The sequence below is a fragment of the Artibeus jamaicensis genome, unplaced genomic scaffold, assembly GCF_021234435.1.
Source record: "Artibeus jamaicensis isolate MK-2021 breed Jamaican fruit bat unplaced genomic scaffold, CSHL_Jam_final contig_354, whole genome shotgun sequence".
NCBI classification, from domain to species: Eukaryota; Metazoa; Chordata; class Mammalia; order Chiroptera; family Phyllostomidae; genus Artibeus; species Artibeus jamaicensis.
Genome location: NW_026521803.1, coordinates 1,972,747 through 2,261,104, shown reverse-complemented (window position 1 = coordinate 2,261,104; position 288,358 = coordinate 1,972,747). Strand labels below are relative to the sequence as shown.

General features: G+C 39.7%; 1 protein-coding gene and 2 pseudogenes across 16 annotated transcripts; 1 reads left to right on the top strand and 2 right to left on the bottom strand.

Annotated features, from left to right (window-relative positions):
• The first annotated feature begins 45,808 nt into the window (after window positions 1–45,808).
• LOC119034753 (uncharacterized) lies at window positions 45,809–45,993 on the top strand (annotated as a pseudogene).
• A 14,616-nt stretch (window positions 45,994–60,609) lies between these two features.
• Window positions 60,610–61,327, bottom strand: LOC119034750 (translationally-controlled tumor protein-like; annotated as a pseudogene).
• A 23,504-nt stretch (window positions 61,328–84,831) lies between these two features.
• On the bottom strand, window positions 84,832–234,453 carry EPB41L3 (erythrocyte membrane protein band 4.1 like 3). 16 transcript variants are annotated; one of them, XM_037125831.2, is made up of 25 exons: window positions 234,196–234,453; window positions 176,079–176,272; window positions 171,809–172,006; window positions 138,075–138,179; window positions 136,829–136,871; window positions 131,046–131,121; window positions 128,607–128,825; window positions 128,171–128,258; window positions 122,129–122,281; window positions 116,472–116,569; window positions 115,396–115,571; window positions 112,146–112,366; window positions 102,771–102,824; window positions 100,449–100,484; window positions 99,569–99,760; window positions 93,464–93,538; window positions 93,008–93,106; window positions 91,285–92,004; window positions 90,645–90,767; window positions 89,610–89,993; window positions 88,720–88,851; window positions 88,211–88,309; window positions 87,533–87,613; window positions 87,144–87,259; window positions 84,832–85,958 (listed from the first exon to the last, which is right to left on the bottom strand). In XM_037125831.2, exons 2-24 carry the CDS (start codon window positions 176,259–176,261, stop codon window positions 87,149–87,151), a joined length of 3,666 nt encoding a protein of 1,221 aa, XP_036981726.2. In that variant the 5' UTR covers window positions 176,262–176,272; window positions 234,196–234,453; the 3' UTR covers window positions 84,832–85,958; window positions 87,144–87,148. The 16 variants fall into 16 exon arrangements, with proteins under 16 accessions (XP_036981726.2, XP_036981727.2, XP_036981725.2 ...); XM_037125832.2 differs by lacking the exon at window positions 234,196–234,453 and adding an exon at window positions 230,891–230,997; XM_037125830.2 differs by lacking the exon at window positions 234,196–234,453 and having other exon boundaries at window positions 112,146–112,312.
• Between the last annotated feature and the right edge of the window lie 53,905 nt (window positions 234,454–288,358).

Genomic DNA, 288,358 nt, shown 5'->3' with positions numbered 1-288,358 from the left:
CAATACCAGTCGATTAATTGGAGGTCCCCAGCAATCCCACTTTGTGGTATTTATCCAAAGAAAATGAAAACAATAATTTGAAAAGCTATATGCACTTCTATGTTCATTGCAGCATGATCTACAATAGCTCAGCTATGGAAGCAACCTAGGCGTCCACTGATAGATGATTGGATAAAGAAGATGTGGTGTATATGCAATGAAATATTCTCAGCAATAAAAAAGAATAAAATCTTGCCATTTGCAACAACCTAAATGGACCTGGAGAACATTATGCTAGGTAAAATGTCACACAGAGAAAAACAGGTACCATATGGTTTCACTTACATGTGGAATCTAAAACATACAAACAAACAAAACAGAACAAAACAAAAATAGAAACAAAGACTAAAGGGATAGTTTCCAAAGGGGAGGGGGCCGTGTAGAAGAGGTGAAGGAGAATACAGTCAGTAATACTGTGATGTTTGCACGGTGACAGATGATTACTAGAATTAGGGGGTGATCACACTGTAAGGTATAAAAACATTGAATCACTATATTGTACACCTGAAATTAACATAAACTATATAATATTGTATATCAATTATGCTTAACTTAAAAAAATACTGGGTCTATGAGGGCAGAAGGGTGAGGAAATGGTGAGGGGGGTTGAACTTATTAGGGTTTTCTTGTTTTTGCATTGTATCACTGACTATAAGAGGCATGTGTATTTTTGCATGTTTTGAAGCAGAATTTACCAGGAATATTAAAACTAAAAAATCATTAATCTAGTTTCCAGAATGGGGACATTTCAAAAGAAGAGTGAGGATTCAGCTAGCATAGACCTTAAGTCCAGGTGGTGATGCTTTCTCCTCTGCCCTTAGTATCTCGTAGGAGAAGCACGCCTTCAGCTGACTGCTAACAGTGCAGCAACAAAAGGCATGGCTCTGCCTAACAGCTTATGTTCCTCAGGACCATTTCTTGAGTAAAGTTTGGAAACTCTTAGTATACAGTTTCTTGGGAAGCAAAATGCTCAGCAGCCTATGGCATTAAAATCTGTGAAGGAAAAAGTGGGGAAAAGTGAGCTCTGTCTGGCAACACCCACCTGCCAGAGGCTTTTGCTAAATGGTGGAGAAAAGGCACCACCATGTGAACAAGATGGGTGTCTCTCAGCAATCTGTGGTTCACAGCTCTGAGGATCAGGAGCAATCAAGTTATCCTTCCCTAGGCAGATTTTTCAATAGCCATGTGTCACCACTTCACCTAAGAAATGCTAATTAACAATGACACTACAGTATCAAATTCACCTCCAGGACTACTCATTTATTGAAGTTGCCTTAACTTTTCTCAGGTATGAAACAAAGAGCAGTAAAAAAGATAAATTGTTGTATCATTTATTTAATACTGAATTACTCATTTCTGCATTTCTTCTTAACTATGAGTTTCATGTTAAGCAATTTATAAAACAGCTATGAAAATGCAATTAAGATTCATTTCAAACTGTCTGTATTTCCTAAGAATTTTTTTAAAGAAATGCTACCAGAAATATTGGCTTTGGCTTCCTGAAATTAGTGTTAAGCCCTTTTTCAAGTGGGTAGGTAATAGTATGAACCCAGTAAACCCTGAGGATTAATAATATATTTCATATTTATTACATATTGTTACAAAAATAACCACAAGAAGAAAACAACAGCAAAATATAATAGCACTAATAAAATGTGGTAAGTGGGGGAGAGACTTAGTGCTAGTCAAAAAATTTACTGTCTAGCTGTCAGTCATCTGGATGCACTCTAACTTGTTTAAGCTCTTTCCTAATACTGACCATTTAGGTTGTCTTGACACTTTTTTTATTTTAAACAATGTGGCAATTTAAAAAATCATACATATATCATTTCACAAGTATGTGGTTGTATCTGTAAAATTATCAAAATTGAACTGTTATACTTTTAATTTTGATAAAATAGTTTTTTAATATTGATTTTAAAGAGAGAGAAACTTAAATTTATTGTTCCATTTATCTGTGCATTCATTGGTTGATTCTTGTATGTGCCCTGACCAGGGATCAAACCCACAGTTTTGGAGTATCAGATGATCTAACTGACTGAATACCCAGCCAGAATCAGTTTATTTTTCTTCCCCTCCCCTCCCCTCCCCTCCCCTCCCCTCCCCTCCTCTCCTCTCTTCTCCCCTCCCCTCCTCTCCTCCTCTTCTCTCTCTCTCTCTCTTCCTTTCTTTCCTCTTTCCCTTCTTCCTTCCTTCCTTCTATTTTTCCTTTCTTTTTTTCTAAGACAAGGACTTTATATATTTTTTAAATTTCATCTCACCTGAGGACATTTTTCCCATTGCTTTTTGAGAGAAAGAGAGACTAAGGGTGAGAGACAGAGAGAGAGAGAGAGTGAGAAAGAAACGCTGGTTGCTTGTCTTCTTGCATGTGCCCCAACCAGGCATCAAGACTTCACCATGGGTATGTATGTGTCCTGACCAGGTACAGAACCCTTAGCCTTTCTGTGTTTGGGATAATGCTTCAACAAACTGAGCTGCCTGGTCAGGGCAGTTATTTTTTATATATTAACAAAGTACATACTTACTATTTAAAAAATATATATGTAAGACAAAAAGAGTAGAAAATAGATCATCACTCAGATACAGCCACTGTTAATGTTTTAGTCTATTTCTTTCCAAATAGCTTTTTTCTCCTATGAGCTTTGGATTCCATAGTTCAAACTTTTGCTCTATTGATAATTAGCTGTGTGACCATAGGCAAATTATTATATCTGAGCCTTAGTTTCTTCACCTGTAAGATATGGAATGTCTATTCATAATTATTAGGTTAGTGGACTGGGGCATAGTAAAGTATAGATAGTAATAATCTCTTTTACAAACTCGGGTTTATTAAATATAATTTACATTCTATAAAGTTCACTTTTTTGCTACTGTGCTTTACAAGTTTTGACAAATATATAGAGTCATGGGGTCACTAATATAAAGATACAGAAAATTTCAGGCACTAGGCAATAAAAAAATCTAATTTCTGTCTCTAGAGAGTTCTCTATTGTGTACTTTTCATATAAATAGAACCATACAGTATGTGGTCTTTCATGATGGGGGTTGAGCCTCTCAGTCAGCCAGCAGGAGGGGAGACCCCATGAACAAACAGGCCAACAACAGTGAGGAACCAAATACAAAAGGAAAGTTCAAATAATCCACACAAAGGACATTCCTAGAGCATCCAGCTCAATAGATCAAGGACACTGCACCATGAGGTCTCACAGGACTCCTACCACATTAGGCCACCCTACAAGGGAGTCGAATCAAGTCTATCTAATAAACAGAAACAAACAAACAAACAAACAAAAAAACAACTAAAATGGGGAGACAAAGAAACAACCTCCAAATGAGAGAAAAGGAGGAATCTCTGGAAAAATAGCCAAATGAAAGAGCCAATTGAGGAAAGCAAATTATAAGACATAGAGTTTAAAGTAATGGTTATTAGGATGCTCAAGGAATTTAATGAGAAATACATCATCATAAAAACACAGAAACTCTGAGTAAGAACCAAGTGGAAATGAAGAATGCAACATCTGAAATGAAGAATACAGTAGAAGAAATTAAAAGCAGGCTAGATGAAGCAAAGAATTGAATCAGTGATTTGGCAGACAAGGTAAGAAAAAGCACCTAGGCAAAGAAGCAAAATGAAAAACAACAAAAAGAATGAACATAGGTTAAGGGAACTTTGGGACAAAAAATACAATATTGACATCATATAGATACCAGAAGGAGCAGGAAAGGGCCAAGGATTACAAAACCTCTTTGAAGAAATGACAGAAGGCTTTCTAACTTGGTAAAGGAAAAACTCATACAAGTTCAGAAAGCATAGAGAGTTCCCAAAAAGATAAACCCAAACAAAAAGATAAACCCAAACAGACCCACACCAAGACACATTACAATTAAAATGGCAAAAATTAAAGAAAGAATCTTAAAGGCAGCAAGAAAGAAACAGTTTTACCTACAAAGTAGCTCCAATAAGGCTGTCAGCTGATTTCTCCATAGAAACACTATAGGCCAGAAGGGACTGGCATGATATATTCCCAGTAATGAAAAGCAAGGCCCTGCAACCAGACTACTATATCCAGCAATGCCCTCATTTAAAATGAAAGACAAAATAAATAGCTTCCCAGACAAAAAAAAAAAGGCTAACAGAGTACATGTTCACCAAATCAGCATTGCAAGATATGCTAAAGTGTCTGCTTTAAAAAGAAGAAATAAAGAAAGAAAAAAACACAGGTGCAAAAAAAAAGTCAGTGAATAAGTACATGTCAATAATAATCTTAAATGTAAGTGGATTCAATGCTCCCATCAAAAGATATAGGGTATCTGAATGGATAAGAAAACATAACCCACATATATGTTGTCTACAAGAGACTCCTCAGAACAAAATATTTACACAGGCTGAGAGTGAAGGGATTGAAAAAATATTTCATGCAAAGGGATATGAAAAAAATTGGGGCAGCAATACTTCTGACAAAACAGACTTTGAAACAAAGATCATGAGACAAAGAAAGTGTCTCCATAATACTAAAGGGATCAGTCCAACAACAGGATATACCCCTTGTAAACACATATGCATCCAATATAGAAACACCTAAATATTAAAAAAAAAAAAAAACCCTTGAAGACTTTAGGGAAGAGATGGACAGAAATACAGTCATTATAGGTGATTTTAGCACCGCATTCCAACGATGGACATATCTTCTACACAAAAATAGCAACAAGGATATAGTGGCATTAAATGACACACTATATCAAATGAATCTAATTGATATTTAAAGGAGATTTTATCTCAAAGGAGCAGAATATACATTCTTCTCAAGTGCACATGGATCATTCTCAAAGACTGACCACATGGTAGGGCACAAAATAAGCCTTAACAAATTCAAGAAAATTGAAATCAAATCAAGCATGTTCTTGGCTTGAAACTAGAAATTAACCTTAAAACCCCCCCCCTCAAAAATATGTAAATACATGGAGGTTAAATAGTGTGTTATTAAATAATGAATGGGTAAACAATGCGATCAAGGAAAAAATCTAAAAGTACAAATAAAATGAATAGAAAACAACCCAAAACCTATGAGACAGCAAGAGCAGTCCTGAGAGTGAAGTTCATAGCATCACAGGCCTACCTAAAGAAGATAGAAAAATCTCGAATAAACAATATAACACTACACATAAAAGAACTAGGGAAAAAAACAGCAAACAGAGCCTAGATTAAGTAGAAGGAAGGAAATAATCAAGATCAGAAAGAAATGACATAGAGATCAAAAAACAATTCAAAAGGTCAGTGAATCTAGGAGGTGGTTCTTTGAAAAGATAAACAAAATTGACAAATTTTTAACCAGGCTCATCAAAAAAAAGAAAAAGAGAAAGAAAGAAAGAAAGAAAGAAAGAAAGAAAGAAAGAAAGAAAGAAAGGAAGGAAGGAAGGAAGGAAGGAAGGAAGGAAGGAAGGAAGGAAGGAAGGAAGGAAGGAAGGAAGGAAGGAAGGAAGAGGACTCAAGTAAATAAAAGCAGAAATAAAAGAGGAGAAGTAGCCACTGATACCACAGAAATGCAAAGGATTGTAAGAAATTACTATGAACAACTTGGACAAAATGAATATACTCCTAGAGACATAAAATCTTCCAAAACTGAATCAGGGAGAATCAGAAAACCTGAATAGAACAATAAGAAACAGTGAAATTAAAGCAGTGATTTACAAAAAAATCCTACCAAACAAAAGTTCTGGAACAGATGGCTTCACAGGCAAATTTTACCAATCATTCAAAGAAGAATTAACACCCATCCTTCTCAAACTATTCCAAAAAATTCTAGAGAAAACTTGCAAACTCTTTTTATGTGGCCAGTATTATCCTAATTCCAAAAGCAGGTAAAGACATAACAAAAGAAAATTACAGGTGTTGAACAATTCCCTAGATGAAATGGACTTAACTGATATATATATATATATATATATATATATATATATATATATATATAGACCCCCTCATCCCAAAGAAGCTAAATACACATTTTTTTCAAATGCACATGGTACATTGTCAAAGATAGACAACATGATAGGACACAAAGCAAGCCTCAACAAATTCAAGAAAATTGAAATCATACCAAGCATTTTCTCCAACCACAAGGGACTGAAACTAGAAACCAGCACCAAGGAAAAAAAAAAAAACCACTCAAAATCATGGAGATTGAATAGCATGCTATTTAACAATGAATGGGTCAAGATGAACTTAGGGAAGAAATAAAAAAGTTTCTGGAAACAAATGAAAATGAACTCACAACAACCCAAAACTCATGGGACACAGCAAAGTCAGTCCTGAGAGGGTAGTTCATAGTGATACAGGCCTATCTAAAAAAGAAACATTTCAAATAAACAACCTAACCCTACGCCTACAAGAACTTGGGGAACAACAACAAAGACAGCCCAGAGCAAGTAGAAGGAAGGAAGTAACCAAGATCAGAGGAGAATTAAATGACTTAGAGACTAAAAACACAATTCCAAGGATCAATGAATCTAGGAGCTGGTTCTTTGAAAATATAAACAAAATTGACAAGCCTTTAAGCAGGCTCATCAAGAAAAAAAGAGAGAGGACCCAAATAAACACAATCAGAAATGAAACAGGAGAGATTACAACTGACACCACAGAAATGCAAAGAATTGTAAAAAAATTACTATGAAGAACTGTACACCATGAAATTTGAAAACCTAGGTGAAACGGACAAATTTCTAGAAATATATAATCTTCCAAAACTCAATGAAGAAGAAGCAGAAAGTGTGAACAGACCAATAAAGCAGATGAAATTGAAGCAGCAATCAAAAAACTCCTGACACACAAAAGCCCTGGACCAGATGGTTTCACAGGAGAATTCTACAAAGCATTTAAGGAAGAGCTAACCCCTATCCTTCACAGGCTATTACAAATAAATCACAATGATGGAAGATTCCCAAACTCTTTTTATGAAATCAACATCACCCTAATCCCAAAACCAGATAAAGACTAAACAAAGAATGAAAACTCCAGGCCAATATCGTTGATGAACTAAAATCCTCAACAAAATATTGGCAAACTATATCCAACAATACATTAAAAAGATCATACACAATGACCAAATGGGATTCATCTCAGGGATGCAAGGATGATACAATATTCACAAATCAGTAAATGTAATACATCACATAGACAAAAATCACATGATCATATCAGTAGATGCAGAAAAAGCATTTGATAAGGTACAGCACCCACTTATGCTGTAAATGGGTGCTGTTTAAAAACACTCAGGAAAGTGGGAATAGAGGGAGCATTCCTCAACATAATAAAGGTCATATATGAGAGACCTACAGCCAAGATCATACTCAATGGGCAAAAACTAAAATCTTTTCCACTAAGATTAGGAACAAGACAAGGTTGTCCACTTTCACCACTTCTATTCTATATAGTATTAGAAGTTTTAGCCACAGCAATCAGACAAGAAAAGGAAATAAAAGGCATCCAAATCAGAAAGGAAGAAACAAAACTGTCATTGTTTGCAGATGACATGATAGTTTACGTAGAAAATCCTATAGACTCTACCCCAAAACTGCTTGACCTAATAAATGAATTTGGCAAAATATCAGGATACAAAGTCAATATCCATAAATGAAAGGCATTTTTGTATACCAACAATGAAACAGCAGAAGCAGAAATCAAGAAAAAAAATCCCACTTGATATAGCCAAAAAAAAATAAAATACCTAGGAATAAACCTAACCAAGGAGGTAAAAGAACTGTACACAGAAAACCACACAACACTGAAGAAAGAAATCAAGGAAGACAGAAACAAATGGAAACATGTACCGTGTTCATGGATCAGAAGAATTAAATCATGAAAATGTCCATACTACCCAAAGCAATTTACAGATTCAATGCAATACCTATTAAAGTATTAATGGCATATTTCACAGACATAGAACATACACTTCAAAAATTTATATGGAACCATAAACGACCCCAAAGAGCTGCTGAATTTTGAGAAGAAGAGCAAAGTAGGAGCGATCATAATACCTGATACAAAACTGTATTACAAGGCCACTGTAATCAAAATAGACTAGTACTGGCATAAAAACATCACATGGACCAATGGAACAGAACAGAGAGCCCAGAAATAAACCCAAGTCTCTACGGTCACTTAATATTCGACAAAAGGGGCAGCAACAAAACATGGAGTAAAAATATCCTGTTCAACAAATGGTGTTAGGAGAACTGTATAGCTATGTGCTAAAAAAATGAAACTTGAGCACCAACTTATACCATACACCAAAATAAATTCAAGGTGGATAAAAGATTTAAATATAAGCCATGACACCATTAAAGTCCTAGAGGAGAACATAGGCAGGAAAATCTCAGATATTTCATGCAGCAACATTTTTACTAATATATGCCCTAGAGCAAGGGACATAAAGGAAAGAATACACAAATGGGACTCATCAAAATAAAAAGCTTCTGTACAGCTAAAGAAAATAGTATTAAAATAAAAAGAGAACCAACAGTATGGGAAAACATATTTGTCAATGATATCTCAAACAAGGGTTTAATCTCCAAAATATATAAAGAAGAACTCATATGACTCCGCTCTAAGAAGACAAGCAACCCAATTAAAAAATGGGCAAAGAACTTGAACAAACACTTCTCCAAGGAGGATATACAGAGGATTCAGAGATACATGAAAAGATGCTCAGTATCCTTAGCTATCAGAGAGATGCAAATTAAAACCACAATGAGATATCAGTTCACACCTGCCAAAATGGCTATCATTAATAAATAAACAAGTGCTGGCAAGGATGTGGAGAAAAGGGAACTCCAGTGCACTGTTGGTGGGCATGCAGACTGGTGCAGCCACTGTGGAAAATAGTATGGAATTTCCTCAAAAAATTAAAATGGAACTGCCTTTTAATCTAGCAATTTTGCTCTAAGAATCTTGAAATACCAATTCAAAAGAATGTATGCACCCCTATTTTCACAGCAGCAATATTTATAATAGCCAAGATTTGGAAACAGACTAAGTGCCCACCAGTAGATTGACCAAAAAATGTGGTACATTTACACAATGGAATACTACACAGCAATAAAAATGAAGGAATTCCTATCTTCTGCGACAGCTTGAATAGAACTGGAGACTACTATGCTAAGTGAAATAAGCCAGTGGATGAAAGACAAATATCATATGATATCACTTATAAGTGGAATCTAATGAACAAAATAAACTAAGAAGCAAAATAGAACTACAGGCACAGAAACCTGGAACAGACTGACAGGTGTAAGAGGGGACTGACTGAAAGAAGGTGAAGGGATTAAACAAAGAACATATATGAAGGACCCATGGACATGAACATCAGTGTGGACATTGACTATGGGAGTGGGGGACTAGGTGGGTGATGGGAGGCAAAGGGGGGAAATTGTAACAACTGAAATAGCATATATAAACAATACAATATTTTTGAAAATTAAAATAATATGGTCTTTTGCTATGCTTCTTTTATTTAGCATAATGTTTTCAAGGTACATCCATGTTTTAACATGTAGCAGTACTTCATTCCTATGTATTGATGAATAATAAACTTCATCATATAAATATACCATATTTTATCTATCCATCAGTGGATGACATTTGGATTATTTCCACATTTTGGCTATTATGAATAATACTTCTATGATCATTCATATACAAGTTTCCTGTGGGGATATATGATTTCAGTGCTCCTGAGTTTAGCTAGGACTAAAATTGCTGGGTCAAATGGTAATTCTGTTATTATTTTAAAGAAATGCCTAACTGCTTTTTAAGGCCGAACCATTTACACTCCTACCAGCAATGTACGAGGGTTTCTTTCACTACTCGTTCCTTATATCCTTTGTCTTCAGCAAGCACTTCAGCTGGCTGTGACTTTTTGCCTGGTTGGGTAAACCAAGCCTTCATTCCCGAAGGGTCTACACCATTAGCAGTCCTGATCGGGGTTGCTGTATGCAGAGAAGCATTTATGCCGATAAGAAAGTAATGCTGCCTTTTCCATGATGGGAGCAGTCCAATGTAATCAACCTGCCACCAGGTAGCTGAGTGATCACCCCTGAGAATGGTACCATATCAGGGGCTCAGTCTTGGTTTCTGCTGCTGGCACACTGGGTACTCAGTGGTGGTTACAGTCAAGTTGGTTTTGGAAATGGAAATCCATTTTGCTGGCCTGTGTATACCTTTCACCCCTGTCACCATGGACACTTTGTTTATGAGGCCATTGGTGGAAACAGGAGTGTCTGGGGAAGGAAACCCTAGGCATATTTTAGAGAAATGTGTCATCCTGTCTATATGAATTGTAAAATCCTCTTCTGCTGAGGCCACCCTTTGTTAAACATTCACATGGGAAACGAACATCTTCACATTTTTTCACTCATTCAGAGAAGTCTGCCCACATACCTCTTTCTTAAACCTACTTGTCACCAATTTTTCAATCATGTTTTTTCCAAGTCTCTGATCATTCAGCCAAACAATTGGCCACAGTCCATGAATATATAATATTCACTACAGAATATACAATTGTACATCTGGTCATTTCTTATTTTAAGCAAGAGGAACAACCCAGTGGACTGCTGAAAGTTATGCCTACTGAAAGAACCTTCCTTCGCCATTGGCCTTTGGGGATGTTCTAAGACGGGTTTGCAATATTGCAGCCACCTTCTTTCAGGGGGTTTATGCACATTTTGTAGAGCCACCTATAAACCAGGCCAAAGTTTTCTCTTCCTCCGTCAACAGATTGTAGAGAACTCATGAGGCCATAGGTACAGGCTGGGAAGGAGAAAGTTATGTAATAGGAGTAGAAACCATTTAAACCACTGCTTCAGGTAACTTACTTCTGTCTCCAGGGCCTGCTTAAGGCCAGTCTTACGTATACCACTTCCACTTAATGATAGGGTGCTGCTGTTCACGATGAACTTGGTGGGCCAGACAACACCCAGTTCATGATGGGTAACACAGATTGCACAATTACTTGGCAGCCCATGGTTAAGCTGTTCAGCCTTTATGTAGGCCCAGTAGCAAACCAAAAGTTGTCTCTCAAAATGACAGTCGCTTGCAGAAAATGCCAGGACTTTGCTGCGAAATCCTAAGTGTTTGCACTGTGACTCAGCTATAGGGGACTGCCAAAGGCTTTAAACGGCATCCCTATCTGCCAGGGACACAACGAGCACCACTGGGTCTGCTGGACCTGCTGGATCACATGGACCAAGTGGCAGAGCAGCTTGCCCAGCAGCCTGGACCTATTGCAGCACCTTCTCTTGTTCTGGGTCTCACACAAAACTAGCACTTTCAGGCCACTTGGTGAATAAGCCAGAGTGTCACATTGAAATGAGGAATGTGTGCCTCCAAAATCCAAAAAGGCCCACTAAGCATTGTGCCTCCTTTTTGTTGTAGGAGGGGCCAGATGCAACAAGTTACCCTTGACCTTAGAAGGGATATCTCAACACGCCCCATGTCGCTGGACCCTTAAAAATTTTAATGAGGTAGCAGTCTCCAGAATTTTTTGTCAGATTTATCTCCCAACCTCTAACAAATAAATGGTTTATCAATAAGTCTAAAGTAGGTTGCTACTTATTGCTCACTCGATCCAACACTGTAGTGTCATCAAAGTCATAGAGCTGTCTTTTAGAAGGAGAAGGCAATGAAGACACCCGCAAACTAATTATGAGATGGGGCTGGAGAACTGACACACCTCCAAGGTAAGACAATTAAGGTCAATATCTGGCCTTGACAGCTGAAAACAAATTTTTTATGGTATTTATGAAAGGTATAGAGAAAAAATTGTCAGAGAAATAGCTGAATACCAGGACTAAGGGATATATTAATTTGCTCAAACAATGAAAACACAACTGGTATAACAGCTGTAGTTGGAGTCACCACCTGATTAAGCTCATAATAATCCTTTATTGTTCTCCCAGATCCATCTGTTCCTGGCACAAGCCAAGTAGTATATTGAATGGGGATGTGGTAGGAATTACCACCCCTGCATCCTTCAAGTCCTTGATGGTGACACTAGACTCTGCAATCTTTCCAAAAATGTTGCTTTTGGTTTACTGTTTTTCTGGGTAGATGTAGTTCTAGAGGCTTCCACTGAGTCTTTTTCACCATATCGGCCCTTACTTCACAGTTCAGGGAACCAATATGGGTATTCTGCAAGTTGCTGCTGCAATTATGCATTTTGAAACTAGGGAAATAACCATAGGATGGCACACTTGTTATGTCTCACATTTTATTTATCCACTCATTTGTTAGCTGACTGTTGTAAACAATACTGCAATGAACATGGGTATGCATATATCTCTTCTAGATAGTGATTTTGTTTTCTTCAGATATATAACCAGAAGCCACGATTTCTGATCTGTAGAGAAGGGCAATCACAGAGGTCACCAAAGATGCTGGGGCTCCAGGGACTGGGTGGAGCTTTAAAAATTTATTTTAAAATTTTTAAATAAAAAAGTAGAGACCAAAAAAAAAAAAAGAAGAAGATGCTGGGATTCCTCTCACAAATGTATTTCTCATAGTTAGAATAACAGGCATGTCCTCCAGACCCTTCCATGGTGGGAGAGTAGGTTTCAAATGATATATCCATGGTAGCATTCCAATCTTTCTAGGCCTTTGAATTTTTTCCACTGTCTTTTAACAAGGTAGTTCTGGCATTTCAATTTCATTTAGAATAGACCAATTTTCAGTTCACATTTCAGTAAATCAACCAGAGTCCTTTCTAACCCCCAAGCTGCAAGATTAACTGCAGGATTTCTGCTTGGTAGACCCTATCGACAAATTTGACCTGATCCAATGTTTCTGCCGCAGTTATCCCACACTCTTAATATCCATTCCCACACTTATTCCCTGGGTTTCTGTCTGTATAAATTACGAAAGTCATGTAGTTTTTTTTTAAGAGTGTAGTGGGTTGCATTTTGCACCTCCTGGTGGGTTGCATTTTGCACCTCACCTTTTGGGATCTGCTGGGATTAGCCTCTAGTTACAGGTCTAGAAGCAAAGAGGCAGGGGTGGGCCCTGAGGAAGATTACTTCTGTCTTGCACGACAGCTCCTTTAGGGGAGGCTGTTACCGTATCCTCAGGCAGAGCTGGGTTAATCGCTTTAAATGTGGGTGAAATAGTTCCTTCTACTGGCAAAAAAGACTCATCAGCCTTTAGGGGGTTCAACATCTCAAGCTTCATCAGCATCATTCCATAGGTCTCCACTCCAATCTTCAGGCACCCTTTCTTTCCTAATCAATGCCCCCACTGTTACAGCAGGCACTCTGCACTTTGGGAGTTCACTTTGTGTTGTAAATCAGTCACTCACAGGATGAGGCCTGGATTGTTTTTCAGTGGTTTCAGCTCTGCAGCTACAGCAGGTGTTTCTTTCAGAGCAGACTTTCAGGGCCCTCGACAGGAAGTTCAAATCCCTGACTCATCCTTTCTTTTCCTCACTTTGTCCAGAGCAATGGGAGCAACCAGCCAATTCCATTATAATTATTAGTTTGACCAAAATGTTTTAGGATATCAAACACATAATCACCCATAACTAGGAGTATTCAGTGGTGATATTTTGTGTACTTCTATTACCATATTATACCATGGAGTATCAGTGAACTATTTACTACTGAAAATAGAGTCTTTAGTGAGTTGAAATGTAATCAAATTGGAAAACCCGCTTCAGAAACTCTAAAACAAATTCTGAAAACTGTTCAGCAACAGACCCAATAGAATATATAGTAAGTTTTGATATATACCCAGAAACCAATGTAATTTATATTGTATAGATAGAGAGAAGGGGAGAGGGTCAGCGACAGAGAGACTGAGGTACACGAAGAGACAGAGACAAATACAGAGAGCAAACTGAGGCGTGTACCCAAAGATCACTGATATCCTGGCTTCTACAGTTACAGATAACTTCTGCATGTTTTCAAAATATATATGGTAGGTATGCTTTTGTGTATAGATTTTTCCACTCAATGTAATGCTTCCAAGATTTAATCATGTTATTGAATATCATCACTTCTTTCCTTTCATTGCTGTTTTAGTTTATTATTATATCAATATACCATAATTTATTTATCCATTTTGTTAATAGTCAATAAGATTTTTCCATGAGACTATTATAAATAATACTGCTATGTATGTTCTTTTTTATATGCTGTATTATTTATGCACTTCTACATATACATAGTGGAAAATAGGCAGGACACAATGAATGTAAATTTCTTTTTGGGGGGAGAACAGCAGCAAAATGTTTTATATTTTATTTTTATTGCTATTTATCTTTCTGATACCCTCTTCCACCCCCACCCACACCCCGCCCCCATAATCACCACATGAAAGTACATTTTTGGATTTCATAAATACTGCTAAACTGATGTCCGGTTATACCATTCACACTACTTCTAGTAGTTAGTGAGAGTTTTTAATTACTCTACATTGTTGCTAATACTTTATTTTTAACTCCTAATTTTTTTTTTAAATTAGCCCTTCTGATGGCACAGTATAAATGGAGGCAGTCAGCTCCTTCACCCAGATGTCTGGGCAACTAAGACAAGCACTATTCCCATAGCCTTGAGACAGCGTCTGATAAACTGTATTCCTATAACCTTGAATGTGCCCGCATGCACAGAATCATGCTATGTTATACAATACCTTGGCACCCTGCTGCCTTATGTGCATTTAGTATACAAGGGAGTTGGAACTTCGGGCTGCACGACATGTGGCTTGCAGCATGTGTGGATCACCCCACCCTTGAATAAAGACATGTCAGGCATTCCTATAGTTCTGCAACTTTTCTTCTGTCTGCCAGAATCTCAACTGAACCTGTCTGGTCTTAAAAGGCTGCAACACAGATGGCTATGTAGGTAGCTAGCCTTTCATGGATGTCTGTTCAAGTGCCCTTCTCCATTTTTCTTTAAGGCTGCCTTTTTAATTATTGATTTGTGGGAGTGTGTATGTACATATGTGTGCATACACACACACACACACACACACACACACACACACACACACACACAAAACCTCTCTATCTAGATGGTATCCAGCCACAAAATATGAAAAATAGAGGCATTTACTGAAGAAGATACAGGAAATGTTGTACATAGGACAAGGATGTCTCAGTGCCCTTCAAAGTGGGCACCTTGGGACCTCACACAGTTCTCCTAGTTGCCATCAGCTGCCCCATTGTATTTTCCTGAATCTCATTGATGGTCTGAAATCTCTTCCCTTTCAAAGGTGATTTTAGTTTTGGGAAGAGCCAGAAGTCACAGTGAGCCAAATCTGGGCTGTTGGGGAGCTGAGTCACCTGAGTAATTTGATGTTTTTGTCAAAAAAACTACATAAGACATAATACATGAGCAGGTGTGTTGTCATGATAAAGCTGCCAATCACCAGTGGCCCATAGCTGTGGCCTTCTAAATCATCCCAATAATTGCCACAGAGGATGTTCAGGCTTAATGTAAAATTCGATACAGACTCATTGCTCTACTACACAGTACACATGCTCCCTCAACAGCATCTACTGCCCCTACTGACTAGTACAGTAAAGTTGTCATTGTTTGCACATGCATTCCAGTCCACTCTCCTTGGCTGCCAGATTGTGTGATGTCATGCAAACCATTCTTGTTATATGAACAATGGCTGGACTATTTCCAAACACTCCTTGAGGTCTGCCTGGAGAAAGTCCAGCTATTGTTTATATATAATATAATATTAAATTCACACCCATTACTACATAAGCATAGTTCTACTTTCTGGTTTGTTTCTAAAGTTGCAAAGGTGTATTTTGATGAATAAAATTTCTTAATTTAAATGAAGTCCCATTTATCTAACTTTTCCTTTATAAGTTTATTGCCCTGTTGAAGATGACTTTCCCTATTTCATATTATAAATTTGTATTATATTTTCCTTTAGATCTGTAAATAACCTTGAATTGATTTTTGTGTATGATGTGGTATATGGGTCAAGATTCATTGTGTATATTTGGATATTCAATTGTCCCAACACCTTTTAATGAACAGGTCATTCTTCCAGCACTGCTCAACTCTGTTACTTTTTTCATAAATCCATCATCTGTGTAAATGTAGGGATGATGCAGATTCTCTGCTCTGTTCTTCTGGTATACGTGGCTGTCCTTGCAGAGAAACAACACTCTCTTAATTAGTGTAGCTTTGTAATAAATTTTGTTATCCACTAGAGTAAGTCCTCCTGTTTTTTTTTTCCATCTTCAACATTTTCTTCAATATTTTTGGTCCTTTGTATTTCCAAATAAAATATAGAATTAGCCTGTAAATTTCTATGCAAAGGAGACCTGGAAACACACAAAATAGACTCATTAATAAAAAAGACTGACAGCTGTTAGAGGGAAGAGGCATAGCAGCATTGGGACACTAGGTGAAAAAAGTGCAGGAATTAAGTAAAAAACAAAACAAAATAAAGAACTCATACAGACAACGGTATGATGATTACCAGAGGGGAAGGGGATGAGTGAAGGTAGAAAAGGGTAAAGGGGGGATAAATGGTGATGAAAGCAGACTTGACTTGGGGTGGCAAACACACAAGACAACACACAGATGATGTACATTATAAACTGTACACCTGAAATTTATGTAATTTTATTAACTAATGCCACCCCAATAAATTCAATAAAAATTTTTAAGAAGCATTTTATTGTGATTGTATTACATTTATAGATCAATTTAAGGAGAATTGGCTTTCTTAACTTTAATCCATTAATGTAAATTCCAAGTTTTAAATCTATTAATTCAAGTGTTTAATCCATTAATATGTCATATCTTTCCATTTGTTTAGGTCTGAATTACAATTTTCTTTTTAGTTTTTGGTGAAATGCACACATATTTCATTTTACTTATGCCTTAAAATTTGATAAATTTGATGATATTTTGAATTAAGTCATTTAAAATTATATTTATAATTGTTTATTGCAGATATGAAGGAACACATTTGGGTATCTGATGATTTTGCTAAAATTATATCTTATTCATGTATTATTTTGGTTTTTAATATGCATAATTATGTCATCTGAAAATAACATTTTCATTTTTCATTCTAATTACTATACATTATCTTTAGTTTATTTATTTGGTTGTATTCTTAATTATTGCCTCACTGTGCTTGTTAGGGCACATTACAATGTTAAGTTTAAAAGGTGAGAGTAGTGAGATTGGGAACTAGAGGGGAAGCTTTCTTTTACCAGGAAGTATGATGTTTGCTACAGCGTGTTGGCATTTTTTAAAATTAGATTAATGAAGTTTCTGTCTATCACTATTTTGTGAATGTATTGACCTTAGATGTTGAGTTTTATTAGATACATTATTCTGTGTCTTTTCTATGACCACATATTTTTTATTATAATATTGAAATAAATTGTAATCATTACTTCCCAAACATTAAAACCTGTGTCCTTGACATAAACCCACCTTGTTTGATGAATAATATTTTTATATAACTTGAATTTGATTTACTAATTTTTGTTTAGAGTTTTACATCTTTGTGTATGAGATATACTGTGTTTAATTTTATTTTTTTATTTTTCAATTACAGTTGACATTCAACATTATATTAGTCTCAGGTGTACAGCATAGCAGTTAGATGATCATATACTTTGTAAAGTGTTCCCCTGGTATTTTCACTATCTACCTGGTACTGAACATATTTATTGCAATATTATTGACTACATTCTCTATGCTGTACTTTACATCTCTGTGATTATTTTGTAACTGGTAATTTGTACTTCTTAACACCTTCCACTTTTTCACCCAACCCCCTAATGCCCCTCCCACCTGGCAACCCCTAACCCCCTACCTAGCAACCTCCTCATCCCTCCCACATGGCAAACCCCTAACATACTCCCACCTGGTAAGCATCAGTTTGTTCTCTGTACCTATGAGTTTTTGTTTTGATTGTACATTTATTTTGCTTTTCAGACTTTTAGTAAGTCATATAGTATTTGTCTTTCTCTGTCTTTTTCATTTAACATAATACCTTCTAGGTTCATTCATGTTGTTGAAATGGTAAGATTTATTTTTTATGTCCAATAATGTTCTATTGCATATGTACCACCTCTTTTTTTTTATCCAATTGTCTATTGATGTACATTTTTGTTGTTTTTAAACCTTGGCTATTGTACATAAAATTTCCATCTTTGTTTTTTGTTATAACCTTTGTTTTAAAGTCTATTTTGTCTGGTATAAGGATTACTACCCCAGCACTTTTTAAAATTTTTTCATTTGTATGAAATATCTTTTTCTGTTCTTATACTTTCAGTCTGTAGCTGTCTTTTGATCTAAAGTGGGTCTTTTGTAGGCAGCATATGTATTAATCTTGCCTTCTTATCCATTCAGCTACCTTATACCTTCTGATTGAAGCATTTAATCCATTTCACTTAATTATTGAAACATATGTGACTACTGCCATGTTATTATTCATATTTTTAAGATTTTTCCTTTTTCTTAAAGAACTCCCTTTAACATTTCTTGTAATATTAGTTTGGTGGTGATGAACTCTAGCGTTTTCTTCACTGGGAAGCCCTTTGTCTCTCTTTTGATCCTAAATGATAGCCTTTCAGGGTAGAGTCATCTTGGTTGTAGATCCTTACTTTTAATCACTGAATATTTTGTGCCAATCCCTTCTGGCCTGAAGTTTCTGTCGAGAAATCAGCTGTCAGTCTTATCTGAGCTCTCTTGTACGTAAGTAACTAATTTTTTCTTGCAACTTTTAAGATTCTCTCCTTGTCTTTAACCTTTATCATTTTAATTATGATGTGTCTTCGTTTGGGTCTCTTTGGATTCATCTTGTTTGGGACTCTGTGACTCCTGGATTTATATGTCTACTTCACCAGGTTAGGGAAGTTTTCTGTCATTATTTCTTCTTCTGGTATTCCTACAATGTGAATGTTGTTATGCTTGATGTTTCAGAAGTCCTTTAAAAATTCTCATTTTTTAATGTTCGGATTTATTTTTCTTTTTGCTTCCAACTGAGTTTTATTCACTACTTTGTCTTCCAAATCACTGATTTGATTCACTGCTTCATCTCATCTACTGTTGATTCTATCTAATGTATTCTTCACTTCGGTTATTGTATTTTTCATTTCTGACTGGTTCTTTTTAATGTTTTTTAATCTCCTTGTATAAGATCCCACTAGTTCATTTATTCTTTCCCTGAGTTCATTGAGAATCCTTCTAACCCATATTTTGAACTCTGTACCTAGTATATTGCTTGCCTACTTTTTGTTTAGTCTTTTTTTCTGGAATTTTATTCTGCTCTTTCATTTGGGACATGTTTCATTGTTTCCTCATTTTGTCTTCCTCCCTGTGTTTGTGTTTATGTATTAGGTAGATCTGCTATGCCTCCCAGTTTTGGCAGGTTGACCTTATCTAGTAGGTGTCCTGTGGGACCCATTGGTGCAGACTCCCTGGACACATATACTGGGTGCTCCAAGGGTATCCCTTGTGTGAGTTGTTTGTGCCCTCCTGTTGTAGTTGAGCCTTGATTGCTTGTGGCACATCTGTTGGTGAAATTGACCCTCAAGCTGACTGGCTGTGAGGTCTGGCCGTGAATACAATAGACAAGCTGTTGTGCGGGGGCTGACTGCACAAAAATGTGGAATTCACTTTGACAGGGCTCTGGGGCATGCTAAGTTTACCCAGGTATGTCATTTGTGGAACTGGGTGGTGGTCTGGTGTGGTTGAAGTCATGCACAGGGTGTGTTGGTTTTGGGGCCTCTTGGGAGGACTCCATTGTAGACTCAGGTCTGTTGTTTCCTGTGCCTGGTTTGAAACCACCAGATAGAAACTATAAGTGGTCCGCTGTGGGGGTGACTTCTTTCTCGAGTCCCCCCGGTGCTAGGAACACACGTGAATGAGTAAATACATGGCCGAGACATGCTGGATCTGTTTGGGGTAGAGGAGTGGGCTGTAGCCTGTTTCTCAGGGGAGATGAAGGCCTGCAGCAGCCAGTTCCCCCAAGGAGAAAAAGGCCCTGAGCGCCTTCTCCAATAGCCTTTTATTGGGTTGTAACACACAGGAACATAGGGCGACAACGATCAAACAGTAGATAACATTTCAAAGAGATCTGAGGGCTTCAGAGTCTGAGTCAGTGTCTGTCAGGAAGAGAGTTGCAGAAACTTTGGGAGACATACTCATTTCCTCTCGGACCTTTATCATATGAATGAAAGCACTCTTAGCAGATTTCACAGGTTAATCGGGAAGTCTTTTTGATGCCAGATTTTTCCCCAGGACATGCTCCAGCAAGGCAAGGAGCTGCACTTCTCCCCAACAGGTATTCAGGCTTAAGGGGATCGGAGCCAGGAAGCGCTTTTCCCAAAGAACATGAGGACTCGAGCTTTGACAAAGCTGGGGGGTGAGAGTCCATTGCTCCTTGTTGCAGCCCCCCAAGTCCTTCCATGAAGGCCTCCCAAGTGATTGAGCCTGGCTTAGGTTGCCCCCTGCTGTGAGGGGTCTTACCGTCATTGACTTCCAACCAAGCTTTGGGGTCAGGGAGAGGAACTGAGGCAGCATTTGCTACCAGAGACAAGCTTTGTCTCCTGCGGCTGGCATTCTGAAGGTCGTCCCTTGCCCTTAGCCACAAGGGGTAGAGATACAATTCCTAAAATCAGGCAGAGCAGTCTACAACAGTCTGCAGTTGGTAGCTGCCTGTCCTGTAGTTTGAGGTGCCTGGGAGAGGATATGCTGCAACCAAGGTTGGCTGCTACTAGTGCTGAGCTTAGGGTCACTGAGCAAGAGATACAGGGCACTCTGAGGCCAGTCACTGCTTTTGGGGGGTCTGCAGACCTTTTGGAGATTTAGGAAGGTCCACAGTGTGAGCAGGGCTGGCAGCCTGTGAGAAATAGCTGCTGAAAGAAGGTTGGACTGGTGCATAGGTTGGGGGCAGGTTCAGGGAATCACCAGTGTGAGGCAAAGTGTTAACTAAGTTGACAGAGAGTCAGATATGGCACCCACCTGTGCCTGCCTGCTGTGTGAAGAAGGGAAGGTCTCAACAAAGAACAACAGCTTCTGCCAGCACTTCTGTCTGGGAGAGACCTGCCCCTAAAACCCTTCCTCTGAAGCCAGACAGTTTGGTTTCTCTCTGTATGTCCCTGGTGCTTTTTGAACTGCTGTCTCTTCTCTGGAGACTAGAGTAAGTGTCTGTGAACCAATAAGTCTGTGTGCAAGCCCTGTAGGAGGACACCTAGGTCTAAAACAGCCCTTGGTCTCGCCTGGATAGAATCCTCGTTGATTTAAACAGCTAGCTGTTGTGGGGCCTCCTCTTTCCAGCACTAGTACTTCTGGCTGGGAAGCCTGGTGTGGGACGTGGACCTCGGTAGCTCAGCTATCTCTTCCAATCCTTCATCTCACAAGTGGTTGCAGGACCAGCCCGTTTCACATCTCCACCCCTCCTACTGGTTTGGACATGGCCTCTTCTTTATATCCTTAGTTATAGGAGTTCTGTTTAGCTAGGTTTCAGGTGGTGCTGAAAGGTTCTTGTTCTACAATTTAGTTGTAATTTTGATGGGTCACGGGAGGAGGTGAGCACAACATTACCTACTCTGTCATCTTGACTGGAAGACCTACAAGAGATATTAACTGTATATATTCTTTAATTGTATTCAAACTTCTCCATAATAATGACAATAATTTTATGCTTCCTTCCAACAAGATGCTGTTTGTACAAATGACAATGTTCTCATTTGCTATGAATTGAACTGTGCCCCCTCAAAATTCACGTGCTAAAGGGATAAGTCTAGTGTGACTATATTTGCAAATGGGGTATTTCAGAAGTACTCATAATAAAGAAAGTGTAAGAGTTTTACAGAACAGACACACAGGGGCCCAGACTCCGAAGGATGGTATACTAATACTGTCTGGGCCACCTGCTGTCTGTCTGCCGCCAGAGGAAAGCCATCTCTCAATGCCAGAGATTTGTGAAAAGAAAAGGAAATGTTTATTTAAAGCTATACAGACTTAAAGTAGTGACCCAATGTCCCCATTAAAATATCAAAGTCCTTTAGGATAACCACAGATGCCCACAGTGCTTCCTTCCCCCCTGCCCTAATTTGGGGTACCGTATCTCAGGAAAAGAAGCACACGTCTGTGTTTCAGGCTGCTGGCACCATCAGCTGTGTTGCCATCCAGGCAGGGTCTCTAATTACTCAAAAGTCACGTGGCACCTTCTCGTGACCTACTGGAAAAGAGTTCTTCTGCCCTTCTTTCAGGCAAGGTCTCTCCTTTCCTTCACCAGAGCTGCAGAGGTCTGCATTCTGGCCAAAACCATGTGAATCTCCCCGCAAAGCTGCGGAGAGGGGAGGGTCACCACTCTGGCAAAACCGAGTGGCAATTCTCTGCTAAAGCCACATGGTGGTTCCCCCTACTAAAGCTGCAGGGGCCCCCACTCTGGCGAAGCCTTGTAGCTCTCTCTCCTTCACATGGCTGCAGGGGTCCCCACTCTACTAGAAGCGTGTGGCTTTCTTCACTTGCACTGCCACAGCTGCATGGTACACTCTCCTTAAATGGCTGCCGTGTCTGGGTTTTTAATCCCCACGCCAGTCCTCTTTTACAGCCCCGTTTCCTACTCCTCCTACAATGAGCTGCACTTGCCAGCATTCCCGTATTATTCCAAGTTTACTGGGCTGCCATTGTGAGTCTGGGCAGGTGTGGCTCCATGTCGTGGAGCCAATCATCTCCAAGCTCTCACGCAGGCACTGTAACTCGGGGGACCTGCCCCCAGTTACATCTTAGGTAAAAGTCACTTCCATTCCCCTGGCGCAGAGCCTGGCCACAACTATTTGACATATCTATGTAACCAGTTAAAGGTTATAGATGTGTTAAATGACCATGCCAGAGGGTAGATGCAAAGCCTTTGCTGTACAAAACAGCTCTCAATGGCCCTGCTCCATTTGTCCCTTCCCTAATTTACACCTGTGGGAGGGGGAAGGGGTGAGGACATCCTAATATTTCCTGGACACCCTGAGTTCCGGATCCCATTCCAAATCCCTTTTTGCATCCCCCCCTCCCACTGTACCCTGTATCAAGAGTAGAGCTATAATCTGATAGGACTGATGTCCTTATAAGAAGATAAAGAGATTAACCCCTCACTCATTTTTTTTCTCTCTCTTCCCAAGCACGCACTTAGGAAAGGCCATCTACACACCAGGAAGAGAACTCTTACCAGAAAGCGAATTATCTGATACCTTGATAATGAACATCTAGCCTTCAGAACTGTGAGAAAATAAATATTTGTTGTTTAAGCCACCTAGCTGTGGTATTTTGTTACAGAAATCTGAGTAGACTATATTACGTGAAATCTTACAAAGAGAGATATAAGATTTTACCAATTATATATCAATTTCTGGATATTGTTAATTACTTTCTTAGATTTTTTACAAACCTACCTTAATATTCTATAATAAAAGACAAAACGTCAAGCCCTTTAAACAATGTAATACAGATGAAGAGGATAATAAAAATATATTTAAATATGCAAATTCACATATAACAAGCAAGGAAAAAATATGCTTAGTTCCTACAATCTTCATTTCTATTATTGGTTGCAAGGCTGTAGTTTATACTTGGAACTTTATTTTTCTACTTTTAATCCCACAATTCTTAGGCCCTCAGCTGGCACCTAAGCTAGTTGGGAATTTTTACTTGGTAGAGTAAACTTAATTTTTATTTTTGAACAGCCCGAGCTCTTAATTGCTGAACTACAGTAGTTTTCTGTTCATTTTTGTTAATGGATAGAGAAGTAGTAAGAGATGCCCAGAAACCTTCTCACTTACAGATATTGTACTTCAATGCCATTTCTTAATAGGAACCAACTTTTTACTTTCTTTGTAATCAGACTCAGTTTCCCTAACTAGTCTTTGTTATTTTAGAGTTATGAGGACCTGCAATGGCCAGATGGCAAATATTTACTTCTAACCCGATACATATATCCTTTATTGTGTCTCCTGGTAGAAACATTCCTCCCTCAAAAAGTAAGACCTTTAAACCAGCAGAAGCCAAATTTGTAGGGATTAGAAGTAAACATTCTGGGAATAGGTTATTGAGTTTATTAGTGAGAGGAGACACTCTCACATGTATCCCTTCTTTTCCAGACCCACATATTATGACAGTTAGAGAAATGGTATCACATATTGGGTGCTGCTTCAAAGCATATTCTGTATGATGCTGTCCAATATATTAGAATGTTGTCTTTTCACTGCAGCATACTGACTCTTCAGGAAGCCATTTAGTAGCTCTCTCAGGCTAGATGTTTTTCAGTAATAATGGTAATGCCAGTGAATTCCATTACTGTGATTCTCTTACTGTGGATTGCTTTTCATGATTAGAAGCAATGTTATGTGGGATACTTTGATAATGAATAGGGTGTTTCTTATTTCAATCAGAAATATTTGGTGCAAAAATTCTGTGGGCAGTGAGGTGAGTCAGTAATGAGTAAGGAGATTATATCTCTAATCTAAACCCAACAAAAAAAAAAAAATCCAGGACCAGATGGTTTCACTGGTGAATTCTATCCAACATTTTAAAAATAATTAACACCAATCCTTCTCAAACTCTTTTAAAAAATTGAAGAGGAGGTAATACTCTTAAACTCACTTTGCAAGGCCAGAATTACCCTGAAACTAAAGCCAGACAAGGACACTACAAGAAAAGAAAACTACTGGCCAATATCTCTACAGATGCAAAAATTCTCAATAAAATATTAGCAAAATAATTACAGCAGCACATTAAAAAGATCACACACCATGATCAAATTGGATTCATCCCTGGAATGCAAATATGGTTCAAAACGCACAAATCAATCAGTGTTGTACATCACATTAATAGAAAGACAAAATTACATCATCATCTCACCAGATGCAATAAATTATACAAAACTCAATATACATTTATGATAAAAACTCTCAACAATTTGGGTATAAAAAGAACATACCTCAACATAATAAAGGCCACATATGACAGGCCAAGAGCAAAGACCATATTCAATGGCAAAAGTTCGAAAAGATTTCCTCTAAGGTCAGGAACAAGAAAAGGATGATTACTCTTACCACTACTATTCAATATAGCTCTGGAAGTTGTAGCCCAAACAATTAAACAAGTTAAATACATAAGTGTTTAAATCATAAAAGAAGAAATAAAAATGTGTCTGTAGATGATATGATCTTATACACAGAAAATCCTACAGGTTCCACCAAAAAAAAAAAAGAAAAACAAAACAAAACAAAAAAACCCCCTGTAGAACAACAAAAGAAAAACAATTTAGTAAAGTGACAGAATCCAAAATTGACATCCAAATTACTTGTGCTTCTATACATTAACAACAAACTATATGAAAAACACACAAAACCAAATTTCATTTAAAATATCATCAAAAACAATAAAATACTTAGAAATAAATTTAAATGAGGAGGTAAAATCTATGAACACTGAAAGCTGTATAACTTTGATGAAAGAAATAGAAGAAGTTACAATTTAATGGGAAGATACTTCATGTTCATGCATCAGAAGAAATAATATTGTTGAAATATCCATACTACCCGGAGCCATATTGAACAAGAAGAGCAAAGGTGGAGGCATCACACTACAGATTGTGAAATATGAAAGCTATAATAATCAAAACAATATAGCAATGGTATAAAAAACAGACAGACCAATGGAACAGAATCAAGAACCCAGAAAAAAACCCTTGAATATATGGCTAAATAATATTTGACAAGGGAAGCAAGAATACTGAATGGAAAAAGGACAATGTCATCAATAAATAGTGTTGGAAAAATTGCATAATCACATGCAAAAGAATAAAACTGAACCCCTATTTTATACCACTTACATAAATTAACTCAAAATGGATTAAAAACCTAAACATTAAACCTCAAACTGTAAAATTTCTAGAAGAAAACCCAGGGAGAAAATTTTAACCTGAGTCTTGGCAGTGATTTTTTGAATATTACACCAAAGCAAAGGCAAAAAAAACAAAAGTGAGACTAGATCAAACTAAAAACCTTCTCTGAACAGCAAAGAAACAATCCACAAAATGAAAAGGCAAACTATGAAATGGAGAAAATATTTGCAAATTATCTGTCTGATAAAGAGAGGATTTCCAAAATATATAAAGAACTCAAAAAAAAAAAACCAATAGCAAAAAATGTAATTAAAAAATGAGGAGAAAAATTGAATAGACATTTTTCAAAAGACATCCAAATGACCAGAAGGTACATGAAAAATGCTCAACATCACTAGTCACCAGGGAAATGCAAATCCAAAACACAGTGAGCTATATCACCGAACACCTGTCAGAATGGCAATTATAAAAAGACAAGAGATAACAGTGGTGGTGAAGAATTGGAGAAAAGGGAAACTTTGTGCATTCTTTGTGGAAAGTAAATTGATACTGCCGCTATGGATTTTCCTTAAAAAGTTGAAAATAGAACCACCATAAGGCTCAACAAACTCCATTCTGGGTATATATCCAAAGGAAATGAAAACAAGATATCAAAGAGATATCTGCTCTCCCATTTCATTCTTTACAATAGCCAAGACTATCTACTAACAGATGAATGAATAAAGAAAATGTGGTATTTTCAGATATATTTCCAGAAGTGGAATGGCTGGGTCATAAGGCAGATTCATTTTTAATTTTTTGAGTCTGCATTCCTACCAATAGTGCAAGAGGGTTCTCCTTTTTCCACACCTTCACCAGCACTTGTTGTTTGTTGATTTATTGATGATAGCCATTCTGACAGGTATGAAGTGATATTTCATTGTGATTTTATTTTGCATCTCTCTGATGATTAGTGACATTGAGCATCTTTTCATATGTCTATTGGTCATGTGTAAGTCCACTTTGGAGAAGTGCCTATTTAGGTTTTTTGTCCATTTTGTAATTGGATTGTTTGGTTTTTTGGTGTTTAGGTATAAAAGTTCTTCATAAATTTTGGATATTAACTCCTTATCAGATGTATCAGCAAATATGTTCTCCCATTCAGTGGATTATCTTTTTATTTTATTGATTGTTTTCTTTGCTGTGCAAATTATAAAGAACATAAGCACCCCTATGTTCATTGCAGTGTTACTTATAATCTCCAGGATCTGGAAGCAGCCCAAGCGCTCATCAATAAATGAGTGGATAAAACAACTATGGGACATATACACAATGGAATACTATTCAGCCATAAAAAAGAAGAAAATTTTACCTATTGTGACAGCATGGATGGACCTGAAGAATAATATTATTCTAAGTGAAATAAGCTAGTCAGAGAAAGACAAATACTATATGATTTCACTCATAGGTGGAATTTAATGAACAAGCTGAACTAGCAAGCAAAATAGCAACAGATTCATAGAGCACAGGCTGACAGCTCAGTCCAGGGAGTGGGGGGATTGAGCAAAAAAATAAAAAGGACTCATGGACATGAACAATAATACAGTGATTGTAGGGTGGGCAGGGGAGCATAAGGGGGATAAATGATAATGGAAAAATAGAGTAAAGAATACTAAAAGAAAGTAAAATAAAATGTGGCACGTATACATAAAATAGGATAATATTCAGACACAAAAGAAGGAAATCCTGTTATTTGTGATAATATCAATGGACCCAAAGGGCATTATGCTAAGTGAAATAATTCAGACAGAATAAGACAAATACAGGGGTGGCAAAAGTAGGTTTACAATTGTGATACAAATAAATAGTAGAATAACTAATAAATAACACTATAAGAAAAGAATGTGTGTTCTGTGTACTACAACTGTAAACCTACTTTTGCCAACCTCTATATTGTATGCTCTAACTTATATATGGAATCTAAAAAAGATTAATTCATAGAAACAAAGAGTAGAGTTGTGGTTACCAGGGGCTTGAGGATAGGAGAATTGGGGAGATGTTGGTCCAAGTATACAAACTTCCAGTTACCAGATGAATTCATCCTGGGGATGTTATATATACCTTGTTGACTACAGTTAAAAATATTGCATCATATGCCAGAAAATTGCTTAGCTAATTGCTAAGACCTTAAATGTTCTCAACCAACACAAAAAAAGGTAATTATGTGAGGTGATACAGGTTATTAACTAACCTTGTTGTGGTAATCATTTTACAATGTGTATGTGTGCCAAATCATAATATTGTACCCCTTAAACATACATGTTATATATTAATTATATCTCAATAAATCTAGAAAAAATAAATTAAACAAAAAGAAGGAAGAAACCTAGTATAAACTAGGATTTAGGCAGAGACAGGGGAGCTTACGAAGAATTAGAATATGCACCCAAAGAAATGGGGGAAAAGCAAGAACATTGAGTGTTGTGGCAGCTAAGGAAACAAAATATTTCATGGAGGGAGATTTCAGGGTATTAGGTGCCGCAGAAGGCACTCAATAATGAGGAATGATTGATTTAGCAAGGAGTCCTTTAATGACCCTGGCAAAGGCAGTTTAGAGGAATGGTGTGTGTGGAAACCAACAAGGGAGCAGCGAGCTGAAATTTGAGAGGAGAAGCAGTGGAGCAGCTGTGGTCAGAGTGGGAAGTGTGAAAGCCAAGTCAAATTTCCTGAGTTAATTGTGCAGTTTTTCCTCTGCCCATTGGCCGCCAACCCCCACTTCACCCCAACACTCATACATTCTACTAAAGGTATTATTAGTGGCATTGGCCTCTCCTACCCTGAAATTTGGTGATACACTTCCTAGATGTCTTTTTGTTTGTTTGTTTCATGTTGAACATATTTTTATTTATTTCCCACCAACAAACTTTCCACAAATATATCATTTTCTTACTAGAAAACTCATATTTTTAATGTATTCTCACTCACATGGTTTGTACTGCCCTTGATATCTTTTATCTTTTATACCCTCAGTTCCACTTCCACAACCACAGGCCTCCTTACAGCTCACACAGGTCACTCTCTGTAGTCTACCTGGTAGCTTCCCTAATGAGACTCTTGCTTATTTCCAAGTCACTTTAACACACACACTACTACCAACTCAAAAAAATTATTCTTAATTGAACTGATTGGGTCAACTTTTAAAATGCAAACATGACCATCATTTTCTCCTGCTTAAAACCCTTTAATGACACTCCAGCATATGAAAGATTAAGTGCAAATTGCTCAGCAAAATCTATAATGCTTTTCAAGTCTTGGTTCTCACCCCTCACTTTCCTCTTGGCCAATAAAGCTTATGCCCCAGCAACATATAACTCCCAGACTTTTACAGACTAACCATGCTCTCCAGTGTCTTTTCTTTTTCCAGGTGTTTAGAAGACTTCCTACTATTCTTTCAAGATCTACCTCATGTACATCTTCCATTGTAATAGTTTCCCTCATCTCCTCCCTGTCTACTCCATAATCACTCTTGTCCTTCATTCTTATTTATCTCTATTATTGTTTTTGTTGACCTTTATTAAATATGTCCTTTATTATATCATATGTTTACCTCTAAAAGGAGACTACAACTTCCTGGGACACAAAACTGTATTATCAAATTCATATTTGTATTTCTAGTATTAATGATGGTGCCTTGCATGGTGAGTGAATCTTAAACTGCTTTATCAACTAGGCAAGCATTAATGACATTCCTAATATTAGTATTGCATTATCAATATCAGAGGTGTGTCTGCAAGTGGCAAAGGATGCATGTACCTATAGACACATTGAATCTACATGTGTCCCTAGGCTCCAACAAGCAGGGACCCCTTCCACACAGGCCTGGGCCTTTTGTTTAAGTCCACCTGGGGTAGCAAATACCTCTCTTTGCACTGTAAGGATTCTGGAGCTCTATCCTCAACCAAAATTTTTCTGAAGGGTATGGTCTACTTTTTTGCAAAACAAACTAGCTCATGCCTCAGGGTTCCTCAGCCAATTATTTTCTGAGGATTTTCTCTAGAGACACAGAAGGATATCCATGGGCTGGATGTGAAGAGAATGCCAGACTGCTTGCTTTTCTGATTACCTCCCTACCATGAACAAGGCTAAATGAGATATTTGCTTCTGGGAAACAGAAAAAGCTGAAAGTAATAAAAGCTGCTTAGCACTAATGAAGTCAATTTAGATAAAACAAAAAAAAACAAGGATTATTTCAAATTCAGTTATCTTTTACCTTCCATTTGATTATATATTTCTGTTTTATCTTATGTATAAATAAATCATATTTGCTGAAATATTATTGACATATAACATGCATGTTTCAGGTGTTCAATGTGATTTGACTCACATACACATTGTGAAATGATTACATATATAAATTCTCAACTAGTGCAAACTTAATTTTTTTGTTGGTCACTACTTCAAGTAAATCACATTTTCAGTAGGTCTGGATTGCTTTTAAACTTTCCCTATTGCTTACTACTATATATAGTTTAGTTCTTGAAATCTGAGAGCAAAGAAGAAAATAATTCCACACAAGTATCCTCCTTTTGATCACTTAGAAATGGCTAAATTCCCATAGAATAAATTGGTTCCAATATGAGTCACTGAAGAACATTCTTAATAGGTCAGTTGGTAGTAACTGTTCTTGCTAAAACGTTCTTTCCCCTTCATTTGTATAGTACCTAATTTTTAAGTGTGTTCTAAGAAATAATCTGACAGGTTCTAATTTGATCATTTCTATAGAATAATTATTTTGAACACAGTAACTTGTTTACTGTGTTCAAAAAAAATTATTCAACTCATTTTAATCTCTATGAAGGTTTTCTTTAAATTGCACTTTTTGAATGAAGAGGATGATCTTTATATACATAGTTCACATAACTCCATATTCTCGTGCTTTCTTCCCTGAGGGCAGATGAGGCTCTAAAAGAAAAGGGTTAGAAAACCACAAGCAACCCCTAATGAGGATCAGGGGCCAGTCATCTAAGACCAGACCCTTGCTTACCTAGTAGCCAAAATGAAGTATACTTCACTGCCCCACTGTGTCTAGCAACTGGGGTTCTCCCTCCTGTTGTGTGTGAAGATTAGCAATGTGGGGGTAGGGTCAAGCTCTGATAATATAAAGAAGGTGACAAGCTACTTGATTATCTGGTCGATTTCACCCCTTGTGTGGTGCAGGGCTCAGAGTGAATTGTTATTTACTGTCTACAAGTTCACCTTGTCATTCCTTTGTTTCCCACATTCCAGTCTGATTCTAGCAAAATCATGCTTCACAGTCAAAGTTGTTATTTATTGAATCACTTGGTAGCTCTCAAATGACTATTGTTAGTCATTCTCCTTTCCTGACTAGTAGCAATGAACCTTGACGTTAAAACATGTGACTTCCTAAAGGCCTGCGTTGCTCTGGAGCCCGGGAGCCCTTTATCATGGCCACAGGACATAAAAGGCCTTTAGGGACTTGACCCCTACAGGGACCTGGATCATCTGCAGATGTTGTCAAATCATCCCTCACAGAAATATTGTTCTAGGACCTGGGAGTTTTTAAGTTGATTTTGGAGAATTCTCATTCAAGCTGTCAAGCTCTCAGCACTAATGACTTGTGAGATTTGAGAAAACGAAGATAACCTAGAAGAGATTTACGTTATCTACCTAAGGCAAGTTAAGCAAGTGTTTTATTACTTCTCAGCGAAAGAGATGACCATGTTCTTGAGAAATCTAATTTGTTCAATAGCAAATTATCCCAGAAAAATGACAACTCCTGCTCAAAATGTCAGTAGACTAGTTATGCAATGTTCCAGTATTGAATCATTTATTCAACAATATTGACTTTACCTAGAGGTTATATCTAAAGGAAAATATCAGATTATGTAAGATTTTATTTATAGTACATATGTGGAGCTCCAAAGAAAATCATATTAAAGCAAAAAACAAAGAGTGCCTTTCTGGACCCTTGAAAACAGCAGACTTTTTCCTATATTCAGGTTAGCATTTCCAGACACCTTTCAGCTTAATACCAGAGGGGATGCCACAACCACTTCATTCAAAGATTTGTCTAGTCTTAGGTTGGAAGAACAACTGATATTTTCCAAGAGCAGGTGCAAATGAGAAATGTCATGTCGTGTTAGTTTCCAGTTAAGTGGAAACTACACTCAGCTTGACCCCTGGCTTCCACCAAAAAAAAAAAAAAAAAAAAGAACATTACTGATAGATGAATCTAGCACAGATTGTGAAAATGATTTAATAGAGCCCAAACCCATATAAGAAATACTGTTGAATAGTCCTTTGTATGTATGTAGTCTAAGGATGAGGTCAAAAGGGCCTAGAGGTATATTTTTATGCCTTTGTCCTCACTACTTCAAATAGCATAAAAGAAAAACATGACATGAAGTGGGGTTGGTAAAAGGAAGTAGTCTGTAATATATTCATAATTACATTAGAAACCACTTCATACCAAGGGCTATTTCAACTATATGCTCTTTTATGACAAAACAGAGCAGAATCATAGAGGGAAGAGGGTGAGAGGGTGAATTAATCTACTGAATACAATCCCTTTTAAAAATTTGCAGGCAAATTGGTTGCATCTCTATATACTAAAATGAACAATCCCAAAAGAAAAGTAACAAAACAATTCCATTTAATAGCATCAAAAAAGAATAAAATACTTAAAAATAAACTTAACCAAGGGGACAGAAGACTTATACACTAAAAAAATACAACACATTGCTGAAATTAAAGGAGATGCAAATAAATGGAAAGACAGCATGTGTTTTGTAGATTGGAAAATATTATTAAGAAGTTAATGTTACCCAAAGTTATCTATACATTACATGCAATTCTGAAATTTATACAGAATCTCAAGCAATTCTCTGAATATGCCAAACAATCTGGAGAAAGAACAAATTTGAGGTCTCATGCTTCCTAATTTCAAAATTTACTTCAAAGCTACAGTAATCAAAACTGTATGATATTGGCATAAAGATAGACATTTGAACCAATGGAATAGATTAGATAGCCCAGAAAATAAACCATCATATATATTGTCAAATGACTTTCAACATGGGTGCCAAGACCATTCAATGGGGGAAAAGATAGTCTTTCAACATATATTGTTGGGAAAATTGAATATCCATACACAAAAGAGATGAAGTTGGACTTTTAACTTATATTACATGCAAAAAATAACTCAAAATAGAATCAAGACATAAATGTAAGACTGAAACTATAAAACTCTTGGAAAGAACATAGGGGAAAGCCACATACAAATGGCCAATAGGCACATGAACAGATGTTCAATATCACTAATTAAGGAAATGCAAATCAAAACTATAATAAGATTCCACTGCACACCCGGTAAGATGACTATTACAAAAACAGACAAAAAAAATAACAAGTGTGGGTGAGGATGTGGAGAAACTGGAACACGTGTGCACTGCTGGTGAGGATATAAAATGGTGGAGCCACTATGGAAAACAGCATGGTAGTTCCTCAAAAAAATTTAAAACATAACGTTATCATATGATCCAGCACTTCCACTTCTGATTATGTACCCAAAATAATTAAAACAGGCTCTCAAAGTAATATGTGTATAACTATGTTTGTAACAGCATTATTCACAATGGTGAAAATGTGGAATTAATCTAAGTAGAAATTGACAGATGAATTAATAAACAAAATATGGTACAATAATAAAATACTATTCAGTCTTTAAAGGGAGTAAATCTTAACATATGTTAGAGCATGGATAGACTGGAAAGACATTTTGTAAAGTTAAGTAATCCAATTACAAATGGACAAATATTGTATGATTCCACTTACACGAGGTACCTAGAGTAGTCAAATTCACAGAAAAGAAAGTAGAATAGGGCTGCAGGGAAGAGAAAATGGAATTCAGTATTTAATGGATGCAAAGTTTCAGCTTGGGAAGATGAAAAATTTTTGGAGCTAGATAGGGGCAATAGTTTCACACAAGGTGAAAGTACTTAATGCTACTAAACTGCACACTTAAAAATGGTTTAAGTGGTAAGTTGTATGTTATGTACATTTTCATCACAATACAAAGAAACTACAGGCAACTTAGAAGGATGGTTTAAAATACAGTCATTTAACCAACTTATACCATACACAAAAATAAATTCAAGGTGGATAAAAGACTTAAATCTAAGTCATGGCACCATTAAAGTCCTAGAAGAGAACATAGACAGGAAAATCTCAGATATTTCACACAGCAACATTTTTCTGATATGTCCCCTAGAGCAAGGGACATAAAGAAAAGAATAAACAAATGGGATCTCGTTAAAATAAAAAGCTTCTGCACAGCTAAAGAAAACAGTATTAAATTAAAAAGAGAACCAACTGTATGGGAAAACATATTTGCCAGTTATACCTCAGACAAGGGTTTAATCTCCAAAATATAGAAAGAACTCATAGGACTCCCCTCTAAGAAGACAAGAAACCCAATTAAAAAATGGACAAAGGACTTAAACAGACACTTCTCCAAGGAGGACATACAGAGGATCCAGAGACACATGAAAAGATGCTCAATATCACTAGTTATCAGAGAGATGAAAATTAAAACCACAGTGAGATACCACCTCACACTGGTCAAATGGCCATCATAAACAAAGCAACAAACAATAAGTGTTGGAGAGGTTGTGGAGAAAAACTGTTGGGGGGAATACACACTGATACAACCACTATGGAAAACAGTATGTAATTTCCTCAGAAAACTAAAAACAGAAATGCCTTTTGACCCAGCAATTCCACTGCTAGGATTATATCCTAAGAACCCTAAAACACCAATCCAAAAGAACCTATGCACCCCAATGTTCATAAGCAGCACAATTTACCATAGCCAAGTGTTACAAGCATCCTAGGTGCCCATCAGTAAATGAAAGGATCAAAAAACCATAGTACATTTACACAATGGAATTCTATGCAGCAGAAAGAAAGCAGGAGCTCCTACCCATTGTAACAGCATTGATGGAACTGGAAAGCATTATGCTGAGTGAAATAAACCAGATGGTAAAAAACAAATACTATATGATCTCACCTTTAACAGGAATCTAATTAACAAAACCAACAAACAAGCAAAATGTAACCAGAGACACTGAAATTGAGAACAGGCTGACAGTGACCAGAAGGGAGAGGTGAGGGAATTTCAGGGGAAAAAAGGAAGGGTTTGCAGGAATAAGTATAAAGGACACATGAACAATAACAAGGAGGGGTGGAAACAGGAGGGAGGTGGGGAGGGCTTAGGGGGTGGGTTGGGATGGGGGTAAAAGGTGGAAAACTGTACTTGAACAACAATTAAAATAAAAAATAATAATAAAAAATAAAATAAAATACAGTCACATAAACACCATGTGCATCCTCTTTGATAAAGTAATGTAAGAAGTCTTCCATAAGACATGAATTACATTTACCTTAGATATAAAGGTATTATATAATCTATATTCTGATAACTAAACTGTAAGCTAGAGAAATAAAAATAGAGTATTAAAAATGGACTTATTGTTTGATTTCCATAAATATGTTTTGAAAGCATTAGAAACATGAATGCAAAATATCCAAAATTAAACACATTTTCAGCATAATCATTACCTAAAAGAGAATGTAGTAACAAGAAGATTTAGGAGCAAATTCCAGAGAGACTACTCAGAAATATTTCTGGGTTTCAAATTGTATGGGAATGTTGCTGTCAAAGAATTATTCAAAATCCTTCTGGGCCATTGCGTAAATGTGTTAAGAAACAGAAAGACAGAAAAATAATTGATCAAGGAAACTTTTATATTTCTATGTATATAGAAATTCTTCATAGGAAATTATAATGACAAATTATTTTCTTATAATTTTCTCCATAAAAATAGTGACAAATTTATAATTTGTCACTATATTTTTATATGTTTTGTTTACCACTTTACTCTTTCCTATACCAGAATACAAGCTCCAGGAAGATAGAGATCCTATCTGTCTAAATCACTGTGTTCTACTAGGTATACAACAAAGTCTACATATAGTAAACAGTTAATATATACTTGCCAAATGAATGAATACATGACTTTTTATCTCCAACAGTACCTAACACAGGCATGGTACATAATCAATAAATAGTTGTTGATCTGATTATGTATGCAAAAAAGAAAATTGATAATGGTTAAATTATGAGTTTATTATGGTCAAATAAGACTTTCACTGGGGCCTCCAGGAATAGTATTGTATTTTACTTAAGATACCACTGACTGTAACATGATCAATTACTTTAGGAAAGTTGAAGAAAGAAAAGGTTTTTCTGATTAAGCCACAACCCACCTTCAATTGGAATACATATACACCTTGATTGCAGAGATTTTTAACAATGTGAAAAATGTGCATCACAGAATTTAAGAATTATGGTATATAACATAGAATTTGCCCTAAGACCTACTGTAATATGTATCTCTATTTATGGAAATCTTGGATTGAAAAGAACCCTTAAGGGCATTAGTCTAAATTTTTATACAGTGCTGAGGCAAAAATTTGTTCATAGAGATGAAATGAAGGTCAGCCTAAACCCAGTTACATTTAAGCAGCAGTGGAGATGAGAAAAAAGATGGAATTGAAATGCTTTCTCTCTTCAAACCTACTACTTTATCCCATTCCAGGGACACACTCTTTTGAGAAGGAAGAGGGAAGATGCAGAAGGGAAGTCTGAAGGGACTATGGCAGGATGGCTGATCAAATTTGACCTAGAGATCACCTTGTATGCAGTGATGGCTGGGGACCTAAAGAGGGAGTGTGGGGACAGCTAGAAGGCTATTGTAGCACTGAGCAACACTTGTAGCTTGGACTGGGATGGTGGAGAAAGGTGGGGGTGGTAAGAAGTGCACAGATTCGGGGGACGTGGTGGAGGCAACGTGGACAGGATTTAGAGACTCATTACATTGTTTTGAGTCTCCACCACACCCCAATCTTTTTTAATTGTTTGGCAAAGACTTGTCGTGATAAATGCCTCTGATTCCAAGTTTAAGTACCAGCACATACTAGGAAACATTGCATTGTTTTAAAAAATGTATTTGACTTACAGTTTATTTTAGTTAGCAGAAATAATGTTACCATATTTCTGAAGATAGCTTATATTTTATTTACTTTTAAATAATAGACTTATTAATGCCAGAAAGAGCCCCCAGCATCAGATTGGCATACTATGCTAAATGTCTTCTGTTTCTGAGGAGAGCCTGGCTTCCAGGGACATCGAGAAGTTAGGGGCACATTTGCACTCCCTGATCTGTCCTCTGTGCCTGCCACACTGCTGTGGTCAAGCCAAGTTAAAGTCCCTTCTGTATGAATCCATGCGGCCAATTTTCATTACGCTGACTGTGAATTATCAGTCTGTGGGGGTGACTTTTCCTGCAAGTACCCCTGTCCACCACGGATGAAAGCAAACACTTCCAAGACATGATCTGCCTGGGGGGAAGAGGCCAGTCCCTCAAAGGGGAAGGGCCGTGAGCAGTGGCCAGTTTCTCAGGGTAAAAAGGCCTTGAGCTTCTTCCTCTACAGGCTTTTATTAGGTTGTAATACACAGGGATACAGGGCAGCAAAAATCAAACAGTAGATAATATTTCAAAGAAATCTGAGGGCTTAGTCTGACTCAGTCTGTCAGGAAGGAAGTTTTGCAGAAACTTAAGATTTCCTGCTCCAATCCTTATCATATGAATGAAAGCACTCTTAGCAGAGCAGATTTCACAGGTTTTTCAGGAATTCTTTGTGATGCCAGATTTAATCCCCCCCACCCCCAGGTCCACTCTGGCAAGGCAAGGAGCTGCACCCCTCCCCATCAGGTATTCAGGCTTAAAGGGAAGCACCTCTCCCAGAGGACATGGGGACTCGGGCTATGTCACATAGCTGGGGGGCATGGGTCCATTTCTCACTCTTTGTTGCAGCCCCCCAAGTGCTTCCATGATGACCTCCCAAGTGGTTGAGTCTGGCTTAGGTTGCTCCCTGATGTGAGGAGACTTACCCACCAAGGACTTCCGACCATGCTTTGGGGGCAGGGAGGAAACCGAGGCAGCATTTGCTACCAGAGACAAGCTTTGTCACCTGTGGCTCGTATTCCGGAGGTCACTCACTCATCCCTAGCCATAGGAGGTAGTTACAATTCCTGAAACCCGGCGGAGCGGTCCACAACATCAGTCCATCTTTTTGATACTCTAAAGTGCTAACACAGAATTACCATAAGGCTTCAAGCCTAGAAGCTCTTTGCACTATTATTATAAAAGACGTTACTGTAAGGTAGGCAGGCGCCTTGAGAGTTTTACCTCAATCACCTTCTGTGTATGTTTTTGTTTCTTTCCCTTGCATTACACATTTTCCTATTTTATTTTGACCTAGATTATGAATAGATATAAAGATCAAGGGTAAACTGAACAAAATGAACAAAATTACATTCGTGTTTCTGTCTATAGTTTAAGGGGAAGGTTTTCAAGAAGAAAAAAATTCAATAGCATAGTTTCTATTGGGTATAAAATAAAGTAGCAAGTTAAAAACAAGGGCAAATTTATATTTTAGAGTGATCATGTATATATATAGTACTTATATTGGAAGTAGGAAGTGCTAGAGACCACCCATTCCATTTTCTTTGTATTGCCTATAACTTGAGTCACATCCGATGAAGTGCAGGGAACTTTGAAAGAACCAAGACCTGTAACGGAAGGACTGAGTTCATGGGACCGATGGAAAGCATGCCTCGAGGCCTCCAACTTGGGGAGCAGCTAGCTCATTCCCTAGGAGACTGGAATAGAGATCCATACCCCTGGGGTAATCTATGGTTAGATTTTTTACTTTCTTTCTCCCTAATTATGCTCTTTAAGGTTAAGGATTCTAACTTCTACTTCATTCCACTTTCTCTCGGTTTTTCATCTTTACTTACCAAAAGACTTTAAATATATTGAGTTTTATGTGGGCTTCAGAGAAAAAAATTTTGAAGGGGATTAAGCTCTTTGCTCTATGAACATCTGCTGTAGATTGAATTATGTCTGCCCGAAACTTGTATTGAAGTCCTAGTCTCCAGTACTGATGAATATTATCTTACTTAGAAATTAGGGACTTCGGTTTATGGCAACTAAATATTAGCCTCAGAAAACACAACCAGAACACGGAAAACTGAACTTTTCGGAAGTCCGCTAACAACAAATTCTTCAGCCCGACCGGTAAGGGGCGAAACCGGCGTCTGGTGAGGAGTTGCCAAGGAGGGCTCGGTCGGACCCGGGCTCGAAATCCAGACGCGCGAATCCAGACGCACGGGTTCCAAACCCAGGATTGGACCTAGTGAGCGACCGAGCAACCCACCAGGTGAGCGACGGCTGAGGAGACAGTGGGGAGGCGGTGCAGCGAGTTGACTGTGGTTGCCTAATTGCCCGCGAGCGAGGGAATGGGCGATTGGACCTGCTGCGGCGGCGATAGAGGGCGCCGCCATTTCCCCGCTCTGACCACGCCCCCACATACAGCGTCACAACCCAGCGACCTGGGAGTCCAAGGCGCAGTTTCTCACATTTAAAGGGCCAGAACAGACCAAAAATGTCGCAGGAAGACCTCAAAGCCCCAGAGATAAATCTAAGCGACGAAGAAATAGCAAAACTCTCAGACGCACAGTTTAAAACACTGGTCATCAGCTTCCTCACAGATCTGGTTGATTATAGCCACAAATTAGAGAAACATATGAAGGCTAAATTAAGGGAAATGAATGGAATTCCACAGGAAACCCATAGAGATGAAAAGGAAACTGGGACTCAAATCAATGGAGTGGAACAGAAGGAAGCAAATAATGGCCAAACAGAAAAGAGTCAAGGAGCAAGAATTCAAAGAAATGAGGAGAGTCTTAAGAACCTCCAGGACATCTTTAAACGCTCCAATATCCGAATTATAGGGGTACCAGAAGGGGGAAAGACACAACCACCAGTGGAAAAACTATTTGAACAAATAATAAAAGAAAATTTCCCCAATCTGGCAAAGGAAATAGACTTCCAAGAAATCCAAGAAGCCCAGAGAGTACCAAAAAAGTTGGACTCAAGAAGAAACACACCAAGGCATATCATAATTACATTAGCCAAAATTAAAATGAAGGAGAGAATCCTAGAAGCAGCAAGAGCTAAGGGGACAATCACCTACAAAGGAGTCCTCATCAGACTGTCAGCAGATTTCTCAAAAGAGACCTTACAGGCAAGAAGGGGCTGGAAAGAAATATTCCAAGTCATGATATCTAAAGACCTACAACCAAGATCAGCACAGTCGAAGATGTCATCAGTTAGGTTAAATTAGTACTAGAGTAGGGTGGGTTGCTGTCCTTATCAGAAGACAAGAGGCACAGAGACACCAACACACAAGGGAAGAACCCCATACAAGACAGAGATTGAAATGCTACAGCCAAGAAACGCCACAGATTGCCAGAACACCACCCAAAAGCTGGAAGATTCTTTGCTATAGATTTCAGAGGGAGCATGGTCCTGCCAACACCTTAATTTTAGACTTCTAGGCTCCAGAACTGCACAACTCTACATTTCTGTTGTCACCTAGTCTGTGTAGGATAGCTATGGGAAACAAATACGAAGTCTGTCCAGAAAGTATTCAGCCATACACTATGAAAAGTAGAGGCATTTACTGAAGATGTAAGATACAAGAACATTGTACAGAGGACAAGGATGCCTCAGTCCCCTTCAAAGTAGGCACTTTGGGACTTCACACAGTTTTCCTAATCACCAACAGCTGTCCCATCGTATTTTCCTGAATCTCCTTGATGGTCTGAAATCTCTTCCCTTTCAAAGGTGATTTTAGATTTGGCAAAAGCCAGGAGTCACAGGGTGCCACATCTGTGCTGTAGGGGGTGCTGAGTTACCTGGGTGAATTCATGTTATGCCAAAAAACTCGGCACAAGATGAGATGCACAAATGGGCGGGGTGTTGTCATGATGTATGAAGCTGCCAATCACTAGTTGCACATAGCTGCGGCCTTCTGAATCATATGAATAGTTACCATGGAGGAATGCTCAAGCTTAATGCAAAATTTGATGCAGTGATTTTTAATGCAACAGCCACAAAATATACAGCATCTACCACCCCTACTGACTAGTACAGTGATCATTGTTCACACATGTGCATTCCAGTCCACTCTCCTTGGCTGCTAGGTGACATTGATATCACACAAACTGCTCTCATTATATTAACAATGACGAATTTTTCCAGACAGATCTTGTGTCCATCTATCTACCTCTGTGTCCATCCATTCAAACATTTATTTAGCACTTGCTGTGCACTAGGCACTGTGTATAGTGGTTCCAATGAGATGAGAAAGAAGCTCGTTCTTGTCCTAAGGAGTTTTGATATTGGAGACAAGTATTTGGGGTTGCAGAGAGGAAGGACTTATTCTTCTTGGTGCATGGAGATGAAGGGGGGGTGTTGGCCATAAAATTTTTAATAAAAAAGAAACTTAAAGGTTGAGTACATGGCTATGGTAATGAATTTCCATGTCAGGTATAAGAATATAAAATGCAGTGTTGAAAAGGATTTTAAATTTTACCTAATCCTTTAACTCTAAATCATGCTAGGAAACCTTGAGGTCCTTACAGTACATGAGCAGCCCAACATCACACAGCCAGTGGTAGACCTAGGACAAGTGTTACTGAGAAGAAAACCTGCTCTATGCTATGCACAGTACACAGGCTTTACCTGCACTATCTCCCTTAGCCCTCACCTAAGCCCTCTCTTCAAACCCAAGGAATCTTAAGGTTCAGAGAGGTGAAGTGATTTGCACAAGTCAAGTGAATTGTTTATTAAATGGCAGAGCCTAGATCAGAGGTGGATCTGCTTCAGAGCCGCAGGCCCCTGAAGGGGGGGCCTTCAACATTACACAACATTCCATGGGTTTTAAAACTCTCTCAAAACAACCTATGAAATATCAAATTAAAATCAGATAGATCCTTGTAATATAAGTTAAAACTCCTAGAATGAAATTAGAATTAAAAATGTAATTGTGCCTTTAGGCCTTACATTCTTTTAGCCTCAACAGATGGTACTATTCATCAATCATGTGAGTGATACAGGAATATTCATGTATTCATATAAATATTGAAATTACCATTTTATTGTCATTGTAATCATTATAGATATGAATAAGATTTATTTCTCTTTCAAATTTTAGAGGAAGAAAAATCTAATAAAAATTATTGTTACACATTGATGGCAGAGTAGCTTTGATACTAATATGATTTATTCCCATGAATATTTTCAAACAACTTTATTTCGAATACATATTGATGATCTTAGAATTCACATATAGGTACAATTTATATAGATCAGGAAGACCTCTAAACTATTCATTAAATATTGTCATCCTAGGGTTGGAGGCATCTCTTGAAGTTTAAAGAACCAAACTGAGGACAAATGAAAGTAACTCTACTTTCCACAGAAATAGAAAGTTTATGAATGCATTGTCTCAGGAAACAAAGATAGTTAAAACTAGAATTTATATACTGTCGCTGCATTCTGGGACTATTCATTCTGGCCCATTATTAGAAAGAGGGCTGTGATGGTTACCAAAGTTTTGTGAAAACAACTCGGAAGGAGCTACAGAGACCCTTGACACTGAAATGTTCTAGAAAATCTTAGAAATCCAGTTTACGTATGTTCAGTTGATGGCTTCCTCCAGAACTTCTCTGGTCTATTAAATGAGCCCACTTTAGTATCTACCAAACACGGGTCACTTCAAAGATATCTACATCATTGAAATCTATAGTCAAGGGAAGAAAACCTAAAAAAAAAAAATGGAGTTCCTTTTCTGATTTTCCTGAGGTCTGGTCTACCTTTCCAGACTTCATTTACTGAAATGCAAACTCTTTCGTGTGTCCCTGATTCTAGGAAATGATCACACCTTCCAGGATGAATAAAGATTTTCCCAAAGGGCTATGGGATTCTTCTAGGAGGCATCCAGAAGCCTTCATTATATTCTACAGGGATACAAGGCAAAAATCGTACATTTACATAAAAGAGTCACACAGCAATCTATGCCTGTGGTGGAAGGAGCGACTTATAGTGCAAGGAGGGTCAGATTTTCACAGCTTTTATTTGTTCGACAGAGTCAAAAAGTAGAAAAAGTCAACCTGGCTCTCCTTATGCATCACCTAAGAGTTTCAGGTGGTAGAATTTATGCCTAAGTATATATCTCTTCGCTGAACTCTCATGGAAAATGTAACTAGTAGGTATATAACTTGGCTAAAAAGCACAAAATAGAAATCAACTTCACTTTATGGTTGCACCACATAAAGTGCAACTCGGTTCTCTTATCTGAATTAAAGATGATTGTCTTAATCTATCATTGGTCTAGTGACTTTATGGTAGGTATCTCTTTTCAACAAAGGTCTTAAATATTCTAGTGTTTTTAAAAAATAGCTTCTTGGTTTTCAGCCTTGAATAATGTCTTTGTTGCTACTGGGTTGTATAGTTTGAATTTCATAGAATTTCTTGTAATACTTTAATTACTTTATTATTTATAGTTAAGTCTTTTGTACATCTGGAATAAATTGTTGCCTGTTCCTAAGTTGGAGGCTGACTTTTATTTTCTTTCAGAAAGACGGTCATTTATGTCAGCTTCATTTATTAACTAGACCATTTCTCCCATTGAATTAAACTTTTTTCATGTACTAATTCTTATTTATCAATGTCGTTTTTTGCTCCTTATTCTATCGCACCGATGTTTTTTGCGTTCTTACTCCAGCTCCATCTTGTTCTGAAGGCAGTGACTTTACTGCACGTGCTGACACCTGGTGTGCTGCAGCCGCCAGGGACACTCTCAGATCTCTGTGGGGAACACCTTCCAGCCAGCTGTGAGGGGCACAGCCAGCTAACAGCAGTAGTGTTGGAGCCGGGCAGCCCTAGCTGCTGCTTGACTCAGCAGAAGTGCTAAGACCTGGCCATTTCTACCTGGCATGGTGCACCTCCAGTGTCAAAACTTTCATTCCGAGCCCTCCGCTGGGTTGGCCAGGACTTGGCCACATCTGCATGGCAGTCAGAGGCTCTTCCTGCCTGTCTTTTACCATGTGTGGATCTAACCAGGGGCTGGAGGTTTTCCCTGCCCAACCCTGTTTCCTTTCTTCCCAGACATTCCCCATCCTCTTCCCTGCCCCAAATTAACATCAGGTGCTGCTAACTCTATCTCAGTGTTGGCTGTTCAACAACTCACACTGACACCTAAAGTAACTTTCTTCCCACCAGCACTTCTTCTCCTGGCTAGCATTGGTCTTTTATTCTTCCATATAAACACTATCATACTATTTTATAGTAAAATAGTCATACTATTTTAACAAAACTGAGATGTGATATATCATTTCACAGTGTTGAAACTAATTGCAGGATATTACAGAATCATCTCACTCACCCCAAAAAGTTGGGATTATAAATTGTATTACATTAAATTTATGTATTAATTTTGAGGAAATTGATATAATTTTTAATTACAGAAATATGTATTTGTTGATGTAAAAAGTGTGTATTTGCTTAATGTTTCTATCTCCCATTAAACTGTAAGCTTCATAGGAATAGCACATTGTTTTATTCATCACTCGGTACTCGGTGCATATCATAGTGCCTGGCATATAACAGATGCTCTACTGGTATTTGCTGCATAAATGAAATAACCAACATCTAAGACTCATCACTTTTAAAGGGGAATAATGACATTTTAAGGCAGGCACTACATGGTCAGTACAGTACTGTTACCAATAACATTCTTTGCAAATCAAGTAGCATTCAATGAGTGCATTTCTACTTTTCATAACTAATATCTAATGCAAATGATTTTTTTACTTTAAAAAGTCATTTTATATATGTTATTCAACGTTGAAATACATTTATCCACTGAAACAATACTTACCAATAGAAGTTCAGTCCCCAGCTTATTCCATAGTATATACAACTCTCAAAACTATATTTTGGATTAAACAGGCTTCTGTGAAACCAATTGATGTTTGTAAAAGTACTATAATAAGGATAAAATATTAACAAATGTAATGTGGAAGCCAGGGTATATCTCTCCCACCATCCCCATGACTTATAACAAGAGGAAAAACAAGCATAGCATAGGAGAGAGCAAGTTCAAATTACATGGCTCTCACTTAGTAGCCAAGTGACTTTGCAAAATTTACCTGCATATTTTTAAGCCTCATTTCTGTAGTATCTGTAGTAACAACAATGATACTTTCAGCACTGATGCTTAACCAGGTGAGTGTGTACCCATATCACCTGGAGCGGTCTTTTATTTTGTTTTGCTTTGTTTTTAACCACAAATACAAGTGTCCAAATCTCAAGCTGGGATTGACCCAGGTATGTGAATTTGAAACTTTGCTCAGGTGATTCTGATGTTGACTCTTGTCAGGACAGTCTAGGTTATGTTGCAGTAACAAAGAAACCCTAAATTTCCCTGTGGCTTAACATGTAAAAGTTTATGTCTTTCTCACATTACATGTCCATTGTGGTTCTCATGGAGAGGGGAGCTCTGCTCCGGTCATTCAGGGCTCAGAATCACCAGGGCTCTACTGTGAAACACTCCCATCACCACATCAAGACAAAAGGAAAGTATCGAGGCCCAAACTAGTCCCATGATCCTGCCCAGCTGCCAGAGAGCTGGGAGGGACATGTCTCTGTGCTCAGGAAGGAGGAGGAACCCTGTGCAATTGGGCAGCAGTAATGTCTACACGTGGGCATTGTTAAAATGAGCTCATTTAATTCTCTAATTAAATTAGATATTACAAGTAAGGTTTATTACTTTGCTGCCCAATATGGTAACCACTGCACACATATGGCTATTTAAATTTAAATTACTCAACACTAAAATTTAAAAATGCAGTTTCTCATCTTTGCGTAGTGGCAGTATTGTAGCCAATGGGGTTTATCCGAGGCACGATTATTGCTAATTGAAAAATGCAGTTTCTCAGTCTCAGTAGCCACATTTCAAGGACACAGGAGCTACATGGGGCTAGTGGCTACTCTATGGGACAGCTCAGGTATGAAGGATTTCCATTACTGCAGGAGAAAGCTCCCTAGGCAAGGCTGCTCTAGTACATGGGCTGTCTCCTTTCCCTTGTATGCCAGAATTCTAGTGTTACACCCACACTCACGACTCTGTGTTAATAAAAACCTCTGACGGTGGCATTCAGAAACTTTCCGCAAATAAAGGCATTTGGAAGGTAAGCATACCTAAGTCAGAGAATGCAGATAAGGGGCTGGAGGAAGGCTGTGGTACATCTCAGGCTAGCAAAGCTAATGATGAAAGGAAAGATCAGAAGAGAACAGATATACATAAAAAGGGTCATGTAAAAGACTTTGGGTCTTAAAGGGGATGGAAATGGTTGTAAAAGCAAACCTGTGAGTATTACGTTATGATTAAACAAGTTGAGATGGCAGGAAGCACTGATTTTACATACATTTACAACTAGGAATCCTATGCAGAGTAAGTGAACTGACCTCATGTCTACTGAAAATGGAATAAAAGGTGATGGGACAAAATTTTTGGCTGAGAAATTTCATCTGCATATAGCATAGGATTCATCAAAAATAAAAAAGAGCAAGTTGCAAATACTCACCCACAGGATTGTACTATGGAAACCGTATAGTGCAGAGAACACTGAACCAGTTGAAACTGTGAGACGATACAGTATAAAATTTTACTGAATGATCTCCCAATGTCTCTTCTAAAGTTGTGATTCTACCTGGAGGTGCCTTGCACAGTCAGTGACCTACTTCTAATTGCTTAGGACAGTTATTCTCAAAGTATAGCCCACAGACTGCAAGAGGTCTCTCTAAGAACTTTAAAGTCATACTATTTTAATAAAACTGAGATGTTATTTATCATTTCACAGTGTTGATATATGCACTAAAGGTAAAACTGCCGGATAAATGGTGGGTAAAACTGCTGACCCTTTAGAACTAATCCAGGTAGTGGGACAAGACTCCTCCGAAAGTCATTATGTTCACCAACACGATGCATTGGCAGTAAAAAAAAGACATGTCTGTTGCACTGAGAGTGCCCTGGTGAAGCAATAAAAATTACTGATCTTATAAGATCTTGACCCTTGACTAGTCTTTTGATATTTTGATGGTGAAATTGAAAGTATGTAAATAAAATTTCCACTGCATACTAGCATATGGTGGTTGTCTTGAGGAAAAGCACCTGTGTGGTTGGTGAGTTTGAGCTGAGAAAATGCCTGCCAAAACAGCCGGTTTGTTTTATGGGGTAAAATTGACTGAGAAACAAGCCAGTTACTCAGACTTGGGAGTTTGGCAGACATTTTCTCAAAAATAAGTCGAAGAACTTACCACTTCAAGGAAAAACACTTCAACTAAACTTATTTTCGACAATGATGAAAGTCAAGCTTTCGAGTGAAAATAAAATAACAAAAAGGTCATCTTTTCCACTGTAAGTATTTCTGCTTTCTAACCCTTAAAGATTTTAACTATTATAATATTAATTGTACTAATGAATGAGATTTTTGTATTGTATAATGAAATATGCCAGTGCTTACAAGATCTGTATAATCCAGTGAAACAATACTTTGCAAATGGCCAGTGCATATTATAAAATGATAAGTTGGAGATGTAAGCCAATGTATGATAATGGAACCAAGTGTGAGAAGTATATGATGTCACTTCAGATTCCACATATATCACTTAGAGAGTTTACCAAAGAAGAATGTCCAAAATTCTGTGACAAGGCTATTAATATACTCCTTCCTTTTCTAAGTGCCTGTCTGAAATTTGATTTTCTTGAAATACTTCAATCAAAATAATATATTATAGCAGATATGAAAATTTAGCTATTTTCATATTAATCCAGATATTAAAGAAAAATTTTAAAACATAAAACAATGCCACCATTCTCACTAAAACTTCTGGTTTTGGAAAATAGTTATTTTTAACAAAAGTATGATATTTGTGCTAACATAATTGCTTTATATTTTTTATTTTATTTTTTATGATTGATATTATGACAGACGTCCCCATTTCCCTGCCCCCACCTTTGCCCAGCTCCTGCTGCCCCTTCCCTCTGGCCACCACCACACTGTTGTCTGTGTCTGCGGGTTACGCATACATGTTCTCCGGTTAATCCCTTCACCTTCTTTCATCCATGCCTCTGTTTCTATTTCATGTATCAGCTTATTTTGCTCATTTGATTCCACATATAAGTGAGATCATATGATATTTGTCTTTCTCTGACTGGCTTATTTCCCTTATAACATAATAATCTCCAGATCCATTCAAGCTGTTGCAAAAGGTAAGATTTCCTGCTTTTATATGGTCATGTAGTATTCCACTGTGTAAATGGAATACTTTTCTTAAAATTTTATTTTACTTATTTTTAGAGAAAGGGGTAGGGAGAAAGAAAGAGGTGGAAAGAAACATTGGTGTGTGGAGAAACATCAGTTGGTTGCCTCTTGCATGCCCGCAACTGGAGACCTGGGCCTCGAACTAGGCATGTGCCCTGACTGGGAATTGAACTGGTGACCTTTTGGTTTGCAGGCCATCACTCAGTCCACTGAGCCACACCAGCCAGGGCCCACAGCTTTTTTTATCCATTCATCTACTGAAGAGCACTTGGGAATGGACAAAGGACCTGAACAGACATTTCTTCAAAAACGTGTAGTTGGCCAATAGACATAGTTTAAGTATGCTCAATGTCCCTATAAATCTGCATCTGAGAGATGCAGATTTATAATTTTTAAATGAATAATTTTTTTCATCTGTTACCCATCACCAATGCCTTACCCACCTTCGGGATCTCTGGACCCTGCTGCGGCTGGACCACAGCACATACTGAATACATAACCCCAATCTTCATGAAACTTAGATCTAGTTGAGCTGAAGTCGAAAAACAGAGTTAGAGAATAGAGACAGCTTACATTCTAAGTCATTTGGTTCTGATTAGAATTCATACAAGGAAGAAATCAATTTGGTCTATTTGAAACTATTAAATAAGCTTTGCAGATAAGAGATCCTAAGTTCTACAAACATTTGTTCAATATGGCAGGTCATGGGAATTTAGAGGTAGATTGGATATCATCTCTGACCATTAAATCTTAGAGTCTAGTAGGAAGGAAAGACACAAAGCAATGCCTTCCATATAATGTTGTATGTTCAATGGTAGAAGAATGCAAAAGGGCACTTTGCCTGGAGTGTGTGCCATGCCGAGCCCTGAAGAATGAGTAAAAGGTAACCCATCAAAGAAAATGGGACAGAGGCTCCAGGCAGAGGGAGCAGCATGAATAAAGTCACAAGCATGACATGGTAATCAGTATGTAGAGAACAATAAGGGTTTTTTTGTAGAATAAATGCAGGAAATCGGTAGGGTCAGGTTCAAATCTTGTGCTGATAGGTAGTCATGGGCAATGGATCAACGAAGATCTGGGATCAAGCTGGAGATGAATCTATCTGAGTTAGTGCTGGTGAACCACACCTCTGGAACATGTGTCCTAATCTCACACACTGTGCTCATATCTCTATAACATTCTATTTTTCTCAGGATCTGGGTTGAGAAAAACCTAGACTTTATGAAGGTCTTGCTGGCATGAGCAAGGAGGGCCACACAAAGGAGGATCCAGGAGCAATTTCTCTGGGTGAGACAAGTACAAATGCAGGGAGTACAGTGAGAACTAGGTCTGGGCTTCCCGAGGGATGAGGACATTCACAGCTGTGCTTCTGCTCAGAGCCTAATGCTGTCATTTGCATTTGAGATTTACCAGATGGAGCTAAGGCTGTGACACAAGAAAATCATTTAATTTCAATAATGTTGAGACTTCAGAAATCTAGTTTGTGTATTTGTAGGGTTCCTGGGATACATATACATTAAAATTTATAACTGAAATACTTATGGGTCTATGTACCTACTCACAGCTCAGTCTCTGGATGCTGTGGAATAGAACTTCCCAAGTGGTATATTTGGCACTGGTGTGCTATAGATGGGCCAATGGGTGTGTTGTGAAGTGTTCATTCTCCTAGTTTATCATCACATCTCTGAATTATTGCAGAGGCTTCCTTATTGTTCTGCCCCTTTGTTCACAAAGCCTGGGATGATTAATTTTGTGTGTCAAGTTGACTAACCTAAGGGATACCCACTTAGCTGGTAAAAGATTATTTCTGGGTGTAATTTTGGAGGTGTTTTTTGAAGAGATTAGCATTTGATTCAGTAAACTGAATAAGGAACACTTGATTCAGGAAACTGAGTAAGAGGATCCAATGTGGGTGTACATCAACCAATCCATGGGTGATCCAGTTGGAGCAAAAAAGCAAAAGAGCACATTGTCTCCCCATTCCGTAGCTGGGACATCTACCTTCTCCTGCCCTCAGACTTCAGAGCTCCTGGTTCCTGGGTCTTTGGACTCTGGGACATACACCAGTGGCTCCCCTAGTTCTCAGGCCTTTAGACTTGAACTTACACCACTGGTTCTCAGGCTTTTGGACTCAAACTGGGATAACAACATTGGCTTTCTTGAGCCTCCAGCTTGCAGATGGCAGACTGAGTGACTACTTAGCCTCCATAGCTGCATAAGCCAATTTCTATAATAAATCTCAGACATATCTCTATATGTTCCATTGTTTCTGTTTCTCTGGAGAATCTTGACAAATATAGTCTGTTCTCAACATAATAGAAAATGTCATCTTTTAAAATAAATGTTTTTTTTTCCTGACCTCAGCTATCAACCTGGCATCAGCTTCCCATCTCACTTGGAAAGTCCTCATAGTGGCCTATAGTGTTCTCCCTCATCTCACCTCTGTTATTTCTCTGATTTCACAGCATACTTTGCCTGCCATAGTAATTGTGCTTAATCTACAGTGGCAATCTTCAAGTAATCACATTACTTGAAGAAGATGGACACACTCTTCTCTAGGACTTTGTATATGCCTCTACTTCTGCCATAGAAAAGCATTTCATTATGTAGGAGAATTCTCTTCTCCCACATAGCCACTTGGCTCATTCGCTCATCTTTTCTAGATCTTTGTTCAAATTATCACATTCTTGGTGAAGTCTTCCCTTGACCACCCTATTCAAAATTGGCCATCACTACCACTGCTAAATCTTCCCCATTTTTTACTTTTATTTCCTCCATATCACTTACCACCACATAACCATACAAAATATTTAATTTATTGATTTTGTTTATTGTTTGTCTCACCTGACTAGGATTGTAATTTCCATGAGTGCAGGGATTTTTTATTGTTGTTGTTGTTCACTGATGAATCACACTTGTACCTAGACTAGAACTTGACAAGAAATTAAAGATCAATTAATTTTTTATAAATTAATACATAAATAAATTTTGGCAGAAATGATATAAAAAGTTCAATTGGGCTTAAAAACTCATTAATATTATCATAAAATTTTTAAAAATGCATTTTGTCATATAAGAGCTGTCATGGCACTTAAATATTTGCCTTATAAATTTTGAATGATTTTAAACTGATAGTGACTGAGAGTGGCTTTAGAGGAGTGGTCATGTGTGAGATCTCCTTGGTTTATTCCCTTGAAGTTTCAACAATTTGAATAGCTACAACTCAACAAAGGATTCCTTGTTCAATGCACAATCATGCCCAAGAGATTCGTGCATTGAAAATCTAAAGGTGGGCAAGTGGGGGCAAATGAGGAAGGTAAGAAAGGAGAAGGGCTGAAATGAGCCATGGATGCAGTCCTACAACCAAAAGTTCACAGTGGGGCTCATCCTGGAGAGGAGAGGAATCTGGTTGTGTTTGGCATTCCTTTTGGCTGGGAGGAGCAAAGTGTGCAATCCTGCAGGAGGGAGCAGTACGAGCTGCAGCTGAGCCCAGAGACCTGGGAAGGACACAGCACTGGGGTGCACCACAGTTGTCAGGTGGGGTTGGCATTCCAGGTGGAGAAACAGAGCCATGGAATCCTGCTACTCTGTAGCCTCCAACAGCTCCTCTTTCTTCACCCTTGGTGTTGGGTTGTGGAACACATTATCTGCAAACCTGAAAACTAGTACTACACAATTACCTTTTTCCCTGAGCAAAGGTTGTACTCTGTGACTGGTCCTGGAATTCAGGTTCAGGGGGGCCCCATGGAGGTCCAAGGTTGCCATTACCAGGATGGCAAAACAACCAAAAAGCTGTCTGGTTTCCCCAATTCACTCCAGCCCCGTGCATTATGGCTACACTGCCAGTAGCATCTGGCTTTGTGGAACAGCACTGAGACTTTGCAGAGCTAAAAGATTTCTGATTCAGCGTAACCTACTGGAAAATAAGAGAAAGGTTTCTTCACATTAATCTGCTAGAGGAGTGCCACTCATACATAGATGCCTAGATACAGAAGGACTAAATTGAATGTCCTTAATAACCAAGGCAGTGAGACAGCTCAGAAAGAAAATGAAAAATCCCTAGAAAACAAACTTAAAGACATAAAAACAGGTAATATAAATGACAGAGAATTCAAGATTGCAGTTCTGGAAATACTCAATGAGAGTCAAGAAAATACAAATAGGCAATTTAATGTGCTCTGAAAACACATCAACAAACAAAATGAGTACTTCACCAAAGAGACCGAAACTTTAAAAAAGACCCAAACAGAAATTCTGGAGATAAAAACTAAACAATAGATATCAGTTAAAGTGCTTCTAAGATAAGATCAAATTCAAGGAGTTCATCATCACCAAGCCCTTATTATATGAAATGTTAAAGGGACTTACCTAAGAAAAAGAAGATAAAAAAGATGAACAGTGAAAGGACAGCAAACTCACAGTTATTAACAACCACACCTAAAACAAAAGCAAACTAAAGGACAGCTAGATTGGAGTGAACCATAGAAATGAAGATCTCATGTAGGGTTAGCAACAGGGGAATGGGAGAAGGAGAAGGGGGGAGAAGGTACACAAAATAAGTAGCATAGACAGTTGATAGAAAATAGGGGGGAGGGTAAGAATAGTAGGGGAAATATAGAATCTAAAGAACTTGAGACATGTTCATGAACTAAAGGGGGGGGAATGGTAGGGGAGGGGGTGTGCTGGGTGGAGGGGAATGAAGGGGGGGAATAGAACAAATGTAATGGCATAATCAATAAAATTAAATTAAATTTAAAAAAGAAAAAAAGAATGAACTAACTAGCAAGCATAGGAAATACAGCAGACAGATGGAGGAAAGAATTAGTGATATCAAAGACAGAAATCTAGAAATGATGCAGAGTGAAGAAGAGACTTGAGAATAAAAAAATGAAAAAACTTTATGAGAACTATCTGACTCCATCAGAAAGAGCAATAGAATCATAGACATCTCGGGAGAAGAAGAAGAGAGGGAGAGGGAAACAGAGAGATCATTCAAACAAATAGTTGATGAGAACTTCCCAAACCTATGGAAAGAGCTAGATACTTGAATTCAAGAAGCAAAGAGAACAACAAAAAGTTACCTCAATCCAAAGAGGCCTTCTCCAAGGCACACTGTATTAAAACTCAAAAGCGAATGACAAAGAAAGAATTCTTGGGCATCTAGGGAAAAGAAGAAAGTAACCTATAAAGGAAAGCCTTAGGTTTTCATTGGATTTCTTAGCAGAAACTCTACAAGCCAGAAAAGGGTGAAACCACATGCTCAAACTACTAAAAGAGAGAAATTAACAGCCAAGAATAATACATTCAGCAAATTCTCCTTTAAACATAAAGGAGAAATAAAGACTTGTCCAGACATGCAGAAGCTGAGGAAATTTATAATCAGAAGACCTCCACTGTAAGAAATACTCAATTGGGTTATTCTACCTGAAACAAGGAGCAAAAGGCCAAACTATGAATAAGATCACCAGCAAACTTACAGCATCAACAGGGATAATTTGTGACAACAAAAACATAAAAGGGGAGGAGGTAAAGGTCTGAGATTGCAAAGGAGGATGGAGAGCAAATGCATTCAAAAGAAAAAAGACTACTGTATTTTTGAAACTTTCTTTTTCATAAACCTAATGGTTACCACACACACACACACACACACACACACACGCACGCACACACACAAAACCAAACTGAGACATATAGCTGAAAAAAGGAAGAAACAGAGGAAAGAAGTATGGAGTATCATCAAACAAAAACTGCCAGAAGCACAAAGGAAAAAAAACCAATGGAGGGACAGAGCTACCAGAAAACAAAAATCAAATGGCTATAGAAAATCCTCATATATCAATAATGACCCTAAATGTAAATGGTCTGGATTCATCAATAAAGAGGCACAGAATAGCATATTAGATCAAAAAGCAAAACCCAACTATATGCTGCCTTCAGGAGACACATCTAAGCTGCAAAGACAATGCTAGACTCAAAGTGAGAATGTGAAAAATGATTCTTCAAGCAAATTACATGCATAGAAAAGCAGATGTAGCCATACTTATGTCTGACAAAAAAAAGATTTCAGGATAACAAAGGTAACAAGAGACAAAGATGGACATTTTATAATGGTAAAGAGAACACTATGTACACTACATTAAGGAGACATAACACTGCCCAATCAGGGGGCATCAAATACACAAAGCAACCACTAACAGAACTAAAGGGGGAAACTGACAAAAACACAATTATAATAGGGGCTTAAATACCCCATTTACAGCTATAGATAGATCATGCAAGCAGAAAATCAATAAAGAAATATCAGCTTTAAATTTAGTCCAAATGGATATTATTGACATTTATAGAGACTTTCATCCCACAACATCAGATTATACATTCTTCTCAAGTATACATAAAACATTCTCAAACATAGACCATATATTGGGACACAAAACTAACCTCAGCAAATTCAAGAAGATTGAAATTATACCGATCATATATACTCTGATCAAAATGCCTTGAAATTAGAAATCAACTGCAAAGAAAAGTAAAGAAACCCACAAATATGTGGTGATTAAACAACATACTACTAAAATGACTGGGTCAAAGGAAAAATAAAAGGTGAAATTAAAAGATATAGACAAACAAGAATGACAATACAACATATCAAAACTTCTGTGCTGCAGCAAAAGCAGTGTTAAGAGAGAAGTTTATATCATAACAGGCCTATCTCAAGAAACAAGAGAAATCCCAAGTAAACAACCTAACATTGCATCTTAAAGAACTAGAAAAAGAAGAACAAAAGCAACCCAAATCAGCCAAAGAAATGAAATAATAAAAATTAAAGCAGAGTTGAATGAAATAAAGAACAAAAAGACTGTACAAAAATTAATACAACAAAGAGCTGGTTCTTTGAAGAGATTAATAAAATTAACAAATCCCTGGCTAGACTCACAAACACAAAAAGAAAAAAGACTCATATAAACAAAATCAGGAATAAAAGAGAAGTTATCACAGAAATACAAAGTATCACACTAGAATACTGTGAAAGACTATATGCCATCAACTTCAATAACCAAGAATACATGGATAAGTTCCTAGAAATAGATAACTTTCCTAGACTGAATCATGAAGAAATGGAAAATCTACACAGACATAAAAATAGTGAGGAAATGGAAACAACCATCAAAAATCTCCCTCAAAATAAAAGTTCAGGACTAGATGGCTTCACTACTGCATTCTACCAAACATTCAAAGAAGACTTGATACCTATCCTTCTTGAACTCTTCCAAAAAAAATTGAAGAAGAGGCAACATTTCCAAACACATTTTATGAAGCCAACATTAACACTGATAACAAAACCTGGCAAGAAAAATGCAATGAAAGAAAACTATAGACCAATATCTCTGATGAATACATATGCAAAAATCCTAAACAAAATACTAGAAAATTAAATACAATAATACATTAAAAATAATACATCACAATCAAATAGTATTTATTCCAGGGCAAAAGGACAGTTCAACATATACAAATAGATCAATGTAATATACCATTAACAAGACAAACAATAAAAATTATATAATCTTATCACTAAATGCAAAAAATCATTTGATAAGATACAACATCCATTTATGATCAATATACTCAATAAAATGGGTATAGAAAGAAGTATCTCTACATAATAAAGGCCATATATGACAAACCCTCAGCCAATATCATACTCGGTGATGAAAAACTAAAAGCTTTTCTTCTGAAACCAGGAACAAGACAAGGATGCCCACTATCACCACTCATATTCAACACAGTTTTGGAAGTTCTAGCCAGAGCAATCAGGCAAGAGAAAGAAATAAAAAGCATTCAAACTGGAAAGGAAGAATTACAGATGTCATTTTTTGTAGGTGATTGTTTATAGAAAACCATAAAGACTCTACCAAAAAACTACTAGAAACAGTAAACAAATACAATAGAATGGCAGAATACAAAAACAATGTACAAAAATCTACTGCATTCCTATATACTAACAATGAAACCAGAAAAAGATATGAAGAAAATCCCTTTGCAATTGCAACCAAAAAGAATAAAATATAAACTTAACAAAGGATGTGAACTGAACACCTAAAAACTGAAAACTATAAAACATTTCTAAAAGAGACTTTAAAAGAACAAAGTGAAAAGATATTCTGTGTTCATAAATTAGAAGAATCAACATAGTTAAAGAATTTGAAGAACCTATACACTGAAAACTGCAAAGCATTATCGAAAGAGATTAAAAATACACAATGAAATGGAAAGTTATTCCATGTTTGTGGGTTGGAAGAATCAACATATTTTGATTACCCAAAGCAATATACAGATTTAATTCTCATTAAAATCCCAATGTCATTTTTAAAGAAATAGAACAAGAATAATCATCATATTTGTATGGAACCACAAAAGAGCCCAAAGAGCCAAAGCAGTCCTGAGAAAAAAGAACATAGCCAGAGGTTATAACATAGCCATAACTGTTCACACTTCCTGATTTTATATTGTGCTACAGAGCTGCGATGATCAAAACAGTACGGTATTGGCAGAAAAACAGACAAACAGAAAAACCAACAAATGAAGCAAAATTGAGAACCCAGAAATAAAATCACATGTGTATGGCCAAATAATTTTTGACAAAGGAGCCAAAAACACAAAATAGAGAAAAGACAACCTCTTCACTAAATGGTGCTGGGAAAGTTGGAAAGCCATATGTAAAAGAATGAAATTACAGTTTGCCCCCATGTCCAAAAATTAATTCAAAATTGATCAGACTTAAATATAAGATCTGAAATAATAAATTATATAGAAGAAAACATAAGTACTAAACTTATGGCACTTGGTCATGGAGAATATGTAAAAAATTTGACCCCAAAGGCAAGGAAAAAAAAGGGCAAAGACAAATTAATGTGATGATGTCAAACTAAAAAACTTCTGCACAGTAAAATAAACCAACAATAAAACAAAAAGGCAACCAACAAAATAAGAGATGATATTTTTAAACAAAAGCTTCAGCAAGGGGTTAATATCCAAAGTATATAAAGAAATCCTACAACTCAACACCAGACAAACAGCCAATCCAACTAAAAATGTGCAGAAAACCTGAACAGATACATCTCCCAAGAAGATATACAAATGGTCAACAGATATATGAAAAGGTGTTCAACTTCACTAGCTATTAGGGAATGCAAATTAAAACTGTAATGAGAAACCATCTCACACCTGTTAGAATGACTATTGTCAACAAGACAGGTAAAAACAAGTATGAAGAGGTTGTGGAAAAAAAGGAACCCTCATTCACTGCTGGTGGGAATGTAAACTGGTACAGCTACTATGGAAAACAGTATGGTGGTTCCTCAAAAAATTAAGAACTGAGTTATGATATGACCCAGAAATTCCTCTCCTGAGTAACTACCTGAAAAACTGAAAAACATTTATTTGCCAAGATATGTGCACCCCTATGTTCAGTGCCCCATCATTCATGGTGGCCAAGGCATGGAGACAACAAAAGTGTCCTTCGATAGAGGACCGGATGAAGCAGATGTGGTGCATATATACAGTGGAATACTGCTCAACCATAAGAAAGGATGGAATACTGCCATTTCTGACAACATGGATGGACCCTGAGAATATTATGCTAAGTAAAATAACTGAGTCAGAAGAAGCCAAGAACTATGTGATTTCACTCACATGCAGGCTATAAAAGTGAAACTCATAGACACAGATAACAGTATGGTAGTTATCAGAGCAAAGGCGTTTGGGTGTAGTAAAGGGTGAAAGGGGCCAAATATGTAGTGACGAAACATGATTTGACTTTGGGTTTTGGGCACACAATGCAATATAGAGATTGTGTATCCTAGAATGCACACTGGAAACCTATATGATCCTATTAACCAATGCCACCCTAATAAATTTAATTTTTAAAAATTAAAAAATAAAGTTACTGATTTATAAGTTTTTCATCAATGTAAACTACTAGAATTAAAAAAATCATCATTATATTTTTTGTTCAGGAATAACATGGAAACATTTTAGGTATTATAAACAAATATTTAATAAGAAATGAATTCATAGAAAGACCATGCAAAGTGTATCATTAACATGAAAATATTTTATTTAAACATATTATTTAAAAATCAGAATTATTTTCCCTAATATATACTTTATATTTTATAATTATCTAAAGAAAAATTATTTTTTTAATAAACAAAACCCCACAGATACCTCCAAATGCATCAATTTTATCCTATTTGCCATGCAAAATTATGACATACTATGTGTGCTATTAGGTAAATAAGGTTGGGAAACACAAGTGAAGAGGGCCTCCCCTCAAAAAATGTCCTAAAGTGTAAATATGGGCTAGTGGAGTAGGGACCCAGTGGGTCTACACTCAAGGCTATGCAGTGAGTGGGGAGGATGTTAGCGTTGAAGCCTGTGAGATGGGTACATTCTGGCTGTGACTAGCCTTAAATGCCACAAGAGTTTAGACTTTATTTTATGGGAGTAGAACAAATTGTAGCAAATGCTGTTCACAAAATATTAGACGACATGCACAGCATCTCAAAGGCAAAATGATATATCAACATATAATCAATACCTGTAGTGGTCAGTATTTACATAGAATATGACTTCTCCTCTTGTATCTCACCCCTTCAGGTGCAGGTCCAGTCCACTCCCTGTCCCATCCTGTACTGCATCACCTTGCAGGCAGAAACCAGTGTGATAGAGATGCTTGTCTTTGACATGTGTCAAGTGGGCCTTGATCATAGCCTGTTTAAGTTTAGTGGGCCAGAAATACAGAAAACCAGAGCTACTTGTTCTTTTTAATGAAAGTATGAAGAGATTCTACTTGGGGAGAAAAGTGGTCACATAAGTTCTGCTGTGATTACCCAATTTTCTAGGATTTTGTCTCTGAAAAGGAGAGGAGAAGAGGCCCTTTCAAATACAGTCCACACCTTCATGGCCAGCACACTAGTGGTTGTTCTAGGCATGGTGAAACAAAGAAGGTGAAAAGAAGGGAGGTCTAAATCTCAGCAGCCTCAAAGACATTCTTATTCTCAATATATGCAGGTGACTTAGAGTTACCACTCCAGGGAGGAGGAGGTCATGTCTTCATGGTCTTCATGGGCCCCCCAGGCATAGAGCTAGCTGGATTCTCTCCACAACATCCCAATGTCCTTGACTTAGCTCGGGCGGGGGGGGGGGGGCTTCATTCCAGTCCAGGAGTCAGGATCAGACCTCACCCACTGCATCACTCATTTCAGTGGTTTATTGAACATGTGTATGTCAGGCATTGTGCTAGCTGTCACAAACACAAAACGTAATGTAGTTTGTGTCCTCTCAAAAACCCCTAGTGGGATTTTTAGATTGCCAACCAGGAAACCATGACTGATCCTAAGGGAATTGAAGCAGAGAAGTGAGTCCTTGGAAGAAATTTGCTCTGTCTTCATGTTGAAGCGAACTATTTTGAGCAGGTTCTTGGCCACCTTCATTTGGATGAGCTCGTGGAGAGATAGATTTGAAGCTATCCTAGAACTGGGCAGTGGTGGTGACTCCTTATAGTCAGGACCTTGGGCCATAGCCCAAAGTTGAACTCTGGTCCCTAGAACCTTAAGATTTGCCAATGAATAGCTTTTTTCTTTTCTTTATTTTCTTACCCGACTGTGTTAGTCCCTTTTTATTCTAAATTTAGGTAACTAATTCTGTTTGTAGGTTATGAAATGTCTAAGGAATTTGCTTCATATGTTGGCTCCACTGTGAGCAAGTTCTTTCCCTTTACTTCACCTTAGAATTTAGAATTGTGACCCTCATTTCTTAATGCAGCCTAGCCAAGAAGTGGTTTTCATTGTAGAAGTTATCTGAAGACTGTCTCATGCTTTATTTTTTAAATATTTTATTTATTTATTTTTAGAGAGAGGGGATGGGAAGGAGAAAGAGTGGGAGAGAAACATCATTATGTGGTTGCCTCTCACGTGCCCCCCAACCAGGGGACCTGGCCTGCAACCCAGGTATGTGCCCTGACTGGGAATCGAACCAGTGGCCCTTTGCTTTACAGGCCTGTGCTCAATCTATTGACCTACACCAGCCAGGGCTATGCTTTAGAGCAGTTGCTGGTCTATTAACCAGGCTCTAGTTTTTCCAGGAACACTATACAGGATGGATTTAAATATGTATTAAATAAACTATGAGGTATTCTCTCAAATACATTTAAATGCATTTTATTTTTAGACAATCTACATGACATTTCTTTCCCTTAAAAACAATGCCTCCACTCCAAATAAATCAAAGTTAAAATAAATGAAGAGCTCAAGACAACATCAGTCCCTTTTGTCCTAGTCCTGCTGTGTGGATGGAAGTTGTGAGAGATCCGAACTGCCAAATTTGTTAACATTCTTCTATTCCTAAGCCATTCTTAAAGGAAATCATATATGGGGCCATACCATTCTCATGGTACTCCAGTAGAGCAACCGTGCCATGTGGATGCACACTTTCACCGATAAAGAACTGGCAGTGTTTGGAATTGGCATGGATGTGCTGGATTTGTTCTGTAGCCCCTGTCATAAGAGGCTGTACTCCTTCTGGTCTCTGTTCTTCATTTCCCTTTGATTGATTTAATGTACCCTTTGATGTATTTCTAGGCTCCTTTTTGAAGCTGGTTTCCTGCAAATGATGATTTATGACAATGTCAACACCAGGGATTACAGTGCTTTGGGGACCTTCACCCTATGGGCCTTCAGTGGAGGCATTTCCACCAATAAATGAGTCATCCATGTTACCCTGGGTTCCACTGACCATCTTCCCCTTCACCTCCAGACACAGCCTGTCTGCAACCTCCCAGATCTTGTAGACATCGAACATCTCATCATGGCTGATGATGTCCCGGGAAATCATCATGATGGTGGCTGGAAGGAGATGACAGCTGGAGCCAGGAGCTCAGAGTGAGCATGGCACAGCCTGAGCAGGGCTCTTGGGGAGGGCGGAGCAGGCAGAGCAGGAGAAAAAGCTGAATCGTTTCTTTTTCTATTTGTTTTCACAATGTCATCAGATTTGAGCCTTGCTTCTTGAGTAGTAGTCCAGAGCTACCTTTTAAAATACAGCCCAATAGCTGAGGCTGAAGAAAAACTCACCTTGAAGTCATCAGGGGTACTCTGAAAGTCTGAGCTTTATGGAAGGCCAGGTTCATTTTGGAATTTAAGCAACATCCTCACATTAGTTGGGAGATGACTAGCTCAGTCAGTGTCTTTCTGGTCCCAAACTGCCTTGTATCATTTGGCTGCTTAATACTTGAGGACGACTCCTCTGAAAGCACACCCCCAAATAAATTCAAGCCTCCTGACAAAACTGTTGAAAGCAGAGCCAAATGATCCCCAGAATATAGCGATGTCTTACAACATTGCGGCAAACACGCTGGAAAGTGATATGTTATACAAATCTGGCAACGTGTAAATTTAGAATGCATGTTATATTTGTGTGGGCTAAACCTGGATGGGACAGAAGTTGCCTAAGGAGGCTCTGAAATCCACTAGTAGTATTTTCTTCTTTCTGAGCTAGGAGAAGGAATTACACCACTATTTGGATTATCTTGTATGTGCAAAATTACACGTCCTTAAAATATAATAGTATCCTAAGTGTGCATTTAGAAGATAGTTTGGAAATGCACACAAACTTTCTCTGTCTAAAAGGAATCAACGTTATAAATATAAAATTATCTAGCTGTATACAAAATTAGGACATCGATGGGGGAACAACTAAATTAATTTTAAGATAAAACAGAAAAAAAAAGATAATTGGGTTCCTACCTCATTCCCAGAACCAACCGGCCAGATAGCCGTTTTATGCAGTCTTAGTATTTTGCTCCTTCTCGTGCCTCTTCTCTTACCTGTTCCAGTAGTATAGGTGGGGTGGGTGAGTTTTATACTCCTTGGCAACAGTTCAGGAAAAAAGTATTTTCACTTTAAATTAACTTACATGCTACATCAACCCAGCGCTTTTCTCATTATGAGTTAATTCCCGTGTGTTTTGCTGGTGGGCTGGGGAAACCATGGTCCTACCACACACAGTAGCAGGGCCTCGGAAAGGTGTTTGCTGCAGGCAAACCAAAGCCCTCATACTGTGTGGGACTGGGAACTGTTTTTTGACCAATAGACTTAACAAAAGTAAGGAAAGGTTGCCCTCATTATTACCATTCATTTTTTTAAAAAAGACAAAATAAGCAAAAAAATGAAACTGGATCACTACCTTATACAATACATAAAAATGAACTCAAAATGGATTAAAGACTCGGATGTAAGATCTGAGACCATAAAACTTCTAGAAGAAAACACAGGCAGAAAGCTTATGGATATAGGGCTTGGTGATGATTTTTTTTGTACCTGACACCAAAAGCAAAAGTCAACAAGTGGGATTGTATCAAACTAACATGCTTCTGTGCAGCAAAGAAAACTATGAACAAAGTGAAAAGGCAACCCCCTGAATGGGAGAAAATATTTGCAAATTATATATCTGATAACAGGTTAAATTTAAAAATATGTAAAGAACTAGCACATTTCAATAGCAAAACAAAACAAAAATCGGATTAAAAGATGGGGAGATCTGAACAGACATTTTTCCAGAGAAGACACACAGATGGCCACAGGCTCATGAAAAGATGCTCAGCATCACTAATCATCAGGGAGAAGCAAATCAAAACCACAATGAGATATTATTTCACATATGTTGGAATGGCTACCATCAAAAAGATAAGAAGTAACAAGTGTTGCTGAGAACGTGGAGGAAAAGGAACACTTGTTGGTGAGTAAACTGATGTAGTAGCCACTGTGGAACACGGTGTGGAGGTACCTAATACATGAAACATAGAACTATCACATGACCAGCAATGCCACTTGTGGATATTTATCTGAAGAAAATGAAAATACTAACTCAAAACAACATATGCATACTCATGTTCTTTGAAGCCTTATTTGCAGTAGCCAAGATATGGAAACAACATAAATGTCCATTGATAGGTAAATGGATAAATAAAATATGGTAAATATATACAACAAAATACTATTCAGCCATTAAAAAAATGAAATCTTGCCATTTGCAACAACATGGATAAACTTGAGGACATTATATTCAGTGAAATGTTATACAGAATAAGATAAATACCAAATGATCTCACTTACATGTGGAAACTAACATAAAACAAAACAAAACAAAAACAAACAAATAAGAAAATCAAGTTCATAAATACAGAGAATAGATTGGTGGTTGCTAGATACAGGGGTTAGAGGGTGGAGAAAACGGGTGAAGGGGTCAAAGGTACAAACTTCCAGTTCTAAACTAAGTGAGTCCTGGGCATGTAACATACCACACGGTGACTACAGTTAACAGTACCGTGGTGTGTAGTGAACAGTGTCTAAGAGAGCAGACCTAAAACATTTTTATCACAAGAAAAAAATCGTAAGTATGTAAGGTCACAGTGTACACAAATATTATGCTGTACACCTGAAGCTAATATGTTATATGCCAGTCATACCTGAATAAAAAGAGGCAACAAATAAGGAAATACAACCTCATTTGTCTCCATTGCATGTTGTACTTCAGCATATATTATTTCAGAAGGGGAGGGAAATGCTTTCCTTTTGTTATATTCTCTAAATTCTTTAAAGTTACAGATATGCTTCAGTTAATACCTCATTTTCATGAAATTGAGGGGCAGGATTCAGAAGGTTCATGACTGAATCTAGACAGTAAAGAATGACCTTGGAAAAGTTTTGATGTTGTTAAAAGTGACAGCTTACATAGTGAGCTCAGAGTTGGAATAACTGAGCTTCAAAGACGAGGCTACTGTTGGATTGAGGACAATTGAGGTGAAAACAGGCACGTGTGTGTATGTGTTTTAAGATTTTATTTATTTATTTTTAGAGAGGGGGGAAGAGAAGGAGAAAAAGAGGGAGAGAAACATCAATGTGTGGTTGCCTCTCACATGCCCATCGGGGACCTGACCAGCAACCTGGGCATGTGCCCTGACTGGGAATCAAACCAGTGACCCTTTGGTTCACAGGCCGGTGCTCAATCCACTGAGCTGCATCAGCCAGGGCTTGGCACACATGTGTTTTAATGTATTTGGAATACATTTGCCCATTGATTGCCCCTGTCACATCCATGGACAGTTTAAGCTATGGTTTACCTTTTTGTTGAGGACATATTTAGCCAATCAGGAAGCTCATCATTTCCCCCACATACCTTGCAGATTCTGATTATTTGTAGAAAGTCTGAAATCCAGAGCATGTTTTCCCCAAATACAAAATTATAGAAAGGTCTATGAGCCACTAGGCAAGGTTGCAGTAACCCACTTAACCTAAAGGTAATTGCTGTGGAATCAAGAATTAAGATGGAGGTAAGAGCTCATCATCATGCGGGTCAACATTCCTATGAAAAATTCTGTTGATAGATGCCAGGATCACTCTGTACCATGACAGTGGGAGGAAGAACCCCTTGTGCTGGAGCAGTGGGGTGGTGGGAGTGGAATCTCTCAAAGGGCATGACTAGAAGAATGGGTCAGGGATTTGGGACACAGGGTCTCTTACCTTCAAAGGGTTTGAATTTCTCTCTGGGCTCTTTGAGAAAGACCCCTATAATAAATGAGAAGTGTCTGCTTGGGATGAGGGGCTGAGGAGGAAGCACAGATCTTCTCGGGCAAAAACATAATTTATAGAATCTGAGCATCATAAGTAGAAAGCTTATAAACAAATAGCTTACAATGAATGTGTCAGGCACTATTCAAATCACTTTATATTTAATTAGTTCTCACAGCATGTGAAGCTGCCATATTAGTAGGTCATAACTGGCCAAATATTGTCATTCTGACGTGGTTCAAACTACCACTTTATAGATTTGCCCACCTTACAGATTTGAAGAAAAGATGTACATAATTTGCTAATGAGTGGCTGGCTGTACAGATCAAGTATTCTTGCAGGAACAAATGGTACTCAGAAGGGATGATTTAAGACATTTAATGAAAGACTGGGTTAAGGGAAACCAACAAGGATGGAGAAGCTCCCTGAACAGCCACCCTAGAGAGTGGTGGTGGACATGTAGGACGGAGCAGTAATCAAAGGGGGGAGCTGAGCTAAATAACAGAAGTGCATGTGTGCACGCACATAGTAGGGAGGCGTAGAAGTCACAAATACTTGAGGATGGACTTATAAATAATGTTAGCATTTTTCCTTTTTCATATCTAACAGGGTTGAAGTCAGGTGTTTATTCTTTTTAATATATAGTTAGTGCCTGTCAAAAACTTCTGTAAGAGTCGTTCGGGGCACAGTAGGGGCATTTCACGGACCACTGCAATGAAATGACAGATATTAGTCATGAGCTCTTAAATCACATGCATTTATCGTCAACCCTTAATTAATGAAAACCCAACTGGCCAGAACACAACTAGACTTCTGTCTCCCCTTAATTTCCTGCTCTCTGCCAACTCACGTTTAGGAGGAAAGGGGAATGAGCAAGCAAACATGTTAATAGTGGAGTTTTAAAAAGCCATCTAATCCCCAGAGAAGCAAGTCCTTGGTAAGTTCGTAGACTTTGCCAGTCAAGCACAACTTCTCCCTCAATCGTCAGTCTTCATGCCTGTCTGTTGCTGACACTTTGTGCTGCTCTGACCTGCAGTATTTAGGTGCTACAACCTGTGACTGTCACCAAGCTCTCTCTGTAGGGTTCCAAGCTCTCTCTGTAGCCTCTTGGTTCCTGCTAGGTTGTGCTGACTGCTCCCACCTGTTAGCAACCCAACATGCCTGCCATTCTCCACCAACTCCCACCTGCAGACACTGAGAGGTGGAAAACTGTGCCTTCCTTTCCTGGAAATGTTTAGAAGAAACTTGAGAAATGACTCCTACAGAGGGAAGCCAGGCTGCCCTTCCCTGAATATATGAGGATATCTTCAATCCTAAGAATGATTTCAGCTATTTTAAAACCTGAGAGCATCCCAGTCAATACAGATAATGCCCAAAATGGCCAGATTTCCCCAGGTGCCCCTGATAATAGTACTCTTCAAACATTCAACATGAGAGGCAAGGTCACCCTCCATTTTAAATGGACCATCCCTATTCCTTATTGCAGGAAACGCCCCTTCACCTTAAACCCAAGTTTGTAAAATTTCAAAGTACCTGATGTTTGCATATAAACTGCATTTTATATTACACTTTTGTGAGAAAATTACATAATAAACAGGCTGTTACAAGGAATTTATTCCAAGAAGCAACTGCAGACTCTTCGTGAGAGGTCATTATGCATTTCATGTCCATTTCTTTCACTTTCTGTACCCACAGTACTGTAGTGTGAGGAGAAATATTATATGAAGACTCTGACACATGGAACAGTTTTGAGAGGGGATTCTGAATCATCAAAGAAGAAATTAGCATTAAGTATATCACATGGTATTGTCTGTCTTTAAATATGGTTGAGTCATATATAAATAAATGGTATAAACTAATCAGACTACTTTGTCCCAACCTGTTCTTTGTTTTTTTTAAGATTTTATTTATTTATTTACAGACAGAGGAGAAGGGAAGGAGAAAGAAAGGAAGCAAAACATCAGTGTGTGGTTGCCTCTCACATACTCCACACAAGGGACCTGGCCTGTAACAGAGGCATGTGCCCTGACTGGGAACCGAACTGGCAACCATTTGGTTTGCAGGCCGGTGCTCAATCCACTGAGCCACACCAGCCAGGGCTGTCCCAACTATTTCTGGTAAATGAAAAGTTTTATACAGAAGAATAGATTATCTGCTTTGTACTTAGAGAAGATGCTCTTCTATATTTAAACTTTTCTTAGATAGAAAATTGTCACTTACATGATACAGATTTAGAATTATAAAACTGTGAGAAGAGTTTTATATCCTTGTTAAAGGATATCCTGAGCCAGTCCCCAGAGCTGACATTTGTTCTATGTTTTGTTTTTCCTTTCCCATCTCTAAAGAGGAGATAGGCGCTGCCTCCATTACTTGTTTCAAGTTATAAGAATTCTCTTTGCCTCTCTTCTTTTCATAGTCCTGACTTCAGACTCTGCTCCCTCTGGTGGGAGGAGTTGCAATCCAAAGCTGCAGACAGTGCTTGTTGATGGCCCTCAGTCATTGTTCTGGCTCTCCTACTCTTGGGACATTTCTCCATTAAATGTTCATTTAGGTTAATGTCCCACAGTTAACTGAGGAGGGAAGAGAGCTGGTTGTTTGGAATCATAAGTTGCCAGACCTGCAAACCATTCCTGGAAAAGAAACTTCTATTTTCTGAGAGTTCTGCTTCTCACCCCTCACCATCTCCTTTGCTGTCTTTAAGGATCAGACATCCTTAAAGGAACATCCTTTAAGGATCAATTCCAATGTAACTCCTATCCCAACAGGAGAAGCACTTTCTCCTCTGGGCTCCTAATTCTCACTCTCCACTCTTATGTCTCTCATCACGTTCTATTGTATTTTGATTTTTTTTTCTGTCCACATACATCTTTATGTACATCTTTATGAATGGCCATTATTAATGCTCAAATGTAGTTTGTTTTGAGTGTTCTGAAGAACATTGTGTAAGGCCTCTCGGGTGATTACAACACATGAAACTGAAGCATGTTTGGGGGCATCAACGCAGTATTTTTAAATTATTATTGGAAACTTTGTATTTTTTGTCACTTGGTTATTCTTATCAATGATTGCAAGGTGATTCTTGTCCCTTTAAGATACAACTCCTTGATTCCAAGATGGCTGCACAGTACATGGGAGCTACACTCACCTGCTCCTGGTGCTGAACCAGATTTACAGTTAAATTATAGAGCAATCAACCTGAATAACCAACTAAAGTCTAGCTGAACTGAAATATTATAACCAAGGATTTATAGAAGAAGCTACATAGAGACTGGGAAGAAGGGCAGAGATGTGGAAAGGGCTGGTCCCTGCACCCATGTGCGGTGTCCGAGAAGTCAGAGGGCTACCTCAGCTGCAAAACTCCCCCCCCCCCCCACCAGGAGCCTGGGGTCTCAACCCCATGTAGGAATCAGCAACCCAGAGCAACAGAGATGGGAAGAGGAGCCCACATTGCATCGGGTGGTGAGAATCAGTGGGGATTCAGTCTGCCTGGGAGAGTAGGGAGTCTGCTGGAGACCTAGATGCCACCTTCCCAGGATGGAGCACTCCTACAGTTACAGCACCAGCCCAGGGACTGCACTGCCTGGTCTTCCAGCTACTGGCAACACCACTCTCTTGAGCTTGGGTCCTGCTGAGAGGTCTGCTCACTTCACACAGAAGCACCACTGGGGACTCTTTCTGGAGAAGCTCCTGGTGGAGACTCAGACAGTAATTGAACTATTTATCTTTAAAAAGAGGGCAATTCTTCCCCACCTCAAGGGCACAAGCGGGTCACGCCCACCACTGGGGTCACGTTACTTAGCCTGCCCTTCCACTCCCTGTGGCCCTGCCCTGCTGAGTTCAGTCCCGCAGCAGGATCAGAGTGCCACACAGAGCTGGGACTTTCAGAGCACATCTCCTGGAGAGGCTTTTGTCCAGGAATCAGATGGGTCGTACCTGGGTTGTGTGGCTACACCTTGGGGCAGGGGCATTCCTGTCTCCTCTGAAAGCTCAGTCCATGCTACTCTCCCAGTGGGAGATTCATTTGACCTGTCATTCTGGCAGCTGGGGGCCCCATCTTGCTGAGTGAACTCAGTTCCAAGGTGGGATCTGAGAGCTGCTCAGAGCTATGACCTTCAGTACACATCAGAGGCTTTTGCCCAGGAAGTGGAAGAAGTGCCCACCCCTGCAGGCTTCCCAGGACCACCCCAAGTGGGAGACTAGATCTGCCCTCCCAGTGGCTACTCCTGAGCTCAGCAGGGGGAGTGCTGTTCAGAGCTGGGAACTTTGGAGGCAGTCTCCCTAAGACACTCTTCTCTGGGACTGAGACAAAGGGCTTAGCCCTCTCCTGTGGTTCAGCTGGCACCACATGCAATGGGAGACTCTTCTGACTTGTCCTCTCAAGTCGTCATGGCTCGGCCCTGCTGTTCCTGCAGTGGGGGCAGCTACCTGCACCCAGTCTGAACCTGTGGTTCGCTACTCCTGGGAAGCTAGAGTTAGAAATTCTGGCAGACTGAGTGGTATGTCTCTCAGGCAGGGGTCACTTCCCCTCATTTGAGTGCCCAATCACATGGCCCTAAAGTAGGAGACCTACTAGCCCCATCCTTCCCACGCCAGTCACCCTACCCTACTTAACTTGTAACCTGCAGAAGTGTTTCTGATTGGTGGCCAGCCTGAGCCTACTCTGCAATCTTTCTTCACAAGGCCCTGGAGGAAGAGCAGGCTACTTCAGGAGGAGGTGGAGTAGCTGACAGGTGGAAGTGGACCTCAGAAAGCCTCAGACTTTTTATAAATCTTCCTCCAGCTCTAAGTTGGAGAAAGCCAATCTTTGTATACAGATTGGTCCTGCTATGCATAATGAAGCCCAGTAGACGCAGCCACAAACAATGAATAGTGTGGTAGCTCCAGACAAGTAGCCCAAGGCCAGTTACATACAACATCTGATATCAGTCTGTACTTGAACCCTTCCAAAGTGGACCCAGAACTAACACAACCAGTAGTGGGCTTCAATCCACACCAGAATGCAACCTAACTAGCCACACAAGTGGCATACCAAAATGGGGATTCTAGCAGGCACGAGAATCTGCTAGGAACAACTCCCCCTTGCAGGCAGCCCCTGCACAGTGACTCACTCATACATGGTGATGCAGGTGTATCCTTATAGTAAGCCAGCCTGAAAGATTAATTCCACCCATGAATGGGCAAACAGCTTTCAAAACTCAGCTACAACAGTTAACTGCATTGAACACACAAGAAACATTCCTAAAGCACCAAGCTGACCTGGAAGATTGTGCCACTGAGCTCAACAAGACACCTACATCATAAAGCCGTCATGACAATTTTTAGAGTCATAGCAGATATACCTAATATACAGAGACAAAATAAAGAGGCAAAGAAATATGCCCCAAATGAAAGGACAAGAGAAATTGCCAGAGAGAGAGAGAGAGAGAACTAAGTAAAATAGAAGTAACCAAGATATTAGATGTAGAGTTTAAAACAATGGTTATAAAAATGTTCAAGAGCCTTTAGGGGAAAAATGGATGATCTCAGAGAGAACGTAAAAAAAGAGGTAGTAAGCATTAAAAAGGACATAGAAGCCATAAAAAAGAACCAGGCAGAGATGAAGAGTATATCCTTGAAATAAAGAATACCCTAGAAGGAATCAACAGCAGGTTAAAGGAAGCAGAGGACTGAATCAGGAATTTAGAGAACAAGGTAATAATAGTAAGCACTGAAGCGGAGTAACAAAAAGTAAAGAGGATTTTAAAAATGAAGGAAGTCTATGGAACCTCTAGGACAACATCAAGACACCCACATCTGCATTATAGGGATACTGGAAGGAGGAGAAGAGAGTAAGCAAGAGATCAAGAACCATTTGAAAAAATAATGGCCAACAACTTTCCTAACCTGGTGAAGAAAAAAGACATACAAGTTTGGGAAGCACAAAGAATCCCAATCAAATTTACCCATAAAGACCCACACCAAGAAACATTTAGTTAAAATGGCATAGGTTAAAGATAAAGAAACAGCAAGAGAGAGACAGTTATCTATAAGGTAGCTACCACAAGGCTGTCAGCTGATTCATCATCAGAAACACTAAGGCCAGAAGGAATTCACATAAAATATTTCAACTGATAAAAAGCAAGGACCCACAACCAAGACTATTCCATACAGCAAGGCTATTGTTTAAAGTTGAAGGTGAAATAAAAAACTTCCCAGGACTCCCTTCACCCCAAAAAAGCTAAAGGAGTTCATTACTACAAAAACCAGTATTACAAGGAATGTTAAAGGACCTGTTTAAGAAAAATAGGAAAAAAATATATATATATATTTCTTAAAAAGAAATGTGTATATATCAGTTATATACGTATGTACACATACAAATACAAATACATATATATGTATATGTGTATATATATATATATATATATATATATATATATATATGTCAGTTAGGGAGTTTAACACCCCACTGACATCAATGGATAGCTCTTTCAGCCCAAAATCAACAAGACAATGGTGATTTTAAATGACACACTAGATTGGATAAATTTAGTTGATATTTACAAAACATTTCATCCCAGAGCAGCAGAATATACATTTTTCTCAAGTGCAAATAGAATATTCTCAAAAAATAGACCACATGTTAGGACACAAAATAAGTCTTAACAAATTCACGAAGACTGAAATCATATCAAGCATCTTCTCCCACCACAATGGTATAAAACTAGAAATCAATTACAATTTAAAAAGCTGAAAAATATTTAACACATGAAGGCCAAATAACATGTTATTAAACAATGAAATCAAGGAAGAAATTAAGCTACCTGGAGACAAATGAAAATGAACACACAACAAAATACATGGGACACAGAGAAAATAGTTTTAATAAAGAAGTTCAGGGGGACTTCCGCCAAGATGGAGGCATAGGTGGAAGCACTGTGCCTTTTCGCACAACCAAGTTTAAAAACAACAAAGTTTTAGCAACAGAAACGCAGCAAACCACAGAAAATTGAACTAGACAGAAGTCTGACAACAACGAACCCTTCAGCCAAACCTGTAAGAGGGGCAGAGCCAGCAGCAGAGCAGGGCTGGGCAGGAAAGATCCCCTGGACGGACCCTGGCGCGCGACCCAGACACTTCGGCAGCTGTGGGCAGATCCCAGGTGTGGAGTAGCGGCCGGACCCACTGAAGGCGCAAGGCGGTGGACTCACTGAGGGCTGACCATGGTCACACATTCGTGTGCAGATAAACCAGTGAAGGAGCCAGCAGTGAGACAGACTGTGCAGGACCCAGTGGCGGGAAGTGGCAGAGGGGACCGCAATTGTCCCTCTCTGGCCCCGCCCCCACAGACAGCGTCACAAACCAGCGACCTGGGTGAATCCTCTCTGACCACGCCCCCACATATAACATCACAAACCAGTGACCTGGGTAGCCTCGCTCTAGTGAATATTTAAGGCTCCACTCTTCATATGTAACAGGCATGAACAGACAAAAATATGGCTCAAGAACAACTCAGAGCCCCAGAGCCAATAAATCTAAGCGATGAAGAAATAGCCAAACTTTCAGATGCACAGTTCAAAACACTGGTTATCAGGATCCTCACAGAACTGGTTGATTTTAGTCACAAATTAGAGGAACATATGGAAGCTAAACTAATTGAAACAAAGGGAAATACACAGGAAACCAATAGTAATGGAAAGGAAACTGGGACTCAAATCAAAGGAGTGGGCCAGAAGGAAGAAAGAAATGACCAAACAGAAAAGGATGAAGAAACAAGAATTCAAAAAAATGAGGAGAGGCTTAGGAATCTCCAGGACATCTTGAAACGTTCCAACATCCGAATTATAGGGGTACCAGAAGGGGAAGAGGAACAGTCATGAGTGGAAAACTTATTTGAGCAAATAATAAAGGAGAATTTCCCCAATCTGGCAAAGGAAACAGACTTCCTGGAACAGAAGTCCAGGAAGCTCAGAGAGTCCCAAAGAAGGTGAATCCAAAAAGAAACACACCAAGGCCCATCATAATTACATTAACCAAGATAAAAATGGAGAGAATCAGCAAGATTCTAGAAGCAGCAAGAGCTAAGGGGACAGTCACCTACAAAGGAGTTCCCATCAGACTGTCAGCAGATTTCTCAAAAAAGACCTTACAGGCAAGAAGGGGCTGGAAAGCAGTATTCCAAGTCATGAAATCCAAAGACCTACATCCAAGATTGCTCTACCCAGCAAAGCTTTAATTTAGAATGGAAGGGCAGATAAAGTGCTTCTCAGATAAGATCAAGTTCAAGAAGTTCATCATCACCAAGCCCTTATATGAAATGTTAAAGGGACTTATCTAAGAAAAAGAAGATAAAAATATGAACAGTGAAAGGACAGCAAACTCCCAGTTATTAACAACCACACCTAAAACAAAAGCAAACTAAGTGGACAGACAGGTAGATCAGGAGCGGAGCCACAGAAATAGAGGTCACATGGAGGGTTAGCAACAGGGGGGTGGGAGGAGGAGGGGTGAGGAGAAGGTACCGAGAATAAGTAGCATAGACACTGGGGGGGGGCAGAATAGACAGGGGGAGGGCAAGAGTAATGTGGGAAATGTAGAAGTCAAAAAACTTGACATATGGACATGAACTAAAGGGGGAGGAATGTAGGTGGGAGGGGTGTGCAGGGTGGAGTGGAATGAAGGGAAAAAGGGGACAACTATAATGTGGCATAATCAATAAAATACATTAAAAGAAAAAGAAGTTCATACCATTATAGCCCTACTACAAGAAGCAAGAAAAGTCTCAAATGAACAATATAACAAGAACTAGTAAAAGAAAAGCAAACAAAGCTCAGAGAATAGAAGGGAGAAAATAATAAAGATTAGAGTGGAAATAAATGACACAGAGACTGAAATAATACAAAAGATTAATCAATATAAAACATTAATAAATCCAAGAGTTGGTTCTTTGAAAAGATGAACACTATTGACAAATGTTTAACCAGACTAATCAAGGAAAAAATAGAGGACCCAAATAAATAAAATCTGAAATGAAAGAGAAGAAGCAACAACTGATACCTGAGAAATACAAAAGCTTCTAAGAAAGTACTATAAACAAATATATACCAACAAACTAGACAACCTGGGCAAAATAGATAAATTCCAAAAGACAAAAAATTTTCTAAAACAAAGATAATCAGAAAACCAGATTAGACTAATTACAACGAATAAAGTCAAAGTAATAATAAAAAAAAACTCCCAGCAGACTTCTGGCCAAGATGGAAGTGTAGGTAGACACACTGTGCCTCCTCACACAACCAAAAGGACAACAACAAACTTAAAATCAAAAAACAACCAGAACTGACAGAAAATTGAACTGTATGGAAGTCCGATAACCAAGGAGTTAAAGAAGAAACATTCACCCAGAGAGATAGGAGGGGCAGGGATGGGCAGCTAGGGTGGAAAGGATGCACAGCAAGGTGGCAGCTGGAGGACCAGGGTGGGCGAGGAGGCGGCTGGTGGAGTAGGTGAGGCAGCAGCTGGCAAAGCAGGCAGTCCCACATTTGCATGTGGATAAACCAGGAAGAAGAACTGGGGAGCAAGACAGACCATGCAACCCAGGATTCCAGTTCAGGGAAATAAAGCCTCAAAATCACTGACTGAAAAAAATTGGTGGAGGTTGTGATGGTGGGAAAAACTCCTAGGCTCAGTGGAGAGTTAGCTGGAGAGGGCCACAGGATCCTAGAATGTACACAAAACCACGCAACAGAAATCAGCATCAGAAGGGCCCAATTTGCTTGTGGAAAGAAAGCAGAGGAAGTGACTGAAAGCCAGCAGAGAGCTGAGTGAGTGGCACTGGTCCCTCTCAGACCACTCCTCCATACATAGCACCACAAGGCAGCCAAGGGGGGTGCCCCACCCTGGCAAATACTGAAGGCTCCACCCTTTACTGCACAATAGGCATGCCAAGATAAAAAAAAAAATGGCCCAAATGAAAGAACAGATCAAAAATCCAGATAAAATACAACTAAGCGACAAAGAGACAGCCAACATATCAGATGCAGAATTCATAACACTGGCAATCAGGATGCTTATAGAATTGGTTGAGTATGATCGCAAAATAGAGAAAAAGTGAAGGCTATGAAAAGTGAAATAAAGGGAAGGAATGGTGAAGGGAAGGAAACCAGGACTCAAATCAACAGTTTGGACGAGAAGACAAAAAAAAAAAAACATTCAACCAGAACAGAATGAAGAAACAAGAACTCAAAAAAAATGAGGAGAGACTTGGGAACATCCAGGACTTTAAATGTTCAAACATCTAAATCATACGGTTGCCAGAAGGAGAAGAGGAAGAGCAAGAAATTGAAAACTTATTTGAAAACATAATGAAGGAGAATTTCCCTAGTCTGGCAAAAGGAATAGACTTCCAGAAAGTTCAGGAAGCCCAGAGAGTCCCAAACAAGTTGGACCCAAGGAATCACATACCAAGGCACATTATAATTACATTAACCAAGATAAAAGAGGAGAGAATCTTAAAAGCAGCAAGGGAAAAGAAAACAGTTACCTACAAAGAAGTGCCCATATGACTATGAGCCGATTTCTCAAAACAACCCTTGCAGGCAAGAAAAGGCTGGAAAGAAGTATTCCAAGTCATGAAAGGCAAGGACCTACATCCAACACTACTCTATCTAGGAAAGCTATCATTTAGAATGGAAGGGCAGATAAAGTGCTTCCCAGATAGGGTCAATTTCAAGGAGTTCATCATCACCAAGCCCTGATTATATGAAATGTTAAGGGGAATTTATGAAATGTTAAATGAAAAGAAAAAGAAGACAAAAACGTGAACAGTAAAATGACAACGAATTCACATCTATTAAAAACTGAACCCCCCAAAACAAAAACAAAAACAAACTAAGCAAACAACTAGAAGAGGAACAGAATAACAGAAATGGAGATCACATGGAGGGTTATAAGCAGGTGGGGGGATGGGGGAGAAGCTACAGGAAATAAGTAGCATAAATGGTAAGTAGAAAATAGGTTAAGAATCGTATAGGAAATGTAGAAGTCAAAGAAGTTATATGTATGACCCATAGACAAGAACTAAGAGGGGTGAGGAATGCAGTTGGGAGGGGCTGTGCAGGGTGGAGGGGAATAAAGAGGGAAAAATGGGACAACTGTATCAATAAAATGTATTTTAAAAAGAAGACAGACATTTAAAAAGAAAACTCCAAGTGAACAAAAGCCTTAGACTGAATGGCTTGATAGCAGAATTTTACCAAACATTCAAAAAAAGACTAACACCCCAAAATTCCAAAAAATTCAAGAGTAAGACTTCCAACCTCTTTTTATGAGGCCAGTATTATTCTAATTCCAAAACCACATAAAGACACTACAAAGAAAGAAAATTAATAGGCTAATATCCCCGATGTACATATTTGCTAAAATCCTCAACAAAATATTAGTAAACCAGATCCACCAATACATTAAAAACATCATACTCCATGATCAGGGGATTTATTCCTGAGATGCAAGGTTGGTAGAATATCCACAAATCAATAAATATCTTATGTCACATAAACATAGTGAAGGATAAAACTACATGATCATATCGACAGATGCAGAAAAATCATTGAATAATTTCAGCACCCATGTATGAAAAAACTCAGCAAATTGGGAATAGAGGAATCATATCTTAACATAACGAAAGTTGTATATAACAAACTCACTGCCAACATCATACTTAATGTGAAAAAAAACTAAAAAAAAACATTTCCCTTATTATTAGGAAAAATATAGGGGTGTCCACATTCACCCCTCTTACTTAACATAGTACTAGAAGTTGTAGCCATAGCAATCAGAAAAGAAAAAGAAGAAATAAAACACATCGAAATTAAAAATGAGAAAGTAAAATTGTCGTCACTTGTAGGTGACATAACAATGTATACAGAAATCCTAAAGACTCCACCAAAAAACTATGCAAGCCAGTAAATGAATTCAACAAAGTAGCAGGAAGCAAAATTAATAATCACAAAATGGTGGCACTTTTATAAGCCAATAATGAATTATAAAAAAGAAATTATGAAAGCAATCTCATTTACTATTGCAAGAACAAACTAAAGGTACCTAGGAGTAAATTTAACCAAGAAGGCAGAAGAGCTGTACTTGAAAAACTACAATATACTGAAAAGAGAAACTGAGAAAGATACAAATAAATGGGAGTATACACAATGTTCATGGATTGGAAAATTAACATCATTAAAATGTCCATACTACCTGAAGCAATCTACAGATTCAACTCAATTCCTATTAAAACACCAATGACATACCTCACAGATCTAGAACAAATATCCCAAAAACTTACATGGAACTAAAAAAGACCCTGAATGGGTTCAGCAATCTTAAAAAAGAAAACAAAGTTGGAGGTAACACACTGCGCAATATAAAAACTATACTACAAAGCCATAGTATTCAAAACAGCATGGCACTGGCACAAAGACAGGCATATAGGTTAATGGAATGAAACAGAGAATGCAAAAAGAAACCCATACCTTCATGTTCAATTATTATTTGACAAAGAAGGCAATAACATACGATGATATAAAGACAATCTTTTCAATAAATGATGTTGGGAAAATTGGACAGATATATGCAAAAAAATAATAAAACTAGATTACCAACCTACACCATTCATAAAAATAAATTCAAAATGGATTAAAAACATAAATGTAAGTCTCAATACTATAAAAATGCTAGAAGAAAACACAGGCAGTAAAATTTCAGACATTTCTCATAGCAATATTTTTGCCAATATATCATCATACAAGGGAAACAAACAAAATAAACAAATGGGATTAAACAACAAAAAAAGCATCAACAAAATGAAAAGGGAACCTACTAAATGAGAGAGCATATTTGCCAATGATAAACCTTATAAAGGGCTAATTTCCAAAATATATAAATATATATGTTACTCAACACCAAGAAGATGAACAACCCAGTTAAGAAATGGGCAAAGGACCTAAACAGAAACTTCTCCAAAGAGGGTATACAGATAGCCAATAGACATATGAAAAAATGTCCAATGTCACTAATTATCAGTGAAATACAAATTAGAACTATGATGAGATATTACCTCACAATGGTTCCTGTCAATAAATGGTTCTTGTCAATAAATCAACAAACAACAAGTGTTGGCAAGGATGTGGAGAAAAGGGAACCCTTATGCACTGTTGGTGGCAATGCAGATTGGTGCAGCCACTGTGGAAAGCAGTATGGGGTTTCCTCAAAACCCAGCAATGCCACCTCTGGAAATGTATATGAATAAACCTGTAATATTCATTTGAAAGAATATATGAACCCTTATATTCATTGCAGAATTATTTATAATAGCCAATATCTGGAAACAGCCCAAGTGCCCATCAGTAGATGAGTGGATAAAAAAGCTGCAGTACATTTACACAATGGAATATTATGCAGCTGTAAAGAAAAAGAAAATTGTACCTTTTGTGAGAGCATGGGTGGATTTTGACATTATTATGCTAAGCGAAATAAGCCAGTCTGAGAAAGAAAAGTACCATATGATGTCACTTATATGTGGAATCTAATGAACAAAATAAAATGATGAACAAAATAGAACAAAAGAGGCATGGATACATGGAACAGCCAACACCTATCAGATGGGAGGGGGTTTAGGGGGCTGGATGACAGAAGATGAAGGGATTAAGCAAAAAATATTACATATTGACTATATATTATACATGTTATATGCAATGTATATATGTATGTATATATACAGTTTCACATAGACACAGACAACAGTGTGGTGGTAGCCAGGGGGAAGGGGGGATGGAAGTGGGTGCAGTTGGGCAAAGGGGGAATAAATGGGGCCGGAAAGAGACTTTGCTTTGGGCATTGGGAGCACAATGCAGTGTGCAGGTGATGGTTTGTTGAGTTGTGCAGTTGAAACTGTATGGCTTTGTGAACCAATGTCACCCTGATAAATTCAATTAAATAAAGATACAATTTCTAGAGCCATTGTCTCCATCCTGACCAATGGTATGGGCAGTTGTTGCTTTCATCATTTTATCATTTTCTTCACGTTCCTGGAAACCACTCCACTTTTCTCTTATGGGCTCCCAAAACATAGGGGAGATAACAGTACTGTCCTGGGCTTGTATAGCACTAGAACCATTTGGCATGTGAATTTCACAATATTGGCTTTATCAATCTCTACAATAAATTGTATGCGGTTAATTTCCTTTTGTAGGAGCGGAATCACAGGTGAGGAAACTCACCACACAGGGATTCTTAATCCTAAATCAGTGAGTGCTGTTTCCACTAGGCCAGCAGTTCTCCAGACCAGCAGGGAAAGCAGCACCTGAGAATGTGCTAGAAGCGCTAACCTTGGGTCTTGCCTCAGACCTGCTGACTCAGAAACCCTGAGGGTGGGGTCCAGGCCCATCATGTACTCTGATGCAGATTCTGCTTTGAGAATCATTTCATGGGCTAGTGATTCTTCACAATGGCTGTGCATTTGACTCATCTGCAAAGTTTTATAAAAATAGTAAGGCTTGGGCCAGAAGCCCCAGCCCCAGACCAATTATTTCAGAATCTCTGGAGGTTCAGACTTCAGTATCTTAAAAAAAATCCCCAGGTAATTGCACTAGTGTCTAGACATAAAAGACCCACTGCTCTGGAAGATGAAGAGCCTATGTAGCCTGTGAGTTCCCTGATTTAGTCAATAGGCTGCCACAAAACGGTACCTACATAACCCTGATTTGAGCACACAAGCATTTTATGGAACTTTAAAATGCTATTTATTAATCAACTCTGTGTATTCATATAAAATGTGCCCATAAAAATATAAAACCCTACACAGAAAATCATTATAGTTAACCCCCAAATATGTGCCTGACTGTATAGGTAACTGCTACCCAAAGGCAATGCAATAATCACTTATTGCATTCTTGCTTCCCAGTCATTGTTGCTGACAATATTAGCTAACTTCTCACCATAGAAAGGCATGGACCACCTACTAAGGGTAACCATACACGTGTTACTTTTTTGCCCCTCTGAACAAAGTGAAAGTTGACCTTCACACAGGAAGGAATCCTGGCTATCTACGGTCACTCACATCACTTGAATCATGACAAGAAACAGATTTTGCAGCTTCTGAACACTTCCACTCAGCTGAAGGATATTTTTTTCTCAAACAGGGGCAATTAGCTATTCCTGAGATAAACTGGTTTGAGTTCTCACAGAGGAAATGATACAGTGTGCAGAGGAGACAAAGGAGGGGTACAGTAAGTTGTTACATTAAACTGCCTATTTTATATTTTACAATGAACTTCCTCATACATCCCTATTTGGTAATATACTCTCACAGAACCAAAGGATTTTTCACCATCATAACCTTTGTAGCTGGCTATCATTCTTTTTTTAATTATAAGCAAACTGTAGCTCCAAGTGTCTAAGTCACTGGATTAAGGTGACAAAATTTCTAAGTGGCATGGCACAGAATCTACATTTGTGTTTCTTTATTCTTAGCTATGCTTGTTCTAAAAAAAGAGCTAGTAAAAGTCAGTTTTATGAGGGGGAAGAGTTAAGCAATATCTTTCAATTCTATTTTGGTAACACTTAACATTTTACAGTATACTAAATACTACCCTCAAAAAGCAAATGGCCTTGTCCAGGTGGCTTAGTTCATTGAAGCATTGTCCCATGTACCAAAACATTGCAGGTTTGATCATCAGTCAGGGCACATGCCTAGGTTGCGGGTTTGATCTGGTTGGGATGATGGATGTTTCTCTCTCTCTCTCTCAAATCAATAAACATGTCCTTGGGTGAAGATTTTTTTTTTAAAGCAAACACACTGCCTAAGCTGCTAATGCACATCCACGACACAACTTATTCATCTGGAATGAACTGCATCAAGTGTTCCTATAAATAACTTCATTATCTGTAACAGAAATCATCTATCACCACTCTAATTAGAACGTGACTAAGGAAGTCAGTATTTAACAAGGCGTTTGTAACACTGGAAGGTTGTAATAATGGCTTTGAAATTCCAGGAAAAAATCAGTTTTCCAACTTTCTTCTCATTTACATATCACTTACTCTCCATTATTCTCAGTTGCCAGATAAAATTACTGGTATTATTTCTTAAACTACTTTTAAAAAAATAATAATAGTGATAGACATTCAAAGAAACTGTAGAAAAACAGAACAGCACAAAGAAGAAAAAAATGATATGCTCTTCCTCAGAGAGAGAATATCACTGCTCCCATTTGGGTATACAGCCTCCCAGGCATTTTCTGTGAAGATAAGCATGTTTACCAATTAGTATAATAAAGTACATTTTCTCCTGTTAGACACCTAACATATCAGGATTTCCTCTATCAAGTGCTTATTCTCTAATTTTTAGTGGTTGCATAGTAGTCTACCTTATGTATGTACCAAAGTTAATTTCTAATCTTCCCATTTTGCTGAATATTTACTGTTTAGACCTTTTTTTTAAAATGAGTAACATGGAGCAAAACATCCTTCTATATTAATTCCTGCAGACTCTTTTTTAGAAAAAATTCTCAGTAGATTTGCCAGGTCAGGTTTGTAAAAAATTTAAGAGTGTCTTCATCAATTGATTGTTGGTAAATTATACTGAATTAAAATGTGCATTTCTTCATCATTGCTAGTCTTCGGGGATCACTTAGATCCCTGATCATTTAGATCATTTAGTATTATTCAAGGAGTAAGCCTGAAATTCAGCCAAAAAATATTCTGGCACCTCCACATTGCATGGAGTACTCTAAAAATGCACTATTATCTTGGCTGATAAGCTTTTTTCTTAAGCTTGCAACAAGAACCTGCCCAGTCTCTTAAAAGATAACATTGCAAAGAAACAGGAGAGGCTATTGTGCGTGTGTGTCTGCCTGTGTTAGTAAGCACACTCACTGGGGAGCATTCTGTCACCCTCCCTCAGGGTTCAACAGCTCTGACAAGAAACTATTTGTGAAAATAAAATGTAATTTCTGTGAACACAATTTTACATGTACCAATGGCCATCCACAAAAAATGTACTTAAAATGCAATAATGCAATTGTACTTAATAAGTACAACGCCCATTAAAACACGATGCCACCTTTTTGGAAATTCGGGGCTGACATTTTGTTTTTTCAATCTTCACCCAAGGATGAGCTTACTGACTTTAGAGAGAGGTGAAAGGAGTGGGGAGACAGAGGGAGAGAAACATCGATGTGAGAAACATCAATTATTTGCCTCTTGTACATAATCTGACCTGGGATTAAAATGGCAACTCAGGCATGTGCCCTGATGGGAATCAAACCCACAACCTTTTTGTTTATGAGACCACACTCCAACCGAGCCACACCAGCCAGGGCCCACGTCAGCACTTTTATTTGGGTTATCTTACTGTACTGAGAAAGGTAAAAAAACAGCATTTATTTCTTAATAAATGAAGCCACTTTGTTTTTTTAATTTTATTGACTTTAATGGCAGGGTGCAGGGAGGGGCGGGGAGAGAGAGAGAGAGAGACATCCAGAGCTGGTAAAAAAGCATTTGGGGGGGGCAGGGGGTACATGCCTTTGTTTGGAAGCAAATTTGGATCCATGTTCTAGACTCCATGTTGGTTTTTAAAAGCAGCTCGGGTTGATGTTGACTTAAACTGCATAAAGGTTGTGCTAGAAAGGTGACGTAAGGAAGGGAATGGATTATAGCAATTGTTTATGAAAATGGGCTGAGCAGTGGTACAAGGTGTGTGATTTCACTGTACCCGACAAGAAGGCTCTGAGAAATTTCAAAGAAATGTAGAGCAGAACTGGATGGAACATTCTTCTGGGACAGTAAAACTGCATGAAATTCCCACGTTGTGTGTTCCCGCTGGGGCAGTGGCTGTCTCAGCGCCACTGCAGCTCCACCCTTTAATCCCAGTGCTAGGAAGCAGCAGGACATACCCACCTGGGCTGAGCCCCGCTGGATGGAAAGCAGGCAGCACTTTACCTGAATGAAGGCTATTGCCTGAATTTAGCAATTCACTTTATAGCTCCAGAGAAAATATGTAGGCTTTTAAAGGCTTAGCAACTCCTCATAATTCTCAGGTCCCTGTGTGACTAGTAGGAACTGCAGGTTACCAGTAGGCTGCACTCTATGCCTTTAGGTTTGCAATTTGCTTTTCTGTTCATTGATAGAAACCTAAGTTCATGTTTTCTTATGACCCTGGGCCTGAATCTTAGAGCAAATTGAGAAGCAAGCGTTTCTTTACTGTGAAGCAAATAGCTAACTGAAGGGGAATTCTTCCCTAGCTAACTGAAGGGGAATTCTTCAGTTTCTTAAAGTATAACATCTAGGCTCTTTTTCACACCTATCGCAACGCTGTATTTTTCTGAATTAGTAATAGCTAATAAATGTTCTGAGATTACCTAAGAGTTTAACAATAAGCATAAGCCAGTTTTATACATTAGTGGAATTAAGCTTTAAAACCATCGAATTAGGGAATGTGAGGATAGGGCTTGCCTAATGTCCAAATCTAAACTTTAAATTTGTTAATGCTGTGACCGGAACTTGTGACTTGCTTCTAATCAACAGAATGGGAAGTTGCTTCCTTGATTACATCATCTAAGACTCTGTTTCACTGGGAGGCATACTAGTCTTCCTGTATCGCTGGCTTTGAAGAAGCAAGTTGTCAAGGGTCTTGTGACCCTAAGGAAACGCATTGTGCAAATGGCTGGAATGAGCTTGGAAGTGGGTCCTTCCCCAGTTGAGACCCCAGACCTAGCCTTACAGGGGATCCAGTGAAACCATGCCCGGACATGTGACCTGTGGAAACTGTGAAATAATAAATGTGTGTTGTTTTGAGCTGCTAGTTTTATTGTCACCTATCATACAGCAATAAAAAGCAGCTTCAGAGTGTGGTGTTAGGAGTGGGGCTCACCTGTCATAGCTGCACAAATATGTGGGAGTGGCTCTGGAACCCCCCACAGAGGCAAGTGGGGGCTGGGAAATTTTGAAGAGTAATTAGAAGAGAAGGAAAAGAAAGCTGAAAATGTACAACTTCCTTCATAATGTTTATAAAAATAAACTTACTGCCAAGGAGAGGAAAACAAGGAAGTCTAGGTTCGGTTTAAGACTGGATATGTGACAACCTGATGGACGTAGCCGGAGCAGAGCGGGTGCGGACACCTTGGGAGGCCACACACCACTTCCTGTCAGCAAAGTGTTAATTCTTCTCCACATGCTTTGGCCGGGCCTCAAACACAACGTAAATGCTGCTTTGGTTCCTAAAATGAATACTCGGTGTTGACAGTAAGGACAAGCTGGTAACGCCCTCAGAGACAAATGATAAGAATTTGACAACCTTGATAAGACCAAGATGTGCGATTGAATCTAGAAATTTTCTAAAAATTTGGTTTTTAAAATTTAGAGTTAATAAAAATCCCTAAGTTAGGTAAAGTGTGACATGGTAGGAAATGCCAGCAAGTATGCTTAGGTGTTAGGTTGGCTGTTGGTGACAGAGTCTTACTCTCGGTCCCTGACACGTGAAGTTTCGACGTGGATGAGTTGCAGGAACGGGCTGCAGGGGCCTCTGTAGGGATGCACTGGGTAACTTGTTCAGCTATGGCGCTGATGCGAGGGACAGAGGTGGCTCTTTTGGTAGATTAACAGCACCCAGAAACTCTGGTTATATAACAGAGTTTCTTTTCTTACAAAAAAGTCCAAACTTTGAAAATGAGATTCTGTACTTCTTACAAAAGGCCTTCGTGGGCAACCAAACATTTACATATGTATTTTGTTCCCCATCTCCAATACCTGGAATAGTGGGTACACCACGTCACCATGTGTGCACTTTTCATCACGCGTAAAGACAATCTCTACAATGCAGGTGAACGAGGCTCTGATGCCACGCCAATGCTTGCTCTGGGCTAAACACAGACAACACTGAAATTAGCACGCAGAGAACGCATTTAATCATTTTTATTTCGCTGTGCAGAAACATACATTCACCATGGGCTGTGTGATGCAGCAGACAGTGTAATGGAGAATATATCTTTTTGAAGGCTATTTATAACTAAACACTAAATAGTTTAATTACAGTGGAAATTCTGTACAGTTTAAGGCTTGGCTCTGAACTAGGTTGTAAATATGGACCATATTTGGAAATAAAACACTTTTTCAAGTAAAAGAAGAAAAATCAATGTAAAAATATAAGAAAAAAGCAACAGAGAAAGAAAAAAAAACCCAACAGGAACACAACAGGTTTTTCTATAGTGAAATTTTGTAATATTGTAAACTAACAAAAATACATATTTTCTTCCCAAAATAATCACAATTTACATATTTAGGACTTGATAGGGAACTTTGGGAAGCTTTCCAGATTGAACACGGACCAAAATGGACAACAAGGAAGAAATCACATTAATATGCTAAAATCAGTGCTACCTTATAATGAATTAAATTAGATACACAAAGCAGGATTGTAAGCATTAAATATTTCCAGAGGATCAGAGAGTCACCACTGTTTATGGGTTAAGAGTAATAAAACCAGATAAAACAAATACATGATTCAAGTGTTTACTGAATAAACTCGGTTATTGGCACATCTAATCTGGGATAAACCTGACACACTGAACCTAGACAGCTTCTAGCATTTTGGGGCAATCTTCATTTATCTGTAAACAAAAGATCTGTCACTTAAGAAATTGAAATTCTGTTTAGACTTTAATAATAATAAACTATAAAAGGCATGGATTGTTTATGTGTTACATGAAATCACGGTTTATATTGTTGGTTATGAACGTGCAGGTATAGCAGAAAACTTAGACACTTTGTGAAAATTAAAAATGCTGCTCTTTTGTAATTTTACCGTTGCTTCATGCAATATCAGGTTAGTGATGCTGATTCAGATTGCTTTATTATGGGAAGACCTCTCTGCCCCTGTTTTTATTAATGGTCAAGGTCTGTTCTTCTGGACTGAACATTTCCACAGGCAGACACAAGTCAGTTGGGTTAGAAGAGGGAACTCCATATAGGCTCTGGTTTTCCTAATGGTTTGCATGACTGGATTCCTGTGCAGGCTAAGTTATTCCTGCAGAAAAGAGATTTGATCAGTTACTCATTCGAAAACATCTGAGATAAAGGTCACAAGGAAAGTATCTTGCAGGTTATTCAATATGGTTTTTGACAAGATGCTGTAAAGCACCAGTGTAAGTCACTGATAGGCTTTGTCTTGAATCACTACAGCATCACTCAAGTGGCTGAAGCTCACTGGAGATCATTTTTTTTGCTTTCTATCTTCAAATTACATTATTAATTTTAATCTGAGTGACTTTTATGTTTTTCTTTAAGAGGGGGTCTCTTGTCAATCTATGTTTCTTAAGCCAGTGTTAGAGGACTAACTTCTCTCATGTAGACAAGTAAAACGTTTAAGAAACTTTAAACACATAGCCAAGTGTGCAAGCAGCTCATCAGTTGCATTCAGCATTCAAAGCCCTCTAGGGATGCTGAAGGCCACCCGGAGCCTTGCATGGCAGGTTAGTATGCATGACGAGTCTATGCACACACAGAGGATGCTGTCTGTGATGCTGGCGAAGCAGCAGCTGGAAGGGCATGCGCTTCCTGGGGGAGAGCGGGACCACAGTACTGCATTTTTCCTCCTCCTGAGACACAACACTGACACTACGGGAAAAAATCAACCCAAAGAATACAGAAAATATAAGACATCCAAAATGAAAGAGAGTGCTCAGGTTTCAAATTTAAAAACAAAGCAAAACAGAAGCATTAACAGACTATAACCAAAGACAGTTGAAGAAAAAGCTTATAATGGGATAATGTTGCTATCAACAGGAGAAAGGAGCGTATTTTATTTCAATAGCATTTGGAACCCACAAATTGCACCTTTCAAAACGTAAATGCCTTAGTTCTGATCAGGTCACATGGCAAGTAAAATCAAAGTTGGCCTTGCAAAGTTGGTTAATGAAAAGGATGAAGGGTGTGGATTAACAGGGGACACCAGGGAGACCATGCAAGCAAAGGCTCTGCTTTTCCTTTATCCTCTAACTGGCAGTAAATGCAAAAGATCCACAGGATACAGCCTTCAAATCTGACACAGACCAGCACCCACCAAGCAATTCTCCATCCTTTTGGTAACCAGCCCCACAAATGCCAGTGAGAGAAAAAAGAAAAGGGAGGAGTCAGGTGAAGGATGAGAGGAAAGTGCCCCATGCCACATGCCAGCTGAGGCCAAGCCAAGAGAATCAGCGTCACCTCTTACCTGGGTCAATCCTCTCCATCTTCCGGTGTGATCTCTGTCTCTTTATGAACCACTACTTTGGTCACTGACATGTCAGGGTGCTGCTCTTTGGCCTCTTTAATTGCCTGAGCCAGCGCCTATCCCCAGGAAATCACAGAAGGGCAAAGACAAAAAGGAGGAGGAACATGCACGATCAGCGGCAAGGTGGAGACTTAAGAGCTAGATCTATATAGACAATTTACAAATGAGCTACAATGACTGCCAAAGGAATCCCACATTGTATATTGGAAAGCTGCTTCAGAAAATGTTTAGATTGCATGGCAGACCATAAGGGTAGCACTGGGAAGAGTAGGGCCAACAAGTGTCTCTCCGTCTCTCTGACAAGGTATTTACCATCTCATACACACTACCTGGTCATGGTCGATGTCCGCGTCGCCCGTGATGACTATTCGTTTCTCAATTCTAGTCTCCGAAATGCCTCCTTTCACAGTCTGAAAGGCAGGGACAAGTGTTCTGAATGTGCCCACTCAAAGGAGCAATCACTGTTTGATGGAGGAAATGGCAGAAAATGCTAACACAGTTTTAGGTAACATCATTCTTTTTTCCCCTAATTTTTCAATTACAGTTGACATACAATGATCTGTTAGTATCGGTTGTACAACACAGTGATTAGATATTTATATAACTCATGAAGTTATGACGCCAGTAAGTCTAGTACCCATGTGACATCATACATAGTTATTACAATACCATTAAAAACTGAAATAGAATTCTGTGTCAGCTATTTTAAATTGTTAATTTCAAAAATGAGGATAGAATTTGGATTCTATCAAATCCTTTGGACTTGGCTAGCCAGGTTTCTGGAAACACCCACCCTGTGCCAAACAAGAGTGTTAAGTAAGCAAAGGTTATCGGAATGTATGTTCCTAAACAGACACTAGCCACAAGGAAAATGGACTATACTGTAGTAGTTGTGAAAGGTCCAATGCAGCTCTCCTGGCATCCTGATCATCTATTTGCTTATGCAGCCCAACCTGGAAGAAGTCCCGAGCGAAGGTTTTATTTTGATCAATTCCCGCTGCACTTACTTTGGTGATGTGGGTGGTGGTCGTGGTACTGGTGGTTTCAGATGTGATCGTCTGTGCACTCATTAGCACACCTGGCTCCAAATCAGCACTAGGATCAACCTAAGCAAGCAAAGAAATACACAGCACACTCTCATATTTACATTTCTGCTTCAGATGTTTGCCATGTTAGTCTCGGGCCTTTGATGATTTACTTGTCTCCTACCATCACTGTGTGCCGCAATTAACGCCTGGCGGCTGCCACTCTGGGTGATGGCTGAACCAGACACAGCCAGAGTTAACTATTATTAATAAATGGGACTTTAGAAAGAGAGCAGTGGCAGATTTAAGCTACCTGCTACTCCACAATAAGGAACAAAATTGTAATCATTGCATCACTCTATAAAGACAGTCTGGCTGCTGGGTCCGTTGAGTCTCACAAACTAAAAATCAGGTTATTACACTTAAACACCTGGAGCCATTAAAGGGATGAAACAAGGTGCCAGGGCTCCGGTCCCTGCAGACCGTCTTACCTGTGATGACTCGTATGTTATGGTTTTGGTTTCTGTGTGAACAACTGGCAATTCCTTGGTTGAAACTTCTAGCTTTACTCCACCTGGTGAAACACTGCCAAAGCTGATGGTCTCTGTCTTCACAGTGGATGACTGCACCAACAGGAAGTGGGGAAGAGTGGCCATTAGTTTGTACCAACAGTTTACTTTTCCCCTCCCCACTTGGCGGATGTGTGTAAGCACAGGTTAGCATGACATAAGTGTTTATATATTCCATGATGTCAGGTCTAAGCTGGGGAGGGAAGCACACAACAGATCCATGTCCAGCAGACTCCCAGAATCCCATCACACCTATTTATAGGGAATGTTCCAGAAAAAGGAAAACATTTTGAGGGAAATAAACTATTTTTACATCCCCCCTCCTTGATGTCATAAATAAATTAAAAAATCATAAATTAGCCTTTAAAAAATGTTAACATCTTAGAAAGGAATAAGTAAGTAATAATCTCCCTGCCCCCAGTACCTCAAGAACTACAAGAAAAAGGGATAAAGAATAAAGTTCTGGTAGTTGGCACCTGGACAAGTGTGGTTTTTGGTCCTTCAAGATTACATTGATCAGAAACAAATTTATCAAATGTTTTAATATTCTAGCTGGACATGTATTACTCAGATTCATCATCAATTATAGTAACTACAATGAGAACAGAAACCATTCTTGGAAGTATATATTATTAAGACTCATTATATGTTTGCATGAGACCCACACTTGCCATGCAAGATGAAAATAAGAAAACAAAATGTACCTGAAAAAGGTATAAAATTAAACTTAGCTCCATCTTGATGCTTAACTAAATCTCAAGAACTCAAATCAGTTTACTTTAGTGCTAAAAGTAACATTAACTACTAGTTACCTCAAAGTGAGGTTTTTGTTCCAAAGTTTCAGAAATGTGGACTGCTACACTCTGCTCCTCCTTTAGCTCATGGGAAGGAGTGGCCATTTCTTCCTGTTCCAGTACAGCTTTATCAGCCATCTCCGTTTTTTCCTCTTTAGCCCCCTCTGTCAGAGCAGAGCCCTCCTTCCCTCTGACGCTGGAGGCATCCGCAGATGCTGCCTGCGCTGAGGCATCCGCGTCATCTCCAGCTGCGTAAGAAGCATCCCCACTTGCATGCACATTCATCACATGTCTCTCCTCCACCAACACGGTTTCCTGCGCAGCCTTCTCAGTGCTCAGTGGCTGGGGGTGCTGGGTTGCTTCCGTCTCTGTTTCGCTGGACCCCGTCCGGGTTTCTGTTTTCTGCATGGGAAAAGACTATGGTGTGAACGTGACTTTCTATAAACCGAAGGTCAAAGAACAAACAAAAGACCCCCAAAACAAAAGATGCCACTCACCAGGATGCCTAAAGCCAGTGTCAAGTGATTATAACCAGAAACACTTACAGAAAATAAAAATTAGCTTTCATTCCCCAACCGCAGCCTTTGATGCATGCTCTCTGCCCTGACACGCACATTTGTGTCTGTGCTGTTACTTCAGCATGTCAGCAGAAGAAACAAAATGCAGTACAAAATACAATTTGAAAAAATAAGCAACACAGAAAACAAACAGAAGCCATTGTAGCACATTCATATTGGTTTTGGCTGCTTTCTTGGACCTGATAGGTGACATAAAATGCTTTAAAAATTTAAATGTTATTATAATTTCTCAACACCATTGCCTTTTGGGTATCTGAAGTATGTTCTTATAATCAAACTGAATGCATATATGCCAAGCAGGCACAAAGAAGAAGAACTGACAGCACTTTTGAGGTGCTTGAGGCAAAGCCCACTTGGATGAGACACACACACACACACACACACACACACACGCGTGCGCGCACAACAAAAGGCACAGAGAAATAAAATGAAGCAAATAGAGTCAGGAACACCAAGGGTAGAAGCAAAAGGCCACCTGAACCCAGCTTTGAGAAGAAGAGGTAACCCCTCCTATGAATTCTGTTGGTTTTCTCGCAGATTCTAATAAACTGAAGATTTCAGAGCCATCCATGAGCTTTTCACCAGAAGACTGCTTACTCTGAGTGAACAAAGAAATGGACAGTCAGGCACAGAGACACGTACATACACAGGCACGCAACACATTCACAGCTGATTACAGACAAAACTGGAGGCGGAGGAGAAAGGGAGGAGGGATGAAGGAATCTACCGTACAGACTTCGGAAACAGAAAAGGATGGGAAATAAAATAGCAAATTGAGGTGACCGTGAGCTCTTGTTTGGTAAAGCAGAGAGAGTTATTAGGATTAGGGCAGTGCCGGTTTAAGCAGGATCATTTTTCCCTTCATTGCAAGCCACAGCAGCACTATCACACCTCGGGAACGGGGGGCTGGAAATAAAACGTAAAGTGTTTTAATGCTCGCTGGACTGCGGTATTGACTTAACCATGAACAAAAGTAAAAAGCTTGGGTTGGCGGCTCCGAACATAAAGCCAAACAAACAGCAAGAGAAACGGAAAGGTTCAGGGTGGAAGGGCGCTGCCTCAGAAACGTCATGCTGGAATCTGACACGGTGGCCCAAATGAAAGGCACTGGTTACCACGACTTGCGACGCTGTGGACTCGGTAAGGTAATGAGCAGTAGCCACGGTGAAGGCCGGTTCCTGGGAGTACCTCCACTCGGACAGACTCTTCCTTCTGGGTCCAAAGAGCCCCACTTTCAGGGCCTCGCCCTCTGGGGCGTGTTCAGTTTTGCTCCACTGCACACTCTCCAGGTTCACGTGCAGAGCCGTGTCCCTTCCCAGCATCTGAGCTTTCTTGAGGTCTTCTTCTTCAGGACTCTGCCGGCGAGACTCAGCTTCCTTGATGGGAGCCAGGGATTCCGATAATTTCCGCTTTGGAGTATGGACCTCAGGTCCTCTCTTGGATTTCTCATCAGCAATGGCTTCCAGGACCTCATACTCTGTCATGACAGGGATGAGCTTCACTGACTCCATTTTCTGAAGCGCTTCCAGAGTGGATGGCTGCACTCCCTTCTCCCCCTCCTTAGTTTTTCCAGTCATCGTAACGATTTTTCCGGACACAGTATCATAGGACTTTCCTAGAGTGTATACTTTCTGTTTGCTTTCTTCGTTCAATTGCATTTCTCGGGCCAAGTCATCGAAGCTCTGCATTTCAATGGTACTAGATCGCAACACGTCAGCAGGTATGTCACCAGTTCTACTGCTCATGGTCACCACCTTGTAAGTCACAATCTTTCTCGCATCACCATCAACTACCTCAGTAGGTATTCTGTCTACAATAACCCAATCCTCTGTGCCCTATATTTGAAATACAAAAGCTAAATTAGAAATTCTGATGGTATCTCATTTCTAAAATAAGAATCCTTTCAGAAAATCAGGGTGAGAGCTACACTTGCGTGACTGCACAGGGTTGGTGTTATCATCTAATAGTTATGGCTACAATCTCTTCTCACCTGAAATTGATAAACTCTAACCTTCGATTAGGAATATAGTCTGCATGCAGAGCTGCGACTTCAGATTTCTTTAAATGGAAACATACTCTGAAGGTAAATTGTGAAGGTAAATGGAAACATACTCTGAAGGTAAATTTTGATTGCATGTTAAATATCTGATGGTTCTATATTTTAAGATTAGATAACATAACTGATATGGTTTTACAAGTTATTTAGCTTTACCTCTGTGGACACAGAAAGCGGTTTTCCACATGAAACATAACAGTGTACTTCGTATCTGTTGTTCTCACAGGAACTTGCCAGCATTCCACAAATTTCTGTGAATACCACTTCATGTTTATAAGTTATACTCCCTTATTTAGGAGAGCAAATCCATTACAACACTTATTATCCAATAAATACTGAGTGTGCCTGTGTTCAAGGAATTATAATGAAATTTTTGGCACTGTTGGGACATTGGTGGAGAGTCTTAACAGGCTATAGCGGTCTGTACAGTGTTCTGATCTTATTTACAACTGAAGTTCTTCATCTCAGTACTTTCCTTGCCACTCTCCTTGGTGTTAGTTCCAGTAAGGCAGAGGACATAAAGGTTAAGAAATTTTTGTACTTCGGAAGCCTAACAGGATGTGACCAGGCAACCAACTAGCCTACCAGATTACAGAGGGAAGAGAAATCAGACCAGGAGTAGATGAGCACCCTGGTTTACATTTCAAACTAGAATGTTTTCTGCTTTCACATTGATCACTGTCTGAAAACTTGAATCTAGAAACACATGTGCCTTAAGAAAAAGGACTGCAGATTCATCTACAGGTTGGTGCTGGAAGAATTGAAATGAATTGAAAAATAACCTCTATGGTCGATGGGACAGTTTTCTGGAAAACGATTTGATGAGAGGTAACCACAGAGCCTGCGGAATCTCCTTCCCACATTTTCTTTATCACACTTGGCTAGTGGGAAAAGCAATAAGAGTTCAGAGCTTTCATAATCAAAGTCATCTAAATTAGTATTATACTATGAGTAAAACAAACGGTAAGAAGTTCAATACTATTAGAAATGACCACACACAGACATAACCACCTAGAAGCAAAAGCCATAAAGAAAGGATGGCTAACTGATTAATATAATGGTAAAAAAAATTCCGTTTTCCCTCCCCAGAATCTAAGCAAAAATGATATACCCACCTTAGTTTACAGCAAGGTAAATTAAAAAAAAAACAAACAAAAAATTCTCTAAAGACATTTTAATGGCACTGCAATATGAAGAGCAATTCCCTTTTGGAAAATCCCTTTATGTTTGTTTTTTACCTGAGACTCAAGGAATGGAGAGCTTCCTTGCTGCAAAAATATAACTTTTTCAGAAATCTCTCTTTCTTCTTTGGTCTGTTTGAATAAAGGGGGTTGGGTTGAAGAAGAGGAAGTAGACAGTTTCCAAAAAGGCAAGTTAGGAAGAGAGTTCTTTTATTGTACTATACATATCATAGTCATTCATTTTTTTCCGAAGATGCAAATTATTGCTCATTAATTTGAAAAATGGTCTGAAACCATCTCAAAGTTTAATAGTTATTTCCCAAAAGTAACAGATAACTTTCTGAAACTCTGGTGTTCGTCTGACTCACACATTTTTCATTTCTACAAACACAGAACATGCAAAACCAACACAGAGAGTACTTGGCATGCGGACAATGTCTATGTCCCAGGCACTTGCAACATCATAGAAGTGGGTATTAAAAGAAAATGTTAAGATAAAAAAATTAAGGTAGGAGTACACTTCAGTTTTTGACAAATACTTGACTTGATAGCAGTCCCCATAAAGGAAGAGTAAAGAAATACACATGCTCACTGCATTAGCTATTGATTTGCATAAACTCAGTTATATCTAGATTGACTTCTGTATTGTTCCACAAATTAAAAAAATCTATTCAGAGTAATAGCTTTATTTGAACTTTTATGGCATGGTGAAGACTTTTAAGTAAAAGTCCATTTAAAAATATTTTGGTGAAACATTAAGCTTTTCAAATCATGCTTATCTTTATCATATAAAATTAAGAGAGAAATGTTGACGCATGTCATGTTAGAAGTAGTTTTCTGTTACCTGCTTTGTATGCCATTCTTTAGTGTTAAAAAGGCATCATTTCAGTGGCAATGCACCAGCTACTGACCCTATCCCTGTGTACAGCACACAACTGCACAGAGTAATGACAGAAAGGATATTTTGGAAAGGGAATTAAAAAATTAACAGAAAGTTCAGTTTCTAAAAGAGAGCTTTTAAAATAAATTTTATTGTTGTAAACAATAAAATTTTATAGAGCTAGTTAATGAGTAACAAATAAAACGTTTTTGAAAGAGAAAAAAAAATCCCTGCCTCGCCCTGCCCCATTTTGGAAAAAGGTTCTGGAAGAGACAAAAGGTACCATGTGGAATTTTTTTAAATTTATTTATCTTTAGAGGGGAAGGGAAGGAGAGAGGGAGAGAAACATCAATGTATGTTTGCTTTTCATGCGTCCGCTGCTGGGAACTGGCCTGCAGGGAACTGGCCTGCAACCCCGGTATGTGCCCTGACTGGGAATCGAACCACGATTGTCTGGTTCGCAGGCCTGCACTCAATCCACTGAGTTACACCAGCCAGGGCCCATGTGGAATTCTTACATGTGAATTTTTGCTTTACTTTCAATCAGTCTTTCAAACAGGAATAAGAAACGGTAAAGAAAGGTAAAAAACATAGGAACTTTTCAGAATACTACTGCTAGGCCTCCAATTATAATCACTGAATTAAATATTTTTCCTAAGATGAAAGCTCCAAAAAAACCCAGCAGAAAAACATTGGTTTTCAGCGTATCCTGTTATCTGACATCAACTAATTTCAAAAAGGTCTGTGTCTATAACTAAAATTCTCTGCATTATCTGCTTACAGAACTGCGCATGTCCAATAACGGAAAAGGGTAACAAAGGGGACTTAAAAGTTTAATACTATGTATGGTCAACTAGTTAGTCCAGCTAACAGACAAGAAGTCCTGATAAAGTTGGTAATAGAAATATTTACTTATATAACAGGTTAGAATACAGTCGGATGTATATTCCAACAATTTTGTTCGGTTACTTAAAAGTTCATTGCTGTATCAAAATTGGGGAACAAGGAACACTGGCATGCAAAAGTCACAGAGGTGTGTTGCTCTAGGTGCACATCAGTATTTAAAAAACATCCATGGATAATTTTATTATGCACCTCATGCTGCACCCCAAGGCCCAGATAGAAAAATCACAGAAGTCAGATTCCAAGGATGAAGATAATCCATCCTATTTACAAACAGATGATCCCTGGTGAATGGGTTTTGTTGTTCAATCTGAGGTCCATCTAAGACCTGCATAGCAAAAGTAGAACTGGACTAGAAAATAGACAAATGCACAAACAGAATCAATTCTAGTTATTCATGGTAGTTACATTCTATAAAGTCACTACAAACAATGAATTAGTGACTCATGAAACGTGCCCCATTAGGAAAATACAGGGTTAGGTTCCTGTGAACTTCTGGTCATATTGATACATAACTTTGTTTTATATGTGTTTCTGTTTAAAGACCTTCATATTTAATATATACTATTGATCCACTGGCACTGAACTACAGTCAACAACACTATAAACTTATTACCAAATGAAGTTTATCTAACACACTGAATCTCTCATGGAGCACACTGTGGACCTCTTGAGCTTACAACATTAGACAGCGCTTCAGTACTGTGTTGGGGGCCATTTTAAATAGCAAAATCACCAGTAACAACACAAAAGAGCAAAATGTGCCACTAAATAGGCCATGGTAAGGACGTTTGTATACAGTATGAGAACTGAAACAAGAAAGCAGAACACTGCCTTTTAACTTCAGCCGGGACTATGTCCACTGAGCCACTCAGTTTTCTCCACTCTGAGCCTGTCTACAAATGACCATGAAAGCATTGTTAATACTGATCTCGGGGCTACAGTAAATTTTAGTGGGTAAGCAAATCTGCAAATATGGAATCATGAATGGGGAGGAATGACTGTACTAAGCTTACATACCTATAAAACCAGCCACATTTAAAAAGAGGACAATACTGGCATTTTGTAAGTGCAAATTGGTTGAGATTTGGGAAATTTTAATATTCAAGTGACAACAACCAGGGGTGTCACACCTGGGGCCTACGGACTGCACGTGGCCCAGGACGGCTATAAATGTGGACCAATACAAAATCATAAATTTATTTAAAACTTCTTTTTTGCTCATCAGTTTTCAATAGTGAATGTCTACCTAACGTGTGGCCCTCATCTTCCAGTGTGGCCCAGAGACGCCAAAAGATTGGACACACCTGGCACCTCTAATGCGGAGCAGGCCTGGGTGCATCACAGAAGGCTGTCGTAGGGAGTATCTGCGTACGGAAGACCTACCTGGAACTCTTCCCACACCACACATTGACCTTTTTTATGTTTTGTGGAGCCTGTAAGTGGGTTTGCCAATTTTCCAAAGTTAATGAGGACTTAATATTATCTGCTGCTTTGGGGCATATCCTTGCTATTTGCTGCTAATAACTCAAATATTTGAAACTTGAAACTATTGGCAATAAACTTCTCATTTTATAGTAAACATACATAATATTCTGAGAGTACTGTCACCATGACTAGCTCATTATTTATATTTCTAACTCTTAATTTTCTTTTAATCATAAATTGATAGTATTTTATAGAAGTAGATTTACTTAGGAGTCAAACCCCATAGGTAAAAAAAATGGTCATATTAAAAGTCAGCTATAGATTTTTTCCCCCACAACATTTTATCACCAATATTAACAAAAAAGTCCAACTAAGCTTGGGGTCACTGAACCAGCTTCTTTGACCTCTGTCACAAACAGTATTGCTTTATTTGGGATGTCACTTTTTAAAATTAAATATTTCCTTTTAGGAATAACTGGACTTTTTTTGAACTGGTCAATACTGTTTACTTAATTGAAAGAGATATATTAAATAAGAGGATGATATCAAATTAGTAATTTACTTAGAAAAACACCTCCCTTCTGAAATGAAAATATTTTGGTTATGTGTTTATAAATGAATATGCTTTTTATGTAGCTAGCCGAGAGGGTAAAATTTTCTTTTGAGCTTTTCATAAAACAAATTTTAAAAGTCATGGTTTTAACACAGAAAGTGGCAAGAATTTAGAGCATGCAAACTTTGTGGGTTGTTCTCAGGGCTATCTCCAGGGCCCTCAAATGGAGTATAAACTTGGATGTCATCAAGGTGCTGGACAAGGGTAGAAGGGAGCCCCTAGGCCACTCTGCTCAGCCCTAAGGCCAAGGCCAACAGGCAGAGCTCAGACCCAAGCCCGGAAGTACCTGTCTTCCTCTGAGACTTAAACTCCTTAGGGCTGCTCTTTTAGAGTGCCTGTGATAACCAGGGTTAATCAGCCTTGCTTTTAAGTTCTTTACACTGAGCGAAGTCTTTCTACAGTTCCCTCTTTGTGCACTGGTGGTTGTGAGCAATGGGCTATATATCCTCTGCTGAACAACTCAGAAGACACTTGAAAGCAGTTAAGTCAGCCTTTGCTCTTCTCCATTCTAATTAACCAAAGGGCCAGACTCTTCTGCAGAGAATATGTTTCCAACCTTTAATCACTAAAAAAAACAAAAACAAAAAAAAAACCCCTTTGGGCTCAGTTTCTCTCCACTAACACAGAAGAGGCATTAAATCCAGGGAAAGTTTTTCAGGTTCAAAGTATCACCATTTCATTAAGTTATTAATGTTTTTTGGATTCATCGATGTCATTGTCTAAGATTCAGAGGATTTAAGTAAAAAAATTTTACTAGTCTAGTGGCTTAGCCTTTTAACGTCCTTTGTTTATTAGCAACAACCATGAACAGAGTTCTCCAAGTGTCCACCTAAACGTCATTCAGGTGGCTACCACCTACTATGTGCCTCGTTAACAAGATTGTGAAGAGTCAATGGCTTATTTGGTTGGTTTCAGTTCTGGTGGCTATTTTTTATTTTTGTAACTTAATCCAGTGTCACCCATCCTCAGACCCAAAATGATCTTCCTTATTTCCAACAGTAATAAAGACATATGGTAAGCCCAACTTCACACATGGCACAGAAATTAACAAGTGGTATTCTTACTAATGCAGGGACCACCAACATTTCAATCAATTGGGATGTCAAGTTTTTGTCTCTTGAAACTCAAGTAATTCTGAATGAAATCAGTGTTTAATGGTAGAGAAATACTTTGAATAACAGTACCTTTCATTTCCTCTGCATAAAAGGGCCTTTTTCAAAGTAATTCAAATAGATATACCTCATCGCTTTTTAGCTAGGGTTGGGATTGTCATGAAGACAGTGACTGTGGTCACTTTTGATAAATTGCTCTCAAAGGAAGTTTTAAAAATTACCAAAATGAGTGGAATTACATTCTTTTCATTGCAAGGACCTACACATTGCAAGTAGACTGCTGTTTAAATAATTTTTCTCCCATAAAGGTCCAAGTTTTAATTTTATTTTGTCCTGTTTCAGCCTCCTGGACAAATATCTAACAACGACAGAATCTTGATAAGCAGTTAGTCAGTAATGATGCTAGAGAGATGCAGTTTTAAAAACGACTTCTTCTGAAAGAAAGATAAAGCAAGGTGATGTCTGACAGCTGACGGATTAGCACCACTGCCTCCTGCGGGTCCCACACAACCGGGGCCTACGTCGCTAACACCAGCTGAGTCCTCCCTATGCTCTGGTTGCAATTGAAAGAGAGCTTTCCCATATGGGACAGTCTCACTTAAAAAGATGTTCTGGCCTTGCTTTTCTTATTAAAAATCAAGTAAAAACTGGCTATAAGTTGGTTAAAATACCAGGTGTAAGTACCAAAAAATCAGTTATAAATAAAAATCAAATAAAATACTGATCATACCAGTAAAACACTGGAGTAATATTCCTTGAGTAAAGTATGTCCTGAAATTCTATCATCTTCAGGTCACCATTTACTTAAACATTAGACGACTTCCATACACCTCATCTTGCAATGGATGAGAAGCATTCATGAGTTTTCACAGCACTTCTTAGTGCAGCAGAAACAGCATATTCAGAAAAAGTATCAGTTCATTAAGATAGTACCTCAATTTCTCCCAGCTGAGAAATCTGGTTTTAGCAGTTAGAATAAACCAACATCCACTAGAATTGCCGGTGACTCCCTGTTCATGCTAAGCACCATCTGATGTAACTGACTCGCTCCTTAGTCACCTAATCATTTTACTTTTCAGCTTCTCTTTGCAAATGTCAGCTCAGGTTACACACAAATGGTGAGATTCTCAGAAGCTTGCCAAAGCCTTTCCCCACGTGCAGACCCTGTAAAGAAGTACAAGTCTAGTGAACAGAAGACAATTGCAACCAAGAGCCTGCATACCGACCTCTTCAGGTACAAGGGGTTCGATCATGGGCGCGTCCTCCTGCCTGGCGGCTAGTCGCACCGGGGAGGTAGAAAGCCTCTTTTCCCACTCATTTGTGATGGCAGTGTCTGTGGAGGTTTCTAAAAAGGTTCTTTTCAGCTCACTAATATTGGTTTGATGTTTCATCAGGTCATCTTGAGTTTTATCTAGCTCCTATATTCAGAACATAAAGAATCCAACAGTCAACATTTTCCTTTTTGCTCACCCTCTCTTTTTAAAAAAGTAATATCAATCTCATTAGTAGTTAAAACAAAAGTTTTGATTACAGCTCATGACACTACCACAAACACTCTGGTGAAAATATATTTCCAGGGAAAAGAGAGGGAAAAAAATCTAGTTCACGCAAGCATAAAAATCAAGTTTTGAAAGGTAAACTGTAAAATGGTAATTCACATATAACCAGAGAGAATCAGAATAAATAAATACAGAGAAAAAGAGAGAGGAAGGAAAGCAGAGGAAGGTGAGAGGTCATCCCACTTATTCACAGGTGAGGGAGACCACACAGTTCATGCAGCATGGTATGAGCTCACAGGTACACCACGAGAAATCCACACACACGAACATGCACTGGTATATACCAATACCAACCTCTAACATAAGATTACTATGTTTGACATACACATTTTCACCCTTTATTCGCTTAATCAGACTATTCTGAAAAAGTGGAGAAGAAAGGGAAAGGTAAGGGACATGGTAGTCATGGAAATAAATGCCATCCTCCACAGTGAACCAACAAACATGGTAACTGGCTATGGAGCATGCTGGAAGACTTGAACGACATAGACAAACAATGGCTTATCACACACTGGTTTTTGCTACTGCTTTATTTTTAATTTTCTACCTGTGCCTTGAGCTCTGCATCTTCCTCCTGGTCCGACTGCCAGCATCAAGAAAGAGTGGGAGATAAAGTCTTACCATGCGTGTGACCCAGACTGAAGCACTACAGTCTATAAACTTGCTAAAAGAGACCTCCAGCGTGTTCCTGCTTATGAATGCTATCTCTCCCTTCCACCTGCAGCACAACATTCTCTCACACAAACTACGAAGCTTAATAAGAGAGGAGTGAAAGATTCCTTGCTCAGTGGGTCTTTGCCACTTTAACTTAGGGACTTCCAGGTGTGATGAGTGTACAATGTGCTTGGGAGGTGACAGCATGGGCTTGGTGGGCTGTCCTTAGTGAACATCAGAAATGGTTCAGGAAGTGTGGGGAGTTCCACTAAGAGTGAAATTTGTAAGAATGGCTATGATTTCCCAATAATGAGAGCTGTCTTGTAAGTGTATGAATCCTCATAACAATCCTGAGGTAGGTGTTATTATTCCCAATTGTAGGCCAGAGAACTAAGGCTCAAAAAAGTTAAGACAGAGGTTGTCCCATTTAAACATTTCTTGGAACCTGTCACTTCTTGAACACATTTACTTAAAAACCAATTTGGGAGGGCAGAAGAAAGATATAGAGGAAGAAAATTTTTACGAAAGTATAAACTACCATCAATATTATCTTTCAAATGCAGGCAAGGCAATTTTTCAGTTTTTGAGAAATACAAAAATTTACCTAAATGCAACTTTGTTATCTCCCCACCCCCCCTAATTTCAAAGATATGTCTAATCCTTGGACTGGTATCTTGAATACAAAAACTACTAGGTAACTAGGCCAGACCACATGCACACACAGGCCTGGGCTTCCTGGCCCTGTGCTGCAGAGGAGGCCCAGGCGAGAAGAGGGCAAAGCCTGAGCGAGGGGCTGTAGGCAAATCAGTCTATCTGAGTCTCGGATCTGCCAGCAGGGACGGGACAGCCTAGCCCGCACGCCCACCCTGCACTACTAATGCGCTGGTTCCTGGAAGACAAGGAAACGTGTTTAGAAAGTGTTAGACAACGCCCAGGTAACCCTAACAGAGTGCCGGTGATATGCTAATCCTTAAGTGTGTGGCGGGTTCACAGTTCTTCATTTATTTTCACACTTCACAATCTACCCATGATACATGTATTTGCTTCTATGCTTCAGGTGAAATTGCTATATAAACTTAAAGTATTATTACTTTTCATTTAAAGCACCTAGAATTACAATGAAATTGATTAAATATGTCAATATGTAGCTATATCAACTAATAATTCTTATACAGTCAAAATGTACTGTTATCTTTCATCATAGAAAATTAACTTTTAATAAATTTACATGATTACTTAATAGAAAAATAGTTTTACAGAATTGTTTTTAACTTAAAAACTTATGATTTCCAAGCTTTAAACTGAACTCTGGCACTGCCAAAGAAAGACACTTAATAAAACTTCATTTTGAAATGTTTTCCTGAAGGTAGTTTCAATAAAATGACACAGGTGTTACTTACAATATTTTTAGTTCTTCCTAAATATCCAACTAGGTATTTAATACTGAATGATGTAAAAAATAAACTGCTAGCACTTTAGGAAACGAACATCTTGACTTCCATTACTACAGATAAATACTGGCTTCATAGAAATTTTAATTAATAACTGGTAGAGAAGATCTGAAAAGCAATGTAAGCCACACACGTACACATATTTATTGTATCCTTAATAAAGGATACATAATGGTATACTCTATCACTGTTCCACTTTTTCAATAAAGGACTAAAAATTATTTGTTAATTTTCTCTTCCTTAGATAATCCATCTATTTTGAGTGATGTGCTCCATCCAGTGTACAAAAATGAGTTAAAAGAAGTATTTATTTTAACAAGGGTAATTTGACCATTTAGCATTAAAATACATATCTGTATCCAGTCCATATGCTACATGAATTAACGACAGTGCTCCTCTCACTCATCGTGGCTATGGTACATAAACAGGCTCTCGTTTGGATAGGGGGATGTATTAAAAGTAAGTACTATCAGTTTCGTGAAATGGTCCTCAAAATGCGATCCTAACTAAAACAGACAAAATCCCTATCGTCTGAAACCTTGTTAGAAATGCAAAGTCTTCATTCCACCCGAGACCTTCAGAATGAGAAGCCTGAGGCTGGCATCCAGCGGAGGACTCTGACTCAGGCTAGAGTTTGAGCACTAGTGGTCCAGGCAATAAAATATATTGAACTCATACTCTCAAAGGTGGAAGTTCCCTCCACTCTAAGGCTAACTTGCAAAATTCTGAAATGCACAGCCACTGCCCCCAGTTACTGGACCAACCTCAGTGGCGGTGGTTTCCCCGTCGGCCGCGGTGTCCGTGCGCTCGCTGTCCGTCTGTTGATCACCGAAGTGATCGGGTTCCAGGAGGAAGGCAGGAATAGAAAGCAAAGCAGTGGGGTTAAACTGGGTATGTGGCAGGCCAAACAGTTTATTCTCTCTCTGTGATCTGTGTCACTATCTTCCCACAAGAACGCAGGGTCAAGCAAAAGCAAAAGAAAGGCCAGAGCCAGGTTTCACCAGCAGAGCCACTCAGAGGAAGACCAGAGGCGCGCAGCCTGCACGAACCACAGACACTGCGTTAGCCGGGCTGACCTGTCTGGCTTTGTCTCCAGAAAACCAATTTGACATCCTTTCCCCTAGTTTTAACTAAACCCAAGACAGATCACCTAAAAATGTTTAATGCAAATAAATTCCATGTTCGTGTATATTTTTTATTCTAGTAATATTTCACACATTTGAAAGGTAAATTAAAATAAAAAGCTACTATAACAGTCACTGGACTTTCAGCCCCTCATTTATACCATTTTGATAGTTTATGCCCATTGATGACCACCAGGCTGTCTGCATTACCTGTTAGTTACAAAAATCACATGCCAGTGACTCACAGGCATATGTTATATGGAAGACAAAAAATGTAACTCAATTTTCAAGTAGCACTGCTAACTAGATATTTTTAAAGACTATGTAATGTATTTCTTTTGCCCCACCCTCCAATATAAAGTACATCGAGGTATGTATTGAAACATCTCTTTCCCAAAAGAAAACCATTCAAATGGAGCAAATAAAAATTTTAATAAATAAAAGAGACATCTACTTGGAAACAAATAAAACAAAGCACAGCATTTGTCGGAGCCTAAGTTCATAACAGTGATTTCAGGACTGGTTTTTAGTCTGTTTCAGAGGTTTATGATTTAAAACAAAAACTATTTTCTCTGGAGGAGAGTAGAGCCATAAGCCATTAAAACTGGGACATGTAAATGCCCTAATCTAATATTAACTGACTTTCTTTCCACAATATCAACGAAGTATTAACATTCTCTTGAGCAAAAATGTGTGAATATTTTGGAAACAAAATAAAAACTGGGGGCTATAAGATTATAAATCTGCCTCGTGACACAATCTCTCAGTCCCAGGAACAAGGAGTGGCAAGAAGGGACAAGCGGGACAGTGTTGTTTATGCTCACATAACTCTGACTAGGTTGACAATTTCATTTTACATATTCCTAAAAGAAAAGGAGCTGGAATTTGTGCACCGGTGCTCCTGAGGTCGTCGTTCTGGCCACCTGCTACCACGTCTAAGCGGAAAATAATTTTTAGTGGGCTGGCGAAGAAAGTGTGTTGATACGTTTTCATGCCTTGACAACCTTAGTAACACCTGGCAGGGGCGGTGGTGGCTATGACTTTCCTTGGGTGCTCGCTGCTACAGCATGACCATGGGGCTTCGCCCACCGACGGCCCAGGAAAAGGCCAGTCTGAACCAGGGAGAGGGACAGGTTGCTGTTCGGGGGCACAGGATGACTCAAAAAGAATCTTAAACTTTCAAGAACAAACAAGAATGACCTGTGATCAGTATGCTACCTAACTGTATTAAAAATTTCAAAAGTTCCTGAAAGTTCTTGAAAGCACCATGGCTTTAGATCACAGTTGTGGTGAGGTGTGAGGGGTCTGATGTCAGACTGACATGGGCTCAAATCCTTGCTAGATTCAATCTGTGACAAACTGGGCACATCTGTATTTTAATCCCAAACTCGTTCTAGTAAATGAGGAAAAGAACCATAACCATATCATGTTAAGGGTACTAAGTATTTTATATGACATATAACATATAAAGAACTAAAAATACTTATAATAATTGTAATATATTGAGGTTAATATAATACTACATATTTTTCACAGCTATAGATAAATAACAGCTTGGGCCATTCTAAACTCCCTCAAATTCCTAACTGGCACCTAGTCAGTCAGCCACTCAAAAAACAAAAGTACCCGGTCAATAAATAGTTAATAAATGAAGTTATAAAAGCTGAATAAAATAGCTTTGTAGAACTGTTATTAATGTAATATATTACCATTAAACAAAACTGCAAAATGTGTAGCACATCTTGAACTATCACATAATCTATGTTTATGCAATTTAAAATATTAAAATCAAGTGATCAATTTTTTTCTTCCAGATTTGATTTTATCTTTTTGTTGTTTGCATTATCAAAAAATTCTTTGGAAATTTGTACGTAATTATATTCTATAGTGTGGTGCGCTAAATCCATATTATGTTTCTTGAAAGATAACTTAATATACTGCCCCTTCTTATTTGACTATTCAGAAACGACAAAAGAAAATGATTACTGACCAACAGCTTTATGTCTGAGATGATTAAGCCTTTCTGCATTGGGTTTCACCCAGGGGAAAGGCTGCAACTAATTAAGCCACCACCACAAGTGAAAAATATAAGCAGTGATGATAAAATATTTTAAAAGAATTGTGGCCATTAGTGATCCTGCAAAATGAGTGTCGACGGGCTGAACTGTATGTTACGCAGTCACCCAGTTTAGCTGCCAAAGTGCTTGAGGCCTGGAGGATGAAACAGGCCATGTAAACAAATGGCTATTTTTTTTTTAACTGAATGACCTACATATGAGTTCTCTAGCTCAGCTTGAACTAGAGTGCACAGCTCTGAACACTTGGCGTTAAGAGACGACACTGAACAGATGGCCCAATGGGAAGTCTTGTGTCAGGAGAGCTCCACAGCTGATGGGAGGCTGCAGAGGAGGCTGATGGGAGGGCTAAGGAGACTGCAGTGGCCAGAGCTGGTTCATGGTCTGAGAGGGTTGCAGTAACGAGGAGAGGCCCGTACTGGGAAGCTCCAGTCGCTCCGTCATTAGCCTGCACGGATACTGCTGTGATTTGTTTTGCTGATGTAATGCAGACATGCCCAAGTTTAACATTAATTCTCATGCATCAATTACACCAAAATGTATACCCTGGATTAGGCACAAGATCTGTGTGGTGTGCTATACACATAAGTTCAGTTATTTGGAATTTGAAATGCATAAAATGGCAATCTTTTTGCTTTATGTTAGCCTGATGACTAACCACTGCTAAAAGAAAAATAATGTCCAGGTTGGAAATAAGCTATAGTCTTTGTAGATAAACATGCATTCGTAATAGTTGTATGTTCTAGCCCTATATTGTTTGATAATATTGCCACTGTGAGAAAGAGTGCTATGAATGCCCAAGATTTAAACTAGTTTTCTCTTAAAAGATTTTCCATGTATGAAAATAGTTACATATATAACTATACATGTATAGTTATATATGTATATATACACGTATAGAACCTTGAAAAGGGTTCTGAGGCAGTATCAAATTGAAAAGCATAAACTTTTTCTTATGTTTTCATTTTGCTGCAAAGACATGACCGTAATACCACTAAATATAGATCCTTACACACCCTGGCAACACTATATACTCACAGGTATAGCTCACATGATTTCTAGCTGAGCAAAAACTGAAAAGACTTTCTTTTCTTTTTGCAGTGTTGCTTTGATTCTGTAAATATATACATATTTTGATGCTGGGAGAGCTGGGCTTGTCTCCTGCCACAAAACCCTTCTTCTGTGGGAACCGAGAGCTGGAGGGGCCTGGAGCAGGTGTGAGCAGGAGGGCAGGTGACAGCCAGGTGCCCCTCTTGACAGCTTCTGTTCTTTTCCCCTGCACTCTATTTGCATCCTATAGAAAGGGAAACTGCTGGGCTGTTCATACAGCTATGGAGTGGTGGGAAAGCAAGTTAAGAGGGAAAACTGCTGGCTACAATGTCGGCTCACTCAGCCAATGGCTTGGACGAGGGACAGGAAACAAGACAGGTGGTGTGTCTTGGATGGAGGCTGAAGGCTCAAGTCCTTTCCCCACTTAACACCTGCCTGGCTGAAGGCCAGAAGCCCCTCTAACTTCCCTGGCCTTTCCAGACTATCCAGTTATGTGGGAGGACTTGGCTCATGCTGCATTTCAAAGAATTCACCCAGTATATGCACTGGCATTGCTAGTGCTGATGAAATCTCAGCACATTTTAATAATGTACAGAAGCTGTAACAGAGTCTTTTCCTGACTGCTTGGAAACTGGTGTTTTCAGTGGCAGTTGTTTCTGGCCCTACCAATGACTGATGTCCTGTGGGCACTTAAAATGCCCAAACCTTTCTCATCCAGAACACCCAGGGGACCTGGCTTACCTTTGTGACCAACAATGATGGTCTGGCAATGACAAGAGAAGACAGCAGTAGGGACATTTCAGAATCTCCAGGAACAAAAGGCATTTACAGTTTTGTACAGCTACCCAGATGACGGTGATGGCACACCCCTACAGCGGCGCTGTCTCCCACCTGTCCTGGGCAGCGCTTACCTAGACCAGCGATTTTCGACCGGTGTGCCATGAGAATTTTTACAACACACAGTACCTGACCATTTAGTCAGGGGCACTGACCTCTTTTCCCTTGGACTGTCAGTAAAAAATGACAACAGCCAACACAACAATGGCTGTCTAGTATGAATGAATGAAAATTATACCTATCTACTGCAGAATTTTAGGAATTACTTGATGTATACCATGAGATGAGAAAGGTTAAAATCACCAATCTAGGCCATATCACCACTATGTATCATGGTATCAGGATAAAGTAAGTCCTCACTTAATGTCAACAGGGTCTGTGACTTTACATGAAATGATATACAATGAAACCAATGTTACCATAGGCCAATTGATATAAACAAGAGTTAAATTCCCATGGCATCTCATCAATGTTATAATGAAAAACTGTTGAATAAAACAACATCTTTTCACTCTACAAATCTAGTTGGAAGTTATATATCTGTTTTGTATGTAGTTCATTCAACATAATGAAAAACCGTTGAATAAAACAACATCTTTTCACTCTACAAATCTAGTTGGAAGTTATATATCTGTTTTGTATGTAGTTTATTCAACGGTAACTGAACAAAATCTTTAACTTAAATCTGATTTTTACATGGCTAACCGGTTACTTAGAGTTGGCTTCTGGCCGAGCCCCTCACCACCGGTGTCATTCAGTGGGTAGCAGAACCACCCTGGGCTGGGCTTGGACTGCTACATCCACATGGCGTTGTGCCTAACCCTGGGGCCGGGTGGTTTCCCCCAACACACAAACCCTCTTCACAGATTGGCACAGACAATAAATGAGGCTCTGAAAGTAGGACCACTATCGCAGCAGCCGTTTAACACTGTTTCGGACCAAGGCCCCGACCACGACAGGGAAGTGTGCTCTATGCCGAGGTACACACCTCTTCCTCTGAACTGTCACTCGGGTCATTGTCTAGTGAGGCAGTCAAGGAGGCCGCCTTGGGCTCCAGGTAGCAGAGGCACATAGCCAGAGGGAAGGAGAGAGTGAGGGCGTATGGCACTGAGAAGGAGGCGGAGAGCAGAAAGAAAAAGATGAAGAGGAAACAGGGCACAAGGGAGGGTGAGCGGATGGGGAGATAATGCTGCAAGCTCTGGGGGAGGAGGTTGGTTTCAGACAGGTTGGGAAAAGACAGGTACCCATCATCATCTAGAAGAGAAGGGAATGACTCAGGGAGCTGCAAGGAGAAGGAGAACAGGGTGGCCCCTTTGCCAGTTTGCTGTTTGTAGCTAAAAGCCACATCTTGGTCCCCAAGGTACGGCTTCCCTTTGCCATCAGTGTCCACGGAGGACTCTCCATGCACAGGCACAATGTCTTTAGAGGGCTCAGAAGCAGGGGGTTGGCAGTCATTCTCCTTACACCTCCTACGGAGCTCTGTGCGAGATGCAGGGGGACAACGAGTTGATGGGGGGGTCAGGGGGCATGGGTCAGTGCCAAGCCTGGGTGACTGATGGGAAGGAGACAGAGAGAGACAGAAAGCAGCAAACAGAGGTGCAAAAGGACAAAAAGAAAACTGCAATTAGTTAATTTTCTTATGGGTATCAATATAAAATCGTAAAACAAGAATTTTAGCACTAGGGTTGTTCATGAACTTTAAAGTACTCAGGTGCATGCCAACATAACCATGGATGGCTACCAATGTCCCATTAGACTGTCAAATCGAGGGTGGACTTTAAAAAATTCAGAAGGAAGTTGTTTGCGGGCAATTTCAAAGTCTACATGTTTCACATGATCCAAAAATCTTGTGAAGATGAACAACCCTAGAAAGTTTTAGGGTTTTGAGAGCAAATATAACTCTGGTAACTTACAATCAAGACTTTCAACAACCACTCCTGATCTGTAGCTAACACATCTGTTACTGTGGTTCAGTTGCATAAAAAATAAAAGTGAATCCAAGTTTTGATTATGTAAAATCTCTAGCATTACCTTTCCTTGGTTAGTCAGCTACACCCAAAACAGGTGGGTTTTCAAATAAAGAAGTTTCTGGCCCCACTCCTACCTGACAAGCAGCTGCAATCAGGGAATTCAGTAATTAGCATTTTAGGAAGTCTGACTCTCCACAAAGAATTGAGGTTCCTCTGAAAATTCTTATTTTGGCTCCATTATCAGAACCAAATGGAACTTAGACTCCAGTAAGTGATTTCAACAAGCTAGCAAGCAAAAACAACATGTATTCTGGTACTATGGCTTACAGGAGTTTACTTTGTATTATTTGTGGGCCATGAATAACAGAAAGATACAATTTCCCAGCCTTTTGGTTTTTTTTTAGCAGAGAAATGGTATGTTCATTGCTCCTAGTCTGAGTTCTTAAGCGAACGATAAAGGCAGGCATTCCCAGTAAGCAGCCCCCCAGTCAGCTCAGGCTTCTGTGGGGTGGGGTGAGAATAGGAGACTCTTTGCCTTTCCTCTGGCCTGGGTGGTCTCGCAGACCACAGCCAGTTTCCTCTGCGGGCCACAGAGGGCTGCTAAGCAAGAAGGGGAAGCGGGAAAGCAAGCAAACCCCAGAAAGGACCTGTTTGCAGCACCGAAGCTGCTACAGCTCAGGGAGTTCGAGCTGCGGTCACATGGAGCCCGAAGCTAATTAGACTCTGCTGCTTCGCGGTGACACCGTGTGTGTGTATTCACACCTACTTGGGTTTTGCCTAGTGACCTGACAGCATGGAAATTACCCAACCTGCTTTGTGCTGGTTATCTGATTCTGACTTGGTAACTATAGAAACAAAGGGTAAGAAACGGCACAAATAAAATTATATCATAGATACATTAGAATTTAGAAGTGCCTCTTTCTTTTTTTTTTAAAGATTTTATTTATTTATTTTTAGGGTGGAAGGAAAGGAGAGAGGGAGAGAAATATCAATGTATGGCTGCCTCCTGTGTGCCCTGACTGACTGGGAATCGAACTTCGATCGTTTGGTTCGAAAGCCTGCGCTCAACCCACTGAGCTTTGCCAGCCAGGGCTTAGAAGTGCCTCTTTCAAGTATGTCTTTTCCTAACACTCACGTATGACATTAAACATTTTGTTTGCAACAAGACCCTGCACAAATGAGCATAATGTAGATGTTGTAAGCTGACTTCTGCATGCTGACAATTGTCCCTGCGGTGGAGAAAGGCCATTTGGTCACCTGGGGTGATCACAGCTGGGAAACATGTCTCCTCTCAAAGGAACAGGGGACTAGTTGCTCAATAATATTTTTAGTAATACAGTTTTATGTTCTTTAAAAATTGAGTACCCTTTATGTTACTTTTTAAAGATGGAGAAGAATAAAATTAATGTGTAATCTTTCGTTTGTTCATTAACATGGTTTTTAAAGGACAGATTTGCACTGTGAAAAATGACGACAGCCATCCACCTACTTAGCACTGGGTCTCGGCCACAGCCCTCCTGAGGCACCTCGGGGCCAAAGGACTGACTTCTCAGAAGACCAGACTATAAGCGTCTTAGTTTTCTATGCCTTTCTTGTTTTCCCATGGTATAAATGGCACAAAGTGGTGACTACATCGTGACACATCTTATGTAATCACATAAAGTGAGACCTCCTGATCTATGTTTGGAACAAACTAAAAGTCATTTACTTTTATGTGCCACTTAATGGTATTCACACACCCATGACAATCATATGTTGGCATGGGTGAGTTCAAGAGACACCCATGACAATCATATGTTGGTGCGGGTGAGTTCAAGAGATGATGGGACGCATTTGCTGTTCAGGTCCATGATCTCCTTTTCATGTCCCATTTAAAACCTGCCTTGACTTGACTGGAAGGAAGAGTATATAAATACAAAATTCAGAACAAAGCACATTTTAACAGTGCAAGAGATTCTTGTATTTTTTTGCTGTCATTTCCTATCCTGTTTGGCAAATCATTTTAACCTAAAAAAAATGACAGACTAGGTCATTTGGAGTATCCTAATATAATTTTAACAACAACATTTATTGTGTGTACCCTTTTAGCCATTGCTGTTAAATTCTTGTCAAAAGAAGTATTTTTCTATAGTCCTGGGTGGTGAGTCCCTGCATATAATTCTGTATTTGAAGAGCCCATGTGCAAAAGAACATGTTTGAATCAGATTTATGCAAGTTTTAGCCCAGCCTGCTAGTTACGTGGCATTTTTATTCTGCTATTTCCATCTGTTTGCACTGTGTGCACTGCAGGAGCCACTGTTGCCCATTATTATTATGTGTAAACCTCCCAGTGTTTTCCCACCTTCAGGGAGTGGCTTTGCTCCCTGCAGAAACTGGTGCTCAGAAGTAGATCCGTCTACATGGCTTTGTGTTGGGTCACCAGAAACAAATGTACTTTTTAAAACTAAAATGAATTTGGGTGAAATGAAGTTATTAAATCTAATGAAAAAAAAAACACCTTGGAGAAATTGCTGCCAAATTCACTTTCCATCTTCCCTTACAAATTTCTGCCTTAATATTACTTTCCCAAACATGCCCATTGCTACTCTGATGATTATATTATAATCATCAAAGAGAGGAAGCACTGTATAAATACACAGGGTAGGCACTCAGTAACTTGCAGTCAGAAGGTCAGCAGTGTCATTATCCTGTATACCTAGAAAAATATGTGGTCTATGTGGTCCTTGGGTAGGAAAGTGGGGCCAGGAACGAAAAAACAGCTTCAGTGATAATCTGAAACGTGAGCCGAAACAGAAAAGTGTAATAGGCCATTAAATGTATTTTTAAAAACTACAGACAGGACAGCTGTTGAAAGTCTTATGTAGCACATCAGCTGTTAAAACTGCTCAAAAAGTTGAGAAGAGGAATCTTTCAAAGGAAAGATGTTGACACAGGAAATAACTTAAAAATTGACAATAAGAATTTGACTAATGCTGAAATAGGAATCAGTCTAAATCTCAACACATTCCTGGTCTATATTCTCAGTACTGTTCACCAGTTCTCAAAAGTGTGAGCAAGCTGAGGAGGCAGCCTGTGAGATGTACCTTTCCCTCGGGCCGTACTGCTGCCACGGGGGTGGCTTCCTCCGCCTTTTTCCGCCGCTCCTCCTCCTCGTCGTGCTCCTCCTCGGCCTTCTTCTCCGGAGTCACGGTGGTGATCAGGTTGGTCTGAGAGATGCCCTTTGTCGTGGTGTACTGGCCAGTACCAACCTCTGCAGCAGACACAGAATCCTTCATGTATATTTCATGGTTTTCATTCACTGATGCTAAAAGCAAATACAATTGAAGAAATGAAGTAGGAAATAGTTAAGTCAGAAGACAGATAAATACCACCAACTGTCCCACCATGAAAAAAATTACCCCTATAAAAACATCGTATTTGTCTTCAAAAGACAAGACAGCATTGCAGGTACTTTCTCTAAGCTACCACAGACTTGACTTTCTATGTCAACTACACTAGATTTTTAAAATGATTTCAGAGTTCATCTCTTGAAGCCACAGAAATGGTTCTCCTCCACTCTCAAGACCTACAGTAAGGACGTGTGTCAGGGTGGACGTGACTATAAGGGTGGGAAGCTGAGCTGCCGCCGAGCCTGTTACTCCAGAGTAACTGACTGGGCACTGGCACCAGACATTTAGTGGCAAGTTCCACAACTAGTAATGTTTTCAGTAGACAACTGATCTAGTACACTTGACTTTGACATATCTTTGGAAGTGCCATTCACAACTGAGCACTGAAATTTAAAAAAAACTGGTATTATTAATAATGGCTGAAAAGTCTCCTGCGATATACAAGCCACAAGGTTATAATGAAAATTAACCATGTTGGCAGAGATTATAAAATTCAGATGGTAACTCCATTAACTGAAGTGCAGACATGTTTTAATTTTTACTACATACACTTTAAAAAGGTATGCATACATATCCACCAAAATATGCATATGTTCACTCAGCTCTAATATTTGGAGAAAGGAAGACAAATGTTGCACTGAAACTCATGCAAAGACAAAACATGCAAACATCTAAGAGATATAAGCTGCAGCCATTCATTCCAGCTAAAATATCTTAGTGAAAGAGATGCTTGCTTCAGTTGAATTTTTAAAATGCAATATTCATTATTTTGTTTTAGACCGCATAATATTTACTGAAACTTATAAATGCTGCTTTCAAAAACATGTAAGTAGCTAATCACAGTCAAAATATAATCTGCTTTCATATTTATAGAAATGTAAGGAAATATTCTGACATTTTTTAACAGTAAATCATTTCATTAAAATACCTCCACTAAGATATTTTATATCTCATTACACCACTGAAAAAGCCCATGTAAGACAGCTTCCTAATGGTCCAGTTAAGCTGTTCTAAAGAAGATGCCATCTTGCAAAAAGCTCTTTATATGCCAACGTGCAGTCATGGCCTCAGCTCAGCAGCACGGAAAACACTAGAACTGGCAGGACCCCAAAGAGTGAGAGACAACACATACTAACATCACTTTTGGGCAGGGAGGAAGAGACAGCATGATATTAGTACATTTATTTCACAATCGTCTTCTGTCTTCTCAGCAATCATTATCACACAAAAGGTCATGAGGAAAACAACATCACAACACATGTGTCCCCTTGGGTACGCATCACTGAACAAAGTGGATGGCATCCAGGGGAAAAGGTGGGATTCTACAAAAGCGCCGCCAACACTGACTTAGAGAATACACAAGGAATTTACAGAGATGCTCTGAAGGAGAAAGAAGAGCAAGTGAGACAGCGCTGAAAGAAACACTTCGATGTTAACATGGATATATCGGTATCTTGATCCAACTCGAAGAGTCCTGATATGCATTTTATTTCAAAAGTATGGTTCTAAGTTAGATATTCTGAAAGCGGGAAACTCTTGGATGATACTGAATGGTAATAACTTCCTCGGCCACCTCACAAAAGCCTATAAGGATAATTTCCAGTACAATTATTGAGATAATTATAATTACGACTAACAAGAGAGCTTTGACGTGTGTCCCCCTCAGTCTTTGTGACAACCCTCACAGAGGTGGCCTTGCTCCCACTCTACGCGTGACTGGCAACACCAGACAAGGAGCTTCGGTCGTCCACCAACCACCGCGCAGGCAGAGGACGGACTGCAGCCTGATCCGCCCACACCAGGTGAGTGTTCTTTCCACCTCACTAGTAACGTACGTAACAGAACACCAATGACACAATTTTCACTCCTCCTGTAAACAGCTTATAACATTGTCCATTAAGGAAAATACAGTCTTTTTAATGAGGGGATTCGGGGAGTCTGTCACCCAACCACTCCAGGGTATCACCGGCTGTGGCAAGCAGTGGAAGAAAGATGAGGAAGGTGGCCCCAGGCCCCCACAGCATTAACTTATTTTTAGTTATATTTTTGTTTATTATTAAAACCGTACACACATGCCAGAAACTTCTCTCTATGTGCACAGGATAGGTCTTCTGTAAAACAACCAGTCTCCAGGTGCTCTGAATGGGAAGACAGAGGCTTGGCTGCGGCTCAGTTCCTAAGTTAAGTATTACTCCAGCTGCCAGGTTTCGTAGCAGAAAGTACATCTACGTGTAACTATAGAAGCAATACAAAAACCATCCCACAAAACAAAACCTACTGAAAACTCATGATTAGGTCACTCCTTAAACATGTTATTTAACCGAGTCTCTCCCTGTTTCACGTGCACATTTGACACAACGGGAGGGAAGAGGCACGGGCAGTGCTCGCCCAGGCCGCCTGGTGCAGTGATTAACACAGGCCAGAGGGACCCACCTGGGAGCCCTTCGCTCTGTTATTTGAATGTCATCCTTTCTATAAGCTATTACTCATCAACTTATAAGAATCACATTGTATTCATAAAATATTTTAGAAACAGAGATAAAGTTAACTTACACTTTTCTTTCTGAAACAAACTGTCTATGGCAAACGTGACTATATTTAAGATATGTTGGCAAGGAAGCCAGATTACTTATATAGAGTAAGTGACTACAAAATTCAGAGTGAAAGAATCCCTCCAAATCCAGGGTATCAGTTTAAGAACGCTATGCTCTTCATTCCCTAGGTAGCATCCTTTTACTGTAATTTTACAGAAATCTAGGGTAACAGACTCACCTAAAGGTACTTTCTTTTTGAGAATGGGGGGTTAACACTTGCCATTCAGCCATGGCCTGAGTGCTTCACACTTCATACGACCCAAAAGGATCTACGTTTATTGAAAGCTCATGATGGTTTCGTCCTGTTGGGTGGCCACAAAGATTATGAAGGGCCAGGTAGTGACGCCTACCTCCATCCAAGCTGCGAGACATGGTGTAACGTTTGCTGGATGAGCGTTCAAAGTAAGGGGCTGGGCGATCTATCAACGCACTGGCTCTCCTCGTTTGGGCTTGCGTTCTGCCACTATAGCGAAACTTGGAACCCAAGGTAAGGAATTTCTTTGGAGGCGCTTCTGGTAACAACAATCTAAAGATATTAAAGAAAAAACACCAGAAAAGATATTAAGTCAAACATTAAGAATGCTTAGGTTAAGCATTCAGAACTCTGTTCTGAAAGGTAAAGTGCTTTGCGCACTAAAGGATTAATATCAAACATGGCATTAAATTAATCTGATTTTACAAGAAAAAGTAGCTCACAGAGTACATATCAACTAGGGATGGTACAGAGAGGCTACGTGCAAAACGGTGGGGTTGGACTAGGGACCCTCCACACCCCATGTAACAGGAAAGTGTACAGTTCTATAAACCCCAAAAGCAATGAAACAGGTGACGGTAGTGAAGAGCAGTGACACTTGTTATTGTGTAGACACAAATCTGATGGCCCTAGTGAGTTGAAGGTATCAAGAAATTACTAACATAGTAAGAAATGGATCGGACACTTGAAGTGGACATCCTATAAAAATAATAAAAAGACACTAAAAATAATAACAGAAAAGGAGATGGGGCAGACAGATACAGAACAAATCAAGGAAAACCCTTCAAATTTATTCAGAAGTTGCCCTGCCTGGTGTAGCTCAGTGGATTGAGTGTGGGCCTGTGAACCAGAGGATCATGGTTCGATTCCCAGTCAGGGCACATGCCCGCATTGCAGGCCCGTTCCCAGCAGGGGACCCACTAGAGGCAACCATACACTGATATTTCTCTCCCTCTCTCCTTCCCTTCCCCTCTAAAGATAAATAAATAAAATCTTTTTAAAAATTTAGTCAGAAGTTCCTTTAGGATTCTTATGAAGTAGTCTGGTGACAACAAACTTGAAGGAACAGAAAGGATGTGCTTCTACATTCCCTCCCAACAATCTTTCTCAGTAGAAGTCATTCCAGTCATTCTAATTTTTTCTTAGGAAAAAAGCAAAATGATCTCTACTTACCTGAAAAATGTATGATGTTCAACACATACTTTCCATAAACGCTTGGCAGCTCTATGGTTTGGCAGTTTAAACCCAATGGTACTTTCAAATTGTTCAAACTAAATTTAAAAAACATTGAAGATTGGAATCAAGTTTAAAATAATAAATAACAGAGAAGAAAATAATTTTAAAAATCATAATGCCACCCACATTTTTCTTCTTTACTTACTAAATCAGATGCTATATGCAGAATTCATGTTATACACATTCATTCATTAAAAAGAAAAAAAACTCCTTATGTTTATCTCCTTAAAATGCTGCAGGTATAGACAATTCCATTATACCTACAGTAAATGTTTTATGTACCATTATGGATTTTATAAAAACTAAATGCAAAAAAAGATATTTAGATTCCTTCTAGAGACCAATTTGTCCTGATCTCATTTTTAAGTCTAACTTTCATGGTTTCTCCATGACATTGTGATTTCAAATGGAAGATACAGAAATGAACAAACGGTTTATATTCTATAGTATTCTCGGAATGACATTTTCTCCTAATATCTGGTCTGGAAACATGCTTCTATCCTAGGTACGGTAACTTTGCATCAAGTATTGTTGACATTATTTATTCATTATTACATGGATCTCCTCAAATGCCAATATCTCTTGATATTTTATAGAAGATACAGAGATTGGGAGAATACCTCTTCATATTTCTCAACGTGTACAGCTCAGGTGATACTCTATCAGCCATTTGATTTTGCAAAGTGATATATCTGATATCCTGAGTAATTATTTTATTAGTATTGCAGATACTCATTTTTTTCCTGAGGACAGTGTGCATCAGGCCACCAGAGGGCAATCATCTTAAACAGTAAAGGGTTTCCAAAAAAGCACAAAGCCACTGGACTACTGATTACTGATGAAATCAACAGCGAAAGTAATTTATGTGGCAAAGAACCAAGGAGAGGTGTCCTCTGCATGGCATGTAACAGATACTTAGGCTTTACCTTGTTTCTTTTTTCTTTTTATTTAAAATATACTTTATTGATTATGCCATTATAGTTGTCCCATTTCCCACCCTCATTCCCCTCCACCCTGTACACACCCTCTCCTCCATTCCCCTTTTTAGTACATGTCCATGTGTCACAAGTTCTTTAGCTTCTACAATTCCCATACTATTCTTGCCCTCCCCGTCTATTTTCTACCTACCATCTATGCTACTTATCTTCTGTACCTTCTCCCCCCTTCTCCTCCCACTCCCCTGTTGCTAACCTTCCATGTGATCTCCATTTCTATGATTCCGCTCCTGATCTAGCTGTCCTTTTAGTTTGCTTTTGTTTTAGGTGTGGTTCTTAATAACTGTGAGTTTGTTGTCCTTTCACTGTTCATATTTTTTAATCTTCTTTTTCTTAGATAAGTCCCTTAACATTTCATATAATAAGAGCTTGGTGATGATGAACTCCTTGCATTTGACCTTATCTGAGAAGCACTTTATCTGTCCTTCCCTTCTAAATGAAAGCTTTGTGGATAGAGCAATCTTGGATGTAGGTCCTTGCCTTTTATGACTTGGAATACTTCTTTCCAACCCCTTCTTGCCTGTAAGGTCTCTTTTGAGAAATCTGCTGACAGTCTGATGGGAACTCCTTTGACTGTCCCCTTATCTCTTGCTGCTTCTAGGATTCTCTCCTTCATTTTAATCTTGGCTAATATAATGATGATGTGCCTTGGTGTGTTCCTTCTTGGGTCCACCTTCTTTGGGACTCTCTGAGCTTCCTGGACTTTCTGGAAGTCTATTTCCTTTGCCAAATTGGGGAAGTTTTCCTTTATTATTTGTTCAAATAACGTTTCCACTTGTTGCTCTTCTTCTTCCCTTTCTGGTACCCCTATAATTCAGATGTTGGAACTTTTAAAGATATCCTGGAGGTTCCTAAGCCTCTCATTTTCTTGAGTTCTTGTTTCTTCATTTTTTTGTTTGGTCATTTCTTTCTTCCTTCTGGTCCACTCCATTGATTTTAGTCCCAGTTTTCTTTCCATCAGTATTGGTTCCCTGTGCATTTTGCTTCATTTCACTTAGTGTAGCCTTCATTTTTTCATCTAATTTGTGACTAAAATCAACCAGTTCTGTGAGCATCCTGATCACCAGTGTTTTGAACTGTGCATCCAATAGGTTGGCTATCTCTTTGTCACTTAGAAATATTGGCTCTGGGGCTTTGAGCTCTTCTTCTTGAGCTATAATGTTTTGGTCTGTTCGTGCCCATTATGTATGAGGGGCGGAGCCTTAGGTGTTCACCAGGGTAGGGCAGCCCAGTTGCTGGATTGTGACTGGGAGCAGGGTCAGAGAGGAAGCAATGACATTTGTTCTGCTCCTTCTCAAATTTCGGTCCCCTCTGCCACTTCCCACAAGCAAATTGGGCCCTTCTGGTGCTGGTTCCGGGTGGGTGGGCTTGTGTACATTCTAGGACCCTGTGGGTCTCTCCAACAAACTCTCCTATGAGGCTGGGAGCCTCTCCAGGCACCTCAAACCCCCAAAGTTTTTTCAATGGGTGCTTTTAGGCTTTATTTTCCAGCGCTGGTGCCCTGTGCTGCACGGTCTGTCTCACTGTCCATTTTTTTCACCTAGTTTATCTGCACATGAATGTGTGACTGCGGTCAGCCAGCTGCCTTTTGCTCTCACTGGATCCACCCCAGGCCTGGGATCTGCCAACCACCACCTATGCGCCTGGGTTTGTCCAGCAGCCACCGCTTTTTCTTGCCGTGACCCCTCTCCACTGGCTGCTGACTCTGCCCCTCTTACCCGTCTGGATGAATGGTTCGTTGTTGTTGGACTTCAGTACAGTTCAATTTTCTGTCTGTTTTGGTTGTGTTCTTTTGTTTCTAAATCTTTGTTGTCCTTAAATTTGGTTGTGCGAGGAGGTACAGTGTTTCCACCTATGCCTCCATCTTGGCCGGAAGTCTTGACCTTGTTTCTTATTTGTTGAGAGGGACTGGGTAGGGGGAAGACTGGGAAATACATCAAGGATGTATTGCTCCAACTGCAGTTGCCTTTCCCAATGCGCAAGTGCTGTGGTCATGAAAATCACCACTGTCTAACAGACGCAATTTGACAAGCCTGAGTACTACGGATCTTCACTAAACCAAACACATTTATTCATCCTGTATCTAATATGCATCCCATACTATGCAAAGGCCAGGGGTTTAAAAAACAGTCAACCTGCTCTTGCAAGAAGTTGGGAAGATTCTCTCAAGGCCAACAGAGATCCCTGAACTTTTTAATTGTTTGTCTAGATTTCTGTGTTTTGTTATTCCTTGCTTGTAACATCTTCAAAGCCTTCATGCCACTAACAATTTCTCCTTATTCATTCTTCTTGGCCTATGAATACAATCATAAAAAGGGGGGGAAGGGAACAACTTTCTTTGAGTCTGCTTCTGCCTGAGCCAGAACATTCTCACTGCTCGTTGCTAAACACCATGAATGAGAAACCTCGGCTATTCCATACTTTACCTCATTGCAACCTGTCAGGTGCTCCAAACTCCTTCCTGAACATCAAATGCTACCACGGGACCTGCCTGTCAGCTCTGATACACTTTTCTTAGTTCTTGCCCATGCCTTCTCTGTAACACTGGGCACTTAGCACTCCTGGTTAAACATGTCCCCTGAATCTCATCTTCTTGTTATCAGTGACTGTTTTTGTCCCCCTTTTCCGGCTGTTATTCTTAATCTCCATGTTCCTTTTCTGCCTAACTTCTCTCTCAAAAAGTGGTCTTACCCAGAATTTTTGTTATAGGGTCTGTTTTTTTTTCCTTTACCTTCTCTTGCTCTTTGGGTTATTTACTCCATGTCTAAGGCCTTGAATAAAATGTATACAGTTGATGACTGTTCAAGGCCTATATTTCTTACTATGCAAGAATCTATCCCAAAGGAAATTCAGTCTTTTTTCCTGAAATTTGCCCCCTTTTTCTCTCTTGTCTAATAACACTACCTCCATTGCCTTCTCTAGTGCAAACTGAAAACCTCTGATTATTCTGGACTCTCTCACTTTTTATCCTCCCCCATCTTGTCTCCAAAACCTACTGCTCTGCCTTTGTTGTCTGTATGTCTCGAGCTGGCCCCTTCCATTCTATTCCCAGAGCCTCTGCCCCAGTTTAGGTCTTATATCACATTGCTAAGTAGCTGAATTTCATTAAGAATCCCATCATTTTAAAGTACTCATCTAGTTATGTCACAAACTAATTTAAAAACTTCCAGGGCTCACTCCTGTCTCCTGATGCATTCTCCAATTTTCCCTGCAGGCCTCTCACGGCTATGCTCTTTCAATGTCCACGGTCTACTATCTCATCTGTACCTAAGTGTGCAAGTCTGTTGCTCCGCTAAACACCAAGTCCCTTAAGGCCAGGCATAATGTCATACTTATTTTTCTATTTCCAATGCCCAACATGGTGCCTAACAATAAATAAATAAATGCTTGCTTAATAAATGCTGTTTTTTAAAGATTTCATTTATTTATTTTTAGAGAAGGGAAGGGAGGGAAAAAGAAACATTAATGTGTGGTTGCTTCTCAAGTGCCCCCTACTGGGGACCTGGCCTGCATCCCAGGCATGTACCCTGACTGGGAATCAAACCAGAGACCTTTTTGGTTTGCAGGCCAGCACTCAATCCACTGATCCACACCAGCCAGGGCACTTATATCAGTTATAAATTTAACAAGCAATTTTTAGAAATATTTAAAAAATTTATTGTAATTTCACATGTCTACATGAAAAGCTTACAGATTATTTCAGTCTCCACAGATAAGTACAACTTTGTATTTACACTAAACATGATGGCTTGCTTGGCAGTCTGATATTCTAATTGTACTTTCCACCGCTGGGTAGGTTGATTTTGAAGACAGCAGACAATTCTATATTATGCCAGAAGATGTTCAGAGACATAAATGAGCTGCAATCTTAGAGCTTTGTCTCCATTTGTATTAATCATACTTATTAGAATTGGAGATATTTACTATCTATTAAGCAGATAATAGCAGATATTTGTTACCTATTATGTATAAACCACTAAGGAGGATACAAATGTAAGTCACTCATAGGTGCTGATGCCCAAAGAATAAGGATTAGTTTTGACTCATTCATTAGCCTGATTGTAAAAAAAGGTGGCAATATATTAGGCCATGGAACATTTACACAATTTACACTCTGTATCCCCGTTCTAATCTTTTTTTGTACCTCAATGAACATTATTACTAACCTATTCACTTTAGGACACTATCAGGTTTGGACAACAGAGAAAGAAAAAGAGAGAAAAGGACACACCAATAGGGCAGGTAGGAAAAAATCAATCCTTTATTCACAAAGAGGTTTAACGACTAAGCCTTTCTTTTAAATCACAGCCTGAAAAATACGAAATATTGTTCATGGATCTGGATTTCACATTAAAATATGTAAAAACAACCCTTTTAATTAATGCATGCTGTAGAAAAAAACTGAACTAAAATAATAAAAAAAGGAGAACATTTTATTTCTTCCTATTTATTGGACAAACCTACAATAAATTCTCTTAGGCATTTAGATATAACCAACCATGTCATGAGAGGCTGAGAACTTGTGAGCAGGTAATTTAAATTTTTGTTGGCTAACAGTTACCTCTTCCTCAGTGCACATGCAATTTTAGGTCTACTTACCTCTCCAGGGCGGATCTTAATGTAAAAGTTGTTCCGTTTGTATGAAATTTTTAGAACCTTAGGCCAGGCAAATCTATTTATCCGCAGTCGGTCTCGATATATCAACAGACCACTTGCACAAACTCCTAACATAATTTCAACTCCTTCAGAATCCTGGAAAACAGCAGCAAGGAATAAAGGGTCAGCATCTCATTTATTTCTCATTTATTTCCACTTATAGCTAGCTATGATACGATATTTAGGCCTCTATGTCGGAGCCTATAACTGACTACCTATAACTCTAATTTAAATAAGAAAAATACTGCAGTCATTTTCAAAAGCGTCACCACTAAATAATAGCCTTGCGGTGAAGATATTTATCACTACAGAGATTTGTTAAGAGCAAAATCTGTTCCCCCAGGCGTCGCAGACTTACAGCAGAAGCACTGCACACAGAGAATGCCAGCCAGACGGAAGGGATGTCAGGAACAGATACGACAGCTGCGGTTCTAGGCTGTCGGGGGCCAAGCCCTGTTCTAACCACTTTATGAATAGTAACTCTTTTAATACCCACTTGGATATTTTGAGGCAGTTTCTATTACTATTCCCATTTTACACATGAGGAAACTGAGATATAGAGGGGTTAAGTGTCCCAGTGGAAATGTGGGCAGCTTGGTTCCAGAAGCAGCACTACTTAAAAAAAAAGATTTTATTTATTTATTTTTAGAGAGGGGAAGGACGGGAGGAAGAGAAGGAGAGAAACATCAGTGTGTGGCTGCCTCTCTTGCGCACCCTACTGGGGACCTGGCCTGTAACCCAGGCATGTGCCCTGACCGGGATACTTGTGCGCCTTTGGTTCGAAGGCCCGCTCTCAATCCACTGAGCCACACCAGCCAGGGCTAGAGGCAGCACTCTTCACTAATATGAATACTAAGAGAGGGGCCATATCTTTTCTTGAGTGTTACAAAGTTGGTTCCTTTAAAAAGAGCCTCAATCTTTTTTTTTATTTTGTTATTGTCAGAATAAAACTTAAATATAAAAGTTTTTCTGTTCCTTAAGTATGAGCTGCACTTCCCCAACCAGCCCCCAACACACACACTGCCCAGTTGTGGTCGCGCTTAACAATATGATTCGCGTACAGATATATTTTACATGTCTGTGCAGTTTAGTCTTTTATAACAAAAGTGGGATCATGCTACATTTGCAGTTTGCTTTATTCGCACATTTTGCATTCTGGTCATTTCCTAAGGATGCATGATGCCCAGAGGTCATCAGAGATGTTATGGAAAGTTCAGGAGACATAACCATGGGTAGTCTACACCCTCTACAAGTTGTATTCAGGTGAAATCAGGGTAAAATGAACAGGGTGGCCTCGAGTGGGGCAGAAACAAGTGACGAAGGCAGGACTGTGTGTGAGACACAGTCTCCATCCCACCTCGCTGGCTGCTGGCAGCAGGGGTTACACAGGAGGCGAGGCGAGCTCTTCTGTCACATCGATCAGCAGGGCCGTCCCCAGCTTTGAGTCCCTCTGCAGCACCAGCAAAGAGGGGACAGGAAAAAGGTGGAATCCAAATAGGAGATTCTGACTCATCATATTGTGGGAATTTACTTCTAAATTCTGTCAGTCCAAGGAGCAGAGTGAATATTTCCAGAACAAAAATAAATATTCTGGCCCATCTCTGGGAAATATAAGTTTATAATGGGTTTAAAAATTTTTTACTTTGAAACATTATGTGTCTATTAGGCATGAAATTACAGGTGTGGAAAAGCCTGATGACAGCACATTACAACATAGTAAAACCTGAAGAGAACTCCAAGTCCAGAAACTGCTCACCACTTACCAAGGGCTTCGATTTGACAGAGCATTTAAAGGGCTATAGCCTGATGCTGACAAGGAGCCGGCATTGCTGATCCTTTAGAACCAGCCAGTCTGCTCACAGGACAGCTCAGAGGTGACCACGTCGCACCATGAGCAGAAATGCAGGCATGACAGAGGAGCACCTGAGGAACTGCTCTTTGATTCACTTTCTTTTTGATAAAGAACATAAAGTTCATAAAATACTCCTTTGAATGAAAGAGAGAAAGAACGTTTAAAGTATTTTTCATTATTTTTTAAATCACTCATGTGTCTTTCAATCAAAAGGAAAGAGAATCCCTTCGTGGGGAAGAACAGGAAGGCCCCTCTGCTTCTTTCCTCTTCTCCTCACACCCCCCAACATAAACTTCTCCATGGCCCCGTGTCATTCTGTTGCACCCCGCACACCCCCCCAAACGGCACTGCAGTAAACTCCCACGAATACTCCTTCTCCTCAGGGCCCCAGCTGGTTGAGGGCAGGAGCTCTGCTGAATCTCTGTAACCACAGGGTGACGGAGTGCCTACCTGGCATGAGTTGAGCCATTACATGTTTGGCAAATGAAGAAAGAAAATATCAGGCGAGTGGGGTATTAAACTGGATGACAAGTCTCCATCAAGCACAAAGCAACAACAAGAAAATGATACTTTTCCTGGCTGGTGTAGCTCAGTGGATTGAGCATGGGCCCGTGAACCACACGATCGTGGTTCGATTCCCAGTCAGGGTACATGCCTGGGTTGCAGGCCAGTTCCCAGCAGGGGACTTATGAGAGGCAACCATACACTGATACTTCTCTCCTTCTCTCCTTCCCTTCCTCTCTAAAGATAAATAAATAAAATCTTTAAAAGAAAAGAAAATGATACTTTTTTCCCTCAAGTTTTCTGCCATAGTCCATTGCACTTAGGTTAGTATAATGAATCTTTTGCGTCAAAAACTCTATCAGCAGCTTTTCTAGGGGACGTGTGCGCTTCCCTACCAATGAACACATTTAATGCTCCCTGTAGCAGGGAGTACTGAAGGCAGACCTGGACACTCTCAGTCTCTCATAATTAAAATAAATGGGCACACTATTCCCTGATTTTTAATTTAAAAATCAGTGTTCAGCCCTGGCTGGTGTAACTCAGTGGCCCGAGCACGGTCCTACAAAGCAAAGGATTGCCGGTTTGATTCCCAGTCAGGGCATATGCCTGGGTTGTGGGCCAGGTCCCCAGTAGGGGGCATTCAAGAGGCAACCACACGCTGATGTTTCTCTCCCTCTCTATCTCCCTCCTTTCCCCTCTATCTAACAATAAATAAATAAAATATTTTTAAAAATATATAAAAAACCACTGTTAAACTTTGTCATCTTTCATTATCACTTGGTCCACTGGATATCCAATATGAATTTAGATCTAAATTTTAGAATCTTATATAAAATAAATGATGCTCACAGAGCTTATTCAGACTGACATTAGATGATAAATAAGCAGAGACAGTCTTCCCAAGGAGGAAAAGAGAAGCATTTAGAATAGGTTTTCCAAAACAAGGGACCTTTTTCTAATATGGGTATTTATTCTTTATATAGAGGCATGGAGTTCAAGATTGCAATTCAGAATTACTAAATAGGTCCTAAAGCCCAGGGCCTTTTATACCCTGCTCTGGCCGGAAATTAGCTATAATTTAATTCAGTAAATTTCCTTCTTAAAATGATGGAGTGTGGATGCATGAGAAAATGGATTCCATAACCGAGCCATTTTGTTACACTTAATATTCAGATGAAATTCCTATAATGGCTGCATTTGCACTTCCTTAATTCTCTTTCTTTTTTAATTGGCATAATTTTAAATCATATTATTGCAGCTATCTATTTTAACGCGGTAGCTATAGCAATATTAAGTGATTTCATTTTCACTGATGTGAAACACACACACCCTGAACTGCACTTCCCTGAAAGCATGTCCTAATCTTTCATTTACTTATTCTCTGTGGGCAGCAAGTGAATCATCACGCGCAACGTAATCCAAAAACAGTTTTCAATTCACTGAAATGTTCAGGCTACCTTTACCTCTTGTTTCCTTAGTTTATAGTCACCTAAGGAAAAACTCTAAGAGTAAATCTTATTAGTGTGTCCCCTTATTTTCTTTATTTCAATTCTCATCCTGCCTTATACCTGGCATAAAATATAAAACGCATTTGTTCTCTGATTGCAAAGTAACTGAAAAAATACAGTAACAAACTGGCCAGCGAGCAGAGCTACACCTGCTGCACTAAGTACACACGAATGTTACAGAGCCGGGACAACGCACCAGCCCATCACCGGGATAAGCCCAGCCAAGTCTCTGAGATTATGCTGGTTAGTGCTCAGACCTTCAGCCCTTGGAAGTGCTCATCCTGTGTGATGTATGAAATGATCCACAGACAGAACCCTCAGACCTGCATTCACTTAATGGCCACCATTTTCTGGTCCAAAACTGGCCACCATGTTCCGAAGATAAGCCTCTCCCCAAACCCAAAGAGCAGGCCCACATGTAGCATCAACAGAACCTATGGAACATAGATTTCCCTCTCATGAGACCTCAGCGCTGGTGAGCTGTTTGCCTGAACAGAGCCAGCTGAAAACTCTCTTAATTTCTTGATCCCAAACTTGACTACGATACTCGTTTGCCCAGAAGCCCGTTAACTGCACGTTCTTGAGTCCAAGACCATGAGCTTGGTGGCTATTCTGTATATTAGAAGTACAGGGACATTCCCATAACCAGAGCAATGCTACCCCCTCTGCCCGTATCAGAAATAAAGGCCCCTCAACTGCAAACAGTGATCTTTTAACACTGCTGAAGTGACTGAATCTAACAAACTTCTCGTGTTTTGATGATATTACTTTTCATAAAAGCATGCCTGTACTTTATTTTTTATTTATTTTAAACCTCACCAGAGGATACAGTCACTGATTTTAGAGATGGAGGGAGGGTAGAAAGGGGAGAGAGAGAGAGACGAGAGAGAGAGGGAAAGAGGAATGTGGATATGAGAGAGAAACATCAATAGGCCGCCTGCTGTATGTGCCTTGACCAGGGATCGAACCTGCAACTCACGTATGTGCCCTGATGGGAATCAAACCCACGACCTTTTGGTGCATGGACAACACTCCAATCAACTGCACCACCCAGCCAGGGCCACAGTACTTTATTTACAGCTGCTAAAATACCAAACTAATAGTCCATGCACTCCTCTCACTTCTGAAAAATATGGAGATTCTAGAAAAAGCATAGCATGGAGTAAAAACTGCTCTATTCATCCTTGCAACCTTCACACTCAGTCCAATTCCATTTTTTTCCCCAAGACACCATCACCAAGACACACTTTAACATTTCACCAGTCATAAATCAACAGTCAATCCTTTGCTTGGGTGGCTAATTTCACCTGAACTTCAAAACTGACAATGATATTTCAGTGTGCAGGTTATTTGTCAGAATATCTCAACTTTAGAGACGGAGTTGAATTTCACACGAATTTACTGAGTGCCTGGTGGGTAACCAGAACAGGGCCACAAACAATACTTTGCACATAACAGATGTGATCCTTAGGCATGCAGACAGACAGACAGAAAAGAGCAGGACAGTGCAGACAAAATGAGCACCTTCAGGAAAAAGGCAGAAAAGGGTTTGACAGGAGCAAAGGGCACATTTTAGCACAAAGTGGGAGCTGCAACTGAGCTGGGGAAGTCAGGGTGAGCTCAGACCTTATTACTGAAGATAAATTTCCAACAGAGTCAACAGGCAATCGGAGGCTCCGACTACTGAGAACTCTCAGTTGCTGACACCATGAGTCACGGAGGGCTAACCCCTCAGTAAAATATCAGAGAGCTAAACTTGCTTTATTTTTGCAAACACAGATTTGAATCCCCTAAGTTTTGGTTTACACACACTGAAGAAAAATCAGCAGCTTATGGCAATAACTGCACTGAATTAAATAAAGTTAAAAGTTTGGTATTTAAGCAATGCATACTGTCCTACCCAGTGTGACTCAGTTGGTTGGGCACTGGTCTGAAAAGCAAAAGGTTGCCACTTCACTCCCTGGTCAGGTCACATGCCTGCGATGCAACCCCTAGTTGGGGTGTGTGCCAGAGGCAAGCAATCGATGTTTATCTCTCACATTGATGATTTTCTTCCTCACTCCTTCTCCCTCTCTAAAAACAAATACACAAAGTTTTTTAAAAAACCCGAACAATGCATACCTTGGCATGATGTAAATCTACCCCGTACATGGATAGTTTTTTGGCATTTTCCAAGAAATGCATCTCAGCTTCGGCTGGCGTCATTCCTCTGATAAGAAAAAAGCAATGTTACAATGCTGCTTTTCATTTACCTGCTGAGGCTGTAATACTTCCTACCAGGCTCCCCTGCTATCTAATAAGCAAGCCCCCAGAAAAGCCCCAGCAGATCTGGGCTAGGAGGGAAGTAATATAATAAGGTGGCTTTTAAAGAAAACTTTACGAATGGATATTCTAAGAACCGAACTGTCCCAGAACTGTACCAATGGAGAACCCTACTTTGCTAAAGTCCCATCCACGATGCACTGAAATCAGTCCTCAGAAAAGCAGGTAGTGAAAGTGATGCTCACTCATCAAGGCACAACTTACATGGACTGTCCTCAGGGTTTCTGCCACTGACCTGTGACTCTTGTGCAGCTCGATCACTTTATCTTCCAGTTCTTTAGTGTGATTTGGTGCAAAGCGGAACTCGCTAATGTAATCGCTCCCACATTCATCTGGGTCATAGTCTCCGAGCTCTGACTGGACAGTGTAGGAACCCAACAGGGCGAGGGTGACAAAGGAGCAGGGCAGCCTTCCGGACACGATGTCGTCTCGCAGTTGTAAGCAGAGGTAGTACCTTCCGGTAGCCAAAAGGACAAAGCAAAAAGCCAGCATTGGGATCCAGGAAAAGGAGACCACTCAGGCCAGGGTGTTGGGTAAGCAGTTTCTCCCCACTGAGTAATCACTCGAGGACAAATTTCCTATCATCTACATTTTAATCTAGATAAAGGGGAAAACACTTGACCGCAAACATACAATATTTAAGGGCATCTAAAGCCAAGTCAATGTTCATAATAAAACAGGGTTCATTAATAAAACACAGAGTAAAAAAACAAACTTAAGACATACTCCTCTAACATCTTTTAAAATAACGTAGTCCCCAAGACACTCTCTGAAATCTATGGTTGAGGGTATTATAATATAAAAACGGTGTTCTTAAATATAATTATTAAGCCTCAGCTAGACTTAAGGAAGTCTCATTTTGATATCTACTAAACGTCTTGCCATATGACCAAGACAAATTTTGAGTAACTCAGCAGCTATGCCCTCATAAACTCTGCTCTTAATTTCCTGCGTTCCTTCATTCCTGGTCAGATAGACTCCTGATAATAATGATTTCTGTTTCAACTTCTCATTTTTAAAGATAACTTCCCAGTAGCCAAATGATATGAAGACTAATTGAAAAATTACTGGCGTAAGATCACATTGTCACTGTAAGTAAACAGTTTTAAATTTGGGAACTATAAAACATTTTCCATGTAATTTTGCCAAGAGAGCATAAAAATATTTCCATCAATAGCTGATGTACCTTTTGTTCTTTTGCTTTTAAGGTTTACAGACATAATACTAATTCTGGAAGATTCAAAGCTAAGTATTGATGTTAATAAGTTAATGTCAATAACATGAAAATACCGTTCATGGCTCAGCGTATGTGTATAATAATAAAACACACATTGTACCTTTTATATAACAAATGAACTGTTAATCTATTGAAGCTGAGGACTATAAAAACATGTTAAGGTCTAAATATCATTTTAAGCTAATGACATAAGCAAACTATAATTCAGATATAAAAATTTCTAATTACTCCACAGGCTCTGCAAATACCACACAAATAGACAGAAATCAACCACGCACTAAATTCCAAATCCACGCATGTACAGGCTCTATAACCACAAATTAGCCACAAATAACAGTTCCTCAATATTATTAAAAAGTATTCTTAGAGAAATTATAAATTTCTTTATCATTTTTTATTGTTGTTTGAATACAGTTGTTTCTGTTTTCCCACCACCACTTTCTCCCACCCCAGCCATCTCTGCCTCCCTCCCTCAATCCTACCCCCCTCTGGCTTTGTTCATCGGCCCTTTATACACGTTCTTTGACAACCCTTTCTCTTCTTTCCAGAAATTACAAATTTTCTAATTTAATGTAAACATAGAAAAATACTCTGGATCTAGTTTATACCCTTCTTCTAAAATGCTTGTTGAAATTATTCGTAATCATCCCAAGAGACTGAAACTTTTTGAGTAATTCCCCTTTTATGAAAAGCCCTCCCAGGACGTGAGGCTGACACAGGAAACTCGGCACCCACTGCAGAGGGCCGCTCTGGCTGGCCGTGAACGTCCCACCAACCACAGCAGAGCCAGGGGTTCCACAGCGGAATCCAGGGAAGTCGAGGACACAACACACCCAGGGCAGCTGCAGACAGGGACAGCTTCTCACAAAGCTTGGTGACCGCACCAGAATAGTTCTGTCGTGTGCCTTTTTTTAAAAAGTGTTCTTTTGTGAAAATGAATTGCTTCCCTTGTAGGTTGGAAAGTAAAATTTTAAGTGTACCTGTGTTTGTGTGCATGTTTGTGTACATGTGCATCTGTTTGTGTACGTGTGTGTGCATGTGTGTTTTTTAAAGAGCTGTCAAATATCAGAATGGTATATGAAAGGCATAAGCATCCAAAGACACACTTTTTTTACTGTAAGTTTGAAAGCATGAGCACTAAGAATGGCTGTATCATTTAAGGCTGTGGTGACCAGATGACAGTATCTCAATTCTGCACGTCCAGTCACTGGGGTCAGGCAGAGAGAAGTCTCAGCTTAGCACCAGATTCAACTACAAACAGATATGATTTGGCAAATCTTCCAACTGGATGTTTGCTCTCATAAAGTTGCCTTCTGTTTACCATTTTAGTGTGGATGATTATACGGTTACTGAATGTAAACATGCTCTTCACAGATAATTTAAAAGAACCACCACTCTCCCAAGATGCCTGCCTTTTTAGAGCCAACTTTCAAATACCTGGTGATATCTTCAGATAGCTGAGAGGGGTCTGGTGGGTAAAATTTCACATTAAATGAAAAGTGCCAAGCACCACCTGTAGAGATGAGAAAAAAATTCAAATAAAACCTTAGAAAAATACCTTTATACTTATGATAACTAGAGCTACAGTAACTTCAAGTTCTAACACCCAGGCAAATTTTGGTTACCCATGGAAAACATGGAAGTCTCTGTTATGTGAAATCCAGAGATAAGTCCAAAACTTCACCTAGTTTCTAATCTTCTCACCAAGCAAATCCTTTACTGGAACTTCTAACCAGGGAGAAAATTGCCTGAACTTCCTCCCTTTCTCAGGGACAAAGGTAAGCCTTTGGAAGAGGAGGGGGAAAAAGTGAGCAATGTGGGTAATCCTCAGTCAGACAAGTCTGAAACTGACTAGACTACTGCTCTGAAGTCCTGGATAGTTTACATACCAAGCTCACGGACTAATTCCATTTCCTCTGTTCTTTCTGGTTTGTTATTACAGGTCAAATTCCATTATAATACACTCAAGGGACAGTTCGAGATATTTTTATTTTATGGGGAAGGTTTTTTGTAGTGAATATTTAAGGGGGCTGCTCCATGGACTGCTGAAAATTCTCTTCTTCTTCAGGGAAATTCTTTTATTAAAAAGATACCTGAATGTATTTGCTATGCATCGCCAATTTGCACACCTCCCCCTTAGCCCATGAGCTGAACGGGCCCTCCTTACACGCTGCCATTCTTCATCCTGCAGCACCTACACACGGCCTCTCCAGGTGTCCGCTCCCAGGAGCCTACTCCTCTGTATGGTCGGCACGTATACTTGAAACATCAGTAAGGCATACTAAACTCTCCATTTCCTAATCTTACCTCTGATCGTTAGGGTGTATCATTATAAACATGAAAACACAACCTCTTCTTCCTTTCTATATTTCATCTCTACACGGTCACTCCTCTAACTTATTCATGTTCATCTTGTCTTTTTATTCTGGTTTTTTAATGCAGTGATTTACTGGTGTCCCAGTACTGCTACACTGGGTTGCTGCACACACGTGTTCCCTCCACCCAGGGGCCGACCACACTAAAAGTGTCACGGTGTAGGTCCTGCCGGTATTCTGAATGTGCTGCTGAAAAATTCCCTCCAGTCTCCCTGGCTTCTGCACTGGAAGCCTTTAATCTATGCCACATGGAATGGAAGCCTTCCTTTCACTCTCTGTGGGCTCCAAGTTCAGCTCTTAAGGGTCAATACTCTCCTGAGACTTCCAAACACTCCTTTCCGCCCATTAAGTAACTTCTGGAAAGTCCATTTTTGTCTGGACCCTTCCCAAACATTCAGAAGAAAGGGACAGTATTGTAAACACTTCCTAGCCTCTGTCTGTGCACCATTCTCTTTTATATGTGACAAATACTTACCTGCCTAGGTTACCTACGTTAGGTTTATTTATTAATTCTAGTTTATTCTTGACACCACCATTCATACTACACTTAAAGTGTGAACAGCAGGACACTACCATGAAGTGTGCCCTGGCATAAAAGGATTTGGCATAGACCAGGTATAACTGGGTGGTTACTATTATTTTAAAACCACTTAGAAACATTATTGAAACATGGTCTATTAGAATTCTAATCCATAAAATACCTATCAATCAAATGTATTTCTAGTGATTATTTTCCCACTGTTCTCAAAAAAGTCCTTCTGTTATTATAAAAGGTCTGCTTTGGTTTTACTTTCCTAGTGATTTTTATTCCCTTCCTGCTAAAATGGATCCGTCCACACCTGCTACTGGTGAGGTTCAAAAAAGGAGCTGGCTCCCCTTCCCCCTCAAGCAAGTGGAAGTAAAACGAATGAATGTTATGAGAAATGGGTTTATTGCTTTTTTAATCATTTTTTAACCACTACTAAGTATGCCTTGAGTCCAATGAGTAGTTTAGCAATATAATCTCATAATAAATTCAAGGTAAATACTAGAAACTAAAAATAAAAGTATAAGAAAGCTATTTCTATGCAAAAATCCCCATTCCAGGAAAGTGAGTTTCAGACTACAGGGGCCTCAGAAGCATCTGAGGTGCTTAATGAAAATGCCAATTTCTGGGTTCCACCCAGACACTTCATCCCAGAGATCAGGAACACAGCCTAGGAACTTGGGGTTCTAATACAGATGGGGGACCTCACTTTGAAAAATCACTAATTCTAAGGAATCCACTCTCCTCAGGGAATAGCCCAAATAACTACTAGGTTTTATAGGACATTATTTGTAAACAATGAGAAAGTTTATGGTTGCTACCATATGTATACTTCAATCAAGAAAAAATCCAGCTAAATGGCTTATAAAGCTTGAAAATAATGATAGAGGCCAATGAAAGCTCAAATCTATAGCCCCATAAAGGAGAGGGCGGAGCTGATCAACTGGGAGGACCTGCGTCAGGAAGGGGCTCACAGCCTGCCCCTGCTCGGGTGGTGGCCCCGATGGTGGCCCCGGTGAGCAGCAGGAGTGGAGCAGCTTGAATGCACTAACTCGATACTCCTATAATGCTGACAGAGGGTTTTAAATCACACATTTATAATAAATAGAAGACTGTAAAACTGAAGGATTCATCCTTATGAAAAAAATTATATTTCTTGTCTCTATATGCCTGCCAAACCTTAAAATGTTTAAATATAGTGAATTTACATTTGAAGTACTTATCATGCATTTTATATCATGAAATTATTATATGATAAAATCAAATATGTTTAAACATTTTGAGATCAGTTATGAACAAAAGAGCAAAATTGGAATTTTTTCATAAGAATTCTTAATTTTCAGAATTTCCTATTCCTCATAAATTTGTAACGTAAAAAATCTTAACCATCTTGAGTGCCATTTCCCTGAAGATCTCATTCTGGAAACACACTGTGGACCTACAGTGTAAAAAGAGTGGAAACATCCTTTTATCACTTATATTTAGGAGTAGGAGGTGATGAGACAATAAGTATAATAGTTTGACAAAAATTTCTCTGCCTTCAGTAAATGTAAATTTGCAGAAAGAGGGCATTTTAGTGTATTAAAACAATAAGGAATGTAGATGAAAAAATACCAGATTCTACTTTAAAAAATTCCAGGGTCACTCAGTTCTCTTCCTGTTCCAGTTGCAAAGACTACCTCATCTGCACGACGAAAATATCCTTCGACTCTCATGTTCTTTCTGACCATCCCTTTAGCTTTTTCCCCTTAGAAAGATGTGCAGGGGGCAGGATAAGTGGAAAGTTAAGGGAAAAAAATTCTAATAACGAAAGAAAAGAAAATTGACTGTTTATACAGCCTTTCTTGTAATAGTATTATGACCCATTGTGAAACATTTAATATATTTTTAATGTACTTCATAATTATAAATCACCCAAATATAAAACAGCATTTCATTAGTTAGAATACAGAGGACTTCGGCACACAAAATGTTAGGAGATATATTTAGCACATCTGCCTTTTACGACCTCCACAGAAAGAGTCTTAGAATATAGTCATTATCTTAAATTGTTTTATTATGACTCTCTGAAGCAAAAAGTGTTTTGACTGACATATCATAAGTCTAGCTATCCCTGGTTTCAATCTCCACTTCCTTCTATCAAACTCATTATCAAGTTCAGGTTAGTGAATACATCAAATTTCTCAAAAAAATGTGGTAAAGATGTTATAGTTGTAATAAATAATCAGCAGACTCTAATATCTGGAAGTTTAGTAACTTTTTTCTTCTTTTGTAATATTATCTAGCATTAAACCATTTCAAACTGCTTGCTACTAATTACTTATTAATAGTTGGCATATTTTAACATTTCAATACATCCAAAGGCACTAGAAATATCTCTTCTCTTACTAGTAAGCTGTTGATGTTATTATTAATAAACTGGTTTTATATTTATTCAATTAAAATTAGTTCAGAATATTAATCTAGATTTTAATGATAAAATGAACTGCTCTTTGAACATTTATTAGTTACTTAAAATTATAAAGATCCATGTTTATGGTAAAAGCAGAGGGTTAAAAATAAAAGGTTGAAAATAAAAATTAAAAAATTTTCATTTTTCTGTTTCTCATCCCTGAACACTGCAGTGCCACTTCTAGAGGTATTTACTGTTAATATATTTTGTGTGCTTCCATGATTTCTCCACACAACTACTGGGTAAGCCAAAAAGCCCATTTAGTTTTTTTCCATAAAACAAGAGACATTTTTTATTTTTACCAATAACTATTGACTTGGATATTTTGAGTGTGTTGGCTATCTCCCATATTGACCTCTAGTGGGTAGAGGCCGGAGGTGCTGCTAAACATCTTCCAATGCATAAGACAGCCCCACAGCAAAAAGTTATTTGGCCAAAATGTGAAGAGTACCAAGAAACTTTGCAAACCACTTTTGACACATTCAATCAGTCACAGCACCTTCTCCAAACACTGCACAAATCTTTTTTTGCATTTCAGTTGTGCTTTTACCTTTTTTGAAATAATAAAGCACAAATGACAAAAATGTTGCATATTTTCTTCCGTCTTGAATATTAAAATGACTGCACAAATATTCACTAGTTCTGATGTTTTTTTCAGACATAAGAACATATCCAAATGCACACGGATATGGCAGCTGTCACCATACAATCTGAAAAAATTGTTTCGAATGAAGTTAAACACAACTAAGGACTACTAGAGCCATATTATGGAAAAAACTAAATGAACTTTTGGCCAATCAAAAAATATATATATGTGTAATATTTTAAAGATGAATATGATTTGTCTCACTAACGTCTCACTAATCAAAGCTAAGACATATTTATTCTACCTTACTGTATTTAAAAGCTGCTTAGTATTTCAAGGTATGGCTATTCCATCAGTGATTTAATCATTTCTTCATAAACAGATATTTAAGTTACTTCTAGTTTTCTATTACAAATGGTATTATAATGAACTTTTATACATGAACATTTTCTTCTCTTAAACATATGTGGAATAAATTTAAGCAAAATTAGGGGTTAAAGAGTAAACATATTTTAAATTTTAATAAATACTGACACAAAGTACCTTGTTTTAAAGGTACTTTAAATGAAAAGAAATTCCCAATTTAGCAATAAAAAAATAAAATAAAGGTACTTTAAATGTAACTTTTACATTTAAAAGTTGTACCAATTTATTTTTATCAATTGTGTCCATAATTACCAGTGCAGGGTATTACTCAAGTTTTAAAATCTTTGCTACTCTGAATAGGTAAAATATGCCTCGTTATAATTTTTTAACTGTTAGTAAGATTTAGCACCTAATATTGATTAGCTACTTCTATTTCAATTTTGTGAGTTGCTCATGCAATTGGTTTTATCTACTAGGTAATATGCATTCATAACTTGCTTTTAGGGACCAAAGAAAGAGGCTGTCACCAGACAAGACAGGAAACTTTAGTCTGATTTGTTATTCCATTTCTAAACAGTTAAATGACTATTACTTTTAGCTTTCCCTTCACGCTTTCGTGGCAATTGGGCTTAATATAACATTAATAATTAGGTTTGGAACTTTTAAATGATTAATCACTATTTGGAGCATTGCTTGATTAAATCACATTTTGCATCTGTGTACAGGCACAGGAATAGGTCAAAGTCATTTTATTTCTGAGTCGTGGTCATTAAACATGGGATCTGAGCTAGACTAGCATACCAAAGATAAAATCTGAGATCTTGTTCTGTTTTCCAAAATACTATATTCACACTAGACAACCCCACTCTCTGGAAATCTTCACATTTTCACATCTAATAATCCAAAAGAACTTACTTCGAATCTGTTTTTTAATTTCCTTAGCAGGGTCCAGCCAATTCTGAAAAGGAAATGATAGTTTTATGAATCAGAGGACAGCAACAACGAGGTAAGGCTGACCAGGTAGAAACACACTCAGCATGTCTGAGAGTGAGCAGTTGCTAGAAGGCCCTCCAGTTTGATCTCTCCCCACACCCGGTACCCTTTGCCAGGTCTTGTGAGAGTCCAGGCATTGGTCTAATAAAAAACTGGTGTCCACAAGTCATTCTAACAAACTTTTCTTTTACAATCAATGCCTTTAGGGATTCAAACTAGCAGAGAAACAGTAAATTAAAAAACAAAAACAAAAAAGGTAGACTGTATGTTCATACAAGTTACTAGAATAAACTAAACATACATGAAATTTGATGCAATGATGTCCTAGCCATTCAGTCCTACACAGTGAATCACAGAATCACAGTGAATCACAGAAGTGATTACAAATTCTCAGGAACCTACACAGAACACTTTCCTGACAAACGAATGCTTGCTTGGGATTTATGGCTTTCCTCATCAGAATGCTCAGATGTTTAATAATGAAGTTACATTGTCCAGAAAATTCAGTAGATATTGGATATAATTCACTGCACAATAGCACATACAACATCTATGGACAAAATGTCTGTTACTCAGTTTCTAGCACCAATACAATGGAAACGAGCTCTTCTTCCTTATTTTTCAGGTAGTTGTGAAGCTCTGAAAAGACTGCATTACTCCAGTTTAAGAGTCTCAAGTCTATAGAGGTATTACGTTAAACAATACCTGCTAATCACATGGGACAACTGTCAGGTCAGCCAACAACTCATCTCATATTTTGATTTGGCAAGAACATAAAAGCATAATAAGGTGAACTAAGAATAGGACAGCAGCCTTGAACATGTTTTCTATATAAGTATCAACATATTTGATTTTCGGCTCACAGCCATTGAAATATATCATCACAAAAAAGCACCGTATAAACACTTTCCTGAAACCATAAATAACTGAAGCATGAAGAGGAGAAACACTGACTTACTGTTTCCACAACACTCAAGATTGGAAGAAGTTGTTAATAATTTCCTTTATGAAGAAATAAGGTGATTAACAACATACGGGGCCTGAGAGTAGTAAATGTGGGAGGATAGGGGGAGGTGGAGAAAAGATTTACCAATCTAGTTCAAGTTCACTTCCTGGCAGCAATGAGCGGCTCAAGCCCTAACGTCCTGGACTGCTTTTAATTACTTACCTTCTGGTTTTCGGCATCTCGATATGTAAGCCCAAAGTAGTCTTTTTCTAGCAAGTTCAGATGTTCACATACTTTATCAAACAGCACTTGGCCTCTGGAGCGTTTCTGTGGAAAACAAAACATTAAAAGAAGTCAACATACTCAACAAAGTTCTCTCAATTGCCACGAACAAAAACAGGTAAAATTTAAAATACCACTTGCTGTAACTATAGAGTAGTTGACAATCAAGTGTGATCACTTTGACATCTCCTTTTCAACTAGTAAAAAGGCTCAAAAAAGTGGACTTGCACCTACAAAAGCCTGCCCCTACAAATACATAAACAAAAAAATCACCAATGTCGAGACTTCCAGCTAAGATGAAGGCATAGGTAGATACACTGTGCCTCTTTGCACAACCAAAAGAAGGACAATAAATTAAAAAACAAAAAAAAAACCAACCAGAGCTTTTTTAATAAATTAAAAAAGCAAAACAACAAGACAGAAAATTGAACTATATGGAAGTCTGACAACCAAGGAGTTAAACTTAAAACATTCATCCAGACCAGTAGGAGGGGCGGAAGATGGGCAGTGGGGCAAGGCAACAGCTGGAGGACCAGGCGAGCCCACATTTGTGTGTGGACAAACTGGGAAGAACAATTGGGGAACGAGACAGACCATGCAACCCAGGGTTCCAGCACGGGGAAATAAAGCCTCAAACCTCTGACTGAAAAAATCTGTGGGAGTTAAAGAGGCAGGAGAAACTCTCAGACTCACAGGTGAGTTCGTTGGAGAGACCCACAGGGTCCTAGAATGCACACAAACCCACCCAGCGGGGTATCAGCACCAGAAGAGCCCAATTTGCTTGTGGGAAGCGGGGGAAGTAAGTGAAAACCAGCAGAGAGCCCAGCAAACAGCACTGTTCCCTCTCGGGTCCCTCCCCCACATACAGCATCACAACGCAATGTTGCGGGTTGCCCTACCCAGGCAAATACCTAAGGCTCTGCCCCTTACTACATAAGAGGCACACCAAAACAGAAAAAATGGCTCAAATGAAGAACAGATCAAAACTACAGAAAAAACACAACTAAGTGATGAAGAGGTAGCCAACTTATCAGATGCACAGTTCAAAGCACTGGTGATCAGGAAGCTCACAGAATTGGTTGAGTATGGTCACAAAATAGAGAAAAAAGTGAAGGCTATGAAAAGTGAAATAAAGGAAAATGTACAGGGAACCAACAGTGAAGGGAAGGAAACCAGGACTCAAATCAACAGCGTGGACCAGAAGGAAGAAATAAACATTTAACCAGAACATAATGAAGAAACAAGAACTCAAAAAAATGAGGAGGGAGTTGGGAAACCTCCAGGACTTGAAACGTTCAAATATCCAAATCATAAGATTGCCAGAAGGAGAAGAGAAGAGCAAGAAATCGAAAACTTATTTTAAGAAATTATGAAGGAGAAATTAATCTAGCAAAGGAAATAGTCTTCCAGGAAGTCCAGGAAGCTCAGAGAATCCTAAAGCAGATGGACCCAAGGAAGCACACACCAAGACACATCATAATTACATTACCCAAGATTAAAGACAGGGAGAGAATCTTACAAGCATCAAGACAAAAGGAGACAGTTACCTACAAAGTGGTTCCCATTAGACTCTCAGCTTATTTCTCAAAAGAAACCTTATAGACAAGAAGGGGCTGGAAAGAAGTATTCAAAGTCATGAAAGGTAAGGACCTACATCCAAGATTGTTCTATCCGGCAAACCTATCATTTAGAATGGAAGGGCAGATAAAGTGCTTCCCAGATAAGGTCAACTTAAAGGAGTTCATCATCACCAAGCCCTTATTATATGAAATGTTAAAGTGATGACTTATTTAAGAAAAAGAAGATCCAAAATATAAAGAGTAAAATGACAACAAACTCTCAACTCAACTATTAACAACTGAACCTAAAAAAACAAACTAAGCCAACAACTAGAATAGGAACAGAATACAGTAATGGAGATCACATGGAGGGTTGTCAATGGGGAAGAGGTGGAGGGGAATGGGGGAAAATGTACAGGAAATTAGTGACATAAATGGTAGGTACAAAATAGACAGGCTAAGGTTAAGAATAGTATAGGAAATGTAGAAGCCAAAGAACTTGTATGTATGACTCATGGACATGAACTAAGGGGGGAGGTGGTGGTGGGGTGGGGGGTGGAATGGGACAACTGTAATAGCGTAACTGATAAAATAATTTAAAAATAAATTTAAAAAAAGAATAAAAAAGACATTAGGATACCTGAAAACCAAAAACAAACGAGAGAAAACCATCGGTGTCAGTGAGAAGGAACCCATGGATGACTACAGACGGGAGTGGCTAGGAAACGATGTGGTGCTCGGAGGCCTCACATACCTTGTGAAATACAACAATCCTAAAAGTAAAGGCATGAAAGGGCCAAAAAGCCATGTTCCAACATGCCTGAACTCTTGCCCATGCAATCAGATTCTGAGCCTGAGAAGAATTAACCCTCTTCCTTGTCTTAGACCTCCCCTTAAAACTTTCTCTACTAATCTTTACTTAAAAATTCTAGCTGTGAGTCATCTTCTAAAAGCCCATTAAACTATCTTCATTTGTTTATTTTTAGATTTTATCACCAACTCCAGTTTTGTATTACAGTATTCAACTTTCTCTTAATTTCTTTTAGATAAAATCCTTCCTATTAAAAACAAAATGTTAATTAAGTTTAAAGATTTTAGTTATCGTTTTAAAATAAAATATACTGTATTTTTGGCCTTTAAGCAGTCATTTGGAGGAAGGAAAAAGGTAATCATATGAGGAAAAAATCCCTCAGTTTAATTTACTGTAATACATATTATATTTTTATCTAATCCTTCAAAGGTCTTTCAACATTGCATTGGATTCTAAAACAGATCAACTGGCAACAATTACACTATTTTCTTGTGTGTATAACCAACATTTCACATCTAATATATTAAGCATATCTGTCTTTAAAAGTTAATGTATTAACAATGACAAATATGAAAATCGATAATGTACATGCCAAAGTAATAAATATTCAGAAGACCCACAAGTGGTATCTATTACTATGTAACCATTATATTGGATATTAATTACTCAGTCCCCTCAAGCATGACTATTTAGGAAAAAGGATAAATAGATGACAGAGAAGTAAGTCTTGAATTGTAGCCAGCTATATAATCAATGGTGTACTTGAAAAACATTTAATAATGGATGAATGTAAATTACATGTTAGCAAAACTACCTAATAATATTGCTCAATGGATAGAAATAGGCAGTATGACAACAAAATGCTGCTCACTGGTTTAAATCTGTATAGACAATAACAGTATTTCTGAATAATGCTCAACAATTTATAAAGTTTTCACAAAAATTGATTCCTCTGGTGCTTACACTGGTCTTACCTTCCGTTACCAGATAAGAACACGGGTTCAGAGGAGTGGGCTGAGAGAGCCAGTGTTACGTACCGGCCACCAGCTTTTGCAGGTGACTCCCGTTCAGCGTGTCCCTTGCAGCTATGTGAACCTCTCTGTTTTTCCTTCCATAAAATGTGTGATACTACTTACTTCTTTGGAATGACTGACATGAAAAACAGTCACCCAGTTTGGTCCAGTGATGGCACATAACAAGCATTCCACACAGGTCAGCTCTTACTGCCTGAGGAGCCGAGGAACCGACCAGCGGCAGGACACGTAAAACAGGCGCTGCTGCTGTCGGAGCACACACACAGCTTCTTAGGGGTGTCAATAAGCCCTTTGTTTAGCTATCCATTACCTGCTCACTACTTAATTTGCTTTGGCTAGACCACAATATTTACACACACACCCCACACAAATACACATCCGTGTCTGGCCAAGTACTAATACTTTCTCACTGCGTAAAAACAAACAAAATACAAATAAGTAAACATTTTTCCATATCCTCAGACCCAGCAGACTACAGCTAGTCCCTCAACAGAGGAATTTTTTCTGAACAGATCACTGGCTGCCTTGGGCCTTGTTTTAATTAGCTATCTTCTGGCTGCTGTGTTTGTCCTTCTAACAGGTGACACGATTTAGGTCAAGCACAAACCACTATACTAAGTAGCTCTTAGTTTTCTGGCTTCGTACAATTTGATTTCTTTGAATGATTAGAAAAGCTCTTTCTTGATTAGAAAAGATTTTTTCTTACTGAATATTTTAAACATTTTGAACAGTTCTTAAGACAATCTTTTAGTGGTCCATTTATCACATTGGAGGTTTTTTCTTCCTTAAGAACCAAAATCAGTTGTTCAGCATCTATACATGGTTATACATAAACAATGAAATTCCTACCTGCTAAATATCGCCACGACCAGCAGCTGGCTGGATGACATTAGAAAGGGCTTTTAAGTTATTTGGGCCTTTGTTTTCTCATCCCTGAGTGAGCACTGTAAGACTCGATGGAGCAAGGCAATCATTGCCTTGAGGCTACAGCTGGGCCCCTTTGCGCATGGCAAACACTGCTAAGGATTATAGCACGCTTTCCTGTGGTGCCCAGATGCAGCCAAGAATGCAGGTCAGGGAGCTGGGACTACTTTCCAGCCCTGGACTGGGTCCCCTCTGCAATCACTTCCTACTCCCCCAAATTCTTGACTCTGATGACTCAGACAATTTTTTTCTAGCACATTATTCTACTTATTTCTATTCATTGATATATGTGTGTGTCTTCAGGTGGTAACAGATGACGAAACCCCAACAACCAGACTGGAACTTTTGGACAATTTATGTTAAATATTTGGTTCCCCAAAACATAATGTTCATTAAGTGATAAAATCTAAAAACCCTTCTGCCATTTGGTGTATTTATAGATAGCCATAATGAGTAAAATTTGAGATAAAAAATGACAGAGACATTCTAAATCAATGAATACTTTACCTAACCAGCGAAGATTAAGAGTTTTTAGGCTTATTTGCTGTTTCTTATGAGTTAAGTCATGTTTCTGACTCTAAGGCATTTGCAGTTCATTCATGTAACTGTATTCATTATATTAAGACCCAAACCTAAAGGCTGCTTTTGCTTTTCTGGATAACAAAACAACGGAGGACTGCCCTCTTTATTGCACTGAAAAATTGCACTTCTATTTCTGATAGAGTAAATTAGAATATCGCAGCCCAACAATCGGAAAGACTTTATATAGCCTAAGATTGGTAAATGCAAAAGCAATTCAAACAACTTTCACTTTTAACTATTTTAATTTTCTCTTTATTTAAATTGAAAACTCTTCCAAATTGGCTCATGAAATTGTTGTGTGTTAAAAGAAGCATGTCAAAAGAGAAAAACTTTAAGATAATAAAATGACAAGAAACAGACTGGGAGAAAATATTTTCAAACACATGGCTGATAAAGAACTCATATCCAAAATATACAAAGAACTCTTAAAATCCAACAGTAAGAAAATAGCCAAATTAAAAACAGGCTAAAGATTTGAACAGACACCTCAACAAAGATATTAAACAAGCATGTGAAAAAATGTCCAACATCATATGTTATGAGAAAAATCACGAATTTAAACAAGATACCATTACACTCTATTAGAATGGCTAAAATTCAAAATACAGACAACACCAAATACTGACAAAGATGTGTAGCTACAGTAACTCTTACTCTTTGCCGGTGGAAATGCAAAACGCTGCAGCAACTTTGGAAGACAATCTAGCAGTTTCTTAGAAAAGTAAACACACTCTTACTACATGATTTAGCCATTATGTTCCCTGGTACTTACAAAAAGGAGCTGAAATATTATGTACACAAAAAACCCTGCACACAAATATTTATAGCAGCTTTATTCAACAATGCTAAAACATGGAAACAATTAAGACGCCCTTCATTAGGTAAGTGGATAAATAAACTGTGTTACAATCCAGACAACGGAATATTACCTAGCACTGAAATGAAATGAGCTAACTGTATTATTCCAAATATATGCCATCCTGGAAAAGGCAAAACTATGGAGACAATTAAAAGGTCCGTGGTTGCAAAGATTAGGTTGGGGGCGGGGCAAGGGATGACTGGGTGGAGCACAGAGAATTTTTAGGGCAGTAAAACGACTTAGTATGATACTATAATGGTAGATACATGCCATTATACACTTGTCAAAACCCACATACAATGTGCCACACAAAGAGTGAACCCTCATGTAAACTATGCACTTTCGTTAATAGTGTGTCAAAATTGGTTCATTAATTATAACGAATGTAGCACACTAGTGTAAAGTGTTAACAATATGGAAAGATGGAAGAGGGAGAATAAGAGGGATTATATGAGAACTTTCTGCTCAATTTTCCTGTAAACCTGAAACTGCTAAAAAGTTTATTAATGTCTTATTTTATTTTTTAAAAAGATTCTATTTATTTATTTTTAGAGAGAGGAAGGAGGGCAAAATAGAGGGAGAGAAACATCAATGTGTGGTTGCCTCTTGTGTGCTCCCTACCAGGGACATGGTCCTCAACCCGGGCATGTGCCCCTCCTGGGAACTGAAAGGGCGACCCTTTGGTTAGCAGGCTGGCACTCAATCCACTGAGCCACACCAGCTGGGGCTAATGTCTTATTTTACACTGTCAATAAATTAATTAAATACTTTAAAAGTTAATAAAGTTAAAGTCCAAATGATCTCATTTCACTTAAAATTTTTGTTAAGTGAAATAAGCCAGTCAGAGAAAGACAAATCCCATATGATCTCACGTACATGTGGAATCTAATGAACAAAATAAACTGATGAATGAAACAGAAAAAAGGCAGAGATACATAGAACAGACTGAGCACTGTCAGAGGGGAGGGGGAGGGAGGAGTGAATGAAAGAAGGGGATGAGATTAGCCAAAGAACATAAATGAATAACCCATGGACACAGACAACAGTGTGGTGATGGCCAGAGGAAAGGGGGTTGGGGGCTGGGTGGACATGGGCAAAGGGGAAGAAATGGGAACATCTATAATAGTGTTAATAATAAAATAAAGAAAATAAATTTTATTAAGAGTAACATTTTAGAAAATTAGAAAGTGTTAGTCACCAACACATACTCAAGGACACAATGGCATCCTCCCCCATCCCACGTGCACACACACACACCTGGGGACCTCGAGTCTAAAGTCAATGAAGACACAAACAAGTGGAAGCATATACCGTGTTCATGGATTGGAAGAATTAACATCATCAAAATGTCCGTACTACCCAAAGCAATTTATAGATTCAGCACAACCCCTATTAAAATACCTATGACATAGTTCATAGATATAGAACAAACATTTCAAAAATTTATATGGAACCATAAATGATTCTGAATAACTGCAGCAATTTTGAGGAAGAGGAAGAAAGTAGGAGGGATCACAGTACCTGACATCAAACTATATTACAAGACCACAGTAATCAAAACAGTCTGGTACTGGCATAAGAACAGACACATAGATCCGTGGAACGGAATAGAGGGCCCAGAAATAAACCCAAGTCTCTACGGTCAACTAATATTTGACAAAGAAGGCAGAAGCACAAAATGGAGTAAAAATAGCCTCTTCAACAAACAATGTTGGGCGATTTGGACAGCTACATGCAAAAAAATGAAACTCTACTACCAACTTACACCATACACAAAAATAAATTCAAGGTAGATAAAAGACTTAAATATAAATTGCGACACCATAAAAGTCCTAGAGGAGAATACAGGCAAGAAAATCTCAGATATTCCATGCAGCAATATTTTTGCCAATATGTCCCCTAGAGCAAGGGGCATAAAGGAAAGAATAAACAAATGGAACTTCATCAAAATGAAAAGCTTCTGCACAGCTAAAGAAAACATCAGCAAAATGAAAAGGGAACCAATCGTATGGGAAAATATATTTGCCAATCATACCTCAGACGAGAGTTTGATCTCCAAAATATATCAAGAACTCACACGACTCCACTCCGGGAAGATAAAGTGCCTGCCAGCTAAGCCCAGATGATCTGGTAATGAACATATAAGCAGGGCGACAGATCAGAGCGGCTCCTGGTGAGCTGCACTGCCCAACGAGGTAGTGCGAACTAGAAACAACTGAAACTGATAACATTAGCTACGGTTCAGAGGCTTTCTGTAGGCACTAAATTCAACAGGGTATGCCCATCATCGCCACTCAAATACCACAGATGAAATAAGCTTTTCTGAAGCATTAATGAAACCTCCCACAAATCAAAGGTCATTTGAGATTTTTACAATAATGCTTGTAAAACACTGGTTCTCAATGCATGGCTTGTTAACCAGGATCATTGGGAAAGTTTGTATTAAAATTTTAATTTTTACTTGTCCACATGGAGGAGCAATTTTTAAAAATTAGTCTTAACATCCTTTAGTATGGGGAATTTCAAACATATTCAAAATCAGGGCAGTATAATGAAACTCAGTATACTCATCACCCAGTTTCAACAAATGCCTTTTATTCTGATGATATTATCTCTATATGTCTTATTATGTAACCCTACTTTGAAAAAATATATAATCTCAATACCCTTTTCACATCTAAACAAAATTTGCAATTAGTCCTTAATGTCATTAGGTACCTAACCAGTATTTAAATTTCCCAATTTTTTTTCTTTTTCAGTTTGTCGAATATGTCCATACACTGCATTTGCTGACATAGCTCTTTAGTCTTAATTTGCAATTCTCCATTTATCTTGGGTTTCTCCTTGAAATGAATTTGTCTGAGACCAAGCCATTTACTTGTAGTTCCCTCAGTCTAGACATTGCTGTTTTCATCTCCACTGTGTATTTTAACTCCTTTGTCTGTCTCCTGTATTTCCTGTAAATGGTAGTTAAATCTAAAAGCTTGATCAGATTCTGATTTGACCAATTTCCATAAGTGATGCTGTGTAATTTCATCGGCAGGCATTAAGAGAACCTTGCCTTTTTTGTGATATTGGCAATCACTGATGATTGCCTGTATTCATTCACCTGAGTTTGCAACATGGGAATATTCTAATCCTAATCATTCGTCCTCTTTATTAGTCAGAATGTGTCTATAAAGAGATACTCTACTTCTCTTTGCCAATGAGTTGGCTCTCTAGCATCATCCAAAAGTCACCAATTAGGTTTTTTGTGTGCTACTACCACCGCGAACTCATGGACTGAAACAGGTGTGATGTGTTTAACCCACTGCCCACACTGATGCTCTAAATGTGCCCAAATGCCTTGCCTATTGCCTGTCAAGTCTCTCTCATCCTTTGCAGAGCTTCTCCAGAGCCGCTTCTTTAGAGCACTTCCTGTCTTGCCAGCCAAATGTGGTTTCTCTCTTCTCTGGACATTACAACACTTCATAGCACCAAGAGGGCACTTCCCATATTCTGCCTTATATCACAGCTGTCTCTCTGCACATCACCTTACATCCCTACTGGCTATAAAGACATTTCCAGGGGCAACACGCCTCCTGGAATTAATCTTTTATGGGGACTCATTTTGGTCAAATATCATTAAGAGATTAAAAAGGTAACTCAATGAAACTTTACATAATTTTTTCTTGCTGGCGTATCATAACCAATGTCACAGAAGTAATATTTTTAAAGTATTGGTTTCCAACTGTGGACCTGGGGAGCATTTAAAAAATGCTGCTGCCCAGGCACCCCCCTTCAGGTCAAATAAATCAGAGTGAGGCTTATGTATGTTGTTAAGGCCCCAGGTGATCCGTTCACGTATGGCCATAAGTTGTAAATTATGTCTATAAGTTAAAATTTCTTAACTTTAAGGAGTCTAAAGCAACCTGTTTTTGAGAAAATGTGTAACTTTTTCAGATTTAGCTTAGGCCCAAACCAGTTTCTTTTAGGCCTCTTGCACAAATACAAGCATAGCTGCATTATGAAATTTGTTTACACACACACATATATACACACTTAAAATCTTAAGATATTCTTTTCAACAAATTTTCTTGAGAAACTTAAGTTCTCAAAAAATAATAACTGGCCAAGTGTTGGTTATTTTTTTAAGATTTTATTTATTTATCTTTAGAGGGGAAGGGAAGGAGAGAGGGAGAGAAATATCAATGTATGGTTGCCTCTCGTGGGTCCCCTGCTGGGAACTGGCCTGCAACCCAGGCATGTGCCCTGACTGGGAATCGAACCTCGATTGTCTGGTTCACAGGCCTGCGGTCAGTCCACTGAGCTACACCAGCCAGGGCCCAAGTGCTGGTTATTAAAGTGATACAGATGAGAAATGATAAACCACCAAACTGTTAAAGAACTATAACACAACAAACTTGTGTTTAAACCTATGTATAAAATACAGGATGAGGCAAAGGCAGGTTTGCAGTTGTGAGTACACAAATCTCACTCTTGTATTATTTATTAATTACTGTATTATTTTTCCATACAAGGAACTGTAAATCTACTTTTGCCCCACACTGTGTATGAAATTGAAATGTTTTTAAATTTTGTGTTTTTAAGGATGGTATTTTCCCTTTATGGAGCTAAAATAGTCTTTACTCAACATTCTGCTACATGACTAAAGAATGATCCCCATAGATGAATTAAGTCTGGATCCCCTCCTTTCTAACAGAGCAGAAGCGTTATCAACTTCCCCAGCAGGTTACAGAAGGGACTGGGAGGAACCACCACAGGGTACCGAACCCAGGGAAGGGCTCAGTGAGGTGCTCTCAGGATCAAGCTACACCTGGCAGTGTGTTCTTCGAGGTGAGCACTGCCTCAAGTCCCCAGAAATCACTTCCTAATCCGTGCTTCAGACAACAGATACAAAAGCAGGAAGCACAGGCGGTGCCAAATCTCGAGACTTCAACAGGACGTGTTTTTCTTCAGCCTCACGATGCTCTGAACCAGCCTGGTGAAGCTCTCCGCCAGTAAAGGCTAACCGCTGAAATTAGAAAAATCTGTAAACTCAGGTATAATCTAGCCTCAGAAGATGGGTTATGGTTCTTTTCTACCCAGAGCTGCACAATCAAGAAGAAAATGAGGCAGAGCAAGCCTTTGTTGCTCAAGAACAGGAGCTAATCAATAGTCCCTATTTCTTAGGAGGGCGGGTGGGTGGGGGTGGGGGAGGCACAGGGCCAAAGCCCCATCAGGATGTGTATGTATCCTTAAGAGTCTTCAGAATGTATGTGTGCATTTATTTAAACTATCACCCTGAAAAATGGAAGAACTAAAAAGCCTCTTGTTATGTTGCTTAGGCTTAAACCACTCATGTTAATACAAGGAAATATAGATGATACAGGGAACTTTCAGGAAAACGGATACTGCCCTTCCATGATTTTATAATTTGCGGGAGCATTAACACTCTAAGTCCCTATTCTATCACATATCTGCCTCAAACAGACCACTGATTTTCTTCTGGAAATAATATTTTTCCACGTGCTACTATATTTTGTGAGCTTGTGTATCTGCTCCCTGAGGACAGGAAACTTCATCCTTTTTAATGCCCCTGTTGCAGTGTCGATAGAGCAGCATCCCTCCCATGTGCTCCCAGTGCTACCAACAAGACTTTCTCTTCACTGACTCTCGGATTAATCCTGAAGTAAAAAAGGTCATAGGTTTTTTTCCAGCTTCTTTCCCCAATTGCCTTTTTCCATACGGAATGTTTTTCCATTTTCCTCACTTCTAAAGGCCCACTGGAATGCTCCTTATTTCTAAATGATTGCAGCACAACTTATGTGGAGTTTAGGAGCATCTGATGAGCTCAGCAAACTATCTGAGCCAGAGCTTGAGCCCACATGGGACACCCAGCCTCTGTGTAAGCCATCTTTTCCCTGGGTTTTCCTTTTTCTCAGTCAGTTTCTTGACAGAAAAGCATTCTAACACTGTCTTCCCTGAAATTTAAGTGAAGAGTGATTTTTTAAAAATCCACACGTGAAAAACACCAACAGGCTGTGGTCGATCCAGGAATAAAAGACGAGGGTGCCTGGTCTGTCAGAGCTGTGGAGGTCTGAGGCCAAGACGGTCTAAGAAGCAGTATGCGGCACCAGCTGCCCCACATGCATGTACCTCCTTCTTGTACTTTCTGGCTGAAGTATACTTTGAATGTCAAGTTTAATAAGCACAGCGCAAAGTCCACACCACTGCTGCCAGAATCCATGCCTGTAGGGGCAGGATTGAATGGAATCTTCCATCCAATCCCGAATGTGATCCAGGCAGCATAATCACAGAGCCGTGACATGAGAGGCAGAAATCAAATTTCTTCTGTCTAGATGTTACATATTGGCAGCCCTTCCTTTAAATTCAAGAGGAACCAGCTTTTAGAAAGCCATGACGGTTGCTTCTTTCAACATTAATCAGGAGATCAGCAATTACTCTGCCACATTGTAGTTTTTTTGCTCTCTGTTATTTTTTTCCTTTCTTTATCTTTGTGCAAACATTGACAACATTCTTGCTCAGGTTCAACAATGATGATCTAAAATATCCTGTTAAAAGTGGAATATGGAACTATTTCCCGGTCTCAGTAAATTGTTAAATAAAACAGTGATTTCCTTGTCTAAATTATCTACAGATTATAACTTACCTAGCATTATTTAAACATCTTTAAAATAGATTTCCCTACCTGATATAAGTTTGTTTTCATACCAGTGTGTTCTAAGTGAAGTGTGTCAGGAGCCTGAGGCTGGGCCCTGGTTCCACAACCAGCTGGCTCTGTGCGGTTGGACAAGTCTTTGCAACTTCCTCAGCTTCACTGTCTTCTTTATAAAATGGAAATGATTTTAGTACTAACTCAGAGGACTGTTACATTAAATAAGGTAAAACACAGGAAAGCATATTGCCTAGCTCATGGGAAGCAATAACCAGTAAATGCCAGTGATTATTTGTGGGGCTTCTTGACACAGAACCAAATACATTTGTGATTTGTAACACTGAAATTTGGTATAGAAACTAACACACTGCTGAAAGCTTATTTCTCTGTAGTAAAATCACAGAAAACAAATCATCCCACTTCTCTCATAGAAAACAAAAATTACTGAGTTGAGAAAATTGTTGAAAATAGTATAATTATCAGAAAACAGTGTATACTCAATTATCTTTTATAAACACACATAAAATGGTTTTTAATATGTATGGGGTATATTGGCACATTTTGGTATATCCTAGGCCAAAACATAAAAGAGTTACACATTTTCACATATATTGCAAGTAGCACTGCGAAAACAAGAATTCACTGCTCAAATGCAAGAGTCAACCTATGTTTAGGCTGAGATTCCGGGAAAAAATAATTTTAGCACATACATGACAAGGGAAACTTTCTGCACAATAAGCCCTCCAATTATTTTTTTAAAAAGGCCTTTTCTTTCAGGCACAATCTGTTTCTGCCTTCATTTGTTGTAGCAAATTCAGCCTCTACTCTAAATCAGACTTTTGTGGTCACAGACGTGCACTGGGGTAGATAACAGTTTCCCAGTAAAGCATGCTTCTTGGCCAGAAAAAACACTGGGCTTGGTTTTTACAAAGAGTTTCACATCACACATATGAGACATTGGCAGCAAACTGTCAGACAACATTTCCTGCTGTTAATCTGCTAAGGATTCAGGTCACTAAGCCAAAGTGTGCAAAATGAATGCTGAAAAGGAAGCCAAAGAGAGAGGAATGTTTCAAAGAGAGGCAAACTTACACTTCCATTGTGGAAAATAGCTGTAATACCTAATTCTCAATGATGCAAAAATCTGAGAAAATTTTTCCTCTGAGAGGAAGTACTTAATATCTTTCCTAAGATAATTCTTTAAAAAAATCAAAACCCAAATTGTGATTTATAATTCAATTAATTCAAATAAAGAGCTGTTAGCATTGCAAATATTGACAACAAAAATATGACTTTGTTTTAAATCCCCACCAGAGGATATGTTTATTGATTTTAGAGAGGGAGGGAGGGAGGGAGAGGGAGAGGGAGAGGAAGAGGGACCGGGAGAGGAGAGGGAGAAAAATATCTATGTGAGAGAGAAACACTGATGAGTTGCCTCCCTCACAGTCCAGACTGGGGCTGGAACTTGCAACCTAGGCATATGCCCTGACTGGGAATCAAACCTGCAACTTTTTGGTGTACAGGACAGATATTCCAACTAGCTGAACCACCGACCAGGGCAAAACCATGACTTTTAACAACTCAGTTTAATGAGAATAGATTTGCAGCACTGTCACATTTCAAATCGATGTCACTAATGATCAAAACAATATAAGAATAATATTGTCAGTGCTCTAAAAAAATAGGCACAAAGTGAAACTGTCCTCTCCACCCATCTTTTAGCCTCTTAACAGGGAAAAGCTGTGAGTGAGCAGTAAAAGAAAGGATATCAGGGTTATAATATAAACTACTCACATAATATAAAACTGTAATTACAGTTAGACCTTGAACATGGGGACTAAAGAGTACCCCGTCCTCTCTCTGCCCCTGCATGCGGTTGATAATTCATGTGTAACTTCTGACACCCCTAAAACTGAACTACTAATAGCTTACTATTGACCAGAAACCTTACCAATAACATAGGCCGTTGAAAAATGCATATTATGTCATATGTATTATATATTGTATTATTACAATAAAGGAAACTAGAGAAAAGGTATCAAGAAAACCGTAAGGAACAGAAAATACATTTAATGTTTATTGAAAAAAAATTGCAAAAAAATGGATGTGTGCAATTTAAACTGGTGTTGTTCAAAAGTCAAGTGTATATCATTTTACCAGTCAAATATAAGCCTTTAAATTAAAATGATATTATAATCTATAAAGGATATATAATAGAATATAAATATTTGGTAAAAAATAGGATAGGTGATCACACTTTACATGATACTTAGAGAAGTCTTGTTTCACTTGAGCTTATCATAATTTGGATTAGAGCTTAAAATCTAGTAGTAGAGGAGAAAAAGCGTATTTAATCATTAAATATTCTGATTCTCTATATATTTTCTCCAACTTTTTCTGACTCATTTAGAAGCCCATCTGTACCGCTCTGGGCTACAGCTGGATCCAGCTACAGCTGGATCTACAGGTCAGAGGTTGGTATGATCTTTACCACTTTAGCGGGGCCCCGAGTTAATGCTGCCTCAGCTCGGAATCCGAGAAGCCAGCACTAATCCTCTCTGCCTGTCAGTCCCCGCTGTGAGTGAGCTGAGTGTGGGAAGAGGTCCGGTCTTAACTCTGGAAGCAGATCAGACAGCCCCGGTGTCCTCGGTCAGCAGTTCAAAGAACCCGGAGCAACGTGAAGTCCAAGGTCTTGTTTACCTGAGTGTATGATGGCTATTTAAGTTTTGTAGAAGTTTAAAAAATATTTCAGTTATTTATTTTTAGAGAGAGGAGAAGGGAGGGAGAAAGAAAGAGAAAGAAACATCAGTGTGTGGTTGCCTCTTGTGCACCCCCTACTGGGGACCTGGCCCGGCAACCCAGGCATGTGTCCTGATCAGGAATCCAAACTTCAAGGCTTTGCTTCCTAGTCCGGTGCTCAATCCACTTAGCCACACCAGCCAGGGCTGTACATATATTTTTTTAAAGTACAAACAGCATTAATAAATAGTAGTAAGTAACAATTATTGAAATGATATGGCAAAGCGAATCGAAAAACCAAACTGCTTTTAAAATAGGTACCTAATAAAAAACTGTAACTCTTTTATTTGCAGGAAAACTTAAAACATTCTATTTAAGCAATAAGTAAAATACTACACACAACTTCATACTGTTCTGTTTTCTCGTGGTCATAGGAGAGCCACTGCTTTTCTAGAGCTTGCCTGTGCTCAGGGCTGAACTGGGAGCCTCAGGACTGAGGCACTTCCCAGCACTTGTGTCCATGTAGGGACTCAGGTGATGCTGACCCTTCCCTTTCAGTGCTGAGCCTGTAAGCCAGTCCTGCCTGCTCTCAGCTAACGTAGCAGGGACTGTGTGGCAGAGAGCAAAATGCGTACATCTAAGATGCCTGATTAGGATCCTACGTGAAATTCCAAGATGGTCACTCTTGAAATGTCATCAAATTTATTTTAACTTCTGTTGCTACTTTAAAAGAAAATTTTCAGGGAGAATGAAGTCCATGGGAAGGTGAGCAGGTACCTATCAGGTTCAGCAGTGAGGGCTGCTCTGGGGCACAGCCAGCCGGTGTGAATGTGGGAAGATCCCTTCATGGCCTGGGAGGCCCTGTCTGCCTCCTCTTCAGCCTCAGAGACCACAATGCCCCAGTCTTCTTCACACCCTCCTGCACCGGTGATGCTCACACCCAGAATGGCCCACCTGCCGGTCCTTCAGATCTCTACTCCAGCACCCCTTCCTCAGGATTCTGTCCCTGACCTCCAGACCGGGTCAAATCCCAGAGCGCTCTCACAGCTCCTGCACTGCACTTGTCATTTTCATCGTGGCAATTTTACATTGGTTGGTATTAGGATGTGAATAATGCAAATGTCAGCCTCTCAAGTAAGAAGTTAAACTGACAATTAGATTCCCAGAACATCCTCTCGTGCCTGGCATGGAGTAGAATTATTATTATTTTTAAATAGGAAAGAAAGTCAAGCTAAGTAAATGCATCTGAGGTTGATTTCCTGTTCCAAAAATCTTCAAAAACTGCCCTGATCTTTGAAATTTGTTCATGACAAGTTTATTTATATTTTTTCAACACATGCATATAATCTTCTCTGGCCAGATCTAGAGTGTTGGACTCCTCCACCTAATTTTTGCAAGAAAACAATACTTCCACAAATAAAACACCTATTACTTTTTAACTTTCTACTTCTAATATTGCAGATTAACTTGCTAAAAAATTTCTCAGGTTCTCCTCAAGGGTTAAGAACCCTCGGTCCTGAACCAGGGCTGTACTCACTACTTTCATTTGATACATGTTTGAAACGCCCCTCACATTGGAACAGACACACATAAGGTGAATTACGGTTTTTAAGGACCTCCCTTGGAGAAAGTGCATTAGAACAGCCTGATTCCCGAGGTATCACCAGACCTGCATCTTCATACCACCTGCTTAGTAGGTCTGTCTTTTAATGCATGTCACCTCAATTCTCTTTTTAAAATTTCATTTAGAACTCCTGGATAAGCAGGAGAAATATTCCCTCTTCCCCAAGAACAAGAGTATAGAGAAATGACCATGTGGACAGCAGACTGGAGAATTAATTATGAAGTGTGCAACTGGTCCTGCTACATAAAAGCCTCCCTAAAATTGAAATCAATATTTTTCTAGCAATCACAAAATTTAATGGGCTTACAGTTAATAACCCTATAAAGGAAATGAACTCATTTACATATCTAGGCATATATTTTGCTTTGAGGTTATTTTGAAGAGTACAGAATAAATGATATTGCTCATGCTTCGAAGATTTTCTGGGCTGACACCATTAAAGCCATGCTCTATGTAGTTCGGTGCTGGGGTCTCTGCGATGGCCTAGATCCAAATGTTTGAGGTGCATCTTAACATCACCCTCAGGCACTTGCACGGCCAGTGTCCTTGTGGAAGGTGGGGGGTGATGTCTCTTTGTGAACATGTTCTCCTCAAGCGCTCCCCTCTCCTGAGAAGTCACTATCCTCCCTACTTCTACTATTAGAAAATATGCTTTCCCACCAAATGGACAACACAGCAAGCAGCACATCTAGAATGCTTAATGAGGAACACAATCACAGACTGACAAACCATCACTTAATGTTTGTAAAAGGTGTGACTGAGAGAAATAATCACTGAGACATTCCCGATGGCTTTTCATGACCTACTCCTGGAATTAGCCAGCAGAAAGCTGCACTACAGAGTTTTTCTCAAACGACTAAATCTGGATTACACATGCTCCTTTTGAACAACTGGGGAGTGTTTACTTTGTGGACACTGTGAGTCAAGATCCCTCCTCTGTGCCTGCCACGGTCAGTGCTCAGGGCACCAGTTTTGTGTTCTACACTCGTTCCAGCTTCTCACTTTGCTTTTCTTGGCCCTGCTTTTCTACTTATTTACTTTCTTCTCATTATATTGACTGTATTTATGTAAAACACCTTAATTCCCTGTTAGAACATGGTGGGGTAAAAATAATAGAAGCCTCAAAATAAAATAAAACGTATCTTTGAGACAAAATTACATTTATAATTTGGGTGTGGGTTTCTTAGGACGATGAATTCCGGACTGCTGTACCAGTAAATGTACATGCATGTCATGGTATTCTGGATCGTATTTTTTCCTGAAAGAAGGACTGAGGCATGACTGATACATTTTGCTTGGGGTAATCATCTAAAACCATTCATGGGCTTTACGGGCTCAGTCCAACAGCAGTTCCCCGAAGAATGTGGTGGCCCTTCAGTGACTTTGCTGTCACCATGGCATTCCATAGGAAATAACAAGTCTCTTTATTCCTTCGAGTTTCCAAACAGCATCGTAAGAACCACTTCCTTGTGTGGCTGCACATCTGCGCACCATCACTCTTCCTATAAGCAGCAGTGGGGAAGACGAGGTGCATTCCTAAGCGTAAACAAGACCTGGAGATAGGGTCTTCTTTCACTATGATGAGAAAATGACTCCAAACGTGCACACCCGTTAAACACAGCTGTCTGTCACATTGAACAAATATACTCCCACACAGCAAAGATGTTTGGTTTGTTGACAAAAAGAAACCTCCACTGATGCAAGCATTTCGTGAATTAATATCTTATCAGGCCGCTTTAATCTGCCATTTGTAGAGATATCCTGGACCTTGATTGCAGGAAACAGTCACTAAGCAACTAACAAAATAGGGCAGTCCTGGCTGGATAAGCAATAGGAAGAGCTGAATTCCATTTATCTAGAAACAAGATATCCTTAATAGTTGTCTGACAAGGGAAATCACAAGTTATAAGAAGTTGATGTTATTGATTGAAATGGTATGTGTTCCAACAAAAAGCTCCCCAAACTTGAAATCCATGACCTCTTCCAGTGGAAATAAAAAGCCTGCAAGTACGCTGGCTTGTCAGGGGAAAAGAACCTATTGCTTCCACGCTGTAGAGAAGGAGCCGAATCGGGCGTTTAGCATGAGGTGCCCTTCTGCCCTGAACCAGAAGGAAGGGGAGGCCAGGAGTGAGGGTGGGCTATTACCCAAGTGAAGAGCAGGGTGTTACCATAGCCCCAGCTGGAAAACTGATGGAGGCTATGCATAAGGGACTTACTTTTTCTAATTTGAGATAAAAAATTTAAAAAATTTTTCTAAATAACACTTTTTGGAGTGTAATTATGGTACCTTACAAATCACAACTGTATATTACACTAATGTTCAACTACTCCTAATAGTCTTTTCAAGTTATTAACAGCCACTATGGAAAACACTATGGAGGTTTCTTAAAAATTAGGAATGGGACTATTATATAATCCAGAAATCCTTCTTCTGGATATTTATTCAAAGAACATGAAAACACATTTGAAAGGTATAGGTATCCCTTTGCTCATTGCAGCATTATTTATAAACAATGTAAGTGTCCACTGACAGATAACTGGATAAAAAATGCAGTGTGCACACACACACACACACACACACACACGCGCGCACACAGAGGAATATTACTTGGCCATAAAAAGGGAAATACTGCCATTTGCAACAAGATGGATGGATCTTAAGGGTATTATGCTAAGTGAAGTAAGTCAGATGGAAAAGGGAAAAAAACATATTATTTCATTCATATGTGGAATATAAAACAAAAACTAACAAACTAACAAAACAAAAGCCAAGGGGGGAGTGGGTAGGGAGCCAAATATATGGTGATGGAAGGAAACTAGACTTTTGGTGACAAGCATGCAATACAGTACACAGATGTTAAATTATAATGTTGTACACTTGAAATTTATTAGTGTTATTAATCAATGTTACCAAAATAAAATAAAAAAGTGAAATGTAATGTTATGGCTCTTATCACTTTGTATAACTGAAATTCTAATGGAGCAGAAGACAGCAAAAAGCCTGATTAAAGAAATAAAAGGAGAACTGGCAACAAACTGGAGCACAAGAATCAATCACAATTAATGACAGCACTAAATTACTTCTCAATGGATGGTCCTTTATACAATCTCCAGCTCCCTGATCCCTACACCCTATAGTGCAATGCATTAATGGCACTAGGAAATTATGCTGGGAATGTTTTTCTACATAGACTCTCTCTTTGAATTGTTAGAAGGAGACTCACTCAACTATAATTGCTACTGTAATTTTCCCATGGAGTCAGGCAATCCCAGCTCTTCAGCTGGGGGCACTGGCAGTGAGGACTTGAGTGCATGGAAGAACCTGAGGGCGTGGTTGGGGAGTCTGACCAAGCACTCCCCTACTTTAAATGCTAGTTTCCCCAAAGCTCTACTATTAGTGTTCTTCTCTTCTTATTCACTGACTATCTGTATGATCTCATTCACTCCCATATTGGAATGAGTATAAAAGTAATGGCTCCCGCAAAGTCACCAGCCTAACCTCTCTTCTAAACACTGAACAATACATCCAACTGCATAGTATGTGGTTACTTTTATATTCCAGGCACTTAAACTTCAATTGGTTTGAATTAAATCCATTATCTTCCACCACAAACTTTTCTTCTTGTGTTCTACATCTGTCTATGCAGTCACTCAATCCAGAAATTTGGAAGTCATTATCACTTTACTGTCTCTTATCACAATCCATATGCTCCCCACATGCCCAATTCATTAAGACTATTCAGCTTCCTAACAATTCTTCAACTCTATTCTCCTCCCTCTATCCCACTGCCTCTGCCTTGATTCGGTCCTCAGCATCTCTTGCTTGGTTCATTGCAAAAGAGATGATAGTGTCTCTGCTTTGAGTCTCTTCCTCTTCAATTGCTATTTAATAGAAGTATGTTTTAAAAACACAAATGGCCAAATGACTCCCCCATGTAAAGCCCCTTAGAAGCACCCCATCACCTATTGTGTTAGACCCCAAGATTTCCTGCTTCCCTGGTGTACACACCTTGCATAATCCCTGAAAATGTGGACTGAGTGGCTCTTACTCAAGTGGTTAGGTTATCAACTGGCACAGCTGACTGTAAAATAGGGACATTATCAGGGTGGGCCTAACCTAACCACAAGAGCCCTTTAAAAAGGCAGTTTTCTCTGGCTGATAGCAGAGGGAGAGATCACAGAGATTCAAAGAACAGTAGAGGGATCCGAAGTGAGGGAGGGTCTTTGCTACTGAGACAGAGGGTACCTCAGTGTAAGGACCCCAAACGGCACCCAACAGTGGTCCTTAGCCAGCAGCCAGAAAGACAGTGGGGACCTCAGTCCTACAACCAGGAGAAAATGAAATCTGCCTACTGTCCACAGGAGTATGAAAGCGGGTCCCTCCCTAACCTAGTCTCCAGATGAAGACACAATGGGTGAACTACTTGATTTCTGCTGTATGAGACCCACAGCAGAGGACCCCCTGAAAAATGTACAATAACAAATGTGTTGTCTTGAGTTGCTAAGTTTATGGTAATATGTTAAACAGCAAGAGAAAATCAATACATCCAAACAATATTAAAGCTTGTTAGCAAGTCCAATCCATCCTTCCTACTCTTCCCTGCCTTCTTTTCCAGCCTCATTTGCCCTAGATGTTTCTCCACCCCCTGCTCAATTTTCACGTCTCCTTATCTGCCCCCAAAGCCAGCATTTTCCAATAATTAATACCTACTTGCCAAACAGTGCTGGACATGTGCTTACATGGATGAGGAATCCTTCCTCCTAAAGGAGGTTTTTCCAGCCCTAAAAATCTAGAGTCATGCTTTGTATGTATCGGCCATGTTTGAAAACCCAGATCATCAAAGAGGAAGAAGTATGAAGGAACCTTGCTTCCAACTGCTACTCCCGATTTCTTCAGTCAAGAGAAATTCTCTACAACAGTAGAGGATCTGCCCCCAAATGAAAAGGAAGTGAGTTGGGTAGGCTTCCATTTCCTTCCTCCTCCCTACTGCTTCTGTTGTGTCCCTAGATATTTTATGAAAACCCAGCATGCCAGAGAACTCCTAATAACGGTAAGAGGCAAAAAAAATTCCCATATTCTACACTTGAGCGCATATAGGAGGACCTGCATTTTCAAATACTTCTTTGTCCTCACCTAAGAACACACTTATCGATTTTAGAGAGAGGAGAAAAGAGGGACAGAGAGAGGAAAATACCAATGTGAGACAAAAACATCAATTGATGGCCTCTCGTACATGCCCCAACAGGGGACCAAACCTGCAACCCAGGCATGTGCCCTGACCGGAAATCAAACCCGCAACCTTTCGACTTATGGGATGAGGCTCCAACCAAGTGATCCATACTAGCCAGGGCAGGAGAACCTGCATTTTCAAAGATACTTAAAACTGAGTAGTAAAGAAACGTCTTCAAATGAACTACTTAGAGTTACTTTGTAAGAATTCACAAAATACAGTGAGTTGAAGCTAAGTGGAACTAGAAAGAATGTTCCATGCTGACTTGCAATGAGACTAAAGATGAAGGGAAAGCCGGTTGACTTCATCAGGCCCCGTCTCAGTAGACTTTCCTACGTAACTGAGGGAGCTCATTATTGAAGCCTGGGAACACCACCTCCTTATGCGCCATAAAGGGTGAGTCAGTTCAGGACACCAGACTAGCGCTGAAAGCAGAAATGGGGTGTGTGTGATTATCTTCAGAGCACATTCAGGCTTGTTGGACACCCACTGGTTTCTGACACAAAAGCAGTAGAACATCAGCTGCATCTTCTGTCTAGTTTCACCAGGTTGAAGCTGGGCAATGTGAGGAAAAGGCAAATTTCCTATTTTCTTGGTCAGTTTCTCAATCCTAATAAGCTTCTAGGCAAATGGAGTTTAAATCTTAAATAGTTACTTAAACACGAATAGTTACTTCCTGTTTGTATTTAATAAAATCATTCAGCATTTCCCAAACTGCCAAATTAATGCATACCTATGGGAAAACACTGATAATATTTTTACTAGTGTAAACACACAGACATACACACTCAAAACCTAGGAATGAAGAGTTAAGATGAAATTAATTTTCTCAGATTTAATAAATACTTTCCCATGTCTACTATATCATTATGTGAGAAGAGCAAACTCTCACTAGTGTGGAGGGTACGGTCCTGTGGTTTTGTTATTATCTAAGACAATATTGTTCGAGCAGTTTTAGGTTCACGGTAAAGTTGAGGGGAACGTACAGTGACTTCCCACGCGCCTCCCACCCTCACACACAGCCCGCCCCCATTACAAACATCCCTCGCCAGAGTGATTTGTTACATAGGATGAACTTACACTGTCACATCCTAATCGTGTAATGAGTATAATTTCCATTAGGCTTCACTCCCGGTGCTGTACGTCTTATGGGCTTGGACAAATGTGTGACGTATATTCACCATTATGGTGAATATTACACGGAGCAGTTTCTCTGCCCTCAAAGTCCCACGTCCTACCTATTCATCCCTCCTCCTCCCTCACCCCGGCAACCACTGATCTTTGTACTGTCTCCACAGTTTTGCCTTTTCCAGAATGTCACAGAGTTGGAATCATAAGGTAGATAGCCCTTCAGATTGGTTTCTTCCACTAGTGACATGCATGTAAGGTCCCTTCGTGTCTTTTCATGGCTTGATAGATCATTTCTTTATAATGTTGAACGAATATCCCATTGTCTGGAAAGTTAACACAGTTTACTCATACATTACCTACTGAAGGATAAAAAAATATATACCTGTAAGCAGTAGGAAGCCCATGATTTTTATGTTAAAAACAATCACTCTATAAAATATTTTATATTTATATTCTCACAGACAGGCCTAGAAGGATATACTTCATGCTTTAAGGGACAGAAGTTCCACAAAGCTAGGGAACCTTCCAAATTTCCTAGCCACTGTCAGTCAACAGGTTCCCTGGCACAAGTAAACACTCACCATTCACTATGTATGACTCTCAACAACCCAGTGAGCTCTACATTACAGACGAGGAAACTGAGGACTTCAGGGATGAGTAACTTATGGACAAATGGCAAAGCCGAGATGCTACCTGGATTAGGGCTAGTATGACACACTGCCTCTCGCCATTCTAAATTCTCAAGCTCAAACGGCAATTCTTTATAGAGACAACTGGGAAAACTTACTCTCCTGAATGACCTTCTCATCTGATTGGATTCATATTTCCATAGGTACTCAATTATTAGGGTAGCTATACAGTCTAAGTTTCATAAACACATTTTTTAAAGCATGGGTGTGAGTGATCCTTTTAATGGAAATACTAAATGCTGGTTCCACTACCAGGTGAATGGATTCATGATAAAATTGAGTTCAACGGTTCCACTATTCTGTGTTATGAAACTTTCCAAGCAGCACAGCATAAGAATTGACAACACGTTTCCTAGCAGAAGTCCCCGGCTACTTAGGAGAGTTAAAATTTGTCAAAGCTAAATCTAATCTTTAGATTAATTTAGAATTTTAAAATGGCCCTTTGTTTATTGGAGCAACTGTATACCAGACATCTAAGAATGTCTGCCTGATATAAAAACCTTAGGAGAATGAGAGAAGAAAAACAGAAAACATTGCCAAGAATGGTTAACAATACCTTTTTCATGTACCGATGGCCTCAAATGAGCTTGTGGTGGAAGCTAACTACACAAGCCTTGAAATGAGTGCCAAAACTGGCTGCTGTGATCTATGAATTCATTGCCATTTAATAGTAGCTATGGCATAAGTCTTACCAACAGAAAAGTGGAAAAGGAAGCTTTTCAGTTTGACTATGTAATATTTTGCTGAGCTTCTCACTTTCTGTATTTCGTCATCAATTCTCCCATCTCCTACTGAATTATTTGATTGTCCTGCCCAAAGAGCAAATAAGACTGGACTGAAATTACCACTATGACAGGTTTTCCCTTCTGCCTCTGCTATAAAAATGAATATGATCATAGGAACAGTAAAACCACAAAAGGTCTTCAGAAATGCAGTTTCATACCCCCCCCCCTTACATTAAAGACGTTTTCCTAACCAGCAGCAGTACATTCACCTCTCTTCACATGCCAGCTGGACTCTGGGCTGCGAGGCAGACATGCCAGCCAAATCCTGGAACTAATCACTGCCTGTCTATGCTCACTTCCTCTCTCGACGGGATCAGCCACTGTATGCATGCCAGCAGTCGTATGAAAGCCAGTTCTTTCTAAATATTTTACCATGGCCCTATAATAGGGCCTTCAATTTCATACTGTACTCCAGTCTTCCCTGAACCTGCCTCTGTATTTTGTTGGAAACGTGCACACACAGACACCACATAGATACTTAGGGGAACTGAACTAGAGCTTATGTTCCCCTCTAAGAACATGTCATTTACCCGGCTTCAACTCTACTCAAAAAGAGGTCACAGGTGCTCCCTTAAGCCCTGATATTTGGAGACAAAGCCAAAAAACTCCAGCCTCTGAAACTGAAGGTAACAAAAAAATGTGATACGAAATTCAAGATATTATCCACCATGTAGAAATCTTCCCAGCTTGTTACCCATCTATAAAAAGATTTTCTAATCTTGTGGCTAATACCAGTAGCCTGCTTCCTAAACTTCCTGAAGGGCCAAGAGTACTTCCATGAAAAGAAAAGCATCAATTTAAATACTAATTAAGGGGAGATGAGCTATAATCTTGAAAATTATAACCTGTCTTTCATGGGGAAGTGCTGTAATTATGAAATGAACTGGCAATTGATCATGAAAACCAGGGATAGGTGGGAAGGGAATTGGTGTAAGGTGAAAACTGTTTCTCTCCAGAAGAGATGGCCAGGGTCTTTCTCCAGTTTACATTAGCTTTTCTGCTTTGAGCTGGACTACGGGATAACTGCAGAACTCTTAAAACCATCTGAAGACAAAGAGCTAAACCGAGCCTTGAATACTGTTACATATGCCACCTGGACAATCTTCTGTATTATCTCTCCAGTTATTTTCCTCTTCCTACTCAAAATTAAAAGTATTGTTTTCAAGTTCTACTCTTCAAACAGTACCTTACTTCATGACAGTATACTCAAAACCAAAGACTTAGTGATCACTTAAGAAGTCCTGAGAGTGTCTACTCTAGATGTGCTTCAAGGCGATTTCAAGGCCTTCCAGCAACCAGCAGAGGGGAGGGAAAGAGAGGTGGAAGGTGGAGGTGGGGCCAGAAGAAAAGGAAATGAGAAAGTGAAACATTGTTCCCCAGAAACAACTCACATGATTCAGAAGGCCACAGCTACAGGCAACTGGTAACCGGCAGATTTATCATGACAATGTGCCCACTTATTCATCTCATCTCCTGCAGAGTTTTTTTGAGAAACATCAAATCACCCAGGTGACTCACCATCCCCACCCTTTACAGCCCAGATTTGGCACCCTGTGACTTCTGGATTTTCTTAAAACTAAAATTACCTTTGAAGGGGAAGGGACTTCAGACTATTGATGAGATTCAGGAAAATATGACAAGACAGCTGACGGTGACTGGGAGAACTGTGTGAGGTCCTAAGGTTGCCCACTTTGAAGGGGACTGAGGTTTCATTGTCCTATGCACAATGTTTCTTGTACCTTGTATCTTCTTCAGTAAATGTCTCTATTTTTCATATTATATGGCTGGATGCCTTCTGGACAAACCTCATATATGCTCATATTTTAAATTTTAATATTTTTAGAGGGATTATTAGACCATGTCTATACTCATGATGAACTATTAGAGTTTACTACTGAAAAAATAAAGTCCAGGGAAATAGACTTAACAATTTTATTTTATTTTTTAATATATTTTATTAATCATGCCATTACAGTTCTGTTTTCCCCTTCATTCCCCTCCACCCTGCACACCCCCTCCCCCACCATCCCCCCTTTAGTTTATGACCACGTGTCTCAAGTTCTTTAGATTCTATATTTCCCCTACGATTCTTGCCCTCCCCCTATTATTTTCTACCTACCATCTATGCTACTTATTTTCTGTACCTTCTCCCCCCTTCTCCTTCTCCTACTCCCCATGTTGCTAGTTACGCTTCCATGTGATCTTCATTTCTATGGTTCCACTCCTGATCTAGCTGTCCTCTTAGTTTGTTTTTGTTTTAGGTGTGGTTCTTAGTAACTGTGAGTTTGCTGTCCTCTCACTGTTCATCTTTTTTATCTTCTTTTTCTTAGGTAAGTCCCTTTAACATTTCATATAATAAGGGCTTGGTGATGATGAGCTCCTTGAATTTGATCTTATCTGAGAAGCACTTTATCTGTTCTTCCATTCTAAATGAAAGCTTTGCTGGATAGAGCAATCTTGGTTGTAGGTCTTTGGATTTCATGACTTGGAATACCTCTTTCCAGCCCCTTCTTGCCTGTAAAGGTCTCTTTTGAGAAATCAGCTGACAGTCTGATGGGAACTCCTTTGTAGGTGACTGTCCCCTTATCTCTTGCTGCTTCTAGGATTCTCTCCTTCATTTTAATCTTGGCTAATGTAATGATGATGTGCCTTGGTGTGTTTCTTCTTGGGTCCATCTTCTTTGGGACTCTCTGAGCTTCCTGGATTTCCTGGAAGTCTATTTCCTTTGCCAGATTGGGGAAATTCTTCTTTATTATTTGTTCAAATAAGTTTTCCACTTGTTGCTGTTCCTCTTCCCCTTCTGGTACCCCTATAATTCGGATGTTGGAACGTTTCAAGATGTCCTGGAGGTTCCTAAGCCTCTTCTCCTTTTTTTGAATTCTTGTTTCTTCATCCTATTCTGTTTGGTCATTTTTTTCCTCTTTCTGGTCCACTCCTTTGATTTGAGTCCCAGTTTCCTTTCCATTACTATTGGTTTCCTGTGCGTTTCCATTCATTTCAATTAGTTTAGCCTTCATATGTTCCTCTAATTTGTGACTATAATCAACCAGTTCTGTGAGCATCCTGATCACCAGTGTTTTGAGCTGTGCATCTGAAAGTTTGGCTATTTCTTCCTCACTTAGATTTATCGGCTCTGGGGCTCTGAGTTGTTCTTGAGCCATGTTTTTATGTTTGTGCCTGTTATGTATGAGGAGCGAAGCCTTAAGTGTTCACCAGGGCAGGGCCACCCAGGTTGCTGGTTTGTGAAGCTGTATGTGAGGGCGGGGTCAGAGAGGGATAATAGTGGTCCCCTCTGCCACTTTCTGCCACTGGGGCCTGCATGGCCTGTCTCACTGCTCTCTCCTTCACCAGTTTATCTGCACTCGACTGTGTGACTTTGGTCAGCCCTCAGTTAGTCCACCGCCTTGCGCCCTCAGTGGGTCCGCCCGCTACTCCACACCTGGGATCCGCCTACGGCTGCTGGCGCGCCTGGGTTGTGCGCCTGGGTTGTGAGCCCGGTCAGTCCAGTGGATCTTTTCTGCTTGACCCTGCTCTGCTACTGGCTCTGCCCCTCTTACTGGTTTGGCTGAAGGGTTTGTTGTTGTCAGACTTCCGTGTAGTTCAATTTTCTGTGGTTTGGCTGCGTTTTTGTTGCTAAAACTTTGTTGTTTTTAAACTTGGTTGTGTGAGAAGGCGCGGTGCTTCCACCTACGCCTCCATCTTGGCGGAAGTCCAGATTTAACAATTTTAGTAAAAAAAAAAGGGGGGGGGTTGCCTTAATGAGATCTCAATATCTTGGGAAGACTTAATGGTAACTATGTCAGTTAAATGAGAAGGTACATGTCCACAGTCTTTGGATGTAACTGTTTCTATGGTTCACCAAAGAATCATCACCCAAGGAAAATAAGTTACTTAAAACCCTTCCACCCTCGGGAGTCGCTGAGGGTGTCGATGTTCTAGCAGGAAAGCTGCTGCTACCAGACTGGGCCATTGGGTACAGCATGGCAGACGGTGTGGTGTGGTAACACGTAGCTGAACAGAGAGCCACTAATAGGTTAAATTGGAATTTACACAATCACAGAATCAAAAACTCTGACACTTGTGTAGTTGTTGAATGAAGAGTACTTGAACTGGTTTGGAAAAGACCCTTATTTTTCTTACAGTTAATTATTATTTTTATAATACATGAATGGCAACCTGTGCTCTAATCAACTTTCTGGATTATGATGATTCCCTTTGCTGTCTAGCTAAGAACTTCCAAAGGAATTGTAAGGTATTTTAGTCATGTGACACCTATAGAAGTTGAAAAATTCAGACACTACATTTGTTTTTCCAACTGTATTCCAGTTAGTGGAGTACGTAAAATAGTACAATAGATTTAGACAGTTCATTCGATTAGAGACAAGATAAAGCTTTAAAAAATTCTTCTAACAGTCCCTTCCTGACCAGTAGTTAGAAGGTGACCACAGGACATTTAGGACACAATGCCATAAATTTCCTTACCCTCTCTGGTTCTTTAGAAGCATCTCGGTATGCTCATTCAGTAATGCTTGTTGAAGTGATCTCCACAGTTTCTGTGCTTAACCCCAGATTCTGGGACATTCTAGTGGACCCTGACAGTCTTGTTATGGAGCTCATTCAACCAGCCAGCTTCTACACAGGGCCAGAACTGGGGGGCTTGTTTTTATAATTTTCCTGCTGCACTGAAGTAGCTATTTTTGATTTGCCCCAATCTGGATATAAACCTCTCCCTCCAACGTGGTTGACTCATTAGCATCTTCCCCTGGAGTGCCACTCCACATGAATATACCCGGGTCTCCGAAGCACCAAGTCTCCCTCACCACAGAATCACCCACAGGTAAACTGAGGTCTCACATGCATGGAGACACAGGGCAGGACCCTTGTGAGCCTGCGTGGTATAAACCTTCCGCCGCTTCTCCAGTCATGCTCCAGACTCCTCCATCAATCTGGTTTCTTGTGGAGGACAAACCAAGTTATACCAAAGAGTGGCCTGAACGTTCTCTATATGCAGCCACAAACTGTATTATGAAATATGGACTCAAATTTCAGATCATGTTTATTTTCCTAAAACCAACTCAGACTAGATTAAAATGGTATCCACATAACAGAAAACATTTCTAATTGGATGGTCCTTAGAATATATATTGTATGTGAGTAAATCAGACTCAATGGGTCTACCAAACACAAACATAACAGGACTAAAATAAATGTGATGAGCACTATTTCCTCTATTGCCTGTGACTGGGGTATTTTTTTCCTTCTAAAATTTATGTCCAAAAAATATACAGCAAGAGTGGTAATAAACCGGCTATGGAGAGTGGCTTGTGTCTTTCAACAGTCCAATACAATAATAAGGGGATGACAGTGGGGTGATTTTGTTGGCAGACTTGAAAATATGGTAGCATGCAAAGATGTCCCAAACACACGTATCAAATTACTTATAATAAGATCTCTTCTTATACACATTATAACATCTTTTTATATTTTAGATAATCAAGACTAACAGTTTATAAATTATTTGGGAAAAAGTCTCTCAAATGGAAAAACATTGAATGCTACAATGACCTCAGCCCACTGCTAGAAGGAAATGTGAAAAAGTTGCTTAGAAGCATCTCTGGATGGGATCAAGGAATGTTTCTTGGAATGAATGCCACCATTTCTGTGTTTACTCCAGATTCCGAGCCATCTGGAGATCCCTCACCATCCAATAACTCTCTGTCGAATAAGCTCAAGTCAGATTCACTGTTCTTTTTTGTTTCAATCCTCACTGAGGACATGCTCATTGATTTTAGAGAGAGGAAAAGAGAGGCACCGAGAGAAAGGGAGAGAAACATCTATGTGAGAAAGCAACATCCATCAGTTGCCCCTTGTACGCACCCTGACCAGGGACCAAACCCACAACTAGGCATGTGCCCTGAGCAGGAATCAAACCTATGACCTTTTGGTTTATGAGATGATGCTCCAACCGACTAAGACACACCAGCCAGGGCTGAATTCACTGCTCTTATTATGAGTAAATGGCTACCATCTATCAAGACTCTGCTACATCCCAGATAGTGTTCAAATAAAGTAATAGCTTTAATCTGTTCAAATCATGCCTTTTTGAGGCAAATACTTTCACCCCCATTTTTCTGGTGAGGAAACTTAGGTCATGAAAGTTTAAGGATATCACTTGAAATTGTGGGTAACAAGTGGAGGATTCCATTTTTGTACTCCAATTTGGTGGGTACAGAGCATTCTTCTCACATCTGAACTAAACAAGACACCATAGATGGGACCTCTCCAGCACCAGGAACTGGGCGACTCTCAGCCTGGGATCGCAGGACCAGCCTGACAGCTGCGTCACACTGCTGGTACATGCTGACTTTCTAACTGACTGACCCAAAGATAAATTGCACCTGAACTGTAATTCAGTCTAACTGCCCCTTCCCTAAACAGGTTTCTCCTTTGTACTTACACCTTAAAAATAGGTAAGGTTTTCCCTCCTGCTAAATCTTATCTTGCCACTTTGCCTCAGTGTTCCACACTGTCTATGCCACACATGCATTGTGATACACGCTCCCTTAGACACTTTTAAAGCTCTGAATCACTTCAAAAAATTTTTGGTGCCTTCATCCAAGGCTGATAAAACCTTATTTTAAAGTAGAGCAAAGACTGAACGCTATCTTTCCCAGGGTAAAGTTTTTCAACCCCTGTTTACCTATTACAACCTGTTCACCTTGCCAGCCAAGTTTTATGTTCTGCAGTTTGTATCTAAAGACAAGAGGCTTTCTGAATATGTTTTGTCAACTGGCGTCTTAGTCCCACCTTGGGAACCAGGCCACCGCTTCCCAGCCAGTCTCATGCACCCAGCCAGCCACCAGCAAGTCCGTTCCACACTCCCACGTCCAAACGTCTCCATCTTCCTCACGACAATGTCCGTACCGAACACTTTTTTCTTTTTACAACAGACCTACTAAGGGCTGTCTGTGGTAAAACTGAAAATATTCTGCTGGTCAAGGTTTCTGTGATGGAAAAAAAGTTACTTAAGAATCTGTCAAATTTATATAAATACCTTATTAGAAAGGAAAATAGCTGACCAGCACTGCCCTGCCACTCCGACTGATCACAGTGACAGTAAAAGTAATGCTGAACTGTGCAAAGTTAATTAAAAAATAAAAAGTCTGTATTTGAAAACATGAATTACCTTTAATGAATTTGAAGCGTGGGATAGAAATTAAATTTAGCCAAATGATCAACACTACACATACCTTGGTCACTCCTGAAGCATTTATTCTCCCCCCGTGAAACACTACAATCTCATCTAGAAAACTCTGCTGGACTAGAGGGCTGCCAGATAACCCTATTTTTCCATTATACTGTATAATGAAATCAACAGAAAGACAGTCCTTGAAGTTAACAAAAAAGCTCCTCTTGGCTTTGATCGATTTTTCCAGAAAGTAGATCTACAATGGAAAAATACAGCCTCTCCCAAGGTTACAGAAGTTCTTTAAGCTTCATAGTAAAACACATGTAGAGGTATATTATTGAGTCGCCGTTTCCAGAATAAACATCCAAATCAACAACTGAGCGCTTTGGGCTAAGATTTCAGCCAAAATCAGAGCCAGGGAAATGCAAGAAACAGATCTGTGTGCGGCAACCTTAGGTAGGGGTCCTTGGGACATATATTAATTACACTCTTTGTACCCCTCAATATCTGTCAAGTTACATGAGAACAAAAATTCTACAAATGCATGATAGAGCAAATAAGTGTTGATCTAATGATATGATATAATATAGTATAATATATATATAAAATACACACACACCCATTTTCTATGTTCTTAACAATCTGTGATAATTAGTAACCCCAATCCCACCCTCTGCCCTTACTGACATTATCAATGTGAAGTGGATTTGAATCTTCTGTTCCAAGAAGAGTGCTGAATGCCCAAGTGCATTAAACAAAGTAAAATGGAAATGAATGACATAGGGCTGTAGTCAGAGGATGCAGAGATGAATGAATGCGGGACGCAGGAAGTCAGGTGAGTCTGGTGCTGTTAGTGTTATGAGGAACGAGGAAGAGAAATGTGGAACACACAGGCCTACACTGCACGTGGGCCGGGGAGCAACTTGGAACACCCAGCAGAAAAGGAAAATTGTGAAAATGTGGTGGGAAGGGCTGGTATAGAAGGATGTGTAATGTCCTTGTGTGATAAAGGGCAGGGGCCTGGAGACAGGAGGAATGGGCTCTTTGAATGAAAACATTAACTTTGAAATGGGATCAACTTGCTGAAAGAGCAAGCTGCTCCTTCCCAGTTGTGAAGAGAAGGTGCCGCAGGAAGTGCACAGAGACCTGCTCCTGCAGCCTGTGTCCGTGCACCCCCCATGGTAACTGGGAGAACTCAACAGTCACCCCGGTTCGTAGCTATGGACATCTACAGACATCTAAGAAAACAGGGAAAACCCCCAGTCTTCTTGTTGTGGACTGTTAGCTGGGGCTTGCTACACATCTCAGACAAAGGTCATTCAACCCTCTTCTCTGAGAGGAATGTGTTTTCTTTCCCAAAAGACCATTCAAGCTGCAATGCCCACAACACTGTACATTTTACAGGTTACTCATTGTCTCAGCAAGAAAAAGACATTCATAGTTCAAACTATCCCACCGCTCCTATATGCAGAAGTTTCCAAGTTTCTACCATTAAACAACTGACTTGTCGATAAAATACTCAAATGCAAAAGGCCAAATTCACTGAAAGGACAGCTCTTAGCCAGGATATTGAAGAACATGTGATTTTTAAGGCATCCCATTTTTTTCCTACCATGAAAAGTGTGGGTTTTTCTTTTAAAGATCACATTTTTTTCATAGTAACATTTGAGGAACATTTTAAGTATTTTTTTTAGTAATTTGATACCCTGTTACAGATTTTGGAAACACTTTTGTGTTTAGAGGCTGAGTCTGAGTGTTTTTCCAGAGTTCTGAAAAAATAAAGAGGCAACTTGTATGTTCATGCCAAGATTTACCAGCTCTCAGATTTGGGACAAAAGGGTTTTAAAATATACACTCACCTCCACATCACAGGTATATTCTGATCCATCCAGAAGGACCACTTTGCACTGCATGCTTTTAGGCTTTTTGACAATCTTCAGTGGAGAGCGAGAGAGTTTACTGCTAGATGATTTCTGAGAAAGTTTATCGTCTTCCAATTGCTGATATTCGAGCTGTTTTGCAGCTCCAGCAGCAAATTCCCGTTCCTTGTCGGTGACCTGTGAAGAACAATGAAGAGTTTTCACTGCACGACAGGACATAAATATTGCATTGCTCTTGCAATACCAGGACACATTAAAAACAGGCATTCCTATTTCCCAATGAGAGACATTTGAATTGGGACGTTAGAAAAAGCTATAAATACACAGATATTTATAAAGCTAACAATTTTACCTAAATAACTTCTCTTGTTAAGATGTACAGATAAGGCCTTATTTCAGTTTGACTCAAGGATCTGCCTTCGAGGCACTGAGCAAATGTTGTTGAAACTTCACTAAAGAAGAAAAAAAATGGACTCCAAAGTTTTTAAGAAAGACACTGGATAGTCTTTAAAATACATCGTCTAGATTTTACCTAATGTACTAGATTTTCTTCATTATCTGAATCTCCTATATTCCAAGACCAAATATATACTGTATACAAGGTATGTTATAAACTTTAAGGTCCACAGAATCTCAAGTATTAATCCTCTTAGTAATTTTACAATTGTTAAAATGTTTGATTTAGCTCTAAATCAATTCAATGAAGCCAGCAGCACTGAAATTCATGGCAAAGTAATCCCCTAAATCCACTTCTCCTCACTGTAATGAGCCAGTATAAGAACAGATCAAATCTGTCCAAAAGCTTTAATCTGCTTTCAAATCACAACAGTCTGTCTAGTCCAGGCTAGACTCAAAACTCCCGAGGACATCCTATGTAACAATAAAATACTCCCCTGAATCACTCTCCTTGGAAATCTTCTTACACCCCCCCATCTATACATTAAATGACCGACCGCCAATGGTATTAGTGCAAATTTGTTTCATGGGCCAAACTAGCACTCCACTGGCCTACAAAAATTTGCACTGACAGTCCAGAGAAAAATGTGTTCTGAAATTCAGCTTAGGTCCCTTGGATAGGTCCGGAATTTCCTCTCTTGTGAACACACTATCCTGCTGGCAGCCACAGGGACTGGGCTTCAGAGTAAAGGCAGTGCTATCATTTCAACTTCTTTTCTTTATTAGTCTCTATAATTTTATGACACTCTAATAGAATCACAGTTATTTTTCAGCATATTTACTTTGGATTTTAGGTATAGATTCCTGTTTTTACAACAGCATTTTCTATCTTGTTTTACAGCCAGAAGATTACAAATACAATCCTTTCCTCCACTACCTTGCCCAGGAATTCAAGGCAAAGTCTTGAGAAGTTCCTAAGGGGGAAAACAAAACAAAACAAAACAAACAAATGAAAAACCCCTTGCCGAGTGACAAAATCAAGAAAAAAGTGAACAACCAACTTCCAAGTCCAAAGCAGCCAGAAGGCCAGCCTCAGCTAACACAAGGAAGGGCCTGCTCTGGCAACACAGTCCAACTGTTAACTGCTGGTCTTGCACATCAAAGCATTAAAATAGTGAGAAAAAAGTCATAAATTATTAATTCTGGTTTTAAGTTACTTTAAGAAGTTTGGTAACCTTGGAATTTTGTATCAATTACCATAATACATTTGTTAAATGCTTCATAATTTACATAAGACTTTTAAATTCCATTTCATCTCATCTTCTGCAAAGTCAACAGAGGCTACATTTTTATTTAAATTTTACCTGGAATCAAAGTATCTATGTAGTAGGAAGATAAATTTCATTTTTCCTCTACTAAGGAAATATGTTCTCTACTTCTGTATCAGAACAAGCTGTCTGGGTTACTTATATATCAATTCCGGAATCGGCATAAACCACCAATGGTCAAAGGGAGGCCTCACCCATCACCGAACCTCTTAAGCACATGGAAGAACAGACCAAGTACTTCAAAATGAAATGTAAATCACAGTCATACAATATGCTACAATTTAAAAATATCAAGAAATGGAGATCACGGGGAGGGTTATCAGCGGGGAAGGGAAGAGAGGAATGGGGGCGAAGGTATAGGGAATAAGTAGCATAAATGGTAGGTACAAAGTAGACAGGGGGAGGTTCAGAATAGTGTGGGAAATGGAGAAGCCAAAGAACTTCTATGTATGACCCATGGACATGAACTAAGGTGGGGGAATGCTGGTGGGGTAGGCGGAGGGCAGAGGGATATAAAGGGGAGAGAAAAAATGGGACAAGTGTAATAGGATAATCAAGAAAATATATTAAAAATAAATAAAAATATCAGTATCATTGAATTTCCTAAGATAGCCAGGGGACTGATTCCAAGCATCTAGAAAGAATGTGAAAAAAAGAAAAGATAACCCGGAATCTTCTTTCCTGGAAAAAAGTCGTAGAGCTAACAGTTCGTGAAGCCTCTTCCAAACAAAATCCCAACAAATAACCTACTGGGAGTAAACTGATAAATACTTTAACCCATGAGTCTGTAAATATTTAAGATTAATAAATGGCCTTTTAAAACTAGAAAAATACACAAAAGAGAAATATCAATACCAACTGTTTTAGCAAATCTCTACTCATTTCACCCTCCTCACAGCTCTGGAGGTGGGTACTATCACCCTGACTTGCACAGGAGGAGAATGCAACAAAGCACACAGTTTTAACAAACCTTCTCACGGACACAAGACTAGTGAACTGGACTTCAAATTCGGCCAAGGCCCATGTTTTAATCACTGCTACATATCCAAATGTGCTTTGTTAAATATCTCCAACAGAACTGGGCTCAGAGTATGAATCAAAGAATTTTAGAGTGGAAGAATCTTAGAAAATTATCTTTTCCGATCTCTTCATTTGTAAATAAGGAATTGAGGCCTGGAGGACCTGAATGTCTCCAGGCTACTAAAATACTAGGGAAGACACAGGACTAATCTGGGTCTCTTGACTTCGCAACCAGTCATCTTTCCAATAAGGGTTTAGTATCACTGCTTTCCTCTGTTTCAAACACCTGACTGTAGAAGACACAGCAGCATATTTAAACATGTCTGGGTAGAGAAACTCTTCCATCTCTACAGCTCTCCCCTGGGTTCATTTTTATTTCCATTCAGAGTTAAAAGGAAAGAATGAAGAAAAGCCAGCCTACTTATTTTAAATTTCTGAAGACTTAAAAACAAACACTATCACCATCACTCCTCCACGACAGCAAAAGAAAAGGCAAAGGAAAACCATGAAAACAACAGCTCCATAGATTTTCCTTCACAAAATTAAAGAATAACCCTTTACTCCCCATCACAAAACATCCTGGGACAGAGAATCTACAAAGCATGAAAATAAATGTTATTCTCAATACCATCATAAAGCAAAACTTAAATACCCTGGGAAAAGAAATAAAATAATCAGGTTGTAAACATATACTGTAGTTTAACATTATAATAATGTGTCGTGCCTTTCAAAGAATTTCACTAACATGCTGACTTCATTCTGTTCTCTCACAGGGTCCAGAATTTCTAGCTTCCCACATAGACACCTGACCTATGAAAAGCAAATCATTTGCAGGGGCCTCTTAACTTCCTTACCACATGTGAGCCAGCACTCTAAAACTTGGTGATTGCAGGTTTAATGTTTTAAGCCAAAGAAATTTAAACATGGATTCATTCAAAGCCCAGGTATAAACCATGCTCTATATTTTACATGGAAACTTTTAAAAGAAATATCCACATTACATGTGACAATTGAAATACACCTAGTATGTAACAGTTGAAAATATACACGTACATGGGGAATAGGAGGGAAAGAGACTGACCTGAACATCCACAAAGAGCAACTGGCAACATATGGAAAAACCAAAACAGCTCTAACCCCCCACTTGGATAAAAATCAAGAGCATAACTGAAGCCATCAGTGTGGTGTCTAGCCTTCCTGTTCACCCAGATAAAACCAATAACCTGGAATCCAGATTTCAGTGTGAGCTCAAGAGCTTTAATCAAAGGAAGGAGTTACCAAGCATGGCTGTGGAATGTCATTCACTGAAAGCCCTAAAAGAGGACCAATATCCATCTGCCTGGGACCAGAACGGGTGAAGCAGATGACTCCTCATAGTTCCCTCTAGTGCTAGGAGACCAAGGTCAGACCAGACCCTTAAAAAGCTCAGTAAACATTCTTTAATCGGTTTTCTGGGTGATGCCCGCCACTGTAGGGGCGTGGGGCGGCACGGTCCCAGGGCTCACCTCCTTTCTCACGGGGGTGCTGTGTGCCGCGGCAGCTTCGAACTGCTCCAAGGCCTGGCGCTGCTCTTCTGGCCCCGGCCCCGGCTGCTGTGCCCCTGCGGGCCCCTGCGGACCAGCCGCCTCCTGGGGCTCAGCCTCCTGTTCAGGCTTGGATTCTGAGTCTGAGCCAGATTCGGTCGTCATGGTTGATTGTTCTGCAAGCAGAAAAAGGAAAAGTCCCATCACTGGTGCAATTATCTTTCCTAGGCAAGAAAACTAGGATGCTACATGCGAAGGCTGCAGAGAAATACGAATAATCAAAGCATGATCCTACTGCACACAACTAATAGACAACTCGTCAGATTTACCATGAAGACAGGTGCCCGTGAAAAATTCAAAATTAACATTTCACTAGGAGTTAAAGTTCATTTGTAATGATCACAGGTTTTAGTTCTATTAGATTTCTGCCACAGATGACTCTAAAGTGACACTACAGTAATGCCATAATAATGACATATTTAATTTCAGAAAAGTGAATTTGCTCCATCAACCTAACATATATTTTAATCTCTGGGAAGGCTGATCCAATAACGGAAGCACCTATTCTTTCTCATTCCCTATGTCCTTCCTGTCTCCAGGAGCCCTGGTCTGCCTCTCCCAGCCCCTGAATCTCTCATTCTTGCATGATCAAATGCCTTTCCTCTTTGATTTCCCATTGACACAACAACCACAGCAGAGGCTCGGCGAGTGACATGGAACGGGTCACATACTGGACAAGCACTGGCCCCGGCTGGAGGGAAGCTGGCAGCATCACTTCTCCCTTCCTCACAATCCATTCTCATAGGCTTGTTCCTGGCTGCCTTCTATTTCCCTTGCAGCCTGAAAGGGAACTATCTCATAAGAAACTCAAACAACAGATCTTAATGTATAATAATCTACTCTTCCATCCTGAAATGACTTTATAGAATATAACCAGCATCTTCTAAGCATTCACTGGTCAAGACACTTAAGTATGTTCTGCATCAGATTCTGCTTCCGCTAACTGAAGGAACTGAACACAATCATACCTGCAGAACCTATTTTCTGTTGTTAACTTTCCCTACTAAAAGACATGCCATTTTTTGTAAAGCCGTTTCTTGCTCTAAGCAGCAACAGAGCCGTTATGCCTGTGGTTACCATGTCATTTAAAATAATTTCTTATCTTGGGTTTATGGGAACTACCTGAAAAACAAGTATCTCCGATTGTCAAGATTTTTCCTTCCTAATTATAATTTTATGGTAAAAATCTCATGAGCAGAAGGCTAGTGTAATGCCTTAAGCAAATGATATACACATCAGCAGAATGTAAAATTATGCAAAATAAAACTCCATGCTAAAACTCTTTAGTTGCCGTCTTCACAATACACATTGGAATATGTTTACTAATTTGAAGAAGAAGAGAAACATCACGAATAAATACTGATCTATGTTATAGACTAAAGACTATATCAGTGCTTCTATTCCGAGTTTCTTTTTACAATCACCAGTTATTCTTCTGTTGAATCAGAGACATATCAACTTGACATGTGCTCAGTTGCCCAAAATGTATGTAAATATCAAATCTAAATTCAGAGCCAGACAGTAATCCAAATAAAACTAACACATTGTCTTTTTTCCTCTTTTTTCACATTTTAGATCTTCAAGCAAATCTTCAAAGTAAATATTATAAAACAGATACTCCCTAGAATCCATTTTCTCCATTTTCCTTTTAAGTAACTAAACTTTCAGTTTTTGCTGGTACTCCTCCATCCAGCTTGAGACCACATGAGTTGTGGCCATGTGATAAAGGCTGACCAATGAGACAACAGAGAAAATGTATTCATTGTTTAGGTCATCGTCATGAAGACAAAGCCACTTACTTGCCTTAGATTTCTCTTTCTTATTGGTTAGAAATTAATGACTGATGTGGTCCCCACATACCCAGTCATGGGGACCCCAAGTTCAGGAGGATGCCAGAGTCACCCCTTTCAGCCTGAATCTCTGGATGACCCCATGGAGTATAACATACCTACTCTGGCTTGTTATGTGAGGCAGAAATCAACTTCTGCCTTGTCTGAGCCTCAGTACTCTGGCCCATACCCAATCTAACACATATTCTACAGACTAAAATTCTACTAGTCATACTCCAGGGGTTCCCTACTTACTAAAACATACTAGTCTTTCCATGATCTCACATCCTCTGTCAGCTATTTCATATTTCTCTGCTTTCCACTCATAACTTCTCAAAAAAAAATTTCTGTTGACCCTTACTGTCTTATACTTCCTTACTTCCTCTTTCCCGCCACTTCTGTCTTACTCCATTTGGGTGGCTTTTGTGGTCAATGCCACGGACCGTGTGCTCTTGTCTGTTCTCGATTCACCTGACCTTTAGTAGACCCGGCTTGATGAAGGGACTTGTCCTGTCAACACATTTCCATCTCTTGGGATTCAGAACCCACCACACTCTCCTCCTTTTCTCCTGTCTCTCTGGCTACTCCTCACGCTCTTTGATAAAAGCTTACTCCTTATCTAACCTCTAAAACTCCCAAAAAACTCCATTCTAAGACCTCTTTCTTCTCTCTATATTCCCTCTGCAGCTTAGGATACCCTCTCCCAGGGCTTTAAATACGTCCCATAAGCCATCAACTCGCACATTCATCTCTCTAGTCCAACCCTCTTTTCTGAGCTTTAACAGTAGTACGCAACCTCCACTTTACCATCCCCCCAGGTATCTGTTGACTTTTCTCTCCCACGTCGGCTCCTCCCCTCATCTTCCTCACCTCAACAAACAGCAATGCCACTCCTTCAAGCCGGAATTCCGTGTCACCCCTGACACTTTCCTTTCTCTTATCTTCCTTATTTAATATAGGACAGGTTTGCAAAATATGACTTTGTAAATCTGTTTTAAAACTATGTTCTTCCAAAATATAATTGACTCTTGAATAATGTGGAGGTTGGGGGTACTGACCCCCTGCCATGGTCAAATATCTGCATGTAACTGCTGATTTCCCAGAAAAACCTTTCTAATAAAGTCTACCACTGACCTGCAACCTTACCAATAGCACAGGTGATTAACACATATTTTATATTTATATGTAGTATAGACTGTATTCTTACAATAAAGTGAGAGAAAAATGTTATTAAGAAAATTATAAGAGAAAATATTTATAATAATGTACTGTATTTACCAATACTGTAAGTTCCCATCATCTGTTTACAAGATGAATTGCCTCAGCACCTATACCAATACTGTCTTATATGATACAAAACACTGTAGACATTGTACTTATCACTAACATTAAAGACCAGATATAGGTATTGGTCTAAATGTGAAAAAGAAATTCACATTTATTTACAGATGTAACAATTTGTGCACTGATAACAAAGAAGCAAAAATATGATTGCCTTATGGCAGCTTAGTGGAATCGATACAAAACCTCCAAAGGCAAAACTTCTGCCACACCTTCATTGAAAATAATCCACATATAAGTGGACCCATGCAGTTCGAGGCTGTGTTGTTCAAGGGTAAACTGTGTATCTTCACTTGGTTTCCTGCCACTAAGGAAATCAACATTTCTGAATTCTTCAATAACCTCCTTTTCACTGCCTCTATTCCTGCCCACCTCTCTTCTGTATGATCTTCATAAACCGCTAACCCTTTACCAGCTTTCCAGTGTGCCTGAAGCCAAACCTAAACTGTTTAATTGCTGCGGCCTTCGGGGCAGGCCGAGGCCTCCGCCCCTGGCCTTACCCAGCAGCAGAGCCTATTCCGCTGTCCTGCAGTGACCCAGCCCAGGGTCTCCTTTCACTCTCTAAACTACATCAAGATTTTTCTGCCTCAAGATATTTTAGACCTGCTGAGAGCAAAGCTCTCTTTGCTGAGAACAATTTTTCCTCTGCTCTTCACACGGCCAATTCCCCATTCTTCAAGTGTTGGCCGAGAGACCAAGAGATACTTTCCCCACTTTTAAACAGTTATTCTGTTTGTGCCTTATTGTTTCCTTCATATAAATTATCAAAATTTTAAATTACTCAACCTTCCCTTAACTACCTTCCCTTACACTCAAGGGTGGGAATCATATATGTTTATTCCTCAATATAACCAGTACAAGGATCCCCCGGCCGGTGTACCCATTGGATGCCTGACCTACGGATAACACTGAACCCCCTATATATACTATGTTTTTTTAACAAACACATACATACATACATATGATAAAGTTGAATTGTAAATCAGACACAGAGATTAACAGTAATAGAAATACAATGGTACAAATACGACCGTATACTATAATAAAAGTTATGTGAATGTGGTCTCTCTCTCACTCTCTCAAAATGTCTGATAACCGATCTGATACCCGAGGCTCCCACTATGTGACTGGAGGGCAGGGGTGTGTGTGCCGGTGTTGTGGCGTGGACAAAGAAAGATCATGTCACAAGCAGGACGGGGTGAGTTGTCATACATTACTCAGAACAGTAGGCGGTTTAAAACTTATGAACGGTTTACTTCTGGAATTTTCCATTTGACATTTCCAGACCACAGCTGACTCTAGGTAACTGATATCACAGAAAGCAAAACTGCAGATGGGCCACTGTGCCAGCCTAGCACCCACATCACAGCAGGTACTTCATCAACTGCTTCAGGGATGACTAAATAACAAAATTAGCCCCGTTATTATGTCCCTGCATTTTATAGTATAATAACTGTTCTTTATAGTTCTTAATCATTACGATATCTTTCTTAAGTGGGTAAAGAGTAGATATTTTTATGTTTTATAGAAAATAGAACTCAGTTCAACTTTCAGAACCAAAATCTCCCTACAAGGTAATAGACACTATCTGTCCTTTCACAGCCTAATACTGTTATCAGTAGACCAAAGGGCTTTCCAAAAACAAAAAAAAATAAAATAAAATATTTAGGCAGTTTAGAGAGCATATATAAGAGAGTAACCAAAAAGTCACCAGGTTGACCCTGGCTGGTATAGTTCAGTGGATTGAGTGCTGGCCTGCAAACCAAAGGGTCGCCAGTTCGATTCCCAATCAGGCCACATGCCTGGGTTGGGGGTCAGGTCCCCAGCTGGGGACACGTGAGGGGCAACCACACGCTTATGTTACTCTCCCTCTCTTTCTCCTTCCCTTCCCTCTCTCTAAATAAATAAAAAAATAAAATCTTTAAAAAAGTCACCAGGTCATGAATTTAAAAAAGATAAATGACTACTAGAAAAAGCATATTTTTAAAACTACTTAACTTTTCCTAGACATAGGAAAAGACAGTTTCTACATATAAATCATATTATTTTTAAAAAGTTTAGATGCTTTCAGTAGGATTCTTTATTATGTATGTTTCATCAAATAATGACTATAAGAATGATTAGATGCCAAAACTGTTACAGATGCAGAAAACCAGAATCATAGAGCAAAATATAAACATTTCAGTTCATTTCACTTTAAAATAATCATTACAGGTATAATACATAAAAAAATAACCAGCAATAAATATGTTGCCATATGTGTCCTGGGTGACTAACTTAATTTTTTCAGCCTCCTACTTCCATAAAACAAGGGGCTGGACTGGCAAAGAAGGTGAGGGTGTGAGACAGTAAGTGGGGAAGAGGCAGAGAAAGGCGGGGGGTTTCTGGACCTTCCTTCCATTCAGGGCAACTAGCCCGTCACCAGGTTCATCAGCCTTACTACCTTTTAAACCTAAAGACTTTCCCACACAAATGTAGTTGTAGCACAGACAGACATATCATAACAATGCACTTGAAGCTTTAAAAAGTTGTCAGATTTATGTGCAAATAGAAATCTTTCTAAACCCATGACATTAGCCTCTGGACTCACTATACATGAATTAAAAAGGCAAGTTTAGTAAAAACATATCCAAATGTTGAGTTTCAGTGTTATTATTCTAGTCACGAAACCATTCTGCACCTGCTTTTATCTCTAATTCCATGACTCCCTAAGGCAAAAAGCCAGCTATACAAAAGCTGAATAAAAACGCAAAATGGACAGAGCTCCACAAGCACCTATCAACTATTTAAATGATAAAATAACACCATTATATCCTACCTGTGAGTACGCTGTATAATACCCTCACCTGTTACGCATCACATAAATCACCGAACTTCAAACCTTAAACAAACTCCTATGCCATTGTCAAATCTTTCCTATGTATACTATTTTTTCCAGCTTGTATGCATAATATAATGAATAAAAAATCACTGCTCCTTTTTGACTACTTTTAATATAAAAAAACTTCCATTGTTGTTGAGAGAAAGTAAAGTAATAAACCTTAAAAATGTAAGGCCTTTAAATTGTGGAATCTCACTGGAATCAATATTTAATTCCACATATCTGAATGGGAATCAGTACATATTGTACCTGTGAGTAAATGGTCCTGATGACCTTGATCAGTAAATTCAATTTCAAAACTTTTTACAATAGCCTTCTTTCCCACCCACATGACAACATAAATAGGCAATAAACTGATTCTTAAATGCCAAACAAAATCATAAGCATCTAAATACAGTACTTCTGTAACTTCAACTCATTATTTTAATAGTTTCACACCTTATTCTCCTCTAATGTACTTCTGATCTTGCCCCCACATGCCAGAACATTTTTTAAAATTAGATTTTCATGATAGCTATATTGTCTTGGTTTTTCTTTTTCTTATACTCATCCCTTGCTTTGTTGGATACTCCTTGGCACTGTAAGTCACAAATTTCCCTTTCCAACTCACTCAAGATTACTATTTTCCACTGCTCTCATATCTTCACCTGATATTTTTACTTTGGGTTAAACGTAGCTGTTGATTATTTGTTACTACAAATAAACATCACTTGCAATCCCAAACAGAAGCAATACAAAATGCTTATGTTAACCTTTTTTAATACTAAATTTACCTTATTATTTGTGTTTTGCATAAGCTAAAAAGGCTAGAACACTAGACACTCCAAATTTTAAAAGCTGGGGTAAGGACATTCATTACGTACCCCGAGGGGAAGGCAAGAGTAGCCCTTTACTTTTTAAGAAACATAAACTGTGCTTCATTATGCCTCTCTCAGGGATACAGTTATTAAGTGACTGCCCAAGGAAACGGTAATGAGCTTCAAAGGCAGCATTGTGCAGGTGTAAATGAAATCATATTCACAATTCCTAGTTCATTTCATCTACAGAAAAACAGTCATTGTCATGCATTTCAGGCTTGGTTTCTTTTCAGCTTTAATTTTTTTGTTCCAGTAAAGCAAAAAGAAAAAAAAAGTCAGTCTGCCCTCATCTTTTCCACTTTCAGAAGTAGCATCTCTAAAATTCCCATCTCATAACTAAATTAGCTTCTCTATTCAAATGTACCTACCTCTCTCGCTGATTTAAAAATTCAATGGTATTTTATTAAAATACATAAACCTAAGACAGTGTCAGAAATGCTGAATATAAATCATGTACACAACAGGATTCTACAGAATACCATTTTAGTAGCACTACAATGAAACATTTTTTTAAGTTTTTTCAGGACTTCCCGCCAAGATGGAGGCATCGGTGGAAACACTGTGCCTCCTCACACAACCAGGTTTAAAGACAACAAAGTTTTGGTAACAAAAACGCAACCAAACACAGAAAATTGAACTGTATGGAAGTTTGACAACAATGAACCATTCATCCAGACCAGTAAGAGGGGTGAAGTCAGTGGCTGGCAGAGTGAGGTTGGGCCGGAAAAGGTGGCCAGACCAACCCGGGTGCACAGGTGGCGGATGGCGGATCCCAGGTGTGGGGTGGCAATGGGTGGACCCAGTGAGGGCTCGGGGAAGCTGGCCAACTGTGGTCACACATTCACGTGCAGATAAATGAGGCAGAGGAGTAAGCAGTGAGACAGACAGCTCAGACTAGGGCCCCAGTGATGGGAATTAGAGCCTGAAATCACCAATTGGAAAGACTTTCGAAGTTGAGGTGCTGGGAGAGGCTCCCAGGCTCACAGACAGTTCGTTGGAGAGACCCACAGGGTCCTGGAGGGTGCACAAGCCCTTACACCCAAGAACCAATGCCAGAAGGGCCCAATTTGCTTGTGGGAAGCAGCAAAGGGGACCAAAATACGAGAGAGAGGAGAACAAACCCCATTGCCCCTCTCTGACCCCGCCCCCACATATGGCGTCACAACCCAGCGCCTGGGTTGCCCCATCCAGGTAAACACCTAAGACTCTGCTCCTCGTACACAACAGACCGCGAAGAGAACAAAACATTATGGCTCAAGAAGAACAGCTCAAAGCCCCAGAGCCAATACTTCTAAGCGACCAAAAAATAGCCAACCTATCAGATACACAATTCAAAACACTGGTGATCAGGATGCTCACAGAACTGGTTGATTTTAGTTACAAATTAGAGGAACAAGTGAAGGCTAAGTGAAATGAAGGGAAATGCACAGGAAACCAACAGTGATGGAAAGGAAACTGGGACTAAAATCAATGGAGTGGAACAGAAGGAAGAAACAAATAACCAAACAGAAAAGAATGAAGGAACAAGAATTCAAAAAAAATGAGGAGAGGATTAGGAACCTCCAGGACATATTTAAACATTCTAACATCTGAATTATAGGGGTACCAGAAGGGGAAGAGGAACAGCAACAAGTGGAATACTTATTTGAACAAATAATAAAGGAGAACATCCCCAATCTAGCAAAGGAAATAGACTTCCAGGAAATCCAGGAAGCTCAGAGAGTCCCAAAGAAGTTGGACCCAAGAAGGAACACACCAAGGCACATCATCATTACATTAGCCAAGATTAAAATGAAGGAGAGAATACTAGAAGCAGCAAGAGCTAAGGGGACAGTCACCTACAGAGGAGTTCCCATCAGACTGTCAGTGGATTTCTCAAAAGAGACCTTACAGGCAAGAAGGGGCTGGAAAGAGGTATTCCAAGTCATGAAATCCAAAGACCTACATCCAAGATTGCTCTATCCAGCAAAGCTTTCATTTAGAATGGAAGGACAGATAAAGTGCGTCTCAGATAAGATCAAATTCAAGGAGTTCATCATCACCAAGCCCTTATTACATGAAATGTTAAAGGGACTTACCTAAGAAAAAGAAGATAGAAAACATGTACAGTAAAATGACAGCAAAGTCACAATTATTAACAACCACACCTAAAACAAAAGCAAACTAAGAGGACAGCTAGATCAGGAGTGGAACCATAGAAATGAAGATCTCATGGAGGGTTAGCAACAGGGGAATGGGAGGAGGAGAAGGCAGGAGAAGGTGCAGAGAATAAGTAGCATAGACGGTAGGTAAAAAATAGATGGGGGAAGGCAATAACAGTGTGGGAAATATAGAATCTAAAGAACTTGTAACACATGGACATAAACTAAAGGGGGGGAATGGTGGGAGAGAGGTGTGGAGAGTGGAGGGGAACGAAGCGGAGAAATGGGACAACTGTAATAGCATAATCAATAAAATATATTTAAAAAAATAAAGTTTTTCCATTTTTTCTATTTTTTAAATTTTAATTGTACAAGTACAGTTTTCTTTTACTCCCATCCCAGCCCACTCCCCCAGTGCTCCCCACCTTCCATTTAAAGTTTTTTTCATTTTTTATAATTAAAATATAAATATATAGGAAACAAGAGGCTAGGAGACTGATACATACTCACCTAAACATTTATAACTGCTGAACCCTATCCATCGGTCCACTAAAAACCATCCACTTCGAGCAGCCGTCAGAAAGATAGAAGGAAGCCCGGGGGATAAAATCGCGGGAGAGGGGCCATGATGGGGCAGAGCCCTGAGGGGGCAGTTGGGCGTGAACCAGCCAGGTGAGTGTGTTCCTGCCTGGACTCTGCCACAGGCTCTGTGACCTCGGTGGAATTCAGCTTCCCTTTCTGTTCTAAGATTCTCAAATTCTAGGGTTCTTGAGAACCAGAGGCCCTGTTGTAGTAACAGTGTGAGATCTAAGGAAATTTTGTCCTCTGAGAAAAGTGCAGACAGACACTACCTGACCTTACTGCCTGGCTCTGAGGGCACGAACAAGTAGGGCAGGCAGCGCCAGCCCCTCACAGGAACGACAGCCGCCCCACGCACAGGCGGCAAAGGCCTCCTTAATTATTTGAGTCTCTATTAAGGTTGTATTTCATTCCCTGAAACAGTATTTTTGACCCAAATAATCTGAGAAACCTGAAGGAAAGGAAACACTCTTACTTTACTCTATACATTGGAAAAACCTGGTGTGTTTTTAGTAAGTTAGCTTTTATTTTTTTTTTATTTGTTTTTTACACTATGCATTGAAATTTATTAAAAAATTCAGAGTCCTTGGACTCTGAGTACAATCATTCTTTAGATTTGCATTTTCCTTATAATTAGTGACATTAGGGTGGTTTTTTTGCTTGCATCTGCACTTAATGTATTTCTCCTTGTTTTATTTCTTACTGAACTTATTAGAAAGACATTAGTTAATAAAACTAAATGTACCAAATGTACACTTGGTTTCAAGTGTACATTTGGTACACTTGAAAATGTACATTTCTATGAAACAAGATCTGAATATTGCATGGTGTGCTCACTGTCCAAAGTTAAATCACCTTCTGTCACCATAGATTTGGTCCCCTTCGTCCCTTTATTACTCCCCTAACTCCCATTCCTCTGGTAATCACAATACTGTTTTCTGTGTCTATAAGTTTCAGTTTTATGTCCTATATTTGAGTAAAATCACATGGTTCTTAGCTTTTATGATCAATTTGTTTCCCTTAGCATGATATATTCAAGGTCCATCCACAATGTCACAAATGGCAGTACCTCATTTATTCCTGTGGCTGAGTGTATTGCACTGTATATAAGTACCACATCTTCTTTATCTGCTCATCTCCTGAAGGGCACTTGGTTTGTCTTCAGGTCTTGGCCACCATTAATATTGCTGCAATGAACATAGGGGTACATATATTTTTGCCAGTAATGTTTAAATATTGGATGTAGATACCCAGAAGAAGGATTGCTGAGTCATGTGGTAACTCTCTTCTTACTTTGTGGAGGAACCTCCATAATGTTCTCCATAGTGACTGTAGCAGTTGACATTCCCACCAGCAGTGAATGAGGGTTTCTTTTTCTCTACAACCTCTCCAACACTTGTTGTTTTTTGTCTTAATTATGACAATAGTCATTCTAACCGATGTGAGGTGGTAACTCATTGTAGTTTTGATATCCATTTCCCTAATAGCCAGTGAAATTGATCATCTTTTCATATTTCTGTTGGCCGTTTGTATGTCTTCTTGGGGAAGTGTCTGTTCAAGTCCTCTGCCCATGTTTTAATTGGATTGTTTGTTATGTGTTGAGTTGTTTGAGTTCTTTATATATTTGAGATATTAATCCAGTTCTGAAATGTTGTTTGCAAGTATCTTCTCCCAAGTAGCTTTCTGCCTTTTGATTTTTTGGAGGTTTCTTTTGCTGTGTAGAAGCCTTTTAGTTTGATATACTTCCATTCATATATTTTTGCCTTTATTTCCCTTGTTTTCGGGGTCAAATTCATAAAATATTCTGTAAGCCCAGGGTCTATAAATTAAGTACCTATAATTTTTTCTGTGTAATTTACTGTGTCAGATCTTATATTTTACTTATGTTGCTCTATGGCCATTTTCATTTCTTTTTTTTTTTTTTTTTAGTTATTTTTTTTTTAGATTTTCTTTTTTTTTTTTTAATTTTTTATTGATTATGCTGTTACAGTTGTTCTATTCCCCCCTTCATTCCCCTCCACCCTACCCCCCCATCCCCACCATTACCCCCCCCTTTAGTTTATGACCATGTGTCTCAATTCCTTTAGATTCTATATTTCCCATGCTATTCTTGCCCCCCCATCTATCTTCTATCTACTTCTATTTTCTATGCTACTTATTTTCTGTACCTTCTCCCCCTTCTCTTCCTCCCACTCCCCTGTTGCTAACCCTCCTTGAGATCTTCATTTCTATGTTTCCACTCCTGATCTAGCTGTCCTTTTAGTTTGCTTTTGTTTTAGGTGTGGTTGTTAATAACTGTGAGTTTGTTGTCCTTTCACTGTTCATGTTTCTTTAACTTCTTTTTCTTAGATAAGTCCCTTTAACATTTCATATAATAAGGGCTTGGTGATGATGAACTCCTTGAATTTGATCTTATCTGAGAAGCACTTTATCTGTCCTTCCATTTTAAATGAAAGTTTTGCTGGATAGAGCAATCTTGGATGTAGGTCTTTGGATTTCATGACTTGGAATACCTCTTTCCAGCCCCTTCTTGCCTGTAAGGTCTCTTTTGAGAAATCTGCTGACAGTCTGATGGGGACTCCTTTATAGGTGATTGTCCCCTTAGCTCTTGCTGCTTCTAGGATTCTCTCCTTCATTTTAATCTTGGCTAATGTAATTATGATATGCCTTGGTGTGTTCCTTCTTGGGTCCAACTTCTTTGGTACTCTCTGAGCTTCCTGGATTTCCTGGAAGTCTATTTCCTTTGCCAGATTGGGGAAATTCTCCTTTATTATTTGTTCAAATAATTTTTCCACTGGTGGCTGTGCCTTTCCCCCTTCTGGTACCCCTATAATTCGGATGTTGGAGCGTTTAAAGATGTCCTGGAGGTTCCTAAGACTCTCCTCATTTCTTTGAATTCTTGCTTCTTGACTCTTTTCTGTTTGGCCATTATTTGCTTTCTTCTGGTCCACTCCATTGATCTGAGTCCCAGTTTCCTTTTCATTGCTATTGGTGTTCTGTGCAATTCCATTCATTTCAATTAGTTTTGCCTTCATATATTTGTCTAATTTGTCGGTATAATCAACCAGTTCTGTGAGGATCCTGATCACCAATGTTTTAAACTGTGTGTCTGTGAGTTTTGCTATTTCTTCGTCGCTTAGATTTATCTCTGGGGCTTTGAGGTCTTCCTGCGCCATTCTTGGTCTGTTCTGGCCCTTTAAGTGTGAGAAGCGGCGGCTTGGACTCCCAGGTCGCTGGGTTGTGACGCTGTATGTGGGGGCGTGGCCAGAGCGGGGAAATGGCGACCCCCTCTGCTGTTTCTCACAGCTGGGTGCGGAGGAGCAGCGCCTTAGGTGGTTCACCTGGGCCGGGCCACTCAGAGTCGCTGGGTTATGACGCTGTATGTGGAGGTGGGGTCAGAGCAGGGAAATGGCGGCGCCCTCCACTGCCGCTGGCTGTGGGGACCTGCCGGCCAGGTCCAACCGCCCACTCCCTCACCTGTCCACCCGCGCACAAATGCGCGACCTCAGTCAACACGCAGCCCCGGGCCCGGCTGTCTCCCCCACGGTCGCTCGCCTGGTTGCTTGCTCGGTCGCTCACTAGGTCCAACCCTGCGCCTGGATTCCGCGTCTGGATTCCGCGCCTGAGTCCGGCTGACCGAGACCTCCTGTGCAATCCCGCTTCACCAGCCGCTGGTTTCGCCCCTTACCGGTCAGGGTGAAGAATTTGTTGTTAACGGACTTCCGAAAAGTTCAATTTTCCGTGTTCTGGCTGTGTTTTCTGTTGCTAATATTTAGTTGTCTCTAAACTTGGTTGTGTGAGAAAGCACGGCACATCCACATCCACCTATGCCTCCATCTTGGCGGAAGTCTAGCTTTTATTTTTCAGTTAAAAAATGTTTAGATCTCTATTCTGTTTAATAGATGTAGTTTGATAGATAGATATGGAGATTATGATTATGTAGGCACCCACCTTATTAATATGCACTCATATTTCTATATTTATTCTTGGCAATACCAAGAACACCTGATCGTTCCCACAAGTCCCCATTTCAATGAACTAAGCAGCAACTGGCTCCCTCTCTGGGAGAAGAGGGGCTTGTGCTGGTGAAGGGGGTTAAGCGCTTTCAGTGACAGCACTAATGACAGGAGAGGCAGGGTTCCTGAGGGGACGGACTACATGCAAATGAAGTGGGAGATGCACCAACTCAGGGTCTGTTCTGGGCACCTGCATTACCATTGTTGTGTAAAAATAAAGAACTCCCCAAGCTGAGATTCCTGAACTCCAGAGGATGGGGAAGGAACTATGAATGGGTCTGACTTTATTTTGACATTTTAAAGGACAGTGCACATTTAGCAATGATACGGCTGCACACACTAACCAAGTGTCTTTGCTTTCGGTTGGGTATTTATCGGTTAAGGCTAGAAATACCAGCTACATCAGTTCTTTATTCATCGATATGTTCCTCCAGCAAACACTTCCTGAGTAGCTGTTCTGAAACCTGGGGATACATCAGATAAAGACAAACAGGTCTCTGCTCTAGCGAAGCTTCTGTTCTAACTGAAGGAGAAGAGGAAATCAACTGTCAGCTAGAGACAGATGTTACTAGATAACTCAGTCTGAAGGAGATGGGTGGCCACTTACACTGGGTGTTAGGGAGGGCTTCTCCGAGGAGAGGGGATGTTCGAACAGATGCTGGAATATGAGAAGAGGCTGCCCTTTGAAGACAGGAGGACACTGCCCACCAGGAAGACTAGTGCGGAGGCCCCAAGGAGGAAGTGAGCTTGGTGTGGTCAGGGAATGGGGAGAGGGCTGAGGACGCTGGGAACCAGGAAGTGAAAGATGAAGTAGAAGATCGGGGGCAGGGGGCATGGATCACAACCTGTGGGTCTTGGCAAGCCAGTTTCTGAGAAGCTTGATTTAAGTGAGGAATGATAGGGTCATACTGATACTCTTAAAAGACTGCTCTGACTCCTGATTGGAGGAGGGCAGTTAGCAGGCTATGGCAAAGGTCCAGCTGAGAGAAAATGCTGGAACAAGGCCTTAGGAGGGGAGAGAAAGTAAGTGATGCCCTGCTAGAGCATCAGAACCCCTGACTAGAGCTTGGTGCAGACAGAGAAAGTAGACTGAGCTGGTAGGCAAAATCTTTTATAAATGTTAGGTATCTTATAACACAAGGGTCCCTAGGGGTGAGATCTGCACAATAATGCATTCTCCTATAGGCAGGGAGCCCACCAACAAACCAAGGTCAAGTTTCCACGTTATTCTTCTAGGTAGCATTCCATCACTTTTCACACAGGAAGTCATCAGTGACCCCTTACATCGTCAGCATTTTAAAAGCACCCATTTTAGAAGAGAAGCTTTATGGATAAAGAATGTATTCTTGTGGTTGAAGTGACAGCTTCAGACTTACATACACACACAAGCCAGAGTAACAGGGAAGGTTTGGGTCTTTCAGTATACAGCATGTTCCTGGGTTCATCTGTAAACCTAATAATAATGGCTAACAGGCCTTTGTACCGATATCGTCTGCTCCCATATAATCTGGCAAAGAACTTTAGTCTCGCTAAGATTTTAACATGATTAGTACTGAGATGCTATCATTATCAGTAACTTGAGTAGGTAAGACTTCTGTTGGTGCTATTAAAGGGTTCAGATTGAGGGGTGAATCCTATTCCGCCCCAGGGTGGACTAGAAAGATCCACCTCACAAAGCACAAGGCAGTGCTTCCGCACATCATATTTGCATTTCCCATGCTGACAAGCACTTTAATCCATTATTCAATATACAGAAGAAATACTTTAAAGAACTGGTCCTGGGAGAGGAAATTGCCAAATATATATATATTTGGCAAAAATATATATATATTTTTCTTCAGTAGTTAGCATGAATACGTGAATTCAGTTTCCTGATGGCTATGCTCACAGCAGTTTATCAGTGTTCCCTATCACTGAATCGAGTTCAGAACAGACTGACTTCACTTCCCTTAGCCGAAGGCACTCCCACAGTTTTTTCTAGGTTTTAAGGAAAAAAATTAAATAAAAATGGAAATTTCAGAGTGCCAATGAAATACCTAAAAGCAGTGTTTGGTGCTCATGTCAAACAGTATCCTGGAAAGTGTAAGAAAATAAGCTAAATATAGCAACTGTTTTTTTTAAATTTTCTGTTAACCATTAATCACACTTTCTCAAAAAGAAACTGTTGTTATAGCCTCAAGGTGTAGATCATTTTCCAAATGTGGCATATTTGCTTTTTAACTAGCTCTCCACGGATATTATAAAATACTACCCATGGTTTCCTAAAAGGAAAATTTACTTTCTAAAATGCAACGGATCCTCCTGCACTGGACAGCTGAGACCATTTCTCATATACCTTTCACACTTTAGTAATTATTTTTTAATTCATGGTATGGTGCTTGGGAAAGTAAAGGAAGCCAGGGAACACACAGACTGTGGTGCTGGGACGGGCCCCTCTGCCCCTCACACAAGCTCCCCGCCCCCGAAGTGCGTGTTCCCTCCACAGGGCACACACTGGGACGGGAAGGTGAGTGCACAAGTGCCCGGGGCTAAGTAACAGTTAAGAACAGAGCCAAGAATGAAATCTGAGTTTCTGCCTCCAATAACAAAGCTCTTTCTTCCACACAGGTTCAGCACTTTGATACACCAATAAAATCTACTCTTAACCTCCCATTCCAGTTTCAGAACTGGACAACTTTGATTGTTACATATGGTCATCTGCAATTCCACGGTGCTAATATGCTACCTTACACTTCTACTTAATGTAAGTCAAACTTTAGTAAATTCAATGTCCTATAAAATTATATTTTGTTTCCAAGACACATTTTCCTCCTACTTACTTATCTTTAAAAATACAGCTATAAAACATCATAATGCTAGTTTCTTCCTGTATAAAAAAGAGGTTTCTAATCTAGTGTGAACCTTCAGGATTCTGTCCCAACTTGCCATTTTATTCCTGGAAAACAAAAAACCAAACAAATGATCATTGTTGCTTCTAGAGAAAATATGAATAGTACTGACTCTGCTTCTAGAATCTTATTAAGTTATAACTTTACACTCTGTGGCTTTAAGACTCAAATGGGAAGCCTGAATTTTAATTAGTTCCAAGTCTGAAAGCATCATTAGTGGAGGGCCTCAAACTGACAAGAGCCAGTAAAATGTTTCAAATTATAAATGACCAACTCCATTGTTTAAAATGTTCCAAGAATTCCATGGCTAAAATCAAAAGAGGAGAGCAAAGGATACAGTGTTATTCCCTCTGTACTGCTGGCCAATCCTATCTTTGGGAAGAACTTATTAGCAATAAGATTTCTTTGGCATCTTAATGCAGGACCATATTTTTCCATTACCCAACATCTGACTCTGCATCTGTGAGAAGTGAGGTGTGAACCATAGATAGTGAATAAATTAAAACAGTAAGGCTGTACTGTAATCGGATGTCTGGCCGAGAATCCACAATCTAGGTTTGTCTTTAAAGATGTCAATACCACAGGGGTTGGGACAGCCAGAAGCACAGTAATGGACGTCTGAAAAAGACCTACCAGCAAATACCTGTGCTCTAACTCGCTGCCTGTCCAGGAAAAAGGTTGTCTGCAAGCAACTGATGAACAAATCACGAGGGAACAGTTTGTGTTTCTGAGTCTCCTGAGTACAAAACAGAACAGCAAGGTCTCACATTTACCTAGGAGCCCTATAAAATCAGATGATAGGCCAAACACAGGCCTGACCTGTCCATTTTCATATCTCGAGGCTTTTATCTTTGTGGTTAGCTCCTAATGGAAGATTCATGCAGGCATCCAAAGAGAGCAAAGGGGCAAAGGACCTTTCAAGGACCAGGGAGGTAAGCCGCCTGTGTTTGTTTCGTGCTTACAAAAGTTCTAGGTAGCAAGTCATGAAGGCTCACACAGCAGAAATCATGTAGGATCAAATCCATAAGGAAATATGAAAAAAAGCAGTTCTATTGCTAAGAAAAAGAAATCAAATATACGGGAAATTTCCAGACATTCTATTATTGTTGTCGTTTCTTTTTAAAAAAATCATACAAAGTAATCATTATTGGCAACCTGGTGGTCATTAAATATATAAATGAATGAATAATTGAATATATCAGCCTCACTTAAAATAAATGTACCCTAAGTCACATGCCTACAAGTGATGTCTTGGGAAATCGGATCTAATTCTCCTGGCAGATTTGTCATAAATGCTACGAATAGTTAATACCTCTCAACTCTTCCCCACACAGAATATGTTAACTTTGATCAGTTTCTCTTTTTAATCCTGTGGTTTTCTAGGACATTTCTGTATTCCAAATTTGCACGTTCCACATAAGGAAATCTGTGCCACCCCAGAACTAATTACTAAGTGTTCACATCTCTTATCACGGCTCTCACAGAGAGGACATGGGAGCTCCTCTGGCATTCTGGATCCTTTTATACCTCACAGGCTGCTGAACTTTTTCATCCTTCAATACAAGTATGAGGTGGAGTAATTATTCTGTTTTTACTGTAATGCATCAGCTTTCATCTGGCCGCTAGTAACGGACAAAGGCTACAAAGAATGTTCTTAAAAGATCTCACTGGCACGCAAATGCGCTCCTTGAGAACAGGGCCTTGTCCAGGTCTCTGAAGGAGCTGGTAAGAGGTCTCCTTCCTCCAGGGATGTTCACTGGGAGTCTGGAACACTGAAAGGGTCTCCCATTTACACTGCAAATTCTTTGTGATTAAAGCTTCGTGGGACTGGCTCAGCCACCATCTTCCTTCCTGACTCTGAAGTGATTCAGTCGTAAAAACACAGCCCCAGGTTAGAGCTGCCTTTAGGGGCTGAATTTCCCACACAGTGTACTAAACAGCTAAACAGTACTAAACTGACTGAACAGCGACAGGTGGGATGTATCATTTATATTCGTTTTCTATAATGGGCAACTAAGTCAATAAACAGCTCTTCCAATTTTTAAAAGCACATATTTCCAGTTCGATGGGAATTAACTTAAAACCCTACAGATAAAAACAAATTTGAAGAAAAACTGGAAGGCTGAAAAACAGATCATCGTAAGATGTTTTTATAGGTTGTTTATGGTCTAGGATTTTTTTAAAGGTTTAATCACAGCAAAACCTGCTTCACTTCCTATATTGATAATTTTTAATTTACCACATTTCTCATAATGAAATTAGTTTAAAAATTTTTAACTTGTCTATTTAAAATGAACAAAATAAATCTGTCTATAGCTGGAAGCTTTATATGCATTGGGTTACCAAAAAGTCCATGTGTTTTTTTTTCCCTTAAAGTAAGACATGCTCACCAATAACCTTACTGAGTTGGATGTTTGGAGTATGTCAGCCATCTCCTATGTGGTATAATGCTAACTGTCCTCAATTAATGTCTCAATTTGACTGCTATCAACTTCGACTGGTCTACTCCACCATGGAGCATCGTTCCACCAGAAATCTCCAGTGTGGAACTTCGCAGACCACTTTTGACAGGTTTGATCAGCTACAGCACCTTCTCCATACATTGCACAAACCGTTTTCTGTGTTTTACTTGCATTTTTACCTTTATTGAAATAATAAAGCATAATACACTGAAAATGTTGCATATTTTCTTCTACCTTCAGTATTAAAAATTTTCTTCCATCTTCAATATTAAAACTTATCAAAACAAATTTTGATAAGTTTTTTAATGCACGCTAATATGGCAGCTGTCACAATACAATCTAACAACTGTTTTGAATGAAATTAAAGACAACTATGCACTACTAGAGCCATCTTACAGAAAAAAAATGAACTTTTTGGCCCAACCAATAAAGAAGCCATACTGATTCCTCACTTTAAAATTCTTTCATTTAGGGACTTCCACCAAGATGGAGGCATAGGTGGAAGCACTGTATCCTCTCGCACAACCAAGTTTAAAAACAACAAAGTTTTAGCAACAAAAACACAGCCAAACCACAGAAAATCGAACTATACAGAAGTCTGACGACAACGAACCCTTCAGCCAAACCGGTAAAAGGGGCAGAGCCAGCAGCAGAGTGGGGTCAGGCAGGAAAGATCCACCGGACCAACCTGGGCACACAACCCAGGTGCAAGAGTAGCCGTGGGTGGATCCCAGGTGTGGAGTAGCAGGCAGACTCACTGAGGGCTGATCACGATCACACATTTGAGCGCAGATAAACTGGTGAAGGAGAGAGCAGTGAGACAGACCGTACAGGCCCCAGTGCTGGGAAGCGGCAGAGGGGACTGCTATTGTCCCTCGCTGACCCCGCCCCCACATACAGCTTCACAACCCAGCAACCTGGGTGATCCTGCCCTGGTGAACACCTAAGGCTCTGCTCATACCTAACAGGCACAAGCAGATCAAAACATGGCTCAAGAACAACTCAGAGCCCCAGAGCCGATAAATCTAAGTGATAAAGAAATAGCCAAACTTTCAGATGCACAGTTCAAAACACTGGTGATCAGGATGTGCACAGAACTGGTTGATTTTAGTCACAAATTAGAGGAACATATGAAGGCTAAACTAATTGAAATGAATGGAAATGCACAGGAAACCAATAATGATGGAAAGGAAACTAGGACTCGAATCAAAGGAGTGGACCAGAAGGAGGAAAAAAATGACCAAACAGAAAAGGATGAAGAAACAAGAATTCAAAAAAAGGAGAAGAGGCTTAGGAACCTCCAGGACATCTTTAAACATTCCAACATCCGAATTATAGGGGTACCAGAAGGGGGAGAGGAACAGTCATGAGTGGAAAACCTATTTGAACAAATAATAAAGGAGAACTTCCCCAATCTGGCAAAGAAAATAGACTTCCAGGAAATCCAGGAAGCTCGGAGAGTCCCAAAGAAGTTGGACCTAAAAAGGAACACACCAAGGTACATCATAATTACATTAGCCAAATTTCAAATGAAGGAAAGAATCCTAGAAGCAGCAAGAGACAAGGGGACAGTCACCTACAAAGGAGTTCCCATCAGACTGTCAGTGGATTCCTCAAAAGAGACCTTACAGGCAAGATGGGGCTGGAAAGAAGTATTCCAAGTCATGAAATCCAAAGACCTACATCCAAGATTGCTCTATCTAGCAAAGCTTTTTTTAGAATGGAAGGACAGATAAAGTGCTTCTCAGATAAGATCAAATTCAAGGAGTTCATCATCACCAAGCCCTTATGATATGAAATGTTAAAGGGACTTACCTAAGAAAAAGAAGATAAAAAAGATGAACAGTGAAAGGACAGCAAACTCAGTTATTAACAACCACACCTAAAACAAAAGCAAATTAAGAGAACAGCTAGATCAGGAGTGAACCATAGTGGAGGGTTAGCAACAGGGGAGTGGGAGAAGGAGAAGGGTGGAGAAGGTACAGAAAATAAGTAGCACAGGTGGTAGGTAGAAAATAGATAGGGGGAGGGCAAGAATAGTATGGGAAACACAATCTAAAGAACTTGAGACATGTGGTCATAAACTAAAGGGGGGGGAATGGTGGAGGAGGGGGTGTGCAGGGTGAAGGGGAATGAAGGGGGAAATAGAACTGTAATGGCATAATCAATAAAATATATTTAAAAAAATAAATTAAAAATTATTAAAAAAGAAAACAAAAGAATATTAAAAAAATAAAACTCTTCCATTTAGAGGGGTCCTCAAATAGGCAGGGAAAGGGGCACTTACTTCACCAAAGTAGCCTTGGGCAGAGTCACACCGGGAAGATAAGAAAAACTGCAAAGATACAAGAGCCAAACTGGGTTGGATAAGAGTATGAGGCTGGTCCTCACCCATTTACCGGGGAGACTCTTTACTGGATACAATCACACAGATTGAGGGCAGCACAAGAGCTTCCTGAACTCCCTCTGGTGTTTCTGACCTAGAGTAGGAAAAGGGAAGACAATAAGCCATCTCCTGAGAGCAGAGAGGCGATACTTTCTGATGGAAGTGATGGGCGCACAACAGAGGCCACGAAGGTGGAGAGGATACGGCTAACTACTAACCCAACACAGGCTGTGGACCAAGCCTGGGGTTCTCAGCATCCGGACTCACTACAAGAAGAAATATTTAAATGATAAACCAAAATGTTTAGAGAGATCACCGATGGAGGGCCAACTCTGTCTTTTTCAGATTTTCTACAAAAGTATTATTTTTATCATCAGAAGAAAGCAAATTAAAATGTTTCTTTTTCAAGATGTATTTATTTATCACTTCTTTTAAATGCTCTTTTAGAAAGGCCACTTTCCTAATTTTTTAAGCTTAGTTTTTGCTTTTAAAAGATTAATTCAAATATAATTTGTTTTAGCACATCTGAAATATGCCTATTTATCCTCCACCAATATAACTGGGTGCCATCGTTCAGGGGGTGGAGCAAATCAGTGAAGGTTTAAGAGGAGCAGATGATGATAACCAAACCCCTTGGATGCAGCTCTAGTAAACGTGCACGTGCCCCAGACCTACCTGCCAGTGTAGAGAATCCTAAGTACAAAGGCCTGGGTTCTACCCTACCAACTGAGCCAGAATCTCTGGTGGCAATTCGCAGGCGCAGGTAATTTTTAAAAGCTACTCTGGGATTCTAAAATGCAGGCTGGAGAGAGAACAGTGGGATAACATTTCCGCATTTTTAATAAGCACTCAGGTGATTCTTAAAGTTTTCTAACCACTGGTGGCCTAGAAGGAAATTAACAGTCTTACAGCTATTGAGTGACTGCATTTGGACCGAAATGACAAGCAGATAACAAGCCTATCAATCTCTGTTTCTTTTGATTACTGCTACAAAATCAACCTAAGCAATCTTACTGGTTTTTACATTTCACAAATTCATACGTTACTTTGTTTTTACCAGTATATTCAAAAGTTACATGCAGACTATACGTTTTTGAATTTTAGCTAGATCTTCACTTCAATAATATGTAACACTGATTACAAACTCCATTTCACAATAGATATGTGAAGTATCTTCCATCTCAGTCACGCTCAATCTTCTTCACAATAGTATGTTAAGTAATAACTGGCGGAAAGAGTATTAGTCACCTACGTTGGTAATGATTATTGCTGAAACAAGGTTGGGAACATCTTACTTCCTTCAAGTGGAAACAATCTTATTTCCTCTTCTTTCCAAAGAAGCCCCTCCTATAAACTGATTACGAGGCTGACAAGCTGCCTGCTGCGCCAAGGAGCCAGGTACCTTTTAAATTGAAATGGGCTTCCAATGAGGGGAGGACACATGAAGAGGAAGAGAAGGAGGAATGATCAAAAAAGGGGGAAAACTAAAACCCTGTTCATGACAATGCTCAGGCTACCTTTGGTTCTTGCGTTAAGGACAGCTCCAATCTGGCCACCCTGCTTGCCCTTACCCATTGCTTTCAATCCAGTTCTACAAAAATTGCTGAGCCCTGACCCCTCAGGGAGTCAGGGACTTGGTCACCTAAAAGAAGAGGTAACAGATACATCAAAATATTATTTTTTGAAAAGGCCTCATGACCACACTTTATATTCACCCAATCCCACATATCAAGAAAACCTGTCAAACCCTTTCTAATATCATCTGTCCTGCAGTCCTTCCTCCCTGGCAGCCCTGTTGAAGGCTCTCCTGAGCGGGACAAGAGTGCAGCCAGCAGCAGGTTCGAGGGGATGTCAAGCGCCCTCCACCAAATTCAGTCCGTGATCTACTCAACACGAGGCTGTTACTAAGAACTAGGAACATAGTATTTTTATTATAGCTCAGGAAACATTGGTTATAAAACAAAAAATAGTAACTAAATGAAGGCACAGATTATACCCTCCTCTCTATTGTTTTCTACTGGTATTTGTCACCAGCCGGATTACTGGCAAGTCTAAAATTGAGAGGCTGTTTCTCTCTAAGCAATAAAATATTTCCAGTAGTTCCCCATCCCTTCCTTCTCCCTGATAAGACACTGAGGGCAAGCCACATACTAAACCATCCTGACTCTCAAGCCTTACAGTCTGCCAGGCAACCAGTGCACTTGTGCACATTCCCATCAAGTATGTGTCACTGGTTCCAGAAGGCAAGAACAGGCTTCACTCACTCAAGTCTAAATCAAACCTAAGGTGTCTAAAATCGAATTCCTGAGCCTTCTCCCTAAAACCAGGTCATCCCCAAGTCTTTGCCGAACAGTCAACCCAGGCTTCCAGGGTCTTAGGCCAAAGAAAATACAAAGCTAACAAAAATTTCTATACACTCCACATTCAGTCCCTTCAGTAAACCCTGTGGCTCTACCTTCAAAATATATCAGGACTGCAAGCAGTCCGTTCCTCCACCCCTTCACACCTGTCACTGCCAGCACGTCCATCACCCCGCCCTGTCCAGCACCCCTGCGTGCCCGGTTACTCTGCTATTCTCCTAACTGGCCTCCCTCTGCCTGCCCTTGCACTCTCTGTGGTGTTTTCCATAAAGAGCCAGGTTGATCTTTTTGGAATACAAGACCCATCCGGAAAGTATCCAGCCATGTAACGTGAAAAGTACAGACTAAAGATGATACAATATATAAGACACATTATACGTAGGACAATGACACCTTGGTCCCCTTCAAAGTAGGCACCTTGGGACCTCAGACAATTCTCTCAACTGCCATCAACTGCTCTATCATATTTTCCTGAATCTCACTGACCATCTGAAATCTCTTCCCTTTCAAGGTGATTTTAGGAAGTCACAGGGTACCAAATCTGGGCTGCAGGAGGGCTGAGTTACCTGGGTGATTTGATGTTTCCCCCCAAAAATACACAAAATAAAATGCGTGAGCAGGTGTGCTGTCGTGATGAAGCTGCCAATCACCAGTTGCCCATAGCTGCAGCCTTCTGAATCATCCCAATAGTTTCCGTGGAGGAATGTTTAAGCTTAATGCAAAATCTGATATAGACTCTACCTGCTCAGTCATTATGAATGCAACGGCCACACAGTACACATGCTCACTCAACAGCATCTACTGCCCCCACTGACTAGTATGGTGAAGCTGTCATTGTTCACGCATGCTCATTCCAGTCCACTCTCCTTGACTGCCAGGTTATCTCAAACCATTCTCGTTATACTAACAATGGCTGGACTGTTTCTGGATAGACCTTGTATAAATCAAAGTGTGTCATTTTTCTATTCCAAATCCTTGAATGCTTCCCCATTTCACAAAGAGTAAATTGCAAGTCGTTATATCTGCCTAAAACAACGTTGCACAAATGCTCCCCTGTCTTCTCCTCTCCCACTTGCCCACTCTGGCAGCCTCCCAGACCCTCCAACCATTGCTGACACAGCAGGACTCCCGCCCAGAGTCTGCCATTCCTGCCTGGAGCATTCTCCCCCACCCCCAATCATTCCCCAGCCTCATTCCTGTCTTTGCTCAAATTCACCTGCTCAGTGAGGCCTTCCATGTCAAACCCTGCCACTCCCTATCCTCTTTCCTGCTCTATTTTTCTCTATAACACTTATCACTGTTCAATATATGAAATATTTCATTTCACTTATTTACTTTGCTTTTCATCTGTCTCTCACCTCATTCTGGAGGCTTCGAGCACGGTGAGGGCAGGGATTTTTATCTGTAATAGCCACTATTGTATCCCCATTGTCCAAAAGAGTATCTGGTACAGAGCAGGTGCTCAGTGAATATTTGCTATTTAGTAAATGAGCTCAGCTTTGAGTCTTCAGGCCCTTGAACAGTGAGTGCCAGGCACTTATAATAGGTGCTCATTAGATTATGTTTGCTGAATTAGGACACCCATCTGCTAAATTCCTGGAATGTTATTTGAAACTGTGCTGTCCATTTCAGTAAGTTTTTATGCAAAATGGCACTATAATCGACATGCTTATTATAATTCCTAGAATCATTTTTCATAGAAGACAGCCCAGTCTAGTGAAAAGAGCTTGGGCACTGATCTCAGACAGGCATGGGCTGGAACTCAGCTCTACCGTGGGTAGTGTGACCTTGCAGATCTCGGGTTCTTTACCTTTAAATGAGCTAAACATCTACCTTTGAAGGCCGCACTAAGGACTACAGAGGATGTATAGAAAATACCTAGCATGTAGCATTACCCAATGAATTACACCTATTATTACCATTGTTTTTATTCGTTTCTCAGAATGGTTTTAAGAAATTGCCAACGTGGACTATTCTTTAACAGACCAGGAGGTGGGACAAAAGTCCAGATTTAAAAGAAGCCTTGGTCCACTGTGGGAGGAAGGCATGTTCCGGTCCCTGACTAGAAAAAGTACAGGCACTGTTATCTCCAGGGCCGATTCACTGGAAATCAGGAAGGACTGGAGCCTGTTCCTCCAAACACATTAGAGAGACACAGATGTTTCTTCAACCAGGATGGGTTTCTGTAGAGCCTCTCTAGACAAGGCTGAGACAGCACGAGGGTCTGCATATCTGGGGCTGTAAGAACTGCTGAGACTCATCCTCCTCAAGTCCACTTCTAACGATGGCCCCCACATGCATGGCCACCTGCAGGGCAGTTTGGCTACTGGGACTAAATAAGGCTCAGCCACAGCCCACACTGGCCTTGACTGGAATTACAAGCACTTGCACATTAATACATTGATCCCTAACCCATGCAGAATGTTCTGCTCCACGTTTATCTAAAAGAGGGTTGCTCCATTAGGCGTAAAATCAAAAGTGGCTATTACCCAGAAAAGCACTTTAAAAGAATGACCCATCCATCCCACATGGTGACACTGATGTCCCTTGTGGCGTCTCCCGTATGACAAGGAACTGCCAGAGGAAGCTTACTGCTTGTCCAAACTCACAAAAACAAACAAACAAGCAAACAAAAAAAACAGAGCAACCAAGGGGCACAGAAAATATCAGTGTGAGATTAAGAAGCATAATATAACCCTTCTATTTAGCATTAACAATTTGGCATGAACCTGTCTCTCTCAAAAGGAGATTAACAACAAAAGCCAGAAGGACATTATTATTTAAAATGAAAGACATTGAGAAGCACTGTTAATCACTTTCACCAATTCATGTCAATTATCTCCTACAAAGTGTTAAAATCTAACAGATTATATTAAAATTTTAGCTGTCACCAGCTTTATGAATTGAAGTTAAACTCTATGCATATGAATTTATATCACTTGTAAAATGCAGGTAAAATACCTCTTACGATTTTTGAGACTTAAGTAAAATATTGCACATTTATTCTAGTACAACAGACATAGGAGGTGCTTGATGTTGATGAACAGGCCATTATTTTAGACCAGTGGAACAGTTCTCATTACTGTCTCCTGGCTTCAGTTTATTCCAAAATTAATGAGGGAAAAAACATGACCATTTTGTCAAAATTAAATGATGATTTGGGCAAAGATCCTCAAAACTTATGAAATATTACCTCCTTGTTCAGAGCTTTATAGGCCTTAAGTATTGCTAGTGCTAATATCATAATTAGTAAACAAATTAAGGGGCAGGTTGGACTCTCTCCTTGTCACTGTGTCAGAAAAATCACAGCAGCATCCATCATGTCTGTGAACTTGTCATTTTCAGTAATGCGCTTACATGAACTCTGTTGAAAATCTGAGCTTGGGAGATAATTATCTTACCCCAGGACTCTCTCGGGAGGGAGATATGGAAAAAGAGTTCAGACAAAGGTTACATGGGACAATGATGCCCTTGGTTAGACAGGAAGACAATGAAATGGGTATCGAGGAACCACGACTATATAATCCTAATTACTAGAGCCTAACTCTTATCCTATATTTTGTCTTCACTTGGTTTCCAGAAGGCAGGATTAAAACAAAAATATTCCTCTTTCCAAGCTATGTTCTCTCCTATGATGGGAAAAGTGAGAACAATTAACTACAGCATAATTTTTATATTAACATTGTCCAGTACAGCAGATGTATCTCACACTGAAGTATCTTGTTTTCTAAAGTTTGTGCAAAGTATTTGTTTCCATCTTTCCATTTTCTCCACATTCCCTCATTCCCTATCTGCTTCCAATCTGCTTCTGATGTATAACGACATCTAAGAAGAACTACAGCTATTTGATGTGTCCATTTTTAATAAGTCTAATAAGCAACACACAGATCAGTTAGGCAGAGATGACATACAAACATTAAAAAAGCACGCTGTCCGTAACGGCGAGAACAAAGATGATATTTAGAGGTTTTGTCTAATCAGCCTTGGGGTACTCAATAGTCTCTCATGTCACAAAGACCAATCTAGAAGAGGCTACATTTCAGAGTTCAGTCAGACATATGTACGTAAAGGTAACGAAAGAAACAATTTTCATAATCAGAGACCAGTGATGCCAAGCAATTCCTTATGGACATGAAAACTGGTCTGCATTTGCCTGAGAGGATGTTTTAACTCTGAGAAGAAAAAATAAGTCAGAGGAGGGCTCAGGTCCCCACCTGGCCCAAACAACCCCCTTTTGGCCTTCCAAAGTGAACATCATTCCTTAAGTATTGAGTCTTTAAAAAATTAATTTACTTACTTTTAGAGAGGGGAAAGGAGAGAGAAAGAGGGAGAGAAACAACGATGTGTGAGAGAGACATCCAACTGAGGAGCCAGCCCACAACCCAGGCATGTGCCCTGACTGGGAATTGAACTGACAGAACTTTCTGTTCACAGGCCAGCACTCAATCCACTGAGCCGCACTAGTCAGGGTGAGTACTGAATCGTGAAGGACACACCAAAGCATTCATTTCTGGTGACAGGAGGGCACTGGTTAGTCCATCAGAGTCATGGCAACTGCCCAGGACAGTAAGGATCGAAGGAAGAGAATAAAATGTGCTAAGAGGAGAAAAATGGTTGGAAATTTAAATGGGAGTGAAGACATTCATCTTCCAATTTCACAGTGTGCTACTTTAGAATCACCAACCTAAAAGCAATCAAAGGAGATCAAAAGGGGAAGTCTGCAGGCCTCAAACAGGGTTCGCTCAAACCAGAGCTACTGGCTCACACAAAGAAACCGTGGAATCGGCCTCAAATTGCTCTGCTCGATTCTTCTGCAAAGCACTTTGAGCGAATTTCTACTAATGAGATTTTTGTTGTTTTGCTATTGTTCTGCCTTGTTTTGGTAAGATTCTAATCTTTCTCTTTGTAATTGCCCTTTATTCATAACCATTCACTCCCTTAATCTATCATTCAGTAACATTTACATGCTATATGCTGGGGCTCCAGAGCCCAAGACTCTGAAACATTGTTTTCGATTTAGATTGCTTCTGTTTTTTACTATTGAACAACATGTGATATGGTATAATCATTAAAATAACTAAATACATAGAGACAGGTCACTTACAGCTAACCACTAACCTAGACCAAGGTCAGGAGGTACCTGTATTTCTAGAACACACACACTTACCCCATGGTACACGTATGGTACTTTAACATGGAAATCAGGTATTGCCATACTTAAGGGCTTGTACTTATGAAAAAGAACTGTTTACATGCCAAGAAAGGCATTCATATGATATAACTACATAGGTACCATCTAATTTTGCTATAAAACTACTATTGGGGACGTAGGGAACACCTGCGTCTGTAGGATATCTAACAGGCCTGTGTCATGCAGTCCAGGAAGGATGTGATTGGACACATGATGCTTGTTAATTGTGTTAAGAGGGCCCAACTTTCTTCTTTGGTACCAGATGAAGCATTATCCCTTACACAAACTAAGCCCAATTCCCAGGCAACAGGGGACCCCTCATGAGTGCTCAGGAGCAGTCCCCACATTCTTAGACCACCAGCTACACTGCCCAGACAGTACCCAGTGCCCAACCTGACATGGGCTGTTCCTTAGCAGGGAGCAAGGAGTTTTCAGCTTTTTATTACAGTGCCCAGAACATACCTCTCATATTTGTTCCATAAATATATACTAAATAAATCAACTCCATAGTTTTATTTTTTAAAATGTCCCATCACCGTAAAGTTTTTTAAGATAAAAATTATCAAATTCATATCAATACTTTTTTACTTAAATGTGAGCTTCGTTAACCTATTCACTTAGGAAAGTGATAAATGAAGAATCAAAAATTCACTGTAGGCATCATTATCCTAAAAAAAGGAGAAGTATTTGAAATAACCACACTGTGTGTTGTCCTTTTAATCGAGTGTGTGAATTTAGCTCTACCACCGGTCAGCATTTCAGAAGTCCTGGATACCTTTCTGGTGACCCCTGTGCTTACCCTACAAGGGCCCTCCACACCCCAACTCTTCCATAGAGAACAGCTGCTATGTAGAAATGGATGCCACAAATAGGGCTGAAAAACCATCGGAAACCATCTTGCTAGAGATAAGAATGTATAAAAGGCTACACCCAAGTCACTTCAAAAGGTTTCCTGAATAAAGTAGTATTTAAGAATACAGGTGGAGTTAGAACTTTCTTTCTGGTCAAATTCAGCAATACAAAAAAAATTGCTTTACAAAATGTGGAGAGCAATTGGACTGGATTATATTGCCCAGCTGGTTGTCCCTTCATCTAACAACACAGTGCAATGTGTTAATGCAGGCAACATACTGATGAACAAGAAAGATATTGATAACGTTCCCACCTCAAAGACCTCATAGACTAGAGGGGCGACAGACAAGCAAACAGTTGGAGGAGGAATGCCATGAGATGGGGAAGAAGGGGCACTTGAGCTAGACTGGGGAGATCAGGAATTCCTTTCAAGGGAATGCAAAAATCTGAGACCCAAAGAAGAGAGCAAGTGTCTGGGTTTGGACAGAGGGGAGGGGATGGTAACGCAGAGTAGGCTACAGGGGCAGTCAGGAATCAGATCACAAAGAAAATTCATCAAGGCTTAGTAGAATCAAGAGAGGACAAGTTACAGAGGTTTTAAGCCTTGGAGTAGTAATGTCTGATTGGTATGTGAGATGTATCATGATGGCTAAACACTAGAGAATGGATTAGGGAGAGAACCAGGGTTGAAAGTAAAGAAAAGAAGACCAGTGAGGAATGCATTACAATGATCCAGGATAAAGATAAGGGCCTGAATAACTGTAATGTCATAAAAATGGAAATGAGTTTTGGGGAAGCAGGGTGAATGGGGAGCTTTACACCTTCCCATTATCTCCATGATAAGTCACCTCCCTCCCCACCCCACTCCCAAAATAATCATCTAATTTGGCTGGCTATGCAAATGCAGGTATAGGATAAATCCTCTAATTCCTCATCTTCACATAGCTCACCTGGTTATGCCCCACCTACGTAAAAATGCTGGAGCCACCAGAAAGGGGACAAGAGCGTATTCTACAGAGAGGTGATCCACAGTATACAGTGGGACAAGGGACGGGGCATCCAGCAGAGTGCCTAGGCATGGGTGGATAGTGCGTGCAGTTCTCTCGGCTGGAGAACACAGCTAGAATGGTTAACAGTTCTCTCTCCACCAAAGAACTTCAGGGTCTCCTCTTTTTAGGCACATAGTAGGACTGAACGTCCTTGGTGGTATGGGTCCCTCATTTACTACCATGAGTGAAGACCCCTTGCCAAACCACAATACAGATAACTTGAGCAAGATGTGAATCTTTGCTGTTTTACACCACAGAGACTTGGGGTTGTTATAGCAGCATAACCTCATCCATCCTAACTGACTGAACTGGAGAAAGCCACATGTCTAGTAATAAGAGAAGAGATAGGTGTTTATGCTCTGTTTAAAAGACCTAGAAAAGCCACAGCCAGTGTGGTTCAGTTAATTGGGTGTCAATCCCCAAAACTGAAAGGTTGCTAGTTAAATTCCTGGTCATGTTTGTCTCCCTACCTTCCCCTTTTTCTAATATCAAAAATAAAATTAAAAGAAAAAAAAGGACCTAGAAAAAACAAAAGGTAGGATGACTAGATTAAACTGAAGGTTAGAAAATGGAGACTTTACTGGGTGGGATGAAGTAGGTTTATACTTGTGAGTACATGAAACAGAGTTTATTCTTGTATTATTATTTATTAATTATTGTATCGTTTTCCACAGGAGCTGTAAATCTACTTTTGCCCCACCTTACACTTACGGAGTACCTCCTCTGTGACTATGTCAGGAAACTGCTGTCGCACCAAACAATATGGAGAGGTTAAGAGTAATAACACCACAGTCAGACTGGGTTCACCTGGCTCCATGATTAATTAGCTGTGTAACTTTAGCAAAGTGACTTAATGTCTCTGAGTCTTAGTTTAATATATAGATATTAATCATATCTGCATATCTACCTTCTTATAAGGATTAAATAATTCATATTATCTCTGGTACATATGAGTACATATGAAATACTCAATCATTAGCCATTATTTATCTCATATATACATATACTTCAGATTCCTATATCCAGTATGTACAGAATATAACTTATAGTAATAATGGCTTATCCAAAGTAGAAAATGAAGATAATTTTAATGTATGTCCTAACAGAAACCCGATGATAAAAATGATACAGCAAAGCTAGAGCTGCATTTTAAATGTGGAATTCACTTTAATTTAAAAAAGTAGTAGTGACTTTGGTTTGGTCAATACAAAGGCAAAAGCATAATTACAAGGTTACCAATGTGAAAGAAAAGTGACCATTTTCTTCCACATGTCTTGCGTATTAAATTACAACCCTCAGCGGCAACCCAGCTGACATCAACCCGACGCAGCGATTATTCCAGCACGAAGAGCCACTTCCTCCTTCCTGCCCCACGTAACTGACACATACAGCCAGACAGCTGTTAACACAGTACAGTCCTCACCATGGATCACGGTGCGAGGTTCATTTTTCCTTTACAGGAGTAAGAAAAGTTAAGTGGCTATACATTTTTATATATGATGCCAGTCACTAATAGCGAACATGTTTTTGTACTCTCATAAGAGGAATTTGAAAATGTAACCAAGATGCCATATTATATACATGGTAAAAATATAGATTACAGCATAAGATTACTCGTGAAATATATTTCCTTTCTCCCACAAGTATTACAGTCCACCTGCAGGTAACTATTTTTTATAATCAAAATGTTTTCTTCTCTGTAAAAAAAAAACAAGAAAGTTACAAAGAAACAATATATTTTCAAATGCATCTCATGAAAAATGCTGTCTGAGAAACATATTTATTCAGAGTAATCATTAGCATATTCTTGGTATTGCTTTGATGCTCAAGGTTTTTTTTTTTTTTAACAAAAGGAATATTTCTCATGCCATATGTTTCTGATAAGAAGGTGAGATATCCTTGGTCCTAGAATCTCTAAGTGCAGACAAGCACAGCTGCACCCACAATATTCTGACATTCCAAATTACAGGTACGTAACATTTATTTCCTACGCCACCTTTAAATCAACGTTCATTGAATGCTCGAACGTCTCAAACACATGATTCTGAACTACAAAAGGAATGTATGTGTTCTCTTCCTCACAGCACTTTCTGGGCCAGCACTATTACAGTGATCGACCATCGATTTACTATTGCCAACACTAAGTAGGGTGATTTTCACGAGTGTCTAATGCCAACATATGCTGGACAGGACTCTTTCTTCTCCATGCATTCTGGCTCCCTGGAGCCCAAGGCAGACAGCTGTCATTTACATCCAGGCCGTCTGCTAACACTTTCTGTAATTCCCAAAAGGCTTCCCAGCCTATAATTAGACTTTCCAGCTGCCACTGCATACACTGCTGGGTGGAACTGAGTTTTCTGTTATAGCATTTCCTAAAAAGTGCTCTTAAAGATGGTACTTCTGGAATAACGTGGTTTGGAATTCAGTTTGGAGAGCAAATATGAATTCTTCAACCATTTGCCACGAACAGGTCTGTTTTACAAGGAAGGAGCTTTGCTTTAAGATGAACTCTGAGCCAACTACATGAGCCGAGAACTGAGACTAAGCATTAAAAATGGGGAAGTGCAAAAACAATACTAGAAACTTCCTAATTCAAATGTGCAGAGAACATCAGTACTGAACCAGTTACAACTACTCTCACAGCTTTTTACGTAATTCTCTTTCCAGGCACCATCACCAGGGCAAAGTGAAATGGCACAGCAAGAAGGAACTAGCAAAGCAGGCAAAAATCTCACCCTGTTTCAAAATCAAGGCCAACTGTGCCAGAAAAGATAGCGTGCGAGTCCAGGAAAACAAAGTAAGTAAGTAAAAGAGGAAGCAAGCAGTAAATTGGAGTAAGTCTTTAACACAAAGAGTCTGATTTTTAAGAAAATTAAACACTTTCCAGATGCAGAGCACCATCTACCACCCCTGGGATTCTAGTCCAAGTATTTCTGGAAACAAATGGCCGGAAGCAGATCTCAGCAGAGAAGGACCTGCTACCATTGCAGAGGGAGGCTGGGCATGGGTCATCCTCAACCTCAGGAAGTCATCGTTTCCCTGACTAGAAAAATGACAAAGTGAACCAAAACTTAAGTGCCCATGAAAAGTCAGCCACACTGAGAGCTGATAAGTGACCCAGGGCCCTCAGAAGGGCCAGATGCATTAACTAAAAAAGGTTCAGGTGCCGCACATGCTTCTGGTCTGTGGACCACACTCGGAGCCCGGGCCCGGGGTGCATACCAAACAATCTGTGCTCCTCCCGGGCAATGACACCTGCCACGACTGGAGACTACTGCGTTCAACTTGAAAGAACAAGATGACAACTAAGATCAAGGGCTCATCTATACTGTCGGTTTTGGAAATTGAAAACTTAAGAGGACATACTTGAAGGCAGTATGTATTGTTTTTAACCCTCACCTGAGAATGTTTTTATTTTTATTTTTTATAGATTTTATTTGTTTATCTTTAGAGAGGAAGGGAAGGAGAGAAACATCAATGTATGGTTGCCTCTCGCGAGTCCCCTGCTGGGAACTGGCCTGCAACCTAGGCATGTGCCCTGACTGGGAATCGAACTGCCATCATGTGGTTCGCAGGCCCGCATTCAATCCTCTGAGCTACACCAGCCAGGGCTACCGAGAATGTTTTTAAATTGACTTTAGAGAGAGATAAAGGGAGGAAGGGTGAGTGAGAGAGAGGGAGAGAGAGATGGATGTGAGAGAGAAACATCGGTCAGTTGCCTCCCATATGTGCACCCCGACCAGGAATCGAACCCCCAACCTAGGTACGTGCCCTGCTCCAGGATGGAACCCACATCCTTTTGGTGTACGGGACAACACTCCAGCCAACTGAGTGACCCGACCAGGGCTGAGGGCAATATTTAAGGAATGGATGTGAGGACTCTTCTAATTATTTATCTCTACCAAAGAAGCACTGGGGAATTGCCATTCCTCTTACTCTTCCACTGACCAGTGAGAGAATTTCTCAGGCCAGAGGTCACAGGTCAAGGAGAGACCAGAATGTCCATGCTGGTACCTGATATTATTAGTTGTTTCTCACATGACTTTTTTCAATAAACTGAAGTTCAGTCCTTTCAGTACAAAAAAAAACCCCCACATTTTGATGGAAATAATTGTGAGGGTGGCTTATATTTCCACAAGTCCTTACACCCAAGATGCTCAGCACCATGAACTTCCAGCATTCCCTGTTTCACAGCCCGTAGCTACCTTATCATACTGGGTAACAGTTGGTACAAATCTGAGGAATGTAAACTCACTGTAGTATTAGCCTAAGCAAAACAATTAAACAAATCTGATTTTTTTAACTCAGCAATAAAAGTTTATATATTTACACTATACATGTAGTGTAAACAGAGATAACTAAGAGTTGATTACGACATAAAATCTGCTGATGACAATAGTTAAAACCAGATTATGGTAAGTTACCAACTGCCAAGTAATTGTATTTCAAAATGCTACTTTCACAGTGGTTATTCAGAGCCCAAAACCCTACTTTCCATGGAAATGATGTCTTAAGTTACAATTAGGCTTCAAGGACTGGCCATAAAGTCTGAAACCAGAACGCAACACAACAACACTTCAGCATCACTACAGCCAATGAGACTCCTCGCAATGGGCTGAGATTAGCTGCGGGAGAGCAGGCTGCGTATGGCTCCAAAAACAAATAGGTCAGTTTGTGTTTTTCGGTTCATGGCTCTAATCATCAAACCTTTCAAGCAAAACTTGGCACAACCAGGCACCCAGTGCGTGAGTGAATGAATGAATAAATGAGAAGACGCACAGACTGCAGTCTGAGACCCTGAGAGGGTGGAGGTTTAGCACAACACCGTAGGAAGAAATACTCAAAGCAGGGCCAAGAAAGAGAAGAGGAGAAAGGGTCAGGTAGCAGTTGCTCCATTGGATGCTCTTGGAATGGCTTAAATGCACTTAAAAATGAACATGATTTTTAACATGAAAGTCTCCCTCTCACAGTGGGCCTCCACAGAGAACACTGTCAAGATTTTTGGTACTCCCTCAGGAATGTTCTAGGCATAGTGAAGCACGAATATGTGAACAAACTCCTCCCCTGTAAAACAGATGAGATGCAATGTATACACATGATTCTGCACCAGGATCCTTCCATCAGTACCACCAGGCACAGTCACCGCTGCCCGCCCTTCAGACACTTTCTCCTTCAGGAGTCCTGACACCAAACTCCTGGTACGCCCCTACCTCACTGGAGACACTGGATTCCTCAGAGCTCCATCATTACAGCTGTGCTCATCTTTACCTACACCCACATCCATTCTTTGAAAAGCCTAAGCAATCTCATGGCTCTAGACATGGTTGCCATCATCCCTTACCTGGATCACTGTACTGAGCTCCTAACTGGTCTCCCTGAGCCTCTTTTCTCCTCCCCCCAGAGTCTATTCTTTACGCATCTTCTAGAGCTCGTCTCCTGTAATATGAAATCAGGTCATGTATTCCTAGGCTAAGAAGCCCCCAATCACTCATTGCACCCAGAGAAGCCTACGTGGTAACACACGTGGCCCTGTTTCTTCTCTGGCCTCACTTCCAATTACTCTCCCTCTTGCTACTCCAGCCGCACTGGCCTCCTTGCTGTCCCTAAAGCCCCCAGGTGCATTTCCGCCTCACACTCTACACCAGAACGCACTTCCCACCCATCCCCACGGGCTCCCTGGCTTCCCTTCCAGGCCCTGCTCAGGGCACCTCTGTTCCTAAAGCCTTCTCTACCTGTCCAACCCACTCTCCCTCCTCCTCTTCCCTGCTTTATTTTGCTCCACAACATTTACCAGCTCCTCATGCTCTATAGTAATTTAGGGTTTACTTTCAGCTTGTCACCTCTAGAGTAGAGCCTTCAGGACTGTAAAGGCTTCTCTCTGCTTGTTCCCTGCTCCACCTCCAGTTTCCAGAACACAATGCCCAGCACTCAGTAAATATCTGTTGCATGAATTAACGAACAAGCAACATATTCTGAATACTTTTGCTTAACAGTTTCCTTATTAGATAGATACAATGATCTCCTCACATTAAACACTGACTGGCTGTCTGCTGTGAGGGTGTAAAAAACATCTATGCAATTGGTCCCCTCCTGATGGAATTTAGGTTTTTCCCATTTTTTATTACTTAGAAACAACCCTGCCACAAACATAGGTATTTGCAGATAAAAAGGAGCAAGTATTAAAATGAAAGATTTGAGCTTTTTCTTTTGATACAAGTAGTCCAAAGTTAAAAAGAATAAGCAGAAGCTCACTAAAAAGTGTCTGAACCCATTTGTTCGGCAAATTAGCAGGCAATCTGCTTGGCAGAGACGTCAGCTTGGATGTGTGTCAAGAGACACCCCGCAGTGAGTTATTACAATAAAATTACAGGGTTGATAAGAGAGAAAAATTGCAGGGAAACGACTCATGCTAAGCTGTGAAGGCAGGAAAACATGACTAAAACGACAACAAATCCTCAACAGTTGTTTTTTGGTGAAGCACAATCGCATCTCCTGCGAAGTCCGTCCCTGGGCCACAGGGCTGTGCGTGGCCCGTGCACAGGCAGAGGCAGACAGCACGCGGCCCGTGGTCGGCGAGGCAGCTCAGAACCGCCGGTGCGGTGGGGGCATCGCTCTGTGAGGCCCTGTCCTCCTCAGTCCTGTTCTCCTACCACCTGCTCTGTTATTCCAGAGTGTCCGTGTCATTTTCTATTTTTCTCCATTTCAAAAATTCTGAGGAAAACAGTTATCACCTGTCCCTGAGAACTGCTATAACTCAACAAATCAAGTGCCCGGTATGTTTTAGAGCAGAGGTTGGTTCCTCTGAACCGACTGAGTTATTTTTCCAAGAGAAGACACTGAGCCCATGAACTACTGGTGATCCCCCACTGTCATTTCCCTCGGGGGGCTGTACGGAGCAATGCTGGGACCTCGTAAGTTGGAGGACACCCTTGCCAATGTCTCCTCCTAAGTCACTTAGGACCTCTGCCAGAGGTGATGTTGGGATCATCTTACATTCAGCTGTGAGGTCTGTGCAACACATGGGGCAGTCTGCTTTTCCTTGGAAAGGATTTACCTTCTTTTCCCTGAAGTTGAAGTAGATTCAGCTCAGTAACAGCTGAAACTGTTTTCTCTAGTAGTTAGTTAGTGACCTGGACTTTACACTGTTCAGTTTCACTGTGATCTGTGATGTAGAGAGCACTGCATAAATGCTGGTGAGTACCAACCAATCCAAACCTAAAACATCTGTGTAGAGCAAAGCAGCACATACGGCTCAGGAATGGGATTGTTCTGTCTTCTGGGGCAAGTCCAGGATTTGTCCTGGGTACCTTGATGCATTTCCTGTTTTACAGCTGGACTTCATAATACACTGACTAATAACAATTCATAGCAATGTACAATGCTTCAAAGGTATCAAATGAGAGATGCCCCCAAAAGAAATATGATTCAAATCAAGAAGAAAATAAGGCCAAATAAACTAGGTCAGTGGATTTATTTCTGAGTTGTGTAAGTTGGACATGTTTCTGAGTCACAGAGTATTAATCCAGAAGAGACAATCAAGCTGCCTTCTCATGATAAAGGAAGGGAGCCAGGTCAGGGCAAGAAAGCACCTTCCCGTGAATTAGAAATGGCTTGGTTAGAAAATGCCAAAGTATAATTATATGAAGGTCTGTCCAGGAAGTATACAGCCATGTAACATGAAAAATAGGGACATTTATTGAAGAACATACAAGAAACATTGTACATAGGACAATGACGCCTCACTCCCCTTCAAAGCAAGCATCTTGGGACCTCACCCTGTTCTCCCAATTGCCATCAGCTCCTCCATCATGTTTTCCTGAATCTCATCAATGGTCTGCAATCTCTTCCCTTTCAAAGGTGATTTTAGTTTTGGGAAAAGCCAGAAGTCACAGGGCACCAGATCTGGGCTGTAGAGGGGGCAGTCACCTGGGTGATCTGATGTTTCACCAAAAATCTCTGTATAAGACATGATACATGAACCTGTATATTGTCGTGATAAAGCTGCCAATCATCAGCTGCCCAGAGCTGCAGCCTTCTGAATCATCTAAATAGTTTCTGCAGAGGAATGTTCAAGCTTAATGCGAAATATGATGCCTATTTGTTGCTCTAATCACTCAGTCATTTTGAATGTGATGGCCACACAGCACACATGCTCACTCAATGGCATCTACCACCCCAATGACTAGTACAGTGAAATCATCATTGTTCACACATGTGCATTCCAGTCCACTCTTCTTGGCTGCCAGGTTACATCGATATTGTGCAAACAATTCTTGTTATATTAACAATGGCTGGACTTTTTCCAGACAGACCTTCATATATATCCCGTATGAATATTATTTTGTTACTTAAGTTATTGCCAATCAAATAAAAATGACAGATAAACTGTTCCTCCACTTACAGTATCTTCCAAGAATTTAAACCCAATTTTTCCATGATCAAAATGCTATTTAAAGCATATCTGAAAATGCACATATGGCATATGATTAATAATAAGGCAGGGTGTAGCACTTTAAATTAGCCTTTCCCTAACAATGTTACATAGAATAACACTCTTACTGACATCCACTACTTGGGGGAACAAAATTGGAAAATGCTGAACTAATTAACTTTGGTTTTATTTCTTTTCTAGGTCACATCACTCATGTACCCCTTCCTCACCTCCCCCCCCAAAAAAATATAAAGCCCAAACTTCCACTCAGGATTTATAGAACAGGGATAATATGTACCTGGTCTATAAATGTGTTGTAGACTTAGAGATAACGGAAGATCAGACTAGAATATAAGATACATGGGCAGAGATTTTCTGTGTTTTCTTCACTGTTGGGTAGAAAAGTGTCTGGCACATCATAGGTAATCAAGAAATATTTGGTGAATAAGTGAATGAATATAAATGACTAACTCAGCTGGCACTCAAAATATTATTGTGATTAACTTGATCATAAAATACTGAAATAGTGACAACTAGTCTCAACATCAGCCATATAAAATATATAATATTAACAGTTAAAATTTTTACCTGTTAATATTAGCAAGAACGTAACTAAACACTACCAAACAATGAGCCTCAGGAGGTTCTTTACAAGTAAAAGGGTTATCTTTGTAGAACAGAAATATCTATTCCTTTGATGCCAAATAGATGTTTACAGTTACACTACAGTAATAATAAAACAAATGACTATTTGTAGACATAACGGTGGTCCAGATGAAAGAAGGTATTTGTCATGCAAGGTATACACAATAAACTATCTTTCAGAGACTGTATGCATTTCATTTTTTTGTACTCAGCTTCAAAAATATACAAGTGCAGTCATCAATCAGCCTTCGATGTAAAATTTCATTAGAGTTCAAACCTTCAGAGTGCACACCTACTCCTCAACTTTTGATTCAAATCTTCAAACAATAAATTCATAACAAAGCAAAACAGCAGATACAAAATAACAGACATGTTTCCCATTTTACAATGTACCATAAATCACATTATGCAGACTATGTATTTTTTATTCTTTGTTTTTACTTGACATTTTTGTAAATGTGCTTTTCTAATCAGAAAATTATAAGCATTACATCTATATGAGACATTTCCTATAGATGTCTCCTTATAAGATGTCAAATGCACTATGTTAATAAACTAGTTGTTAAGCAAAAGGAGAAAGTGCATGTGAGCTGACTTGCTGGGGGTGTTTGCATGCAGGTTCCACGCCAGCTTCTTCTGACACTTTTCCTCCCTTCAGGTGCAATTATGTTGGACTTGGTCCAGGGCAGTGATGAGGAATCATACAGCAATAACATTTATCTTGCTGAACCTTTTTAAGAAGGACTGTCCAAAATCATGGGGTTTTTTGGTTATAAAAATCGTTTAAAACAAAAGATTTTAAAATATGTATATACCTTTGCAATGCCCTATAAATAGATATTTAAGTATGTATTTTAAAAATATGATTTAGCTCTAGCTAGTGTGGCTCAGTAGATTGATTCTCGTCCTGGGAATCAAAAGGTCACCAGTTCAATTCCCAGTCAGGGCATATGCCTGGGTTGCAAGCCAGGTCCCTGGTTGGTGGTGATGTGCGAGAGACAACCAACTGATGTTTCTCTTGCACACTGATGTTTCTCTCCCTCTCTTTGTCCCTCCATTCCCTTCTCCCTGAAAATAAATAACTAAAATCTTTACAAAATAAACATGATTCATATGGATAATATATATATTTCTAAAATAATAATTTAATTCTCACAACAAATTAATGAAGTGGGTATTATTATTATTATTATTATTTCCAATTGAAGAAATTGAAGCACAGAGAGGTTATGCTTAACTTTCTTCTCATACAGTGTTTGGCTGGGATCTTTACTATATTATTATACTGCTAACAGCTCTTTTTGTACTATCTTTAATTAACAAATAGAAACAAAAATATTTTTGGCCATTTTCAAAATATGAACAAAAAACATTCTGGCCATTTCCATTGGTCATTTGCAGCTCCAGAGGCCTCAGGGATTCTGCTTTGTTAAAACATAATCTTATCTCTCTTGTTGACATCATGCTTTCTGAGCTGAGCAAGAAGGTCACATTCTTCAGCCTCAATCACTGAGACACTGAAGGCCACCTTTCTTCTATCCACAGGGAAGAGTCCGGGGGAGGATGCTGAGTCGGCCTGGATCCCATGCCCAGGAACGCAGGAGCACATGTGGCAAGGTCTGGACCACCTGCCTCCCATTTACCCAGGGAGCGGGTAGCCCATGCTGAGAGCCCCAGATAATCACAAGAAAAAAGGGAGGAGCACTCTCCAAAGCAATGGAGAGGAGGCACTGGTCAGGCACAATAAAGTTCATGCTGTGAGGTCAACTGTCTAGCTTATTTCACTTCTTCACTTTTATCCATCCATTTCAGGAAACCCAGTTTTAACAGATGTGTCCTATTTCATTTCATTTAATTACAGTGATATGCAAAAGTGAGAGTAGTCAAGCAGCAAAACTCCCCTGTTCTATACCCTTTCTTACACGTTACCCTGCTGGGCCCAAGAAGAGCAGGGCCTGAAAGCCCAGGGTGTGTTCACACTGACAGTCTGCACGTGAGACCCAGACAACCAAAGCAACGAGCAGTTTACCCAAGAGGGACGCCACGGCCCAGGAAACTTTCACACAGACTGGGCACTGCCCTGTGCAGTGGCATTTTGAAATCAACTCTATAGAGTCTTAGTAATATTAATAATCATCCTGACAGTAACACAATGAGGTCAAGTTTACTACAATTCCCATTTTGGATTTACTCATGCACATAAACTTCACATAAACCCAGTGAGGCTACTATTATCAGCCATACTTTACAAGCAAAGAAAAAGTGACTAAGCTGGGACTGAATGTAGAGACTGTATAACATAGGAAGATAATTTATTGCATATGACAAATCTGATCTAAAACTTCCACACTGATTATAATACATATAAATATTATATACATACTATAGTTATACTATATATACTTACTAATGATACAGAAATTATGTATATACTAATAATACAAAACATATGAAATATATATCTTCATAGAACTTAAAGATCTCAGGAGAATGATTTTAGAGAGCACAGGCCTGTTAAGCCTGCTGTTTTTAGAGACTACCTAAGTGACAGCGTCTCTACTACCCAACCAACTTCCCTTCATCAGGCAGCTGCACTAAAATCGTTGCAGTGTCCTCAGTACCCCCTCCAAGAAAAATACCTTCTTTAGGAGAAACAGTCCATGCATATTTAATGCTTATGGGGATTGTAATGATGTTGGTATTTCTACTGAAATGTTTTTCATCCTCATCCTCTTTTTGGGATCAGATAAAAGAATGCCAAGAAATAAGACAGCTCTATCAGGCAATTCCATTTCACTAGAAAGCCCAAAAAACAATTATCTGTGTCATTAGAGTCTTTAAAAGGAGCTTTAAAACATCAACTTTGCTGAGCAGGGCCTGAGACAGGATCCTGACTGCTCACCCTGAAGAATGTAATAGCTTCAAAGTGAGTAATGGCTGTTGTCAGACATCCTGAACTCGGTGACTGTAGAAACAGATGGGTCCAAAGAGGTGGACACCGGTCTGTCTCGGTAAAGCTACGCACGAGGACCACCCATTGAAGGGGTTCACCAGGAAGGAGTCTGAAGGACGCACATCCCCAATCTTCAGTTATTAGAAAACTTCTAGGCCGATATCTTCTTTACCACTCAAGTCAACTCCCCCTTATCGAGCAGGCACATTCAATTTGTCACACTGATTTCAGAGCCTCATCCAAGGATAAGTCACTATTAGCACAACATGAAAAGCATATATAGTGACTACAAATAAATTTAACATGAAAAGAGACCATTTAATTTGACCAAGGACTTCTGAGTACCGGGAGCTACATAAAGCGAAATTCTGAATCTCTACCCTCTGAAAGTCTAGGCGTGATTGATACTCAGATTTACAGAAAAAATTAATTTCCTACCAATTTTCTTTTTGGGTAAGAAATTCTTCAAACTAAGCTATGAATGATAGTTCCAATAGGTAAACACAAATATCTATTTTTATACCTATAATTTTCCATGGTAGTCCAAATGAAAAATTATCATTCGTTTTTCATTACAATGCATGACTAATCAAAACCTCTTATCTACTTGGTGTTCAAGAGCTCAGAATTAAAAACCAACCTCACTAAATACAAAAGGTGAAAATGAGAGGCATGCAAATTATTTTCCAAATTATAAGACAATGGAATATTCATTGGTATGGAAAAAAATGCTGTTTACCTTAGCCTGCTAAAATTAGAAAAAATAGGGCAGGCCAGATGGTATATCTGGGGTGGTATTTACAATGTGTAGGTGTTAATTCTGGGGGAGGGGGACAATTACTATAATGAGCATGAAGCATCCACGGTCCAAGTTAATTGAGAATGACTGGAAGCCAACGGTCACCCTGGGAAGCATGGCTGACCGGACCGCTCAGTGCAGTAAGGTTTCGGTCCATCCCACACACCAAATCCTTTGTGTCCCAAGCAGCTCCTGCAGGCCATCCAGGCAAGCTCTTATCTTCCCATTAGAAGACTCACTTTTTAAGGTTGTACAATTCAAAATTAAATCACTTCTAAAAAAACTATGTCCACTGAATAAAAATGTAAAGGATTCCACAGAATTTTTGTTCCTAAGTTCACAAAACTGTTTCATGATACATTTTAAATAACTCCATTTAAATACTTACTGAGCACCTGTTATGTGCCTAGCACTGTTCTAAGAACTGGAGTCTATGGCAGTGAACAAAAGAGATAAAAGTCCCGTCCTCACAAAGCTGATATTCTGGTTGGGGGAGATGTGCAGCAAACATACTGTAAACAAGTAAAATATGTAGTGATATGAAAAACTGAAGGCAAGGAAGGGAAACAGGGAGGGTTCGGGTGAGAGGTGGTGGGGCCGTCTGCGCAAGGAGCAAGCTGTGACAGTGCGGTGGGGAGAATGTCCCAGGCCCAGGGGACGGCCAGTGTCATGTCTCGGAGGTGGAAGCATGACCCTGTTCAAGGATGGGTAAGGAAGTCATGAACCTGGGTTAAAGCACCCAGTCTTACTAATAAGAAATATACTATGGCATAGGACAGACATAAATACGATAGACAAATATAATGCTGAATAAAAAAAGCAAGCTGCAGAAGGATATATAGAGCCATTTAAAGTTTCCTGAACATTAAAAATAATACCAGAGACTTAGTGATATAGAAATAGTGATTTGAAAAGGAATAAAGAAACTTTGTGGTTATGATAAACACAAATTCAGAAGAGTAGCAACTTCTGGGGGGCAGTACAGTTGTGGAGAACTTGGGAAAACTGAGCCATTTGGGGGAACGTTCATTATTTAAGATGGATCTTGGGTACACAGGTATTCAACTTTTTTGTGTGCATCAGAAATACTTTGTGAAATTGTTTTAAAAAGTCCTCAACTCTACCTCAGCATTCTCTGATTTCTTGGTTAACCATCCGTGGGGAATTCTGGTGCTTGTCTCTGAGCAATGGCCAAGACAACACCACTATTTCTGTTCCACTGTGATCAAGAATGTTTTACCACCGGTAGCATCGTTTCTGTTATCATGAGGAAAAAGGGAGCAAGTTAAGGGAATAAAGAAGCTGACATCCCTTCTCTGGCACCCTGAAACTACACACTAGAGCCTTCATGGTCTGCATAAAAAATATGACAAATCTTTGCTTAGCACTTTCATCTAAGCTGCCTGTCACAATTTTATTTTTAAAATTTATTTATTTATTTATCTTTAGAGGGGAAGGGAAAGAGAGAGGGAGAGAAATATCAATGCATGGTTGCCTCTCCTACATCCCCTGCCAGGACCTGGCCTGCAACCCAGGCATGTGCCCTGACTGGGGATCGAACCGCAATCCTTTGGTTCACAGGCCCGAGCTCAATCCACTGAGCTACACCAGCCAGGGCTGCCTGTCACAATTTTAAATACAGTCCCTTATCTACATAGGAGGTAGGTATTTTTTAGCAATACCACCTTTGCTTCTCAATGTACTTTTTAGAAAAAGAGAACACTATGGATAAAATGAACATTTCATACCAGACCCAGCCTTCTGGTTTTCCCATGAGCATTCAGGCACCCCAGCTGTGCAGCTGTGCACCAGCTCTCCCACTGCCTTACTTTCCTCTCACTCCTCCACCCACCACATCTGCTCCATCCTCGGGATGCCCTGGGCAGGGGTGAAAGGAAAGCTCGGATGCAGAAGAACCTGTGCGCAACAGGGGAACTCAGTGCTATTATTCTCTGCACTCCTCACTGAGAGGTCACTAACAGCATCCCAAACCTGTGCACCAGGCACAGTATCACCTGGAAGCTTGGTTGCTCTGGTCACTGCTCCTTTACGAAACACATTTTATCTCCCGTTCTCCCCTTCTACTTTTCTCCACTGCAGATTCCCCTCACCCTCCCTCTCTCTAGGAACTCATCTTCCACAGCTTTAGTGACCATCTTATATTAAGTTTTCTGAACATTAAAAACAATACCATGTCTTGATTTATCTGGCTTGCAGACTCCTGCGTGAAGGCTCCTGGACATCTCTCTCCAGGTGTCCAGGCAAGACCCTCGAGCTGAGCTCCCACGCTCTGCAGCACCTTCGGCAAACCCGCCATTCCGGGCCTCCCAGGTGGATGCGAACTCAGAGGCAGTAAGTGGAGCCATTTCCCCTCTCCCTCACCTCCCAATTCCAACACATCACCAAGCCTCAAACTGCCACCTCCTAACATTATTCAAATGGTTCATTTCCCTCCGTGTCTACTACCACTTTGTAGTTCAGAACACCCTTAATTCTCCCTGGACAGTAATATAGCTACTGGCTATTGAGTATTTACTATACGCAAAGGACTTATCCACAGGTCTGCTGAAATGATTGCTATGTTGTGAAGTGTGGCAAGTTTTACTTCATAGAAAAAAATAAAGTTAAGGTTAAGCATTTCCTACAAAGTTAGGCTTTCTTGGAGTTAGAATTTATTAATAAGCTTATTGAGTCATTTATCCACTCAAAAAATGACCAGATAACAGTAATTTTAATAACTGATATACCGTGTCTTAAAAAGTAAATTCCCCACATTACTACAGAAGCCACAGTAACTTTCTTAAAAATCACATTTGACCATGCCATCCAATGAGGCAGAGCTCCTCATTGGCTCCACATCACCCCTCAGGATGACATGGTGCTCAGGGCTCTGAACTCTGACCTCAGCTGCGTGTAAGGCTCGCCTCATTGTCTCCCGACTGCCCCTGCATGCCGTTGGCTCCTTAGCCAGATGCAATTTCTTTCAACTCCCTGAAGTGGCCAAGCTCCTTTCCCTTTGGCCTTTGTGCATGCTCTTGCCTCCTCTAGACTCCATCAGGCCCTCCCCCTCCTCCAACATGTGCTGACTCTAGGTCATCGTTTCAGTCTCAGGTGGGACCTCTGAGACCACACACCCCAGGCTCTGGGTGGGAAAGTTCCCTCTGTGACCATTTAGTGCCCCAACTCCCTTACCACAGCACATGTCACACAGGCCAAGCACGCAATTACTTAGCCGTGCGCCCTGGGTGACAGGGAGCCCCACGAGAGTGGGCACTCCTGTTTACGGTGTTCACCTTGCTGTCACCAGTACCTGCACAACGCTGGCACTCCTTAAGTACTCCAGACATACTCCATTCAGAGAATAAAGGACAGAAGAGTGGGAGTAGAGCATGAAAGAAACCAAAAACGTCCTCCTGACCCTAAATGTTTGCCATCTCAACTCTCTAACAGTACTGTCGAGTATTACCATATACATCTTCACAGCTTCAAGAGTGCTTTCCCAACACAACCATTCTGCAGCAAAGAGAAAGGGGCTGTTCTGCACATCTACATGCGAGTTTATGTCTCCGAGAGGTTCAGGAGACTTATTGTAGTCAAGTCACAAGTAATAAATTCATGGATTTGAACACATCTCTCCTGCACGTCCTTGAGATACTTCAAAAAAAGGGTTGGGACACAAAATTCTGAATTCTGGGTAACGACAGTTGCAGTTCTATGGGTTGGGATCAGAGGCAGATGCAGGTTTTGTGAGCACCGACCGAAGCCTTTGCCATTTGGGAACCTTCTCTAAGAAAAAGATTATAAAATTATAAATTCAAGTTTAAATACAAGCTTCGTTAGTTCATGGTAAGTCCACATCAGGAAGTGTGACAGTAAGAGAAATTAAACAAGAAAGGAGAGGACATCTATTCTAAGTAAAAACAGTATCACCAGAAAGATAAGGTACAAGAGAGTTGGCAATAGTAGAGGCTACTTATTCAGTGGTTAACATGGGTCCACTGCAAAGCAGGGCACTAGGCCAAAGGCACAAAGGTGATTAAAGACGCAGCCTCTACCCGTGACTACTTGCAATCTACGAGTGATGTCACGCTTGCAGAGAAGGGATACAGACAAGAAGGAAGGACTCAGTAAAACATTACACATACCCAAAGGACAATATCTAAAGCAGCCCTCTACACACGTGGTCACTGTGGCCTGGTCCTGCTTCAGAACACACAACACCACCTGATATTGTATTTGTTTCTACGTTCGTCACCTGCCCCCTGCTTAAAAGACGGGGTCCAGGAGAGCAGAGACCTGGCTTGTCCTATTCATTGCTATACTCCTGGCACCCAGCAAGGTACCAGGGTCACAAGCATTCCACAAGTGTTTGTGGAATAAACAGATAAATAGAGGAAGCAATAAACAAAGAAATAGAATGTTACAAAAGTTCAAAGTCTCATGCTTGGCACATTGTTACCAGTTGCCTGAAGATGGTTAAATAACTCATGTGTCTTGGCATTCTCTGTCATAACAGGGACATACTGTCAGAAAAGCTTCTTCAGACCCTGTATTGCAACTGTAGCACCAAGGACCAGACGCCCCCTCTAGAATCTCCTTTGGATCCTAAGAAATTGAAGCAATTTAACTGTGCATGACAAATGATTTTGGTTTGGTTTTATTGCCCCTACATGGGGCTTACGTGACATGTGGAACCTTCTTTGACTTAAGACTTTTTTCTGTGGTCACATAGAAAAAAATGTTAACGCACAGATTTCATAATGTATTCTGACCATTTACATTTTACATAACACTAAAAATAGTACCATCTATAAAGAAAACAAAGCCTTTAATCATTTTAAGTTTCAGCACTATAAGCGGAGAACTTATATTTGGGTCTACAAGACCCAAATAGCTCGGTACGATTTGATCAGCAGGATGACATTTCCTCACAGAAGCATCTCCTCTCCACTACCGCAATTTACTCCCTCTTTCTGTTATCAATCATAATGAAAGGAAACCAACTTCACCAGAAGATGTATTAGGAGCCATGCACTTTCACTCAGATTCTCATTTAATACTCCTAACCATTATGCTACGTAATTACTATCACTCCTATTTAGTAGGTAATAAAGCTGTCCCTTAATCCTACTTCCTTTACCTTTTAAATGTTACAAAATTTCCTAGGGCCACAGAAGTGGTAAGTAATGAACCAGCCATAATGAAACCAGGTTTTTCTCAGTCCAAGGTCAGGACACATTCCTTTATGCTACAGAGTCTTTCGTAAATCACTACTCTTTATTTACAGCAAATTATCTTTACAAATTAAATATGAGTAAGACAATAGCTAGAAAGCTGAGAAGCCATTAAGATGAGATCCCTTAAGGCAGCACATCTCAAAACCTGGTCCAGGGACCACCTGTACCAAAAGCCACTGAGGAGCTTGTTGCACATATGATGCCTCACCCCAACTTCAGACCTAGTAAATGAGAGCCGTGGAGGAGTCCCTAGAAACTGCTTTTTAATAATTCCCCAGCTGATTCTGCCTCATATGAAAATTTGAAAAACATGGTGGCAACTGTTTGCAAATCTCTACCATTGTTATTTGGGGTTTCGAAATTGACAAAATTCTGTATTCTCACTGAGGGTCATCTTTGGATTATGCAGTTTGTGATAGAATGTCATAAATAAGAATTTATCTTTGGGAGTGCATAATTCCTCCATAGGTCCCTAAGTACAAGCAAAGCAGGCAAACAACATTATCGGCTGAAATGAGAAAACATGCACTGTGGGCCTGCTCTCACTGCACATGGCTCCAGAATTCTCTGAACACGTAGGTCTCATTTCGACCTTGTGGGTGGCACCATCCTCACCACCGCAGATGGGGGACCTCGTCCAGAGAAATGGAGTAACCTGCCCAAAGTCACCTAGCTGAAGGTTGGCAGATGTTCACCTTCTTCAATTCATATTGTCTTTATCCTGCAAAACACTCCTCCCCATGAATGATTGCTATCTAGACTTTAAAAATCGGGGGGGGGGGGACTTTCCACATGTCTGGAGCAAACAAATTAATCAGTCTCTGATTTTCCAACCCTATACTTAGTCCACCAAGAGTATTCCTCTTCAAGTTAAAAAAAAGTCATCACCCGAGAGCATAATATTATGGGATAAAGCAGACAAAAATCAAGGATTCTCTGTACAGAAATTACCAAACTGTCTACTTCCTCTGCACAACGAGCAACTCTAGACACAAGCTGCACAAAAGCAAGCAACGCACCAGCCCTTCCTTGGGCTCAGACTCCACCGTGGCCTGACCTGGGAGCAGTCCAGGAGCACCGTTCCAGGGAGCACCGCCTTAGGATCATAAAGTTACTTTCCTCAATTCTGTGAACACAGGGGAAATGAACCGGATTTCAAGAAAACCTGAGATCAGTCAAAACCACGTGTTGACCAATGACATAACCAAGTGGCCCATGTACCCATGCGGAGGGAATCTGCATGGAATGGTGAACTGACTTGTTAACTCTCTACTGCGGAGGACAAAGGAAGGGTTCAGAATTGAGAACATGACCAAGGGAGGCCTAACTTCTTCCATTTCTGGGAATCCCATGCTCCCACACCTCCCAGACTATCCCATGTTTCGAAGTGTCTTGACGCTGAATTCATACAGGCTGTGGCGTCCAGTTCCATACAGGCTGTGGCGTCTGCTGCCCTATGGGGCATGCCGGGACACGTGCCTGTGGGAAGACAGGGGGCACCCGGGACCCTCACAGTGGGGCTGTGCTACAGGAGGTCAGCCTCCTGTGAGGAGACTGCATTAAAGCTTAAATCTGGAAACCAAGCAATATATGGCCACAGGTTGACTGCCTTAGTCTGTTAAAATAGAATATTCACACACATGAGTGAGAGGTACACAATCGTTATTGGAGAGTTTAAGTTTGCTTATTGTCCTACTTCGCCGCAGCCCTCTGATGTGTATGCTGTAGGACCACGATGAGAAGTGCAGGCAGTAAGTATCGGGAGGGAGAGGGCTGCATGACAAGGTTTCCGATAATCACTACCGTTAAGGTAATGATCCTTCACCAGCGCTGTACAGGACCCAGAGAGAATATCGCCCATTAAAAATAACAATGTAGATACAAATGTGCATTCATGAAAAGGCTTCCCAGGACATACTGTTACATAAAAAATGGTTACATATCAATATTTAAGCTAAAGGTCTATTCATGTAAAGTATTATGTACCTATGTATGAATCTATACATACATATAATGGAGCTACTATTTTTTTTTAAGATTTTATTTATTTATTTTTTTAGAAAGAGGGGAAAGGAGGTAGAAAGAGAGGGAGAAAAATATCAGTGGGTGGTATCCTCTCACACACCCCCAACTGGGAATCTGGCCCACGACCCAGGCATGTGCCCTGACTGGGAAGCACAATGATTCCCTTTGGTTCACAGCCCACGCTCGATCCACTGAGTCACACCAGCCAGAGCAAGCTACTGCTATTTAATAGGCACTATGATATATATATATATATATTCAGTGCTTTGCATGTTTCATATCCTTAAGTCCTCAAAGCCTTGAGATGTAAGCATTATGGCTAGTTTATAAATAAGCAAACAGACTCAGGGAAGTTAAGAGTCTTGACCCAATCACATAGCTATTAAACAGTGAGCCTGGGAACCCAGCTCAGGTCTGTCTGATCCTAAGACTCACTACAGGACATTATACATTCAGAAAGGTAGTTTAAAAAGGATATTTGCCAAAAGTGTTAACAGTAGCTATCCCTAGGTAAGATTTCTTTTTTCGGTATTGTTAGAATATATTGCAGAGCAGGCATTCATTATTCTTAGTATCTGAAATAACAAAGATGTTTTAATTGGAAGGATAAATATGACTGAAAAGTCTCTCCTTCTGTATATCTCAACCTACCCCAAACAGTCCAAAGGACAGTAATATGCAATCTTCAACTAAATATGACCACGAAAAAATATATATGTAAGTTGCCAAAATATCCCTTCATCTCACATACAATACAAAACCCTTCCACAATCAGGCCCCACATTCTCTCCTTAGACTCACCTCCTGCTGCTCCCTATGATTAAGATTATATTCCAATTGAGCGCAACCCATGAACCGAAGGGTCACTAGTTCGACTCCCAGTCAACGCACATGCCTGGGTTGCAGGCCAGGTCCCCCATGGGGGTGACCTGAGAGGCAACCACACATTGATGTTTCTCTGCCTCTCTTTCTCCTTCCCTTCCCCTCTCTCTAAAAATAAATAATATCTTTAAAAATAAATAGATAGATAAAAGATTATATTCCAGCTGAATTTAGGCCTCTTGACTTCTGGAATGTCTTCTTAATGACTAATCTCCATCAAAGTCCAACCATCTTCCAAGGACCACAATGGAAAAGTCAAGATGGAAAAATGAAGATTGCTTAATAGACTTTTTCTATTGAGGGATGCACATAAGAAACATAATACATGAACTGGGCCATGTAAATAAACAATGAACATTATAAAGCATTTCTGAAAACTGTTCATAGCCGGGTGAGAAAATCTATTTCACAAAATTCATGAAATCACTAACTGCAAGTGATAATATGCTGTGTAATGCTCTACCAAGTAAGCTATGCCTTATAACTTAGAATTATTATTTTCTAATTCTTTAAAGAACTCTCTTACATTTATTTAGGTTTGTTTATTCTTTTAGATACATTTATGCATATGTAAAGAAAACCGAACAAAATGAAGTAGCCAAAATAATACTAAAAATTCTTCATAAGGTCCAAATCTAACTCTTGAACTGCATACCAACTGTTATAACTGCTTTTATACAATACCATCTTCTGTGTTTCTTCACTGATAATGCACTATTTCTTATGAGTGCTCCATTACTGTCCCCAAGATTTCCTTCCAATTAGCTGACACCTAATTCTCCACTTTTTGATGCACGCTCCCAATCAATAAAGTTGCCAGCGATCTCTCTGCTACATGGCTGAAAGTGATTGTAAGACATATCCCAATTTTAGACATGTTAAAATGTGAAAAAAGTATTTATTTTAGGAATAATAGAAGTTCTTAAAATAACTTTTAAAACACACCACAAAAACCCCGTTTGAGAATGTAAACACTATATACAGGGTCAGACAGAAGTAGCGTCTGCTTGAGTGTGGTTGGTAAGGTAATAATATGAATGCAAAAATTTATAGTTTTGATTTGAACATTTCACCTAAAATGTCATATGGTGTGCTTGAGTGTGATATTGTTATGTTACAAAATTACATGCTTATGACTTTGTAACAGAAGATTTTGTAGTAAAAAGGGGCGTTAATTGTGCCAGACCCTATGTATCTCCAAAGAAAAGAGGTCTACAACAACACATTTTCCCCTTTTTAGTTCAACATCAGGAGCAATATCATCATCTAGCCCTAACTCATCTTCAGCTTTGGTCACACTGCGGTCTGATCCCCCTCCTCCTCTGAGTAGTGCCTCTGCACTGACGTCCTCCATGACAGCAATTATTGTCCAACTGGCGGGAGGGAAGGAGGTACCCTGCAGAGCTCCCTTCAAAAAGCCGTTCTTTTTTTCTCTTGGTACCTGCAGCATTCTCTTCTCTGATGTGGTAAAACCTTCAGAACCTACCTAATCTGACCTATGGACAGAGTAGCAAGCTTGTAATGAAGAGTCATTAAAAATAATGACTACATACATGAGTCCAGTACTTCTCATTCTTCAATAAAGCAGCAAGGCTTTTGAAGACTTTTCAAATGTTTGTTTTTTTGTAGTGAAGGGTAAGTCACTTAAAGGCCTCATTTTTTATTCAATTCCTTAAATATTTACTCAATGCTGTGTTTAGACCTGTACATGGTTTGGGGGTGAAACTCCAAGAGAAGCAGGCTCCTACTCACATCAAGCAATCACTCAGTGTAACTGGAGAGAAAAACAAACACATGAGGCAGTTTAAATAGCATGTCTAGTTTGTTTTCTAGATCTAATACAGACCTTTCTGCTGCTTTTTCTTTTTTTTTTAAGTTTGTAAGAAAGGGCTATAAGAACAATGTATCAGAATGTCAGCAATCTAAAAATTAAGTTGTCAGCTTTTACTCTGTACTGCAAATTACAAAATAATTGGGGGCTTGGTGCTAATAGAAGCTTACGATTCTAAAGTGTGCCATTTAAGCAATCATGGCAAGGTCTAAAAATGCAGTACCGAAGACATTTCAACCAACCCTTCCACAGTTCTGGTACCTAATTTCAACTTCTCTTTTCATGCCTTTTTTTTTTTTTTTTGCCTTCCCTTTGGTTTGGAAATGTATTCTGGAACAGTTACACAATTAAGTAAGAACTGCAAGAGCTCCCATACATAAAACCCATGAAAAAAATGAGAGTCATCTTACCAAGGAGATACAGCAAACTCAGTGAAAGCTTCAGCTACTCTGGTTATTCCTTTCTTTATGCTGACAGCACATTAGATTCAGAAATCAATTATGTTTATAAAATGTACTTTACAGTTTCAGAATTCAGACCTCCTCTTATAATTTATTCATCACTAATTTGGATGAAAAGTGTCTATGATGATCTTGCACTAGAATTCTAAGGTAGGACTAAAATGCTAAATTGTAAAATATTTTGCAAATAAAAACAAAAACTTAAATAGAAATCAATTGCCCCCAATCACTGCAGGTATCTTCTAAACTTATAAATCTGTAGGTTTTTCTATTTTTCCTAATTACCAGTTGCAATCACATCCCTGAAAAATAAATCAGAAAGAACACTGTCTACACAGAAGATAAACTATCATTATAGGCACCAAATACTTTTAAAAGACAACGCCAACAATCTAAACCAAGAATATAGCAAGAATGCTATTTTGTTAAAATATATTGAGTCTATGCATAAAATAACACACTCGTTATCCTTGTTTTTAAGAAAGTTTTTACATAGCCCTTGTAAAAAAATTACAGCATTTTCCTCAATAAAAGGCACATTCAATGATTTCTACTATTGCACCAACACAACAACAAGAAAACCCAATCACCATACTTTCCATTCATTCATGTCTACCTTCCAGTTCTCCAAACAATACCTTATGGCTCGCTTCAGTGTGAGAAAGGACAGTCTCATTCACTTATCAGGCAAAGTTAAAACCAGCAAGATGCTTCAGACCATCTGGTTTGGTCTGCCCCACCCTTGTTTCCTTTGAGCCACAGTGATGTCACAACACTGGGCAGGGCAATGACTTCACTGCTCCGGGGCTTTCTTGTGAGCACACAATTCTTTGCAGCCAAGGCAAATCAAATGACAGCAGAACCCTCCGGGAGCATCTGATGAATTCTCAACAAAATAACCGCTAGATGGCCTTCTGAGAGGAATAGATGCAGCAATTCCACCATTAAAGATCTCTCTAAATGAAGTGGTGCTAAAGATAAATTGACTCATGGTTTTTATAGCAAGCCTAAAATTTCTATAGTAAGTCAAAATAAAGCTGACATTCAGAGGAAAACTGGTTGGATACTTGGAAGAGACTAAAGAAACTAAAGATGACCTGGGTAGTAGAGTACTTATGAAATCTCTCTCTTTGTTACAGTCGAATTCTCACGGAAAAGAAACATTTATTTTTTCAGCCCATTCTTAAGAGTTCTATTTTACTGAAGAGGACATGAATTCTAATTTGTGAATTTTATGACTTTTTTAAAGCACTAATTTAAAAGATGAATGTTTATGTTACAACATGTAAGAAAGCCCTGGCTGGTGTGGCTCAGTTGGTTGAAGCGTCATCCCAGACACCAAAAGATCCCAGGTTTCAATCAGGGCTCATACCCAGGTGTGGGGTTCCATCCCTCTCTCTCTCTGTCCCTCCCTTCCCTTCTCTCTAAAATCAATAAGCATGTCCTCGGAAAAAATTTGTTAAAAAGTTAGGAAAAAATGTAAAAAAAATCTCTTAGACAGCATGCTCCAGCATACTTAATCCATCATACAGTAAATCTAGATGGATTCCTAAAATAACGGCAACATCATATCTCTCAGTACATGAAGGGACCGCCTCTCTCCCACCTGGGCAGTCCCTTAATGCAGTTGACCAACCAATTTCAAAAAAACAATGCACGTATAAAATAGCATCTAATGAAGTAAAAAAAATATCCCTGATCTCCTATTGCAACATGATTCAAAGCTGGTCAAAGTCCAAGCACTGTATGAGAGTTGACAAAAACAGCTTTTAACCCAGATGGCTTTTACACAGAAAAAAAAATCACTTAAAAATTAAAGAAAAATATGTCAGAGATACTGACCTTTGACCTGTATCTTCCCAAACCTTCACCTAAAAGGGATTTATGAATTAAGTCAAGTGACTACTCTTCTTGTTACTGATACGTCATTCACAAAACATGTTCTATTTGCAAAAAATATATTTGCCTGAAGTGTACTGGCTAAATTTTATGCAGTAACTTGTGCATCTTACATGTTCTTTTTCTAAACCATCAGAACATAATAATGCAAATTATTGTGCTATTAATGATCTGCTATTTTATTTTTATTAATGCCTTCTAATTTATAATTTATTTCTTCTCACAGTAACTTTGTTATTCCAAACAGTTTTGAAGCTTTGATAACAAAATTAACATGCATCTTTAAAAAAACCTTGTCTGAGCCAAGACATAAATCACCTCCCATTCCCCAGAGTTCATTCAAGCTTGATGTGTTCCCTTTTCTTAATAAGGCTTTTCTAATTTGCAGTAATTGATAGTACGTCCAGGGCTCTCAAATATAAGTAGAGTTTTATCTTTTTAGCTTCTCTGAGACTTTAAAAACCAGTGTAAAGTTCAAAAAGAACGTTTTTAACATTTGGCGTGATGACTCTTCCACTTAGGGAAATTAATGCCAGCAAGAAAAACTCCACCACACCTGGTCACGTCAGAAAGCCTACAAATGGACCCCAGAAAGGACAAGCAGGATGTCTGCAAAAGTAATTCCACAAGACCAATTTAAAAAAAAAAAAAGCTGAAACACCAACTTAAGCACGTAATGGAAGCACTGCATTAGCAGGACTGCTTGGCCCTCTCAGGATTTCTCAGCTCAGCCTCCAAGAGTAATTAATAACACATGTTTTCTTTATCATTCTATTCGTTCTGCAACAATTTCTTCCCAACTTCAATCCGGGACTGCCAACTGGAGAAGAAAACACTAGAAAACTTTGTATCTGTAAATATAAAAAAACAAAAAAGAACGCTCCCACTGCAAAGGACCACAGTTACAATTTACTAGGTAACCACACCCACCGCATTGCAGAAGCCATGAACTTGGCTGGGGGGGGGGGGATGGAAAAGGGAGAGGGGGGAGGGGAAGAAGTAGGGCGAGATTAGATGGGGAATCCGGGAAAGCAAGCCCCCGCGGCAGGAGCCAGGAAACCCCCGCCAGAAATTGGCTGAGACCGCGACTCCCGCGGACTGAAGCCCGGGCCTCCCTGCCCCCACCCGCCGCAGAGCCGCTCTCGCAGACACCACCACGGGCGGCTCGCAGTCCCGCGGGCGCCAGGTGTGCCCTGCTGCTCCCGGCGCCTCGGCTCCCCGCGCGGGGTTGGGGGAGGGGGCGAGGGGAGCGAGGGCCGGGGCCAGGTAGACCCGCAGGTGCCCGGGTTCGGAACAGCGTCTACAGGACGCTCCCTCCTCCTCCTCCCCCGCAGCCGGACTGCAGCCCCCGCCGCCGTCTGAGGTGCGCTGCCCCAGTTCAGGGAAGGAGACAAGTTACATAAAAGCGCCGGCCCGCTCCCGAGCGGGGATGCTTTGTGCGGAGCGCACCTTAGCCCCGCGCCAGACACTCGGGACGGGCCGCAGCCACATCGCATGGGGGGGGGGGGCCTCCAGCGGCCCCCGCGCCCGGCGGCCCCGCCTCGTCGTACCCCTCCCGTCCCCAGCGCTCGCTGCGCAGTCTGCCCAGCCCTCGCCCCCACCCCAAGGGGTAACTTAAAACATGGCGCCCCGAACGGGGGATTTAGGCAAATTGACCGAGCAACGACGCGAGGACCGTGTCCTCCTTTTCGGAGAGGGCTTCCCAAGAGAACCCCCCCACCCCCAGGCCGGAGGCCAGAGGCCGGCGCTCCGGCTCGGCGAGCCGGCCCAGCAAATGCTGCAGCGCGGCGGCGGGCGGAGCGGGTGTGTTCCCCGGCGCGCGGCTCAGCGCAGGGGCTCGGCCCGGCGAGGGTCCCAGCGGTCGGGCGGGGTCCGGGTCGGCGCGGCAGATCTGCGCTCCGACGATTCGGGCGACCCAGCGGCAGGGGGCCACGCGGCAGGGGCACAGCTACTAGCCCTTGACCCCGGCCTCCGGCTTATCCTCCGCACCTCGCAAACGGGAGACCCCCTCGGATCCCCCCTCTCTGGCAGGCAGAAAAGTTACCTCGGCTGGGCAGGGAGCCCGGGCGCGCGGCTGCGTGGGGACGGGCTCGGCGCACGTCCTCCGGGCTGTGCGCGGGAGGCGCGGGCGTGGGGAGGAAGCCGCAGACGCGGGCTGCTCGCCGCGGCTCCCCGCCCCCCTTTGCAGGGACTCGGAGGCTCAGCGGAGCTGCGGCGGGGGCACACGCCCAGAGACAGCGCAGAGAGAGCCAGGCTCCTCCCGACTCCGATTCCCGGGTGCGGGGGGAGGGGGCCACCGCCGTACTTTAGGACTGTTACGTAGTAACAGCCTTCTCAATCCTGGCGTAGGGGTCAGGCGGGATCCAGGAGACAACGCCTGGATGCAATTGGTATTACTGGTTAGCTTTTGGATGCCCAGTTAGATAGATTACTACCGGGCCCTCTATTCCCTTCACAGCCCACACAGACAACCCTTTTGAGAGTGTGGGGAGAGCGTTCCTGACCTTCAGGTGAGTTATTTATTGGCTTAGGGAATGCAGTTATTTTTGTGTGTGTGTGAAAGTAAAAAGAAATTCAGATTATTGGCATCTTGCACACGCGGGCGCTTAAGAAATAGTTAGCTGATACAGAAGACCCGAATTAAAAGTGAGGGAAAAGGGTTTTGTCTTTCAGTAGCCCCCTACTCCCACAACCTTACCCCTCCCTACCATAAGTATTCACAGTTAAGGTGTTGTCCTGAGCGTCCCAGACTAACAGGAAGTCATTATTGATAAAGCTTTACACTCAGATGGAGCGGAGGGGCACACGCTGTGATTTGTGTAAAATGAATTATTCCTGGTCATCCTACATTAAGCAACCCAGGCATATTTAATATTTAATGCCCTCTCCATATACTCCTAGTCACTTTTCCAGAAGCTGGCCAACTCATTTAGGGAGGGAAAATAGACTCACAACTATATTGCATTTACTGTTGGGTGTCAACGATGTGATACAGAGATTAGCTGGTCTGATCTGCCCCTGAGACTTGGCCTGTGTTTCTAGGACTGGGAAAACAGCATAGAAAAAAGGAAGCATTTTACAGAGTATATGGAAGAGGAGAGTGGGAAATTAGGGTTATATGTTACAGGTTAGGACCTGTATTCTGTGGATGTGCCCACTTTGGGAAAACTTTTAGCAAGAAAATGTGACATGTTATTGGGAAACTAGTCTGTTGAACACAGCAAAGACTAGAATGGATGAGCCAATACCAGGAGCTGATAGGAAGTGACTATCACATTGTTCCTAGTAACAAAGGTAACAAGAGCCTGCACTGCCTTTAAAGTGACAGGTAAAAGTGATAGTTCAAATACTGGATGGTATATTTGGGGATCGCCGGTATAAACTTCCTCTCGAGACCACATCAGTGTTAGAAGGGTATATGTGTATACATATATTGCCTTTATATATAGGAAAGATGCATATATTGTACTTATATAGCTGCCTTTGTGGTATACAAGATCTTTGAATGAAGACTGTATTAATTTTCTTTCATGTGTACACTAAAGCGCCTCCTTTAAAAATGGACTTGAACAAATTGTATTGTTTACAACAAACATTAAATTGGCATTAGTTGACACACAGATGGTTTCATATTTTCATTCATTTTATTATTCTTGCTTTTTTTAATTGAGAGCAAACTATTTTCTCTCTAATTCATGAATCTTAATCTTTCTCATGTTAGAGAAAAGTAACAATGGTATACGGATGTCTGTTTTCTTTGGAGAAAATGTTAGAGTCCTAAATGTTTTTTTTTTTGTTAGAAGTCCCTAACTAATTATCCTAGTATTCCATTAATTCAAAAACATACTGCTTCCTAGTTTAATAGTAAATCTAGGAAGCAATAACTATGAAACGCTTTGGGCTTGACCAGCACTCTCTGCTATTTTTGTTTGTTTGTTTGCTTGTTTGTTTCTCCCAGCACAGATATGGAGAAAAAGAAATGTCGAACAAACTCAAGAGCAGCACATAGCTCTGTCTGTCAATCAGCAGCTTGCTTGCATCTCTGTAATAAAAGTCCTTCCACCTCGTTAATATCATGCAGGAGCGTCTGGGTCATCTTTGTCTCCCCACAGTGCCTCATTGGGTGCATTGCAAGCCGAGCACTGAACATTTTAATGAGTGGACATCAAATAAAGAACTAAGTGTAATGAACTAAGGTTTCACTTTACTTTGATGGTTCAGTTTCTCATGTATAAAATAAGTTACTATTTCCAAAGTCCTTTATGCTTTAAAAATACTAGGGTTCCATTCTGCACAGCAAAAGAAATCATCAATGAAGCAAAAAGACAACCAACTTAAAGGGAGAAGATATTTGCAAACAATACCAATAGGGGCTGATATCCAAAATACATAAAGAACTCATACAACTCAACAACAAAAATATAATTCAATTTAAAAATGGGCAGAGGGCCTGAACAGACACTTTTCCCAAGAAGACATGAAATTGGCCAACAGGTATATGAAATGACACTCAACTTCACCATTAGGGAAATGCAAATCAAACCTGCAACAGGATACCACCTCACACCTGTGAGAATTCCTACTATCAATTTTAAAAAGTGCGGGAGAGGATGTGCAGAAAAAGGAACCCTTATACACTGCTGGTGGGAGTGCAAACTGGTACAGCCACCATGAAACAGTATGAATTTTTTTCAGAAAAATTAAGACTAGAGCTACCATATGACCCAGCAGTCCCTCTTCTGGGTATTTACCTGAAATATTTGAAAATATTTATTTGTAAATATATGTGTGTGTGTGTGTGTGTGTGTATCCATGTTCATTGCAGCATTATTCACTGTAGCCAAGCAATGGGAATAACCTAAGTGTCCTTTAATGGATGATTAGCAAAGAAGATAAGGTACATATATACAATGGGATACTAAATCAGCCATAAGAAATACTGTCATTTGTAACAACATGGATGGATCTTGAGAGTATCATGCTAAGTAAAATAAGATGGAAAGGGACAAGAATCACATGATTTCTCTCATGTGGGATATACAAGGAGGGACCCCAAAATGGGAATTTATTTATAAAAAATTGTGTATTTATTCTTACATGTTTAAACTTCAGCCATCTTCAAAGTACTTTCCATTTAATGCAATACACCTATCAAGACATTTTTTTCCACTGCTCAAAGCAGGTTTTGAACTGACCAATTTTGATGCCTTTTAGTGCTTCTGCCATATTTTGTTTTGCCTCTTCCACATGGACAAAAATTTTTCTGTTTGATGACTTTTTTCACCCAGGGAAAAAAAAGTCACTCGGGGCAATGACGTGTGAATAGGGAGGGCCCATGAGGCATGGGGGTCATGTGCTTTTTGTTCAAAAACTGCTGAACACTCAGCGAGGTGTGAGCAGGTGCATTTGTAATTCACCTATCATGAAATGGGCAAACACAATGAAAGAATCTTCAAGAATACTTACCTAATGGGGGAAGCCTATACTACAAGGAGACTGCCCTCCAGAAGATAATTCTGACTTTTAAGCCCCCCTCACAGAAAACAACAAACGAATAAACGATATAAACAAACTCAGAGAGAGAGAACAGTATGGTGGTTACCAGAGGGGAAATGGGGTTGGTGGACAATGAAGAGGGTAAAGGTGCTCAAATATGTGCTGGTGGAAGGAGACTAAACTTTGGGTGGTGAACACACAATGCAGTATACAGACGATGTATTATAGAATCCTGCACTTGAGACATATTTAATGTTGTCAATCAATGTCATGCCAATAAATGTAATAAGAAATACTAGGGTTCCATGAAATAAAAAGATATTACTACCTCTTAGTACTGGCTGAGTAAAAGCAATAATGAAAAACTTATTTACTCTTATCCAGAAATAAAATGGTGAGTTCTTCCACATGGAAAAGAGAAGGAAAGTAACAAAGTCAGAGCGGCATGACGATGCCATTACAGTTGGATTTGCTTTCTTTCACAAAAGACCAACTTTTCGCTGTATCCCCCTCACTTCCAAAAATAGAGAATGCTCACTTCCAGAGCATTCTTTCTCCTTACCCGTATATAACCCTCCTGGTGCTTTTCCCGTAAGTTACAGGAAAGTAGTTCTTGTGTCCAGGGAAGGCCTTTCACATGGTACCAGAGTTAATGCAGAATTGGCGTGAGAACTCAGCTTTCTAGTTTAATATGTCCACAGGGCAAACAATGAAATAATTCATGAAACATGGGAAAATATTCCATGACTCCAACCTATTCTCGAGATGCCCATTCTTATCTCTTCCACCATACTAAGGCTTACCTTACAATACTAATCTTATTTCCGGATTTCTCAAAACTGTTCTACTGTGTATAAGATACCACTGAAGACCACCAGTCATGCCGAATTCTAGCCATGGCACAGAGAAGAGGAGCCTGGCTACCCTCAGGTAAGAGATGTCTGTAACTTCACTCCAGGCCATGGAGACAGAATTCCCCGTGAACCTCATTCCAACCACAAGAGCTAATAGTATACATAGTCATTGGTACTCACTGATACTCTGCTACCTGAAGAGCAATAATAACTCCAACCTGAAAGCCAAGGCAAGGGCAGCATTTCAGGTTGTATTAGTTATTGTTGGCTCCATTGACAAGACTCCAGAAAAAAATGATGGAAAATCTGTCCTTTGGAACTTTGCCCTCAAACACGAGGGCAAAATGACGGTTGGAAGAATATTGGAGCTTGACCAAACCTACAAACACTGCTCTAATGAGGCATGCAACACCCGTTTTTCCTCTCTGACAATCTCAGACCACCTTTACCTGAAGAATTGTGATATTTAAAAATATCTCCAACTGCTTTAGTCCTCTAAGTTAACTTTTTCAACTTGGCTGCCTTAGTATAATGTTAACGACACTTGCAGTAACTAGCTGAGGCTTACTGTATGCATGGCATAATGCCGGGCACCTGAATTGCACATCAAGTCCTTGAAATCAGGACACAGTGTTCAGCCACAGTATTACCAGGGACCATAAAGAAGAGAAATGCAAGGGTGAATGCATAGTTCAAAAGCAACAAGTGAATTCTTGTGAAATAAAAATTCATTTAAGTTTCTAAGTTCTAAGAATAGTATCAACTCTACAGCTCATTAAGACTTCCAGATGTTCTCTTTATTCCTGGTTCCTATATATCATTTCAGGCATCTATATACATATAGAGAACAGATGCAAAATGAAAATTAAAAATGCCAATAAATATAATTGCAGTACAAAATGTACAAAAATATATACATCTGAGAGGGAGCGAGTTTAGCTATGTTAACATCATTTAAAAAAATAATCCTAGTCATCAAAATTTTTTATTTGCCTCCTTTCTTTGTACTGTAATAAAAATATTAGTCATAAAGGCAGGATCAATATATATTATGTAAATTTCATTGTATTAAAATATACTTTTGTAAAGCTATTTTGTTTTCTCCATTTCTACTAAAGTTTAGAAGTAAATCTGAGCACTTTTAAGTAGAAAAGTGCTCATAAAATTTTAAGGTTTATTGTAATCCTCAGATCATAAAGTTTAAGTGCTGGATAATTCTATTCTCCCATTAACTAAAAGTGAAAACCCATTGAGGATACTTGTATTTGAGCATTTTGTAAGAAAGTTGGTCATCTTAATATTACTAAACTCAACTCCTGAGCATTTCATTTCACTCTCCGAGACCACACTGATGTCCCGAACAGACGATCAGTACTGGTTTATGCCAAGACACTTCACATTTTAATTAGTTTTCCCCCAAAAGACATAAAATAAATGCCAGCAAGCCTCAGTCTCCTGTAAAATTATAAATCATCCTAACCAGCTATTATGCGTCCTTCTAACAGCAATCAACGAGAATTAACTGAAGGAGAAAAATGGGTAATAAAGACCCATTTGGTTGTCTTGTTTCGCTTGTTGACTCTGTCTCTAGGTTTGTGTCCCCTCTTTCAGCAAACGTCACAGTTAACTTTATAAACTAAGAAATTTACAGCTATAACTACACAAAACAAAGAATGTCTTTCTGCTGCTTGAGTTGATCCTGTCTTCCAGCATTTTTTTCCCATTTCAATTGCCTAACTATGTGTATACTTTCACGGTGTGGGCACAGTCTGAAAATGTGATTCTACACTGGTCCACAACTTCCAGAACATTCTTGGAATCAGTGAAAGTGTTATCTAGAATATCTGTATCCCTTGAAATAAACCTGGTGTTTAGTAGATCAAAACCACTTTAAAGAAAGCTTCTGCTATTGACTCTTTCCTTTTTAGGATGTTTGTCAGGGACTTGTCAGAACGTCCATGGTGGGCTTATTTGGGCTTATTTGCATATGATACAAACCTGAGAAGGATGCTGGAATTTCTCAATTCACATTGTTCGTGATGAGTTTACATTTTATATTTCTGTGTCAACAATAATCTTGGAAAGCAATATAAGTTTTCACACCATTTATATTAGAACCCCTTGTAGAGTTTGTTAACAATGTAGGTTCTTGGGTCTAGCCCCAGAATAAGCAAATCAGCACCTCCGGGGTGGAGTGCAGAAAGCAAGCACTTGGAAGTAGCTCCCCAGGGATTCAAAATCACACTCAATTTTGAGAACCACTGATTTAGGTGATGGGTGCACAACAATCATCACAAAGGTGACGAAGTTGGTGTATTATCCAGGCAGATGTGTAACAGAAGCTGAAACAGAGAAACTCGGGAGGAGGACAGCCCCACTCGGCCAGTGGTGAGTGAGCCGGTGCGACAACAGTCCGCACACATTTGGCAAGATTTATGGCCTGGATCCTGTCCTGTGGGTGTCTGCGAGAGTGGTTCATTAGCAATCAGTACAGTAATAAGTAACAATGAAGGACTGTTCCGTACCCAATTTCAACAATAATTGGATTAGATGCCCATTCATTGAAGATTTCGATAATACTACAACTCTGACCTTAATATCCAAATGCACAAAACATCTTTACAAAGTTGCCAAGGGATGTCTCATTAAAATGGGAAATGGAGAACTAATTGCTGGCAGTTTTGGTTAAGTTTCACATTCAACTATCCCTAACTCAGCAAATAGGTGCTTTAAGTTATTAATACTAGTTGGTATAACATACATATGCTAATAGGGATCCCCTGCATTGATAAGTGAAAAACTAGTGAACCAGATGTAAGAAACTGACCAGAGGCTACCTCTTTCTACCCTTAGGCACAATGGGAGGAATTTTGTTTTGGAAAAAGACACTGTCCTTAATCTTATTAAATTAATATGTTGTTAATTTTATAGGTAAGAAAAATTAATTTCAAGATAACATGCCAGGGCATTAGAAATATCTTCTTTCCTTTAGAGGAGTGTTTAAGAATAAGATAGCAGCTCACTCAAAGAAGACTACCATTTTAATGTGGACTCAGGCTTTCTTATGAGAAGCGGGGTCTCCAGCCAGAATGTTCAAGGGGGTGGATACCAGGTAACATCTGTCAGTAATACCCCAGAAGTGATCCTGTATCCAGTAGGTACTTGGGCAAAATCATATTTAAGGTCCCGTCCAACTCAGACCAAACTGTTTTCCAAGTTTTTTCCACCTAGGAACCAGGATTTGCCCAGAATTTTTCACTGCTGAGGTAGCAATTCAAATGTTCATTAAGATATGCAGACTATGTTTCTTTACATTGTTATTGAATAGCCTGTCACTGGTGTGGTACTTTTTCTCCCTAAGTCCGGAGTCACTTTCCACTACCTTTTCCCCTCCCACAGGTCTTCTCTGATCTCTCATTTCTAATCCATTTGTCCCACTATTGCTCTATCTTTGAGCCAGATTTGACTGAGTTGCCTGAGGTGGAAAGGCATGATGTTGTTTGAGTAGAAAGGCAAGATTCTAAACGGGAAACCATTATACTTTTAAGTCTTTCCAAATTTCCCCTAGGTGTTCCAGTGTCCATTTTCAAATTATTTCACTGTTTAACAAAATCAAGCAGGCGTACACTCACCACATTACATGCCTGTTCATGAATGCCGTTATGGCTTGATGAACAGAGTTCTAGATGATGTCTTAAAATTGTTTTGTGTCCTTGAACAAATTTCAGCCTCTTGATATCAAAATCCACTGAAATACTCCTTCCATTTTCTGTTTTATTAGAATAGAGTGGTGGTTCTCACCATGCTGCATAGTAGAATCACTTGGGGTACTTTTAAAAATAGCAATTAAAGTTAGTTATCATGGCTGGGTGATAACATGTATGTGGGCTTATTATTATGATTCTCTCTACTTTGTGTACATTTGAAATATTTCACAGTAAAAATTTAAATTACAAGATAATTTAAAAATACTGATGCCTGAGGTCTACACCAAACTGGTGAGCTGAGAACCTTTGGGGAATGAAAGCTGGGCATTGGTATTTTTTAACATTCCCCAAGCGATATTTATGTATAGGCATAGCTGAGAAATAGAAGGAATTAAAAAAATAAAACCCTAAAGCATAAAATTAAATTGAATTTTAAGAACTTCTCAAAAGAAGAATGCCATAAAAATAAATATTAGTAGTAACCACCTATTTACATCTTTAAACAATTACCTGAAGTACTTGGTAGAAGCCACTGGATTAAGCATGAATGGACCCATTATCTCCACGAAGTGACTTGTTTTTTGAACACGTTTGGTTTCCTTGGCAGTGCCTACTATCAGATTTGTTGATATTCACACTCTTTAGGGGGAACCTATTACTGTGGCTGGCTGTCTATTTCATTGTAATGTGTCAATAAAATGCTGGCATATTTAACAACAGGCATAAAGAACTCATAACACACTAAATATCATGACTAGAATTTCAACAACTCTTCAAACACTCCAAAGAAAAAATATATCACTCATGGTTTTGTCCCAAGTTCCTGTGTAATACAGAAAAAATGCGCTTGACCATTCATGATTATCTTAGGTGATGAATCACAGAAGTTTCTAGCATGTCGTTAGAGGGGTTTCATAGGAATTACATCTAAATAAATATAATCCCAAAGTTTTATGAATTGAAGCTAGTGATTTTTTCCCATACATGTTCAGGCATTGGGATTCTACATCATGGTATCCAGTCCAGGGGTCACCATTTTCACTAAGAACCAAATTGATTAAATATTTACCTTGTGTAAGGAATGGTTCTATGAGTTATTCTCCCAGAAATAGATTCTGTCATTTACCCCTATTTTACAGAAGGGGTAAATAAGGCAGAAAGAGACTCAACAATGTATCCAAGATCACACAGGTATGACCAGTAGGGACAGGGTATAAACTTGGGTGGTCTCACTCCATAGCTACACCTGTAAGGTCTTTAAAACTTGTCAAATATATACATGTACATGCACATACTGGTTAAATCTTATGAAATTGTCAACATTCAATTGGTCTTCAACTTTCAAAAACAATAATTTTACAGTATAAAAATGCAAGGTAATAACAAAACATTGAATTAACTATGAATGCAGAGAAGAGCTGAGTTAAGTGTTGAGTGTTGCTACTACCATGGACATATTAGAGAATGGTAAAGGTCCTGTAAAAAGTCTCTATTTACTAATACAGAAAGCATCTTCAGCTTTTTCATCATCTAAGAAGCTACTAGAAGAACTTAAGGCAAATGCTAATAAAACTTTAGTAATTATTAACTTTTATTTAACACCTACTAGATGCCACACACTGTTTTAAATGCTTCCTATGTACATTATCTCATTCCCGCCCACCCCCCTGCCCACTGCATAGTTCTTTGAGGTAGGAATTCTTATGATCCACATTTTACAGATGGTAAAACTGAGCCCACTGATGAGCTAAGTAACTTGTCCCTGGTCACACATTTGTGACATAATGGGACCAGGCAATTTTATTTTGGAAACTGCTATTAACCACAATGCTAAGTTGTTCCTACAGAATTCCATATGTTCTGTTGAATTTCCTCTACAGAAAAAGGAATATTAATTTTTTAAAAAGCTACTATAAATGGAACCTGTATATTTATTTTACTAAGAAGAGTATTTAAAGTTTGAAAACAGTTCAAAGGAGAATGCTGTAATCCATTCATAAATCCTAGTGGCTCTACCTTCAAAACATACCCAGGATCCAACCACTTCTCACCACATCCACTGCTCGAACTCCGAACAAGCCATCAGCGTCCCTCCCCTTGGTGCCCACAACAGCTTCATCACATTTTTCTCTCCTGCCATCCTGGGACCTTTGTATTCCTTCTCCAAGCAAAAGATATTGTTGTGGTCCCCACAAAACAAGGCAGATCACATCACTCATATTCACAACCTCCAAAGGCCCTTGGACATGCATCTTAGCCCTCACCCTTGCCAAGCCCACCAATCTGATCACACCTGCAGCCGCACTCCATCCCTGGCAGGTCCTCACACAGGCCAGACATCTTCTGCCATCCTTCTCTTTCCAATATGCCCTCACTTCCTTCAAGACTGCTCGCACGGTCCCATTCCCAGAGACCTACCCTAAACTTTATTAAAGATTGTGACTGGGCTACCCAGCATGCCTGCCCTTCCTTCCACTCTACTTTTTAAAAAAATATCACCTCACATACCCATCATGTCCTTGTTTATTCTGTGTTTCCCACCATTCTTTATGTAAGTGACACAAAGGCAGGGGTTCTGGGCTCCCATGGACTGGGTGCCGGGCCACCTGGAAGAGTGCCTGGAGTAGGGAAGGCATTCAACGCATGTTTATTGAAGGAGAGAATAAAGAAAGAAGCAGGGATTATAAAATATGAGACTGGGAGAAGGATGAATGGAGGGATAGAAAGTACAGAACTGAAGAGTGAGGTTCCCAAGATTGAGATTAGACCCAAAGGAAGAGATTCCAAAGAACTATAAGAAAGAATAGTGGATTTGTGATTTTTAAAAAAGTGTGCATAGTTATATGCAATATATCTCCTTCAGGTTCACTGGTGGAACTAACTGATTTGGGTGAAATATGCCGATGAACCACACTAAAAGGCTCCTCAGACTCACCCTGAACGACCCCGGATGACACCAACAGGGTACATCTCCCCAGTACATCCTCAGAGATGAAAGGAAAGAACGGTAACACCACCCATTTCAAGTGCCACTGGGTCATTTTTTAATATCAGGGTGGACTTAACAAGCACCTGTCTTCTCAGGACAAAAAAAAGTGACAGGATCCAAGTAGAACTCTCTTTGCGCATCTGCACAACAGAATGTAGTTATGTAAATGCTTTCTGCAATGGAAAATGTCAGGTCAACTGATGCCAAAGTGTCCAGGCTAATATTATTTTTCATATCAATGGTTGCCATGGTGACATTTATAAAGATTTAGCAATGACCACGCAGTGAATACTTTTAAGAGCCTGTTGGAGGTAGGAAAAGAAGTTGCAATCTACCCTCTGTCTTGACAAATCACTCTCATCCCACTTGCTCCCATTAAGTGGCTCACTTCTGTGATTGCACTTGGCATGCCCATGAAAGACGAGTTTTAGATTCTGTCATTTCAGGCTTGCAGCCCGAACTGTGTTTTTTCCATTTGGTCTGCATTAAGGCTTTATTCAGTGATTCACAGTGCCTTTTCAAAGGTCACCAGGTCATTCCTTCATTTGCCAAAAGTGTCTCTTAATCCCAGCCTCTTCCTCCATCAGCGCACCCAAGTTGGAAGGCTTCCCACCCGCTAGTTACCCTCTGGAAGGAGTTCCTGTGTGGATTTCCACTGCCAACTTTATGCAACAGCACACTTTAAACACATTTTAGCAGGGTATCTTAACCACTCCCTCCACACCCCTCCGCTGGACTGCAAGCTCTGAAAGGAAGCAGGTATCTCTCATTCCTGTTTGTATTTTCCAGTATGAGTAGCATGGCATGTTAACCTGGGGAGAGAGGGCAGTTAAACCCTGAAAACACTTCTAGCACTAGGTCCTGGAGAGCTTAGTGAATGACACCACTAATTCCCAGTCATGTAGATTAGAAATCCTAATGTCTTCTTGCCACCTCACTCTTCCTCAACCCTGGGCCTTTGCATTTTACTTTACGCTCCTGAATCTGTCCACATCTCCCCATCCCCACCCTCCATTCTGTAATTGTCTTTTCTTGGGTCTCTAAGCCAGTTTTCCCAACATGACTGAGCTCTCACAAGCATAAGGGTGATGCTATGACCCTCTGCTTAGAACATTCTGAACCCAGTATTCTCAGGGTGCGGATGACACCCTCTAACACAGCCTCCATGCCCCAAGTTCTCTCTGGGCTCCTGAACCATGCTCCCTTCTTCCATCTCATCACAGTGGCCACCTAATTGGTCTGGGTCCGATGTCCTCACTGAGGGCTCTGGAAGTGCCAGTCCCTCTGCTTTCCAGCATCGCCAGCGTTGCAACTATGCATTGAATGCGTGATTATTTGATGAACCGTAAATCTCAATGGAGGACTAGGGTTGCTTCTGATCACCACAGTGTCTGCAGCTAGCATGCCGTCTGGCACATAGGAGGCACTCTGAACATTTATGATAAACAAATGTCCACGGACTGTCATTACTGGAAACAGTACAATTCATAATGATTAGGTGTCTGCCTGCACAGTTGGTTGTGAGGGGCTTGTCGCTTCTGCCGGCTACAAAGGAAAAAGCAGATACAGAGACTCAAAAAGGCATTGTGGATCTTGGACACTTAAATAAGGCTCACAGTGGGCACTAAAATATTTATCCATATTATTTTGAACAGGACTCAGGAGAAAACAAAATGTGCCATTTTCCCAAGGAGCGTAGCTAGAGTAGGGACATTTGGTGCCTGAAATGCTGTCACTTAAAGGAGGGAGAGTGACACAGGGTTCCTCAGTCCAGAGCATTAGCCTCTGACTTCAGTACTGATTCGCTCAGTAGTTCCTCTTGCTAAAGAAATTAAAGTGCAGAAAAGCAAAAGACATTTCTGTGGCGACCAGGGATGGGTGGAGGGAAAGCCAAAGAGACAGTGAGTCTCCACCCCTGGGCCCCTGTGGTAGACAGAGTCAGCCCTCCAGCTCCTCCACACCCAGTGCCCTTAACCTTGGCTTGGCCCATGTTGCTTCATTTCTTCTTATCTGCGTTGTCACTTCTAAACTAAGTAACTAAATCTGTTTCAAGGACCATTGAGAGGATTAAATGAAATAATCCTTGAGGTAAAAGCACTTAGTGAGCTCTAAGCGTCATGCAGTGCATGTGTTGCAGTTATGACTGCAGCTCACACATAATAATGCCACTTAACCACTCTCCCTCCGCCAGTGCAGCCCAGAAGTTCCCGATGCCTCCCTCCCTCTGTCTCACTTTGGTGACTGCCCAGATGCAGAAGCCCTGAAGGGGGAAGGCTCTAGACCCTCGGTAGTGTTGAACTTACAAATGCACTTGAAGGAGCAGCTGGGAAGAAGCATCCAGGAGCTCTTAAAAGCTATTCTGCTGGTGCTGCTAATTTGGTTACATGACTGATGGAATGTAGGCAAGTGCAGGAATTCATATCTGCTAGGACATAACAGGCCTAATATTTTTAAATAAACACACAAGAACTTATACTATATTATCATGTGTGCTGGTCTTAATAATATTTTTCCTCAGTCCTGCAGCCATTGTTGAAAGCATTTTTAAGGATTTATTTGAGAAATTTCCTCAAGAGCACATACCTCATTATTTGGAAGCCACTTAAAAAACTGCAAATGGGAGGCAGGTGGGGGGCATGGGGGTGGGCTGGGGTGGGAGTAAAAGACAGAATATTGTAGTTGAAAAATAATTAAATAAAAAATGTATAAATAAAGAAGTTTTAGGGTAAAAAAAAACCCTCATGTTGTTGAAGATGGATGGTTTTTTTTTGTTTTGTTTTATTTGGGGGGAGGAGACAAAATGATTTTGCACCAGGCTAATGAAGAAGGCAGTGGTTACTGGGGTCAACTAGGGTGGTAATAACCACCCCAGACACTAAAACACAATGTCTCTTATATTATGTCATAATATAACATGTCTTTACATTTTAACATGAAGACAAAATATACATCTTTATGTCAAAAGACATAAAATATAATGTCTTTTCAATATATTAAAAATAAAATATATTCATAAAATATAAAATTACAATAACCACTAGACATTAAAAAAACAAAAACAACCCCCCCCGAGGTTTTGACTATACACACATTCAGCTGAATTCTTAGAATAGTTTAATGTGCTACTTTGCAAGAAAGTTCAAAAACTAGTTCCAAAAAGATTCTGAGACACCAAACCGTCTCTACTCACAAAAAAAGAAAACAACTATCATTTATTGAGTGCTTACTATATGTGCCAGGCACTCTGTAAGGGCTTTCATACACTCTATAAACTTCCCCTGAAGTTCATTATACCTGTTTTACAGATGAGTGGTTAGGCAACTGCCCAAGGTCAAAACAAAGTAAATAGTAGAATTGCGCTTATCTGCATAGAAAAACTCACTTGACTATCACCTCTAGAAGAAGTCAGCTTTCTTTGGAGTGAATGTACTCTGATGATTTTATAAAATTTGTATCACGTAATAGTCAAGCTTCTTTTAATGCAAAACAGAACATTCCAACAAATACCCAAGATTAATGGAATCTGGGGCCTGTTCATAATGGAACAGGGCTTTACAAATGTACAGAAACCCCAGTGCCTAGGGGAACCATGACTGAACCCTCTCAAATGGGAAGCAGAAATGAGCCTGATAAAAACCTGGAAATGGGTAACTGATAATGGCATTTGTATCCAGATGCCATTATGCTTACCTGGAAAGTTTAAGCTCATAGTATAAAGAATAATTATTTATTATATTTAATTATATATAAGCTGTACAGCCTAGGTATTACAAGCTGAGTTTGAACCTGACTCTGGAATCTGCTACCTGTGTAGTAGGTCATCCTTCAAGGCCTTAATGTCTCAGTTGCAAAGCAGTGATGATCATGTCACCCTCTTCACCTTGCTTGAGAACCCAATATGTGAAGCTACTCCAGTTGTCCCTAGCACATAGTGAGCACGCTGTAAATGTTAGCTGTGATTATTAATGTGTGTGTGAAAATACATCACTCCGCCCTAGAGGTCCTTATCATGGGGAGGGCACAGCAAACATTCACAGTTTACAAGCGTGCTCGGTCTTTGATGGTGGCACTTCAATCCCATTGGACCGCATCAGGTATGCATCTTTTGACCTTCAGGAGGCTTTTCTTTCCCAACAGTACACAGTGTCTGCAACTAATAAAATGATAGTTGCTAAAGTGAAATGTTTCCAGGATCATTTCTGTATAATCCTTCAAAAAAATTTTTTTGCATTCCTCATGAAGATGACTAAACACTATTTTCCTATAGAAATCTTGTGATCTTGAACATATTTGGCCATAGTTTTATTTTTATGAAGTTGAGACAGGCACAGTCACTCCAAAGTTGCAGATCAATAAAACAGATGACACGGTTTGCTACAATGGAATGTTCGACCATTAGGTCTGGACTTGAAAACAGCTATCTTTACAAATTATTGGGGAATTTGTCCTTGTTTTGTAATGGTTAACACCCATTTTATGCAGAGAGAGAGAGACAAAGTTCTGGGTCCCCTGGAGTATCTACTTAACCCCAGAAGCCCCTGCTTCTGCCAGCAGGTCCCTGCTTCTTCTCCCAATCTCACACCATCAGGGGATATCATATCTGCCAGGCTATCTGCAGACTCAACAGCTGCCAGAGATGGTACCCGAGAGCAAAGCTTCGTAACAGCAATGCAAAACATGGCAATTCGGGGTAGAAGAAATACTACAGTTTATCCATACTTCAAATGTATCCCGGATGAAATAGGCTTTTGTCCAATTACCTGAGAAGCCAACCACTAAAGCAGTCTTTTTATGGAAAAATATCTTGTGAGTTTCAAACAATCAATCTACAAATGGACTTACGGATATGAATATTTTATAAACTCACAATTATTTTGGTTTAATTTGAACCTCTTATAGTTCATATTGATCATGTAACATTTACTTGGTTACCTCTCTAGAAAAATCTATGAAGACTAAACAAAAATTATTGACAGTTTCATTACTATCTCAAATTTTTGTATGTGAGCTAAATAAAATATTTTTCATCTACCACATATTGATATTTTTTCTAGTAATACCCGAGGAAATTCATTATATTGCACCCATTGTGACCTTAGGTATAATATTTTAAAATGTACCTTTGTGCATTCAAAAGCATGAATTTGTTACTTAGCCTGTCTTTCTATTGCCTGTTGAGCTGTCTTTTCATTTATTTTGGTCTTTGATTCAGATACGATGATAACATCTGGATGCGAAAAACACATGTACTTCCAATGACTCTCCTACAAGCCTGTGGGTTGGATTGTTTTTTTTTTTGCAGTTCTGAGTTACAGAGTTGCTCAAAGTAATCTAAAGTGTTTGTGTAAAAATGGAAATAGCACAAGAGCTGATTAAAGCTAAACCTAAAATTAGATGGGATCCTTGATTGACGGCAGAGTGACAGCCTGGTGAGTGATGGAGATGGTCCACAGCCCACACTCATCTAGACTCGGTAACTTTCAGAGTGGAGACTCTCATTCTTACCTTACAATTAGTTTTCAAGAAAACGCTTCTTCGAAGAAGCACGTAAAAAGACTAAACAATTTAGGCAGTACAATCAGCTTGACAAGAGTAACTTTGTAATTTTAACTTATTCAAATGTAACGCATATGTGTAGGAAGGGACAACTGCCTACGGAACAAAGTCGACAGCACTGGGTGAAGTACAAGTTCATCTAAATAGGGGAATTAAGCCCACGGATCCTCAAAGTTCTAGAGAACACTGCAGGATGCCCGCTGTCACCATTCTGAAAATCTGCATTTGTTCGGGTACATTGATCAGGAAGGGGAACATTTGCATATTTATTGAAAGGAAATTAAATGGCAATGGCTGGCGTTGTTATGTGACTTGAATGTTACATTCCATACTACAAAGTAATTTCCAAGACTTCATGTGGGGGAAGAGAAAAACAAAGAACTTATTTTCTTACAGCTACACAAGACAATTTCTTCCTAAGAAGCACCAAGCTTCTAAAAAGTTAGTGATGGACTGAATGAGATTTCCAATGAGAAACTTCAATGTTTAAGTATAATACATAATTATTATACTTCACATTTTAATTAGTTTAATTCTAAATAGTTTAACTTTTAAAATTTGCTTCATTTGGTAAGCCTGCAGCATTCTGTGGTCTGTAAAGTAAGAAGGTACTTTAAAAAAAATAGGAAGGGTGGTGTAAAAAAACCCACAGCAGCCAGTCTGAAAGGGCTCCTAATGGCCAAGGCTGGAACAATTTGAGCAAATAAATAAGGATAGTGTTGGATTACAACCCTGAGAATAACTGATCGTGAATTCATAGTTCTAAAAATAAATAATTGAATAAGGAAATAAATGAGAAAGAACTACTCTTCTTTACAGAAAATTCCAACCAATAATTGTAGGATGAATGAAGAAAATAGAAAAATTTCTATTGGAAAACCACAGGAATAATTGCTACAGGCATGACCCACCAATGATGCTAACATCAGTAGGTGAAAGTGGGTCAAAGTATCTCTCCACAAATATTTCTTAATTATAAAATGATACACGTTGACACTACAGCAGAGCAACCCAGCAGAACCACCTTAACCAAATGATAGAAGTGGAAATCATCAGTAGTAAGTCACACAGACAGCAAGGGCTGCCAGACATGACCTCAATCTAATCATGGGGGAACCTGAGACAAACCCAGCCTGAGGGGCACTGTACGAAACACCTTGATGAGTTACCCCTTAAAAGTGTTAAGATTAGCCCCAGCATGTGTAGCTCAGTTGGTTGGAGCATAACTCCTGTTAACCAAAGGGTCATGGGTTCAATTCCAGTCAGGGCAGAGGTCAGAGTTGCCAGTAGGGTCCCAGTCAGGGCCTGTGCGAGAGGCAACCGATCGAAGTTTCTCTCTCACATTGATGTTTCTCTCCCTAACTTTTTAACCCCAAATGTGTCCTTGGGATTAAAAGAAAAGTGACAAGATTAGAAGAGACTGTAGAGATCATAGTAAGTTGACTAACGTGCAGCGTGGGGTCTTGGAACAGAAGAAGGACATTAGTGAAAAAATCGCGAAATCTGGATGAAGTCTGTGGTTCAGTTAATAGTATTGTACCAATGCCTATTCCTTAGTTTTGTTCATTTTACTGTCTTTAGGTGAACTGTTAACATTTCGGAGAGATGGGAGTGGTGTATATGGGAAATATCTATTGCATTTACTACTCCTCTGTTAAGTCTAAAATTGTTTCAAAACACTGTTAAATAAATAAATAAATCATGTAAAAATTTGCTTAATTGCTCTGTATCCAGACTGAGTTGTATCTTGAAGGATGGACAAAAGTTAAACAATGAAAATAGGAATTAATAGCTTAGATAAAAGGAAAATTAGACGTATGACTTGGCTCCATTCCTTACTCGACCGAGCTGTGCGGTCTTGGGCAAGCTACTTTTACTCTTGCTAAGGCTCAGTTTCTTCATCACTAAGTAGCAGGTGAGGCAGGGTATCTAACTCATGGAGCTAAGGGATGATTACATGTAATAAGTCACATAAAAAGAGTAACATGCCTGCTATATTGTAGGAACCCGATCACCACACGGCGACAGTGGTGACAATAGTGATATCGTCATGTCAATAGTGATATTGAGATCACAGCCTGTCTGTGTCTGGCCGGTAGCACAAATCTCCTTCCACGAAGCCCCAAAGAATATCCCATCCCCACACCTCAGACATAGAAGATGACAAAGCTCTAGTCTGTATGTACATTACTGCTTCAGGTCCTGTCCAAGTCCCCCTGATGCCCTCCTGCCTCTTCTTGTCAGTTTTGTTCAGATGTTTATTGAGCACCTATTGTGCTCGCTAAACAATAGCGAGCTACATGTAGCTAGTTAGGACTAGCTACATGAGGGCAGCAAGAACCATAAAATAGAGTTGGTCTTTGGTTTGGAGAGGAAAATATGGTTGGCCCTTGAATAACAGGTGTGAACTGTAAAGGTATGCTTATATGTGGAGTTTTTCAATACATATATTGGAAAATCTTTTGGAGACTTGCAACAATTTGCAAAAGTCTGAATGAAATTTATAATTGTTCTTAATAACACTAATAACACTTCCTTTTCTCCAGCTTACTTTATTGTAAGAATACAGTATATATAGATATAGATATAGATATATACATATATATGTAACATATAACTTAAAAATGTATCAACTGTATTTGGTAAGGCTTTGAGGCAATAGTAGCCCATTAGTAGTTAAGTTTTGGGGGAGTCAAAAGTTATATGTAGATTTTCAACTGTGGGGGGGCTGCCAGCACCCCCTACCCCTGCATTGTTCAAGGGTCAACAGTAGACAGGTTACTTGTCTAGTGAGAGAACTCTACCTAGAGTCCCTTATAACTCTACCTAATAGGTTTTTTTTTTCCTTTTTTCAAATAATGCTCACACCTGTAGGGCATCTAAATTCATAATCAGAACTTTTCCCTTAAACAGCAACCACATAGCCAAATATTAATTATCTGTCATCAAGGTCTGCAAACTGGAGTATGGCTACCTCTGGGAGCACGCAGATGTTTTTCCTCTGTTTGTGTTGTTTCTGAACGTTTACTTGATTTTCCATTACCATCTAGTCCCCTTATAACCCCCCCACTCCATTACCACACTGCTGTCCCTGTACAAATTTTTTTCAAAGGAGTCTGCTGGCACTTGCCTGGTTAGGTTGTCTAGCTTTAAGATTCTCAGCTTCCATATCCTGAGACTGTTCTGCCTGAGACAGTGACTGCCTTTGAGGTTCTCCTTCTTACTTCCTATTTCAAAACCCTTTCCTCCCACTAAACCCTACGAAGGCAAACCAGCCCCCATGATTAATCTGTATCCGGCATTGTCCCATGAGAGTAAACCTGCAGAGGGCAAAAAGGGTCTATCTAAAGACCAACACAGTAAATTTCTTCAATGTTTTACATTCAAAACATTCCCAGACCCTCCAATGGAGTAATACTTAAGTCACTAACAAAGTCTGCAACTCAGGTAAGTTCTGATATTTTCCTTTCAACTAAATTGCTGAACAAAGGAAGCTGCTAATAAATTAATTTAAAGACTCAGGGAATATTTGATGTAATATGGTAATCCTTCCATTTACATCAACTTTTGTATTGCAACAATTTCATTTGTGCTTCTATAGGAAATGGAGACAGAGAAAGAGAGAGAGAGAGAAAGGAGGGAGAAAGGATGTTGCTCACCCACGTGTCATTTTAGGAATACAAAATACTTATCAAAGACACATGGACAAATGTAAAAGATGCTCTGCCTGTCTTATTAAAAGATTAATTTCTAATAACACTTTCTTTATACATTTCATACTTATCATAGTTTGTAACATGGTTGTGTTGTTTAGATCAAAGTGTCTACTGCTAATAATTATAATGAGCAGTTAATGCAGCAAATATTTTTAAAACTTAGAATGTTATGCTTACATAAAATGAAAAATGAAGTTCAAATTTCAATTTCTATACCCATTTTGTTGCAGAGAATTATGATAGGTAATCAATAAAATACTTTCAAGCATAAAACTATTACATTAGGGTAATATTCTGTGGTGAAATGGAATGGAAATACAAGACTGAGAAAAAGAAATGGTGCAGAATATCTGGAAAAGTTTGTTCCTGTATTTGTGAAATAGATGAGGACAGACAGCAAGCAAATTGCTACAATGTTTAAGATACATACAAAAGAGTGATGGACTTCTTTGACTACAAAAAGTAAAACGTGCATTATATCTGAAATTATATGCTGTTTAACTATTTTAATTTAAGATAAAGATTTTAGATGTGAACTTAAAAATGTGCATGGGGTACATAGTTTTTCAAAGGGTTTCTTTCTTTCTTTTTTTTGATGGGACACAAGCAACGAAGTGTGCAGACTGCTGCTTCTCAGTGCAGCACCATCCCCTCCAAGGGCTTCCCAAGGGCTTCCCTTCTCTCTCCACTACATGGCTTCTTCCAATTCCTCTGGATGGCTATTTAAAAAAGTCAAATATGAGAGAAAGCAAAGACTTTGTTGACATATCAAAGAATGTTTTTGAAATGTTAAGTGTGAAATATGGATCTAGATTTCCCAGAGGTATAGCCACATTTGCTAGGGGGCCCCGAGGGTATACTCAAGCCTTGATTGAGTGCAAAACATCTGTGGGTGTTACAGGCTATTTGTAGCAGGAGGAGAGTCTAAGGAAGGTGCAGTCACTTTCCCCAGGGTGTCTTCCTAGCGGTTTACATTCAAAACATTCCCAGACCCTCCAATGGAGTAAGCATGTTAAATATTTTACTTCTAAAGGGTTCATACTTTCAGATCCCAGGATTTCCAGATTAAGTTGTTTTTGAATACATCGTTGTATGTGAACCTCTTCTTATCAACTGCTTCACAGAGCCTGGCATAGCCTGAACATCCTTTAAATTTAAGGAATTTTATAAGAAAGTCAAGCTGAAAAATTAGGAAAGCAAGACTTTAGTCATTGAAACTTGAGGAACTGTTTAAAGATCAAGTTTAGTGCTTGTTTACAGAATCTCCTAAGGAACATTTCCATAAAAACAATTTTAAAAAATGCACCTTGATTATAATCTGCAGATTTGATTGGGCAACATTTGCTTTCAACAGGGCTGCATAGCATTTTAGAACAATTTTTAGTTATCTGGAATAGAAATACTCAAAATTAGTCCTGCAAATACAGAGGTAATGTAAAGGAAGAAATTATGAAACAAAACGACAGCAGGCTCTGCTGTGGTGAACCAAATGTTTTTAGTTAGGTGGTGGTTCGCTGCCTCTAAATGTTGTTAGCAATATGGGGACCTACTGTACCCAGTTAATCCAATGCTTAATATCAGTCAGTCACCTTTTAATTCAGAATTACTGTCACTGCTGTGTCCATAACCAAAACAGCAATTAAGAACCAGCAGTGTTCATGCACAATTAGATTAAAATATTTTTGAGGTGTAATACATAAAATAGTCCTCAAATGAGGGATGCCTCCATTGTGAGAGAGCAGCCCACCTGAGGCATAAGAAGTAGGGATGAGAAGGGGAAGCCCATTCTTGCCCTCTTCAGGGATAAATGCATTTTCCTACACAGTTTATAACACCCTGATGGCTAATATAGAGAAGTGCATTTCCCTTACACAGAGGTGAAAGCATTTCTCCCTTTTCTCTGTAAGATTTCCAAGAACGGACAGCTTTCCGTGGCTAACTGTCAATGCCCCAGCGTGGTGGATGTTTATCTGGTGTCCCTCGGTGGAATTCATAATATATTTCCTCATCCTACAAATTACAGGTATAATAAAATTATGGTACTGTTATGGTGAAGTTTGGCTATACAGAACTCTTGGTTTTTGTTACTTGAGTTCAACTTTGCTTAGAACTAAAGACATACCCCTTAAACACTTGTAGTCAGCGCTAATTTCTTTTACATGTTCACTTTTTATGATTCAAACTTTCTAAAATGCACACTAACGGGTCTTTAAAAGGAGCATCATTTTGTTGGTTATGGGATGGTTATCATCATTTTTATAAGGAGGCATAATATAGCACAGGGTGTCTAGTGTGGATGGGGCTGAGTACCCCATTGTAAAAGGCAAGGGGCAGTTATGCTTTAGATTGTCTAAGATGTTCCTCATCTTCCTCTGCATTCAGACTGTCAGTGGTCACTTCTTAATTTTGTCTGTGTGTCTTCTGATCTGATCATTTCTCAAATAGCAAGATGTCACAGTTGTATTTTAAAGCAAGACTACATAGGCTGTGGCTTCATCTAACTCTTCCTATAACCAAGAAGACCATGTTGTAATATTTATTTTTGCAGAGGCACTTTCTTATTCCCTAAAATTTGGCATTTTGGAGAAGAGAATTGTCAAATTATTCAGTCTGGAGAGAAGAGGTGCTGCTTTTCTGTACCTCAAGAGGACTTTTGAGTTAAATACGTTTATGGTAGCTGGCTTGGGTACTAAACTAACACTTATCATATTTTAACATAAAAATGTATTTAAAATTTTAAATAAGTGGCTCACCAGCTTCTAGAATACAAGCCATTCTTATGTCGGGAACTTCCTTTACTCACACAGGTTTTATTTCTCTGCTGTTGCCTAGCAACTGAGATGTGGCAAGAGATGTCAGAGGTTAAGGAGCAGACCAAAGTCATTATGGAAAGCAAGTCTTATCAGCATTTTCCATCTAACTTTGTAATCCTTGAAATAAAATAGGTTTCATTGTATTGAATGGTCTGTATTTTGTCTTTTCAAATGCCAAGTTTTTAGAAATATTTTCTTTCTGAATATAAGTCCAGTACACATGGAAAATTTTAATTATGTGCATTGCTTCAAGATGAACTTCTCTATTACATTAGCACACTTTAAAGGTTAAAGTGAAAGACTTCTGCATTATGAAGTCATATACCATGTGAAAAGCGGTTGTAAACACATCTGAGAGCATTCCAAGAGTTATCAGAAATACTCATTGACTCTAAATGTCCCCTCTTTGAACCATTAGTTAATGTTGAATAAAATTCCATTTTCAAATACATTGGCCTCCTTATTAAAAAATTATTCCTTGGAGAAGAAAAATGTTCTATAAGTTTTCTCTGTTCTGAAATGAGAAAGAATGTTATCAAAAGTTAAGCATCTCCTCTGGAGTTTATTTTTTTTAGCCTGTTCTGTACCAAATGCTAGGCCCCTAAGGATTTGTCGTAGCTCATGGATAGTTAATTGCATTTCAGCATGATGCATTTGGAGACTTCTTTCCCAGTGGGCACAACACAATAGGCTTTAATGACATTTCATTTCTAGGCAGTGTGGTGGTTCCTTGACTCCTAGCCCACATTTTTAAGTTTTCAAACTAAAGGTTTAAAGGTAAGGTAACCTGAGTTAGAATCACCTTCCATGTTGGTTTGTAGGGGATCCAGAATTATTTTTGAGGAAAATGTTTACGCTTGGTTGTAGGTCCTCCCTCATTTTGTCTCAGAGTAAAGCCACTGAGATCATCCATTCACAGTTGGGTCCTTAAATTTCATTGGAGAAAATTAACTCTATCCTTCCTGGATTAAATCACAAGCATTGAGCTCCCAGTTTTAGTCAGAGATTATAAACCAAGACTCTATGCTGAATAATTCTATCCAAAACCTAGTGGGGAAAATATATCCATGAATATAATTGCCTGAACTGTATGGGGACTGCCTATTCCTCTAAATTTCCTGAATTTTACTTTTGGAAAGAACTCTGTATTTGGAATCTTTGGCCATTTTTAAAATATTGATTTTTATTTTTAATATATTTTATTGATTATGCTATTAATGGGACAGTTGTCCCATTTTTTCCCCCTTTATTCCCCTCTGTCCTGCACACCCCATCCCACACACATTCCCCCCCTTTAGTTCTTGGGCCATATATATAAGGTCTTTGGCTTGCCCATTTCTTGTACTATTCTTAATCTCCACCTGTCTATTTTCTTCCTACCATTTATGCAATTTATTCTCTGTACCTTTTCCCCCTCTCTTACCTCCCACTTCCCCACTGATAACCCTCCACATGATCTCCATTTCTGTGATTCTCCTCCTGTTCTAGTTGTTTGCTTAGTTTGTTTTATTTTTGTTTTTATTTTTGTTTAGGTTTGGTTGTTAATAACTGTGAGTTTATTGTCATTTTACTGTTCATATTTTTAATTTTCTTTCTCTTAGATAAGTCCCTTTAACATTTCATAGAATAAGAGCTTGGTGATGATGAACTCCTTTAACCTGACCTTATCTGGGATACACTTCATCTGCCCTTCCACTGTAAATGATAGCTTTGCTCAATAGAGTGATCTTGGATATAGGTCCATGACTTGGAATACTTTTTTCCAGACCCTTCTTGCCTGTGAGGTTTTTTTTGAGAAATCACCTGATACTCTTATGGGACCTCCTTTGTTTGTAACTGTCTCCTTTTCTCTTGCTGCTGTTAAGGGTCTCTTCTTATCTTTACTCCTAGCTAATATAATTATGATGTGCCTTGGTATGTTCCTCCTTGGGTCCAATTTCTTTAAGACTCTGAGCTTCCTGGGCTTCCTGGAAGTCTATTTCCTTTGCCAGATTGGGGGAGTTCTCCTTTATTATTTGTTCAAATAAGTTTTGAACTTCTTGCTGTTCCTCTTTTCCTTCTGGCACCCCTATGATTCAGATGTTGGAATATTTAAAGATGTCCTGAAAGTTCCTAAGCCTCTCCTCATTTTTTTTTTTTTGAATTCTTGTTTCTTCATTCTTTTCTGGTTAAATGTTTCTTTCTTCCTTCTGGTCCACTCCATTGATTTAAGTCCCAGTTTCCTTCCCTTCACTGTTGGTTCCCTGTACATTTTCCTTTATTTCACTTAGCATAGCCTTCATTTTTCCCTCTAAATTGTGACCATACTCAACCAATTCTGTGAGCATCCTAATTACTAGTGTTTTGAACTGTGCATCTGATATGTTAGCTATCTCTTTGTCACTTAGTTGTACTTTTCTTGGAGCTTTGATCTGTTCTTTCATTTGGACCATATATATTTTTTTTGTCTCGGCACACCTGTTACATAGTAAGGGGCAGAGCCTTAGATGTTCACCAGGGTGGGGCAACCCAAGTTGCTGTATTGTGATGTTTATGTGGGGGAGGGGTCCAAGAGGGAACAATGGTGCTTGCTCCACTCTCTGCCAGCTTTCAGTCACTTCTCCCACTTCCCATAAGCAAACTAGGCCCTTCTGGTGCTGATTCCTAGGTGGGTGGGTTTATGTACATTCTAGGATCCTGTGGATCTCTCCAGTGAACTCTCCTGTGAGGCTGAGAGTTTCTCCCACCACCTCAACCCCCACAGGTGTTTTCAATCAGTGGTTTGAGGCTTTATTTCCCTGAGCTGGGACCCTGGTTTTTGCTGTCTGTCTCACTCCCCAGACGTTCCTCTCAGTTTATCTGCACTCGAATGTGGGACCGCCCAGCCTGCCAGCCACTACCTTGCCTCCAGTCCTCTCCACCCCCACTGCCCATCTCCTCCTCTTTTACCAGTCTGGACGAACATTTCTTCTTTAACTCTTTGGTTGTTGGACTTTCACACAGTTTGAGTTTCTGTCAGTTCTTGTTGTTTTTGTTTTTAAATTTGTTGTTGTCCTTCTTTTGGTTATGCAAGGAGGCACAGTGTTTCTAATTATGCCTTCATCTTACATTGGCCATTTTTTAAATGCTTCTATTCCATTAGGACTGTGCAGCATATAAATAAACACATATTGATGAGGATATAATTAATGACTGTATGAGCCTTCTTATTTCTATTATAGGGTTCGGGTGAAGTCACTGTCATTTACATTACATTTTAAGAGCATCCACAAAAGAAACTCCTTTTAGGTGTTACTATTAGAAAAGTTTGGGTCTTTATCTTCCATATATTTCAAGTCTGTCACTGACCATGTTTTCTTCTTCACTTTCACTGTTACGAACCTATGAGCCAAATGTGCAACTTACCTCCATCAACTGTACAGACCTTAAGGTATCTATTTATTACATTCATCTCACCCTGGCTTTGCTTCTTCCTTTCCGTGTGTTTTTTTAACCCTGACTTCCTCAACCATTTATTCTATTTGAGCAATGTGCTTTAGAGCAATGCAGGATTTGGGTTTTAAAAATTAACAACAGACAAAATAGTTGCATGGGAGATACAGAAAATAATCCTCTTATTCTTGTTGTTAGTTCTCCCCTTTTCAAAGATAAGTGGAATAAAGGGTACCCCATGCTGTCCCCCTAGTTACTGCTGCTCTGCGTCCTGACACCCAGGCACGGTGAGAGTTCAGAGTAACAGGAGTTGGTGGGAGTTGGGAGGGCACGGAAGAGGGGAGGATAGAGATCTCACTGTTTGTCAGCAAGGAACTGAAAGTAAGGTTCTGTGGCCACAGGGTCACTTCTAAGGAAAGTCAAGAAAATGCCAGTCAGGAACTTCTGGCATTAAATCCAAAGGTGACATTTAAAATCCTGACACATCCAATTTGTATAACATAAAAATGTCATCTTCACCATACATATTGATGAAGTAGTTTCATTCATATTAGAGCACGATTACTATATGACCATTTATCCCCACACTTACACAATTCTAAAAATTATCCCAAACCTGATACTATATATTTTTTTCAGTTATTTCATTGCTGTTCAGATACAGTTGTCTCCATTTCCCCCCACCACTGCCCTCCACCCCAGTCATCCTCACTCCCTACCCTTGATCCTATCCCTTTTTGGTTTTGTCCATGTGTCCTTTATAGTTGTTCCTGAAAACTCTTCCCCTCCCCCCCCATTATTTCCTCCTACCTCCCTTCTGGTTACCTGACACTATGTGTTCTATTCCCACAAGTAAAAGAGAGCCTTCATTTAAAAAATAAAAACCCATATGAAGAATAAAGAAAAGTTACTTTGGCTAAATAAAATATCTCAAAAGCAGTTATATAAGTCCCATAAAAAGCATTAAACATTTAATTAATAACTATAGGGAGGAAATATAACTATGGATTCTCAGAAGCTGCTGAGGCCACAGATATGGCATGGCTTTTCCTACATAGCTGGGATTTGCCCATATTGTATACAAAATCACTGACAAAGAAACTTCATGTTAGAGTGTTTAGAAGCCTGTACACACACATTGTTTCATTGGTTTGCTGCAAAGATTCCTAGGCATCTCAACATTTTGCATTACCCTAGCCATTTCCCATGGTCCTTTTCTAGATCTGTGCCCATCAGGACCTTCATCGCATGTAGGAAACAAACCCTAGGAAATTATTATTATAATTGTTATTATTCATATACTATTTTCAATAAAAATAGCTACTTGTGCTTTTTAAAAAACAAGACAATGTTCGACAACTCAGGTAAAGAATTACCTAATTTCAATAAGTGGTAAGTGGAATACAAAGCTAATTCAGTCCTTTGAAAAAATTGCCTAACATACATCCTTTTTAACGACATTCATAATACTTTCATGTTAAAATTATGTCTGTTAACAGGGTGTCCTTCACAGCTAATACAAAGTCAAAATTTTCCCTCAACACTTATTCTTTAATTATGTGATTTACTCTAATTCTCTAAGTATGACACAAGAATGTACTGTGGACATGAACTTCGTATTAGAATCAGTTATTTAAAAATGTAATGTACCAATATATTGAATGTATTTCACTTATGGTTAAAAAATCCTAACATGACTCCTTTGTCATCACAAAGTCAATATCCAAAATTTAGAATACTGGCCCTTCCTACACATCTGTTCTTGGTAAGCAATCCTCTTCTGCCAAAACAAAAGCAAAGCCAAAAACTGTCATGTATTTCATCCCAGGACTTGAAAACGTCTTTCTATTTCTCCATTCCTTACATCTAACCTGTCTGTCCCTCCTGTTGACTGTCTGTGATATCTGTCACTTCTTTTTTCGTTCTCACACTGACGTCTGAGATTTGGGCTAGATTTTCTCTAAAGTCTCCTGACTCCAGGCTGTCACCAATTACTGCACTCTGTACTCCACTCTGCTGAAATCTTTTAAACCCTTGTTTTCAATGTCACTGTAATTGTTCAATAACCTACGATAGCTCCTGTGCAGAAAAGAGTCACCATAGCAGATCTGAGACATTACCCTTAGAAAGTTCTGCTTGCAAGGTTGGCTCCTGGCTCCCGTTTGAAAACTTGGATTTCAGGAGAGTTTCCACTGCTCCCCGAACTGCTAAGGGCAGCTCATGGTGCCCCAAAATGTTGTGCCAACAATGTGGTTCATGCTGAACACCACCTCGTTCTGGGAGTCCGGGGTTTTGACAGTGTGCAGATGACATCTGTGTGACCAGCACTCAGTCAAATCCATGGCTGCTGAGTCTCCAATAAGCATCCCAGGCAGACAACGTGTGTCGTCACGGTTTGATGCTGGAGCAGTTGAGCACACTGTCTGTGATGACACTGGGAGGAGACCCTTGGAAGCCTGTGGCTAGTTTCCCCAAGACTTTGCCCCATGTGCCTTTGCCCTTTGCTGATTTTGCTTTGTGTCATTTTGCTGTAATAAATCTTAGCCATGAGTACAACTGTATGATGAATCCAGTAAGTCCTCCCAGCAAACCACTGACTTGGGGACCCTGACATCACTGCCATTCTTGCATCTTTTCTAGCCTCTCTTGTCCAACTTGTGAAGCTCCTCATACCTGTCCTTACTATTACTTACTTCTCCCGATGTTTCTTCTGGACTCCAGTGTGTGGCCAATAACGACTTCAGGCAGATCTTGACTGGTGCAGTGGGGATGGCAGTTTGTAGGGGAAGCTCTCAGCTTGGGTGAAGAGACCTGGTTCCTGTTTTTCTTCCTTCTCTTCTGCCATTTCCTATTCAGTTCTTACTAATGCACAACTTCTCCAGGGCTTTATATTGTTGCATATAAAATGTGAATAAAACTACAGGTACAAATAATATCCAGGTTCAAGATTTTGGTTTTCCATACAGATAACTTTATTGATTTGCAACTAACAGGTACATTTTATCAAAGTTAATTGTAAAGCAAAGCAGCTCTGTTAAGGGAGGCCTATTTTTTTTTGTAACTTCCATCATGAGAAGTCATTTTGTATAGTTCTGCAAAAATTTCTGGATTCACTGAAAGAAATTGTGGGAAATATTTCAGAATTAGGTATTTAAGGGAAAATATAATATGCTATGAAGATAGGAATAATACTCAAATACCACATGATACTCTCCTGATAATAGTATTATTTTTGAACATCACTGTTATAAAAGAAAAGAATAAAGAGAAATGAGCAACCAGCCCAGTACCTGGCAAGAAAGGGGTCTGGATTTCTGTTCAGCTGGAGCCCCATGCCCCTCAGGATGAGGCAGGTGACTCAGGCAAGAAACAGCTTCTTCTGAAACTTTAAGAACCTCCTTCGTTAAGAACATAATAGGATAAAACCTGAGTGGTGTGGCCCAGTGGGTTGGGTGTCGTCCTACACACCAAAAGACCATCAGCTCCATTCCCTGTCAGGGCACGTGCAAGAGGCAACCAGTCAATGTTTCTTTCACTTTTTCTCCCTTCCTCCCCTTGCTCTAAAAATAAATAAATAAAATCTTCAAAAACAAACAAACATAAAAACTTGGAGCAAAATTTTTTTACAGCTGCATCTGTATACATACTTTGCTAACTAGTCACATGAAATGCCAATTACCACTGAAATTCATTTTTCCAACAATCAATTAAGGCCTACAAAAGCCACTGAGGGAGCCAGACATAAGACTCTCCAGCCTAAAGTAGGTTCTCCTAGACTTGGCTGACGGGCAACTCTGTCCCTTTGAGGTCTAGGTACCATCCATGTTTTAATGAAGTTGTTTTTACAATCACTTACAAAATAAATTTAAATTATATTTCAATATTCTGTGTAATTCTTGGCACAAAGGGAAACAAATTACAGCATGTGAATTGCAAAGCTTAAGCACGAGAATGTGACATTTTTGCCCTTGGAGAGCATTCAAACTTTTCTCTTAACTACTTCTTAAATTGCAATTGCTATCTCAAGTAAAAGCTGTTTCCAAAGTCTACACATGTGTTCTTAGAGCAAATAATTTCTGACAAATCAGTCAGACTGGCGTGTAGTAAGAAGGACAAAGGGAAAGGTGAGATGACATTGAAGGTAAACTCCATCTGTTCTCAATTCCAGCTTTCCTACTAAAAACTGAAAAGCAGAGCTTTTAAACCAGAAAAAAACTGGAGAACAATTAGCATAGCATGAATGAACAAACATTTTAAGAGGCATCATGCACTAAAGAATAATTTCCACATTTCCCTGGTTGAATTTACATATAGACTTGCTTGAACATGGATCAAAGTCAGAGTTATAATCACTAAAAATGGTCACTTATCATACGTATGCATTAATGTTAGGAATACAAAAATTTTACCTCCAAATCCTAACAGGGCCTTTGAACACAGATAGAGACAGATGAGGGACGGCATGCTGCAGTGCAGTCACCAGAGCACTGGCCTGCCGCGTCCATCCCTCCCGGAACAGCTCGGTGAAACACAGAGAGATCCAGGTGGGAAACGCAGTCGTTTTACTACCACATCCAAATAGCCTCCTCGAATGCAACACTCAAAAGCAATCCAGAAACAGGAACTAATAACAGCACAGCATTTCCCAGCATCCTGCAGATTCTTCTCCTCTTATTATTCCTGGTTCCCAGGGTAGCTTCTCTGCATGACTGTGCAAAACTCTCAAAAGTGCTGTGGAAGTAGCTTCCAGCAGCAGGCAGACAGAAAGACAAAAGTGTCACAGGTATTGAACGTTGTATTGAATTTTCAGTTTAATCATGTATATGGATTTTTTTTAAATCCTTAGTTTTCCCAGTTGCCATATTAACACACACTGCAAATATCCACAGACAGGGCTATTGAGATCACTGGAATAATTGCACTGATTTTCCCTCTTCACTCTGCAAGGACTCCCTTCCACCTTCCTTTCCTATACTTCTTCCAAGGGAGCCTGAGGTCATTTAACTTGCTTCATTGCCCAAAGCACAACAACATTACTAGGACCACACTGGCTACACCAAAAAGCAGAGAGTCTCCCATAAACAAACAGGGTAATGCCTGTCAAAGCCAGTCCCCCGAAAGGAAGCCCCTGGCAAAGTGGGGCCCACTCTGCTAGTAGGGACTGAGAACCAACGTTTTTGTCTGTTATGCTATATGCCAGTATTTACGGTATTATATGTAAATATTAATTTAACTCTAAAATCAACCCTACGAACACTGTGTTATCATCCCCACTTTTACAGATGCAGAAATGGTCTCAAATGATGAAGTTGCCCAACATCTCCTAAAAACTAATTAAAAAATCACAAACGCAACAGAAAATTTATCAAAAGACATAAATATACATTTCATGGCAGAACAAACATAATGCCAATAAGCATGAGAAGAAGTATTCAGCACCATTAGTAGTCAGAGGAATTTAAATTAAAACCCCAGTGAGATAATCATTTTACACCCATCAATGGGCAAAAATGAAAAAAATCTAACAATTCCTTGTGTTGAAAGACTGTGGATACTCACGCCAATGAGAGTGAAAATGGGGGCAAACAACTGTGGGAAACAAGTCGCCACTATCTCCTAAAGGTGAACGCTCGTCATCCTACCATACAGCAATGCTATTCCTGCCCAAGGGGAATTCTTGCATGTGTTTGCGAGAGTCATGTTCAACAATGCCGAAACAGCTCTCTCCCCACAACCACAGAAGCCTGAAACCACACAGATAGCCATCATCGAGCGGGTATAAATAAACTGCAGTATCTTTTACACATTATAATATTAAATAATAGAACAAAACCACTGTAGTACAGCATATCACAATATAGATGAATCTTCCCAATAAAAAGTTAGTCTCGAAGGGTTATATGCAACATTATGTCCTTTTGAGAAAGTTAAAAAGAATTACAATGAAAAATTTCCTTTCCAGAACAGACCAATGATTGGATTAAATTTACTGTCAAAATCCTAGCTTTTATTTGAGCGGTGGTCTCACAGGTGCTTACTGCATCATGTAAAATCTTTAATAACAAAATGAGTAAATAAAGAGAGAACATTGATGAGAGTGTATAATTAACCATCGATTATTAATAGCCCAGTTTTGTATATACAAGGTCCTAAAAACATGCAAAGAAGAAAGAGAAAAACCAACACATAAACAAAAACTGGTCCCAGATCAGGTCCAGCAATCTCCAAACCTCATACTTCCACTCCTCTCTTCTCTAGAGACATAAAAAACAGTGCGAGTCACTCCCATTTGCCAGGAGAATGGCGTGACCTTGTGTACAGACCATAACCAGAACTGATCAACTTGGTTTTTCCAGGTAGTGTAGAAAGGCCCAAATATGTTACCGTCAGACACCTCTGGGCAACACACAGGCTGGCCTAGGCTAGGATTCTGGCTCTACTGCATCTCTGGAGGGGAAGGTCCCACTCTCACAGCTTCTGTTGCCTGGAGATGCAAGGGTTGGTGATGAGGATGGAGGTGGTGATTATCCCGACTAACACTTCAGTTGCTTAGAAGGCAGAACATTGCCAACGCTTTAAAAATGCCTCTCACCACAGTCCATGAGGCATGAGTTTTTATTATTTTCAACTTAAAGATTGATTGAAAGAGAAAGAGATTAAGAAATTTCCTCAAGGTCACACAATTATGATGGAAGAGTCTTAAACCCAGCTTTCTTCTGTTCCATTGCCCAAGTTCTTAACAGCTAAGATACACACACATATACAAATACACCTATATGTATGGAAACACTCATGCGTGAATACGTACCTATGATAGGTATACGCAGATATATACTCATATGTGTAGATACACACATGTGAAGATATGCTCATATACTCATGTATAGACGTATATGTACAGAGACATGCAAACTCATACACACGTTTATAGATACACCATGTACACTTTATAGACATATACATGTATAGATGCACACCCATACCCACATGTGTACATATACACACTCATGCACACACTTGTGCAAACACCAACACACAAAATATTGCCTAGCTTTTCAAATATTACTCAGCTCCTTACCTACTGTTAAAAACCTCCAGCTCCCTCTCCCTCCTGTGCACACAATGTAGTGCTGGCCATGTGAGAAACAGCTCAACTTCAAATAAATGAAACTCGCTTGGAGCACCTGGCCCATGGTTTTCATCCTGGAGCTGCTTGTCACGTGCACTGTGTGCCTTTCAGCGCATGCGTGTCGGCGTGGCCTGTCCCTCCGAGTTAGCAGGCACTTCAGCCCCTGGCTATACCTTACTTTCTGTTCCTCGGAGGGTGAGGCCCACGTGTGATGGGCCTCACAGAGTGAACTGAGCGGAGGCTAATGAGTCAATACTTGTAATCAGATCTCCCTAACTTAGGAAAAAATCCATTAAGCCTTTTTGGTGTGATGCAACCACATGAAAGAAATTTATTTTACTTATATTGCTATTGAGCAGATGGAGTCTGGAATGCAACCAGTGCAAAATGAATGGCAGCTATTATTATTACAAAAAAATAAGACTCAACTCCTATCATTCCTTATATAGAATCTAGTTTTTCTACATTTAGTTTTGATATCTTATTCTGGGAGCTTTTTAGGTTTGGCGGCTTTACCCATATAGTGTCTAAATATAAAGTTCCCCCATGAATTCAGTTACAGAAATATTCTCTCCAATTCGATTTTAAAGAGGCTACCAACTCCAGAGAATAATAAAAAAAAGTAAATCGGCTACAACTTTCAGTATTTTCTGTTGATGTAAACAAGACATCATGTAAGAGTTGGAAGTGGGATATAGAATTGCAAAAATAAAACCAAACTTTATACACTCCGAATCTCTCAAATATGGGAGAATCACATACTCATTGCTAGCAGACAAAACAAATGGCTCCCACATCTTCCCCCTACACACACACACTCCCTGATTTAACTCTATGCCATTCATCAAATGTCACTCAAAACACAAAAACATAACTTTTTAAAAGACTAAGATGTGGTTTCACCTGTGGCTTTCATATGAAAGACAGAAAAACGAAAGAAAAAGAATCAAGACTTGGAATAAGTTTTACATCGAACCAGAAAATTTTGTGCCCCAGCAATTTCAAGTCCAAAGGGCTGCCTCTCAGATCAAATCCCTAAGAGAGTAGGGCTCTGTAGTCACTAAATGTTGCTCACGGTTAGAGGAAATGCAGTGGAGGCTGTAATAGAAAACCATGCTACAAAAAGTGCTAAATACAGAAGAGACGGAGAAGCCAACATTGCTGGAACAACTTCACAAAATCTTTCATTTCACAAAGAGTTGAAAACAGGTAAAGGGAAACAGGGTGGGGGAGGACAGAAATCTGGCAGCTGCCTCTAGGCTGGTTAGAGATCTGTGATTTAAATACATATTTCCACAGAGAACGGAATCACATCTGGAGCCTACAATTTAATTTCTCCCAACATGAAACAGACACTAGCTTTTAAAGTGCTAAACAGTGTATGTTTAAATATATTCTAAAGCTAATGTTTTCTAAATACGACAAATGCAACTTGGTGTTTTTGCAACGGCCAACATGGTTTCAACACAGAGAATCTTGGTGCTAGAAAGGACCAAAGGAATGAGCACTCCCAGCCCTCGTTCCAGGATAGAAGAAGCTGAATCTCAGATAGCTACGTGGCTTATTGTTCCTACACAAATAGTTCATGACTGAGCTGGAGATATGACCTAAGTGGAAGTTTTGACTTTAAATGTTTTAACTTCGTAAAAATGTAAATGTCGCATGGAATTACAGGAGCTGTCATGAAAGTCTAATTGTTAACTAAAAGCACTTTCTGGGGGTCACTGAGCATCACGAGGTTGGCACCACCGATGCTGGGGCTTCAGGAGGGCCAGGGCAGGGTCCCTGGGAAGTCCCAGGGTCCCTGGCCTCCCCCAGGGACAGGAGCAGAGCAGCAGGAAGGAAGGTGGCAGGTCTTTTTGGGTCATTAACTAAGAACGCCATGCCAGAGATGCCACCTACCTACTCCAGAGAAAAGCTGGTGAATGGAGAAGGGAAGACCTGGAAAGGAGTCTGGAATTCCTGAGATCAGGCAGAGAGAGAAGTCAGGAATATCATATTTTTTTTTATTTTTAGTATACTATTTAACTCTCAGGCAGAGTGACTAAGACCAAAAGGTCACATGTTCTTTGCAGAAAACACACAGCCACAACCCAACCATGTGCCCGGCAAGGTACCCCACACACCTGTTAGCTCTTCTAAATTTCCACCAGCCTCGCAGGATAGACCTGTGTCTGCCCACTGCATTGGTGAGGCCAGAGACCCTGTGGCAGAGTCTTAATTTTAATCCAGGTCTGCTAACCCACCCAGGGAGAACACACAACCCCTGTCATGACCCCTGTACCTGGATCAGCATCTAAACCAGTCATCGAGAGCAGCACAATCAGAAATCAACAGCCACTTCCCTTTCTTTTCTTTTTCAGAATATTATCTGGATACAGTTGACTACAAGGGGGAAAAGTTTACTTCAAGAAAAGTATCTCACAAGCAACTCCTTATTTCCCCATTTCTAACCTGTACTTTTCTCCTAACATTTCAACATTTCTGAAATCAGGATGTGAAACTGATTCACATACTTAATGTGATAGGGTTTCCTCCCTGAAAAGCTGTCATTCAACTGATGAAGTAATCATACAGCATCTGAGAATTGAAGGGCTGAACTATTTCTTTTTTCAGATGAACAACACCTTTGAAAATTTTGGATTAACTCTTTTAAGAGATGTGGTTTAGAAAATAATTCTTAAATCCTTCTCGAATATGTTTCTGACCTGCACTATGCCTGTGGGCGCTCTATCCATAATGCCACTGGATATAGGGCTGCAGCAAAAACTGGCAAATAGCTGGGTCACTTATTTCCTGGGTTCAGTCTCTGAGGTCATCTAGGGCTTGCCTACCTGGCAGATTCAAATGCCTGGAGTGGATCTGCTGCAATAGAACGTCATCCCATTTGACGAGTATGATCTGAAAGCATTCAACATGTGTGTGGTGCAAGGTGTATTTTGCTGTTGCCGTGGTGTTGAATTTAACATTGATAGATCATCTAATATTTACTGGGGAGCCTTTAACTTAAGTATTTGGTTCATTTCATAGTTTTACAAAGTTACTAAAGGTCTCTGGGTCTTCTTTTCCTCATCTGTAAGGTGAAATTAATAGCCCCTATAGCATGTAGCTATTGTAAAGCTTGTTACCTGTAACAAAAGTTATCCCGGGCTTCCTTATGAAATAAAATGAAGTATAAAGGACAAAGAGAAAGATAAAAAAGATTATGGTACAAATAGGTATTCAATAAACGTTAGTTAGCTTCTATGAGTAATATCGTATGCTTCTTTCTATCACAAAGGAATGTCACCACTCCAGTGAGTAAACATGTGAAAATAGCTTGTAACCACCAATGGTGAGACATCCCAAAGTATCAAAGTATTTCAACTGCTTCAAAGTGAAGTCTGTAGCGAATTAAAACAAAAGGCATACAGCTTCAAAGAGAAGGCTGATTTGAATTAAAAAAATGAATATAATACTAACTAAGTCCAACATGAGACGATGACTCAGAAAACTGGACCGCAGGACTGTGCACTAGTCAATGGGTGCCTTGTGTAGAGGAGGGTGCAGTTGCCCATAACTTAATAGAATGACTCTTTTGTGCCTTCAGGAATCATGCAATACTTTTCAAGAAAAAAGACTTACAAAGTGAAATGTAAAAGAAAGGGAAAAATAAATATGCTAGATGAAGTGATTATGTTCCAGTTCTCGCTCTTTCTGAGTTCTTTTCATCTTGCCGGAATGCAGTATGCAGTTGTAAGTTACAAGTGGATGAGGCAGGTTAGCTGTGCCGAAACTATTATCAATATGAGACCCTCTCTCAATGTTCCTGTTACTCAAATAATACAGACAGATCTTAAATATGTATCTTGGAAACAAGTAATGCAAAGACAGATCTATTGAAAACAATAAGTGATTCTAAAAAATAAAATAAAATAAGGTAAATGATTCTATGGCATATTGCTCTACCAAATGTGTTTACAAACATAGATTTCCTCAAAGGAAACAAAATTATATCCTGCTAATTTATTCTCCATTAGGTACCCAGATCCATTTCCCACTTTACTGTGCTCAGGGCCAGGGAGCTGGGAGGGGGGTCTACCCCTATGAACCTCTGACTTGGGTTGGCTTGGGTCATCAGGACTGAAGCCTCAGAGAGACTAGTATTTTCCCCAAGCTCCCTCCCTGCTTAGGTGCCATGTGTCTGCCAAAGGCCGCATCCGTCTCCTAGGAATAGTTCTTGTTAGATGGTCTCTCCCACCATGTCAACTTATAGTGGGTTCTGTTAACACTGTTTGCTCCCCTCACTATTTCAGGCCAAGGGTGGGAGAGCTTTCCACTATCAGGTCCTCAACCCCCATTGTTGGCTTCTGTAAAATTCCCTGCATTACATCCTCCAGAACTCGCAGCTGAATGTGCCTCCTGCTGCCTGTAGTGGTCCTGATTGATAGGCCCACAAATCAAGCTAATAGCTGCTAAAATTTGCTCCTACTACAATAATTCAGTTAGGGCAAAATTCTATTATTTTGGCATATGTCATTTTAAAAATGTCATTTACTTGATCTAGTCACACTAGATAGAGAACTGAAAGATTTGAGGATCCTATGCAATGAATAAGGAGTCTAAATATTTTTAAAGTATCAACGAATGGCATTGCATTGTTTCTCTACACATGATACTATTTAAGAGAAACATGATTTCATGAATTGTGATTTAAGTTAGTCCCCAGAATAATTATTTGGCAGCTTGGTTACTCGGTGTGCTCTGTGAAGCCTGACAACAGGACACACCTAGAGGCTGCTGTTGTGAAAACAGAGTTGGTATTCGGAACCTTGGTGTCCCAGGTCGTTACGGTCATCATTATTTAATCTGTTCAGAGCCCTCACAATTCTTTAGCCCTTTCCCTGCACAAGAAGCAGCAGCAAGGCCTGAACTCATTAATATAACCGGAGTAAATAGGAATAGATTACACGTTTTGGTTTATAACATTTAAATAATTTATTAAAATAGGTTTTAATGTATATCTTGGAAGTAAAAATTAATCTATATAATTCATTGCCCCTGTCTCAAATGGATTAGTAAGGAGAATTATATACAACTTGGAGGAAATAAGAATAATCAGGAAGAAGCAGGAGAGAGTAGAAATTAATCAGATGGCTAGGGGCCTTATAATTGGAAAAAGACCATCTTGGGAAAGTGCAGTAGTGGCACAGACCAAGAGCACCCATAGTATATCCTTTCTTTCCCTTCTTGCTTCAGTTCCCTCACATGACATCCACAGAAATTTCCATACGATGTGACAGTAACCAACAAAAGCTTAAAAAGACCATGGAGACAGGAAAAGAGGAAGAGGAAGAGAGGGATAGAAAGAGAGAATTTTAATTCTGGAGAGAAGCTAGAGTTTGTTTGACTCATAATCTATTAATGGCTTGAATTAATGAAATAAAATAATTCTGTATGACAATGAAAATGAGAACTAGGATGAAAATAAAAAGAGCTACAGTTATCACAATCATTCCCCCCATATGATGAATATAATCCTATTAGGAATACCTGCTTCAATCCCTTAAGACAACACCTAACCTCAATTTAACAAGACTAAAATGCAGTTCACACAAAAGAACACTAAAACAACACACTTCGAAACAATATTCGGCCTCACAGACAATGAAGGCAACAAACATTTAAATAGATATAAACTGCCATCTCATACTTATTGAACTAGGAAACACAAATTAAACTAATACATGTGTTGGCAGGAGCTGCAAGGAGTCCTGTAAGCTTGTGCAATAAACTTGGAGAACAACCACCCAGTAGCCAGTAAGAGTCAGAACACTGATCACAGCTTGGAACCCAGTAATTCCAACTTTAGAATCAGTACCCTCAAGATGTAACTCAAGAAGAAAATAGTTGTGTGTACAAAGATGTTTCTTAATATGCCTTCAATGGCAGAGAAATGGCCTTTTCCCAACCATAAGTGAGTCAGCTAAAAATGATATATTATTATAATAAAGTAAAATAATTTGAAATTTGAAATGTATAAGCTATATACATCTGGAAAAAGCACGTAGAAAGCACTCATGAGTGAAAAAGTAGAAATAAAATGGTAGATCCAGTCATTTATTCAGTAGGCATTTGTTAAATGCTTACTACTTTGTCATGGCCCTATGTTTACAGTACTGGCCCATGCTCTTTTGTAACAAACATTTTCATATTAAGAACATTGGCCGAAGGCTTCCACCAAGATGGAGGTGTAGGTGGAAGCACTGTACCTCCTCGCACAACCAAGTTTAAAAAACAACAAAGTTTTAGCAACAAAAACACAACCAAACCACAGAAAATTGAACTATACGGAAGTCGGACAACAACAAACCCTTCAGCCAAACCAGTAAGAGGGGCAGAGCCAGCAGCAGAGCAGGGTCAAGCAGAAAAGATCCACCTGACTGACCCAGGAGCACAACCCAGGCATGCCAGGTGCCGTGGGCGGAGCCCAGGTGTGGAGAAGCGGGTGGATCCACTGAGGGCGTAAGGCGGTGGACTCACTGAGGGCTGACCACGGTCACACATTCTCAAGCAGATAAACCGGTGAAGGAGCTAGTGGTGAGACAGACCGTGCAGGCCCCAGTGGCAGGAAGTGGCAGAGGGGACTGCCATTGTCCCTCTCTGACCCCACCCCTACATACAGCATCACAAACCAGCACCCTGGATAGCCCCACCCTGGTGAACATCTAAGGCTCTGCTCCTCATACATAACAGGCACAAACAGATAAAAACATGGCTCAAGAACAACTCAGAGCCCCAGAGCCGATAAATCTAAGCGATGAAGAAATAGCCAGACTTTCAGATGCACAGTTCAAAACACTGGTGATCAGGGTGCTCACAGAACTGATCAAAGTGATTTTAGTCACAAATTAGAGGAACATATGAAGGCTAAACTAATTGAACTGAATGGAAATGCACAGGAAACCAATAGTGATGGAAAGGAAACTTGGACTCAAATCAAAGGAGCAGACCAGAAAGAGGAAAAAAATGACCAAACAGAAAGGGATGAAGAAACAAGAATTCAAAAAAATGAGGACAGGCTTAGGAACCTCCAGGACATCTTTAAACGTTCCAACATCCGAATTATAGGGGTACCAGAAGGGGAAGAGGAACAGCTACGAGTGGAAAACTGATTTGAACAAATAATAAAGGAGAACTTCCCCAATCTGGCAAAGGAAATACACTTCCAGGAAATCCAGGAAGCTCAGAGAGTCCCAAAGAAGTTGGACCCAAGAAAGAACACACCAAGGCACATCATCATTATATTAGTCAAGATTAAAATTAAGGAGAGAATTCTAGAAGCAGCAAGAGATAAGGGGACAGTCACCTACAAAGGAGTTCCCATCAGACTGTCAGCTGGTTTCTCAAAAGAGACCTTACAGGCAAGAAGGGGCTGGAAAGAAGTATTCCAAAGTCATGAAATCCAAAGACCTACATCCAAGATTGATCTATCCAGCAAAGCTTTCATTTAAAAGGGAAGGACAGATAAAGCGCTTCTCAGATAAGGTCAAATGCAAGGAGTTCATCATCACCAAGCCCTTATTATATGAAATGTTAAAGGGACTTACCTAAGAAAAAGAAGATAAAAAAGATGAACATTGAAAAAACAGCAAACTCACAGTTATTAAGAACCACACCTAAAACAAAAGCAAACTAAGAGGACAGCTAGATCAGGAGCAGAACCATAGAAATGAAGATCACATGGAGGGTTAGCAACAGGGGAGTGGGAGAAGGAGAAGGGGGGAGAAGGTACAGAAAATAAGTAGCATAGAGGGTAGGTAGAAAATAGATAGGGGGAGGGCAAGAATAGTAGGGGAAATATAAAATCTAAAGAACTTGAGACACATGGTCATAAACTAAAGGGGGGAATGGTGGGGGAGAGGTGTGGAGGGTGGAGGGGAATGAAGGGGGGAAATAGAACAACTGTAATGGCATAACCAATAAAATATATTTAAAAAAATAAAATAAAATAAAACAACTATGAAAAAAAAAGAACATTGGCCGAGGTCCCAAAGATTTCAGCAGCGAACAAACATCAGGGGTCTTACTGACACTAAGCTTCTAAAAGCTGAAGATGATCTCGCTGCTGGAATTAAAGCAGTAGGTTCCTATTTCTATAGGCTTTATAGCAAGCTGGAAAAAACACTATCTAAATAAAATCTTGAGACTTGCAAAGTGGAATTCATTAATAAATATGATGACTTTAATTTTTCAGGAAAATACAGGGTAGTGTGAATTATGACAAGATGTACTTCCAGGCACCCAAATATTTATGACTTCTTAGTTCAGTAAAAAATTTATTCCTTTGTAGACAAGAAAGTGCATTTAATTTGAGAAATGGATATTTGAATACTTGTCCTGTATTGCACTTAGAGAGAGGTAGGCACACTATGTTCCCATAAATAATTAAATGAGGAGGCAGATGATGCTATGGGGTTTATTATGGCCAAACACATTAAAAAGGATGACCATAATTCCCTCTTTCCATTGGGGAAAATTCAAAGCTAATTTTATGGTGTCAACTCATTACAAAGTTACAAAGTGTACTCTTATAAATGCTAATGACTATAGGAAACCATTAAAATATTTGGCAGTGCGTATCACACTTCTTCCCTAACACACCCTCCCACTCCACCTCCCCCCAACATATTTATGACAGACTTTTCTGAATCTGTTGTAAAAGATTAGTAGGGAGGGTATTTCATTTATAATGATATATATTGTTATTTATCTCTTACTCAAGGTGATAATGACAATACAAAAACATAGCTATCAAGCAAGTATTTTATCTTTTATAAATTTTATATGTGGCTATAAAACATATACAAATATGAATTTCCACTAGGCACGTTTACTTATGTTCGGATGATTCTTTAGCTCTGTGTAGATTCACCAAAACTTATTATTTTTACAAAACTATGTAAACACTGACAAAAATCTTTCTTTAGTTTGTATATACTCCCCAGCTTTCTCATAAATGTGTTTTAATGATCAATTTCCCATATCCTAAATTTTACCAATATTTTCTTCCAATGTTTTAAAAAAGGAAAAGGTACACCTCCCCATAACTTTACACATGCTGTTTGTGGTTTGGGGGAGTTTGGGGCTGCTGCTGTTTTCAATGAGCGTGACTCTCTGGTGCTTCAAGGACATCAGTCAGACTCCACGCTGGTGGCAGAGTGATCAGGGTAAAAACACAGAGATCCTGTGATTATTTCAACTTCTGTTTTGCTAGTATGTTTCTCTTCTGTCACTGTTTAATGAAGTAAAATGAGTTTTGTCATCCTCAGAATAGATATCGATTTGAATTAAAAGGAGCAAATCACAACCCTCCATTTATTTTTCACCAAGGAAGAAGGAAGGAGATGTGGGAGGAAGGAGGCAAGAGCCCAGAGAAAGAAGAGTGATGATGCAAACTGCTCCCTTTCTTTGAAGCTGCCTCTCCTTCTGTCCTTATCTCTCCTTTCCCACTCTTCTTCAGATAATAAATCTTGGCCAGGAGGAGACCAGGACAGGCACCCCAGCTGCCTAGATGGGATGTTAGGGGAGAGCTGTTCCCAGGGCCATTGTCTGAGGTCCCAACCACCTCTGACCTGCAGAGTGAACAAGGAGCTCAGAGAGTATGGGGCCCACTCCTTCGCCCCTGTGAAATCCCACTGGGCCACTGGACATGAATTAGCATGGCTGAATAAAAAGGACTGCCCACACCAAGTGCTGAAGAAAATGCGGAGCAACTGGCAGTCTCCTTCATTGCTGGTGGGAATGCACAACAGCACAGCCACTCTGGAAGTCTGGAACTTCCTTTTTTTAATTATTATTTTTTCAAATATGTTTATTGATTTTAGAGAGAGAGGATCTGCTGCCTTCCTTATATGCCCCAACCTGCAAGAATTGAACCTGCAACCTACATATGTACCCTGACTGGGAATCACACCCCCGACATTTTGGTGTACAGGGCGATGCTCCAAGCAGCTAAGCCACATGAGCCAGGGCTAGAAGTTTGGCACTTTTTTAATCAAGTTCCTACCCTGTGACCCAGCAGTCCTATCCTCCTAAGCATTTGCCCTAGAGAAGTTAAAACTTCTGTTCACAGAAAAAGACAATGTTTGTAGCAGCTCTATTCATAATCATCAAAAGCCAGAAAACAATCTAAATACCCTTCAGTAGGAGAGTGAATAAACACACTTCACCTATCCAGACCATGAAATACTACTCAGCAATAAAAAGGAACAAATAAAATTGGTACATGCGACAAGCTGGATGAATCTCAAAGGCATTATGTGGAGTGAAAGAAGCCAGTCTCGTAAGATTGTGTGACTCCATTTATATGACATTCTAGAAAACACCAAAACAGAAAACTAAAGTGCCGGAGAAGACACCAGTGGTTTCCAGGGGCTCCAGGTGCGAGGTGGCCATGACTACAAGGAGACAGCACCAGGGGTGTTTTTGTGGGGATGAACTACTCTGTTCCCCGATTGCAGTGGTGGTTTCGTGAATCTCTACATATGAAAACAGTACAGACGAAAAGGTAAAATTTATTATATGATCATTTAAAATGTAAAATTAAAAATGTTTTAAAGGGGGAAAGAAAAAACCCTCAAATTTTTAATCAGTAAAGTACCCAAAATGAAAACATCACAGATCCACCATTTTCTCTCTCCTTTATGTTTCATAAACATGAACGGAATCTGTGCACCCTCATGCCTCAGTTTTTCAGGCTTAGAAAAAATGATATTATTTCCTTGGGAGGAATAAAGTAGAAGACATATTAGAAAAATACAAGTTCAAATGGCATTGTAATGAACACTAAAATTTTGGCTATATCATTTTCTTTATAAAACCTGTGTGAGAATTTCACCTTTGTTCTGATCCCCAAGTATAGGATTAAAAAAAAAAAGAAATTTCAGGAGTGAAAGAAGAGTGAGGACAAATAAGAACTTTCAAAAGATTACAAAATGTTATTTTCAGGAAAGGCAGAACACACAAAATAGATGTGTGATGTAATCTTTTGTAGTCACTCTCCTTCCCAGAAAAGTGAAATAATTGCCAAATAACCACCAGGCCAACCATTGTCTGAAGGGCACTCTGGAGTTCTTTCCTATGAGAGAATGCTAAGCATGGTCTGGGCTTAGACAAAAATGCTTTAGACAATGTGAATTTCCTCAGTGACTCACATTTGAAAAACAGATGAAAACATCAAGCCAATCAATTATCATGATAAATAATTTGCCTAAAAATTTATGCTACAAAAATCTCTATTTACAAAACTCACTCCAGTCTTAACAGAGAAGTTAGATAAACTGTTAACTGGCACTGCAGGAATGGCCCTTAGATGCCCAGGGATCCTGGCTGGGCTGGCTAAGGGACGCCCTCAGAGGTTGCTCCCTCCAGTCATGCAGCACATACTCAAGAATATGAAGGAGGAGGGGAGATTGCACCAGCTACTTTACTTGAGAGCAGCAAACACAGTATCCAGGCCCCCAGGACACAGACCAGGGGAGGGTGCATCAGGGTAGAGGGGCAGGAGTAGACAGAACTCAGGTTAGAGTGGCCAAAGATGCTACCTTCCTCTGGGAGACCCTCATGTCACATAGGCATTATGAACCACAGCTATACATCGCTACGGGGAACTTCGGAGGCCTGGAATGTCCTAACTCTGGGAACTTCTGCTAGCTCCTGCTTTATATAATAGTCTCTGGATGTTTTCAAATTAATTACCATTAAAAAAAAACATATCCTCTAGCTGAATCTGTTGGCATCTTTCCATCCATCACATCATTGCCCGAAGGTGACAACCATGCAGATATCATGAAGGCCAGAGCATCTCTATGGTAATTGCACTGGAGAATCCCCTGGGAGCCTTAAAAACTAATCTCCAGCCCAGCCTGGTGCAGCTCAGCTGGTTGGAGCGTTGTCCCGCAGATCTAAAGCTCATGGGTTTGATTCCGGGTCAGGGCATGCAGGAGAAGGCAGCCCAGCGATGTTCCTCTCTCTGTCTCTGTCTCTCCTTCTCTCTCTAAAAGCAATGAAAAAAATGTCCTCGGGTGAGGATGAAAAACAACAATCTTCAGAGGTATGGACTTACCTGCTGGGGCCCAGCAGCACTATTTCTAACTCCTTCTCAATTGCAGTGGTGGGAACCACTGTCAGCTCCACCCCACGGACCTTGGACTACTTCACTGGTTCCTCAGCATTGTAGAGACATGGTCCCATGTACGACTTACCCCATCACATTCTAAAAATGTTCTGTGTTCCCGCTTTTTCTGTTAGTGCTAATCCTTCAAGTAAGACCTTCTGATTATTTTTAATAACATAAAAGTAACGCTATAGGACTTCCCACTCTGTTTGACAGGTATCGACAGGTAGAGAGGAAAAACACATTCTCTCCTTAGGCCTTGGGTTGTAATAAAATGTACAAAAAACATAATTTGTATTTTCTGTAAGAGTTCATTTAGCTGGTGATTGTAATGGAGATGTTTAAATTTTAATTATGCCATCCTGAATTCTGATTATGGATAATATACCTTGCAACTTTAGACAAGGTAACAGCATCATTTTCCCTTAGATGGTAGCCTCAAAACCAACTCTTTAAATGGTGTTTTTTCCCTCACAGTGAATATAAGCAGCCTCTGTCAGTAATGGAGTCCTAATGTAGTCTAGCAATGAATATTAAGAATAAAGATTCAATCAGATCAGAAAGCACTTTCATACTGTCCTATTTTTTTCTGAAATTAAACACCTGAGAAATGATGTTGGGCTGCATGAGGTTATCAAGACACAACTATTGTAATTATAATTAATAATTATAATGAGATCATTCTAATAAATGAGTAGAAACTTCTTTCTTATCTTATTAAGAAAAGGGAATCTGCAGCTGTAATTAAGTTAATAATCTGGAGACCGGGAAGTTGACTTGGATTATCTGCATGGGCCACAAATGCAGTCACAAGTGTTCTTGTAAGAGAGAGGCAGAGGGACATTCAACTCGCTGAAGGGACTGAGGGAGTGTGCCCGTAGGGGAAGAGGCTCGGGGAATGAAGCTACAGGCCAAGGGGGGCCTGGAGCCCCACAAGCTGGAAGATGCAAAGGATGGATTCTTCCCTCCAAAGGAGTGTGGTCCTGCCAACACGTTGATCTTAAACTTCTAGCCTCCAGAACTGTGAGTGAATAAATTTCTGATATTAAAAGCCAGAAACAGGAAAGAAAGAAAGAAAGAAAGAAAGAAAGAAAGAAAGAAAGAAAGAAAGAAAGAAAGAAAGAAAGAAAGAAAGAAAGAAAAAGAGAAAATTTACCTTTTTTACTAGAATTCATTACCATCTCATTAAAGGACTAACAGGCCACATCTTGTGAGGCACTCTGAAGTGTCCAGAGTTCCTGCATTCCCAGTAGATGCACTGAGAGTAAGCACCTCAGATACGAGTTCTCTACAATGATCAATCTTTGACTTCTTTAAAGTTGAAGTAAAAATATAGCTGAAAATTCTAAAAACATGTCTTGTGGGCAAATGGTTACACCATATTCTGTAAGGAGAGCAGTCTAATTGTTTAAGATCAGTATTCTCGGTGGGAAGAAATTCTTTGTCTTCAAGAGAGTCCTTGGAGCTACAGCAATTGTGCACATTAACGTAAGTGTGGGAAGGAAAGGATTCCACTTCATCTCCTTCTGGAATTTTCCACGCGGCCCTTGAAGAAAGCTAGAAGGAGTCAAGGGTTGCTCAGAGAAACCCCTCCGTCAGGTGGGTGTCCTGAATGGCCGTTCACCTCCGGCCTTTCCTCACACCGTCCTCTGAGCTTGTCACTGCTCCTCTAGCTCATCCCCAAAGACCAACTCATGTGCTGTGTTTTTTGAGATTTCCCCCAAATGTTTTCTGGCAGAAGGGATTTGTGGCTCACTTGCTACTTGTATTGTCCACTTTTGCAGATGACTGTGTGAAAGCTCAAAGAGCAGGCTGTATCCCACCCCACAACCTAAAGCAGCGCCTTCCCCACCTGTAAGTGTTTGATACGTGTTTAACAAATGAAAACAGGAGGAAATGCGTGTGATGAGTCTCTACTTCAGAACCCTCAGAAATGTGCTTACTTTCCTTAATCATTTACTGACAATCTTCTAAGTCAGTTCTTCTTAACCAAATCCATGAGGACCGTAGATGGGTGTTAGGGAATCTGTGAACCTCTTGAAATTCAACATATATTCTAGTATGTGGCTCCCCACCCCGCCCCTCAACACACACCCTGGAGCATCTTTATTGCTCTTTTAGAATCTTTAAGGAAACTGTAATCCAAAAATCAATTTTAAAAAATCACTGCTCTATGTATATTTTCGAAAAAACAATAAGGCGTAAAAGCTTCCCAAAAGGGCGTAGCAATGAGATGAGCCACCCAAGGCAGTCTCTCCTCTGGATGTTTACAGAAGAATAATGTTCTGCTCTGACTGCTCCATGTGACTGACTCTCACACCATTGATGCCAGAGGGGCCTTAGAGATCATCTAGTCCAGTAGCTCTCAGGCTGCAAAATGCACAGACTCATGTGATGGGCACATCAGGACACCGAGAGCTGGTCCCACTCCTGCAGTTTATGCTTCAGCAGGTCTGGCATAGGGCCCAGAAATGTATTTCTAACCAGTTCTGGTGATGGTGATGCTTCTTGTCTGTGGATCACACCTTGAGAACCACTGATCTAATCTTATTTCCTCATGTAATGAGTGAGTAGATTGAGACCTTCAGAAGCTGGGTGTGATCTACCCAAAGTAACACAGCTAAGATGGCGACCGGGGACCTAACCATGCTCTCATGGACAGGGTTCTCTTAGGCAGGTCACACATGGGTCTCCGAGACTTGTAGGTGACCACCACAGACACAAACATGTGTCTCAGCTGGAGATGCTCCAATTGGATGGCAATACTAGTCTTACCTGATACCACTGAGGATATGAGAGAAAGGAGTCCGTGATTCTGCTCACCCCACGTGGAGAGTTGAGAATTTTGTTCTTTGATTTTTTTTTACTTCCTTTAAATGATAAATCTCTTGTGACAGTTTTATTGCTGGGGCTAAAATGTTATTTTGAAACAAAAATATTATGTCATCTTTCTGAAAATGCAATAAGAACATTCTTTTTATGGGGTCACTTTCATAATGTTCTAATAATGACATATTTTTCCAAAAATCTTTTGAATAAGTTTTTAAAAAATATTTTCAAGGTGCACATTTCCCAGAATTCTGAAATCTCCTCTCCCAGCTCTTTCAATAACTAAGCAAGACCACAGATAAATGTGTACAAGATTTGGCTTCACCAAAGTCATTCACATTCATGTCTCATCCCATCCCAGACTGCTAGGGCTCCAGTTTCACCATCCTGTTTGCTTACCCACCTCCCGCCCCTCGATGCCACCAGACCCTCCCCAAGCCCCCTGTGTTTCCCACACCTTGGCCTTTCTGCTCCTCCGATCTCTGACACATACTCTGAACCCATCCCATAGGCTCCTTCCTGACTCAGAGCACACTGCTTGTCTCCCTGTAGCAGGACTCAGCTTCAGGACTCTCTCAGAAAAGGCCTCTATTGTCTTGTTTCATCCTGACTCAAACCCTTTAGTGTCCTATGTCAAATTGACAGTAGTGGTTCCACAGAGTTCTAGAAAATATGAGCATTGCATGTTGTAGATGGAATGTCCTTTGCTCAACATCACAATATATTAAGCTGCTGAAAAGCATCTGTGAAGCCTTCTTAGTATTGTTTTCTTGCTTTTTTCAAGTCTACGGTACCTACTTTTTACCATTTATTTTATGAAACACTTTCACTATTCACTACACTTTTAACAGTGATTTCACATTAAATATGTATATAAAATATAAAACCTCATCTCTATTACATTTTTCCCAATAATAAAATAACTAAAACTGGTTCTTTAGTGTAGTAAATTCAAAATCTAAAAAGGCTGGGCAGACCCTGCAAATCAGCCTCATCCTCTGGGACGGGGAAGGACTGAAGACTAAGTGGTCTAAGCCATATAACCTAGGAAAGCCTTCTCATTTGTATCATCATCTTCCATGTTGTTTTATTCCTAGATACCCCTGGTCCGGGCCTGACTGTGTTTTCTGAATCTGGGCTTCATACCACCCAAGGGCAGGGGCTTTTTACCATTGACATAACATCAGCATCACAACCATTTATTGGATGCATTCTATGTACCAGATTCTGCATGCACATGGTTTCTAATATTTGTAATGGTTGTGCCAAAAGGGAAGTAACTTCCCAACACCTCACATCTGGGAAGTGAAAGACTGAGATTTGAAATTAGGTCTCATCTTACATAAACCAGCAGTTCTCAAAGTGAGGACCGGAAACACTTGGGCGTTCCCTGAAACTCCTTCGTAGGTCAGCAAGACCAAAGAATTACCTGACAAAGTATTATCATATGCTTCCCTTCTCCAAAGAAATTTCTGTCTGAAGCTGGATTTTCTTAGTGTATATCAACCAAAACAATACATTGTAACAGGATGGATGCAGAAACAGATGAGAAAATTTAAAATAATGCTACTTTTTTCACCAAGTTATTTTGGGAAATATGATTGTTTTTCATAAAAGATGTCATTTCTGTTAGCATAAAATGGGTTTACTAATATTATTTTTAAATGGATGAATATTTTAAAATATTATTAGCTTTAATTTCTAAATTGGTGAACTAATACAGCTTACCCAAATTAAAGCTTTTTCAATCTTCTGGTGCAAAGGGGTACCAACCCCCCAAATTTAAGAACTGCTGCTTTCAGGTAATACTCCTTTGATTCATCGTGTCCCCTCCATTCCAGAGGGAAGTTCTCATTGATGGAGGAAGGGAAGTGGAAAAGGAGACCCTGTGTTTTTAGAGACCCAAACTCCTACAGTGCCTATTACCTACGCCAAACACTTACGCTGAACTGAATGCACACGGGAGCATACGCTCTCAGGAAGAACGACTGAGGTGCTCAGTTTCTTCAGTCTCTTGAGGACACGAATAGTAACAACTCCCTTGGAATCTAGCACATACTGACTCTTGAATGAAAATAGCAATTAACTGGAAATGTAAAGGGGAGTTGGTGTCGCAAAGGGCTTACACATTTGAATAAGTTAGTGATGTGATGCAGAGGAAAGGCACACATTATGGAGAGACTCAGACTTGAGTTCCAATCCTGTCTGAACCTAGATATGTTATTTAATTTCTCTAAGGCTCAGTTACTGTATCTGTGAAACAGATCTCGAGAGTCCCTGATTCACAGGGTGTTAGGAGAAGTAAATGTATCACATCTGCATTACTCCCATTGTAACAGTAATGGGCTAGTTTCTAGGGCAGGTGCTGCATGCCAGATAACCCTAATGCACGAAGGGACACTTTTCAAGTGAATTTCTCTGCTCCCTGAGCTACTGAGCTCTCAGCTCTTGGCCACTGAGGTCATTACCCAGTTAGGCCACTTTCCTGTGTGTGTCCGTTCAGTTCAACATTTAGTCCTTTAGAGACACATATTCCTTCTGTTCTTAGAATTCAGTGGCAATAGATATAAACACTGGAAATTCCCCTCTATGGGAAAAAATATAAAGAAATTAAATACCACATTGCACAGAGATCAAAGTTGCAAAAAAATTCTATTATCAGCAGTATTACAACTTCACTTAGTGGTTGCAAAGTAAAAAATCTGAGTGTTAAAGTAGGTGCAATGTAAACATTTCAAATTGTAATTACCTGATACTTTGAAAATTAATAAATACAAACATCAAGCTCCTGTTTACTGAAAAATGCAGTTTCGGGCAATAACTCTAAGTTTACTCATTGTTAAGATCCCAAACTGTTTCATTTAAGATTCTTGTCTTGTAACACCACCAGAAAATTGGATCTAAATCCATTTATCACAGGCAAAGAAAATGTTTATAACTAAAACTGTGTTTATGCACATAAGTAATGCAATTTTGCCTTTTAGATAAAGGTATAAACATAAGAATTTATGGAAAACGAAGGACTGAGAATGCTTCTAAGTCCCTATATGCGTCATCTGAACCATGAAAATGTTTTATGAAATTTCACTGTTCTTTGTTTTTCATTCTTATCGTAAAGGAACATGTTCAGCTAATCTTTGCCTCTCCTTACAGCCACACAATTTTTTTCTAACCTAAAACTTACACTAGGTGGAGCCCCTCATCCAAGATTTGGAATGATTAAGGAAAAAAAATTAACAACTCAAAGCCAAACCACAAAGACATTTATATGCCTTCATTTTAAACAATGTACCCTAAAACCTACATTACCACCAGAAAAGAATTTTTCTTCCTAATAGTAAGAAACCGTGACAGTGGATAAGACCACTAACATTTACTTGGGAGAAACCAGTGGCAAAGCTGGTGCTACAGTAACAGCCACAAGGTTCTGAATTCAGCAAAAACGTTCAGTTTCACTTGGGGAAGAGAGGTACAGAACCCGCAGGGATAAATGTTTTTCTGGCTACTTGTGAAGATATTTTAACAATATTAACGACCTCGTGTGTCTACAGTGGGCACGGTACTCAGATGCTTCATGACATTTAGAAATACACTGCTGTTAAAAACAAACAACTCTTTAATGCAGACAACTGTAATTGAACAACAATAAAATAATAATAATTTTAAAAGTCTTTAAAACACTGGAGCCCTAACAAAGGCAAAACATCCCAAATACATACAAGCCCAGAGATTTTTCATGATGCAGAAATATAGGAAGCCCTAACCATGCATTTCTGGACGTCTGAGAAGGGGGGTATGAAATGAACAAACCACATGTTCAATTATGGGTCCAGAAGACCTGCAGTTAAAAATGGGCCCTGACTGTGCTCTTGAACCTGAGGGTGGACTCTAGCTGGAGGAGATAAGACTTCTGAGATAACCCGCCAAACTTGGTGATTGCTCATTGCTGCAGAATAAAAGCACCTCTATCTCCTCCACAGTCGCTAGTCCGCTTCCCCTGTGCTGTCTCAGGGCCTGCTTTCTAACCTTACGTGCACAAAATTCGAAGTTCGGAGGAGCGAGCAGCGAGGAGAACCCTTGGCCATTCTGAAACACTCGTGCTGACACAGCCAACATCGATCTATCAGTTTACTGAGAAATGAGATGTGCTGGAGTCTTTCTTTCTTTCTTTTTGTTCCAAATTTATATGAAATCTTGGACCAGGCAAGACCTACTTCTGCTGATACCTGAATTATGTAGCGGAGTAACCTTTGAACAAGTACAAATCATTGACCTCACATAAATTCTTCCCGAGAAAGGTCAAGGAACTGGTGGAGTCAGGGTCAGATAGGCACGAAGACAGTGCTCTCCCAAGAGTCCAGTTCCAAATATACCTGGGGACTTACACCTGTTAAATGAGAACAATTATGAGAAACAAATGATCTTTGATGCTTCCTTCGTATTTTCCACATGCAAGCTGATTTCTGTTTTGTGAGCTATTTATTAAAGTCAAATTATTACTCTGCTACCAAAAATGATTTGGAGATGCAAACTAAAAGGAAAAAGCAGAATAGAATTCAGGAATGGATAATTTTGTTTAATGACAAAGGTGATTTGTTAAAAAAAAAACCTTGAAACTTGGGTTCTCAAGCCATATATTAGCTAAAATAAAGACTAGATGAATTGGACAAACTATGTTGAAAAGATAGCCTTTTTTAATACCTTTAAAACTGACAAGTTTTTATGTAAACTTAGTCATTAAATTTTGTATGTTTTCATAACCAATCTTATTTTGATGGTAAAACTTTTCGTCCTTCTACTACAATTTAATAAAGTTTTCCAGTTGGTTTCTCAGAAGGGGCGGGGGAGGCTAGTGGCATGCCCTACGGTACAGAAAATACACACGAACATGCCTTCCTCCTCAACACCAAACTTTCTCCATCCCGTCTGCCAAACTGCAGCCAACGTCGACAATAAGGTAACAGATCCTTACAAAGTAAAGCTTAGATTCAAATTGTCCCCTAAAAGATAAAGGGGAGCCAGGCACCTCCTCTCCACCTCCAGCGTGACTCAGAGGAAGGGCTGTAAACCTGGTGGTAAGGGCGACACACACTCACAGGTTTCTAGTCCCTCCAGCCTCCTCTCTTCCTCTGGGCGACAACTTCAGAATAGTCAGAAGAGGAGAATGGGTGACAGACGTTTTAAATTTTTAAATATAGACTTTTAGGACTGATGGGGAAATGGTTGATAAAAAAAGCAATAGACTAAAATAAATTTTAGAATAACTTTCTCTGGCTAATAATCACACTCTCTATATGCCAGGGAGGAAAGAACTTGATGAATCAATTGTTTTTCATTTCGCTGACACTCGGTATTGGTCATGAGATAAATTTCTTTCTAAGCAAAGTAATGTTTAACCACTTCCTTATCATCAACACTGCCTTATAAGCATAATTGAGAACTTTGCTATTATAATTCAGTATGATTCCTTTTTTTTTCCTTTTTGCTAAACCTTTGAGAGAGAAACATGTCTTAGTCATCAGCATGGTCATTAGCTTAGCAATTAAAGAT

What these genes read in the sequence shown, in the direction of transcription:
- EPB41L3 (XM_037125831.2), bottom strand. Translation starts at nt 176,261, where the DNA reads ATGACGACCGAATCTGGCTCAGACTCAGAATCCAAGCCTGAACAGGAG. An exon ending in CTCCATTCCTTGAGTCTCAG is followed by an intron (nt 93,107 to 93,463) that starts GTAAAAAACAAA and finishes TTTTCCCACTAG; the next exon opens with CCAAGTGTGATAAAGAAAAT. An exon ending in CCACCACCCACATCACCAAA is followed by an intron (nt 87,614 to 88,210) that starts GTAAGTGCAGCG and finishes CCTGCCTTTCAG; the next exon opens with ACTGTGAAAGGAGGCATTTC.